The following is a 277,613-nucleotide window of genomic DNA, read 5'->3' as shown; positions in this document are numbered from 1 at the left end:
CGAGCTTTGGTCCCTACACGTATGGGCCATAAACGGGTACCCGCTAACCTCCCAAGAGGAGTGTTAGACACGATCGAGCAAGCTAGGGCTCCGTCTACTAGACGGCTCTACGCTTCCAAATGGTCGGTGTTCTCTGGATGGTGTTCAGATCAAGGTCTGTCACCACTTCAGTGTGGAGAACCGGAGATTCTCTCCTTCTTGCAAGAGCTATTGGATAAGGGAAGAACCCCATCCACGCTCAAAGTCTATGTGGCTGCCATATCAGCGTTCGTTAATCCAACGCTTGGCCGTTCACTAGGCAGGAACGACCTGGTGGTCCGTTTCCTTAGAGGCGCCAGGAGGTTAAACCCCCCAAGGCCCCCCTCAGTCCCCGTTTGGGACCTTTCTACAGTGTTGAACGCTATGAAAGGGGCCCCTTTCGAGCCTATTCACTCAGTTGACATGAAACACCTGTCTTTCAAGACCGTGTTTCTTTTGGCTCTCGCTTCAGTGAAGCGTGTGGGAGACTTGCAAGCGCTCTCAGTGAGAGCTTCTTGTATGGAGTTCGGGCCAAACGACTCTGTAGTCGTATTGAAACCGAAGCATGGGTACGTGCCTAAGTCCCTCAACACACCGTTCAGGGCTCAGGTCATCTCCCTGTCGGCTCTGCCGGCTTCAGAGGACGGAAATAGCCCCCTTTGCCCGGTCAGGGCATTAAGAGCTTATGTGTCCCGCTCCGCTGTTTTTCGACAGACGGAGCAGCTCTTTGTTTCGTTCAGCGGACGCTCCAAGGGGCGAGCCGCGACGAAACAGAGTCTGTCTCGATGGGTAGTGGACGCCATTGCGCTAGCCTACGCATCTAGAGGTTTGGAATGCCCTTTGGGCATCAGAGCACATTCCACGAGAGGCATGGCCTCTTCATGGGCTTGGTATAGCGGAATCTCGTTACAAGATATCTGTATGGCGGCAGGCTGGGCCTCCCCGTCTACATTTATTAGGTTCTATAACCTAGAGGTTCCTGCGTTGCAGGCTAAACTGCTCTCGGTCTAGAAGACTGTGTATTAGTGTCCTGCCCCGCGCTGCGGCCCAGGTCACTTCAAGGTTAATATGTATAAGTGTTTCTGCCCCGCGATGCGGCCCAGGTCACTTCAATGTTTAATGTGTATAAGTGTCCCTGCCCCGCGCTGCGGCCCAGGTCACTTCAATGTTTAAGCATCACTCACTGACAATGTGTCCCATGAGCATGCTATTACCCTTCATATATATCTATCTTACATATATATGCTATTATGCCTTAAGAGGCACTACTATAAAGGGATGATGCTAATTTAGCCGCTCTCCCTATACTTCTTGGGGTAGGCACTTGTATACCAGGGCGCGCGCGCCCTTAGGTGTCTGTGTCGGTCCAAGAGCACGCACGGCGTTTTACATGGGGTTCCCGTAGCGTTCTTCGACGCAGTACGAGAGAACTCTACGTAAGAGAACGTACTCGGTTACTAACGTAACCTCGGTTCTCTCTAGAAGAGGGAACGAGTACTGCGTCTCATGGCCGTGCGTGTCCGCGCTGCGTCGCTTCATTGACGAAAATCGGCGTGTTAGACAGCTATGCTCGTATTTATAGGCCTAGGCCACGCCTGTTTGGGCGGGAGGTGACGCAGAAGGGCGCGAAGCGCCCTCATTGGTCAGCGTCCTGGCCTCGCATAGGCTGTGCTTTTCTGGCAGAGCAGCCAATGGGTGAGCTGTATTGCTCCGCCTAGGTTGTATGCTTCAGAAAAGCGTTTTACATTATTACAAAATTAAGGATTAATTTTAGGCTTCAATCTCGACAAAGAAATATCTTTCCCGTAGCGTTCTTCGACGCAGTACTCGTTCCCTCTTCTAGAGAGAACCGAGGTTACGTTAGTAACCGAGTACGTTTTTGACATTAAGCTAAGCAAACATGCTAGATATCCCTGTTGCCAGGAGTAATTGTTTTATTACTAATTTTGAAAAGTAAGTGTTTTTGTTTGTTTGTTTTTTAAAGAAGGGCAAAGAATGGTAATTGAGAGGTCTGAGCAAAGAAATGTGGGATTAAAATAGAATAAAAAAGTGCCAGTAAAACAATAAAGTAGGGTACGGGTTAACGTGTTAAATAAAATGCTCTTTTTTTTCGTTCTACTGAAAATGTGCTGGGAACCCACTGTTGCTATAGTAACAAACTAATTGCATCTGATTATAGCCTAAATCATGAGATTTTATTTCACAGTTGTTGCTTATGTTGAGGTTATTTCAGCTTCGTATAAAGTTAGATTCGTACATTTAGTTTAACTGCATTGTTATAGAGATCAAGCTTTACCATTAAACTGAATTGAATCCATTTTAGACACTTACATTGTTCTTGCTCCGTCCATGCTTTAACTGCGTCCTTGAGCCGATTTTTCTATTTACTTCAACTGCTCAGTGATTTATGACCCATTTCAATTTGAAATCAGAATATCAGCATAGCTCACTTACATTCACTAAAATATTGAAACGTTAGGAATACAACCGATTCAAAATGCGAGCACCAGTGATTAACTGTGTGAAAGCGCGGTTTGAATGCTTCCGCCCCGTCCTCCAGCTGAACTGGACGTTTTGATTGGTTTTGCACCCGAGTCAGACTGGTCTGTTATTGGCTGAAGTGCATCAGGCCGGTCTGTTATTGGCCGAAGCGCAATAGCGTATGCGTCACTGCAGTAGTTTGAAAAGTGCCTGTCAAATGCCAGCTCACCCTGTTGCTCCATCGTCATATACTTTCTACTTTTGGTGAAAAATGAATGTAGTGAAGTTGAATACTTTATATTTATTCAACTCAAGTAAAAGTACTACAATTTAATTATACTCAAGAAAGTAGGAAAATATACAAATCTACTCAAGTACTTTAACGAAATATTTGTAATTAGTTACTTGCCTTGACTATTTAAATGTTGAGCAAGCAACCTCATTGGTTGCATGATCAGCAGAGGCCAATCAGCTTGTGCCATGTGGTAATGATGTGATTGCTTGCAGATTACAGCGCCCTCTAGAGTTTCATGACTGAAAATTAAATATATTCCAAATCAAAAAAATAAAATGCTGTCAAAACATTATAGATGTAAACATACACAGGTGTTAGCCTTTCAGTTTCATTATTTACCATCTACAAAAGGGCACAAATTAGGAATAATTTGGTACTGTAAAAATGGATCATGTAACATACTGCAAGTCATTCTAAACAGCAGAGAGTGTCATACTTGTTTTGTAATTTTTTTTTTTTTAAAGACATTGAGAATGCGTCATAGCGACTGTGAAAATAAATAAAAATAAGGATGTGCTTGATTGTGCTTATAGGTCCTAAAAATAGACCATGTTTTCTTTATACAAAACATAATTCTTAGTTATTTTCTGATGAGTTTGGGGTGTTTTATTTTTGAGGCTTCTTAATATTCATCTTCACGCATGCTCAGGTTATCATTTAATGAAGTCCAGATAATTCCAAAGTACATACTTTCATACAATTGTATTATATTTAGCGTTTAATACCCCTTTTCCACCAACAAGAACCAGGTGCTGGTTCAGAGCTAGAGCCGGTTCGGAGTTGGTTCTATACGGTTCTTCTAAGAACTGGTTTGCCTTTCCACAGGCTAGAGAGCCAAAACAGAGCCAGATCTTACGTCACTGTGTATACATCTCATGTTGCCCAGCAACGCTAGCGCGGCAGCGCCATACAAAAACACACCAGGCTTGTTCGAGATGGTTCGGCTTCACGCAGACCGATCGCCGCGTGACATTAAAGCACTGCGAAAGCGATCCAAAAGCACAAGGAGTCGTATGCTCTCCAAACACTCCCGGAGCTCTGATCGGTCCGCGCCGCTCCGATGCATCTCGAACAAGTCTTACATCAACAATGGCGGTCGTTGCGTTACTATTCATGCTCATGGCTTTGCGAAACTACATCGGCATCCAAACACGGTGAATCCAACGCGTTCGTGCAGCTCGCCGTAACTTGCACAGACGGAGATTACAATCGAGCAGCTATTAGCTCGATTAGCAGCTATTTAAAAAATGGCGGTCACAAGTTTCTTTTCGTCTTGTTGGTCACGGTAACCCCGCCCCCAGCCCCTGACGCAAGCGGTTCTTACTCCAGCCCAGCAATGTTTTGGTGCTACTTAAGAACCACTTTTACTGGTTCGGAGCTGGTGCTTTGGTGGTCGAAAAACAAAGAACCGATTTGAAACTAGGCTCTGGCTCCGAACCAGCACCAGCTCTGCCTTGGTGGAAAAGGGGTATATGAGGATCTGGGATGCAGCAGTGAATCTTTAGCATATAAAACAGACTGAAAAAAAAAAAAAAACATACTTAAAGCAAGTTACATCCACATGAACTCTGTAGTCTTATAAAATCAATATGTTACATAAGATTTTACACTGCCTGCAACCAAAGGACAAGTAGTTTGGAGAATGGGTGGATGAAGGGATGTATTTTACTCAGAAAAAGACCCCGTCAATTCCACTCTATTCCATTCTGCCTTGCATCCAGCAGCATAATCACACTGATATATTAGCTTCCTCCCAAGGTGGAGGAATTCATTCCACACTCGTCCATACAAGTCAAACAAGCCGTAAGAGATGCATTCATTTCCACTCCAATCAAATGTGTGCTCTCTACCTTCTGCTGAAGGCGAGGAGCAATTAAACTGAGCTCCGCACACTGGGAAGTCCACCGAACACACTCTGGCAGCAAGTCGCCGCACGACTCCACTGGGAAGAACAGGACTTGATGATGTGCAGGACTCGGATGTCATCTGTGACCGAATTTAGTGTTCTGTGGTCTCAAAAGACACCTTGAAAGATCACAATAAACCTCATTATTGCTGTTTCGATCTTCTTCCTAATCAAACTGCAGGGCTGTAAATGACAAAAGAGCTGACAGGAAACGCCACATCAGACTGATGAATAGGTTATTAAATTTGTATCAGAATACATTTGAGCATATTGTAAAGTACGTCGGAGTGTATAGTCATACATTGAGTGACATGCAGAGAAATGAACGTCACTGTTGAGGAACTGTAGCTGTGGGCGGCTGAATGTGAACTGCATTAAACTAATCTACCTGCTGAGAACAAAAGCACTTAAGTGCCTTAGCTGTAAATATCCAATGTCACTTTGTTAAATGGTGGGACATTATTATTGGACTATTTAAGGTGATTAGTTCAGCTAACACTTTTCATTATAAGGAGAGTTGGACGGATGGCAGATTGAGGGCGAACATGGACATGGATGGATGGATGGATGGATGGATGGATGGATGGATGGATGGATGGATGGATAGATACAGTACATGTTTCGAAGAGGAGTAAAGATCTTAGGGTTGGAACGACATGAGGATGAGCAATTGATCACATATTTTTTTAACCCGGTTTTGTGTATCCCTTTTGAAAAAATTCTTACAATCCTTTTCTTTTTACTATTTTTACTTTTAACATCTTCCCCTCTCAGTCCCTCATTTTTTCGCTCTCTCTTTGCCTCTTTCACTGTCTTGTGGTCTCCCTCAGCGAGTGTGATAGCACATATCTGTAAGTGTTTCCACCTTTAATTGCTGGAGCATCTGAAGTGAAATTGGCTCGTTCACCTCTCTCAGAGGAGCATGACTGGGCTACTTACGGCTGAGTAAATTGTGCATAGGAGGAGTGTAATTGCCTGTTAGACTTGGAGCATTCTTAAGTTTCCTCACCACAAAGTGGCACACCATCTGCTCATCGTTATGCAGAAATACCTTTATGGATGAACGATTACTTCCAATTACCCTGAGGCATTGCACAGGGGTATTTCAGCTGCCGGCACAATCATGTGGAGTGAGCTTTATTTTAGCTTCCCTTTAACTATCTTGCAAAAAGATAGTGTCGCATATATCATATATTCTGGAAAGAAATCAACAAGACTTAATGGAACACAACAGTAGGGTTCTGGATGTAAGAATCTCATTAATTCTCTCAATAGAGAAATACATGTTTAGGGAAACCTTTCTAGACCTTCCATGAGCGCTGAGATAGTTAGTTGATGATATATGCTCCAGTAGAAGCCGTGAGTCTGTGCGATTTCATTAAAATGTCATTAACAAGTCAGTGTGACTTCATTAGACCTTCATTAAAAAATAAATAAATATATAAAAACAGCTGAATTTTGCAGTTAAAAACTACACTACCCATAATCCTGAAGAACGCTTCACCATGAAAGTAAAAAAAAATTCTAAGCAAAATGAAGTAATCGAGTTGGTCCCACTCAACTCTAAATATAATGCAAACTTTTAAATATTACAATATTTAAATATTGCAATCTGCAATAAACTTAAGTAGCCTATATTGTGTTTCATATTACACCATAGTTAAATCCCACCATTCTCAACGCTGCTGAAAAACTAGGAAGGCTGATGCAATATACATCCTCAGTTCATGTAAATTTAAAATACATGAATTACTTCTATACATTACTCTAACATAAATATATTTGCTAGTATTATTAGAAATAGATATTAACATTAGAACAAACATTGGTGTTTGGATAAAATTCATCACGTTCTGGCCTTAAAATTGACAGTATTAAAAACTGGCATTAAAATGTGTACAGATTTGTGTCTCACAAAGTGTATTGTTTATCTTTTTTTATATGTTTAGTATTTTGTATCATGTCCATTGAATCAGATCCACTAAACCTGCTACAGGCCATGCAGTTGCTAGGAGATATAAAGCATGGATATAGATTACTGTATGCCAGGCTATATCAAACATATGGACAGCTAGTATAAAAAAGTCTATACACCACTTTTAAAATTGGAGCTTTATTAAAACGTAAAATAATAATAATAATCTATTTAACAATCTATGTAAACCCATGTCGATATTTTTCCAACTTTAATGTAATATTGAAAGCAACACAGTTCATGTAACAAACAAGAATTGCAAGGAAAAAATTTTTTTTTGCAAACTTTACAATAACCTTATTGTACATGTTACACTGTGTTGCAAAATAAAGATGAATTACCAGATCTAATTGCAGCAATAAAAACCCGAACAGAACAACCAGGTACAAAATGACAAGAACTGACAATGAAATGAAAGAAACAATCAACCAAACAAAGACATGAATAACATGTGTGCAAATTGATCAAACTATGAACAACTTTAGAAATTACCTGAAAGCTAGGACAAACGGTAAGGCATACGGGACAAACATGAGAGCCAGGCAAGTGAAAACTGTGGTAGAGTCCAGGAGGGAGACTATAGAGTCAGAAGCCAGGGAGCAGTAAATGGTAGGAAGAGCCTGGACAGAATCCCCAACTGTAATCCCAGGAAGAACCTCCATGGCGGAGATGAGGAAGGGAGGAGCCATGGTGGATATTTTGCAGGGAGACGACCGGTCGAGACGAGGCAGATGGTGATGGGGACCTAAGCGGAGCCGAAGAGTCCGGGCGACACAGAAGGACCTGGAGACCAAGGCGGAGCCACTGGGAAAAGCAGCCGAGGCAAAGCCAGGGAGTCGGAGAACTGAGGTGTGCCCGAGGACTGATTTGGAGCTGGTGGGAAAGCAGAGGATGACGGAGCCGAAAGGGTGGAGGAACAAAGCGCAGCTGAAGGCGAAGAAGTCTGTAGCGCAGGCAGAGCGACGACTGACCAAGGCGGAGCCAGAGGGATGAGGAAGCCTGGTGGAGCTGTAGGGACGACGGTCCCATGTGGAGCCACAGTGAAACCGACAAGTCAACGGGCCGAGGTGGAATAACAGGAAGGGAGGTTCTAGGTGGAGCAAATGGGTCGACAGTCCAGGTTTGAGCTGGAAACAATTAGCACAAAGCGGATTCATTAAGCATCGAGCAGACATAACACGAGGAGACAAAAGGCTGATGAGAGGAAGTGAAGACAGGGGTTTAACACATGGCCTTCCTGGCCAATACAGGACTGACAGACATCTCAAGAATGACCTCCTTGGCCAACACGGAACAGACAGAGGAAGTGAGAGTGGGAGGCAGAGCTGGAAACCAGACGCACAATGTTGCCATCTCACGCACCTGGTTGGCTCCGGGGCGATAGATAGCTCAGGTGTCGGTTCTGGCTATGGCATCACACAGGCTCGGTCTCTGCGTCTGAGGTTGGCTCTGGCTTTTCGTCCTTTGGGATGGTATCGGCAGGTGGCATAACGTGCTGTGGCGTGGTCTGTGGTTAGTTGACCCTACTCCATCTCACCGATGGTAAAGAGGGACCTGCAGTGAAATAGGACCCAGTCCCAGAACTTCTGAAATCTACTTCTGACTACAAACATGAACAAAACAACAAGGTAAAGCGTGATGAGAACTGACAATGAACTGAAAGAAACACAGTGCTTAAATACACACAAAAACAGCAATCAACAGAATTAATAAAAGGTGTGGAAATTAATCAACCTGGAAACTAGGACACAGAACTAAAAACAGGACAAACACACACAAAACAGAAACAAACCAAGATTATCCATAGCAGCAGACAGGGTGGGAATCACAGGGTAACTCACAATATGATACACAATACATGGCTTACAATTCCGATGATATCACGATACAGAAATATAGATATATTGCTAGACAATTATATAATGATACATCATTTTAATGTGTTTGGAATTAACCAATCACATGACTCTCACTACAAAGTGTTACACTTTTTAAAGGTCTAATTTAGACATTCTTCTAACTATAATTAACTTTGCAACTATATGTGACCCGCCACGGAAACCAGGGACACAAGTCGGCAGCACAACTTACGAGCAAAATGAGAAAGAAGCGTTTTTTTTCAAAACTGGTGATTTTCGCTTTTTTGCAGAATCTGTTCGTTGAGATCACGAAGAAGCCTCTCCATGTTTTAGATATCAATATTGGTATATTTAAAATCGTAAATTTTTAGGTTGAAATCGGCTTGTTTTGTGAGATTCTAGCTCGCAGTAGGGGCGTGTCATTTTCTGTGTGTATTTCCATACTGGATAAGCCGGCTTTTGTTTCTTTTGTTATTGCCCCCGCCCTCCAAGGGAACAGCGTGGTAGGACTGGGCTATATATTGATATATTTTTTAAATGCGATATGGAATTAGACCATATCGCATCGATATAGTTCAAAGTTGCGCTGTGATTCTTGCTGCAAGCAGTCTGCTGCGTGCTTTTGTAGCAGTCTGCGTCTCAACAGCCCAGTGTACAACGCGACAAATACTCACATTAAATGTTTACGCAGAGGAACAGGACACTGCAGTTCTCAAAAGTTCATTATTTGCATGTGCTTTAAAGCCTTGCCGGTTAAACATGTCATTCGCTGCTGAAGCGCTGTTCTAATGCGCTTTTCTGCGCGCAAACAGCCGTCGCGGTTTACATAAAGGTTTACATAAAGAAAGTTGGTTATGTCTAAACTGAAAGCCAACCGAGAAAATTGAGAGAAATCTGCGTGTCATATTATGCGTACATATTAGACGCGTTGCTTTCAGGTCTTAAAGAGACAGTAGCCCTAATAGTAACACGCTGCCGCTTGTCCTTAAAGGGACAGTTACCCAAAAATAAACATTTTGTCATTCTTTACTCACTCTAATGTTGTTCCAAACCTGTATTTATTTATTTATTGTGCTGAACACAAAAGAAGATATTTGGAAGAATGTGGGTAACCAGACAGTTGCTGGTCCCCATTGACTACCATGGGAAATAAATATAGAAGTCACTGGGGAACATCAACTGTTTGGTTACCCACATTCTTCCAAATAACTTCAACAGAAGAAAGAAACTTATTCAGGTTTAAAACAACTTGAGAGAGTAAATGATGACAATTAAACATTTGGGGAGAACTATCCATTTAATGTTAATAAAACAACATCACACACTGCTCTTGACTGAGAACTTTAATAGTAACTTTAATAAGAATCAATGTATAATTTATACAGTGAAGTCCATATTTGGCTTTGACTTTCACTGTACATTTGCTCTCACTTTGAGTAAAAAATATTGGTATATATATATCATATATCGATTATTCAGCCTAAATATATCGGGATAAGACTTTTGGTCCATATCACCCAGCCCTACAGCGTGGTTACTTATTATGCAGCGCTCTAGCGGCTCTATTTGATATCAAAAGAGTTGCCTATACAGTTTTATCGGTAGATGCTAAGAGACATTTATTTATATATTATCTGTTTGCAAACTTTTTTTTTTTCTTTGATGGCACATTTTCCTGACCTTTTTGCTCCCCCATGTGCTTTACAGGGGGTATGGCTTATCTAAATGAGATGTAAATGAGCCCTATTGTCACTCCCAGCAGCAGAGAGAGGTGAGAACTGCTCAATCTTTAGAGGCAGATTTCTCCACTTTAAATTTTTTTGAGTGCCTACCTTCAAATGGCCACAACTTCTTCAAATATTTTCAGATTTCCATGTGTTACACATCGTTGGAAAGCTTGGAGACTACACTTTCAGAATCTGTGAATAACTCAAAATGCCCCAGAACCGACATGTGTCCTTACTTTCCGTGACCGGTCACATATGTCAAATAACTCTTACTAGACTGTTAGGGTTAGGGTTCGGGTTCGGTTTAGTAGAATGAGTTGACATGTAGTTGCAAAGTTACTTTTCGTCAGTAGAACGTCTATGGGGAGTATCAAAATAAAATGTTTGCAGATATTAAGCAGACAGTCTACTAATACTCTAATGAGAGTTAGTTGATATATAGTTGTAAAGTATTTAGTAGAATGTCCAAAGCGGAAAATCTAAATAAAGTGTAACCAAAAGTACCAAAATTATAATCCTCTGTTCATCATTTCAATGATGTTGATCAACCCTGGATAAAAATAAGCTGTTTATGAAGGATTTTCTTAGCCTTTTGTTGGTTGCATAATATTCCTGAAGCCATGACCAACAAAACAAACTTACAAAGGATGTATGAGATCTCATTGTGAAGAGGTACCAATCGGGAGAAGGGTACAGAAATATTTCCAAAACATTAGATGTGCCTTGGAAGTCCATCGTCAAGATGTGGAGATAATGGGGCACTATGACAACAGGGACTCTGTAAATATAAAAAAATATATAAAAAATAAAATGGATGTAAAAAATAATTGAAAACTTTCCAAGGAAGATGTTTTATTCCTAATATGCCTGGACTATGTCAGGGTGGCCAGACAGAAGCCATTATTTACCCCCCAAAAAAACTTTTCATAAAATCATGGTTTCATAATTAGTGGTCCATAATTAGGACCATACTTGTATGGCATAAATAAACCAAATTTTTCCATTAGGTCAGTGGTTCCCAAACCTGTCCTGAAGGACCCCCATCACTGCACTTTTTCTTCGTCTCCCTAATCAAACACACCTGATTCAACTCATCAGCTCATTAACCCATGTGATTAGGTCATAGTTTTAAAAGTTACATTTGGCACAAGACTGCTTATCACTAGTGGTGGGCAGATCGAGGCTTCGTGAAGCAATGAAACAGTTGAACCAAATGGTCCATATTGTTTCGAGGCTTCGAATCAATCCGACACCCGTCTCCACGGTGACACCTAGTGGTCACTTGCAGGTGTTAATCTGAAACAACCTTGACGAGCCATTAAAATTGTTGTTGTTTTTTTATTATTGTACTTTTCTAATATGTGAATCTTGTAACCTATAGGCTCCTCACTGTGCATAATGTTATTTTGGTCCTGCAAAATGAATAGTAATAAAATAAATCAAGCCACAATGTCTCACTTTTTTAGATAGGCCTATTTTTATTCAAAAATATTAATTTCTCTGCTGTGGAAGGACTTAGTCTACTTCTTTTTTTACAGATAATTTATCCAGCCTTTGATACGCATCGTTTATATTTTTTCACTTCCACTGTGGCATCAGCATCAGCTGTAGCATTGTGTTGTGTATCATCTAGGTTTGATGGATACGAGTATCAAAAAGTTCCCATAAACTATCCTGTGTTTCTACTGGTGTTGATGTTGATGGGTCTGATGTTGACATTTCTATCCCTATATCTTTAATCTATCTATCTATCTATCTATTAATCTAGCTGTCTATATATATTTATATCTATGTATCTATTAATGTGTCACTATACTCTGTGTCTCTAGCCTATCAGTCAATGTGTTGTGTAAATTTAAATGTAAGCCTAAATATAACTAAACAAATCGCACTATAAATGTCAATATATCACCAAAAATCCGCTATCTCAAAATCAAACTCCTCTCACAAAAACCCACGAGGTCAATATGCGTTGACTTCACTTTTATACAGATGTGCGATTGTGTGGTCTGTTCCCGACCATGTCAATCAAACGCTGATTCGGCGGATCACACCTGATGAAACACTTGTGAAACACTTCGAGGCTTCGTTTTGCTATAGTCACGTGACATGGGTGTTTTGAATCACGCTTCGGATCAGTGTTTCGAAACATCTGCGCTTCGGGATCTCGCAAAGCTTCGGAACGACTGTTTCGCGTCAGCCATCCCTACTTATCACCCCAAAAGACACCATAACCACTATAAAGTATGGTGGAGCAAGCATCATGCTATGAGGCTATTTCTCTTCAGCTGGGACTGGGGCAGATAGAAGGAATAATGGATAGTGCCAAACACCAGTCCATTTTGGCAAAAAAAAACAAAAACAGATTTGCAATCTGAAGATGAAGAAGAATATCATTTTGCAGCATGACAATAACCTCAAACACAAATCTAAGTCAACAAAGGAATGGCTTCATAACATGAAGAACTTTTTGAAATGGCCCAATCAGAGCCCAGATCTAAATCCAATCGAATTTTCCAATGACTTGAAGAGGGCTGTACACAGGAGATATAGTTGATATAATCTTATTCAAAAATGACTGGCTGCTGTATTAAAAGCAAAATGTGCTTCGAACAAGCATTAGTGGAGGAGTGTGCACAACCAGACGTTTTTTAGTCCTTTTAAAACATATATATTTTATTTGTTGCATATATGTTGTTAGTTTCAATATTCCATTAAATGCGGAAAATTATCTGACATTATTTTACTTGGATTGTTTTTTTTTTACATCTCAAAAAGCTGCAATTAAAAAATAATTGAATAACTAGACTTTTATACTCACTGTATAAATACAGGCTGGCCATTTGTTAAAAGCAAAACCTTATCTAGAATTGAATGTTTTGAATAAAGTCATTTATGGTTGTATCACTCAATTTCAGTGCATCTTGCAATAATTCTAATCATCACTGGTATGGAAGCCAGCAAGGTTACTGGTGTAGTAGCAGGTTGAATTTTTAATACATGAATTACTTTACATTCAGTTGTTAAAGTCATTACTTTATGAATTATTCTGCAATAGCATTTAAAATATGTATAATTTATACAGGACATGACCCTGTTGCCAACCCTGAGAGGATAGTTCATGAAAATGAAAAATATAAATGCAAAGCATGTATGACTTTGGGTTGGGTGTTTTATAAAATAAATTATCAAAGGAGGAGTCAGCAAATGGTACAACATTGTTATTATTTGAATTTCTCAGTGTTTTATTGAACAACGAAAAGTTACTCTTGTTTTTTTTTTAAAAAAGAAGTCATTACATAACAGGGATGAACAGAAAAAACCCCAGACAAAATCTGCATTTTCACAACAAAATTAAGTTTTATGTAACAAAGTTCGGGAGGAGCATGTTCAGGTAATCATCCAATCAGCACAAGAAGGAGCCAGTATAAATAAAGCCTTTCCTTACCTCCTGTCTCTAATTTCTCCACCCCTTCACCCCACATTCGGCTGGGTCCGTTCATAGATACCTATGATCTCTAAAGTTATGGGGGGAGTACTCTGGGGTCGGGCCGAATTCTGAGCTCGGAGCCCCCCCCCCGGACAGCAAGCTAAATACATTATTATAAATATATATATTATTATTTTATTTTTTTGTAAATGGCATTTGACTTAGTCTTTGTTCGTTTGTCTGACACTAGGTCTGTACTTTCGCCTATGTCACACGTGACCGTTCAACATATGTGTGGCGCATCGCAGAGCTAGTGCAAGACGAGCATTGGTGTTTAAAAAGTATATAAATGTTTATTTATTTTTTTAGAAAATGGCAGATCGTTTCGCTAGATAAGACCCTTATTCCTCGGCTGGGATCGCGTAGAGCATTGAAACTGCAATTTGGACCTTCAAACCGTTGGACCCCATTGAAAATGGAGAAAAATCCTGAAATGTTTTCCTCAAAAACCTTCATTTATTTTCGACTGAAGAAAGAAAGAGAATGAACATCTTGGATGACGTGGGGGTGAGTAAATTATCATAAATATTATAATTCTGAAGTGAACTAATCCTTTAATTTCAATAAAAGCAACATTTTGCAGACATTTATTTTTACAGTGTATAAGCCATTGATATAATGAAGATATATCAGTTCGTAACATCCAAATATCATGGCTGATATTCAAATGAAAAACATTAAAAGCAAAATAAATGTTATATTTGCCTAACACACAAAACATATAAAAGATGTTCTGTGTTGTGTAATTCACAGAGATACACAAACATGGCTGTCGTACTGTATGTAGCATGAAATATCCTTACCTACAGTAATGGTTTGAATCTGAACAGAATAACATCACGGTATTTGAACACCTTCTTTCTTCCTTCTTTTTTATTTATTAATTTTTTGTGAATGGGAGTAAAAGAGGGATTTTTGCTGCTCAGGGATGACGACTTCCTTCCAGCTGGATTATCACTCAAATTTATATCTAGAAAAACCTTAGAGCTCAACGCAGAAGCCATCAATAACGTTTCTCTATGCCTGCAGTGCTTTAAACAATTGCACCAGCACTTTAACAGTCTTAGCGGACACCTGCAGGAGCAAAATGTTCACTCGGTGCTATTTTGTCTCAGGTAAAATAAATTAAGATAATTAAGATACAACTTACAGACATTTTCTAAAATACTGAGTCACCTGTCCTTAATTTAGGTTCAAGCTGCAACCCAATTTACATTCTTCATACTTCAAGTATGTACTTTATTGATAATGGGAAAGCACATACTTTTTAAAATTGCATGTTCACTCTACACAGATTCATATGAAATGGAAAGTGTGTATTTTCTTCCCTATGAAAAAGGTTCTTGAACAAGAAAAAATGTAAGGCAGGATTTTGTCCATGAATTGATTGGATGGTTGTGGTTTGCTATTGGTGGATCTCATGTGAGTGACAGGTTGCTCCGCCCTCCTGCTAGTAAACACATCATCACAGAAGAGAAGAGATGATGCAAGAGGGAGGGGAAGTTATTTTGATTAAAGGGGTGATGAGCTGAGAAATCAAATTTTCCTTGAGCTTTTGACATATAAGAGGTCATCATACAAGCATATCCTGTAAGTTTCAGAACTAAAATCTTCCTTGTTAGTCTAATAAAAGCTTTTATTGACACCAGGCACAGCGACGTCAAAGGGTATCAAACACCGCCTCCGCAGAAGATCAATGCCTACTTCAACACTGCCTGTTTAGCCCCACACCGATTCACACATGCTAGCTAACATAGGTCTACGAGGTGATAATTGCTAAACCGGATCAAGCTACCAAGCAATAATCATGTCGTTTACGAAATATTGTGCAGTGCCTGGTTGTGGAAGACAGCCGCTGCATAACTTCCTTCGAATTCCAAGGAATGCGTGGTTAAACAAAAAAGATCTAGCTGACGTGGGTAAAACATTGCGCATTTGTTCGCTTCATTTCACAGCGGATTGTTTTGTAAACAAGACACAGGTCGAGACTGGATTTGCAGACCGATTAAAGGGGTGGTTGATTGCGATTTCACTTTTTTCATTTTAAATAGTGTGTAATGTTGCTGTTGGTGCATGAACAGTATCTGCAAAGTTGCTGTGCTGAAAGTTCAACGTAAGCAGATATATTGTCTTTTAAAAATCAGGAAGTTTAATGCCTACAAAAACGACTCGAATGGGACTACAACGAGATACTTCCCGGGTTTTATACGTAGCTAACCCATACATTTACATCAACCCTCCCTCCGGAATATGCAAAAAATGGGGCGTGGCCATATTTCTGCGGCGTTGTGGAAGAGGAAGAATTATAGTGGAGAGCTGTTAGCCATGCCGTCGAAAGTGTGTTATTTTCACCCAGCTGTCATGTCTTCGGTGTTCGGGCTTCCTATGGACGCTGTAGTTCGTCAACAATGGCTACAATTTCTGTTTTATTATGTTCCTGAAAATTACAATCGTATAGCTCTCTGTGCTGCGCATTTTACGGAAGACAGCTTCCAGAATCTCCACGAATTCAATGCCGGATTAAACAAGAAACTGTTTCTAAAACATGAAGCAGTTACAACTTTAAACGCAGAGGCAGCCGTTGTTGGGCCACAACCTGTAAGTAAGACTTAATCATTTTAAATGTTTGCATGTATAATTTCAGACGTAATGTTTTAGTTTTATCAGGGACGTAAACAAATGCCAGCGCTCGCGTTATAGCCACTTAATTATGCTATTTCGTGTGTCTATGACAAACGCGTACAAACATTTTGAACCTGCAATTTGTAATTATGTACTAATTTTGTAAATGTATTTTCCATGTATACTTTATGAAGTAATTTTTCGATTTGATCAAGAACGTAAACCAATGCCAAAGCTGTTTGTTTATAGTAGCCAGTTAGTTCGATATGCTATTTTGTGTGTAAGACAAACGTGTAAAGTAAAAAAAATATATGTAATCGCAACAGCAAACTTCAGCTGCGGTATTACTCAGTCATTTATTCAGTTATATTAAATGTTTAATCAGGAGAAAACCATATCTCAAAAGCTAACAAGTGTCAGCAGTGGCATTTTCAAGTAACAGCGTATCGAAATTATTATATAATAATAGTAGAATAGAATAATAATAATAAAAAAAATGTACCATTCAGAAACGTTTTGTAAGAGCCGTGTTTGGGGAGGTTCTGCTTGACTCTTCATTGCCGCTTTCTGGGTCTGATTCTGGCTCAAACTGTACGGCAGTATTGACACCATTATTTACATTTGACCGGAGCACATGCAACTTTCGCCCGTAAAGGTGATGGGCGTGAAGTTTCCGGACGACGTGCACTACGCTGTTTAGCCAATTACAACGCACCGGCCCAACTAACCAATCTGAGCCCATTGCCTGTTTCTGAGGGAGTGGTTTCATAGAATCAGGAAGTCAACCGGTCGTTCAAATGACAGAGGAGAAAGCGGCTTACAATAAAGGTCAAATTTATGAAAAATAAGGCTTAAAAAAAAAAAAAAAAAACGAAGACATGTTATATTGCACCCCATAAATACAATCATGCAAAGAAAAAAAGCAGTAAACCACCCCTTTAAGATAAAAAAACTATGCTGTGCCTTCTATATTGGATCCGACAGGAATGGTGCAACACACTTATGCGAGTAAAAAATATTAACAATTTTTTTTTCATCTGATAGTATTGCATTGTTACAGATCGTTTGATATCTAATGATTATGTGTCGTCACAGAAGGGTCCAACAATGAAGGATGTAACTTGTCAAAAAGACGCACTGAATTTAACATCACAGGACACACAGCTGACTTTTGGAACCTTGGATTGAAACCCAATCATAGCAGTGGCCATTTACTCCCAAGTCTTCAAAACCGAGCGTTTCAGGAGCTAAGGTCAAAACCAGGGTGGAAAATAGCCTTTTACTTATTCATTCTGATGTTTTTGAATGTAAAAACCAAGCGAACCTCATAAGTTGACCTGCTGACAACAATATAAAAAAATTGAAAAAGCCAATTCATGACCCCTTCCCTTTAAAGCTTAAAGGGTTAGTTCACCCAAAAATGAAAATTATGTCATTAATGACTCACCCTCATGTCGTTCCAAGCCCGTAAGACCTCCGTTCATCTTCGGAACACAGTTTAAGATATTTTAGATTTAGTCCGAGAGCTTTCTGTCCCTCCATTGAAAATGTATGTACGGTATACTGTCCATGTCCAGAAAGGTAATAAAGACATCATCAAAGTAGTCCATGTGACATCAGTGGGTTAGTTCGAATTTTTTTGAAGCATCGAAAATAAATTGTCCAAAAATAACAAAAACTACGACTTTATTCAGCATTGTATTCTCTTCCAGGTCTGTTGTCAATCCACGTTTACGACTCCGCAGTGACGCTGCTGACGTAAGACGCTGCTGACGTGCGTAGAGTTAGTTTGTGGAGTAAATATACAGGCTATAATCCGTGTGTGTACACAGCTTTTTAAAAATGGCGGGTGCTGATGTTTCATGTGTTCGACCAATCAGTGTAAACTTACATCACTGGCAGTTCCTATTGTGCTGAGTTCTCTGACGTAGTCGTGATTTGCCTCTCACAACGTAACATGCTCTAAATGTTTTTTTGTAATCATTGTTTTGAATGATTAAGGAATCGTGACATCCGTAACCGTAATCGCTAGTAGAAATTTGATTAATTGTGCAGCCCTAACTGCAAGTGTGAAAACACCCTAAGTGACAAGGGAAGCTGAGTTTTTTTTCTAACTGGCTGATATATTGCTCTTTAATCTGAGCAAACTCAAAAAATGCAGCACACTGACTGTAAGCTGAAGTATATCAAGTGTCGACATTTGTGTGTCAGCTGCTGCAAAAACAGATGAGCATCTTGAGGCATGTATAATGTTCAGCTTTGAACAGCACTAATTGTTCTCGTTTGGAGTGCTTAACGAGGACGTCAGCTCCAGCTGCCTCGTCAACACTCAATAATTAGACAGGAGCAGACTGGGACACTTTCCCAGACAAAGATGAAGACTAGTAATTAGAATAAACTGGGTTCTTAATTATAATTTGCTTTGAACGTTTTTTGAGGTTTAAATGTATACTGCTTTCTTTGCTTGGAAATCCAATCTAGTGCCATAATCCCTGGAAAGTCTTTGGATACTGATCTCAACACACCCATTCAGTATATCTTCGGATACGTTTACACGACAATGCTGTACAAAAAACAGGGTAACACTTTATTTTGATGGTCCCTTTTGAACATTCTGTTAACTATAAGTAACTGTGCAACTACATGTCAACTAACTCTCATTAGAGTATTAGTAGACTGTCTGCTTAATATCTGCAAACTCTTTATTGTGATGCTCCTCCAATAGACACTATAAGTAACTTTGCAACTACATGTCAACTTATTCTAACCCTAACCCTACCAGTCTACTAATGCTCTACTAACACTCTAATGATAGTTAGTAGACATGAAGGTGCAATGTTACTTATAGACAACAGAATGTGTTAAAGGGACCATCCAAATAAAGTGAAACCAAAAACAGAAACGTTTATTTCTTTGTACAGATGACAACTTTATCAAAATGATCCGCATTCATTAAAAACGCTGTATTATTCATGCCAGGCCAGTAGTTGGCGATGTCACTTTGTAAATAAATACTTTATAAAGAAGCACCTATAGACTGAACACGTAATATGCATGTGCATCCATCACGTGTTCACAAATTCACGTTTTTGTACTTTACACAGAGACGATCGTAACAGTATCGTTTTCAAAAACCTGCACTTTGAAACCCGTTTTCAAAAGTTTCCGTTTTCAGGCCCCCAAAACGCTGTTGTCGTGTAAATGAACAGCCAAAGCACCGTTGTCATGTACTGTAAATGAACGGCCAAAATGCAAAACCAGTTTTTCGTTTTTATTGCAAACAGCCCCTCGGGCCCTGTTTAAACCTGGTATCAAATAGAGGAGTAAACGTGGTCTAAAACGTTTTGAGCTTGTCCACTTTCGTAGTGTAAACGCTCGACTTTACATAGAACCCTAAACCCACAGCCAAGACAATGCCAGCGTGGACAGTTGCTTCAACTGAGTTAAGGGTGTGAATACTTATGTCAATGTGATATTTAAGTGTTTACTTTTCAATAAATGTTTTGCTTTTGCTTTGTCATTATGGGGTATGGACTGTAGTTTATTGTGAAAAAAAATTTGTTCTGCTAATAGTGGTTGGCTGAGCAAAATCAAGGTGATTGATTAGAGAACATCCACTTCAGAAGAAAAGCGTCAGGATGTTAAATGTATTAATTATCTTAATTGTGTTGTTTTGTGGCATACTGTTTCAGTGCTAATGCCTCTCTGATATCACATTATCCCAGCGAGCAGAAAATCTTTCACATTTAGAAAACTGTGAACATTTGCAAGCCGCACACATTAAATGCAGATATGCCTACACAACAGTGCCCTAACATCAATAAACAGATGCATCTGTCTGGCACGCGCTATTTAAAATGACCAATGTGTTGATTGTCTCTGTTTTGCAGAAACAGCTTTTGCTGCTGTTGGATTTATGTACCATTTTCAAATCTAGAACTTGAACCAAGGTTAGGCAAAATGCAAGAAATGGCTCCCTTTAAATTCACGAGTGTGCATCTGAATTGAACTGGCCTCATGCCACACATGATGTTGAATTGGAATAGAAGGAAGAGGAATTTACTGAAATATAAAATAACACAACAGAAGAATTTCAAAAACACATACAGTAATTAATTCATTTGGATTAATTATGCCTTTTTTCTGATTTGATTACACAATTCTCTGAACTACATTCAACACTGTTCAACACATTGTTTAACCCCTTATATTGGCACGACCATTATATATTTAAAACAGTAATATCCTATACTAAACTGATTTTCAAAATACATTACAGAGGAGCCGTTATTTATCAATTTGCAACAAGAATATTTTCATACTCCTAAGGCGTGTTCAGACCTTTATTTTGAAATAGTGATGAACATGAAAAATCATGAAAGAATGGTAGAAACTTCAAAAGATGGCATCCATTCAATTATTTTAGAAAAAAGGGTCTGAAAATGTTTTAAATATAAAGAAAATAATAATAGATTCACAATTTGTGATGTGGCAGCGAGCTATAATGCACACACGTGTTCTTCTTGTGTTTCTTAGAGGTTGAATTCATTTCAAAATCTGCCAAACTTCCAATACTACTTCTGAATAGGATGTCTACTTCATAAATTGTATGAAAATTGTAAAAATAATGGTTCAGATCACTCAAACAACATATGGAAATGGAGGCTCCCTTATATGGGCAGTAATGTCAACTAGTGGAGAAGTGTGGTACTGCGCCCAAACTAAATCTCACTGAAAGCTTATTTTTTTAGATATCAACCTAAAATTTGTAACACAACTTGTTCAGATTTTTGCCTTTGATTTGTTTGCAGTTTTAGAGTCTACCAGGTTTTGAAAATATATATTTTATATAAAATATGAATAATACAATTTTCAACGTTGTACATTTTCATAAACTCAAACTTCTATAACTTTTTTTTTTCTGTTTAACTGTCTTAATTTATTTCACTTGTACAAAAATCTGCCAAGTGTCTTAAAAACAAGACCAATCTTACATCTATATTCCAAAGCATTCTTGAATTACAACCATTTAAGTTTGGAATGTGCATTTTCATTTCTATAAAAAAGGGGGGTGTTTGACAAGGGGTTAAATGTATCTAATGGACACTTTACCATCCCATGAGGCTATGGGAGAGGATTTGTGATGCAACTGACGTCATAAGTCACATGATAATGACAGGTGAATGTAGTACGTCCAGATTACATTCATACCACACATTCATACTATAGGCCTAAAGAACATCTTTTTTTAGTGCTCGCAAAGTTAGTACTTATTCAAAATGCGTACCTACTCAAGAGACTATGAGATTTTGCACGCAGTCATGGGCTATATAAATACAATGCAATTAGAGTAACAAGTCACAGGTGCAAACAACAAGCAGAACATAAACGACTATTAGACACCATTACAAAACAAAAGCACAAAGACGCAGCAAAAATACATAACTGACCATTTTCGAAAAACATGTATTTTTTTCAAAAAGAAAGCCGTACAGGTTTGGAATGATATGAGGGTGAGAAAACTGTGTCAGAATTTTCTTTTTTGAGTGAACTATCCCTTTAAGAAGTCAATCCTTGCTTTGGAAAAGGTCTTATTGTGGAGCAAAGGCATGCAATAGTTATAAGCCGACACACTTACATTCAAACCTCAGTCACGATCAATAAGCGTCTAGTAAAAAGATGAGCTCTTAACATCACACATAACTAACAGTGACAACAAAACAGTGACAACAGCATAAATAAAGCCAGCAAACAGCAACACAATAACACTAAATACATAATTTATTCATACTGCAATACATGCTGTGTGCCTTCAAACCAGAGACATTGTTAAATATGAATGTTTTTTTCTTTTCTTCTGGCCACTCTCTCATAAGAAAACATTTAATGAAACTCACACTCAGTATCTCTTACTCTAAATCCATGATTGAATCACTTTTCTTATAGTGGAATGTTGTGTGGATGATAATAATTCTTACTGGTTTATTAAAAAGTACATAAAGAGCAGTTACATGAATTTGATACCACCTTAACTCTGCTTCTTTCTAATTCAAATTATAATTCTGCATTTGGCCTACCTCAGCTGAAATTCAGAAATTGAATTGGGATTTCATATTCTCAACTCACCTCTGAATGGCACATAACCCTGCTGAACAGCTTTACGTCGGTGTTCAGGGTTGAAGGCAGAAGGTGCACTGAGGGATGAGCACTGTATAATATCTTCAGCAATAAGATGGGAGGTTTTTTTTCTTCTTTCAGTTCTTCCGAAAGAAAAAGGCAGCCCCTGGGGCTTCTTTACTGCAGCTCGAGTAAAGCAAAAACACACAATTACATTTCCCACTGTGGTACAGCTGGGGGAAAAAAAAAAACAGTCTAAACAAACTTTGAAAGTGCAAGTGTTTCTTATCGCATGCTGACGTTATGGAGGTGTGCTATACATCAGATGGATATTGCTGACAATCGCTCCTTCAGTCATACATATGGATCAGTGTGAATTCTGGGGAGTATCGGATAATGATGAGGTCTCTGTCCATGTAAGAACAGGACTCAACCTCAACCATAACAGATGTTACATATTTCATAGAGGTTGCTTATACTATATTCATCATCTTCTTTACCTACATTTACATTTTCTGAATATACATCAGTTTCTCTCCATAGTAGAAAGAAAACCTTACATAGCTGATGCCCAGACAGCAACACAGTGTCGGCCCAGATCCGGTCCACATCTGTTACGCTTATATCCATATGTACCAGATGTGGCCTGGATCTGGGCCGACACTGTGTTGCTGTCTGGGTCCATTCCTTGGTTATTATTAATGGTTTGCTAAGTTTGCTAAGGTGTTCTTAATAACCAGCAAACACATTTACGCTGTGGCAACGTCTGTGGCACGTTGCATTTCTGCTATGGTAACGTCGCTGTCTACGTGCTCGCAACACTGTAACAACTTAGAATTGTAAGACACGACAGGGATGTAGCAACATTGTTGCGTGACATTCAGCAACTGCGAGACGACGTTCTGACAAACAAATGTTTATGCTAGATATAGATATCCACCATGTAGCATGTTATGTTTGGTGGTTAGTTTTTTATCAGTCAGATGTTAACTATATAGTTTTAATTGATGGGCCTAATAGTAAATTAATTTCTAATCAACACCTGCAGGTGTACACTTTGAAGAGTAAAACTTACATAGAAGGTTAGGTTAATTCAACTATATTAAAACTGCATATGGTAATTAAATTGCACTTCCAAAAGTCATACATATGTGGAAAAATATATATATATTTTGAGAAATATTTGCATGTATATATTGCATATATATTTTTATATTATATATAAATAGAAATATTATATATATATATATATAAATATATATATATAATGTACATGCATGTGTGTGTATTTATATATAGAAAATAAGTATACACAGTACACACACATATATTATGTAAACACAAACTTTTATTTTGGATGCGATTAATCGCGATTAATCGTTTCACAGCTCTAAGTGACTAACGTTAACTAGCATAAGCAGACATGAGAAAATCTAGCAAAGAAACCAATGAGACTAAATAGCAGACAAATCAAAGGACAAATTAAACAGGTGTGCGTGCGGTTACAGACATTTGACGTACTTAAGCCGCTGACTGTTCAAGAAGTGCTGAAATGTCAATTACTCATCATTAAAGTAGGTTGTCCAGAGTCCAGACTATAGACATTATATGTCCAAATACCCTAGACACAACCTTAAGCAATGGCCCTGAATGGTAGTTCAATGTCAACATTGTGACAACGCTGTAACAACCTTCACCACACAATGTAGTTGTAGCAACCTTTTGGCCATGCCCATGTTGTTGGGAGGTTGGGATGTAGAAGGTTGGGTACAATACGTTGCGGCAACGTTCTGTGTGTGCTGGATAGTTGTTAGAGAAGCTAAGCAGTTGCTAAGGTGATGTGTTAGACTATTTCTAAAGGTCTGTTCACTCCAAGGACAATAACGATAATATAGTTTTAAAATGGTTCTAAATGATAAAGAATAGCACAGTTCACACAAAAAAAAGGATACAGAACACTTTCAGAACAATTTTTTGGATTGACAAATGGACAGCCCCTCAGAATCCACCGACTAGAGCTCAGCATTTTAAGCTGTGGAAGACAAAACTGTAGCGTGAGCTTATAATAAACAGAACGATATTGTGCGTTGCCATGGACTCTAATGTAGTTATATTTTTATCATTCTTGGTATTAACAGGGCTAAGTGGTTGCTTAAGTAAAAAAATTCCACCCACAAATGAATAAGTAATAGCACACCTTAACAAGCAATATGACTTGAAGATTCATATGTAAAAGTTTTCATGCTTAAGCCCGAAGATACTACAATCAGTTTTGAAGCATATACGTACAGCTGAACACGTAGCCTTTCAAAGTATACTTCAATTGTTAACGCTTCATGCTCTTTCAGAGTCTGCATACATTTTCAGGCTTGTTGTCGTGTAAATGAATGGCCAAAACGCATAAATTTTTAATTGACAGGAAAACGGTGTTGTGTAAACGGCCACTAAAGGTATTAAGATGCATTTTGATCAATCGGATCACAGGTGAACAACGCTAAATACAGGTGTAAACAGGGTTTAAAATGTTTTGAGGTTGTCCACTTTCGACAACTTCCAGAGGTACTCGAAAATACATTAAACTGGATTGCTTTTGTAGTGTAAACGCTCACCTTTCAATATGACCATAAATACACAGCTAAGACATTGCAAAGTATACTTCAAACGGTGTTTGTTAAAGCCCGTTCACACCAATAATGATAACTATTATAACAATACCTATATTAGTGTCCACACCAGCGGGCGATTTCTTTCTGTTTATTATAAGCGCGTGCTGCGGTTTTGTTATCTGTCGTTTTACATTCTCTAGCTGTTCAAAGGTTGGAATCTGATTTGCTGACATTGTTTTTATAGTTCAGCATGAAAAAAAATCGGTCTGAAATTGATTACAATGATATAATTTATCTGTCCCGTTATCATACGAGTTTAATTTATAGTTGATGTGTGGGCTTTACTATTCTTTTATATGTAGAACGTTTTTCTAGAATTGTATCTTTATTGTTAATATAGTTATCGCCCTTGGTGTGTACGGGTCTTTAGCGAGCAAGAACACAGGGGGTTGACACTCGTGTACTGGAAAGTTTTGTGCTTGTTCAGTGTCTGCGCTACTTCTATCCGGAAGTTAAAGATCAATAAAAATGATCATTGAACTAGTTAAAACTAGAGTTGTAGGTATCTCTTAATCTCCTCACACAAGAGCTGGGTTGCCAAGTCCGTGTTTTTCATGCAGACTACTTTTACACTGTTGCCATGTTTTGTTTTGTTTTTGTCAGCAAGTTGAAGTGATTCCTGATTTTGGCCATGAGTGGGTGGATTTTGAAAAGCAATTGGGGTGGTTTTGTTTCGCAAACCTGGCAACCCTGACACTACTTGATACCCACAACTAGTCCCTCTAGAACACCCTTGCAACCACAAGTTAAATGTTAAAAGCACTCAGAACACCTTGCAATGCTCTGACAAATTCACCCAGAAAACCCCCTATTGTGGCGGTGATTTTTTTTGTGGTAATCACCAATTATATTTTCTTCCGAAAATGTAAAATACATTTTTTGGGGGTTCAAAATTGACCTTTTCTGGTAAATGTCTATCTAATTAATACCTCACAGTATTATAAAAATCTGTTTTATAAGATTGTTTTTTAATTGGTGCTTGCTGACTGTATTTTCTGAAATATTCAATGCAGATTAGTCAATATATGTGTGGGCAGTTTTAATGAGTTATTGATACTGCATCGTGATGCCCACCATAAGTCATTGAAGCCACAAGCTCCTTCTGTCAATAGCTTCCACGCGCGCACACACACACAGCAATATTTTCATTTCCTCTGTGTGAAACTCTGTATGCAGCAGCAGTCCGCGGTGGAGAGGGAGTTTCAGAGCTGGTGCATAATAATTGGATTTTGAACTGGTTTCTCCTTAGAGTTTAAATGTGGGCTTTCTGTCAAGTTGGCTTTAGTGCCCTGGCTTTAATTTCTTACTTTTCATTGCTTATAGACCTCTGGCAACTTATCCGATCTTCCTATCCCAGAGAAACCGCCAAAACATCAAAAAAGAAGACCAAATAGAATTTTATTCAAAATATATAAGGAGCTCACTTATATTTACATTCAGACCAACTCACCAGGGATAATTCCAGTCTGATCCAATGGACAAAAAAAAAAAAAAAAAAAACATTCTGAAGAATATGCAAGCTGTGCTTGTCCGTGTAGCAATGCTGGATGTGTTTGCCTGGAAGTAAATGGTTATCTGGGTGTTTCTACATGGTTGCAAAGGTATTCTGGGTAGTTGCTTAAGTCGCACTGCACTGACAAACGGCAACAGACACTTTCTCTGGTTTTGTCGGATGAGTGTGTTACCCCTGTTGCAGTCATTTGGGATTGGTTGGCTTTGGCGTTTGAAAATGTTGAATCGGTGTCTGTCGGTCGTGGAACGTCTGAGAAGTGACGTACTGTAATCTTGTTAGGATGTATTTCCTACAGGGGTTTCGGCTGCAGGACTGGCGAATGACTAAAGAAACGTTATCTGCAAGATGGTAGAAAACTGTAAATTTACTCACTGCTACTCATACCAACGACGAAAATAAGCGCAGTTGCAATAGATAGAGAGAGAGAGAGAGAGAGAGAGAGAGAGAGAGAGAGAGAGAGAGAGAGAGAGAGAGAGAGAGAGAGAGAGAGAAGAAGACAGAAAAAGAAGAGCCAGAGAATAAAAGAGACATTGCAACTGTTACAATCTTTTTTTATCCCTTCCTTGACTATGTGACTGAAACCCAAATCTGCTCAAACATCAATACAGACAACGCTATCTCACGACCAATTCGTACGAATTTGTACGAGTGATTAAAAGGTGGCTAATTCGTACGAATTTGTACGACCTCACTCGTACGAATTTGTACGATTTGTCTAAACCCATGTGACGGTTGGGTTTAGGGGCGGGGTCAGGAGTAGGTCATTCGTATGAATTCATACGATTTTGGCAAATCGTAAAATATGTACGATTTAGCAAAAAACGTACAAATTCCTACGAGTGAGGTCGTATGAATTGGTACGAATTAGCCACCTCGTAAAATTCGTACGAATTGCCGTGAGATCGGGTTGATACAGACGGTGAACCGGTCTGCATTTGTGCCGACAAAACCAAATCTCTATCCACTTCCACTTCACCTCAGCTTTAATACTTTCCTTGAGTTTTTTATCAACAACCTCTATTTCATAATGGGCAGCAATTCTTAAAGGGCACCTATTATGACATTTAAAATGTTCCTAATGTTGTTTAGGGAGTCCCCAACAACAGTTTTACATGCATGCAATGACAAAAAACACTTTTGTTTTCGTATAATATGCATTTATTTTTACCTGATTTGCTCGCCGACTCCCAAAAGATTCATTCAACGACTCATTTTTCCAAACCCCTCCTTTGCGCGACGCTAATCTGCGTTGATTGGTCAGATGACCCAGCAGTGTTTACAGAGATAATACTTATTGTTTAACACGGAGTACAATGATGCTTTTATCAATTAAATTGTGTTATAATAATGATTATAGTAAGTCCACTGCTTTGTAGTTTGTAGTAAAAAACTTACAAATAAGATAAAGAATTTATTTAATGTTATGTTAGCGAGCATAGCCCAGAGTTCATATTGTAAAAGCACAATCAGTCTTTGTTTGCGTTAGCCCGATGCATAAATGTTTTTACAAAAAAAAAAAAATGCAGTTACGTTACTACGAGATATTACTCTATTCTTTAAGACAACTCCGAAAACAACGACAAACACTTCAAATATCTCAATACAATTGTCATTGAAGACCTAGAAGCTAAACGGTGCTTACACAACAAACAAAATAATTATTAAGCATGCTACATAAAACATAAAAGCAACAATTATTAATAACACTTACAGGTTGTGATACGGAGGAGGAAGCTAATGCAAATACACTTGGAACTGAACCTTCCTTCAATATCAGTCGGCTCGCGAATCCAAGTTTGATTGCATTTAAGTTGGTAAAGCAATCGTCTTCAAAATGGCGCGAACAAAGGCTCGGACTATACTTCTGTGGTATAGTTGTATTTATGAATTGTAGCCACTTAGTCTTCAAATGCTCCTCCTTGGGCAGATGAAAAAAGTTGGCTTTTGAGTCGCACCTGAGAACACAGCGTCTCGTCGCCATGATGTTTTCAAGTTTTCCCTGCTGGCCTTGGAGCGCAATAAGTGGGCGTATCGTATTCTAATAACTTGACAAGTTGACGTCATCTAGTCAGAGAAAAAGCTTCGGTCTTCTAACGATTCATAAAAAAATGACTCCGAGTCAACTCTTACTTTTGAAAGACAATAACTTTATATACGGTGCACTTTCATATTTCAAACTTTGCAGGATGTTTTTGTTCACTTAGATCTATGTTACACACTACATGAAAGGTACATTTCAAAATTCCATAATAGGTGCCCTTTAACAGCTGTTCCTTCGTACATTTTTCTAACATCGTATACGAAGGAGATTCTATAAAAGCATCAACATCCGCCATCAAAAAAACAAATAGACCAATAACAAAGCCAAAAGTGCAATCAAATACTCGGAGCATTCCCCACCAAACTTCCTTGAAGAAAAAACAAAAAACAAACCTATCTATCTTTATCCCTGGTCTTCATGCGGTTACAGGTGGGGGGTATTTATGCACTAAAACCCAGTAGGTGAAAAATGCTACCGGTCAGACCAGCGACACTTTCAACACCCTGGATGTGCTCCCAAGTCAACTGCTACTACCTGCTTTCTCCGCAACACTACCAAAAAACAACAACAAAAAAAACAAAAACCAACATGTCTCAAAGGAAACATGCTGCTATACCTCACAGGGGAAAACTCCAAGTTATAAAAACAATATTGCACTGCCAACTTACCAGTCGATGAGCTTCTATGCAACAATCAAACGCTGCACAAAAATCAAACAAACTTCCACACGTGTGTCCTGTTACGCGCAAATGACGTCACAAAAAATTGGATTTTCTCTCCCAAACGCTATAATCATTGATTACGGCAAATTTCAAAAGACGCTAGCATGAACAAATACCAAACGGACGAGCCCCCATTTGTTACGACCTGGCTCCAAAAAAGGCCGCAACAAAGAAAGGGACACACATTGCTGTTACTTTTACCGCAACATTTATTAACAGAGAAGAACCGAATCTAACCAAAACGGGTGCAAATATGGTATCAGTCAGATCAGTGGTGTAGAGTACAGTAGGGATGGCTGACGCGAAACAGTCGTTCCGAAGCTTTGCGAGATCCCAAAGCGCAGATGTTTCGAATCCGAAGCGTGATTCAAAACACCCATGTCACGTGACTATGGCCAAACGAACCCTCGAAGTGTTTCACAAGTGTTTGTTCAGGTGTGATCCGCCGAATCAATGTTTGATTGACACGGTCGGAAACAGACCACACAATCGCACATCTGTATAAAAGTGAAGTCAACGCATATTGACCTCGTGAGTTTTTGTGAGAGGAGTTTGATTTTGAGATAGCGGATTTTTGGTGATATGGTGACATTTATAGTGCGATTTGTAAATATATGAAATGTATATATATATAGACAGATAGATTAATAGATAGATATTCCTACATACATAGATTAATAGATACATAGGCTTCCTCATTTGTATGTCCTTGCAAAAAAATATATTTGTATGCCAACAACAAGTGTCCCTTGTGAGAGGATATTTTCAAAGGCTGGAGGAATTATCTGTAAAAAAAAAAAAAGAAGTAGGCTAAGTCCTTCCACAGCAGAGAAATTAATATTTTTGAATAAAAATCTATAAAAAAGTTAGACATTGTGAATCAGGCTTGATTTCTTTTACTAATATTAATTTTTCATGAACAAAATAACATTAGTGAGGAGCCTACAGGTTACAAGCTTCACAAATTAGAAAAATACAATAATAAAAAAACAACTAATTTTTTAATGGGTTAGTTGTCAAGGTTGTATCAGATAAACACCTGCAAATGACCACTAGTTGTCACCGTTGAGACGGGTGTCGGATTGTTTCACGAAGCCTCAACACAATATGACACATTTGCTTCAACTGTTTCATTGTTTCACGAAGCCTCGATCTGCCTACCACTAGAGTACAGTGTAGGCATGAAATGGCGTGAGAAGAAATGTATGTCTCTAGATGTCACAACAACACAAACCAGCAACGTAAACCAAATAAAATAAGGAGCTCTGATGAGCAAGCAAAAGCTCCTTTTGAAGGACAGACTGATTAGGGCATCCAGGTGGAACCACTCCGGGCATCAACGGGGCGTCTCATACCGGATCGTCACAATTTTCAATAAAATATCAACATCTAATTCTCTGTTAATTCTCAACAAGTACTTTTGTTTTGTACATGTATGAAATAAATAATGTTAAACTGGTTTTGTAAACTGGTTTCACACTCAGTGTGGCTGGAAGTCAGTTTTAGTTCTTGTGTTTCTGCTCGTCTCTTCTCTTTTTCTGTTCTTGTCCTTCAGTGATTCTGCTGATCAGGTGTTCATCAGTGTCTCAATTCACTCACTTATTTTCATTCACTCTGCCAAAGTGGACTATATTAGTAAACTAATGTAGGGAATAGTGAATGAGGGTATAGGGTGTGATTTGGTACACAGCCTCTGAGTGTCGACTTTGAGCGCTGTTAATTCACAGTATATTCCTGAAGGCTATCTTCTCGAAAGTGACACGTATAACCCAGAATGCATTGTTTTCTACAGTATATCACTGGTTTAAAGGAAAATGGTATGGTACTGTCAGAATTTGGCTATTTTTTTACAGCAAGGTTTAACTGTAGATCTAAGGGGTTTTGGGGTTTGTTCAAATCACTATCCTAAAGCCCAGTTTATAAGTCACGCCATAGCTGCATCGTAGGCTGTGTATAGCACACGTACCCTGACGTACACCTCTCCAAAAATGTAACAACGCTTCAATTCTATTCAAGTTCAAGTTCTATTCAAGATTGGTCTGCTAGAACCCCTCCCTCGGTTTCACATGCTCCCTCTGCGTGTGTTATTACATTTCAATGCGGACTGCGATGCAGAAGTATAAATGAAAACCGACGCGTACAGCGTAGAGGATATGGCGTAGGTCCGACCAAGAAGTATATATATATATATATATATATATATACACACACACACAATGATTATCCTCTATTTTCAATTCCACTTGTTCGGCTAATAATGCAGCCGTGCATGACAGTCAGAAAGATGTCAGAGACAATGAAGGACGATGAAAGCAACAATATGTTTATATTAAAGGCTGTAGCAGATCTTTGTCTTTAATAATACTCTTGGGTCTCAACAGAACAATTGAGATCATTAAAAAGGGAGGAAAAACACTCAAGGTATCATATTCCATGAGCATCACAGTGGTTAGAACGGTTGAGAAGGTTATGAAGGTTCGATGAATTAAGAATATATTTTATTTATTTGATATACATATTTGATGTAGATTTTAACAAGGGAATATATATTGAATTGCCTTCAAGTCATCATAAGACATTCCTACGGATGAATTTGTAAATTGTATGTGATGTGATATATGTTTCATTTATGACATGTGAGCAGAACAAATTTCGGTAGGACTTTATTTTACAGTCCTGTTCCCCCTTGTGCCTACTGTACTTATTATAGCAATTACATCAAATTGATAATAACTAGGTAGGAACTCTGAACCTACACCTAAACCTTATTTTTCTGCAGGTTACATTGATAGTAGTTGGTTGAAAAAGTAACTGTTCTCTGTACTCAAAATTAACTTGTTTATTTCACGCTTGCAATCGTGCTGCTTTGACGTCTGCTGAGTCAAGAAATCTCCAAGTGGGTGTATCTTTGGGAAATATTGTGGATCTTATAGAGTGCTGAAGGGATGATGTATTTTTGTAGGCCAAAACCTCTAAACGAGTTTCATTTAAGCTCTCCTGAAATAACGTCTTGGTGAACACAAGCTCTAGATATTTTCAGGTTTTATTCTACAACATAAAATACATCAGTAATACCAGAGCCCGTCTACAGAGAGCCTGGCCACTCCCTATTAAGTCTTATTGTACCGAATTTTGCTTGTAGTTCCACCAGAGTTCCACTGGGGGCGATCGCCCGAGTGCAAAATGAATGGGAGTCTATGGAGCTAAACAGTTAAATGTGTCTCTTTCACCCGATTGCCGTTGAGAAATCTCAGATTTGATTGTAGGTTTCGCAAAAGTTGAATGAACGAGTACTTATGTCCTTTCGATTTCTTACAGGTTGAGTTGTTGTTGCCCATAACACGCTAGCATTCTGCTAATGAACGCTGATTGGTCAATGAAGAACTGATTACGACCAGAGATACCGCTTGATGGCATCGTGGCATCCGAAGCGGGACCAGAATTTACCTGTGTTCGCTGTGTTGTGTGTTTACCTGTGTCAGCGGTGTTGTGTGTTTACCTGTGTCAGCTGTGTTGTTTGTTTACCTGTGTCAGCGGTGTTGTGTGTTTACCTGTGTCAGCTATGTTGTGTGTTTACCTGTGTCAGCTGTGTTGTGTGTTTACCTGTGTCAGCTGTGTTGTGTATTTATCTGTGTCCGCTGTGTTGTGTGTTTACCTGTGTCAGCGGTGTTGTGTGTTTACCTGTGTCAGCTGTGTTGTTTGTTTACCTGTGTCAGCGGTGTTGTGTGTTTACCTGTGTCAGCTGTGTTGTGTGTTTACCTGTGTCAGCTGTGTTGTGTGTTTACCTGTGTCAGCTGTGTTGTGTATTTATCTGTGTCAGCGGTGTTGTGTGTTTACCTGTGTCAGCTGTGTTGTGTGTTTACCTGTGTCAGCTGTGTTGTGTATTTATCTGTGTCCGCTGTGTTGTGTGTTTACCTGTGTCTGCTGTGTTGTGTATTTACCTGTGTCAGCTGTGTTGTGTGTTTACCTGTCAGCTGTGTTGTGTATTTATCTGTGTCCGCTGTGTTGTGTATTTATCTGTGTCCGCTGTGTTGTGTGTTTACCTGTGTCAGCTGTGTTGTGTGGTTACCTGTCATCTGTGCTGTGTGTTTACCTGTGTCAGCTGTGTTGTGTGGTTACCTGTGTCACCTGTGTTGTGTGTTTACCTGTGTCATCTGTGCTGTGTGTCTACCTGTGTCAGCTGTGTTGTGTGTTTACCTGTCAGCTGTGTTGTGTGTTTACCTGTCAGCTGTGTTGTGTATTTATCTGTGTCCGCTGTGTTGTGTGTTTACCTGTGTCCGTTGTGTTGTGTGTTTATCTGTGTCCGCTGTGTTGTGCGTTTACCTGTGTCAGCTGTATTGTGTGTTTACCTGTGTCATCTGTGCTGTGTGTTTACCTGTGTCAGCTGTGTTGTGTGTTTACCTGTGTCTGCTGTGCTGTGTGTTTACCTGTGTCAGCTGTGTTGTGTGGTTACCTGTGTCACCTGTGTTGTGTGTTTACCTGTGTCATCTGTGCTGTGTGTCTACCTGTGTCAGCTGTGTTGTGTGTTTACCTGTCAGCTGTGTTGTGTGTTTACCTGTGTCCGCTGTGTTGTGTATTTACCTGTGTCCGCTGTATTGCGTGTTTATCTGTGTCATCTATGTCGTGTATTTACCTGTGTCCGCTGTGTTGTGTGTTTACCTGTGTCAGCTGTGTTGTGTGTTTACCTGTCAGCTGTGTTGTGTATTTATCTGTGTCCGCTGTGTTGTGTGTTTACCTGTGTCCGTTGTGTTGTGTGTTTATCTGTGTCCGCTGTGTTGTGTGTTTACCTGTGTCAGCTGTATTGTGTGTTTACCTGTGTCATCTGTGCTGTGTGTTTACCTGTGTCAGCTGTGTTGTGTGTTTACCTGTGTCTGCTGTGCTGTGTGTTTACCTGTGTCAGCTGTGTTGTGTGGTTACCTGTGTCACCTGTGTTGTGTGTTTACCTGTGTCATCTGTGCTGTGTGTCTACCTGTGTCAGCTGTGTTGTGTGTTTACCTGTCAGCTGTGTTGTGTGTTTACCTGTGTCCGCTGTGTTGTGTATTTACCTGTGTCCGCTGTATTGCGTGTTTATCTGTGTCATCTATGTCGTGTATTTACCTGTGTCCGCTGTGTTGTGTGTTTACCTGTGTCAGCTGTGTTGTGTGTTTACCTGTCAGCTGTGTTGTGTATTTACCTGTGTCCGCTGTGTTGTGTGTTTACCTGTGTCCGCTGTGTTGTGTGTTTATCTGTGTCCGCTGTGTTGTGTGTTTACCTGTGTTGTGTGTTTACCTGTGTCAGCTGTGTTGTGTGTTTACCTGTCAGCTGTGTTGTGTATTTATCTGTGTCCGCTGTGTTGTGTGTTTACCTGTGTCCGTTGTGTTGTGTGTTTATCTGTGTCCGCTGTGTTGTGTGTTTACCTGTGTCAGCTGTATTGTGTGTTTACCTGTGTCATCTGTGCTGTGTGTTTACCTGTGTCAGCTGTGTTGTGTGTTTACCTGTGTCTGCTGTGTTGTGTATTTACCTGTGTCAGCTGTGTTGTGTGTTTACCTGTGTCAGCTGTGTTGTGTGTTTACCTGTCAGCTGTGTTGTGTATTTATCTGTGTCCGCTGTGTTGTGTGTTTACCTGTGTCCGCTGTGTTGTGTGTTTATCTGTGTCTGCTGTGCTGTGTGTTTACCTGTGTCAGCTGTGTTGTGTGGTTACCTGTGTCACCTGTGTTGTGTGTTTACCTGTGTCATCTGTGCTGTGTGTCTACCTGTGTCAGCTGTGTTGTGTGTTTACCTGTCAGCTGTGTTGTGCGTTTACCTGTGTCCGCTGTGTTGTGTATTTACCTGTGTCCGCTGTATTGCGTGTTTATCTGTGTCATCTATGTTGTGTATTTACCTGTGTCCGCTGTGTTGTGTGTTTACCTGTGTCAGCTGTGTTGTGTGTTTACCTGTCAGCTGTGTTGTGTATTTACCTGTGTCCGCTGTGTTGTGTGTTTATCTGTGTCCGCTGTGTTGTGTGTTTACCTGTGTTGTGTGTTTACCTGTGTCAGCTGTGTTTTGTGTTTACCTGTCAGCTGTGTTGTGTATTTATCTGTGTCCGCTGTGTTGTGTGTTTACCTGTGTCCGTTGTGTTGTGTGTTTATCTGTGTCCGCTGTGTTGTGTGTTTACCTGTGTCAGCTGTGTTGTGTGTTTACCTGTGTCAGCTGTGTTGTGTGTTTACCTGTCAGCTGTGTTGTGTATTTACCTGTGTCCGCTGTGTTGTGTGTTTATCTGTGTCCGCTGTGTTGTGTGTTTACCTGTGTTGTGTGTTTACCTGTGTCAGCTGTGTTGTGTGTTTACCTGTCAGCTGTGTTGTGTATTTATCTGTGTCCGCTGTGTTGTGTGTTTACCTGTGTCCGTTGTGTTGTGTGTTTATCTGTGTCCGCTGTGTTGTGTGTTTACCTGTGTCAGCTGTGTTGTGTGTTTACCTGTGTCATCTGTGCTGTGTGTTTACCTGTGTCAGCTGTGTTGTGTGTTTACCTGTGTCAGCTGTGTTGTGTGTTTACCTGTGTCAGCTGTGTTGTGTGTTTACCTGTGTCAGCTATGTTGTGTGTTTACCTGTGTCCGCTGTGTTGTGTATTTACCTGTGTCAGCTGTGTTGTGTGTTTACCTGTCAGCTGTGTCGTGTATTTACCTGTGTCAGCTGTGTTGTGTGTTTACCTGTGTCAGCTGTGTTGTGTGTTTAACTGTGTCAGCTGTGTTGTGTGTTTACCTGTCAGCTGTGTTGTGTATTTATCTGTGTCCGCTGTGTTGTGTGTTTACCTGTGTCCGCTGTGTTGTGTGTTTACCTGTGTCCGCTGTGTTGTGTGTTTATCTGTGTCCGCTGTATTGTGTGTTGACCTGTGTCAGCTGTGTTGTGTGTTTACCTGTGTCAGCTGTGTTGTGTGTTTACCTGTGTCAGCTGTGTTGTGTGTTTACCTGTGTCCGCTGTGTTGCGTGTTTATCTGTGTCATCTGTGTTGTGTATACCTGTGTCCGCTGTGTTGTCGATGCCTCGAGAGAAAAGAAAGTGCAGAGCGTGAAAGCACCAAAGTGACTGAAGGATTGCCGTAAAGCAGTATCCCTGGTCGTACGAGGTGTATGACGTCATTGACATTTTAAAATACTTTTTAAAGCAAATAAGTGACTCTAAAAAAATCTAACACCCAGCAATGTATAATTTATTTGCATCTCCTTCCAAATACAACATTCAAATTACTAGACAAAATTATATCCTGAGAAAAGTGGATTTTGAGGGGTATAGCTCCATAGACCTCCATTCATTCTGCACTCGTCCTGTGAGCGCCCTCATATGGATCCAGAGTGGAACTGCAACCAATTCAGAAGCCGGAAGGAGTGGCAGTTCTCCCCATATTAGACATTCTCTGATAATACCCTTGTGATTTTTTTAAAATCCTTTACTTCCTGGTTTGGAATCAGGGAGATGCTAATTTTGAATTAGCATTGAAACTCGAAACCCTGAATCTCTAAAACTCTTTTTTTAGAATCTGTTCTTTTAATCTGTCCGGAAGGACCAATTTGCCAGAATGAATTAGGCTTTCCAGACATACTGTACATATGATTGAATTGGACTTTCCGATGTGAGAGTGAGCAGACGGTGTGGTTGTTTACCTTCTCTTGCTGTTACTTTTACGAGATATGGCCGGTCAAAGCTGGACCGGAAGTGGCCGTATCTCGGAACCGAAAGGTCCCCGCAGCTGAGGACAAAAATGCGGGTTAGTAAAGTAATACAAATTGAAATGTGACATCAAAACAGCAACTGTTGCACTACAACTAAACATTCCACCGCACTTTGCATTCATAGTGATCACAACTTTTGAAAGACAGTACTTGCAGCCGTGATCATGTACAACCAAAACAATTAACATTTTATTCATGCAATTTTAGAGCCTGAACTATCAACAATATTTAAAGTCAGTTTCAGTGTGTTTACTGCTGTAGATCTGATATTTATGAAAACATCTGTGTTTGCACAGAACAAGGACTTCAGCTGCATTTCTCTGTGCTTACAACAACTTTTTTCTTGTTTTATCATCATCAGCATGAGTCTAAAATCGCTTTCCATTTCCAACGCCAGCTGTTCCTTTGACTTATCGCCTTTCTGCATATTCATTTGCTTTCTCAGCTGTGACAAAGCAAACTGAGGGAAATAAAAGGGAGCCTAAAAATCTGAATGCGGAGTCATTCATTGGAGACAGACATGGTGCAACTACAAGAGGTGTTGAAACTGATATTCTCTGAGTGTTTAATATTATGTGTTTTCTCTCAAAAAGTGCAGTGCTGATATACTTTACCATAGTATAGTTATGCTACTAGAATGATGTAATAATGTTACCACATAAATACATTGTTACTTTGATATAGTACTGAATGTAGAGTATCTGCATCAAATTGAAAGCTTTTAAGGCCTTTTTTAAGACCTGCACAAATAAAATGAATACCATATGGGCTCTATTTTTTGTTTCTTTTTTCAAAAACTCAGCTATGGGATTATTTTTATTGAGTGCAGTATATGCAGTGGATTTATTACTTAGTCGCCTTTTTAATAGAAAACACACGTAAACAAATCCGTTACCCAAAATTCAAGATGGTGTGACGTCAACGTAACATTCTCTAGGCTATTACGTGCAACAGTGGGGTTTCAGTAAGTAAATACTCCATTCATTTCCTCCATAGGGAAATTGATTATTAAAGACATCTTAAAGACAAACTATAAATCTTTAAAGAAAGCCTTACCGTGAGCCACGAGGTTGTTGAATACGTCAGCCCGCATTATTTCAACTTAGTTTTAAAATAATTGGGTTTAACACAAGAAATTGTGGTGAAAAACTACACTAACCATGATGCTGTAAACTTAAACCAATCAGAGTCGAAACAAATGCATATTTTGCAATAAGATTACAAAATATATAATATCTGATATATGACCTAAAGTCCAAACATCTATCCATCCAGATCAGCATGAGTGTGTTTAATGACATATGAAACCCTTAGCATACAGATACTAAACAACTTACAGATCGTGAACAGATCCCCCATGATTCTTCTGATTGGTTAATTAGCAATGCACATGTTTTACTGATTTTTAATTCAATATAATGTCAAATAAATTGGTGATTATTTTCGATGGCCAGTACAGTTATGGTTCAGCTGTCTGTCTATAATAGTACATGGTAAATATGACATCTACAGTGGAGTATATCGACAACATCCCCGTTTCTCCAACACCTTCAGCTCCCTTGCAACTTACAGTATGTCTGTACAAAAATGTCCTACACCTGAAATGCATGTCTCTGTCTCATGAGTCTGACCACCTCTTATTTCCACATTCACTTATATCGGTCACTTTCTCTTCTTCCCACCCACGTGTTCAGGCATGGTTTCATTGCTGCAACTCCCACAATGCCAAGCAGCATCATCCACACACACCCCTGAGCGCTGCTAACATACTGCACCTAACTAACTAAACAACTTACTCCATCTCTTATAACACAACCTCATATACTCAGACAGACAAATAGATAGATAGATTAAGAGGAGGACAGTTACAGTGCAGCGAAGCAGGTAGTCATGATCAGTTTAAAAAGTCAACAGCACCATCTTCTGGCTAACTTTGCTTGTTTTGCTTGTTCCTCAAATTTGTTCAAATGCAATCCTCTAACCGAGTTAAGCTGGAGAAAAACAGGAGCCTGAACCGGAGCCTGAAGTATTGATACTAGCTCAAAGTGTTGATACTAATACTTCAGCTAAAATAATATGTCTAAGTTAATACAGTACATGTTCAGAACATTCACTTTAGCAACCATTATTAAAATAAATAAAATAATGAATTTGTGTTCAATAAACATATGTTCATTTTAAAAATGGCCTACAGAAACAAAATAATTTCAAAGAGTAAAGATTCTGAAAGCATTGAATGAGATCCCATAATAATTTAATAAAGCTTCACAGTAATAACAAATGAATATATGTTATTATGATATTTTTCAGAATAACAATATTTTTCTAATGGTTTTGTAAGACTGCGAGAACTGGAAGGTCCCGAGCTGTCTGGGATACTTTCTGAGAAAACAAAGAACCATTCTGGAAATTAACACTTGAACTCTCTCTTGCAAAATTAGCATCCCCATCCAAGACGCAATCACACCCAAGAGTCAATCACCTCAGTAAGAAAGTAAACCGCAGGGAAAGAAAGTACATTTCTTTACCTCCCCCCCATCTCTTCTTATCCACATGCTGAAACCATCTGAAATTCACTCAAAAATCCATATGGTTTAATGTGAACAACTATCATACAACATGTTTGGTATGATTTGAAATGCATCAGTGCAACTGGTACAAAGGTCTCATTACCAAAGAAGTAAACTGAAAGGTAATACAGTTTTTAAAAGTTTAGAGATATATTGCTCAGAGGAGGTTGACCTCTCTTTTTTGGCTTATTTTATCTGTAAATGAAAACGTGCCTAATAATTGTGCACACCTGAATATAAGGCGTTTTTCATTTCCAGCCTTCATGAACAATTAGATATAACTTATAAATGATTAAATACAAAATTAATAGCAGTTATTAAGATTAATGTGTTTTGGAATTGGTCAAATGTGCCTCAATATGACTGAGGAAAATAGTACATAATGCTGAGTGCCTGAAAGAGGGCTAATCTCATTACAAATCGAGAAACATTTCTTTATATACTCAGACCAAGACAGAAACGTCTTTCAAATGGAAACATGGGAAAACAATGGGAATTTGCATTGACTATGGTCATAGACCTAGGAAGTTTGCACCTTTTTAGGACCAAGGGTAATCTACAGTACATTACCCGCCCACCACAGCAAGCAAAATATCTCTAAATTCTTAAAACCTTTATTTCCTTTTGGTTTACTTCTTTGGGAATGAGACCTTGTTGCAATGATTGATTTGCGATGCAAATCCATGCAAGTAATTATGAATAAAAACAATATTTCCAGCCACTATAGTTAATACACAGCCATGGTTATATCAAAACCAATTTAATGATGGATGGTTTCATATGGATTACATATTTATATTACATATACATATTACATAGAATATTTGTTCACTCAAGCTTTCTATAAAATATTTCACATTGTGACTGAAGCAAGTAGCCTATAGAGTTTTGGTCCATTTATGTGACGCGCTTCAGTTCACGGAGACCGAGGTTTTTTTTATTAACAAAAGCCCAACATTTAATTGTTATTGTGAGTGTACTTAAATAAAAGTTTGTTCGTGTTTGTCGAATATTAATTTAACATGCCAGAATTAAAATCCGATTTTAGAAGAATTCGTAGCGCCACTCGGCCAGGTGTGCCAAAATACGCATTTATAAACTGCAATATTTCATACAAAACAATCACAAAACGCTTTGTTACATTTTGAAAAGCCATGGATGAATTAAGACCACTGGAAATAGGATCGTAACTTAAACCCATCCCCACCTGCAAATCGCAACCTGGGTGTGAGCGATGTAATGTTTAAGGGACCTACCTTTTAGAAATAGTTTTTCTTCACTAATTATGAGGTTTTCTGGTTTAATCAGTCAGGGCCCGTATTCATAAAAAATCATAATGCAAAGAGTAGCTCCTTGTGATAAAATTCTAAGAAAATTCTTAGAAATGTGGGTGTTTACTCTTAAAATAAATACAAAATCCTAGTAAAGAAAAAAGTAATTCAGAAAGCATCTAAACCCTTAAAAAAAGGTCTTACGGTAAAAATTGTTAGGAGTATGGACGAGGACTTTTAAGAGGCTTAAGAGTTTCTTTAGCAGAGGAGACAATGGAGGAGAAAAAGATGAAGAGGGAGAAGAAATGTGTTGCAGATGGACGATAGTGAGTTAATAAGACACTATAGAAAAATGCCATCGCGCCAGATGTAAAAGTAATCACTACATTAAGATATTTGGCAAACTGGGAAAATGCAACAATGCAGCAGTGATGATTTGGCTCTGTCACAACCTTATGTAAGAAGAGTGATCAAACAAACAATTACAGCACTTTCAGAACCTCTTATTGTGTCTCAGTTCATTTTGTTTCCACTGGACATCCCCACCTAGCAGGCTCAACAGCATGTGCTGTGCTGTGACACCCGGCCTGCATTTTTCTTTAAGGATAGCCTTGTGTTCATCCACTAACTGGGCTAACATTAAACATTGTTCCTCTGGCCAGTTGGGCTTTCTCATCCTTCTTGTTTTTAATTCCATGTTTGCTATAAAACCAACATTTGCCTTACCCGTCTTCACCTTCCACCCTTTGTCTGACGGTGCAGGGTGGGCGGGCACGTCCACGGAGTGCCTATGTGTCCCCTTCCAGCCTATTTCCCACGGACTCACTCAGATCTTTCCAAGGACTCACACTGATCTTTCCAATGACTCACCCTCCAACGGAGGAGAGAGCATTTTTGTCCTCAGCTGCGGGGACCTTTCGGTTCCGAGATACGGCCACTTCCGGTCCAGCTTTGACCGGCCATATCTTGGGAACCAAGCCAAGCCCCCCACACACCGGGAGTATGGAGCCCCAAGTCGGCTTGACTTTGGAGTTATGCCCGGTCAAAGACTTTGACCGGGTGTATCTCGGCAACCAAGCCAAGTTGGAGCTCCGAACTCCGGGTGTTGGGAGGTACCTGTGGGACTCCCATAACCCCAGAGTATGGAGCCCCAAGTAGGCTTGACTTTGGAGTTATGCCCGGTCAAAGACTTTGACCGGGAGTATCTCGGGAACCAAGCCAAGTTGGAGCTCCGAACTCCGGGTGTTGGGAGGTACCTGTGGGACCCCCATAACCCCAGAGTATGGAGCCCCAAGTAGGCTTGACTTTGGAGTTAGGCCGGGAACCAAGCCGAGTTGGAGCTCCGAACTCCGGGTGTTGGGAGGTACCTGTGGGACTCCCATAACCCCAGAGTATGGAGCCCCAAGTAGGCTTGACTTTGGAGTTATGCCCGGTCAAAGACTTTGACCGGGAGTATCTCGGGAACCAAGCCGAGTTGGAGCTCCGAACTCCGGGTGTTGGGAGGTACCTGTGGGACCCCCATAACCCCCAGAGTATGGAGCCCCAAGTAGGCTTGACTTTGGAGTTATGCCGGGAACCAAGCCGAGTTGGAGCTCCGAACTCCGGGTGTTGGGAGGTACCTGTGGGACCCCCATAACACCAGAGTATGGAGCCCCAAGTCGGCTTGACTTTGGAGTTGTGCCCGGTCATATATGGGACTTTGACCGGGTGTATCTCGGAAACCAAGCCGAGTTTGAGCTCCAAACTCCTGGTATGGGGAGAAACCCATGGGACCCATATAACCCCTGAGAATGGAGCCCCAACTCATCTTGGTTCCCGAGATACATCCGGTCAAAGTTACATCTTGGACCAACTGTGATGCATCCCACCAGTAACCTATTTGACACGACACCGTCCCCAGCTCCTGGCACCATCCGGTTCCGAGATACGGCCACTTCCGGTCCAGGCATGACCAGGTGTATCTCAGAAACCGAGCTGACTTGAAGCTCCATACTCCGGGCATGTTGTGGCACCCATGGGACCCCCATAATCTCCCCGATTATCCTCCATAGGCTCTGAACTTTGAACAGCTTTAACTTAACGACCAAGCCGCCTAGATGCACCAAACTCAAAGTAAAAAGTAAGGCCGAGATACGGGGCCCAACAGGAAAGGGTGCACTTCGGAAGTAACGGTCCCAGAGGCTCGGGACTAGGGGACCCTCACCACCCCATAGGACGTGGGGACTCATCCCTATCCGCTGGGACTCGTCCTTTCCGAGATATAGACAGTGTTGTCCAAAAGTCCCTTATTCATAACTGGGTGTATCTAGAGTTAGCCCCTTCTAACCCCACCGTCCCCAGTTCCTTGGGCACTTCCGGTCCAGCTTTGACTGTCTATATCTCGGGAATTAAGCAGAGTTGGAGCTCCAAACTCCGGGTATGGGGAGGTACCCTTGGGACCCCCATGACCCCAGAGTATGGAGCCCCAAGTCGGCTTGGTTCCTGAGATACACAAGGTCAAATTCCCATCTTTGACCAACTGTGATGCATCCCACCTGTGATCTATTCGAAAGGGCCCCTGTAAACGGTCCCAAAATTTTACAATTTTGTACAATTTTACAAAAAAACAACGAAAAGTGTCTGAGAATTCACCCGCTCCAAATAATTAAATCCAAAACAGCATCCCACCTGTTAACTATCCGACAGGGCCCCTGTAAGCGGTACGTGGACAGTTCATTTTTAGGCAAAATATGCATAATTAATATTGTGTCCCCTGTATGGTGTGCAGTAGTTTTTACCTCATAAAACCACTGTAAATATGAAATATGACCCATTAATGTATTGTCCACAGACAGCCTACAGGGACCCTGTTGAATAAGTTACTTTGGTGAATATCCCCAAAGGTTACGGGAATTCAACCGCTGAAAAATAAAGGCCCTGCCAAATAAATTACAGACGGGACTTCACCAACTGTATCCAATCCTTGACTTAACTGACAGGGCCGGGGGAAAACAGTTTTAGGCTAATTACGCCCCATTACAGGGCCCCTGGAGGGTTAGAGTTTTGGTTCATTTCTGTGACGCACTCCAGTTAATCCGATTTTAGAAGAATTCGTAGTGCCACTCGGCCAGGTGTGCCAAAATACGCATTTATAAGCTTCAATATTTCACACAAAACTCTTTGTGACATTTTGAAAAGCCGTGCATGGATTAAGACCACTGGAAATAGGATCGTAACTTAAACCCATCCCCCCCTGCAAATCGCAACCTGGGTGTGAGCGATGTAATGTTTAGAGGGCCTACCTTTAGATATTGTTTTTCTTCACTAATTATGAGGTTTTATGGTTTAATCACGGTAAGATTTTTTCCTAGATCCTACAGTAAATGTATTGTTTGACCTCACTATTCAAGGAATAGACACATTTTCTATATTACGTAATACACTCGCACTATCAATTAAGTGGGTAGAACAAATCTTGATATGTAAAGTCTCAGTCTCTGTGGTTTTAAGAGATTTCAACCCTAGGGTCGTTCAGAGGTTCTTAAGGTGGTGGTCTGTTTTAGATCTTTGTCTTGGGATCAAACAACTTCTGCCGTCATCTTGGTCGGGCTCGAGCTGTGCCATCTCTGAACCAATCAGTCTTTTCCAAACTACTTAACGTTGACAACGTTCTTCCTTTAGCGAGGCTCATCTCTTTGAAGCGTGCATGGCCATAAAGTACTTAGCTGTATACATAAAATCATCCCAAAACAATTCTTGACGGACGTATAATCAAACATCGTTCAACTGCATAATTCTATATCATGTCTATAACCAATATATGCAATTATTATGCTTTGTAGCAAATGCTTCAGAATGCAGCAGAAGACTATTGGTCAATATGCAATACTGATTGAAACTCATCCTGATAGCAATCAATATTAGAAGTGTTTGAAAATTAAGAACATATCTTATGTAAAGTTCTCAGAACCCCCCCTTAAAAAAAATATGTTCGTCCAATCATTGCATTCGGATTCAGACTTGGATTTATGCTTTTCCATGTCAACACTAATAACGGCGAAATTAATCTACATCAGTCAGATGGTACAACTAGAGCACTGTAAGTGGTTTACGTTCATTATCGCTGTAATGTTATGTGTTTTGAGACAAGAGGCAACTTAACAGTCTATCGTCTCGTGACACTTTGCAGACTCTGCTTTGTGGATTCATGCGTTTTGAAGGAGGCATGGCTTTGAAGGGTGGGATATTACGCGTTCAAACCTAGCTTGCTATTGCTAGCCTCTTTGAAACTGTTTTGCGTGTGTTTGGGTCTTGGGTAGGGGGTCTTGGGTAGGGGGTCTTGGGTAGGGGGTCTTGGGTAGGGGGTCTTGGGTAGGGGGTCTGGGGAAGGGGGTCTGGGGTAGGGGGTCTGGGGTAGGGGGTCTGGGGTAGGGGGTCTGGGGTAGGGGGTCTGGGGTAGGGGGTCTGGGGTAGGGGGTCTGGGGTAGGGGGTCTGGGGTAGGGGGTCTGGGGTAGGGGGTCTGGGGTAGGGGGTCTGGGGTAGGGGGTCTTCGGGAATTCTGCTGCATGCTTCACTGGTGGTTTTGGAAGTTCGGCTGCAGGCTTCACTGGAGGCTTCGGGAATTCGGCTGCAGGCTTCGGGAATTCGGCTACAGGCTTCACTGGAGGCTTCGGGAATTCAGCTACAGGCTTCACTGGAGGTTTTGGACGTTCGGCTGCAGGCTTCACTGGAGGCTTCGGGGGTTGGGCTGCAGGCTTCACTGGAGGCTTTGGGTGTTCGGCTGCAGGCTTCACCGGAGGTTCAGCTGCAGGCTGCTCTGGCAGTTCATCGGAAGGCTCCGGCAGTTCAGTGGAAGGCTCCGGCCCATGCTCCAGAAGTTCGACGGAAGGCTCGGGCAGTTCAGTGGAAGGCTCCGGCCCATGCTCCGGCAGTTCGACGGAAGGCTCTGGCCCATGCTCCGGCAGTTCGTCGGAAGGCTCCGGTTCAGGCTCAGGCAGTTCGTCGGAAGGCTCCGGTTCAGGCTCAGGCAGTTCGACGGAAGGCTCCGGTTCAGGCTCAGGCAGTTCGACGGAAGGCTCCGGTTCAGGCTCAGGCAGTTCGACGGAAGGTTCCGGTTCAGGCTCAGGCAGTTCAACGGAAGGCTTCACTGGAGGCTTCACTGGAGGCTTCTGAGGTTCGGCTGGAGGCTTCACTGGAGGCTTCTGAGGTTCGGTTGCAGGCTTCACTGGAGGCTTCTGAGGTTCGGCTGCAGGCTTCACTGGAGGCTTCACTGGAGGCTTCTGAGGTTCGGCTGCAGGCTTCACTGGGGGCTGCTGGGGTTCGGCTGCAGGCTTCACTGGGGGCTGCTGGGGTTCGGCTGCAGGCTTTGGGGGTCCGGCTGCAGGCTTCACTGGAGGCTTCAGAGGTCCGGCTGCAGGCTTCACTGGAGGCTTCTGGGGTTCGGCTGCAGGCTTCGGGGAGCCGGCTGCAGGCTTCACTGGAGGCTTCGGAGGTCCGGCTGCAGGCTTCACTGGATGGATACAGATAGTCAACTTTAGTCAGTCCATTTACCGGCATTCAGTCTCAGATACAGCACAAAACCCAAATAGCAAGTTTTACTCTTTTTAAATTTTAATCATCATCTGTCAATTTTGTAAAGCCACTCTGTGCTTGAAACCATGCTATTGGCTGAATACTTTTTACATTGAGAAAGATTTATTAGAAAACAAGACAAACGGAAATAACGAGGAAGCTGACCCAAACACTAATATAATAACATAACAAATACCTGCAAATGGAGCCATACACTGATGTCCACATCCATTGCTGCAGCATTTCTCATTGTTCGGACAGTCACTGTCATAGTAACAAAACTCGGTACACATTCCTCCTCCAAAATTTGTGCTTGGACACTCTCCTGGCTTTGCTGTTATGCAGACACATGACAGAAACCACATCACTGAATACTGAATGTCTCATTCACTGTATGAAAAACAATGTTGTCATAAGATGATAGTAGGAGGTTTTACCGGAATATTCAGTCTATATACTTCATAGTTTCACGTTTAGTTCAATGCGTTGCTTGCGGTTTCTTTGCAATTATTTGTGAAACTTACTAGCAATTTCTGAGTGAAAACATTTTTTCAGTGTTTTTGGAAGACAGATAGCCTCCATCGTTAATTCAAACTCACTGAAAACAGGCGGCACACACGCGGGCCCACAGGGAAATTGACAGCATTTGTGTCCTCCAGAGCAGTCTCTATCAGAAGTGCATCCTCGACGGGACGGCTCGACCGTCAGCGTCGCCGGACACTGACCGGACACTACAGAATAGGATTCAAGAGGATCATTAGGGTAGACCAGGAAGTGCTGTAATAGTTTGATTCAGCTTTAGAAATGTGTCTCAAACTTTGAACTGAAGCAGATAAATGTGTGAATATTGCAAAGTAGCTTAGAAATCTACCATTTTCACTAAACTGCATCAATCAGTTTCAAAGACTGAGAGTGCCGTTACAACCTACCCCACTATAGTAGAGTGAGTAATAGTGCAATGCTGATAGAAAACATGGACATCAGTTAATTATGTTGTATACACATTTACTGGTGTACATCTTCACAAATTATGCCATCCCCATGACCACCCTAATTAATCTTTTAGGCATTTTAGTAGGCTACTCAACAGAAAACAAAGCAAACATAGGAACGCACTACATATACACAACGCAGAGTTATCGGTTAGAATTACCTCCCAATATTATATTGTAGGCTTATGAAGTTGTTAAACGAAAAAACTTTAGGCAAAAGTTTAAACTCTGGATTGATAACCATCTGGTAACAATTTTGTAGCCACTAATGTTCTTGTTTTAGATTAAACAAAAATGCCTATATTAGTGATTATATGGGTTTTACTTGCACAATGAAAAAATGCATAAACTTATGACAGTTTGCATATTTATACTTAGCTTATTATCAAAACTAAACCAACATACAAAGTTGAAATTCCACTTGACGTCTGTATTGTACTTTTGTAAGCCTACGTGCTGAGCTGTGTCGAAATTCAAACTTTGTTAGGCACTTTATTTATGCACTTCTTCGGGCTGTGTAATGAAGCTAAAAGAACTTCTCACCTACGACTCCAGCGTCTGTTGTGAGCAAACATGCAGACAGACACAATAAAACAGCACTAAACGAGCAGTACACTCGAGCGGTCATCCTCTCGACCTGCAATCTCTCAAAACAGAAGATGTGCTGAATTTGTGAGTCAGGAGGGGCGGACAGCCAGGAACACAAAACTACAAAGAAAAACCCTGTTGCTGCATCAAAATATCAGCCGAGTCCCACAACAAATAACTCCAACCCTAATGAAATTCACCTGCCTGTAGCTTTCTAATATAGCCTAATCTTGAAGACCTTGATTAGCTTGTTCAGGTGTGTTTGATTAGGGTTGGATGTCGTAATAATTACCGTAATTAGGAGATGATTGAGCGTTTTATGGCAACACTATCAACGTCCAATGAATCTGTCAGGTGGTAAAGCGATCACGTGGTACAAGTCGGAGTTCTACCACAAGTTACAAGTTGTAATTATGACTAAACTCCTACACCTAAACTCTCCAGGAAATGGATATCTACTGGAGGCTGGCATAAATCTGCATTGAACATCAAGAGACACAGCACAGACAGAGGGCCATGTCTAGAATTTGAATCTGAATTTTTCAATTGCTGATTGATTTGCGATGCAAATCCATGCAAGTAATTATGAATGAAAACAATGTTTCCAGCCACTATAGTGAATACACAGCCATGGTTATATAAAAAACAATTTAATGATGGATGGTTTCATATGGATTACATAATCAGAGAATAGTTGTTCACTCAAGCTTTCTATAGACATATTTCTCATCGTGACTGAGGCAAGTAGCCTATAGAGTTTTGGTTCATTTCTGTGACGCGCTCCAGTTCATCCGATTTTAGAAGAATTCGTAGCCCCACTCGGGCCAAAATACGCATTTATAAACTTCAATATCTCATGCAAAACAATCACAAAACGCTTTGTGACATTTTGAAAAGCCGTGCATGGATCAAGACCACTGGAAATAGGATCGTAACTTAAACCCATCCCCCCCTGCAAATCGCAACCTGGGTGTGAGCGATGTAATGTTTAGGGGGCCTACTGTACCTTTAGAAATTGTTTTTCTTCACGAATTATGAGGTTTTATGGTTTAATCACGGTCAGATTTTTTCCTAGATTCTACAGTAAATGTATTGTTTGACCTCACTATTCAAGGAATAGACACATTTTCTATATTACGTAATAAACTCGCACTTCTATCAATTAAGTGGGTAGAACAAATCTTGATATGTAAAGTCTCAGTCTCTGTGGTTTTAAGAGATTTCAACCCTTGGGTCGTTCAGAGGTTCTTAAGAAGGTGGTCTGTTTTAGATCTTTGTCTTGGGATCAAACAACTTCTGCCGTCATCTTGGTCGGGCTCGAGCTGTGCCATCTCTGAACCAATCAGTCTTTTTTTCAAACTACTTAACGTTGACAACGTTCTTCCTTTAGCTAGCCTCATCTCTTTGAAGCGTGCATGGCCATAAAGTACTTAGCTGTATACATAAAATCATCCCAAAACAATTCTTGACGGACGTATAATCAAACATCGTTCAACTACATAATTCTATATCATGTCTACAACCAATATATGCGATTATTATGCTTTGTAGCAAATGCTTCAGAATGCAGCAGAAGACTATTGGTCAATAGGCAATACTGATTGAAACTCTTCACATCCTGATAGCAATCAATATTAGAAGTGTTTGAAAATTAAGAACATACCTTCTGTAAAGTTCTCAGAACCACCCCCTAAAAAAAATATGTTCGTCCAATCATTGCATTCGGATTCAGACTTGGATTTATGCTTTTCCATGTCAACACTAATAACGGCGAAATTAATCTACATCAGTCAGATGGTACAACTAGAGCACTGTAAGTGGTTTACGTTCATTATCGCTGTAATGTTATGTGTTTTGAGACAAGAGGCAACTTAACAGTCTATCGTCTCGTGACACTTTGCAGACTCTGCTTTGTGGATTCATGCGTTTTGAAGGAGGCATGGCTTTGAAGGGTGGGATATTACACGTTTAAACCTAGCTTGCTATTGCTAGCCTCTTTGAAACTGTTTTGCGTGTGTTTGGGTCTTGGGTAGGGGGTCTTGGGTAGGGGGTCTTGGGTAGGGGGTCTTGGGTAGGGGGTCTTGGGTAGGGGGTCTTGGGTAGGGGGTCTTGGGTAGGGGGTCTTGGGTAGGGGGTCTTGGGCATTCCTAAAGCACGAATTCCAATGACCCATTATGTGAGAACAGCCAAACTAACACTGGCATACCAAAAACACCAACTTTGTTTTCCCACTTAAAAAAAGAAAAAAGAGGAAGTAGTCTTAAAAGTCTGAGATTTATTTGGTTATAACAGGGCAAATATACCATACATCCAATGGTTAAATCAGCACAGTTACCTGCATGCATAGCCACATTACTTATGGCCAGGACATTGGCCATAAGGGTGAGTTTGGTGACAGTTTTCAGCACACACTGGAGGCTTGGGCAATTCAGCTGCAGGCCTCACTGGAGGCTTGGGCAATTCAGCTGCAGGCCTCACTGGAGGCTTGGGCAATTCAGCTGCAGGCCTCACTGGAGGTTTTGGGAATTCGGCTGCAGGCTTCACTGGAGGCTTCGGGAATTCAGCTACAGGCTTCACTGGAGGCTTCGGGAATTCGGCTGCAGGCTTCACTGGTGGTTTTGGAAGTTCGGCTGCAGGCTTCACTGGAGGCTTCGGGAATTCGGCTGCAGGCTTCGGGAATTCGGCTACAGGCTTCACTGGAGGCTTCGGGAATTCAGCTACAGGCTTCACTGGAGGCTTCGGGAATTCGGCTGCAGGCTTCACTGGAGGCTTCGGGGGTTGGGCTGCAGGCTTCACTGGAGGCTTCGGGAGTTGGGCTGCAGGCTTCACTGGAGGCTTTGGGTGTTCGGCTGCAGGCTTCACCGGAGGTTCAGCTGCAGGCTGCTCTGGCAGTTCATCGGAAGGCTCCGGCAGTTCAGTGGAAGGCTCCGGCCCATGCTCCAGAAGTTCGACGGAAGGCTCGGGCAGTTCAGTGGAAGGCTCCGGCCCATGCTCCGGCAGTTCGACGGAAGGCTCTGGCCCATGCTCCGGCAGTTCGTCGGAAGGCTCCGGTTCAGGCTCAGGCAGTTCGTCGGAAGGCTCCGGTTCAGGCTCAGGCAGTTCGACGGAAGGCTCCGGTTCAGGCTCAGGCAGTTCGACGGAAGGCTCCGGTTCAGGCTCAGGCAGTTCGACGGAAGGTTCCGGTTCAGGCTCAGGCAGTTCAACGGAAGGCTTCACTGGAGGCTTCACTGGAGGCTTCTGAGGTTCGGCTGGAGGCTTCACTGGAGGCTTCTGAGGTTCGGTTGCAGGCTTCACTGGAGGCTTCTGAGGTTCGGCTGCAGGCTTCACTGGAGGCTTCACTGGAGGCTTCTGAGGTTCGGCTGCAGGCTTCACTGGGGGCTGCTGGGGTTCGGCTGCAGGCTTCACTGGGGGCTGCTGGGGTTCGGCTGCAGGCTTTGGGGGTCCGGCTGCAGGCTTCACTGGAGGCTTCAGAGGTCCGGCTGCAGGCTTCACTGGAGGCTTCTGGGGTTCGGCTGCAGGCTTCGGGGAGCCGGCTGCAGGCTTCACTGGAGGCTTCGGAGGTCCGGCTGCAGGCTTCACTGGATGGATACAGATAGTCAACTTTAGTCAGTCCATTTACCGGCATTCAGTCTCAGATACAGCACAAAACCCAAATAGCAAGTTTTACTCTTTTTAAATTTTAATCATCATCTGTCAATTTTGTAAAGCCACTCTGTGCTTGAAACCATGCTATTGGCTGAATACTTTTTACATTGAGAAAGATTTATTAGAAAACAAGACAAACGGAAATAACGAGGAAGCTGACCCAAACACTAATATAATAACATAACAAATACCTGCAAATGGAGCCATACACTGATGTCCACATCCATTGCTGCAGCATTTCTCATTGTTCGGACAGTCACTGTCATAGTAACAAAACTCGGTACACATTCCTCCTCCAAAATTTGTGCTTGGACACTCTCCTGGCTTTGCTGTTATGCAGACACATGACAGAAACCACATCACTGAATACTGAATGTCTCATTCACTGTATGAAAAACAATGTTGTCATAAGATGATAGTAGGAGGTTTTACCGGAATATTCAGTCTATATACTTCATAGTTTCACGTTTAGTTCAATGCGTTGCTTGCGGTTTCTTTGCAATTATTTGTGAAACTTACTAGCAATTTCTGAGTGAAAACATTTTTTCAGTGTTTTTGGAAGACAGATAGCCTCCATCGTTAATTCAAACTCACTGAAAACAGGCGGCACACACGCGGGCCCACAGGGAAATTGACAGCATTTGTGTCCTCCAGAGCAGTCTCTATCAGAAGTGCATCCTCGACGGGACGGCTCGACCGTCAGCGTCGCCGGACACTGACCGGACACTACAGAATAGGATTCAAGAGGATCATTAGGGTAGACCAGGAAGTGCTGTAATAGTTTGATTCAGCTTTAGAAATGTGTCTCAAACTTTGAACTGAAGCAGATAAATGTGTGAATATTGCAAAGTAGCTTAGAAATCTACCATTTTCACTAAACTGCATCAATCAGTTTCAAAGACTGAGAGTGCCGTTACAACCTACCCCACTATAGTAGAGTGAGTAATAGTGCAATGCTGATAGAAAACATGGACATCAGTTAATTATGTTGTATACACATTTACTGGTGTACATCTTCACAAATTATGCCATCCCCATGACCACCCTAATTAATCTTTTAGGCATTTTAGTAGGCTACTCAACAGAAAACAAAGCAAACATAGGAACGCACTACATATACACAACGCAGAGTTATCGGTTAGAATTACCTCCCAATATTATATTGTAGGCTTATGAAGTTGTTAAACGAAAAAACTTTAGGCAAAAGTTTAAACTCTGGATTGATAACCATCTGGTAACAATTTTGTAGCCACTAATGTTCTTGTTTTAGATTAAACAAAAATGCCTATATTAGTGATTATATGGGTTTTACTTGCACAATGAAAAAATGCATAAACTTATGACAGTTTGCATATTTATACTTAGCTTATTATCAAAACTAAACCAACATACAAAGTTGAAATTCCACTTGACGTCTGTATTGTACTTTTGTAAGCCTACGTGCTGAGCTGTGTCGAAATTCAAACTTTGTTAGGCACTTTATTTATGCACTTCTTCGGGCTGTGTAATGAAGCTAAAAGAACTTCTCACCTACGACTCCAGCGTCTGTTGTGAGCAAACATGCAGACAGACACAATAAAACAGCACTAAACGAGCAGTACACTCGAGCGGTCATCCTCTCGACCTGCAATCTCTCAAAACAGAAGATGTGCTGAATTTGTGAGTCAGGAGGGGCGGACAGCCAGGAACACAAAACTACAAAGAAAAACCCTGTTGCTGCATCAAAATATCAGCCGAGTCCCACAACAAATAACTCCAACCCTAATGAAATTCACCTGCCTGTAGCTTTCTAATATAGCCTAATCTTGAAGACCTTGATTAGCTTGTTCAGGTGTGTTTGATTAGGGTTGGATGTCGTAATAATTACCGTAATTAGGAGATGATTGAGCGTTTTATGGCAACACTATCAACGTCCAATGAATCTGTCAGGTGGTAAAGCGATCACGTGGTACAAGTCGGAGTTCTACCACAAGTTACAAGTTGTAATTATGACTAAACTCCTACACCTAAACTCTCCAGGAAATGGATATCTACTGGAGGCTGGCATAAATCTGCATTGAACATCAAGAGACACAGCACAGACAGAGGGCCATGTCTAGAATTTGAATCTGAATTTTTCAATTGCTGATTGATTTGCGATGCAAATCCATGCAAGTAATTATGAATGAAAACAATGTTTCCAGCCACTATAGTGAATACACAGCCATGGTTATATAAAAAACAATTTAATGATGGATGGTTTCATATGGATTACATAATCAGAGAATAGTTGTTCACTCAAGCTTTCTATAGACATATTTCTCATCGTGACTGAGGCAAGTAGCCTATAGAGTTTTGGTTCATTTCTGTGACGCGCTCCAGTTCATCCGATTTTAGAAGAATTCGTAGCCCCACTCGGGCCAAAATACGCATTTATAAACTTCAATATCTCATGCAAAACAATCACAAAACGCTTTGTGACATTTTGAAAAGCCGTGCATGGATCAAGACCACTGGAAATAGGATCGTAACTTAAACCCATCCCCCCCTGCAAATCGCAACCTGGGTGTGAGCGATGTAATGTTTAGGGGGCCTACTGTACCTTTAGAAATTGTTTTTCTTCACGAATTATGAGGTTTTATGGTTTAATCACGGTCAGATTTTTTCCTAGATTCTACAGTAAATGTATTGTTTGACCTCACTATTCAAGGAATAGACACATTTTCTATATTACGTAATAAACTCGCACTTCTATCAATTAAGTGGGTAGAACAAATCTTGATATGTAAAGTCTCAGTCTCTGTGGTTTTAAGAGATTTCAACCCTTGGGTCGTTCAGAGGTTCTTAAGAAGGTGGTCTGTTTTAGATCTTTGTCTTGGGATCAAACAACTTCTGCCGTCATCTTGGTCGGGCTCGAGCTGTGCCATCTCTGAACCAATCAGTCTTTTTTTCAAACTACTTAACGTTGACAACGTTCTTCCTTTAGCTAGCCTCATCTCTTTGAAGCGTGCATGGCCATAAAGTACTTAGCTGTATACATAAAATCATCCCAAAACAATTCTTGACGGACGTATAATCAAACATCGTTCAACTACATAATTCTATATCATGTCTACAACCAATATATGCGATTATTATGCTTTGTAGCAAATGCTTCAGAATGCAGCAGAAGACTATTGGTCAATAGGCAATACTGATTGAAACTCTTCACATCCTGATAGCAATCAATATTAGAAGTGTTTGAAAATTAAGAACATACCTTCTGTAAAGTTCTCAGAACCACCCCCTAAAAAAAATATGTTCGTCCAATCATTGCATTCGGATTCAGACTTGGATTTATGCTTTTCCATGTCAACACTAATAACGGCGAAATTAATCTACATCAGTCAGATGGTACAACTAGAGCACTGTAAGTGGTTTACGTTCATTATCGCTGTAATGTTATGTGTTTTGAGACAAGAGGCAACTTAACAGTCTATCGTCTCGTGACACTTTGCAGACTCTGCTTTGTGGATTCATGCGTTTTGAAGGAGGCATGGCTTTGAAGGGTGGGATATTACACGTTCAAACCTAGCTTGCTATTGCTAGCCTCTTTGAAACTGTTTTGCGTGTGTTTGGGTCTTGGGTAGGGGGTCTTGGGTAGGGGGTCTTGGGTAGGGGGTCTTGGGTAGGGGGTCTTGGGTAGGGGGTCTTGGGTAGGGGGTCTTGGGTAGGGGGTCTTGGGTAGGGGGTCTTGGGCATTCCTAAAGCACGAATTCCAATGACCCATTATGTGAGAACAGCCAAACTAACACTGGCATACCAAAAACACCAACTTTGTTTTCCCACTTAAAAAAAGAAAAAAGAGGAAGTAGTCTTAAAAGTCTGAGATTTATTTGGTTATAACAGGGCAAATATACCATACATCCAATGGTTAAATCAGCACAGTTACCTGCATGCATAGCCACATTACTTATGGCCAGGACATTGGCCATAAGGGTGAGTTTGGTGACAGTTTTCAGCACACACTGGAGGCTTGGGCAATTCAGCTGCAGGCCTCACTGGAGGCTTGGGCAATTCAGCTGCAGGCCTCACTGGAGGCTTGGGCAATTCAGCTGCAGGCCTCACTGGAGGTTTTGGGAATTCGGCTGCAGGCTTCACTGGAGGCTTCGGGAATTCAGCTACAGGCTTCACTGGAGGCTTCGGGAATTCGGCTGCAGGCTTCACTGGTGGTTTTGGAAGTTCGGCTGCAGGCTTCACTGGAGGCTTCGGGAATTCGGCTGCAGGCTTCGGGAATTCGGCTACAGGCTTCACTGGAGGCTTCGGGAATTCAGCTACAGGCTTCACTGGAGGCTTCGGGAATTCGGCTGCAGGCTTCACTGGAGGCTTCGGGGGTTGGGCTGCAGGCTTCACTGGAGGCTTCGGGAGTTGGGCTGCAGGCTTCACTGGAGGCTTTGGGTGTTCGGCTGCAGGCTTCACCGGAGGTTCAGCTGCAGGCTGCTCTGGCAGTTCATCGGAAGGCTCCGGCAGTTCAGTGGAAGGCTCCGGCCCATGCTCCAGAAGTTCGACGGAAGGCTCGGGCAGTTCAGTGGAAGGCTCCGGCCCATGCTCCGGCAGTTCGACGGAAGGCTCTGGCCCATGCTCCGGCAGTTCGTCGGAAGGCTCCGGTTCAGGCTCAGGCAGTTCGTCGGAAGGCTCCGGTTCAGGCTCAGGCAGTTCGACGGAAGGCTCCGGTTCAGGCTCAGGCAGTTCGACGGAAGGCTCCGGTTCAGGCTCAGGCAGTTCGACGGAAGGTTCCGGTTCAGGCTCAGGCAGTTCAACGGAAGGCTTCACTGGAGGCTTCACTGGAGGCTTCTGAGGTTCGGCTGGAGGCTTCACTGGAGGCTTCTGAGGTTCGGTTGCAGGCTTCACTGGAGGCTTCTGAGGTTCGGCTGCAGGCTTCACTGGAGGCTTCACTGGAGGCTTCTGAGGTTCGGCTGCAGGCTTCACTGGGGGCTGCTGGGGTTCGGCTGCAGGCTTCACTGGGGGCTGCTGGGGTTCGGCTGCAGGCTTTGGGGGTCCGGCTGCAGGCTTCACTGGAGGCTTCAGAGGTCCGGCTGCAGGCTTCACTGGAGGCTTCTGGGGTTCGGCTGCAGGCTTCGGGGAGCCGGCTGCAGGCTTCACTGGAGGCTTCGGAGGTCCGGCTGCAGGCTTCACTGGATGGATACAGATAGTCAACTTTAGTCAGTCCATTTACCGGCATTCAGTCTCAGATACAGCACAAAACCCAAATAGCAAGTTTTACTCTTTTTAAATTTTAATCATCATCTGTCAATTTTGTAAAGCCACTCTGTGCTTGAAACCATGCTATTGGCTGAATACTTTTTACATTGAGAAAGATTTATTAGAAAACAAGACAAACGGAAATAACGAGGAAGCTGACCCAAACACTAATATAATAACATAACAAATACCTGCAAATGGAGCCATACACTGATGTCCACATCCATTGCTGCAGCATTTCTCATTGTTCGGACAGTCACTGTCATAGTAACAAAACTCGGTACACATTCCTCCTCCAAAATTTGTGCTTGGACACTCTCCTGGCTTTGCTGTTATGCAGACACATGACAGAAACCACATCACTGAATACTGAATGTCTCATTCACTGTATGAAAAACAATGTTGTCATAAGATGATAGTAGGAGGTTTTACCGGAATATTCAGTCTATATACTTCATAGTTTCACGTTTAGTTCAATGCGTTGCTTGCGGTTTCTTTGCAATTATTTGTGAAACTTACTAGCAATTTCTGAGTGAAAACATTTTTTCAGTGTTTTTGGAAGACAGATAGCCTCCATCGTTAATTCAAACTCACTGAAAACAGGCGGCACACACGCGGGCCCACAGGGAAATTGACAGCATTTGTGTCCTCCAGAGCAGTCTCTATCAGAAGTGCATCCTCGACGGGACGGCTCGACCGTCAGCGTCGCCGGACACTGACCGGACACTACAGAATAGGATTCAAGAGGATCATTAGGGTAGACCAGGAAGTGCTGTAATAGTTTGATTCAGCTTTAGAAATGTGTCTCAAACTTTGAACTGAAGCAGATAAATGTGTGAATATTGCAAAGTAGCTTAGAAATCTACCATTTTCACTAAACTGCATCAATCAGTTTCAAAGACTGAGAGTGCCGTTACAACCTACCCCACTATAGTAGAGTGAGTAATAGTGCAATGCTGATAGAAAACATGGACATCAGTTAATTATGTTGTATACACATTTACTGGTGTACATCTTCACAAATTATGCCATCCCCATGACCACCCTAATTAATCTTTTAGGCATTTTAGTAGGCTACTCAACAGAAAACAAAGCAAACATAGGAACGCACTACATATACACAACGCAGAGTTATCGGTTAGAATTACCTCCCAATATTATATTGTAGGCTTATGAAGTTGTTAAACGAAAAAACTTTAGGCAAAAGTTTAAACTCTGGATTGATAACCATCTGGTAACAATTTTGTAGCCACTAATGTTCTTGTTTTAGATTAAACAAAAATGCCTATATTAGTGATTATATGGGTTTTACTTGCACAATGAAAAAATGCATAAACTTATGACAGTTTGCATATTTATACTTAGCTTATTATCAAAACTAAACCAACATACAAAGTTGAAATTCCACTTGACGTCTGTATTGTACTTTTGTAAGCCTACGTGCTGAGCTGTGTCGAAATTCAAACTTTGTTAGGCACTTTATTTATGCACTTCTTCGGGCTGTGTAATGAAGCTAAAAGAACTTCTCACCTACGACTCCAGCGTCTGTTGTGAGCAAACATGCAGACAGACACAATAAAACAGCACTAAACGAGCAGTACACTCGAGCGGTCATCCTCTCGACCTGCAATCTCTCAAAACAGAAGATGTGCTGAATTTGTGAGTCAGGAGGGGCGGACAGCCAGGAACACAAAACTACAAAGAAAAACCCTGTTGCTGCATCAAAATATCAGCCGAGTCCCACAACAAATAACTCCAACCCTAATGAAATTCACCTGCCTGTAGCTTTCTAATATAGCCTAATCTTGAAGACCTTGATTAGCTTGTTCAGGTGTGTTTGATTAGGGTTGGATGTCGTAATAATTACCGTAATTAGGAGATGATTGAGCGTTTTATGGCAACACTATCAACGTCCAATGAATCTGTCAGGTGGTAAAGCGATCACGTGGTACAAGTCGGAGTTCTACCACAAGTTACAAGTTGTAATTATGACTAAACTCCTACACCTAAACTCTCCAGGAAATGGATATCTACTGGAGGCTGGCATAAATCTGCATTGAACATCAAGAGACACAGCACAGACAGAGGGCCATGTCTAGAATTTGAATCTGAATTTTTCAATTGCTGATTGATTTGCGATGCAAATCCATGCAAGTAATTATGAATGAAAACAATGTTTCCAGCCACTATAGTGAATACACAGCCATGGTTATATAAAAAACAATTTAATGATGGATGGTTTCATATGGATTACATAATCAGAGAATAGTTGTTCACTCAAGCTTTCTATAGACATATTTCTCATCGTGACTGAGGCAAGTAGCCTATAGAGTTTTGGTTCATTTCTGTGACGCGCTCCAGTTCATCCGATTTTAGAAGAATTCGTAGCCCCACTCGGGCCAAAATACGCATTTATAAACTTCAATATCTCATGCAAAACAATCACAAAACGCTTTGTGACATTTTGAAAAGCCGTGCATGGATCAAGACCACTGGAAATAGGATCGTAACTTAAACCCATCCCCCCCTGCAAATCGCAACCTGGGTGTGAGCGATGTAATGTTTAGGGGGCCTACTGTACCTTTAGAAATTGTTTTTCTTCACGAATTATGAGGTTTTATGGTTTAATCACGGTCAGATTTTTTCCTAGATTCTACAGTAAATGTATTGTTTGACCTCACTATTCAAGGAATAGACACATTTTCTATATTACGTAATAAACTCGCACTTCTATCAATTAAGTGGGTAGAACAAATCTTGATATGTAAAGTCTCAGTCTCTGTGGTTTTAAGAGATTTCAACCCTTGGGTCGTTCAGAGGTTCTTAAGAAGGTGGTCTGTTTTAGATCTTTGTCTTGGGATCAAACAACTTCTGCCGTCATCTTGGTCGGGCTCGAGCTGTGCCATCTCTGAACCAATCAGTCTTTTTTTCAAACTACTTAACGTTGACAACGTTCTTCCTTTAGCTAGGCTCATCTCTTTGAAGCGTGCATGGCCATAAAGTACTTAGCTGTATACATAAAATCATCCCAAAACAATTCTTGACGGACGTATAATCAAACATCGTTCAACTACATAATTCTATATCATGTCTACAACCAATATATGCGATTATTATGCTTTGTAGCAAATGCTTCAGAATGCAGCAGAAGACTATTGGTCAATAGGCAATACTGATTGAAACTCTTCACATCCTGATAGCAATCAATATTAGAAGTGTTTGAAAATTAAGAACATACCTTCTGTAAAGTTCTCAGAACCACCCCCTAAAAAAAATATGTTCGTCCAATCATTGCATTCGGATTCAGACTTGGATTTATGCTTTTCCATGTCAACACTAATAACGGCGAAATTAATCTACATCAGTCAGATGGTACAACTAGAGCACTGTAAGTGGTTTACGTTCATTATCGCTGTAATGTTATGTGTTTTGAGACAAGAGGCAACTTAACAGTCTATCGTCTCGTGACACTTTGCAGACTCTGCTTTGTGGATTCATGCGTTTTGAAGGAGGCATGGCTTTGAAGGGTGGGATATTACACGTTCAAACCTAGCTTGCTATTGCTAGCCTCTTTGAAACTGTTTTGCGTGTGTTTGGGTCTTGGGTAGGGGGTCTTGGGTAGGGGGTCTTGGGTAGGGGGTCTTGGGTAGGGGGTCTTGGGTAGGGGGTCTTGGGTAGGGGGTCTTGGGTAGGGGGTCTTGGGCATTCCTAAAGCACGAATTCCAATGACCCATTATGTGAGAACAGCCAAACTAACACTGGCATACCAAAAACACCAACTTTGTTTTCCCACTTAAAAAAAGAAAAGAGGAAGTAGTCTTAAAAGTCTGAGATTTATTTGGTTATAACAGGGCAAATATACCATACATCCAATGGTTAAATCAGCACAGTTACCTGCATGCATAGCCACATTACTTATGGCCAGGACATTGGCCATAAGGGTGAGTTTGGTGACAGTTTTCAGCACACACTGGAGGCTTGGGCAATTCAGCTGCAGGCCTCACTGGAGGCTTGGGCAATTCAGCTGCAGGCCTCACTGGAGGCTTGGGCAATTCAGCTGCAGGCCTCACTGGAGGTTTTGGGAATTCGGCTGCAGGCTTCACTGGAGGCTTCGGGAATTCAGCTACAGGCTTCACTGGAGGCTTCGGGAATTCGGCTGCAGGCTTCACTGGTGGTTTTGGAAGTTCGGCTGCAGGCTTCACTGGAGGCTTCGGGAATTCGGCTGCAGGCTTCGGGAATTCGGCTACAGGCTTCACTGGAGGCTTCGGGAATTCAGCTACAGGCTTCACTGGAGGCTTCGGGAATTCGGCTGCAGGCTTCACTGGAGGCTTCGGGGGTTGGGCTGCAGGCTTCACTGGAGGCTTCGGGAGTTGGGCTGCAGGCTTCACTGGAGGCTTTGGGTGTTCGGCTGCAGGCTTCACCGGAGGTTCAGCTGCAGGCTGCTCTGGCAGTTCATCGGAAGGCTCCGGCAGTTCAGTGGAAGGCTCCGGCCCATGCTCCAGAAGTTCGACGGAAGGCTCGGGCAGTTCAGTGGAAGGCTCCGGCCCATGCTCCGGCAGTTCGACGGAAGGCTCTGGCCCATGCTCCGGCAGTTCGTCGGAAGGCTCCGGTTCAGGCTCAGGCAGTTCGTCGGAAGGCTCCGGTTCAGGCTCAGGCAGTTCGACGGAAGGCTCCGGTTCAGGCTCAGGCAGTTCGACGGAAGGCTCCGGTTCAGGCTCAGGCAGTTCGACGGAAGGTTCCGGTTCAGGCTCAGGCAGTTCAACGGAAGGCTTCACTGGAGGCTTCACTGGAGGCTTCTGAGGTTCGGCTGGAGGCTTCACTGGAGGCTTCTGAGGTTCGGTTGCAGGCTTCACTGGAGGCTTCTGAGGTTCGGCTGCAGGCTTCACTGGAGGCTTCACTGGAGGCTTCTGAGGTTCGGCTGCAGGCTTCACTGGGGGCTGCTGGGGTTCGGCTGCAGGCTTCACTGGGGGCTGCTGGGGTTCGGCTGCAGGCTTTGGGGGTCCGGCTGCAGGCTTCACTGGAGGCTTCAGAGGTCCGGCTGCAGGCTTCACTGGAGGCTTCTGGGGTTCGGCTGCAGGCTTCGGGGAGCCGGCTGCAGGCTTCACTGGAGGCTTCGGAGGTCCGGCTGCAGGCTTCACTGGATGGATACAGATAGTCAACTTTAGTCAGTCCATTTACCGGCATTCAGTCTCAGATACAGCACAAAACCCAAATAGCAAGTTTTACTCTTTTTAAATTTTAATCATCATCTGTCAATTTTGTAAAGCCACTCTGTGCTTGAAACCATGCTATTGGCTGAATACTTTTTACATTGAGAAAGATTTATTAGAAAACAAGACAAACGGAAATAACGAGGAAGCTGACCCAAACACTAATATAATAACATAACAAATACCTGCAAATGGAGCCATACACTGATGTCCACATCCATTGCTGCAGCATTTCTCATTGTTCGGACAGTCACTGTCATAGTAACAAAACTCGGTACACATTCCTCCTCCAAAATTTGTGCTTGGACACTCTCCTGGCTTTGCTGTTATGCAGACACATGACAGAAACCACATCACTGAATACTGAATGTCTCATTCACTGTATGAAAAACAATGTTGTCATAAGATGATAGTAGGAGGTTTTACCGGAATATTCAGTCTATATACTTCATAGTTTCACGTTTAGTTCAATGCGTTGCTTGCGGTTTCTTTGCAATTATTTGTGAAACTTACTAGCAATTTCTGAGTGAAAACATTTTTTCAGTGTTTTTGGAAGACAGATAGCCTCCATCGTTAATTCAAACTCACTGAAAACAGGCGGCACACACGCGGGCCCACAGGGAAATTGACAGCATTTGTGTCCTCCAGAGCAGTCTCTATCAGAAGTGCATCCTCGACGGGACGGCTCGACCGTCAGCGTCGCCGGACACTGACCGGACACTACAGAATAGGATTCAAGAGGATCATTAGGGTAGACCAGGAAGTGCTGTAATAGTTTGATTCAGCTTTAGAAATGTGTCTCAAACTTTGAACTGAAGCAGATAAATGTGTGAATATTGCAAAGTAGCTTAGAAATCTACCATTTTCACTAAACTGCATCAATCAGTTTCAAAGACTGAGAGTGCCGTTACAACCTACCCCACTATAGTAGAGTGAGTAATAGTGCAATGCTGATAGAAAACATGGACATCAGTTAATTATGTTGTATACACATTTACTGGTGTACATCTTCACAAATTATGCCATCCCCATGACCACCCTAATTAATCTTTTAGGCATTTTAGTAGGCTACTCAACAGAAAACAAAGCAAACATAGGAACGCACTACATATACACAACGCAGAGTTATCGGTTAGAATTACCTCCCAATATTATATTGTAGGCTTATGAAGTTGTTAAACGAAAAAACTTTAGGCAAAAGTTTAAACTCTGGATTGATAACCATCTGGTAACAATTTTGTAGCCACTAATGTTCTTGTTTTAGATTAAACAAAAATGCCTATATTAGTGATTATATGGGTTTTACTTGCACAATGAAAAAATGCATAAACTTATGACAGTTTGCATATTTATACTTAGCTTATTATCAAAACTAAACCAACATACAAAGTTGAAATTCCACTTGACGTCTGTATTGTACTTTTGTAAGCCTACGTGCTGAGCTGTGTCGAAATTCAAACTTTGTTAGGCACTTTATTTATGCACTTCTTCGGGCTGTGTAATGAAGCTAAAAGAACTTCTCACCTACGACTCCAGCGTCTGTTGTGAGCAAACATGCAGACAGACACAATAAAACAGCACTAAACGAGCAGTACACTCGAGCGGTCATCCTCTCGACCTGCAATCTCTCAAAACAGAAGATGTGCTGAATTTGTGAGTCAGGAGGGGCGGACAGCCAGGAACACAAAACTACAAAGAAAAACCCTGTTGCTGCATCAAAATATCAGCCGAGTCCCACAACAAATAACTCCAACCCTAATGAAATTCACCTGCCTGTAGCTTTCTAATATAGCCTAATCTTGAAGACCTTGATTAGCTTGTTCAGGTGTGTTTGATTAGGGTTGGATGTCGTAATAATTACCGTAATTAGGAGATGATTGAGCGTTTTATGGCAACACTATCAACGTCCAATGAATCTGTCAGGTGGTAAAGCGATCACGTGGTACAAGTCGGAGTTCTACCACAAGTTACAAGTTGTAATTATGACTAAACTCCTACACCTAAACTCTCCAGGAAATGGATATCTACTGGAGGCTGGCATAAATCTGCATTGAACATCAAGAGACACAGCACAGACAGAGGGCCATGTCTAGAATTTGAATCTGAATTTTTCAATTGCTGATTGATTTGCGATGCAAATCCATGCAAGTAATTATGAATGAAAACAATGTTTCCAGCCACTATAGTGAATACACAGCCATGGTTATATAAAAAACAATTTAATGATGGATGGTTTCATATGGATTACATAATCAGAGAATAGTTGTTCACTCAAGCTTTCTATAGACATATTTCTCATCGTGACTGAGGCAAGTAGCCTATAGAGTTTTGGTTCATTTCTGTGACGCGCTCCAGTTCATCCGATTTTAGAAGAATTCGTAGCCCCACTCGGGCCAAAATACGCATTTATAAACTTCAATATCTCATGCAAAACAATCACAAAACGCTTTGTGACATTTTGAAAAGCCGTGCATGGATCAAGACCACTGGAAATAGGATCGTAACTTAAACCCATCCCCCCCTGCAAATCGCAACCTGGGTGTGAGCGATGTAATGTTTAGGGGGCCTACTGTACCTTTAGAAATTGTTTTTCTTCACGAATTATGAGGTTTTATGGTTTAATCACGGTCAGATTTTTTCCTAGATTCTACAGTAAATGTATTGTTTGACCTCACTATTCAAGGAATAGACACATTTTCTATATTACGTAATAAACTCGCACTTCTATCAATTAAGTGGGTAGAACAAATCTTGATATGTAAAGTCTCAGTCTCTGTGGTTTTAAGAGATTTCAACCCTTGGGTCGTTCAGAGGTTCTTAAGAAGGTGGTCTGTTTTAGATCTTTGTCTTGGGATCAAACAACTTCTGCCGTCATCTTGGTCGGGCTCGAGCTGTGCCATCTCTGAACCAATCAGTCTTTTTTTCAAACTACTTAACGTTGACAACGTTCTTCCTTTAGCTAGCCTCATCTCTTTGAAGCGTGCATGGCCATAAAGTACTTAGCTGTATACATAAAATCATCCCAAAACAATTCTTGACGGACGTATAATCAAACATCGTTCAACTACATAATTCTATATCATGTCTACAACCAATATATGCGATTATTATGCTTTGTAGCAAATGCTTCAGAATGCAGCAGAAGACTATTGGTCAATAGGCAATACTGATTGAAACTCTTCACATCCTGATAGCAATCAATATTAGAAGTGTTTGAAAATTAAGAACATACCTTCTGTAAAGTTCTCAGAACCACCCCCTAAAAAAAATATGTTCGTCCAATCATTGCATTCGGATTCAGACTTGGATTTATGCTTTTCCATGTCAACACTAATAACGGCGAAATTAATCTACATCAGTCAGATGGTACAACTAGAGCACTGTAAGTGGTTTACGTTCATTATCGCTGTAATGTTATGTGTTTTGAGACAAGAGGCAACTTAACAGTCTATCGTCTCGTGACACTTTGCAGACTCTGCTTTGTGGATTCATGCGTTTTGAAGGAGGCATGGCTTTGAAGGGTGGGATATTACACGTTTAAACCTAGCTTGCTATTGCTAGCCTCTTTGAAACTGTTTTGCGTGTGTTTGGGTCTTGGGTAGGGGGTCTTGGGTAGGGGGTCTTGGGTAGGGGGTCTTGGGTAGGGGGTCTTGGGTAGGGGGTCTTGGGTAGGGGGTCTTGGGTAGGGGGTCTTGGGTAGGGGGTCTTGGGCATTCCTAAAGCACGAATTCCAATGACCCATTATGTGAGAACAGCCAAACTAACACTGGCATACCAAAAACACCAACTTTGTTTTCCCACTTAAAAAAAGAAAAAAGAGGAAGTAGTCTTAAAAGTCTGAGATTTATTTGGTTATAACAGGGCAAATATACCATACATCCAATGGTTAAATCAGCACAGTTACCTGCATGCATAGCCACATTACTTATGGCCAGGACATTGGCCATAAGGGTGAGTTTGGTGACAGTTTTCAGCACACACTGGAGGCTTGGGCAATTCAGCTGCAGGCCTCACTGGAGGCTTGGGCAATTCAGCTGCAGGCCTCACTGGAGGCTTGGGCAATTCAGCTGCAGGCCTCACTGGAGGTTTTGGGAATTCGGCTGCAGGCTTCACTGGAGGCTTCGGGAATTCAGCTACAGGCTTCACTGGAGGCTTCGGGAATTCGGCTGCAGGCTTCACTGGTGGTTTTGGAAGTTCGGCTGCAGGCTTCACTGGAGGCTTCGGGAATTCGGCTGCAGGCTTCGGGAATTCGGCTACAGGCTTCACTGGAGGCTTCGGGAATTCAGCTACAGGCTTCACTGGAGGCTTCGGGAATTCGGCTGCAGGCTTCACTGGAGGCTTCGGGGGTTGGGCTGCAGGCTTCACTGGAGGCTTCGGGAGTTGGGCTGCAGGCTTCACTGGAGGCTTTGGGTGTTCGGCTGCAGGCTTCACCGGAGGTTCAGCTGCAGGCTGCTCTGGCAGTTCATCGGAAGGCTCCGGCAGTTCAGTGGAAGGCTCCGGCCCATGCTCCAGAAGTTCGACGGAAGGCTCGGGCAGTTCAGTGGAAGGCTCCGGCCCATGCTCCGGCAGTTCGACGGAAGGCTCTGGCCCATGCTCCGGCAGTTCGTCGGAAGGCTCCGGTTCAGGCTCAGGCAGTTCGTCGGAAGGCTCCGGTTCAGGCTCAGGCAGTTCGACGGAAGGCTCCGGTTCAGGCTCAGGCAGTTCGACGGAAGGCTCCGGTTCAGGCTCAGGCAGTTCGACGGAAGGTTCCGGTTCAGGCTCAGGCAGTTCAACGGAAGGCTTCACTGGAGGCTTCACTGGAGGCTTCTGAGGTTCGGCTGGAGGCTTCACTGGAGGCTTCTGAGGTTCGGTTGCAGGCTTCACTGGAGGCTTCTGAGGTTCGGCTGCAGGCTTCACTGGAGGCTTCACTGGAGGCTTCTGAGGTTCGGCTGCAGGCTTCACTGGGGGCTGCTGGGGTTCGGCTGCAGGCTTCACTGGGGGCTGCTGGGGTTCGGCTGCAGGCTTTGGGGGTCCGGCTGCAGGCTTCACTGGAGGCTTCAGAGGTCCGGCTGCAGGCTTCACTGGAGGCTTCTGGGGTTCGGCTGCAGGCTTCGGGGAGCCGGCTGCAGGCTTCACTGGAGGCTTCGGAGGTCCGGCTGCAGGCTTCACTGGATGGATACAGATAGTCAACTTTAGTCAGTCCATTTACCGGCATTCAGTCTCAGATACAGCACAAAACCCAAATAGCAAGTTTTACTCTTTTTAAATTTTAATCATCATCTGTCAATTTTGTAAAGCCACTCTGTGCTTGAAACCATGCTATTGGCTGAATACTTTTTACATTGAGAAAGATTTATTAGAAAACAAGACAAACGGAAATAACGAGGAAGCTGACCCAAACACTAATATAATAACATAACAAATACCTGCAAATGGAGCCATACACTGATGTCCACATCCATTGCTGCAGCATTTCTCATTGTTCGGACAGTCACTGTCATAGTAACAAAACTCGGTACACATTCCTCCTCCAAAATTTGTGCTTGGACACTCTCCTGGCTTTGCTGTTATGCAGACACATGACAGAAACCACATCACTGAATACTGAATGTCTCATTCACTGTATGAAAAACAATGTTGTCATAAGATGATAGTAGGAGGTTTTACCGGAATATTCAGTCTATATACTTCATAGTTTCACGTTTAGTTCAATGCGTTGCTTGCGGTTTCTTTGCAATTATTTGTGAAACTTACTAGCAATTTCTGAGTGAAAACATTTTTTCAGTGTTTTTGGAAGACAGATAGCCTCCATCGTTAATTCAAACTCACTGAAAACAGGCGGCACACACGCGGGCCCACAGGGAAATTGACAGCATTTGTGTCCTCCAGAGCAGTCTCTATCAGAAGTGCATCCTCGACGGGACGGCTCGACCGTCAGCGTCGCCGGACACTGACCGGACACTACAGAATAGGATTCAAGAGGATCATTAGGGTAGACCAGGAAGTGCTGTAATAGTTTGATTCAGCTTTAGAAATGTGTCTCAAACTTTGAACTGAAGCAGATAAATGTGTGAATATTGCAAAGTAGCTTAGAAATCTACCATTTTCACTAAACTGCATCAATCAGTTTCAAAGACTGAGAGTGCCGTTACAACCTACCCCACTATAGTAGAGTGAGTAATAGTGCAATGCTGATAGAAAACATGGACATCAGTTAATTATGTTGTATACACATTTACTGGTGTACATCTTCACAAATTATGCCATCCCCATGACCACCCTAATTAATCTTTTAGGCATTTTAGTAGGCTACTCAACAGAAAACAAAGCAAACATAGGAACGCACTACATATACACAACGCAGAGTTATCGGTTAGAATTACCTCCCAATATTATATTGTAGGCTTATGAAGTTGTTAAACGAAAAAACTTTAGGCAAAAGTTTAAACTCTGGATTGATAACCATCTGGTAACAATTTTGTAGCCACTAATGTTCTTGTTTTAGATTAAACAAAAATGCCTATATTAGTGATTATATGGGTTTTACTTGCACAATGAAAAAATGCATAAACTTATGACAGTTTGCATATTTATACTTAGCTTATTATCAAAACTAAACCAACATACAAAGTTGAAATTCCACTTGACGTCTGTATTGTACTTTTGTAAGCCTACGTGCTGAGCTGTGTCGAAATTCAAACTTTGTTAGGCACTTTATTTATGCACTTCTTCGGGCTGTGTAATGAAGCTAAAAGAACTTCTCACCTACGACTCCAGCGTCTGTTGTGAGCAAACATGCAGACAGACACAATAAAACAGCACTAAACGAGCAGTACACTCGAGCGGTCATCCTCTCGACCTGCAATCTCTCAAAACAGAAGATGTGCTGAATTTGTGAGTCAGGAGGGGCGGACAGCCAGGAACACAAAACTACAAAGAAAAACCCTGTTGCTGCATCAAAATATCAGCCGAGTCCCACAACAAATAACTCCAACCCTAATGAAATTCACCTGCCTGTAGCTTTCTAATATAGCCTAATCTTGAAGACCTTGATTAGCTTGTTCAGGTGTGTTTGATTAGGGTTGGATGTCGTAATAATTACCGTAATTAGGAGATGATTGAGCGTTTTATGGCAACACTATCAACGTCCAATGAATCTGTCAGGTGGTAAAGCGATCACGTGGTACAAGTCGGAGTTCTACCACAAGTTACAAGTTGTAATTATGACTAAACTCCTACACCTAAACTCTCCAGGAAATGGATATCTACTGGAGGCTGGCATAAATCTGCATTGAACATCAAGAGACACAGCACAGACAGAGGGCCATGTCTAGAATTTGAATCTGAATTTTTCAATTGCTGATTGATTTGCGATGCAAATCCATGCAAGTAATTATGAATGAAAACAATGTTTCCAGCCACTATAGTGAATACACAGCCATGGTTATATAAAAAACAATTTAATGATGGATGGTTTCATATGGATTACATAATCAGAGAATAGTTGTTCACTCAAGCTTTCTATAGACATATTTCTCATCGTGACTGAGGCAAGTAGCCTATAGAGTTTTGGTTCATTTCTGTGACGCGGTCCAGTTCATCCGATTTTAGAAGAATTCGTAGCCCCACTCGGGCCAAAATACGCATTTATAAACTTCAATATCTCATGCAAAACAATCACAAAACGCTTTGTGACATTTTGAAAAGCCGTGCATGGATCAAGACCACTGGAAATAGGATCGTAACTTAAACCCATCCCCCCCTGCAAATCGCAACCTGGGTGTGAGCGATGTAATGTTTAGGGGGCCTACTGTACCTTTAGAAATTGTTTTTCTTCACGAATTATGAGGTTTTATGGTTTAATCACGGTCAGATTTTTTCCTAGATTCTACAGTAAATGTATTGTTTGACCTCACTATTCAAGGAATAGACACATTTTCTATATTACGTAATAAACTCGCACTTCTATCAATTAAGTGGGTAGAACAAATCTTGATATGTAAAGTCTCAGTCTCTGTGGTTTTAAGAGATTTCAACCCTTGGGTCGTTCAGAGGTTCTTAAGAAGGTGGTCTGTTTTAGATCTTTGTCTTGGGATCAAACAACTTCTGCCGTCATCTTGGTCGGGCTCGAGCTGTGCCATCTCTGAACCAATCAGTCTTTTTTTCAAACTACTTAACGTTGACAACGTTCTTCCTTTAGCTAGCCTCATCTCTTTGAAGCGTGCATGGCCATAAAGTACTTAGCTGTATACATAAAATCATCCCAAAACAATTCTTGACGGACGTATAATCAAACATCGTTCAACTACATAATTCTATATCATGTCTACAACCAATATATGCGATTATTATGCTTTGTAGCAAATGCTTCAGAATGCAGCAGAAGACTATTGGTCAATAGGCAATACTGATTGAAACTCTTCACATCCTGATAGCAATCAATATTAGAAGTGTTTGAAAATTAAGAACATACCTTCTGTAAAGTTCTCAGAACCACCCCCTAAAAAAAATATGTTCGTCCAATCATTGCATTCGGATTCAGACTTGGATTTATGCTTTTCCATGTCAACACTAATAACGGCGAAATTAATCTACATCAGTCAGATGGTACAACTAGAGCACTGTAAGTGGTTTACGTTCATTATCGCTGTAATGTTATGTGTTTTGAGACAAGAGGCAACTTAACAGTCTATCGTCTCGTGACACTTTGCAGACTCTGCTTTGTGGATTCATGCGTTTTGAAGGAGGCATGGCTTTGAAGGGTGGGATATTACACGTTCAAACCTAGCTTGCTATTGCTAGCCTCTTTGAAACTGTTTTGCGTGTGTTTGGGTCTTGGGTAGGGGGTCTTGGGTAGGGGGTCTTGGGTAGGGGGTCTTGGGTAGGGGGTCTTGGGTAGGGGGTCTTGGGTAGGGGGTCTTGGGTAGGGGGTCTTGGGTAGGGGGTCTTGGGCATTCCTAAAGCACGAATTCCAATGACCCATTATGTGAGAACAGCCAAACTAACACTGGCATACCAAAAACACCAACTTTGTTTTCCCACTTAAAAAAAGAAAAAAGAGGAAGTAGTCTTAAAAGTCTGAGATTTATTTGGTTATAACAGGGCAAATATACCATACATCCAATGGTTAAATCAGCACAGTTACCTGCATGCATAGCCACATTACTTATGGCCAGGACATTGGCCATAAGGGTGAGTTTGGTGACAGTTTTCAGCACACACTGGAGGCTTGGGCAATTCAGCTGCAGGCCTCACTGGAGGCTTGGGCAATTCAGCTGCAGGCCTCACTGGAGGCTTGGGCAATTCAGCTGCAGGCCTCACTGGAGGTTTTGGGAATTCGGCTGCAGGCTTCACTGGAGGCTTCGGGAATTCAGCTACAGGCTTCACTGGAGGCTTCGGGAATTCGGCTGCAGGCTTCACTGGTGGTTTTGGAAGTTCGGCTGCAGGCTTCACTGGAGGCTTCGGGAATTCGGCTGCAGGCTTCGGGAATTCGGCTACAGGCTTCACTGGAGGCTTCGGGAATTCAGCTACAGGCTTCACTGGAGGCTTCGGGAATTCGGCTGCAGGCTTCACTGGAGGCTTCGGGGGTTGGGCTGCAGGCTTCACTGGAGGCTTCGGGAGTTGGGCTGCAGGCTTCACTGGAGGCTTTGGGTGTTCGGCTGCAGGCTTCACCGGAGGTTCAGCTGCAGGCTGCTCTGGCAGTTCATCGGAAGGCTCCGGCAGTTCAGTGGAAGGCTCCGGCCCATGCTCCAGAAGTTCGACGGAAGGCTCGGGCAGTTCAGTGGAAGGCTCCGGCCCATGCTCCGGCAGTTCGACGGAAGGCTCTGGCCCATGCTCCGGCAGTTCGTCGGAAGGCTCCGGTTCAGGCTCAGGCAGTTCGTCGGAAGGCTCCGGTTCAGGCTCAGGCAGTTCGACGGAAGGCTCCGGTTCAGGCTCAGGCAGTTCGACGGAAGGCTCCGGTTCAGGCTCAGGCAGTTCGACGGAAGGTTCCGGTTCAGGCTCAGGCAGTTCAACGGAAGGCTTCACTGGAGGCTTCACTGGAGGCTTCTGAGGTTCGGCTGGAGGCTTCACTGGAGGCTTCTGAGGTTCGGTTGCAGGCTTCACTGGAGGCTTCTGAGGTTCGGCTGCAGGCTTCACTGGAGGCTTCACTGGAGGCTTCTGAGGTTCGGCTGCAGGCTTCACTGGGGGCTGCTGGGGTTCGGCTGCAGGCTTCACTGGGGGCTGCTGGGGTTCGGCTGCAGGCTTTGGGGGTCCGGCTGCAGGCTTCACTGGAGGCTTCAGAGGTCCGGCTGCAGGCTTCACTGGAGGCTTCTGGGGTTCGGCTGCAGGCTTCGGGGAGCCGGCTGCAGGCTTCACTGGAGGCTTCGGAGGTCCGGCTGCAGGCTTCACTGGATGGATACAGATAGTCAACTTTAGTCAGTCCATTTACCGGCATTCAGTCTCAGATACAGCACAAAACCCAAATAGCAAGTTTTACTCTTTTTAAATTTTAATCATCATCTGTCAATTTTGTAAAGCCACTCTGTGCTTGAAACCATGCTATTGGCTGAATACTTTTTACATTGAGAAAGATTTATTAGAAAACAAGACAAACGGAAATAACGAGGAAGCTGACCCAAACACTAATATAATAACATAACAAATACCTGCAAATGGAGCCATACACTGATGTCCACATCCATTGCTGCAGCATTTCTCATTGTTCGGACAGTCACTGTCATAGTAACAAAACTCGGTACACATTCCTCCTCCAAAATTTGTGCTTGGACACTCTCCTGGCTTTGCTGTTATGCAGACACATGACAGAAACCACATCACTGAATACTGAATGTCTCATTCACTGTATGAAAAACAATGTTGTCATAAGATGATAGTAGGAGGTTTTACCGGAATATTCAGTCTATATACTTCATAGTTTCACGTTTAGTTCAATGCGTTGCTTGCGGTTTCTTTGCAATTATTTGTGAAACTTACTAGCAATTTCTGAGTGAAAACATTTTTTCAGTGTTTTTGGAAGACAGATAGCCTCCATCGTTAATTCAAACTCACTGAAAACAGGCGGCACACACGCGGGCCCACAGGGAAATTGACAGCATTTGTGTCCTCCAGAGCAGTCTCTATCAGAAGTGCATCCTCGACGGGACGGCTCGACCGTCAGCGTCGCCGGACACTGACCGGACACTACAGAATAGGATTCAAGAGGATCATTAGGGTAGACCAGGAAGTGCTGTAATAGTTTGATTCAGCTTTAGAAATGTGTCTCAAACTTTGAACTGAAGCAGATAAATGTGTGAATATTGCAAAGTAGCTTAGAAATCTACCATTTTCACTAAACTGCATCAATCAGTTTCAAAGACTGAGAGTGCCGTTACAACCTACCCCACTATAGTAGAGTGAGTAATAGTGCAATGCTGATAGAAAACATGGACATCAGTTAATTATGTTGTATACACATTTACTGGTGTACATCTTCACAAATTATGCCATCCCCATGACCACCCTAATTAATCTTTTAGGCATTTTAGTAGGCTACTCAACAGAAAACAAAGCAAACATAGGAACGCACTACATATACACAACGCAGAGTTATCGGTTAGAATTACCTCCCAATATTATATTGTAGGCTTATGAAGTTGTTAAACGAAAAAACTTTAGGCAAAAGTTTAAACTCTGGATTGATAACCATCTGGTAACAATTTTGTAGCCACTAATGTTCTTGTTTTAGATTAAACAAAAATGCCTATATTAGTGATTATATGGGTTTTACTTGCACAATGAAAAAATGCATAAACTTATGACAGTTTGCATATTTATACTTAGCTTATTATCAAAACTAAACCAACATACAAAGTTGAAATTCCACTTGACGTCTGTATTGTACTTTTGTAAGCCTACGTGCTGAGCTGTGTCGAAATTCAAACTTTGTTAGGCACTTTATTTATGCACTTCTTCGGGCTGTGTAATGAAGCTAAAAGAACTTCTCACCTACGACTCCAGCGTCTGTTGTGAGCAAACATGCAGACAGACACAATAAAACAGCACTAAACGAGCAGTACACTCGAGCGGTCATCCTCTCGACCTGCAATCTCTCAAAACAGAAGATGTGCTGAATTTGTGAGTCAGGAGGGGCGGACAGCCAGGAACACAAAACTACAAAGAAAAACCCTGTTGCTGCATCAAAATATCAGCCGAGTCCCACAACAAATAACTCCAACCCTAATGAAATTCACCTGCCTGTAGCTTTCTAATATAGCCTAATCTTGAAGACCTTGATTAGCTTGTTCAGGTGTGTTTGATTAGGGTTGGATGTCGTAATAATTACCGTAATTAGGAGATGATTGAGCGTTTTATGGCAACACTATCAACGTCCAATGAATCTGTCAGGTGGTAAAGCGATCACGTGGTACAAGTCGGAGTTCTACCACAAGTTACAAGTTGTAATTATGACTAAACTCCTACACCTAAACTCTCCAGGAAATGGATATCTACTGGAGGCTGGCATAAATCTGCATTGAACATCAAGAGACACAGCACAGACAGAGGGCCATGTCTAGAATTTGAATCTGAATTTTTCAATTGCTGATTGATTTGCGATGCAAATCCATGCAAGTAATTATGAATGAAAACAATGTTTCCAGCCACTATAGTGAATACACAGCCATGGTTATATAAAAAACAATTTAATGATGGATGGTTTCATATGGATTACATAATCAGAGAATAGTTGTTCACTCAAGCTTTCTATAGACATATTTCTCATCGTGACTGAGGCAAGTAGCCTATAGAGTTTTGGTTCATTTCTGTGACGCGCTCCAGTTCATCCGATTTTAGAAGAATTCGTAGCCCCACTCGGGCCAAAATACGCATTTATAAACTTCAATATCTCATGCAAAACAATCACAAAACGCTTTGTGACATTTTGAAAAGCCGTGCATGGATCAAGACCACTGGAAATAGGATCGTAACTTAAACCCATCCCCCCCTGCAAATCGCAACCTGGGTGTGAGCGATGTAATGTTTAGGGGGCCTACTGTACCTTTAGAAATTGTTTTTCTTCACGAATTATGAGGTTTTATGGTTTAATCACGGTCAGATTTTTTCCTAGATTCTACAGTAAATGTATTGTTTGACCTCACTATTCAAGGAATAGACACATTTTCTATATTACGTAATAAACTCGCACTTCTATCAATTAAGTGGGTAGAACAAATCTTGATATGTAAAGTCTCAGTCTCTGTGGTTTTAAGAGATTTCAACCCTTGGGTCGTTCAGAGGTTCTTAAGAAGGTGGTCTGTTTTAGATCTTTGTCTTGGGATCAAACAACTTCTGCCGTCATCTTGGTCGGGCTCGAGCTGTGCCATCTCTGAACCAATCAGTCTTTTTTTCAAACTACTTAACGTTGACAACGTTCTTCCTTTAGCTAGCCTCATCTCTTTGAAGCGTGCATGGCCATAAAGTACTTAGCTGTATACATAAAATCATCCCAAAACAATTCTTGACGGACGTATAATCAAACATCGTTCAACTACATAATTCTATATCATGTCTACAACCAATATATGCGATTATTATGCTTTGTAGCAAATGCTTCAGAATGCAGCAGAAGACTATTGGTCAATAGGCAATACTGATTGAAACTCTTCACATCCTGATAGCAATCAATATTAGAAGTGTTTGAAAATTAAGAACATACCTTCTGTAAAGTTCTCAGAACCACCCCCTAAAAAAAATATGTTCGTCCAATCATTGCATTCGGATTCAGACTTGGATTTATGCTTTTCCATGTCAACACTAATAACGGCGAAATTAATCTACATCAGTCAGATGGTACAACTAGAGCACTGTAAGTGGTTTACGCTCATTATCGCTGTAATGTTATGTGTTTTGAGACAAGAGGCAACTTAACAGTCTATCGTCTCGTGACACTTTGCAGACTCTGCTTTGTGGATTCATGCGTTTTGAAGGAGGCATGGCTTTGAAGGGTGGGATATTACACGTTCAAACCTAGCTTGCTATTGCTAGCCTCTTTGAAACTGTTTTGCGTGTGTTTGGGTCTTGGGTAGGGGGTCTTGGGTAGGGGGTCTTGGGTAGGGGGTCTTGGGTAGGGGGTCTTGGGTAGGGGGTCTTGGGTAGGGGGTCTTGGGTAGGGGGTCTTGGGTAGGGGGTCTTGGGTAGGGGGTCTTGGGTAGGGGGTCTTGGGTAGGGGGTCTTGGGTAGGGGGTCTTGGGCATTCCTAAAGCACGAATTCCAATGACCCATTATGTGAGAACAGCCAAACTAACACTGGCATACCAAAAACACCAACTTTGTTTTCCCACTTAAAAAAAGAAAAGAGGAAGTAGTCTTAAAAGTCTGAGATTTATTTGGTTATAACAGGGCAAATATACCATACATCCAATGGTTAAATCAGCACAGTTACCTGCATGCATAGCCACATTACTTATGGCCAGGACATTGGCCATAAGGGTGAGTTTGGTGACAGTTTTCAGCACACACTGGAGGCTTGGGCAATTCAGCTGCAGGCCTCACTGGAGGCTTGGGCAATTCAGCTGCAGGCCTCACTGGAGGCTTGGGCAATTCAGCTGCAGGCCTCACTGGAGGTTTTGGGAATTCGGCTGCAGGCTTCACTGGAGGCTTCGGGAATTCAGCTACAGGCTTCACTGGAGGCTTCGGGAATTCGGCTGCAGGCTTCACTGGTGGTTTTGGAAGTTCGGCTGCAGGCTTCACTGGAGGCTTCGGGAATTCGGCTGCAGGCTTCGGGAATTCGGCTACAGGCTTCACTGGAGGCTTCGGGAATTCAGCTACAGGCTTCACTGGAGGCTTCGGGAATTCGGCTGCAGGCTTCACTGGAGGCTTCGGGGGTTGGGCTGCAGGCTTCACTGGAGGCTTCGGGAGTTGGGCTGCAGGCTTCACTGGAGGCTTTGGGTGTTCGGCTGCAGGCTTCACCGGAGGTTCAGCTGCAGGCTGCTCTGGCAGTTCATCGGAAGGCTCCGGCAGTTCAGTGGAAGGCTCCGGCCCATGCTCCAGAAGTTCGACGGAAGGCTCGGGCAGTTCAGTGGAAGGCTCCGGCCCATGCTCCGGCAGTTCGACGGAAGGCTCTGGCCCATGCTCCGGCAGTTCGTCGGAAGGCTCCGGTTCAGGCTCAGGCAGTTCGTCGGAAGGCTCCGGTTCAGGCTCAGGCAGTTCGACGGAAGGCTCCGGTTCAGGCTCAGGCAGTTCGACGGAAGGCTCCGGTTCAGGCTCAGGCAGTTCGACGGAAGGTTCCGGTTCAGGCTCAGGCAGTTCAACGGAAGGCTTCACTGGAGGCTTCACTGGAGGCTTCTGAGGTTCGGCTGGAGGCTTCACTGGAGGCTTCTGAGGTTCGGTTGCAGGCTTCACTGGAGGCTTCTGAGGTTCGGCTGCAGGCTTCACTGGAGGCTTCACTGGAGGCTTCTGAGGTTCGGCTGCAGGCTTCACTGGGGGCTGCTGGGGTTCGGCTGCAGGCTTCACTGGGGGCTGCTGGGGTTCGGCTGCAGGCTTTGGGGGTCCGGCTGCAGGCTTCACTGGAGGCTTCAGAGGTCCGGCTGCAGGCTTCACTGGAGGCTTCTGGGGTTCGGCTGCAGGCTTCGGGGAGCCGGCTGCAGGCTTCACTGGAGGCTTCGGAGGTCCGGCTGCAGGCTTCACTGGATGGATACAGATAGTCAACTTTAGTCAGTCCATTTACCGGCATTCAGTCTCAGATACAGCACAAAACCCAAATAGCAAGTTTTACTCTTTTTAAATTTTAATCATCATCTGTCAATTTTGTAAAGCCACTCTGTGCTTGAAACCATGCTATTGGCTGAATACTTTTTACATTGAGAAAGATTTATTAGAAAACAAGACAAACGGAAATAACGAGGAAGCTGACCCAAACACTAATATAATAACATAACAAATACCTGCAAATGGAGCCATACACTGATGTCCACATCCATTGCTGCAGCATTTCTCATTGTTCGGACAGTCACTGTCATAGTAACAAAACTCGGTACACATTCCTCCTCCAAAATTTGTGCTTGGACACTCTCCTGGCTTTGCTGTTATGCAGACACATGACAGAAACCACATCACTGAATACTGAATGTCTCATTCACTGTATGAAAAACAATGTTGTCATAAGATGATAGTAGGAGGTTTTACCGGAATATTCAGTCTATATACTTCATAGTTTCACGTTTAGTTCAATGCGTTGCTTGCGGTTTCTTTGCAATTATTTGTGAAACTTACTAGCAATTTCTGAGTGAAAACATTTTTTCAGTGTTTTTGGAAGACAGATAGCCTCCATCGTTAATTCAAACTCACTGAAAACAGGCGGCACACACGCGGGCCCACAGGGAAATTGACAGCATTTGTGTCCTCCAGAGCAGTCTCTATCAGAAGTGCATCCTCGACGGGACGGCTCGACCGTCAGCGTCGCCGGACACTGACCGGACACTACAGAATAGGATTCAAGAGGATCATTAGGGTAGACCAGGAAGTGCTGTAATAGTTTGATTCAGCTTTAGAAATGTGTCTCAAACTTTGAACTGAAGCAGATAAATGTGTGAATATTGCAAAGTAGCTTAGAAATCTACCATTTTCACTAAACTGCATCAATCAGTTTCAAAGACTGAGAGTGCCGTTACAACCTACCCCACTATAGTAGAGTGAGTAATAGTGCAATGCTGATAGAAAACATGGACATCAGTTAATTATGTTGTATACACATTTACTGGTGTACATCTTCACAAATTATGCCATCCCCATGACCACCCTAATTAATCTTTTAGGCATTTTAGTAGGCTACTCAACAGAAAACAAAGCAAACATAGGAACGCACTACATATACACAACGCAGAGTTATCGGTTAGAATTACCTCCCAATATTATATTGTAGGCTTATGAAGTTGTTAAACGAAAAAACTTTAGGCAAAAGTTTAAACTCTGGATTGATAACCATCTGGTAACAATTTTGTAGCCACTAATGTTCTTGTTTTAGATTAAACAAAAATGCCTATATTAGTGATTATATGGGTTTTACTTGCACAATGAAAAAATGCATAAACTTATGACAGTTTGCATATTTATACTTAGCTTATTATCAAAACTAAACCAACATACAAAGTTGAAATTCCACTTGACGTCTGTATTGTACTTTTGTAAGCCTACGTGCTGAGCTGTGTCGAAATTCAAACTTTGTTAGGCACTTTATTTATGCACTTCTTCGGGCTGTGTAATGAAGCTAAAAGAACTTCTCACCTACGACTCCAGCGTCTGTTGTGAGCAAACATGCAGACAGACACAATAAAACAGCACTAAACGAGCAGTACACTCGAGCGGTCATCCTCTCGACCTGCAATCTCTCAAAACAGAAGATGTGCTGAATTTGTGAGTCAGGAGGGGCGGACAGCCAGGAACACAAAACTACAAAGAAAAACCCTGTTGCTGCATCAAAATATCAGCCGAGTCCCACAACAAATAACTCCAACCCTAATGAAATTCACCTGCCTGTAGCTTTCTAATATAGCCTAATCTTGAAGACCTTGATTAGCTTGTTCAGGTGTGTTTGATTAGGGTTGGATGTCGTAATAATTACCGTAATTAGGAGATGATTGAGCGTTTTATGGCAACACTATCAACGTCCAATGAATCTGTCAGGTGGTAAAGCGATCACGTGGTACAAGTCGGAGTTCTACCACAAGTTACAAGTTGTAATTATGACTAAACTCCTACACCTAAACTCTCCAGGAAATGGATATCTACTGGAGGCTGGCATAAATCTGCATTGAACATCAAGAGACACAGCACAGACAGAGGGCCATGTCTAGAATTTGAATCTGAATTTTTCAATTGCTGATTGATTTGCGATGCAAATCCATGCAAGTAATTATGAATGAAAACAATGTTTCCAGCCACTATAGTGAATACACAGCCATGGTTATATAAAAAACAATTTAATGATGGATGGTTTCATATGGATTACATAATCAGAGAATAGTTGTTCACTCAAGCTTTCTATAGACATATTTCTCATCGTGACTGAGGCAAGTAGCCTATAGAGTTTTGGTTCATTTCTGTGACGCGCTCCAGTTCATCCGATTTTAGAAGAATTCGTAGCCCCACTCGGGCCAAAATACGCATTTATAAACTTCAATATCTCATGCAAAACAATCACAAAACGCTTTGTGACATTTTGAAAAGCCGTGCATGGATCAAGACCACTGGAAATAGGATCGTAACTTAAACCCATCCCCCCCTGCAAATCGCAACCTGGGTGTGAGCGATGTAATGTTTAGGGGGCCTACTGTACCTTTAGAAATTGTTTTTCTTCACGAATTATGAGGTTTTATGGTTTAATCACGGTCAGATTTTTTCCTAGATTCTACAGTAAATGTATTGTTTGACCTCACTATTCAAGGAATAGACACATTTTCTATATTACGTAATAAACTCGCACTTCTATCAATTAAGTGGGTAGAACAAATCTTGATATGTAAAGTCTCAGTCTCTGTGGTTTTAAGAGATTTCAACCCTTGGGTCGTTCAGAGGTTCTTAAGAAGGTGGTCTGTTTTAGATCTTTGTCTTGGGATCAAACAACTTCTGCCGTCATCTTGGTCGGGCTCGAGCTGTGCCATCTCTGAACCAATCAGTCTTTTTTTCAAACTACTTAACGTTGACAACGTTCTTCCTTTAGCTAGGCTCATCTCTTTGAAGCGTGCATGGCCATAAAGTACTTAGCTGTATACATAAAATCATCCCAAAACAATTCTTGACGGACGTATAATCAAACATCGTTCAACTACATAATTCTATATCATGTCTACAACCAATATATGCGATTATTATGCTTTGTAGCAAATGCTTCAGAATGCAGCAGAAGACTATTGGTCAATAGGCAATACTGATTGAAACTCTTCACATCCTGATAGCAATCAATATTAGAAGTGTTTGAAAATTAAGAACATACCTTCTGTAAAGTTCTCAGAACCACCCCCTAAAAAAAATATGTTCGTCCAATCATTGCATTCGGATTCAGACTTGGATTTATGCTTTTCCATGTCAACACTAATAACGGCGAAATTAATCTACATCAGTCAGATGGTACAACTAGAGCACTGTAAGTGGTTTACGCTCATTATCGCTGTAATGTTATGTGTTTTGAGACAAGAGGCAACTTAACAGTCTATCGTCTCGTGACACTTTGCAGACTCTGCTTTGTGGATTCATGCGTTTTGAAGGAGGCATGGCTTTGAAGGGTGGGATATTACACGTTCAAACCTAGCTTGCTATTGCTAGCCTCTTTGAAACTTTTGCGTGTGTTTGGGTCTTGGGTAGGGGGTCTTGGGTAGGGGGTCTTGGGTAGGGGGTCTTGGGTAGGGGGTCTTGGGTAGGGGGTCTTGGGTAGGGGGTCTTGGGTAGGGGGTCTTGGGTAGGGGGTCTTGGGTAGGGGGTCTTGGGTAGGGGGTCTTGGGTAGGGGGTCTTGGGCATTCCTAAAGCACGAATTCCAATGACCCATTATGTGAGAACAGCCAAACTAACACTGGCATACCAAAAACACCAACTTTGTTTTCCCACTTAAAAAAAGAAAAGAGGAAGTAGTCTTAAAAGTCTGAGATTTATTTGGTTATAACAGGGCAAATATACCATACATCCAATGGTTAAATCAGCACAGTTACCTGCATGCATAGCCACATTACTTATGGCCAGGACATTGGCCATAAGGGTGAGTTTGGTGACAGTTTTCAGCACACACTGGAGGCTTGGGCAATTCAGCTGCAGGCCTCACTGGAGGCTTGGGCAATTCAGCTGCAGGCCTCACTGGAGGCTTGGGCAATTCAGCTGCAGGCCTCACTGGAGGTTTTGGGAATTCGGCTGCAGGCTTCACTGGAGGCTTCGGGAATTCAGCTACAGGCTTCACTGGAGGCTTCGGGAATTCGGCTGCAGGCTTCACTGGTGGTTTTGGAAGTTCGGCTGCAGGCTTCACTGGAGGCTTCGGGAATTCGGCTGCAGGCTTCGGGAATTCGGCTACAGGCTTCACTGGAGGCTTCGGGAATTCAGCTACAGGCTTCACTGGAGGCTTCGGGAATTCGGCTGCAGGCTTCACTGGAGGCTTCGGGGGTTGGGCTGCAGGCTTCACTGGAGGCTTCGGGAGTTGGGCTGCAGGCTTCACTGGAGGCTTTGGGTGTTCGGCTGCAGGCTTCACCGGAGGTTCAGCTGCAGGCTGCTCTGGCAGTTCATCGGAAGGCTCCGGCAGTTCAGTGGAAGGCTCCGGCCCATGCTCCAGAAGTTCGACGGAAGGCTCGGGCAGTTCAGTGGAAGGCTCCGGCCCATGCTCCGGCAGTTCGACGGAAGGCTCTGGCCCATGCTCCGGCAGTTCGTCGGAAGGCTCCGGTTCAGGCTCAGGCAGTTCGTCGGAAGGCTCCGGTTCAGGCTCAGGCAGTTCGACGGAAGGCTCCGGTTCAGGCTCAGGCAGTTCGACGGAAGGCTCCGGTTCAGGCTCAGGCAGTTCGACGGAAGGTTCCGGTTCAGGCTCAGGCAGTTCAACGGAAGGCTTCACTGGAGGCTTCACTGGAGGCTTCTGAGGTTCGGCTGGAGGCTTCACTGGAGGCTTCTGAGGTTCGGTTGCAGGCTTCACTGGAGGCTTCTGAGGTTCGGCTGCAGGCTTCACTGGAGGCTTCACTGGAGGCTTCTGAGGTTCGGCTGCAGGCTTCACTGGGGGCTGCTGGGGTTCGGCTGCAGGCTTCACTGGGGGCTGCTGGGGTTCGGCTGCAGGCTTTGGGGGTCCGGCTGCAGGCTTCACTGGAGGCTTCAGAGGTCCGGCTGCAGGCTTCACTGGAGGCTTCTGGGGTTCGGCTGCAGGCTTCGGGGAGCCGGCTGCAGGCTTCACTGGAGGCTTCGGAGGTCCGGCTGCAGGCTTCACTGGATGGATACAGATAGTCAACTTTAGTCAGTCCATTTACCGGCATTCAGTCTCAGATACAGCACAAAACCCAAATAGCAAGTTTTACTCTTTTTAAATTTTAATCATCATCTGTCAATTTTGTAAAGCCACTCTGTGCTTGAAACCATGCTATTGGCTGAATACTTTTTACATTGAGAAAGATTTATTAGAAAACAAGACAAACGGAAATAACGAGGAAGCTGACCCAAACACTAATATAATAACATAACAAATACCTGCAAATGGAGCCATACACTGATGTCCACATCCATTGCTGCAGCATTTCTCATTGTTCGGACAGTCACTGTCATAGTAACAAAACTCGGTACACATTCCTCCTCCAAAATTTGTGCTTGGACACTCTCCTGGCTTTGCTGTTATGCAGACACATGACAGAAACCACATCACTGAATACTGAATGTCTCATTCACTGTATGAAAAACAATGTTGTCATAAGATGATAGTAGGAGGTTTTACCGGAATATTCAGTCTATATACTTCATAGTTTCACGTTTAGTTCAATGCGTTGCTTGCGGTTTCTTTGCAATTATTTGTGAAACTTACTAGCAATTTCTGAGTGAAAACATTTTTTCAGTGTTTTTGGAAGACAGATAGCCTCCATCGTTAATTCAAACTCACTGAAAACAGGCGGCACACACGCGGGCCCACAGGGAAATTGACAGCATTTGTGTCCTCCAGAGCAGTCTCTATCAGAAGTGCATCCTCGACGGGACGGCTCGACCGTCAGCGTCGCCGGACACTGACCGGACACTACAGAATAGGATTCAAGAGGATCATTAGGGTAGACCAGGAAGTGCTGTAATAGTTTGATTCAGCTTTAGAAATGTGTCTCAAACTTTGAACTGAAGCAGATAAATGTGTGAATATTGCAAAGTAGCTTAGAAATCTACCATTTTCACTAAACTGCATCAATCAGTTTCAAAGACTGAGAGTGCCGTTACAACCTACCCCACTATAGTAGAGTGAGTAATAGTGCAATGCTGATAGAAAACATGGACATCAGTTAATTATGTTGTATACACATTTACTGGTGTACATCTTCACAAATTATGCCATCCCCATGACCACCCTAATTAATCTTTTAGGCATTTTAGTAGGCTACTCAACAGAAAACAAAGCAAACATAGGAACGCACTACATATACACAACGCAGAGTTATCGGTTAGAATTACCTCCCAATATTATATGGTAGGCTTATGAAGTTGTTAAACGAAAAAACTTTAGGCAAAAGTTTAAACTCTGGATTGATAACCATCTGGTAACAATTTTGTAGCCACTAATGTTCTTGTTTTAGATTAAACAAAAATGCCTATATTAGTGATTATATGGGTTTTACTTGCACAATGAAAAAATGCATAAACTTATGACAGTTTGCATATTTATACTTAGCTTATTATCAAAACTAAACCAACATACAAAGTTGAAATTCCACTTGACGTCTGTATTGTACTTTTGTAAGCCTACGTGCTGAGCTGTGTCGAAATTCAAACTTTGTTAGGCACTTTATTTATGCACTTCTTCGGGCTGTGTAATGAAGCTAAAAGAACTTCTCACCTACGACTCCAGCGTCTGTTGTGAGCAAACATGCAGACAGACACAATAAAACAGCACTAAACGAGCAGTACACTCGAGCGGTCATCCTCTCGACCTGCAATCTCTCAAAACAGAAGATGTGCTGAATTTGTGAGTCAGGAGGGGCGGACAGCCAGGAACACAAAACTACAAAGAAAAACCCTGTTGCTGCATCAAAATATCAGCCGAGTCCCACAACAAATAACTCCAACCCTAATGAAATTCACCTGCCTGTAGCTTTCTAATATAGCCTAATCTTGAAGACCTTGATTAGCTTGTTCAGGTGTGTTTGATTAGGGTTGGATGTCGTAATAATTACCGTAATTAGGAGATGATTGAGCGTTTTATGGCAACACTATCAACGTCCAATGAATCTGTCAGGTGGTAAAGCGATCACGTGGTACAAGTCGGAGTTCTACCACAAGTTACAAGTTGTAATTATGACTAAACTCCTACACCTAAACTCTCCAGGAAATGGATATCTACTGGAGGCTGGCATAAATCTGCATTGAACATCAAGAGACACAGCACAGACAGAGGGCCATGTCTAGAATTTGAATCTGAATTTTTCAATTGCTGATTGATTTGCGATGCAAATCCATGCAAGTAATTATGAATGAAAACAATGTTTCCAGCCACTATAGTGAATACACAGCCATGGTTATATAAAAAACAATTTAATGATGGATGGTTTCATATGGATTACATAATCAGAGAATAGTTGTTCACTCAAGCTTTCTATAGACATATTTCTCATCGTGACTGAGGCAAGTAGCCTATAGAGTTTTGGTTCATTTCTGTGACGCGCTCCAGTTCATCCGATTTTAGAAGAATTCGTAGCCCCACTCGGGCCAAAATACGCATTTATAAACTTCAATATCTCATGCAAAACAATCACAAAACGCTTTGTGACATTTTGAAAAGCCGTGCATGGATCAAGACCACTGGAAATAGGATCGTAACTTAAACCCATCCCCCCCTGCAAATCGCAACCTGGGTGTGAGCGATGTAATGTTTAGGGGGCCTACTGTACCTTTAGAAATTGTTTTTCTTCACGAATTATGAGGTTTTATGGTTTAATCACGGTCAGATTTTTTCCTAGATTCTACAGTAAATGTATTGTTTGACCTCACTATTCAAGGAATAGACACATTTTCTATATTACGTAATAAACTCGCACTTCTATCAATTAAGTGGGTAGAACAAATCTTGATATGTAAAGTCTCAGTCTCTGTGGTTTTAAGAGATTTCAACCCTTGGGTCGTTCAGAGGTTCTTAAGAAGGTGGTCTGTTTTAGATCTTTGTCTTGGGATCAAACAACTTCTGCCGTCATCTTGGTCGGGCTCGAGCTGTGCCATCTCTGAACCAATCAGTCTTTTTTTCAAACTACTTAACGTTGACAACGTTCTTCCTTTAGCTAGCCTCATCTCTTTGAAGCGTGCATGGCCATAAAGTACTTAGCTGTATACATAAAATCATCCCAAAACAATTCTTGACGGACGTATAATCAAACATCGTTCAACTACATAATTCTATATCATGTCTACAACCAATATATGCGATTATTATGCTTTGTAGCAAATGCTTCAGAATGCAGCAGAAGACTATTGGTCAATAGGCAATACTGATTGAAACTCTTCACATCCTGATAGCAATCAATATTAGAAGTGTTTGAAAATTAAGAACATACCTTCTGTAAAGTTCTCAGAACCACCCCCTAAAAAAAATATGTTCGTCCAATCATTGCATTCGGATTCAGACTTGGATTTATGCTTTTCCATGTCAACACTAATAACGGCGAAATTAATCTACATCAGTCAGATGGTACAACTAGAGCACTGTAAGTGGTTTACGTTCATTATCGCTGTAATGTTATGTGTTTTGAGACAAGAGGCAACTTAACAGTCTATCGTCTCGTGACACTTTGCAGACTCTGCTTTGTGGATTCATGCGTTTTGAAGGAGGCATGGCTTTGAAGGGTGGGATATTACACGTTCAAACCTAGCTTGCTATTGCTAGCCTCTTTGAAACTGTTTTGCGTGTGTTTGGGTCTTGGGTAGGGGGTCTTGGGTAGGGGGTCTTGGGTAGGGGGTCTTGGGTAGGGGGTCTTGGGTAGGGGGTCTTGGGTAGGGGGTCTTGGGCATTCCTAAAGCACGAATTCCAATGACCCATTATGTGAGAACAGCCAAACTAACACTGGCATACCAAAAACACCAACTTTGTTTTCCCACTTAAAAAAAGAAAAGAGGAAGTAGTCTTAAAAGTCTGAGATTTATTTGGTTATAACAGGGCAAATATACCATACATCCAATGGTTAAATCAGCACAGTTACCTGCATGCATAGCCACATTACTTATGGCCAGGACATTGGCCATAAGGGTGAGTTTGGTGACAGTTTTCAGCACACACTGGAGGCTTGGGCAATTCAGCTGCAGGCCTCACTGGAGGCTTGGGCAATTCAGCTGCAGGCCTCACTGGAGGCTTGGGCAATTCAGCTGCAGGCCTCACTGGAGGTTTTGGGAATTCGGCTGCAGGCTTCACTGGAGGCTTCGGGAATTCAGCTACAGGCTTCACTGGAGGCTTCGGGAATTCGGCTGCAGGCTTCACTGGTGGTTTTGGAAGTTCGGCTGCAGGCTTCACTGGAGGCTTCGGGAATTCGGCTGCAGGCTTCGGGAATTCGGCTACAGGCTTCACTGGAGGCTTCGGGAATTCAGCTACAGGCTTCACTGGAGGCTTCGGGAATTCGGCTGCAGGCTTCACTGGAGGCTTCGGGGGTTGGGCTGCAGGCTTCACTGGAGGCTTCGGGAGTTGGGCTGCAGGCTTCACTGGAGGCTTTGGGTGTTCGGCTGCAGGCTTCACCGGAGGTTCAGCTGCAGGCTGCTCTGGCAGTTCATCGGAAGGCTCCGGCAGTTCAGTGGAAGGCTCCGGCCCATGCTCCAGAAGTTCGACGGAAGGCTCGGGCAGTTCAGTGGAAGGCTCCGGCCCATGCTCCGGCAGTTCGACGGAAGGCTCTGGCCCATGCTCCGGCAGTTCGTCGGAAGGCTCCGGTTCAGGCTCAGGCAGTTCGTCGGAAGGCTCCGGTTCAGGCTCAGGCAGTTCGACGGAAGGCTCCGGTTCAGGCTCAGGCAGTTCGACGGAAGGCTCCGGTTCAGGCTCAGGCAGTTCGACGGAAGGTTCCGGTTCAGGCTCAGGCAGTTCAACGGAAGGCTTCACTGGAGGCTTCACTGGAGGCTTCTGAGGTTCGGCTGGAGGCTTCACTGGAGGCTTCTGAGGTTCGGTTGCAGGCTTCACTGGAGGCTTCTGAGGTTCGGCTGCAGGCTTCACTGGAGGCTTCACTGGAGGCTTCTGAGGTTCGGCTGCAGGCTTCACTGGGGGCTGCTGGGGTTCGGCTGCAGGCTTCACTGGGGGCTGCTGGGGTTCGGCTGCAGGCTTTGGGGGTCCGGCTGCAGGCTTCACTGGAGGCTTCAGAGGTCCGGCTGCAGGCTTCACTGGAGGCTTCTGGGGTTCGGCTGCAGGCTTCGGGGAGCCGGCTGCAGGCTTCACTGGAGGCTTCGGAGGTCCGGCTGCAGGCTTCACTGGATGGATACAGATAGTCAACTTTAGTCAGTCCATTTACCGGCATTCAGTCTCAGATACAGCACAAAACCCAAATAGCAAGTTTTACTCTTTTTAAATTTTAATCATCATCTGTCAATTTTGTAAAGCCACTCTGTGCTTGAAACCATGCTATTGGCTGAATACTTTTTACATTGAGAAAGATTTATTAGAAAACAAGACAAACGGAAATAACGAGGAAGCTGACCCAAACACTAATATAATAACATAACAAATACCTGCAAATGGAGCCATACACTGATGTCCACATCCATTGCTGCAGCATTTCTCATTGTTCGGACAGTCACTGTCATAGTAACAAAACTCGGTACACATTCCTCCTCCAAAATTTGTGCTTGGACACTCTCCTGGCTTTGCTGTTATGCAGACACATGACAGAAACCACATCACTGAATACTGAATGTCTCATTCACTGTATGAAAAACAATGTTGTCATAAGATGATAGTAGGAGGTTTTACCGGAATATTCAGTCTATATACTTCATAGTTTCACGTTTAGTTCAATGCGTTGCTTGCGGTTTCTTTGCAATTATTTGTGAAACTTACTAGCAATTTCTGAGTGAAAACATTTTTTCAGTGTTTTTGGAAGACAGATAGCCTCCATCGTTAATTCAAACTCACTGAAAACAGGCGGCACACACGCGGGCCCACAGGGAAATTGACAGCATTTGTGTCCTCCAGAGCAGTCTCTATCAGAAGTGCATCCTCGACGGGACGGCTCGACCGTCAGCGTCGCCGGACACTGACCGGACACTACAGAATAGGATTCAAGAGGATCATTAGGGTAGACCAGGAAGTGCTGTAATAGTTTGATTCAGCTTTAGAAATGTGTCTCAAACTTTGAACTGAAGCAGATAAATGTGTGAATATTGCAAAGTAGCTTAGAAATCTACCATTTTCACTAAACTGCATCAATCAGTTTCAAAGACTGAGAGTGCCGTTACAACCTACCCCACTATAGTAGAGTGAGTAATAGTGCAATGCTGATAGAAAACATGGACATCAGTTAATTATGTTGTATACACATTTACTGGTGTACATCTTCACAAATTATGCCATCCCCATGACCACCCTAATTAATCTTTTAGGCATTTTAGTAGGCTACTCAACAGAAAACAAAGCAAACATAGGAACGCACTACATATACACAACGCAGAGTTATCGGTTAGAATTACCTCCCAATATTATATTGTAGGCTTATGAAGTTGTTAAACGAAAAAACTTTAGGCAAAAGTTTAAACTCTGGATTGATAACCATCTGGTAACAATTTTGTAGCCACTAATGTTCTTGTTTTAGATTAAACAAAAATGCCTATATTAGTGATTATATGGGTTTTACTTGCACAATGAAAAAATGCATAAACTTATGACAGTTTGCATATTTATACTTAGCTTATTATCAAAACTAAACCAACATACAAAGTTGAAATTCCACTTGACGTCTGTATTGTACTTTTGTAAGCCTACGTGCTGAGCTGTGTCGAAATTCAAACTTTGTTAGGCACTTTATTTATGCACTTCTTCGGGCTGTGTAATGAAGCTAAAAGAACTTCTCACCTACGACTCCAGCGTCTGTTGTGAGCAAACATGCAGACAGACACAATAAAACAGCACTAAACGAGCAGTACACTCGAGCGGTCATCCTCTCGACCTGCAATCTCTCAAAACAGAAGATGTGCTGAATTTGTGAGTCAGGAGGGGCGGACAGCCAGGAACACAAAACTACAAAGAAAAACCCTGTTGCTGCATCAAAATATCAGCCGAGTCCCACAACAAATAACTCCAACCCTAATGAAATTCACCTGCCTGTAGCTTTCTAATATAGCCTAATCTTGAAGACCTTGATTAGCTTGTTCAGGTGTGTTTGATTAGGGTTGGATGTCGTAATAATTACCGTAATTAGGAGATGATTGAGCGTTTTATGGCAACACTATCAACGTCCAATGAATCTGTCAGGTGGTAAAGCGATCACGTGGTACAAGTCGGAGTTCTACCACAAGTTACAAGTTGTAATTATGACTAAACTCCTACACCTAAACTCTCCAGGAAATGGATATCTACTGGAGGCTGGCATAAATCTGCATTGAACATCAAGAGACACAGCACAGACAGAGGGCCATGTCTAGAATTTGAATCTGAATTTTTCAATTGCTGATTGATTTGCGATGCAAATCCATGCAAGTAATTATGAATGAAAACAATGTTTCCAGCCACTATAGTGAATACACAGCCATGGTTATATAAAAAACAATTTAATGATGGATGGTTTCATATGGATTACATAATCAGAGAATAGTTGTTCACTCAAGCTTTCTATAGACATATTTCTCATCGTGACTGAGGCAAGTAGCCTATAGAGTTTTGGTTCATTTCTGTGACGCGCTCCAGTTCATCCGATTTTAGAAGAATTCGTAGCCCCACTCGGGCCAAAATACGCATTTATAAACTTCAATATCTCATGCAAAACAATCACAAAACGCTTTGTGACATTTTGAAAAGCCGTGCATGGATCAAGACCACTGGAAATAGGATCGTAACTTAAACCCATCCCCCCCTGCAAATCGCAACCTGGGTGTGAGCGATGTAATGTTTAGGGGGCCTACTGTACCTTTAGAAATTGTTTTTCTTCACGAATTATGAGGTTTTATGGTTTAATCACGGTCAGATTTTTTCCTAGATTCTACAGTAAATGTATTGTTTGACCTCACTATTCAAGGAATAGACACATTTTCTATATTACGTAATAAACTCGCACTTCTATCAATTAAGTGGGTAGAACAAATCTTGATATGTAAAGTCTCAGTCTCTGTGGTTTTAAGAGATTTCAACCCTTGGGTCGTTCAGAGGTTCTTAAGAAGGTGGTCTGTTTTAGATCTTTGTCTTGGGATCAAACAACTTCTGCCGTCATCTTGGTCGGGCTCGAGCTGTGCCATCTCTGAACCAATCAGTCTTTTTTTCAAACTACTTAACGTTGACAACGTTCTTCCTTTAGCTAGGCTCATCTCTTTGAAGCGTGCATGGCCATAAAGTACTTAGCTGTATACATAAAATCATCCCAAAACAATTCTTGACGGACGTATAATCAAACATCGTTCAACTACATAATTCTATATCATGTCTACAACCAATATATGCGATTATTATGCTTTGTAGCAAATGCTTCAGAATGCAGCAGAAGACTATTGGTCAATAGGCAATACTGATTGAAACTCTTCACATCCTGATAGCAATCAATATTAGAAGTGTTTGAAAATTAAGAACATACCTTCTGTAAAGTTCTCAGAACCACCCCCTAAAAAAAATATGTTCGTCCAATCATTGCATTCGGATTCAGACTTGGATTTATGCTTTTCCATGTCAACACTAATAACGGCGAAATTAATCTACATCAGTCAGATGGTACAACTAGAGCACTGTAAGTGGTTTACGCTCATTATCGCTGTAATGTTATGTGTTTTGAGACAAGAGGCAACTTAACAGTCTATCGTCTCGTGACACTTTGCAGACTCTGCTTTGTGGATTCATGCGTTTTGAAGGAGGCATGGCTTTGAAGGGTGGGATATTACACGTTCAAACCTAGCTTGCTATTGCTAGCCTCTTTGAAACTTTTGCGTGTGTTTGGGTCTTGGGTAGGGGGTCTTGGGTAGGGGGTCTTGGGTAGGGGGTCTTGGGTAGGGGGTCTTGGGTAGGGGGTCTTGGGTAGGGGGTCTTGGGTAGGGGGTCTTGGGTAGGGGGTCTTGGGTAGGGGGTCTTGGGTAGGGGGTCTTGGGTAGGGGGTCTTGGGTAGGGGGTCTTGGGCATTCCTAAAGCACGAATTCCAATGACCCATTATGTGAGAACAGCCAAACTAACACTGGCATACCAAAAACACCAACTTTGTTTTCCCACTTAAAAAAAGAAAAGAGGAAGTAGTCTTAAAAGTCTGAGATTTATTTGGTTATAACAGGGCAAATATACCATACATCCAATGGTTAAATCAGCACAGTTACCTGCATGCATAGCCACATTACTTATGGCCAGGACATTGGCCATAAGGGTGAGTTTGGTGACAGTTTTCAGCACACACTGGAGGCTTGGGCAATTCAGCTGCAGGCCTCACTGGAGGCTTGGGCAATTCAGCTGCAGGCCTCACTGGAGGCTTGGGCAATTCAGCTGCAGGCCTCACTGGAGGTTTTGGGAATTCGGCTGCAGGCTTCACTGGAGGCTTCGGGAATTCAGCTACAGGCTTCACTGGAGGCTTCGGGAATTCGGCTGCAGGCTTCACTGGTGGTTTTGGAAGTTCGGCTGCAGGCTTCACTGGAGGCTTCGGGAATTCGGCTGCAGGCTTCGGGAATTCGGCTACAGGCTTCACTGGAGGCTTCGGGAATTCAGCTACAGGCTTCACTGGAGGCTTCGGGAATTCGGCTGCAGGCTTCACTGGAGGCTTCGGGGGTTGGGCTGCAGGCTTCACTGGAGGCTTCGGGAGTTGGGCTGCAGGCTTCACTGGAGGCTTTGGGTGTTCGGCTGCAGGCTTCACCGGAGGTTCAGCTGCAGGCTGCTCTGGCAGTTCATCGGAAGGCTCCGGCAGTTCAGTGGAAGGCTCCGGCCCATGCTCCAGAAGTTCGACGGAAGGCTCGGGCAGTTCAGTGGAAGGCTCCGGCCCATGCTCCGGCAGTTCGACGGAAGGCTCTGGCCCATGCTCCGGCAGTTCGTCGGAAGGCTCCGGTTCAGGCTCAGGCAGTTCGTCGGAAGGCTCCGGTTCAGGCTCAGGCAGTTCGACGGAAGGCTCCGGTTCAGGCTCAGGCAGTTCGACGGAAGGCTCCGGTTCAGGCTCAGGCAGTTCGACGGAAGGTTCCGGTTCAGGCTCAGGCAGTTCAACGGAAGGCTTCACTGGAGGCTTCACTGGAGGCTTCTGAGGTTCGGCTGGAGGCTTCACTGGAGGCTTCTGAGGTTCGGTTGCAGGCTTCACTGGAGGCTTCTGAGGTTCGGCTGCAGGCTTCACTGGAGGCTTCACTGGAGGCTTCTGAGGTTCGGCTGCAGGCTTCACTGGGGGCTGCTGGGGTTCGGCTGCAGGCTTCACTGGGGGCTGCTGGGGTTCGGCTGCAGGCTTTGGGGGTCCGGCTGCAGGCTTCACTGGAGGCTTCAGAGGTCCGGCTGCAGGCTTCACTGGAGGCTTCTGGGGTTCGGCTGCAGGCTTCGGGGAGCCGGCTGCAGGCTTCACTGGAGGCTTCGGAGGTCCGGCTGCAGGCTTCACTGGATGGATACAGATAGTCAACTTTAGTCAGTCCATTTACCGGCATTCAGTCTCAGATACAGCACAAAACCCAAATAGCAAGTTTTACTCTTTTTAAATTTTAATCATCATCTGTCAATTTTGTAAAGCCACTCTGTGCTTGAAACCATGCTATTGGCTGAATACTTTTTACATTGAGAAAGATTTATTAGAAAACAAGACAAACGGAAATAACGAGGAAGCTGACCCAAACACTAATATAATAACATAACAAATACCTGCAAATGGAGCCATACACTGATGTCCACATCCATTGCTGCAGCATTTCTCATTGTTCGGACAGTCACTGTCATAGTAACATAACTCGGTACACATTCCTCCTCCAAAATTTGTGCTTGGACACTCTCCTGGCTTTGCTGTTATGCAGACACATGACAGAAACCACATCACTGAATACTGAATGTCTCATTCACTGTATGAAAAACAATGTTGTCATAAGATGATAGTAGGAGGTTTTACCGGAATATTCAGTCTATATACTTCATAGTTTCACGTTTAGTTCAATGCGTTGCTTGCGGTTTCTTTGCAATTATTTGTGAAACTTACTAGCAATTTCTGAGTGAAAACATTTTTTCAGTGTTTTTGGAAGACAGATAGCCTCCATCGTTAATTCAAACTCACTGAAAACAGGCGGCACACACGCGGGCCCACAGGGAAATTGACAGCATTTGTGTCCTCCAGAGCAGTCTCTATCAGAAGTGCATCCTCGACGGGACGGCTCGACCGTCAGCGTCGCCGGACACTGACCGGACACTACAGAATAGGATTCAAGAGGATCATTAGGGTAGACCAGGAAGTGCTGTAATAGTTTGATTCAGCTTTAGAAATGTGTCTCAAACTTTGAACTGAAGCAGATAAATGTGTGAATATTGCAAAGTAGCTTAGAAATCTACCATTTTCACTAAACTGCATCAATCAGTTTCAAAGACTGAGAGTGCCGTTACAACCTACCCCACTATAGTAGAGTGAGTAATAGTGCAATGCTGATAGAAAACATGGACATCAGTTAATTATGTTGTATACACATTTACTGGTGTACATCTTCACAAATTATGCCATCCCCATGACCACCCTAATTAATCTTTTAGGCATTTTAGTAGGCTACTCAACAGAAAACAAAGCAAACATAGGAACGCACTACATATACACAACGCAGAGTTATCGGTTAGAATTACCTCCCAATATTATATTGTAGGCTTATGAAGTTGTTAAACGAAAAAACTTTAGGCAAAAGTTTAAACTCTGGATTGATAACCATCTGGTAACAATTTTGTAGCCACTAATGTTCTTGTTTTAGATTAAACAAAAATGCCTATATTAGTGATTATATGGGTTTTACTTGCACAATGAAAAAATGCATAAACTTATGACAGTTTGCATATTTATACTTAGCTTATTATCAAAACTAAACCAACATACAAAGTTGAAATTCCACTTGACGTCTGTATTGTACTTTTGTAAGCCTACGTGCTGAGCTGTGTCGAAATTCAAACTTTGTTAGGCACTTTATTTATGCACTTCTTCGGGCTGTGTAATGAAGCTAAAAGAACTTCTCACCTACGACTCCAGCGTCTGTTGTGAGCAAACATGCAGACAGACACAATAAAACAGCACTAAACGAGCAGTACACTCGAGCGGTCATCCTCTCGACCTGCAATCTCTCAAAACAGAAGATGTGCTGAATTTGTGAGTCAGGAGGGGCGGACAGCCAGGAACACAAAACTACAAAGAAAAACCCTGTTGCTGCATCAAAATATCAGCCGAGTCCCACAACAAATAACTCCAACCCTAATGAAATTCACCTGCCTGTAGCTTTCTAATATAGCCTAATCTTGAAGACCTTGATTAGCTTGTTCAGGTGTGTTTGATTAGGGTTGGATGTCGTAATAATTACCGTAATTAGGAGATGATTGAGCGTTTTATGGCAACACTATCAACGTCCAATGAATCTGTCAGGTGGTAAAGCGATCACGTGGTACAAGTCGGAGTTCTACCACAAGTTACAAGTTGTAATTATGACTAAACTCCTACACCTAAACTCTCCAGGAAATGGATATCTACTGGAGGCTGGCATAAATCTGCATTGAACATCAAGAGACACAGCACAGACAGAGGGCCATGTCTAGAATTTGAATCTGAATTTTTCAATTGCTGATTGATTTGCGATGCAAATCCATGCAAGTAATTATGAATGAAAACAATGTTTCCAGCCACTATAGTGAATACACAGCCATGGTTATATAAAAAACAATTTAATGATGGATGGTTTCATATGGATTACATAATCAGAGAATAGTTGTTCACTCAAGCTTTCTATAGACATATTTCTCATCGTGACTGAGGCAAGTAGCCTATAGAGTTTTGGTTCATTTCTGTGACGCGCTCCAGTTCATCCGATTTTAGAAGAATTCGTAGCCCCACTCGGGCCAAAATACGCATTTATAAACTTCAATATCTCATGCAAAACAATCACAAAACGCTTTGTGACATTTTGAAAAGCCGTGCATGGATCAAGACCACTGGAAATAGGATCGTAACTTAAACCCATCCCCCCCTGCAAATCGCAACCTGGGTGTGAGCGATGTAATGTTTAGGGGGCCTACTGTACCTTTAGAAATTGTTTTTCTTCACGAATTATGAGGTTTTATGGTTTAATCACGGTCAGATTTTTTCCTAGATTCTACAGTAAATGTATTGTTTGACCTCACTATTCAAGGAATAGACACATTTTCTATATTACGTAATAAACTCGCACTTCTATCAATTAAGTGGGTAGAACAAATCTTGATATGTAAAGTCTCAGTCTCTGTGGTTTTAAGAGATTTCAACCCTTGGGTCGTTCAGAGGTTCTTAAGAAGGTGGTCTGTTTTAGATCTTTGTCTTGGGATCAAACAACTTCTGCCGTCATCTTGGTCGGGCTCGAGCTGTGCCATCTCTGAACCAATCAGTCTTTTTTTCAAACTACTTAACGTTGACAACGTTCTTCCTTTAGCTAGCCTCATCTCTTTGAAGCGTGCATGGCCATAAAGTACTTAGCTGTATACATAAAATCATCCCAAAACAATTCTTGACGGACGTATAATCAAACATCGTTCAACTACATAATTCTATATCATGTCTACAACCAATATATGCGATTATTATGCTTTGTAGCAAATGCTTCAGAATGCAGCAGAAGACTATTGGTCAATAGGCAATACTGATTGAAACTCTTCACATCCTGATAGCAATCAATATTAGAAGTGTTTGAAAATTAAGAACATACCTTCTGTAAAGTTCTCAGAACCACCCCCTAAAAAAAATATGTTCGTCCAATCATTGCATTCGGATTCAGACTTGGATTTATGCTTTTCCATGTCAACACTAATAACGGCGAAATTAATCTACATCAGTCAGATGGTACAACTAGAGCACTGTAAGTGGTTTACGCTCATTATCGCTGTAATGTTATGTGTTTTGAGACAAGAGGCAACTTAACAGTCTATCGTCTCGTGACACTTTGCAGACTCTGCTTTGTGGATTCATGCGTTTTGAAGGAGGCATGGCTTTGAAGGGTGGGATATTACACGTTCAAACCTAGCTTGCTATTGCTAGCCTCTTTGAAACTGTTTTGCGTGTGTTTGGGTCTTGGGTAGGGGGTCTTGGGTAGGGGGTCTTGGGTAGGGGGTCTTGGGTAGGGGGTCTTGGGTAGGGGGTCTTGGGTAGGGGGTCTTGGGTAGGGGGTCTTGGGTAGGGGGTCTTGGGCATTCCTAAAGCACGAATTCCAATGACCCATTATGTGAGAACAGCCAAACTAACACTGGCATACCAAAAACACCAACTTTGTTTTCCCACTTAAAAAAAGAAAAGAGGAAGTAGTCTTAAAAGTCTGAGATTTATTTGGTTATAACAGGGCAAATATACCATACATCCAATGGTTAAATCAGCACAGTTACCTGCATGCATAGCCACATTACTTATGGCCAGGACATTGGCCATAAGGGTGAGTTTGGTGACAGTTTTCAGCACACACTGGAGGCTTGGGCAATTCAGCTGCAGGCCTCACTGGAGGCTTGGGCAATTCAGCTGCAGGCCTCACTGGAGGCTTGGGCAATTCAGCTGCAGGCCTCACTGGAGGTTTTGGGAATTCGGCTGCAGGCTTCACTGGAGGCTTCGGGAATTCAGCTACAGGCTTCACTGGAGGCTTCGGGAATTCGGCTGCAGGCTTCACTGGTGGTTTTGGAAGTTCGGCTGCAGGCTTCACTGGAGGCTTCGGGAATTCGGCTGCAGGCTTCGGGAATTCGGCTACAGGCTTCACTGGAGGCTTCGGGAATTCAGCTACAGGCTTCACTGGAGGCTTCGGGAATTCGGCTGCAGGCTTCACTGGAGGCTTCGGGGGTTGGGCTGCAGGCTTCACTGGAGGCTTCGGGAGTTGGGCTGCAGGCTTCACTGGAGGCTTTGGGTGTTCGGCTGCAGGCTTCACCGGAGGTTCAGCTGCAGGCTGCTCTGGCAGTTCATCGGAAGGCTCCGGCAGTTCAGTGGAAGGCTCCGGCCCATGCTCCAGAAGTTCGACGGAAGGCTCGGGCAGTTCAGTGGAAGGCTCCGGCCCATGCTCCGGCAGTTCGACGGAAGGCTCTGGCCCATGCTCCGGCAGTTCGTCGGAAGGCTCCGGTTCAGGCTCAGGCAGTTCGTCGGAAGGCTCCGGTTCAGGCTCAGGCAGTTCGACGGAAGGCTCCGGTTCAGGCTCAGGCAGTTCGACGGAAGGCTCCGGTTCAGGCTCAGGCAGTTCGACGGAAGGTTCCGGTTCAGGCTCAGGCAGTTCAACGGAAGGCTTCACTGGAGGCTTCACTGGAGGCTTCTGAGGTTCGGCTGGAGGCTTCACTGGAGGCTTCTGAGGTTCGGTTGCAGGCTTCACTGGAGGCTTCTGAGGTTCGGCTGCAGGCTTCACTGGAGGCTTCACTGGAGGCTTCTGAGGTTCGGCTGCAGGCTTCACTGGGGGCTGCTGGGGTTCGGCTGCAGGCTTCACTGGGGGCTGCTGGGGTTCGGCTGCAGGCTTTGGGGGTCCGGCTGCAGGCTTCACTGGAGGCTTCAGAGGTCCGGCTGCAGGCTTCACTGGAGGCTTCTGGGGTTCGGCTGCAGGCTTCGGGGAGCCGGCTGCAGGCTTCACTGGAGGCTTCGGAGGTCCGGCTGCAGGCTTCACTGGATGGATACAGATAGTCAACTTTAGTCAGTCCATTTACCGGCATTCAGTCTCAGATACAGCACAAAACCCAAATAGCAAGTTTTACTCTTTTTAAATTTTAATCATCATCTGTCAATTTTGTAAAGCCACTCTGTGCTTGAAACCATGCTATTGGCTGAATACTTTTTACATTGAGAAAGATTTATTAGAAAACAAGACAAACGGAAATAACGAGGAAGCTGACCCAAACACTAATATAATAACATAACAAATACCTGCAAATGGAGCCATACACTGATGTCCACATCCATTGCTGCAGCATTTCTCATTGTTCGGACAGTCACTGTCATAGTAACAAAACTCGGTACACATTCCTCCTCCAAAATTTGTGCTTGGACACTCTCCTGGCTTTGCTGTTATGCAGACACATGACAGAAACCACATCACTGAATACTGAATGTCTCATTCACTGTATGAAAAACAATGTTGTCATAAGATGATAGTAGGAGGTTTTACCGGAATATTCAGTCTATATACTTCATAGTTTCACGTTTAGTTCAATGCGTTGCTTGCGGTTTCTTTGCAATTATTTGTGAAACTTACTAGCAATTTCTGAGTGAAAACATTTTTTCAGTGTTTTTGGAAGACAGATAGCCTCCATCGTTAATTCAAACTCACTGAAAACAGGCGGCACACACGCGGGCCCACAGGGAAATTGACAGCATTTGTGTCCTCCAGAGCAGTCTCTATCAGAAGTGCATCCTCGACGGGACGGCTCGACCGTCAGCGTCGCCGGACACTGACCGGACACTACAGAATAGGATTCAAGAGGATCATTAGGGTAGACCAGGAAGTGCTGTAATAGTTTGATTCAGCTTTAGAAATGTGTCTCAAACTTTGAACTGAAGCAGATAAATGTGTGAATATTGCAAAGTAGCTTAGAAATCTACCATTTTCACTAAACTGCATCAATCAGTTTCAAAGACTGAGAGTGCCGTTACAACCTACCCCACTATAGTAGAGTGAGTAATAGTGCAATGCTGATAGAAAACATGGACATCAGTTAATTATGTTGTATACACATTTACTGGTGTACATCTTCACAAATTATGCCATCCCCATGACCACCCTAATTAATCTTTTAGGCATTTTAGTAGGCTACTCAACAGAAAACAAAGCAAACATAGGAACGCACTACATATACACAACGCAGAGTTATCGGTTAGAATTACCTCCCAATATTATATGGTAGGCTTATGAAGTTGTTAAACGAAAAAACTTTAGGCAAAAGTTTAAACTCTGGATTGATAACCATCTGGTAACAATTTTGTAGCCACTAATGTTCTTGTTTTAGATTAAACAAAAATGCCTATATTAGTGATTATATGGGTTTTACTTGCACAATGAAAAAATGCATAAACTTATGACAGTTTGCATATTTATACTTAGCTTATTATCAAAACTAAACCAACATACAAAGTTGAAATTCCACTTGACGTCTGTATTGTACTTTTGTAAGCCTACGTGCTGAGCTGTGTCGAAATTCAAACTTTGTTAGGCACTTTATTTATGCACTTCTTCGGGCTGTGTAATGAAGCTAAAAGAACTTCTCACCTACGACTCCAGCGTCTGTTGTGAGCAAACATGCAGACAGACACAATAAAACAGCACTAAACGAGCAGTACACTCGAGCGGTCATCCTCTCGACCTGCAATCTCTCAAAACAGAAGATGTGCTGAATTTGTGAGTCAGGAGGGGCGGACAGCCAGGAACACAAAACTACAAAGAAAAACCCTGTTGCTGCATCAAAATATCAGCCGAGTCCCACAACAAATAACTCCAACCCTAATGAAATTCACCTGCCTGTAGCTTTCTAATATAGCCTAATCTTGAAGACCTTGATTAGCTTGTTCAGGTGTGTTTGATTAGGGTTGGATGTCGTAATAATTACCGTAATTAGGAGATGATTGAGCGTTTTATGGCAACACTATCAACGTCCAATGAATCTGTCAGGTGGTAAAGCGATCACGTGGTACAAGTCGGAGTTCTACCACAAGTTACAAGTTGTAATTATGACTAAACTCCTACACCTAAACTCTCCAGGAAATGGATATCTACTGGAGGCTGGCATAAATCTGCATTGAACATCAAGAGACACAGCACAGACAGAGGGCCATGTCTAGAATTTGAATCTGAATTTTTCAATTGCTGATTGATTTGCGATGCAAATCCATGCAAGTAATTATGAATGAAAACAATGTTTCCAGCCACTATAGTGAATACACAGCCATGGTTATATAAAAAACAATTTAATGATGGATGGTTTCATATGGATTACATAATCAGAGAATAGTTGTTCACTCAAGCTTTCTATAGACATATTTCTCATCGTGACTGAGGCAAGTAGCCTATAGAGTTTTGGTTCATTTCTGTGACGCGCTCCAGTTCATCCGATTTTAGAAGAATTCGTAGCCCCACTCGGGCCAAAATACGCATTTATAAACTTCAATATCTCATGCAAAACAATCACAAAACGCTTTGTGACATTTTGAAAAGCCGTGCATGGATCAAGACCACTGGAAATAGGATCGTAACTTAAACCCATCCCCCCCTGCAAATCGCAACCTGGGTGTGAGCGATGTAATGTTTAGGGGGCCTACTGTACCTTTAGAAATTGTTTTTCTTCACGAATTATGAGGTTTTATGGTTTAATCACGGTCAGATTTTTTCCTAGATTCTACAGTAAATGTATTGTTTGACCTCACTATTCAAGGAATAGACACATTTTCTATATTACGTAATAAACTCGCACTTCTATCAATTAAGTGGGTAGAACAAATCTTGATATGTAAAGTCTCAGTCTCTGTGGTTTTAAGAGATTTCAACCCTTGGGTCGTTCAGAGGTTCTTAAGAAGGTGGTCTGTTTTAGATCTTTGTCTTGGGATCAAACAACTTCTGCCGTCATCTTGGTCGGGCTCGAGCTGTGCCATCTCTGAACCAATCAGTCTTTTTTTCAAACTACTTAACGTTGACAACGTTCTTCCTTTAGCTAGCCTCATCTCTTTGAAGCGTGCATGGCCATAAAGTACTTAGCTGTATACATAAAATCATCCCAAAACAATTCTTGACGGACGTATAATCAAACATCGTTCAACTACATAATTCTATATCATGTCTACAACCAATATATGCGATTATTATGCTTTGTAGCAAATGCTTCAGAATGCAGCAGAAGACTATTGGTCAATAGGCAATACTGATTGAAACTCTTCACATCCTGATAGCAATCAATATTAGAAGTGTTTGAAAATTAAGAACATACCTTCTGTAAAGTTCTCAGAACCACCCCCTAAAAAAAATATGTTCGTCCAATCATTGCATTCGGATTCAGACTTGGATTTATGCTTTTCCATGTCAACACTAATAACGGCGAAATTAATCTACATCAGTCAGATGGTACAACTAGAGCACTGTAAGTGGTTTACGTTCATTATCGCTGTAATGTTATGTGTTTTGAGACAAGAGGCAACTTAACAGTCTATCGTCTCGTGACACTTTGCAGACTCTGCTTTGTGGATTCATGCGTTTTGAAGGAGGCATGGCTTTGAAGGGTGGGATATTACACGTTCAAACCTAGCTTGCTATTGCTAGCCTCTTTGAAACTGTTTTGCGTGTGTTTGGGTCTTGGGTAGGGGGTCTTGGGTAGGGGGTCTTGGGTAGGGGGTCTTGGGTAGGGGGTCTTGGGTAGGGGGTCTTGGGTAGGGGGTCTTGGGTAGGGGGTCTTGGGCATTCCTAAAGCACGAATTCCAATGACCCATTATGTGAGAACAGCCAAACTAACACTGGCATACCAAAAACACCAACTTTGTTTTCCCACTTAAAAAAAGAAAAGAGGAAGTAGTCTTAAAAGTCTGAGATTTATTTGGTTATAACAGGGCAAATATACCATACATCCAATGGTTAAATCAGCACAGTTACCTGCATGCATAGCCACATTACTTATGGCCAGGACATTGGCCATAAGGGTGAGTTTGGTGACAGTTTTCAGCACACACTGGAGGCTTGGGCAATTCAGCTGCAGGCCTCACTGGAGGCTTGGGCAATTCAGCTGCAGGCCTCACTGGAGGCTTGGGCAATTCAGCTGCAGGCCTCACTGGAGGTTTTGGGAATTCGGCTGCAGGCTTCACTGGAGGCTTCGGGAATTCAGCTACAGGCTTCACTGGAGGCTTCGGGAATTCGGCTGCAGGCTTCACTGGTGGTTTTGGAAGTTCGGCTGCAGGCTTCACTGGAGGCTTCGGGAATTCGGCTGCAGGCTTCGGGAATTCGGCTACAGGCTTCACTGGAGGCTTCGGGAATTCAGCTACAGGCTTCACTGGAGGCTTCGGGAATTCGGCTGCAGGCTTCACTGGAGGCTTCGGGGGTTGGGCTGCAGGCTTCACTGGAGGCTTCGGGAGTTGGGCTGCAGGCTTCACTGGAGGCTTTGGGTGTTCGGCTGCAGGCTTCACCGGAGGTTCAGCTGCAGGCTGCTCTGGCAGTTCATCGGAAGGCTCCGGCAGTTCAGTGGAAGGCTCCGGCCCATGCTCCAGAAGTTCGACGGAAGGCTCGGGCAGTTCAGTGGAAGGCTCCGGCCCATGCTCCGGCAGTTCGACGGAAGGCTCTGGCCCATGCTCCGGCAGTTCGTCGGAAGGCTCCGGTTCAGGCTCAGGCAGTTCGTCGGAAGGCTCCGGTTCAGGCTCAGGCAGTTCGACGGAAGGCTCCGGTTCAGGCTCAGGCAGTTCGACGGAAGGCTCCGGTTCAGGCTCAGGCAGTTCGACGGAAGGTTCCGGTTCAGGCTCAGGCAGTTCAACGGAAGGCTTCACTGGAGGCTTCACTGGAGGCTTCTGAGGTTCGGCTGGAGGCTTCACTGGAGGCTTCTGAGGTTCGGTTGCAGGCTTCACTGGAGGCTTCTGAGGTTCGGCTGCAGGCTTCACTGGAGGCTTCACTGGAGGCTTCTGAGGTTCGGCTGCAGGCTTCACTGGGGGCTGCTGGGGTTCGGCTGCAGGCTTCACTGGGGGCTGCTGGGGTTCGGCTGCAGGCTTTGGGGGTCCGGCTGCAGGCTTCACTGGAGGCTTCAGAGGTCCGGCTGCAGGCTTCACTGGAGGCTTCTGGGGTTCGGCTGCAGGCTTCGGGGAGCCGGCTGCAGGCTTCACTGGAGGCTTCGGAGGTCCGGCTGCAGGCTTCACTGGATGGATACAGATAGTCAACTTTAGTCAGTCCATTTACCGGCATTCAGTCTCAGATACAGCACAAAACCCAAATAGCAAGTTTTACTCTTTTTAAATTTTAATCATCATCTGTCAATTTTGTAAAGCCACTCTGTGCTTGAAACCATGCTATTGGCTGAATACTTTTTACATTGAGAAAGATTTATTAGAAAACAAGACAAACGGAAATAACGAGGAAGCTGACCCAAACACTAATATAATAACATAACAAATACCTGCAAATGGAGCCATACACTGATGTCCACATCCATTGCTGCAGCATTTCTCATTGTTCGGACAGTCACTGTCATAGTAACAAAACTCGGTACACATTCCTCCTCCAAAATTTGTGCTTGGACACTCTCCTGGCTTTGCTGTTATGCAGACACATGACAGAAACCACATCACTGAATACTGAATGTCTCATTCACTGTATGAAAAACAATGTTGTCATAAGATGATAGTAGGAGGTTTTACCGGAATATTCAGTCTATATACTTCATAGTTTCACGTTTAGTTCAATGCGTTGCTTGCGGTTTCTTTGCAATTATTTGTGAAACTTACTAGCAATTTCTGAGTGAAAACATTTTTTCAGTGTTTTTGGAAGACAGATAGCCTCCATCGTTAATTCAAACTCACTGAAAACAGGCGGCACACACGCGGGCCCACAGGGAAATTGACAGCATTTGTGTCCTCCAGAGCAGTCTCTATCAGAAGTGCATCCTCGACGGGACGGCTCGACCGTCAGCGTCGCCGGACACTGACCGGACACTACAGAATAGGATTCAAGAGGATCATTAGGGTAGACCAGGAAGTGCTGTAATAGTTTGATTCAGCTTTAGAAATGCGTCTCAAACTTTGAACTGAAGCAGATAAATGTGTGAATATTGCAAAGTAGCTTAGAAATCTACCATTTTCACTAAACTGCATCAATCAGTTTCAAAGACTGAGAGTGCCGTTACAACCTACCCCACTATAGTAGAGTGAGTAATAGTGCAATGCTGATAGAAAACATGGACATCAGTTAATTATGTTGTATACACATTTACTGGTGTACATCTTCACAAATTATGCCATCCCCATGACCACCCTAATTAATCTTTTAGGCATTTTAGTAGGCTACTCAACAGAAAACAAAGCAAACATAGGAACGCACTACATATACACAACGCAGAGTTATCGGTTAGAATTACCTCCCAATATTATATTGTAGGCTTATGAAGTTGTTAAACGAAAAAACTTTAGGCAAAAGTTTAAACTCTGGATTGATAACCATCTGGTAACAATTTTGTAGCCACTAATGTTCTTGTTTTAGATTAAACAAAAATGCCTATATTAGTGATTATATGGGTTTTACTTGCACAATGAAAAAATGCATAAACTTATGACAGTTTGCATATTTATACTTAGCTTATTATCAAAACTAAACCAACATACAAAGTTGAAATTCCACTTGACGTCTGTATTGTACTTTTGTAAGCCTACGTGCTGAGCTGTGTCGAAATTCAAACTTTGTTAGGCACTTTATTTATGCACTTCTTCGGGCTGTGTAATGAAGCTAAAAGAACTTCTCACCTACGACTCCAGCGTCTGTTGTGAGCAAACATGCAGACAGACACAATAAAACAGCACTAAACGAGCAGTACACTCGAGCGGTCATCCTCTCGACCTGCAATCTCTCAAAACAGAAGATGTGCTGAATTTGTGAGTCAGGAGGGGCGGACAGCCAGGAACACAAAACTACAAAGAAAAACCCTGTTGCTGCATCAAAATATCAGCCGAGTCCCACAACAAATAACTCCAACCCTAATGAAATTCACCTGCCTGTAGCTTTCTAATATAGCCTAATCTTGAAGACCTTGATTAGCTTGTTCAGGTGTGTTTGATTAGGGTTGGATGTCGTAATAATTACCGTAATTAGGAGATGATTGAGCGTTTTATGGCAACACTATCAACGTCCAATGAATCTGTCAGGTGGTAAAGCGATCACGTGGTACAAGTCGGAGTTCTACCACAAGTTACAAGTTGTAATTATGACTAAACTCCTACACCTAAACTCTCCAGGAAATGGATATCTACTGGAGGCTGGCATAAATCTGCATTGAACATCAAGAGACACAGCACAGACAGAGGGCCATGTCTAGAATTTGAATCTGAATTTTTCAATTGCTGATTGATTTGCGATGCAAATCCATGCAAGTAATTATGAATGAAAACAATGTTTCCAGCCACTATAGTGAATACACAGCCATGGTTATATAAAAAACAATTTAATGATGGATGGTTTCATATGGATTACATAATCAGAGAATAGTTGTTCACTCAAGCTTTCTATAGACATATTTCTCATCGTGACTGAGGCAAGTAGCCTATAGAGTTTTGGTTCATTTCTGTGACGCGCTCCAGTTCATCCGATTTTAGAAGAATTCGTAGCCCCACTCGGGCCAAAATACGCATTTATAAACTTCAATATCTCATGCAAAACAATCACAAAACGCTTTGTGACATTTTGAAAAGCCGTGCATGGATCAAGACCACTGGAAATAGGATCGTAACTTAAACCCATCCCCCCCTGCAAATCGCAACCTGGGTGTGAGCGATGTAATGTTTAGGGGGCCTACTGTACCTTTAGAAATTGTTTTTCTTCACGAATTATGAGGTTTTATGGTTTAATCACGGTCAGATTTTTTCCTAGATTCTACAGTAAATGTATTGTTTGACCTCACTATTCAAGGAATAGACACATTTTCTATATTACGTAATAAACTCGCACTTCTATCAATTAAGTGGGTAGAACAAATCTTGATATGTAAAGTCTCAGTCTCTGTGGTTTTAAGAGATTTCAACCCTTGGGTCGTTCAGAGGTTCTTAAGAAGGTGGTCTGTTTTAGATCTTTGTCTTGGGATCAAACAACTTCTGCCGTCATCTTGGTCGGGCTCGAGCTGTGCCATCTCTGAACCAATCAGTCTTTTTTTCAAACTACTTAACGTTGACAACGTTCTTCCTTTAGCTAGGCTCATCTCTTTGAAGCGTGCATGGCCATAAAGTACTTAGCTGTATACATAAAATCATCCCAAAACAATTCTTGACGGACGTATAATCAAACATCGTTCAACTACATAATTCTATATCATGTCTACAACCAATATATGCGATTATTATGCTTTGTAGCAAATGCTTCAGAATGCAGCAGAAGACTATTGGTCAATAGGCAATACTGATTGAAACTCTTCACATCCTGATAGCAATCAATATTAGAAGTGTTTGAAAATTAAGAACATACCTTCTGTAAAGTTCTCAGAACCACCCCCTAAAAAAAATATGTTCGTCCAATCATTGCATTCGGATTCAGACTTGGATTTATGCTTTTCCATGTCAACACTAATAACGGCGAAATTAATCTACATCAGTCAGATGGTACAACTAGAGCACTGTAAGTGGTTTACGTTCATTATCGCTGTAATGTTATGTGTTTTGAGACAAGAGGCAACTTAACAGTCTATCGTCTCGTGACACTTTGCAGACTCTGCTTTGTGGATTCATGCGTTTTGAAGGAGGCATGGCTTTGAAGGGTGGGATATTACACGTTCAAACCTAGCTTGCTATTGCTAGCCTCTTTGAAACTGTTTTGCGTGTGTTTGGGTCTTGGGTAGGGGGTCTTGGGTAGGGGGTCTTGGGTAGGGGGTCTTGGGTAGGGGGTCTTGGGTAGGGGGTCTTGGGTAGGGGGTCTTGGGTAGGGGGTCTTGGGCATTCCTAAAGCACGAATTCCAATGACCCATTATGTGAGAACAGCCAAACTAACACTGGCATACCAAAAACACCAACTTTGTTTTCCCACTTAAAAAAAGAAAAGAGGAAGTAGTCTTAAAAGTCTGAGATTTATTTGGTTATAACAGGGCAAATATACCATACATCCAATGGTTAAATCAGCACAGTTACCTGCATGCATAGCCACATTACTTATGGCCAGGACATTGGCCATAAGGGTGAGTTTGGTGACAGTTTTCAGCACACACTGGAGGCTTGGGCAATTCAGCTGCAGGCCTCACTGGAGGCTTGGGCAATTCAGCTGCAGGCCTCACTGGAGGCTTGGGCAATTCAGCTGCAGGCCTCACTGGAGGTTTTGGGAATTCGGCTGCAGGCTTCACTGGAGGCTTCGGGAATTCAGCTACAGGCTTCACTGGAGGCTTCGGGAATTCGGCTGCAGGCTTCACTGGAGGCTTCGGGAATTCGGCTGCAGGCTTCGGGAATTCGGCTACAGGCTTCACTGGAGGCTTCGGGAATTCAGCTACAGGCTTCACTGGAGGCTTCGGGAATTCGGCTGCAGGCTTCACTGGAGGTTTTGGACGTTCGGCTGCAGGCTTCACTGGAGGCTTCGGGAGTTGGGCTGCAGGCTTCACTGGAGGCTTTGGGTGTTCGGCTGCAGGCTTCATCGGAGGTTCAGCTGCAGGCTGCTCTGGCAGTTCATCTGAAGGCTCCGGCAGTTCAGTGGAAGGCTCCGGCCCATGCTCCGGAAGTTCGACGGAAGGCTCGGGCAGTTCAGTGGAAGGCTCCGGCCCATGCTCCGGCAGTTCGACGGAAGGCTCCGGCCCATGCTCCGGCAGTTCGTCGGAAGGCTCCGGTTCAGGCTCAGGCAGTTCGTCGGAAGGCTCCGGTTCAGGCTCAGGCAGTTCGACGGAAGGCTCCGGTTCAGGCTCAGGCAGTTCAACGGAAGGCTCCGGTTCAGGCTCAGGCAGTTCAACGGAAGGCTCCGGTTCAGGCTCAGGCAGTTCAACGGAAGGCTCCGGTTCAGGCTCAGGCAGTTCAACGGAAGGCTTCACTGGAGGCTTCACTGGAGGCTTCTGAGGTTCGGCTGGAGGCTTCACTGGAGGCTTCTGAGGTTCGGTTGCAGGCTTCACTGGAGGCTTCTGAGGTTCGGCTGCAGGCTTCACTGGAGGCTTCACTGGAGGCTTCTGAGGTTCGGCTGCAGGCTTCACTGGAGGCTGCTGGGGTTCGGCTGCAGGCTTCACTGGGGGCTGCTGGGGTTTGGCTGCAGGCTTTGGGGGTCCGGCTGCAGGCTTCACTGGAGGCTTCAGAGGTCCGGCTGCAGGCTTCACTGGAGGCTTCTGGGGTTCGGCTGCAGGCTTCGGGGGTCCGGCTGCAGGCTTCACTGGAGGCTTCGGAGGTCCGGCTGCAGGCTTCACTGGATGGATACAGATAGTCAACTTTAGTCAGTCCATTTACCGGCATTCAGTCTCAGATACAGCACAAAACCCAAATAGCAAGTTTTACTCTTTTTAAATTTTAATCATCATCTGTCAATTTTGTAAAGCCACTCTGTGCTTGAAACCATGCTATTGGCTGAATACTTTTTACATTGAGAAAGATTTATTAGAAAACAAGACAAACGGAAATAACGAGGAAGCTGACCCAAACACTAATATAATAACATAACAAATACCTGCAAATGGAGCCATACACTGATGTCCACATCCATTGCTGCAGCATTTCTCATTGTTCGGACAGTCACTGTCATAGTAACAAAACTCGGTACACATTCCTCCTTCTCCAAAATTTGTGCTTGGACACTCTCCTGGCTTTGCTGTTATGCAGACACATGACAGAAACCACATCACTGAATACTGAATGTCTCATTCACTGTATGAAAAACAATGTTGTCATAAGATGATAGTAGGAGGTTTTACCGGAATATTCAGTCTATATACTTCATAGTTTCACGTTTAGCTCAATGCGTTGCTTGCGGTTTCTTTGCAATTATTTGTGAAACTTACTAGCAATTTCTGAGTGAAAACAATTTTTCAGTGTTTTTGGAAGACAGATAGCCTCCATCGTTAATTCAAACTCACTGAAAACAGGCGGCATACACGCGGGCCCACAGGGAAATTGACAGCATTTGTGTCCTCCAGAGCAGCCTCTATCAGAAGTGCATCCTCGACGGGACGGCTCGACCGTCAGCGTCGCCGGACACTGACCGGACACTACAGAATAGGATTCAAGAGGATCATTAGGGTAGACCAGGAAGTGCTGTAATAGTTTGATTCAGCTTTAGAAATGTGTCTCAAACTTTGAACTGAAGCAGATAAATGTGTGAATATTGCAAAGTAGCTTAGAAATCTACCATTTTCACTAAACTGCATCAATCAGTTTCAAAGACTGAGAGTGCCGTTACAACCTACCCCACTATAGTAGAGGGAGTAATAGTGCAATGCTGATAGAAAACATGGACATCAGTTAATTATGTTGTATACACATTTACTGGTGTACATCTTCACAAATTATGCCATCCCCATGACCACCCTAATTAATCTTTTAGGCATTTTAGTAGGCTACTCAACAGAAAACAAAGCAAACATAGGAACGCACTACATATACACAACGCAGAGTTATCGGTTAGAATTACCTCCCAATATTATATTGTAGGCTTATGAAGTTGTTAAACGAAAAAACTTTAGGCAAAAGTTTAAACTCTGGATTGATAACCATCTGGTAACAATTTTGTAGCCACTAATGTTCTTGTTTTAGATTAAACAAAAATGCCTATATTAGTGATTATATGGGTTTTACTTGCACAATGAAAAAATGCATAAACTTATGACAGTTTGCATATTTATACTTAGCTTATTATCAAAACTAAACCAACATACAAAGTTGAAATTCCACTTGACGTCTGTATTGTACTTTTGTAAGCCTACGTGCTGAGCTGTGTCGAAATTCAAACTTTGTTAGGCACTTTATTTATGCACTTCTTCGGGCTGTGTAATGAAGCTAAAAGAACTTCTCACCTACGACTCCAGCGTCTGTTGTGAGCAAACATGCAGACAGACACAATAAAACAGCACTAAACGAGCAGTACACTCGAGCGGTCATCCTCTCGACCTGCAATCTCTCAAAACAGAAGATGTGCTGAATTTGTGAGTCAGGAGGGGCGGACAGCCAGGAACACAAAACTACAAAGAAAAACCCTGTTGCTGCATCAAAATATCAGCCGAGTCCCACAACAAATAACTCCAACCCTAATGAAATTCACCTGCCTGTAGCTTTCTAATATAGCCTAATCTTGAAGACCTTGATTAGCTTGTTCAGGTGTGTTTGATTAGGGTTGGATGTCGTAATAATTACCGTAATTAGGAGATGATTGAGCGTTTTATGGCAACACTATCAACGTCCAATGAATCTGTCAGGTGGTAAAGCGATCACGTGGTACAAGTCGGAGTTCTACCACAAGTTACAAGTTGTAATTATGACTAAACTCCTACACCTAAACTCTCCAGGAAATGGATATCTACTGGAGGCTGGCATAAATCTGCATTGAACATCAAGAGACACAGCACAGACAGAGGGCCATGTCTAGAATTTGAATCTGAATTTTTCAATTGCTGATTGATTTGCGATGCAAATCCATGCAAGTAATTATGAATGAAAACAATGTTTCCAGCCACTATAGTGAATACACAGCCATGGTTATATAAAAAACAATTTAATGATGGATGGTTTCATATGGATTACATAATCAGAGAATAGTTGTTCACTCAAGCTTTCTATAGACATATTTCTCATCGTGACTGAGGCAAGTAGCCTATAGAGTTTTGGTTCATTTCTGTGACGCGCTCCAGTTCATCCGATTTTAGAAGAATTCGTAGCCCCACTCGGGCCAAAATACGCATTTATAAACTTCAATATCTCATGCAAAACAATCACAAAACGCTTTGTGACATTTTGAAAAGCCGTGCATGGATCAAGACCACTGGAAATAGGATCGTAACTTAAACCCATCCCCCCCTGCAAATCGCAACCTGGGTGTGAGCGATGTAATGTTTAGGGGGCCTACTGTACCTTTAGAAATTGTTTTTCTTCACGAATTATGAGGTTTTATGGTTTAATCACGGTCAGATTTTTTCCTAGATTCTACAGTAAATGTATTGTTTGACCTCACTATTCAAGGAATAGACACATTTTCTATATTACGTAATAAACTCGCACTTCTATCAATTAAGTGGGTAGAACAAATCTTGATATGTAAAGTCTCAGTCTCTGTGGTTTTAAGAGATTTCAACCCTGGGGTCGTTCAGAGGTTCTTAAGGTGGTGGTCTGTTTTAGATCTTTGTCTTGGGATCAAACAACTTCTGCCGTCATCTTGGTCGGGCTCGAGCTGTGCCATCTCTGAACCAATCAGTCTTTTCCAAACTACTTAACGTTGACAACGTTCTTCCTTTAGCTAGGCTCATCTCTTTGAAGCGTGCATGGCCATAAAGTACTTAGCTGTATACATAAAATCATCCCAAAACAATTCTTGACGGACGTATAATCAAACATCGTTCAACTACATAATTCTATATCATGTCTACAACCAATATATGCGATTATTATGCTTTGTAGCAAATGCTTCAGAATGCAGCAGAAGACTATTGGTCAATAGGCAATACTGATTGAAACTCTTCACATCCTGATAGCAATCAATATTAGAAGTGTTTGAAAATTAAGAACATACCTTCTGTAAAGTTCTCAGAACCACCCCCTAAAAAAAATATGTTCGTCCAATCATTGCATTCGGATTCAGACTTGGATTTATGCTTTTCCATGTCAACACTAATAACGGCGAAATTAATCTACATCAGTCAGATGGTACAACTAGAGCACTGTAAGTGGTTTACGTTCATTATCGCTGTAATGTTATGTGTTTTGAGACAAGAGGCAACTTAACAGTCTATCGTCTCGTGACACTTTGCAGACTCTGCTTTGTGGATTCATGCGTTTTGAAGGAGGCATGGCTTTGAAGGGTGGGATATTACACGTTCAAACCTAGCTTGCTATTGCTAGCCTCTTTGAAACTGTTTTGCGTGTGTTTGGGTCTTGGGTAGGGGGTCTTGGGTAGGGGGTCTTGGGTAGGGGGTCTTGTGCATTCCTAAAGCACGAATTCCAATGACCCATTATGTGAGAACAGCCAAACTAACACTGGCATACCAAAAACACCAACTTTGTTTTCCCACTTAAAAAAAGAAAAGAGGAAGTAGTCTTAAAAGTCTGAGATTTATTTGGTTATAACAGGGCAAATATACCATACATCCAATGGTTAAATCAGCACAGTTACCTGCATGCATAGCCACATTACTTATGGCCAGGACATTGGCCATAAGGGTGAGTTTGGTGACAGTTTTCAGCACACACTGGAGGCTTGGGCAATTCAGCTGCAGGCCTCACTGGAGGCTTGGGCAATTCAGCTGCAGGCCTCACTGGAGGCTTGGGCAATTCAGCTGCAGGCCTCACTGGAGGTTTTGGGAATTCGGCTGCAGGCTTCACTGGAGGCTTCGGGAATTCAGCTACAGGCTTCACTGGAGGCTTCGGGAATTCGGCTGCAGGCTTCACTGGTGGTTTTGGAAGTTCGGCTGCAGGCTTCACTGGAGGCTTCGGGAATTCGGCTGCAGGCTTCGGGAATTCGGCTACAGGCTTCACTGGAGGCTTCGGGAATTCAGCTACAGGCTTCACTGGAGGCTTCGGGAATTCGGCTGCAGGCTTCACTGGAGGTTTTGGACGTTCGGCTGCAGGCTTCACTGGAGGCTTCGGGAGTTGGGCTGCAGGCTTCACTGGAGGCTTTGGGTGTTCGGCTGCAGGCTTCATCGGAGGTTCAGCTGCAGGCTGCTCTGGCAGTTCATCTGAAGGCTCCGGCAGTTCAGTGGAAGGCTCCGGCCCATGCTCCGGAAGTTCGACGGAAGGCTCGGGCAGTTCAGTGGAAGGCTCCGGCAGTTCGACGGAAGGCTCTGGCCCATGCTCCGGCAGTTCGTCGGAAGGCTCCGGTTCAGGCTCAGGCAGTTCGTCGGAAGGCTCCGGTTCAGGCTCAGGCAGTTCGACGGAAGGCTCCGGTTCAGGCTCAGGCAGTTCAACGGAAGGCTCCGGTTCAGGCTCAGGCAGTTCAACGGAAGGCTCCGGTTCAGGCTCAGGCAGTTCAACGGAAGGCTTCACTGGAGGCTTCAGAGGTTCGGCTGGAGGCTTCACTGGAGGCTTCTGAGGTTCGGTTGCAGGCTTCACTGGAGGCTTCTGAGGTTCGGCTGCAGGCTTCACTGGAGGCTTCACTGGAGGCTTCTGAGGTTCGGCTGCAGGCTTCACTGGGGGCTGCTGGGGTTCGGCTGCAGGCTTCACTGGGGGCTGCTGGGGTTCGGCTGCAGGCTTTGGGGGTCCGGCTGCAGGCTTCACTGGAGGCTTCAGAGGTCCGGCTGCAGGCTTCACTGGAGGCTTCTGGGGTTCGGCTGCAGGCTTCGGGGGTCCGGCTGCAGGCTTCACTGGAGGCTTCGGAGGTCCGGCTGCAGGCTTCACTGGATGGATACAGATAGTCAACTTTAGTCAGTCCATTTACCGGCATTCAGTCTCAGATACAGCACAAAACCCAAATAGCAAGTTTTACTCTTTTTAAATTTTAATCATCATCTGTCAATTTTGTAAAGCCACTCTGTGCTTGAAACCATGCTATTGGCTGAATACTTTTTACATTGAGAAAGATTTATTAGAAAACAAGACAAACGGAAATAACGAGGAAGCTGACCCAAACACTAATATAATAACATAACAAATACCTGCAAATGGAGCCATACACTGATGTCCACATCCATTGCTGCAGCATTTCTCATTGTTCGGACAGTCACTGTCATAGTAACAAAACTCGGTACACATTCCTCCTTCTCCAAAATTTGTGCTTGGACACTCTCCTGGCTTTGCTGTTATGCAGACACATGACAGAAACCACATCACTGAATACTGAATGTCTCATTCACTGTATGAAAAACAATGTTGTCATAAGATGATAGTAGGAGGTTTTACCGGAATATTCAGTCTATATACTTCATAGTTTCACGTTTAGTTCAATGCGTTGCTTGCGGTTTCTTTGCAATTATTTGTGAAACTTACTAGCAATTTCTGAGTGAAAACATTTTTTCAGTGTTTTTGGAAGACAGATAGCCTCCATCGTTAATTCAAACTCACTGAAAACAGGCGGCACACACGCGGGCCCACAGGGAAATTGACAGCATTTGTGTCCTCCAGAGCAGCCTCTATCAGAAGTGCATCCTCGACGGGACGGCTCGACCGTCAGCGTCGCCGGACACTGACCGGACACTACAGAATAGGATGCAAGAGGATCATTAGGGTAGACCAGGAAGTGCTGTAATAGTTTGATTCAGCTTTAGAAATGCGTCTCAAACTTTGAACTGAAGCAGATAAATGTGTGAATATTGCAAAGTAGCTTAGAAATCTACCATTTTCACTAAACTGCATCAATCAGTTTCAAAGACTGAGAGTGCCGTTACAACCTACCCCACTATACTAGAGTGAGTAATAGTGCAATGCTGATAGAAAACATGGACATCAGTTATGTTGTATACAAATTTACTGGTGTACATCTTCACAAATTATGCCATCCCCATGACCACCCTAATTAACCTTTTAGGCATTTTAGTAGGCTACTCAACAGAAAACAAAGCAAACATAGGAACGCACTACATATACACAACGCAGAGTTATCGGTTAGAATTACCTCCCAATATTATATTGTAGGCTTATGAAGTTGTTAAACGAAAAAACTTTAGGCAAAAGTTTAAACTCTGGATTGATAACCATCTGGTAACAATTTTGTAGCCACTAATGTTCTTGTTTTAGATTAAACAAAAATGCCTATATTAGTGATTATATGGGTTTTACTTGCACAATGAAAAAATGCATAAACTTATGACAGTTTGCATATTTATACTTAGCTTATTATCAAAACTAAACCAACATACAAAGTTGAAATTCCACTTGACGTCTGTATTGTACTTTTGTAAGCCTACGTGCTGAGCTGTGTCGAAATTCAAACTTTGTTAGGCACTTTATTTATGCACTTCTTCGGGCTGTGTAATGAAGCTAAAAGAACTTCTCACCTACGACTCCAGCGTCTGTTGTGCTCAAACATGCAGACAGACACAATAAAACAGCACTAAACGAGCAGTACACTCGAGCGGTCATCCTCTCGACCTGCAATCTCTCAAAACAGAAGATGTGCTGAATTTGTGAGTCAGGAGGGGTGGACAGCCAGGAACACAAAACTACAAAGAAAAACCCTGTTGCTGCATCAAAATATCAGCCAAGTCCCACAACAAATAACTCCAACCCTAATGAAAATCACCTGCCTGTAGCTTTCTAATATAGCCTAATCTTGAAGACCTTGATTAGCTTGTTCAGGTGTGTTTGATTAGGGTTGGATGTCGTGATAATTACCGTAATTAGGAGATGATTGAGCGTTTTATGGCAACACTATCAACGTCCAATGAATCTGTCAGGTGGTAAAGCGATCACGTGGTACAAGTCGGAGTTCTACCACAAGTTACAAGTTGTAATTATGACTAAACTCCTACACCTAAACTCTCCAGGAAATGGATATCTACTGGAGGCTGGCATAAATCTGCATTGAACATCAAGAGACACAGCACAGACAGAGGGCCATGTCTAGAATTTGAATCTGAATTTTTCAATTGCTGATTGATTTGCGATGCAAATCCATGCAAGTTCCAGCCACTATAGTGAATACACAGCCATGGTTATATAAAAAACAATTTAATGATGGATGGTTTCATATGGATTACATAATCAGAGAATAGTTGTTCACTCAAGCTTTCTATAGACATATTTCTCATTGTGACTGAGGCAAGTAGCCTATAGAGTTTTGGTTCATTTCTGTGACGCGCTCCAGTTCATCCGATTTTAGAAGAATTCGTAGCCCCACTCGGGCCAAAATACGCATTTATAAACTTCAATATCTCATGCAAAACAATCACAAAACGCTTTGTGACATTTTTAAAAGCCATGCATGGATCAAGACCACTGGAAATAGGATCGTAACTTAAACCCATCCCCCCCTGCAAATCGCAACCTGGGTGTGAGCGATGTAATGTTTAGGGGGCCTACTGTACCTTTAGAAATTGTTTTTCTTCACGAATTATGAGGTTTTATGGTTTAATTACGGTCAGATTTTTTCCTAGATTCTACAGTAAATGTATTGTTTGACCTCACTATTCAAGGAATAGACACATTTTCTATATTACGTAATAAACTCGCACTTCTATCAATTAAGTGGGTAGAACAAATCTTGATATGTAAAGTCTCAGTCTCTGTGGTTTTAAGAGATTTCAACCCTGGGGTCGTTCAGAGGTTCTTATGAAGGTGGTCTGTTTTAGATCTTTGTCTTGGGATCAAACAACTTCTGCCGTCATCTTGGTCGGGCTTGAGCTGTGCCATCTCTGAACCAATCAGTCTTTTCCAAACTACTTAACGTTGACAACGTTCTTCCTTTAGCTAGGCTCATCTCTTTGAAGCGTGCATGGCCATAAAGTACTTAGCTATATACATAAAATCATCCCAAAACAATTCTTGACGGACGTATAATCAAACATCGTTCAACTACATAATTCTATATCATGTCTACAACCAATATGTGATTATTATGCTTTGTAGCAAATGCTTCAGAATGCAGAAGAAGACTATTGGTCAATAGGCAATACTGATTGAAACTCTTCACATCCTGATAGCAATCAATATTAGAAGTGTTTGAAAATTAAGAACATATCTTCTGTAAAGTTCTCAGAACCACCCCTTAAAAAAATATGTTCGTCCAATCATTGCATTCGGATTCAGACTTGGATTTATGCTTTTCCATGTCAACACTAATAACGGCGAAATTAATCTACATCAGTCAGATGGTACAACTAGAGCACTGTAAGTGGTTTACGTTCATTATCGCTGTAATGTTATGTGTTTTGAGACAAGAGGCAACTTAACAGTCTATCGTCTCGTGACACTTTGCAGACTCTGCTTTGTGGATTCATGCGTTTTGAAGGAGGCATGGCTTTGAAGGGTGGGATATTACACGTTCAAACCTAGCTTGCTATTGCTAGCCTCTTTGAAACTGTTTTGCGTGTGTTTGGGTCTTGGGTAGGGGGTTTTGGGTAGGGGGTCTTGGGTAGGGGAACTTGTGCATTCCTAAAGCACGAATTCCAATGACCCATTATGTGAGAACAGCCAAACTAACACTGGCATACCAAAAACACCAACTTTGTTTTCCCACTTAAAAAAAGAAAAGAGGAAGTAGTCTTAAAAGTCTGAGATTTATTTGGTTATAACAGGGCAAATATACCATACATCCAATGGTTAAATCAGCATAGTTACCTGCATGCATAGCCACATTACTTATGGCCAGGACATTGGCCATAAGGGTGAGTTTGGTGACAGTTTTCAGCACACACTGGAGGCTTGGGCAATTCAGCTGCAGGCCTCACTGGAGGCTTGGGCAATTCAGCTGCAGGCCTCACTGGAGGCTTGGGCAATTCAGCTGCAGGCCTCACTGGAGGCTTGGGCAATTCAGCTGCAGGCCTCACTGGAGGTTTTGGGAATTCGGCTGCAGGCTTCACTGGAGGCTTCGGGAATTCAGCTACAGGCTTCACTGGAGGCTTCGGGAATTCGGCTGCAGGCTTCACTGGTGGTTTTGGAAGCTCGGCTGCAGGCTTCACTGGAGGCTTCGGGAATTCGGCTGCAGGCTTCGGGAATTCGGCTACAGGCTTCACTGGAGGCTTCGGGAATTCAGCTACAGGCTTCACTGGAGGCTTCGGGAATTCGGCTGCAGGCTTCACTGGAGGCTTCGGGGGTTGGGCTGCAGGCTTCACTGGAGGCTTCGGGTGTTCGGCTGCAGGCTTCACTGGAGGCTTTGGGTGTTCGGCTGCAGGCTTCACCGGAGGTTCAGCTGCAGGCTGCTCTGGCAGTTCATCGGAAGGCTCCGGCAGTTCAGTGGAAGGCTCCGGCCCATGCTCCGGAAGTTCGACGGAAGGCTCAGGCAGTTCAGTGGAAGGCTCCGGCCCATGCTCCGGCAGTTCGACGGAAGGCTCTGGCCCATGCTCCGGCAGTTCGTCGGAAGGCTCCGGTTCAGGCTCAGGCAGTTCGTCGGAAGGCTCCGGTTCAGGCTCAGGCAGTTCGACGGAAGGCTCCGGTTCAGGCTCAGGCAGTTCAACGGAAGGCTCCGGTTCAGGCTCAGGCAGTTCAACGGAAGGCTCCGGTTCAGGCTCAGGCAGTTCAACGGAAGGCTTCACTGGAGGCTTCTGAGGTTCGGCTGGAGGCTTCACTGGAGGCTTCTGAGGTTCGGTTGCAGGCTTCACTGGAGGCTTCTGAGGTTCGGCTGCAGGCTTCACTGGAGGCTTCACTGGAGGCTTCTGAGGTTCGGCTGCAGGCTTCACTGGGGGCTGCTGGGGTTCGGCTGCAGGCTTCACTGGGGGCTGCTGGGGTTCGGCTGCAGGCTTTGGGGGTCCGGCTGCAGGCTTCACAGGTCCGGCTGCAGGCTTCACTGGAGGCTTCTGGGGTTCGGCTGCAGGCTTCGGGGGTCCGGCTGCAGGCTTCACTGGAGGCTTCGGAGGTCCGGCTGCAGGCTTCACTGGATGGATACAGATAGTCAACTTTAGTCAGTCCATTTACCGGCATTCAGTCTCAGATACAGCACAAAACCCAAATAGCAAGTTTTACTCTTTTTAAATTTTAATCATCATCTGTCAATTTTGTAAAGCCACTCTGTGCTTGAAACCATGCTATTGGCTGAATACTTTTTACATTGAGAAAGATTTATTAGAAAACAAGACAAACGGAAATAACGAGGAAGCTGACCCAAACACTAATATAATAACATAACAAATACCTGCAAATGGAGCCATACACTGATGTCCACATCCATTGCTGCAGCATTTCTCATTGTTCGGACAGTCACTGTCATAGTAACAAAACTCGGTACACATTCCTCCTTCTCCAAAATTTGTGCTTGGACACTCTCCTGGCTTTGCTGTTATGCAGACACATGACAGAAACCACATCACTGAATACTGAATGTCTCATTCACTGTATGAAAAACAATGTTGTCATAAGATGATAGTAGGAGGTTTTACCGGAATATTCAGTCTATATACTTCATAGTTTCACGTTTAGCTCAATGCGTTGCTTGCGGTTTCTTTGCAATTATTTGCGAAACTTACTAGCAATTTCTGAGTGAAAACATTTTTTCAGTGTTTTTGGAAGACAGATAGCCTCCATCGTTAATTCAAACTCACTGAAAACAGGCGGCACACACGCGGGCCCACAGGGAAATTGACAGCATTTGTGTCCTCCAGAGCAGCCTCTATCAGAAGTGCATCCTCGACGGGACGGCTCGACCGTCAGCGTCGCCGGACACTGACCGGACACTACAGAATAGGATTCAAGAGGATCATTAGGGTAGACCAGGAAGTGCTGTAATAGTTTGATTCAGCTTTAGAAATGTGTCTCAAACTTTGAACTGAAGCAGATAAATGTGTGAATATTGCAAAGTAGCTTAGAAATCTACCATTTTCACTAAACTGCATCAATCAGTTTCAAAGACTGAGAGTGCCGTTACAACCTACCCCACTATACTAGAGTGAGTAATAGTGCAATGCTGATAGAAAACATGGACATCAGTTATGTTGTATACAAATTTACTGGTGTACATCTTCACAAATTATGCCATCCCCATGACCACCCTAATTAACCTTTTAGGCATTTTAGTAGGCTACTCAACAGAAAACAAAGCAAACATAGGAACGCACTACATATACACAACGCAGAGTTATCGGTTAGAATTACCTCCCAATATTATATTGTAGGCTTATGAAGTTGTTAAACGAAAAAACTTTAGGCAAAAGTTTAAACTCTGGATTGATAACCATCTGGTAACAATTTTGTAGCCACTAATGTTCTTGTTTTAGATTAAACAAAAATGCCTATATTAGTGATTATATGGGTTTTACTTGCACAATGAAAAAATGCATAAACTTATGACAGTTTGCATATTTATACTTAGCTTATTATCAAAACTAAACCAACATACAAAGTTGAAATTCCACTTGACGTCTGTATTGTACTTTTGTAAGCCTACGTGCTGAGCTGTGTCGAAATTCAAACTTTGTTAGGCCCTTTATTTATGCACTTCTTCGGGCTGTGTAATGAAGCTAAAAGAACTTCTCACCTACGACTCCAGCGTCTGTTGTGCTCAAACATGCAGACAGACACAATAAAACAGCACTAAACGAGCAGTACACTCGAGCGGTCATCCTCTCGACCTGCAATCTCTGAAAACAGAAGATGTGCTGAATTTGTGAGTCAGGAGGGGTGGACAGCCAGGAACACAAAACTACAAAGAAAAACCCTGTTGCTGCATCAAAATATCAGCCAAGTCCCACAACAAATAACTCCAACCCTAATGAAAATCACCTGCCTGTAGCTTTCTAATATAGCCTAATCTTGAAGACCTTGATTAGCTTGTTCAGGTGTGTTTGATTAGGGTTGGATGTCGTGATAATTACCGTAATTAGGAGATGATTGAGCGTTTTATGGCAACACTATCAACGTCCAATGAATCTGTCAGGTGGTAAAGCGATCACGTGGTACAAGTCGGAGTTCTACCACAAGTTACAAGTTGTAATTATGACTAAACTCCTACACCTAAACTCTCCAGGAAATGGATATCTACTGGAGGCTGGCATAAATCTGCATTGAACATCAAGAGACACAGCACAGACAGAGGGCCATGTCTAGAATTTGAATCTGAATTTTTCAATTGCTGATTGATTTGCGATGCAAATCCATGCAAGTAATTATGAATGAAAACAATGTTTCCAGCCACTATAGTGAATACACAGCCATGGTTATATAAAAAACAATTTAATGATGGATGGTTTCATATGGATTACATAATCAGAGAATAGTTGTTCACTCAAGCTTTCTATAGACATATTTCTCATTGTGACTGAGGCAAGTAGCCTATAGAGTTTTGGTTCATTTCTGTGACGCGCTCCAGTTCATCCGATTTTAGAAGAATTCGTAGCCCCACTCGGGCCAAAATACGCATTTATAAACTTCAATATCTCATGCAAAACAATCACAAAACGCTTTGTGACATTTTTAAAAGCCATGCATGGATCAAGACCACTGGAAATAGGATCGTAACTTAAACCCATCCCCCCCTGCAAATCGCAACCTGGGTGTGAGCGATGTAATGTTTAGGGGGCCTACTGTACCTTTAGAAATTGTTTTTCTTCACGAATTATGAGGTTTTATGGTTTAATCACGGTCAGATTTTTTCCTAGATTCTACAGTAAATGTATTGTTTGACCTCACTATTCAAGGAATAGACACATTTTCTATATTACGTAATAAACTCGCACTTCTATCAATTAAGTGGGTAGAACAAATCTTGATATGTAAAGTCTCAGTCTCTGTGGTTTTAAGAGATTTCAACCCTGGGGTCGTTCAGAGGTTCTTATGAAGGTGGTCTGTTTTAGATCTTTGTCTTGGGATCAAACAACTTCTGCCGTCATCTTGGTCGGGCTTGAGCTGTGCCATCTCTGAACCAATCAGTCTTTTCCAAACTACTTAACGTTGACAACGTTCTTCCTTTAGCTAGGCTCATCTCTTTGAAGCGTGCATGGCCATAAAGTACTTAGCTATATACATAAAATCATCCCAAAACAATTCTTGACGGACGTATAATCAAACATCGTTCAACTACATAATTCTATATCATGTCTACAACCAATATGTGATTATTATGCTTTGTAGCAAATGCTTCAGAATGCAGAAGAAGACTATTGGTCAATAGGCAATACTGATTGAAACTCTTCACATCCTGATAGCAATCAATATTAGAAGTGTTTGAAAATTAAGAACATATCTTCTGTAAAGTTCTCAGAACCACCCCTTAAAAAAATATGTTCGTCCAATCATTGCATTCGGATTCAGACTTGGATTTATGCTTTTCCATGTCAACACTAATAACGGCGAAATTAATCTACATCAGTCAGATGGTACAACTAGAGCACTGTAAGTGGTTTACGTTCATTATCGCTGTAATGTTATGTGTTTTGAGACAAGAGGCAACTTAACAGTCTATCGTCTCGTGACACTTTGCAGACTCTGCTTTGTGGATTCATGCGTTTTGAAGGAGGCATGGCTTTGAAGGGTGGGATATTACACGTTCAAACCTAGCTTGCTATTGCTAGCCTCTTTGAAACTGTTTTGCGTGTGTTTGGGTCTTGGGTAGGGGGTTTTGGGTAGGGGGTCTTGGGTAGGGGAACTTGTGCATTCCTAAAGCACGAATTCCAATGACCCATTATGTGAGAACAGCCAAACTAACACTGGCATACCAAAAACACCAACTTTGTTTTCCCACTTAAAAAAAGAAAAGAGGAAGTAGTCTTAAAAGTCTGAGATTTATTTGGTTATAACAGGGCAAATATACCATACATCCAATGGTTAAATCAGCACAGTTACCTGCATGCATAGCCACATTACTTATGGCCAGGACATTGGCCATAAGGGTGAGTTTGGTGACAGTTTTCAGCACACACTGGAGGCTTGGGCAATTCAGCTGCAGGCCTCACTGGAGGCTTGGGCAATTCAGCTGCAGGCCTCACTGGAGGCTTGGGCAATTCAGCTGCAGGCCTCACTGGAGGCTTGGGCAATTCAGCTGCAGGCCTCACTGGAGGTTTTGGGAATTCGGCTGCAGGCTTCACTGGAGGCTTCGGGAATTCAGCTACAGGCTTCACTGGAGGCTTCGGGAATTCGGCTGCAGGCTTCACTGGTGGTTTTGGAAGCTCGGCTGCAGGCTTCACTGGAGGCTTCGGGAATTCGGCTGCAGGCTTCGGGAATTCGGCTACAGGCTTCACTGGAGGCTTCGGGAATTCAGCTACAGGCTTCACTGGAGGCTTCGGGAATTCGGCTGCAGGCTTCACTGGAGGCTTCGGGGGTTGGGCTGCAGGCTTCACTGGAGGCTTCGGGTGTTCGGCTGCAGGCTTCACTGGAGGCTTTGGGTGTTCGGCTGCAGGCTTCACCGGAGGTTCAGCTGCAGGCTGCTCTGGCAGTTCATCGGAAGGCTCCGGCAGTTCAGTGGAAGGCTCCGGCCCATGCTCCGGAAGTTCGACGGAAGGCTCAGGCAGTTCAGTGGAAGGCTCCGGCCCATGCTCCGGCAGTTCGACGGAAGGCTCTGGCCCATGCTCCGGCAGTTCGTCGGAAGGCTCCGGTTCAGGCTCAGGCAGTTCGTCGGAAGGCTCCGGTTCAGGCTCAGGCAGTTCGACGGAAGGCTCCGGTTCAGGCTCAGGCAGTTCAACGGAAGGCTCCGGTTCAGGCTCAGGCAGTTCAACGGAAGGCTCCGGTTCAGGCTCAGGCAGTTCAACGGAAGGCTTCACTGGAGGCTTCTGAGGTTCGGCTGGAGGCTTCACTGGAGGCTTCTGAGGTTCGGTTGCAGGCTTCACTGGAGGCTTCTGAGGTTCGGCTGCAGGCTTCACTGGAGGCTTCACTGGAGGCTTCTGAGGTTCGGCTGCAGGCTTCACTGGAGGCTTCACTGGAGGCTTCTGAGGTTCGGCTGCAGGCTTCACTGGGGGCTGCTGGGGTTCGGCTGCAGGCTTCACTGGGGGCTGCTGGGGTTCGGCTGCAGGCTTTGGGGGTCCGGCTGCAGGCTTCACAGGTCCGGCTGCAGGCTTCACTGGAGGCTTCTGGGGTTCGGCTGCAGGCTTCGGGGGTCCGGCTGCAGGCTTCACTGGAGGCTTCGGAGGTCCGGCTGCAGGCTTCACTGGATGGATACAGATAGTCAACTTTAGTCAGTCCATTTACCGGCATTCAGTCTCAGATACAGCACAAAACCCAAATAGCAAGTTTTACTCTTTTTAAATTTTAATCATCATCTGTCAATTTTGTAAAGCCACTCTGTGCTTGAAACCATGCTATTGGCTGAATACTTTTTACATTGAGAAAGATTTATTAGAAAACAAGACAAACGGAAATAACGAGGAAGCTGACCCAAACACTAATATAATAACATAACAAATACCTGCAAATGGAGCCATACACTGATGTCCACATCCATTGCTGCAGCATTTCTCATTGTTCGGACAGTCACTGTCATAGTAACAAAACTCGGTACACATTCCTCCTTCTCCAAAATTTGTGCTTGGACACTCTCCTGGCTTTGCTGTTATGCAGACACATGACAGAAACCACATCACTGAATACTGAATGTCTCATTCACTGTATGAAAAACAATGTTGTCATAAGATGATAGTAGGAGGTTTTACCGGAATATTCAGTCTATATACTTCATAGTTTCACGTTTAGTTCAATGCGTTGCTTGCGGTTTCTTTGCAATTATTTGTGAAACTTACTAGCAATTTCTGAGTGAAAACATTTTTTCAGTGTTTTTGGAAGACAGATAGCCTCCATCGTTAATTCAAACTCACTGAAAACAGGCGGCACACACGCGGGCCCACAGGGAAATTGACAGCATTTGTGTCCTCCAGAGCAGCCTCTATCAGAAGTGCATCCTCGACGGGACGGCTCGACCGTCAGCGTCGCCGGACACTGACCGGACACTACAGAATAGGATGCAAGAGGATCATTAGGGTAGACCAGGAAGTGCTGTAATAGTTTGATTCAGCTTTAGAAATGCGTCTCAAACTTTGAACTGAAGCAGATAAATGTGTGAATATTGCAAAGTAGCTTAGAAATCTACCATTTTCACTAAACTGCATCAATCAGTTTCAAAGACTGAGAGTGCCGTTACAACCTACCCCACTATAGTAGAGTGAGTAATAGTGCAATGCTGATAGAAAACATGGACATCAGTTATGTTGTATACAAATTTACTGGTGTACATCTTCACAAATTATGCCATCCCCATGACCACCCTAATTAACCTTTTAGGCATTTTAGTAGGCTACTCAACAGAAAACAAAGCAAACATAGGAACGCACTACATATACACAACGCAGAGTTATCGGTTAGAATTACCTCCCAATATTATATTGTAGGCTTATGAAGTTGTTAAACGAAAAAACTTTAGGCAAAAGTTTAAACTCTGGATTGATAACCATCTGGTAACAATTTTGTAGCCACTAATGTTCTTGTTTTAGATTAAACAAAAATGCCTATATTAGTGATTATATGGGTTTTACTTGCACAATGAAAAAATGCATAAACTTATGACAGTTTGCATATTTATACTTAGCTTATTATCAAAACTAAACCAACATACAAAGTTGAAATTCCACTTGACGTCTGTATTGTACTTTTGTAAGCCTACGTGCTGAGCTGTGTCGAAATTCAAACTTTGTTAGGCCCTTTATTTATGCACTTCTTCGGGCTGTGTAATGAAGCTAAAAGAACTTCTCACCTACGACTCCAGCGTCTGTTGTGCTCAAACATGCAGACAGACACAATAAAACAGCACTAAACGAGCAGTACACTCGAGCGGTCATCCTCTCGACCTGCAATCTCTCAAAACAGAAGATGTGCTGAATTTGTGAGTCAGGAGGGGTGGACAGCCAGGAACACAAAACTACAAAGAAAAACCCTGTTGCTGCATCAAAATATCAGCCAAGTCCCACAACAAATAACTCCAACCCTAATGAAAATCACCTGCCTGTAGCTTTCTAATATAGCCTAATCTTGAAGACCTTGATTAGCTTGTTCAGGTGTGTTTGATTAGGGTTGGATGTCGTGATAATTACCGTAATTAGGAGATGATTGAGCGTTTTATGGCAACACTATCAACGTCCAATGAATCTGTCAGGTGGTAAAGCGATCACGTGGTACAAGTCGGAGTTCTACCACAAGTTACAAGTTGTAATTATGACTAAACTCCTACACCTAAACTCTCCAGGAAATGGATATCTACTGGAGGCTGGCATAAATCTGCATTGAACATCAAGAGACACAGCACAGACAGAGGGCCATGTCTAGAATTTGAATCTGAATTTTTCAATTGCTGATTGATTTGCGATGCAAATCCATGCAAGTAATTATGAATGAAAACAATGTTTCCAGCCACTATAGTGAATACACAGCCATGGTTATATAAAAAACAATTTAATGATGGATGGTTTCATATGGATTACATAATCAGAGAATAGTTGTTCACTCAAGCTTTCTATAGACATATTTCTCATTGTGACTGAGGCAAGTAGCCTATAGAGTTTTGGTTCATTTCTGTGACGCGCTCCAGTTCATCCGATTTTAGAAGAATTCGTAGCCCCACTCGGGCCAAAATACGCATTTATAAACTTCAATATCTCATGCAAAACAATCACAAAACGCTTTGTGACATTTTTAAAAGCCATGCATGGATCAAGACCACTGGAAATAGGATCGTAACTTAAACCCATCCCCCCCTGCAAATCGCAACCTGGGTGTGAGCGATGTAATGTTTAGGGGGCCTACTGTACCTTTAGAAATTGTTTTTCTTCACGAATTATGAGGTTTTATGGTTTAATCACGGTCAGATTTTTTCCTAGATTCTACAGTAAATGTATTGTTTGACCTCACTATTCAAGGAATAGACAAATTTTCTATATTACGTAATAAACTCGCACTTCTATCAATTAAGTGGGTAGAACAAATCTTGATATGTAAAGTCTCAGTCTCTGTGGTTTTAAGAGATTTCAACCCTGGGGTCGTTCAGAGGTTCTTATGAAGGTGGTCTGTTTTAGATCTTTGTCTTGGGATCAAACAACTTCTGCCGTCATCTTGGTCGGGCTTGAGCTGTGCCATCTCTGAACCAATCAGTCTTTTCCAAACTACTTAACGTTGACAACGTTCTTCCTTTAGCTAGGCTCATCTCTTTGAAGCGTGCATGGCCATAAAGTACTTAGCTATATACATAAAATCATCCCAAAACAATTCTTGACGGACGTATAATCAAACATCGTTCAACTACATAATTCTATATCATGTCTACAACCAATATGTGATTATTATGCTTTGTAGCAAATGCTTCAGAATGCAGAAGAAGACTATTGGTCAATAGGCAATACTGATTGAAACTCTTCACATCCTGATAGCAATCAATATTAGAAGTGTTTGAAAATTAAGAACATATCTTCTGTAAAGTTCTCAGAACCACCCCTTAAAAAAATATGTTCGTCCAATCATTGCATTCGGATTCAGACTTGGATTTATGCTTTTCCATGTCAACACTAATAACGGCGAAATTAATCTACATCAGTCAGATGGTACAACTAGAGCACTGTAAGTGGTTTACGTTCATTATCGCTGTAATGTTATGTGTTTTGAGACAAGAGGCAACTTAACAGTCTATCGTCTCGTGACACTTTGCAGACTCTGCTTTGTGGATTCATGCGTTTTGAAGGAGGCATGGCTTTGAAGGGTGGGATATTACACGTTCAAACCTAGCTTGCTATTGCTAGCCTCTTTGAAACTGTTTTGCGTGTGTTTGGGTCTTGGGTAGGGGGTTTTGGGTAGGGGGTCTTGGGTAGGGGAACTTGTGCATTCCTAAAGCACGAATTCCAATGACCCATTATGTGAGAACAGCCAAACTAACACTGGCATACCAAAAACACCAACTTTGTTTTCCCACTTAAAAAAAGAAAAGAGGAAGTAGTCTTAAAAGTCTGAGATTTATTTGGTTATAACAGGGCAAATATACCATACATCCAATGGTTAAATCAGCACAGTTACCTGCATGCATAGCCACATTACTTATGGCCAGGACATTGGCCATAAGGGTGAGTTTGGTGACAGTTTTCAGCACACACTGGAGGCTTGGGCAATTCAGCTGCAGGCCTCACTGGAGGCTTGGGCAATTCAGCTGCAGGCCTCACTGGAGGCTTGGGCAATTCAGCTGCAGGCCTCACTGGAGGCTTGGGCAATTCAGCTGCAGGCCTCACTGGAGGTTTTGGGAATTCGGCTGCAGGCTTCACTGGAGGCTTCGGGAATTCAGCTACAGGCTTCACTGGAGGCTTCGGGAATTCGGCTGCAGGCTTCACTGGTGGTTTTGGAAGCTCGGCTGCAGGCTTCACTGGAGGCTTCGGGAATTCGGCTGCAGGCTTCGGGAATTCGGCTACAGGCTTCACTGGAGGCTTCGGGAATTCAGCTACAGGCTTCACTGGAGGCTTCGGGAATTCGGCTGCAGGCTTCACTGGAGGCTTCGGGGGTTGGGCTGCAGGCTTCACTGGAGGCTTCGGGGGTTCGGCTGCAGGCTTCACTGGAGGCTTTGGGTGTTCGGCTGCAGGCTTCACCGGAGGTTCAGCTGCAGGCTGCTCTGGCAGTTCATCGGAAGGCTCCGGCAGTTCAGTGGAAGGCTCCGGCCCATGCTCCGGAAGTTCGACGGAAGGCTCAGGCAGTTCAGTGGAAGGCTCCGGCCCATGCTCCGGCAGTTCGACGGAAGGCTCTGGCCCATGCTCCGGCAGTTCGTCGGAAGGCTCCGGTTCAGGCTCAGGCAGTTCGTCGGAAGGCTCCGGTTCAGGCTCAGGCAGTTCGACGGAAGGCTCCGGTTCAGGCTCAGGCAGTTCAACGGAAGGCTCCGGTTCAGGCTCAGGCAGTTCAACGGAAGGCTCCGGTTCAGGCTCAGGCAGTTCAACGGAAGGCTTCACTGGAGGCTTCTGAGGTTCGGCTGGAGGCTTCACTGGAGGCTTCTGAGGTTCGGTTGCAGGCTTCACTGGAGGCTTCTGAGGTTCGGCTGCAGGCTTCACTGGAGGCTTCACTGGAGGCTTCTGAGGTTCGGCTGCAGGCTTCACTGGGGGCTGCTGGGGTTCGGCTGCAGGCTTCACTGGGGGCTGCTGGGGTTCGGCTGCAGGCTTTGGGGGTCCGGCTGCAGGCTTCACAGGTCCGGCTGCAGGCTTCACTGGAGGCTTCTGGGGTTCGGCTGCAGGCTTCGGGGGTCCGGCTGCAGGCTTCACTGGAGGCTTCGGAGGTCCGGCTGCAGGCTTCACTGGATGGATACAGATAGTCAACTTTAGTCAGTCCATTTACCGGCATTCAGTCTCAGATACAGCACAAAACCCAAATAGCAAGTTTTACTCTTTTTAAATTTTAATCATCATCTGTCAATTTTGTAAAGCCACTCTGTGCTTGAAACCATGCTATTGGCTGAATACTTTTTACATTGAGAAAAATTTATTAGAAAACAAGACAAACGGAAATAACGAGGAAGCTGACCCAAACACTAATATAAATATAGCTGCAAGCAGCAATCACCGGGGCCAAGCGCAAGCAAGACGACAAGACATGCCAAAGTGGCTGGGAGTGTGAGACCCACTGCAGCAAAGAGCAATTAAAGACATTTGAAGATGAATTTTGGCAAAATGGTTGAAAAATCACATACAATAACTAAAAATATGATTATCACTTTTGACCAATAGCTGGCGCAGTTACGAAACTGATGTGATGTGGTCAGAGTGAAGTGACAATGACACATACAAAGTTTGGTGTCAATATGTCAAGGCATTGCAGATATAAAGCCTGAATAGTCATTTTGGCATCATGCCTCAACTTTGCCACTGCGGTATACGAAAACGGTTTTGTCTATCGACACGAAATCCATAACTTTTACTCGGCACGGTCTGGAGATGACACGATCCGATTTTGGTGAAAATCGGACGTTCGGTCTAGGAGGAGTTTGAAAAAGTAGGTTTTAAAAGAAAATAAAGATGGCGGACAGGAAGTTTGGCTGACTATGGCAAAATTGGTATCTATGTTTTCAGCATAACCCAAGGAATCTATTGAGATCAGTGTCATTACTATAGGCAAATTTATTCAAAAGTTATTAGCATTTTTGGAAATTTCATTATAACTTTTGACCAAAAGGTGGCGCTGTCTCATAAATTTTTGAGTACTTTTAGGGCGTTGTACTGATGACCCATACTGAGTTTCGTAACGATACGTTCATGCGTTCATAAAATACAGCATTTTAGCACATAATTCAAAATGGCCGACAGCCAAAATGGCCGATATGGGAAAATTGGATATCAGTCGACTCAGCACGATGCCCTGAATCTAACGAGACCACTTTTGTGATTTTTGGACAAACCGTTCAGAAGTTATAAGCAAAAATATAAATTCTTCATATCTCCGGACCAGTAGGTGGCGCTGCGCCGAAACGCAGCATGTAGCCTCAGGTCATGCTTGTGATGACATGTACCAAATTTGGTCTGAATCCGATAAAGCGTTGTGGAGATACGGCCTTACGTCTGTTTTTGCAAGCGCTACGTAAAATTTATTTGCGCGGTATTCGAGAACGGTAATTCGAATCAACTTGAATTCCATAACTTTTTGTCGGCATGGTCTGTAGATGATCTGATTCAATTTTCATGGAAATTGGAGCAACGGCCTAGGAGGAGTTCGAAAAAGTAGCTTTTACGGAAAATTCAAAATGGCGGAAAACTTTTCATGGCGCAAAATGACGTCATTGGGTGCAATCGAATCGTCACGAGGTCAGGAATCAGAGGAAAAAAGAATTTTGTTTCTAGCCCTTGTGGTTCAAAAGTTATTAGAATAAACATGAGTGAAACTTTGGACAGTTGGTGGCGCTAGAGGGAATGACTTAGACACACCAAAATTGGTGTATTTAATGTTGGGACTGTCCTCTATCCGAATGTCAAACCATTACAACTTTCCCGCGATCGGTTCTATGGGCTGCCATAGACTCCCAGAGCGGAAGAAGAAGAAGAATTATTTTTGGTACGGGAACAGATACAATAGGTGCCCGCACCTTCAGTGCTTGGCCCCTAATAATAAGGGAACCTTTTTGCCATTTATAGTGCCACCTATGGTCTGCTCTGCATGAAACTCGGCACGCTTGTTCACCATGTCATGACACATATGCTCAGCGATTTTCGTGATGTTCTGAGTTTTTGTTTAGGATTTATAGGCTTTTGACTGTATTTTGCCCCGCCCATTTTCCAAATGACCCTGTTATAGCCAACCAAATGCAAAAATTCTACTTTTTTTCAAAAACTATTGATCGAGAGAGTCCAGAGAAATGTCCTAGACTGGTTTGGCTCCGGTCGGGCGAAAAACCAGGGACTAGTTCGCAAAAGTAGGTTTTGGACAAAATTCGACATAGCAGAAATTTTTTCTGGCCTAAATCGAAATCGGAGATGGCCATTTTGTCCGCCTTGAGCCAAGGATTCCAACGATTTGGGGCACTTGATCCTGGGACAAACGGTCTAAGAGCTATGATCAATTTTGAACTTTTGGTTGCTGTAGCGCCACCTATGGGCCATTCGGGGTCATACTCTGATAGGTTGTCCCCAAATTGAGGCCTACCATCTGGCCAGGTTTCACGTCTCTAGGCCTTACGGTTTGGCCTGCACGATGCGTTTTACGAATCCTTAATTACAATAGGGTTTCAGCATTTCATGCTTGAACCCCTAATAAGATTGAAGGCTTTTTGCCAGTTACAGCGCCACCTATGGTCCGATCTCCATGAAACTCTGCATGCTTCCTCACCATGTTCTGACACATATGCTCATCAATTTTGGTGAAGTTCTGAATTTTCATATGGGATTTATAGGCTTTTTAGTGTATTTTGCCACGCCCCTTTTCTAAATGACCCTGTTACAGCCACCCAAATGCAAAAGTTCAACTTTTTTTTCGATATTTATTGATCTAGAGAGTCCAGAGAAATGTCCTAGACTGGTTTGGTTCCGATCTGGTGAAAAACCTAGGACTAGTTTGCAAAAGTAGGTTTTGGACAAAATTCGACATAGCAGAAAATTTTTCTGGCCTAAATCGAAATTGGAGATAGCCATTTTGTCCGCCTTGAGCCAGGGATCACAGTGGTGTGAGACACTTGAGTCTAGGACAAACGGACTCTAGGAGTTATGGGCGATGTAGTACTTTTGCACTAAATCTGTAGCTGTAGCACAACGTAAAATTTGTTTGCGCGGTATTTGAGAACGGTTTGACGAATCAACACGAATTCCATAACTTTTTGTCGGTACAGTGTGGAGATGATACGATTCGATTTTGGTGAAAATCGGACAAACGGTCTAGGAGGAGTTCGACAAAGTAGGTTTTGACTGAAAATCAAGATGGCGGACAGGAAGTTCGGCCAAATATGGCAAACTTGGTATCTATGTTCTCAGCGTGACCCAGCGAATCTATTGAGACCAGTGGCATTTCAATAGGCAGATGTATTCAAAGGTTATTAGCCTTTTTGGAAATGTTGTTATAACTTTTGACCACAAGGTGGCGCTGTTTCGAAACTTCTCACGCTCCTTCAGGGCATCGTGCTGATGACCCATACCATGTTTCGTAACAATCCATTCATGCGTTCTTAAAATACAGCATTTTAGCACAAAATTCAAAATGGCCGACAGCCAAAATGGCCGACATGGTAAAATTGGATATCAGTCGACTCAGCATGTTGGCCTGAATCTAACGAGACCAATTTGATGATTTTTGGGCAAACTGTTCAGAAGTTATAAGCAAAAATAGCCATTTTTCATATCTCCGGACCAGTAGGTGGCGCTGCGCCGAAACGCAGCATGTAGCCTCAAGTCATGCTTGTGATGACATGTGGCAAATTTGGTCTGAATCCAACAAAGCGTTGCGGAGATACAGCCTTACGTCTGTTTTCGCAAGCGCTACGTAAAATTTGTTTGTGGGTTTTTTCGAAAATTGCTAAGCGAATCAACTTGAATTCCATAACTTTTTGTCGGCATGGTCTGTAGATGATCTGATTCAATTTTCATGGAAATTGGAGCAACGGCCTAGGAGGAGTTCGAAAAAGTAGCTTTTTCGGAAAATTCAAAATGGCGGAAAACTTTTCATGGCGCAAAATGACGTCATTGGGTGCAATCGAATCGTCACGAGGTCAGGAATCAGAGGAAAAAAGAATTTTGTTTCTAGCCCTTGTGGTTCAAAAGTTATTAGAATAAACATGAGTGAAACTTTGGACAGTTGGTGGCGCTAGAGGGAATGACTTAGACACACCAAAATTGGTGTATTTAATGTTGGGACTGTCCTCTATCCGAATGTCAAACCATTACAACTTTCCCGCGATCGGTTCTATGGGCTGCCATAGACTCCCAGAGCGGAAGAAGAAGAAGAATTATTTTTGGTACGGGAACAGATACAATAGGTGCCCGCACCTTCAGTGCTTGGCCCCTAATAACATAACAAATACCTGCAAATGGAGCCATACACTGATGTCCACATCCATTGCTGCAGCATTTCTCATTGTTCGGACAGTCACTGTCATAGTAACAAAACTCGGTACACATTCCTCCTTCTCCAAAATTTGTGCTTGGACACTCTCCTGGCTTTGCTGTTATGCAGACACATGACAGAAACCACATCACTGAATACTGAATGTCTCATTCACTGTATGAAAAACAATGTTGTCATAAGATGATAGTAGGAGGTTTTACCGGAATATTCAGTCTATATACTTCATAGTTTCACGTTTAGCTCAATGCGTTGCTTGCGGTTTCTTTGCAATTATTTGCGAAACTTACTAGCAATTTCTGAGTGAAAACATTTTTTCAGTGTTTTTGGAAGACAGATAGCCTCCATCGTTAATTCAAACTCACTGAAAACAGGCGGCACACACGCGGGCCCACAGGGAAATTGACAGCATTTGTGTCCTCCAGAGCAGCCTCTATCAGAAGTGCATCCTCGACGGGACGGCTCGACCGTCAGCGTCGCCGGACACTGACCGGACACTACAGAATAGGATTCAAGAGGATCATTAGGGTAGACCAGGAAGTGCTGTAATAGTTTGATTCAGCTTTAGAAATGTGTCTCAAACTTTGAACTGAAGCAGATAAATGTGTGAATATTGCAAAGTAGCTTAGAAATCTACCATTTTCACTAAACTGCATCAATCAGTTTCAAAGACTGAGAGTGCCGTTACAACCTACCCCACTATACTAGAGTGAGTAATAGTGCAATGCTGATAGAAAACATGGACATCAGTTATGTTGTATACAAATTTACTGGTGTACATCTTCACAAATTATGCCATCCCCATGACCACCCTAATTAACCTTTTAGGCATTTTAGTAGGCTACTCAACAGAAAACAAAGCAAACATAGGAACGCACTACATATACACAACGCAGAGTTATCGGTTAGAATTACCTCCCAATATTATATTGTAGGCTTATGAAGTTGTTAAACGAAAAAACTTTAGGCAAAAGTTTAAACTCTGGATTGATAACCATCTGGTAACAATTTTGTAGCCACTAATGTTCTTGTTTTAGATTAAACAAAAATGCCTATATTAGTGATTATATGGGTTTTACTTGCACAATGAAAAAATGCATAAACTTATGACAGTTTGCATATTTATACTTAGCTTATTATCAAAACTAAACCAACATACAAAGTTGAAATTCCACTTGACGTCTGTATTGTACTTTTGTAAGCCTACGTGCTGAGCTGTGTCGAAATTCAAACTTTGTTAGGCCCTTTATTTATGCACTTCTTCGGGCTGTGTAATGAAGCTAAAAGAACTTCTCACCTACGACTCCAGCGTCTGTTGTGCTCAAACATGCAGACAGACACAATAAAACAGCACTAAACGAGCAGTACACTCGAGCGGTCATCCTCTCGACCTGCAATCTCTCAAAACAGAAGATGTGCTGAATTTGTGAGTCAGGAGGGGTGGACAGCCAGGAACACAAAACTACAAAGAAAAACCCTGTTGCTGCATCAAAATATCAGCCAAGTCCCACAACAAATAACTCCAACCCTAATGAAAATCACCTGCCTGTAGCTTTCTAATATAGCCTAATCTTGAAGACCTTGATTAGCTTGTTCAGGTGTGTTTGATTAGGGTTGGATGTCGTGATAATTACCGTAATTAGGAGATGATTGAGCGTTTTATGGCAACACTATCAACGTCCAATGAATCTGTCAGGTGGTAAAGCGATCACGTGGTACAAGTCGGAGTTCTACCACAAGTTACAAGTTGTAATTATGACTAAACTCCTACACCTAAACTCTCCAGGAAATGGTTATCTACTGGAGGCTGGCATAAATCTGCATTGAACATCAAGAGACACAGCACAGACAGAGGGCCATGTCTAGAATTTGAATCTGAATTTTTCAATTGCTGATTGATTTGCGATGCAAATCCATGCAAGTAATTATGAATGAAAACAATGTTTCCAGCCACTATAGTGAATACACAGCCATGGTTATATAAAAAACAATTTAATGATGGATGGTTTCATATGGATTACATAATCAGAGAATAGTTGTTCACTCAAGCTTTCTATAGACATATTTCTCATCGTGACTGAGGCAAGTAGCCTATAGAGTTTTGGTTCATTTCTGTGACGCGCTCCAGTTCATCCGATTTTAGAAGAATTCGTAGCCCCACTCGGGCCAAAATACGCATTTATAAACTTCAATATCTCATGCAAAACAATCACAAAACGCTTTGTGACATTTTGAAAAGCCGTGCATGGATCAAGACCACTGGAAATAGGATCGTAACTTAAACCCATCCCCCCCTGCAAATCGCAACCTGGGTGTGAGCGATGTAATGTTTAGGGGGCCTACTGTACCTTTAGAAATTGTTTTTCTTCACGAATTATGAGGTTTTATGGTTTAATCACGGTCAGATTTTTTCCTAGATTCTACAGTAAATGTATTGTTTGACCTCACTATTCAAGGAATAGACACATTTTCTATATTACGTAATAAACTCGCACTTCTATCAATTAAGTGGGTAGAACAAATCTTGATATGTAAAGTCTCAGTCTCTGTGGTTTTAAGAGATTTCAACCCTGGGGTCGTTCAGAGGTTCTTAAGGTGGTGGTCTGTTTTAGATCTTTGTCTTGGGATCAAACAACTTCTGCCGTCATCTTGGTCGGGCTTGAGCTGTGCCATCTCTGAACCAATCAGTCTTTTCCAAACTACTTAACGTTGACAACGTTCTTCCTTTAGCTAGGCTCATCTCTTTGAAGCGTGCATGGCCATAAAGTACTTAGCTATATACATAAAATCATCCCAAAACAATTCTTGACGGACGTATAATCAAACATCGTTCAACTACATAATTCTATATCATGTCTACAACCAATATGTGATTATTATGCTTTGTAGCAAATGCTTCAGAATGCAGAAGAAGACTATTGGTCAATAGGCAATACTGATTGAAACTCTTCACATCCTGATAGCAATCAATATTAGAAGTGTTTGAAAATTAAGAACATATCTTCTGTAAAGTTCTCAGAACCACCCCTTAAAAAAATATGTTCGTCCAATCATTGCATTCGGATTCAGACTTGGATTTATGCTTTTCCATGTCAACACTAATAACGGCGAAATTAATCTACATCAGTCAGATGGTACAACTAGAGCACTGCAAGTTTGTTTGTTTGTTTATTTATTTATATAGCACAGTTTAATACAACTCACGTTGCCCAAAGTGCTTTACAGTCCACAAATAAACAGCACAGAACAAAACGGATAAGTAGAAAAACACATAGCCTAACACACATAGACAATAAGCAGTTTACAGTTTTTTTGCATAGGAATTTAAAAGATATTGCTTCAGCATTGGTTTGAACATGCATAAGGATGTGACTGATCTAATGGACATAGGAAGGTCATTCCACAGTTTAGGTAAGTGGTTTACGTTCATTATCGCTGTAATGTTATGTGTTTTGAGACAAGAGGCAACTTAACAGTCTATCGTCTCGTGACACTTTGCAGACTCTGCTTTGTGGATTCATGCGTTTTGAAGGAGGCATGGCTTTGAAGGGTGGGATATTACACGTTCAAACCTAGCTTGCTATTGCTAGCCTCTTTGAAACTGTTTTGCGTGTGTTTGGGTCTTGGGTAGGGGGTTTTGGGTAGGGGGTCTTGGGTAGGGGAACTTGTGCATTCCTAAAGCACGAATTCCAATGACCCATTATGTGAGAACAGCCAAACTAACACTGGCATACCAAAAACACCAACTTTGTTTTCCCACTTAAAAAAAGAAAAGAGGAAGTAGTCTTAAAAGTCTGAGATTTATTTGGTTATAACAGGGCAAATATACCATACATCCAATGGTTAAATCAGCACAGTTACCTGCATGCATAGCCACATTACTTATGACCAGGACATTGGCCATAAGGGTGAGTTTGGTGACAGTTTTCAGCACACACTGGAGGCTTGGGCAATTCAGCTGCAGGCCTCACTGGAGGCTTGGGCAATTCAGCTGCAGGCCTCACTGGAGGCTTGGGCAATTCAGCTGCAGGCCTCACTGGAGGCTTGGGCAATTCAGCTGCAGGCCTCACTGGAGGTTTTGGGAATTCGGCTGCAGGCTTCACTGGAGGCTTCGGGAATTCAGCTACAGGCTTCACTGGAGGCTTCGGGAATTCGGCTGCAGGCTTCACTGGTGGTTTTGGAAGCTCGGCTGCAGGCTTCACTGGAGGCTTCGGGAATTCGGCTGCAGGCTTCGGGAATTCGGCTACAGGCTTCACTGGAGGCTTCGGGAATTCAGCTACAGGCTTCACTGGAGGCTTCGGGAATTCGGCTGCAGGCTTCACTGGAGGCTTCGGGGGTTGGGCTGCAGGCTTCACTGGAGGCTTCGGGTGTTCGGCTGCAGGCTTCACTGGAGGCTTTGGGTGTTCGGCTGCAGGCTTCACCGGAGGTTCAGCTGCAGGCTGCTCTGGCAGTTCATCGGAAGGCTCCGGCAGTTCAGTGGAAGGCTCCGGCCCATGCTCCGGAAGTTCGACGGAAGGCTCAGGCAGTTCAGTGGAAGGCTCCGGCCCATGCTCCGGCAGTTCGACGGAAGGCTCTGGCCCATGCTCCGGCAGTTCGTCGGAAGGCTCCGGTTCAGGCTCAGGCAGTTCGTCGGAAGGCTCCGGTTCAGGCTCAGGCAGTTCGACGGAAGGCTCCGGTTCAGGCTCAGGCAGTTCAACGGAAGGCTCCGGTTCAGGCTCAGGCAGTTCAACGGAAGGCTCCGGTTCAGGCTCAGGCAGTTCAACGGAAGGCTTCACTGGAGGCTTCTGAGGTTCGGTTGCAGGCTTCACTGGAGGCTTCTGAGGTTCGGCTGCAGGCTTCACTGGAGGCTTCACTGGAGGCTTCTGAGGTTCGGCTGCAGGCTTCACTGGGGGCTGCTGGGGTTCGGCTGCAGGCTTCACTGGGGGCTGCTGGGGTTCGGCTGCAGGCTTTGGGGGTCCGGCTGCAGGCTTCACAGGTCCGGCTGCAGGCTTCACTGGAGGCTTCTGGGGTTCGGCTGCAGGCTTCGGGGGTCCGGCTGCAGGCTTCACTGGAGGCTTCGGAGGTCCGGCTGCAGGCTTCACTGGATGGATACAGATAGTCAACTTTAGTCAGTCCATTTACCGGCATTCAGTCTCAGATACAGCACAAAACCCAAATAGCAAGTTTTACTCTTTTTAAATTTTAATCATCATCTGTCAATTTTGTAAAGCCACTCTGTGCTTGAAACCATGCTATTGGCTGAATACTTTTTACATTGAGAAAGATTTATTAGAAAACAAGACAAACGGAAATAACGAGGAAGCTGACCCAAACACTAATATAATAACATAACAAATACCTGCAAATGGAGCCATACACTGATGTCCACATCCATTGCTGCAGCATTTCTCATTGTTCGGACAGTCACTGTCATAGTAACAAAACTCGGTACACATTCCTCCTTCTCCAAAATTTGTGCTTGGACACTCTCCTGGCTTTGCTGTTATGCAGACACATGACAGAAACCACATCACTGAATACTGAATGTCTCATTCACTGTATGAAAAACAATGTTGTCATAAGATGATAGTAGGAGGTTTTACCGGAATATTCAGTCTATATACTTCATAGTTTCACGTTTAGTTCAATGCGTTGCTTGCGGTTTCTTTGCAATTATTTGTGAAACTTACTAGCAATTTCTGAGTGAAAACATTTTTTCAGTGTTTTTGGAAGACAGATAGCCTCCATCGTTAATTCAAACTCACTGAAAACAGGCGGCACACACGCGGGCCCACAGGGAAATTGACAGCATTTGTGTCCTCCAGAGCAGCCTCTATCAGAAGTGCATCCTCGACGGGACGGCTCGACCGTCAGCGTCGCCGGACACTGACCGGACACTACAGAATAGGATGCAAGAGGATCATTAGGGTAGACCAGGAAGTGCTGTAATAGTTTGATTCAGCTTTAGAAATGCGTCTCAAACTTTGAACTGAAGCAGATAAATGTGTGAATATTGCAAAGTAGCTTAGAAATCTACCATTTTCACTAAACTGCATCAATCAGTTTCAAAGACTGAGAGTGCCGTTACAACCTACCCCACTATAGTAGAGTGAGTAATAGTGCAATGCTGATAGAAAACATGGACATCAGTTATGTTGTATACAAATTTACTGGTGTACATCTTCACAAATTATGCCATCCCCATGACCACCCTAATTAACCTTTTAGGCATTTTAGTAGGCTACTCAACAGAAAACAAAGCAAACATAGAAACGCACTACATATACACAACGCAGAGTTATCGGTTAGAATTACCTCCCAATATTATATTGTAGGCTTATGAAGTTGTTAAACGAAAAAACTTTAGGCAAAAGTTTAAACTCTGGATTGATAACCATCTGGTAACAATTTTGTAGCCACTAATGTTCTTGTTTTAGATTAAACAAAAATGCCTATATTAGTGATTATATGGGTTTTACTTGCACAATGAAAAAATGCATAAACTTATGACAGTTTGCATATTTATACTTAGCTTATTATCAAAACTAAACCAACATACAAAGTTGAAATTCCACTTGACGTCTGTATTGTACTTTTGTAAGCCTACGTGCTGAGCTGTGTCGAAATTCAAACTTTGTTAGGCCCTTTATTTATGCACTTCTTCGGGCTGTGTAATGAAGCTAAAAGAACTTCTCACCTACGACTCCAGCGTCTGTTGTGCTCAAACATGCAGACAGACACAATAAAACAGCACTAAACGAGCAGTACACTCGAGCGGTCATCCTCTCGACCTGCAATCTCTGAAAACAGAAGATGTGCTGAATTTGTGAGTCAGGAGGGGTGGACAGCCAGGAACACAAAACTACAAAGAAAAACCCTGTTGCTGCATCAAAATATCAGCCAAGTCCCACAACAAATAACTCCAACCCTAATGAAAATCACCTGCCTGTAGCTTTCTAATATAGCCTAATCTTGAAGACCTTGATTAGCTTGTTCAGGTGTGTTTGATTAGGGTTGGATGTCGTGATAATTACCGTAATTAGGAGATGATTGAGCGTTTTATGGCAACACTATCAACGTCCAATGAATCTGTCAGGTGGTAAAGCGATCACGTGGTACAAGTCGGAGTTCTACCACAAGTTACAAGTTGTAATTATGACTAAACTCCTACACCTAAACTCTCCAGGAAATGGATATCTACTGGAGGCTGGCATAAATCTGCATTGAACATCAAGAGACACAGCACAGACAGAGGGCCATGTCTAGAATTTGAATCTGAATTTTTCAATTGCTGATTGATTTGCGATGCAAATCCATGCAAGTAATTATGAATGAAAACAATGTTTCCAGCCACTATAGTGAATACACAGCCATGGTTATATAAAAAACAATTTAATGATGGATGGTTTCTTATGGATTACATAATCAGAGAATAGTTGTTCACTCAAGCTTTCTATGGACATATTTCTCATTGTGACTGAGGCAAGTAGCCTATAGAGTTTTGGTTCATTTCTGTGACGCGCTCCAGTTCATCCGATTTTAGAAGAATTCGTAGCCCCACTCGGGCCAAAATACGCATTTATAAACTTCAATATCTCATGCAAAACAATCACAAAACGCTTTGTGACATTTTTAAAAGCCATGCATGGATCAAGACCACTGGAAATAGGATCGTAACTTAAACCCATCCCCCCCTGCAAATCGCAACCTGGGTGTGAGCGATGTAATGTTTAGGGGGCCTACTGTACCTTTAGAAATTGTTTTTCTTCACGAATTATGAGGTTTTATGGTTTAATCACGGTCAGATTTTTTCCTAGATTCTACAGTAAATGTATTGTTTGACCTCACTATTCAAGGAATAGACACATTTTCTATATTACGTAATAAACTCGCACTTCTATCAATTAAGTGGGTAGAACAAATCTTGATATGTAAAGTCTCAGTCTCTGTGGTTTTAAGAGATTTCAACCCTGGGGTCGTTCAGAGGTTCTTATGAAGGTGGTCTGTTTTAGATCTTTGTCTTGGGATCAAACAACTTCTGCCGTCATCTTGGTCGGGCTTGAGCTGTGCCATCTCTGAACCAATCAGTCTTTTCCAAACTACTTAACGTTGACAACGTTCTTCCTTTAGCTAGGCTCATCTCTTTGAAGCGTGCATGGCCATAAAGTACTTAGCTATATACATAAAATCATCCCAAAACAATTCTTGACGGACGTATAATCAAACATCGTTCAACTACATAATTCTATATCATGTCTACAACCAATATGTGATTATTATGCTTTGTAGCAAATGCTTCAGAATGCAGAAGAAGACTATTGGTCAATAGGCAATACTGATTGAAACTCTTCACATCCTGATAGCAATCAATATTAGAAGTGTTTGAAAATTAAGAACATATCTTCTGTAAAGTTCTCAGAACCACCCCTTAAAAAAATATGTTCGTCCAATCATTGCATTCGGATTCAGACTTGGATTTATGCTTTTCCATGTCAACACTAATAACGGCGAAATTAATCTACATCAGTCAGATGGTACAACTAGAGCACTGTAAGTGGTTTACGTTCATTATCGCTGTAATGTTATGTGTTTTGAGACAAGAGGCAACTTAACAGTCTATCGTCTCGTGACACTTTGCAGACTCTGCTTTGTGGATTCATGCGTTTTGAAGGAGGCATGGCTTTGAAGGGTGGGATATTACACGTTCAAACCTAGCTTGCTATTGCTAGCCTCTTTGAAACTGTTTTGCGTGTGTTTGGGTCTTGGGTAGGGGGTTTTGGGTAGGGGGTCTTGGGTAGGGGAACTTGTGCATTCCTAAAGCACGAATTCCAATGACCCATTATGTGAGAACAGCCAAACTAACACTGGCATACCAAAAACACCAACTTTGTTTTCCCACTTAAAAAAAGAAAAGAGGAAGTAGTCTTAAAAGTCTGAGATTTATTTGGTTATAACAGGGCAAATATACCATACATCCAATGGTTAAATCAGCACAGTTACCTGCATGCATAGCCACATTACTTATGGCCAGGACATTGGCCATAAGGGTGAGTTTGGTGACAGTTTTCAGCACACACTGGAGGCTTGGGCAATTCAGCTGCAGGCCTCACTGGAGGCTTGGGCAATTCAGCTGCAGGCCTCACTGGAGGCTTGGGCAATTCAGCTGCAGGCCTCACTGGAGGCTTGGGCAATTCAGCTGCAGGCCTCACTGGAGGTTTTGGGAATTCGGCTGCAGGCTTCACTGGAGGCTTCGGGAATTCAGCTACAGGCTTCACTGGAGGCTTCGGGAATTCGGCTGCAGGCTTCACTGGTGGTTTTGGAAGCTCGGCTGTAGGCTTCACTGGAGGCTTCGGGAATTCGGCTGCAGGCTTCGGGAATTCGGCTACAGGCTTCACTGGAGGCTTCGGGAATTCAGCTACAGGCTTCACTGGAGGCTTCGGGAATTCGGCTGCAGGCTTCACTGGAGGCTTCGGGGGTTGGGCTGCAGGCTTCACTGGAGGCTTCGGGTGTTCGGCTGCAGGCTTCACTGGAGGCTTTGGGTGTTCGGCTGCAGGCTTCACCGGAGGTTCAGCTGCAGGCTGCTCTGGCAGTTCATCGGAAGGCTCCGGCAGTTCAGTGGAAGGCTCCGGCCCATGCTCCGGAAGTTCGACGGAAGGCTCAGGCAGTTCAGTGGAAGGCTCCGGCCCATGCTCCGGCAGTTCGACGGAAGGCTCTGGCCCATGCTCCGGCAGTTCGTCGGAAGGCTCCGGTTCAGGCTCAGGCAGTTCGTCGGAAGGCTCCGGTTCAGGCTCAGGCAGTTCGACGGAAGGCTCCGGTTCAGGCTCAGGCAGTTCAACGGAAGGCTCCGGTTCAGGCTCAGGCAGTTCAACGGAAGGCTCCGGTTCAGGCTCAGGCAGTTCAACGGAAGGCTTCACTGGAGGCTTCTGAGGTTCGGCTGGAGGCTTCACTGGAGGCTTCTGAGGTTCGGTTGCAGGCTTCACTGGAGGCTTCTGAGGTTCGGCTGCAGGCTTCACTGGAGGCTTCACTGGAGGCTTCTGAGGTTCGGCTGCAGGCTTCACTGGGGGCTGCTGGGGTTCGGCTGCAGGCTTCACTGGGGGCTGCTGGGGTTCGGCTGCAGGCTTTGGGGGTCCGGCTGCAGGCTTCACAGGTCCGGCTGCAGGCTTCACTGGAGGCTTCTGGGGTTCGGCTGCAGGCTTCGGGGGTCCGGCTGCAGGCTTCACTGGAGGCTTCGGAGGTCCGGCTGCAGGCTTCACTGGATGGATACAGATAGTCAACTTTAGTCAGTCCATTTACCGGCATTCAGTCTCAGATACAGCACAAAACCCAAATAGCAAGTTTTACTCTTTTTAAATTTTAATCATCATCTGTCAATTTTGTAAAGCCACTCTGTGCTTGAAACCATGCTATTGGCTGAATACTTTTTACATTGAGAAAGATTTATTAGAAAACAAGACAAACGGAAATAACGAGGAAGCTGACCCAAACACTAATATAATAACATAACGAATACCTGCAAATGGAGCCATACACTGATGTCCACATCCATTGCTGCAGCATTTCTCATTGTTCGGACAGTCACTGTCATAGTAACAAAACTCGGTACACATTCCTCCTTCTCCAAAATTTGTGCTTGGACACTCTCCTGGCTTTGCTGTTATGCAGACACATGACAGAAACCACATCACTGAATACTGAATGTCTCATTCACTGTATGAAAAACAATGTTGTCATAAGATGATAGTAGGAGGTTTTACCGGAATATTCAGTCTATATACTTCATAGTTTCACGTTTAGCTCAATGCGTTGCTTGCGGTTTCTTTGCAATTATTTGCGAAACTTACTAGCAATTTCTGAGTGAAAACATTTTTTCAGTGTTTTTGGAAGACAGATAGCCTCCATCGTTAATTCAAACTCACTGAAAACAGGCGGCACACACGCGGGCCCACAGGGAAATTGACAGCATTTGTGTCCTCCAGAGCAGCCTCTATCAGAAGTGCATCCTCGACGGGACGGCTCGACCGTCAGCGTCGCCGGACACTGACCGGACACTACAGAATAGGATTCAAGAGGATCATTAGGGTAGACCAGGAAGTGCTGTAATAGTTTGATTCAGCTTTAGAAATGTGTCTCAAACTTTGAACTGAAGCAGATAAATGTGTGAATATTGCAAAGTAGCTTAGAAATCTACCATTTTCACTAAACTGCATCAATCAGTTTCAAAGACTGAGAGTGCCGTTACAACCTACCCCACTATACTAGAGTGAGTAATAGTGCAATGCTGATAGAAAACATGGACATCAGTTATGTTGTATACAAATTTACTGGTGTACATCTTCACAAATTATGCCATCCCCATGACCACCCTAATTAACCTTTTAGGCATTTTAGTAGGCTACTCAACAGAAAACAAAGCAAACATAGGAACGCACTACATATACACAACGCAGAGTTATCGGTTAGAATTACCTCCCAATATTATATTGTAGGCTTATGAAGTTGTTAAACGAAAAAACTTTAGGCAAAAGTTTAAACTCTGGATTGATAACCATCTGGTAACAATTTTGTAGCCACTAATGTTCTTGTTTTAGATTAAACAAAAATGCCTATATTAGTGATTATATGGGTTTTACTTGCACAATGAAAAAATGCATAAACTTATGACAGTTTGCATATTTATACTTAGCTTATTATCAAAACTAAACCAACATACAAAGTTGAAATTCCACTTGACGTCTGTATTGTACTTTTGTAAGCCTACGTGCTGAGCTGTGTCGAAATTCAAACTTTGTTAGGCCCTTTATTTATGCACTTCTTCGGGCTGTGTAATGAAGCTAAAAGAACTTCTCACCTACGACTCCAGCGTCTGTTGTGCTCAAACATGCAGACAGACACAATAAAACAGCACTAAACGAGCAGTACACTCGAGCGGTCATCCTCTCGACCTGCAATCTCTCAAAACAGAAGATGTGCTGAATTTGTGAGTCAGGAGGGGCGGACAGCCAGGAACACAAAACTACAAAGAAAAACCCTGTTGCTGCATCAAAATATCAGCCAAGTCCCACAACAAATAACTCCAACCCTAATGAAAATCACCTGCCTGTAGCTTTCTAATATAGCCTAATCTTGAAGACCTTGATTAGCTTGTTCAGGTGTGTTTGATTAGGGTTGGATGTCGTGATAATTACCGTAATTAGGAGATGATTGAGCGTTTTATGGCAACACTATCAACGTCCAATGAATCTGTCAGGTGGTAAAGCGATCACGTGGTACAAGTCGGAGTTCTACCACAAGTTACAAGTTGTAATTATGACTAAACTCCTACACCTAAACTCTCCAGGAAATGGTTATCTACTGGAGGCTGGCATAAATCTGCATTGAACATCAAGAGACACAGCACAGACAGAGGGCCATGTCTAGAATTTGAATCTGAATTTTTCAATTGCTGATTGATTTGCGATGCAAATCCATGCAAGTAATTATGAATGAAAACAATGTTTCCAGCCACTATAGTGAATACACAGCCATGGTTATATAAAAAACAATTTAATGATGGATGGTTTCATATGGATTACATAATCAGAGAATAGTTGTTCACTCAAGCTTTCTATAGACATATTTCTCATCGTGACTGAGGCAAGTAGCCTATAGAGTTTTGGTTCATTTCTGTGACGCGCTCCAGTTCATCCGATTTTAGAAGAATTCGTAGCCCCACTCGGGCCAAAATACGCATTTATAAACTTCAATATCTCATGCAAAACAATCACAAAACGCTTTGTGACATTTTGAAAAGCCGTGCATGGATCAAGACCACTGGAAATAGGATCGTAACTTAAACCCATCCCCCCCTGCAAATCGCAACCTGGGTGTGAGCGATGTAATGTTTAGGGGGCCTACTGTACCTTTAGAAATTGTTTTTCTTCACGAATTATGAGGTTTTATGGTTTAATCACGGTCAGATTTTTTCCTAGATTCTACAGTAAATGTATTGTTTGACCTCACTATTCAAGGAATAGACACATTTTCTATATTACGTAATAAACTCGCACTTCTATCAATTAAGTGGGTAGAACAAATCTTGATATGTAAAGTCTCAGTCTCTGTGGTTTTAAGAGATTTCAACCCTGGGGTCGTTCAGAGGTTCTTAAGGTGGTGGTCTGTTTTAGATCTTTGTCTTGGGATCAAACAACTTCTGCCGTCATCTTGGTCGGGCTTGAGCTGTGCCATCTCTGAACCAATCAGTCTTTTCCAAACTACTTAACGTTGACAACGTTCTTCCTTTAGCTAGGCTCATCTCTTTGAAGCGTGCATGGCCATAAAGTACTTAGCTATATACATAAAATCATCCCAAAACAATTCTTGACGGACGTATAATCAAACATCGTTCAACTACATAATTCTATATCATGTCTACAACCAATATGTGATTATTATGCTTTGTAGCAAATGCTTCAGAATGCAGAAGAAGACTATTGGTCAATAGGCAATACTGATTGAAACTCTTCACATCCTGATAGCAATCAATATTAGAAGTGTTTGAAAATTAAGAACATATCTTCTGTAAAGTTCTCAGAACCACCCCTTAAAAAAATATGTTCGTCCAATCATTGCATTCGGATTCAGACTTGGATTTATGCTTTTCCATGTCAACACTAATAACGGCGAAATTAATCTACATCAGTCAGATGGTACAACTAGAGCACTGCAAGTTTGTTTGTTTGTTTATTTATTTATATAGCACAGTTTAATACAACTCACGTTGCCCAAAGTGCTTTACAGTCCACAAATAAACAGCACAGAACAAAACGGATAAGTAGAAAAACACATAGCCTAACACACATAGACAATAAGCAGTTTACAGTTTTTTTGCATAGGAATTTAAAAGATATTGCTTCAGCATTGGTTTGAACATGCATAAGGATGTGACTGATCTAATGGACATAGGAAGGTCATTCCACAGTTTAGGTAAGTGGTTTACGTTCATTATCGCTGTAATGTTATGTGTTTTGAGACAAGAGGCAACTTAACAGTCTATCGTCTCGTGACACTTTGCAGACTCTGCTTTGTGGATTCATGCGTTTTGAAGGAGGCATGGCTTTGAAGGGTGGGATATTACACGTTCAAACCTAGCTTGCTATTGCTAGCCTCTTTGAAACTGTTTTGCGTGTGTTTGGGTCTTGGGTAGGGGGTTTTGGGTAGGGGGTCTTGGGTAGGGGAACTTGTGCATTCCTAAAGCACGAATTCCAATGACCCATTATGTGAGAACAGCCAAACTAACACTGGCATACCAAAAACACCAACTTTGTTTTCCCACTTAAAAAAAGAAAAGAGGAAGTAGTCTTAAAAGTCTGAGATTTATTTGGTTATAACAGGGCAAATATACCATACATCCAATGGTTAAATCAGCACAGTTACCTGCATGCATAGCCACATTACTTATGGCCAGGACATTGGCCATAAGGGTGAGTTTGGTGACAGTTTTCAGCACACACTGGAGGCTTGGGCAATTCAGCTGCAGGCCTCACTGGAGGCTTGGGCAATTCAGCTGCAGGCCTCACTGGAGGCTTGGGCAATTCAGCTGCAGGCCTCACTGGAGGCTTGGGCAATTCAGCTGCAGGCCTCACTGGAGGTTTTGGGAATTCGGCTGCAGGCTTCACTGGAGGCTTCGGGAATTCAGCTACAGGCTTCACTGGAGGCTTCGGGAATTCGGCTGCAGGCTTCACTGGTGGTTTTGGAAGCTCGGCTGCAGGCTTCACTGGAGGCTTCGGGAATTCGGCTGCAGGCTTCGGGAATTCGGCTACAGGCTTCACTGGAGGCTTCGGGAATTCAGCTACAGGCTTCACTGGAGGCTTCGGGAATTCGGCTGCAGGCTTCACTGGAGGCTTCGGGGGTTGGGCTGCAGGCTTCACTGGAGGCTTCGGGTGTTCGGCTGCAGGCTTCACTGGAGGCTTTGGGTGTTCGGCTGCAGGCTTCACCGGAGGTTCAGCTGCAGGCTGCTCTGGCAGTTCATCGGAAGGCTCCGGCAGTTCAGTGGAAGGCTCCGGCCCATGCTCCGGAAGTTCGACGGAAGGCTCAGGCAGTTCAGTGGAAGGCTCCGGCCCATGCTCCGGCAGTTCGACGGAAGGCTCTGGCCCATGCTCCGGCAGTTCGTCGGAAGGCTCCGGTTCAGGCTCAGGCAGTTCGTCGGAAGGCTCCGGTTCAGGCTCAGGCAGTTCGACGGAAGGCTCCGGTTCAGGCTCAGGCAGTTCAACGGAAGGCTCCGGTTCAGGCTCAGGCAGTTCAACGGAAGGCTCCGGTTCAGGCTCAGGCAGTTCAACGGAAGGCTTCACTGGAGGCTTCTGAGGTTCGGCTGGAGGCTTCACTGGAGGCTTCTGAGGTTCGGTTGCAGGCTTCACTGGAGGCTTCTGAGGTTCGGCTGCAGGCTTCACTGGAGGCTTCACTGGAGGCTTCTGAGGTTCGGCTGCAGGCTTCACTGGGGGCTGCTGGGGTTCGGCTGCAGGCTTCACTGGGGGCTGCTGGGGTTCGGCTGCAGGCTTTGGGGGTCCGGCTGCAGGCTTCACAGGTCCGGCTGCAGGCTTCACTGGAGGCTTCTGGGGTTCGGCTGCAGGCTTCGGGGGTCCGGCTGCAGGCTTCACTGGAGGCTTCGGAGGTCCGGCTGCAGGCTTCACTGGATGGATACAGATAGTCAACTTTAGTCAGTCCATTTACCGGCATTCAGTCTCAGATACAGCACAAAACCCAAATAGCAAGTTTTACTCTTTTTAAATTTTAATCATCATCTGTCAATTTTGTAAAGCCACTCTGTGCTTGAAACCATGCTATTGGCTGAATACTTTTTACATTGAGAAAGATTTATTAGAAAACAAGACAAACGGAAATAACGAGGAAGCTGACCCAAACACTAATATAATAACATAACAAATACCTGCAAATGGAGCCATACACTGATGTCCACATCCATTGCTGCAGCATTTCTCATTGTTCGGACAGTCACTGTCATAGTAACAAAACTCGGTACACATTCCTCCTTCTCCAAAATTTGTGCTTGGACACTCTCCTGGCTTTGCTGTTATGCAGACACATGACAGAAACCACATCACTGAATACTGAATGTCTCATTCACTGTATGAAAAACAATGTTGTCATAAGATGATAGTAGGAGGTTTTACCGGAATATTCAGTCTATATACTTCATAGTTTCACGTTTAGCTCAATGCGTTGCTTGCGGTTTCTTTGCAATTATTTGCGAAACTTACTAGCAATTTCTGAGTGAAAACATTTTTTCAGTGTTTTTGGAAGACAGATAGCCTCCATCGTTAATTCAAACTCACTGAAAACAGGCGGCACACACGCGGGCCCACAGGGAAATTGACAGCATTTGTGTCCTCCAGAGCAGCCTCTATCAGAAGTGCATCCTCGACGGGACGGCTCGACCGTCAGCGTCGCCGGACACTGACCGGACACTACAGAATAGGATTCAAGAGGATCATTAGGGTAGACCAGGAAGTGCTGTAATAGTTTGATTCAGCTTTAGAAATGTGTCTCAAACTTTGAACTGAAGCAGATAAATGTGTGAATATTGCAAAGTAGCTTAGAAATCTACCATTTTCACTAAACTGCATCAATCAGTTTCAAAGACTGAGAGTGCCGTTACAACCTACCCCACTATACTAGAGTGAGTAATAGTGCAATGCTGATAGAAAACATGGACATCAGTTATGTTGTATACAAATTTACTGGTGTACATCTTCACAAATTATGCCATCCCCATGACCACCCTAATTAACCTTTTAGGCATTTTAGTAGGCTACTCAACAGAAAACAAAGCAAACATAGGAACGCACTACATATACACAACGCAGAGTTATCGGTTAGAATTACCTCCCAATATTATATTGTAGGCTTATGAAGTTGTTAAACGAAAAAACTTTAGGCAAAAGTTTAAACTCTGGATTGATAACCATCTGGTAACAATTTTGTAGCCACTAATGTTCTTGTTTTAGATTAAACAAAAATGCCTATATTAGTGATTATATGGGTTTTACTTGCACAATGAAAAAATGCATAAACTTATGACAGTTTGCATATTTATACTTAGCTTATTATCAAAACTAAACCAACATACAAAGTTGAAATTCCACTTGACGTCTGTATTGTACTTTTGTAAGCCTACGTGCTGAGCTGTGTCGAAATTCAAACTTTGTTAGGCCCTTTATTTATGCACTTCTTCGGGCTGTGTAATGAAGCTAAAAGAACTTCTCACCTACGACTCCAGCGTCTGTTGTGCTCAAACATGCAGACAGACACAATAAAACAGCACTAAACGAGCAGTACACTCGAGCGGTCATCCTCTCGACCTGCAATCTCTCAAAACAGAAGATGTGCTGAATTTGTGAGTCAGGAGGGGCGGACAGCCAGGAACACAAAACTACAAAGAAAAACCCTGTTGCTGCATCAAAATATCAGCCAAGTCCCACAACAAATAACTCCAACCCTAATGAAAATCACCTGCCTGTAGCTTTCTAATATAGCCTAATCTTGAAGACCTTGATTAGCTTGTTCAGGTGTGTTTGATTAGGGTTGGATGTCGTGATAATTACCGTAATTAGGAGATGATTGAGCGTTTTATGGCAACACTATCAACGTCCAATGAATCTGTCAGGTGGTAAAGCGATCACGTGGTACAAGTCGGAGTTCTACCACAAGTTACAAGTTGTAATTATGACTAAACTCCTACACCTAAACTCTCCAGGAAATGGTTATCTACTGGAGGCTGGCATAAATCTGCATTGAACATCAAGAGACACAGCACAGACAGAGGGCCATGTCTAGAATTTGAATCTGAATTTTTCAATTGCTGATTGATTTGCGATGCAAATCCATGCAAGTAATTATGAATGAAAACAATGTTTCCAGCCACTATAGTGAATACACAGCCATGGTTATATAAAAAACAATTTAATGATGGATGGTTTCATATGGATTACATAATCAGAGAATAGTTGTTCACTCAAGCTTTCTATAGACATATTTCTCATCGTGACTGAGGCAAGTAGCCTATAGAGTTTTGGTTCATTTCTGTGACGCGCTCCAGTTCATCCGATTTTAGAAGAATTCGTAGCCCCACTCGGGCCAAAATACGCATTTATAAACTTCAATATCTCATGCAAAACAATCACAAAACGCTTTGTGACATTTTGAAAAGCCGTGCATGGATCAAGACCACTGGAAATAGGATCGTAACTTAAACCCATCCCCCCCTGCAAATCGCAACCTGGGTGTGAGCGATGTAATGTTTAGGGGGCCTACTGTACCTTTAGAAATTGTTTTTCTTCACGAATTATGAGGTTTTATGGTTTAATCACGGTCAGATTTTTTCCTAGATTCTACAGTAAATGTATTGTTTGACCTCACTATTCAAGGAATAGACACATTTTCTATATTACGTAATAAACTCGCACTTCTATCAATTAAGTGGGTAGAACAAATCTTGATATGTAAAGTCTCAGTCTCTGTGGTTTTAAGAGATTTCAACCCTGGGGTCGTTCAGAGGTTCTTAAGGTGGTGGTCTGTTTTAGATCTTTGTCTTGGGATCAAACAACTTCTGCCGTCATCTTGGTCGGGCTCGAGCTGTGCCATCTCTGAACCAATCAGTCTTTTCCAAACTACTTAACGTTGACAACGTTCTTCCTTTAGCTAGGCTCATCTCTTTGAAGCGTGCATGGCCATAAAGTACTTAGCTATATACATAAAATCATCCCAAAACAATTCTTGACGGACGTATAATCAAACATCGTTCAACTACATAATTCTATATCATGTCTACAACCAATATGTGATTATTATGCTTTGTAGCAAATGCTTCAGAATGCAGAAGAAGACTATTGGTCAATAGGCAATACTGATTGAAACTCTTCACATCCTGATAGCAATCAATATTAGAAGTGTTTGAAAATTAAGAACATATCTTCTGTAAAGTTCTCAGAACCACCCCTTAAAAAAATATGTTCGTCCAATCATTGCATTCGGATTCAGACTTGGATTTATGCTTTTCCATGTCAACACTAATAACGGCGAAATTAATCTACATCAGTCAGATGGTACAACTAGAGCACTGTAAGTGGTTTACGTTCATTATCGCTGTAATGTTATGTGTTTTGAGACAAGAGGCAACTTAACAGTCTATCGTCTCGTGACACTTTGCAGACTCTGCTTTGTGGATTCATGCGTTTTGAAGGAGGCATGGCTTTGAAGGGTGGGATATTACACGTTCAAACCTAGCTTGCTATTGCTAGCCTCTTTGAAACTGTTTTGCGTGTGTTTGGGTCTTGGGTAGGGGGTTTTGGGTAGGGGGTCTTGGGTAGGGGAACTTGTGCATTCCTAAAGCACGAATTCCAATGACCCATTATGTGAGAACAGCCAAACTAACACTGGCATACCAAAAACACCAACTTTGTTTTCCCACTTAAAAAAAGAAAAGAGGAAGTAGTCTTAAAAGTCTGAGATTTATTTGGTTATAACAGGGCAAATATACCATACATCCAATGGTTAAATCAGCACAGTTACCTGCATGCATAGCCACATTACTTATGGCCAGGACATTGGCCATAAGGGTGAGTTTGGTGACAGTTTTCAGCACACACTGGAGGCTTGGGCAATTCAGCTGCAGGCCTCACTGGAGGCTTGGGCAATTCAGCTGCAGGCCTCACTGGAGGCTTGGGCAATTCAGCTGCAGGCCTCACTGGAGGCTTGGGCAATTCAGCTGCAGGCCTCACTGGAGGTTTTGGGAATTCGGCTGCAGGCTTCACTGGAGGCTTCGGGAATTCAGCTACAGGCTTCACTGGAGGCTTCGGGAATTCGGCTGCAGGCTTCACTGGTGGTTTTGGAAGCTCGGCTGCAGGCTTCACTGGAGGCTTCGGGAATTCGGCTGCAGGCTTCGGGAATTCGGCTACAGGCTTCACTGGAGGCTTCGGGAATTCAGCTACAGGCTTCACTGGAGGCTTCGGGAATTCGGCTGCAGGCTTCACTGGAGGCTTCGGGGGTTGGGCTGCAGGCTTCACTGGAGGCTTCGGGTGTTCGGCTGCAGGCTTCACTGGAGGCTTTGGGTGTTCGGCTGCAGGCTTCACCGGAGGTTCAGCTGCAGGCTGCTCTGGCAGTTCATCGGAAGGCTCCGGCAGTTCAGTGGAAGGCTCCGGCCCATGCTCCGGAAGTTCGACGGAAGGCTCAGGCAGTTCAGTGGAAGGCTCCGGCCCATGCTCCGGCAGTTCGACGGAAGGCTCTGGCCCATGCTCCGGCAGTTCGTCGGAAGGCTCCGGTTCAGGCTCAGGCAGTTCGTCGGAAGGCTCCGGTTCAGGCTCAGGCAGTTCGACGGAAGGCTCCGGTTCAGGCTCAGGCAGTTCAACGGAAGGCTCCGGTTCAGGCTCAGGCAGTTCAACGGAAGGCTTCACTGGAGGCTTCTGAGGTTCGGCTGGAGGCTTCACTGGAGGCTTCTGAGGTTCGGTTGCAGGCTTCACTGGAGGCTTCTGAGGTTCGGCTGCAGGCTTCACTGGAGGCTTCACTGGAGGCTTCTGAGGTTCGGCTGCAGGCTTCACTGGGGGCTGCTGGGGTTCGGCTGCAGGCTTCACTGGGGGCTGCTGGGGTTCGGCTGCAGGCTTTGGGGGTCCGGCTGCAGGCTTCACAGGTCCGGCTGCAGGCTTCACTGGAGGCTTCTGGGGTTCGGCTGCAGGCTTCGGGGGTCCGGCTGCAGGCTTCACTGGAGGCTTCGGAGGTCCGGCTGCAGGCTTCACTGGATGGATACAGATAGTCAACTTTAGTCAGTCCATTTACCGGCATTCAGTCTCAGATACAGCACAAAACCCAAATAGCAAGTTTTACTCTTTTTAAATTTTAATCATCATCTGTCAATTTTGTAAAGCCACTCTGTGCTTGAAACCATGCTATTGGCTGAATACTTTTTACATTGAGAAAGATTTATTAGAAAACAAGACAAACGGAAATAACGAGGAAGCTGACCCAAACACTAATATAATAACATAACAAATACCTGCAAATGGAGCCATACACTGATGTCCACATCCATTGCTGCAGCATTTCTCATTGTTCGGACAGTCACTGTCATAGTAACAAAACTCGGTACACATTCCTCCTTCTCCAAAATTTGTGCTTGGACACTCTCCTGGCTTTGCTGTTATGCAGACACATGACAGAAACCACATCACTGAATACTGAATGTCTCATTCACTGTATGAAAAACAATGTTGTCATAAGATGATAGTAGGAGGTTTTACCGGAATATTCAGTCTATATACTTCATAGTTTCACATTTAGTTCAATGCGTTGCTTGCGGTTTCTTTGCAATTATTTGTGAAACTTACTAGCAATTTCTGAGTGAAAACATTTTTTCAGTGTTTTTGGAAGACAGATAGCCTCCATCGTTAATTCAAACTCACTGAAAACAGGCGGCACACACGCGGGCCCACAGGGAAATTGACAGCATTTGTGTCCTCCAGAGCAGCCTCTATCAGAAGTGCATCCTCGACGGGACGGCTCGACCGTCAGCGTCGCCGGACACTGACCGGACACTACAGAATAGGATGCAAGAGGATCATTAGGGTAGACCGGGAAGTGCTGTAATAGTTTGATTCAGCTTTAGAAATGCGTCTCAAACTTTGAACTGAAGCAGATAAATGTGTGAATATTGCAAAGTAGCTTAGAAATCTACCATTTTCACTAAACTGCATCAATCAGTTTCAAAGACTGAGAGTGCCGTTACAACCTACCCCACTATAGTAGAGTGAGTAATAGTGCAATGCTGATAGAAAACATGGACATCAGTTATGTTGTATACAAATTTACTGGTGTACATCTTCACAAATTATGCCATCCCCATGACCACCCTAATTAACCTTTTAGGCATTTTAGTAGGCTACTCAACAGAAAACAAAGCAAACATAGGAACGCACTACATATACACAACGCAGAGTTATCGGTTAGAATTACCTCCCAATATTATATTGTAGGCTTATGAAGTTGTTAAACGAAAAAACTTTAGGCAAAAGTTTAAACTCTGGATTGATAACCATCTGGTAACAATTTTGTAGCCACTAATGTTCTTGTTTTAGATTAAACAAAAATGCCTATATTAGTGATTATATGGGTTTTACTTGCACAATGAAAAAATGCATAAACTTATGACAGTTTGCATATTTATACTTAGCTTATTATCAAAACTAAACCAACATACAAAGTTGAAATTCCACTTGACGTCTGTATTGTACTTTTGTAAGCCTACGTGCTGAGCTGTGTCGAAATTCAAACTTTGTTAGGCCCTTTATTTATGCACTTCTTCGGGCTGTGTAATGAAGCTAAAAGAACTTCTCACCTACGACTCCAGCGTCTGTTGTGCTCAAACATGCAGACAGACACAATAAAACAGCACTAAACGAGCAGTACACTCGAGCGGTCATCCTCTCGACCTGCAATCTCTCAAAACAGAAGATGTGCTGAATTTGTGAGTCAGGAGGGGTGGACAGCCAGGAACACAAAACTACAAAGAAAAACCCTGTTGCTGCATCAAAATATCAGCCAAGTCCCACAACAAATAACTCCAACCCTAATGAAAATCACCTGCCTGTAGCTTTCTAATATAGCCTAATCTTGAAGACCTTGATTAGCTTGTTCAGGTGTGTTTGATTAGGGTTGGATGTCGTGATAATTACCGTAATTAGGAGATGATTGAGCGTTTTATGGCAACACTATCAACGTCCAATGAATCTGTCAGGTGGTAAAGCGATCACGTGGTACAAGTCGGAGTTCTACCACAAGTTACAAGTTGTAATTATGACTAAACTCCTACACCTAAACTCTCCAGGAAATGGATATCTACTGGAGGCTGGCATAAATCTGCATTGAACATCAAGAGACACAGCACAGACAGAGGGCCATGTCTAGAATTTGAATCTGAATTTTTCAATTGCTGATTGATTTGCGATGCAAATCCATGCAAGTAATTATGAATGAAAACAATGTTTCCAGCCACTATAGTGAATACACAGCCATGGTTATATAAAAAACAATTTAATGATGGATGGTTTCATATGGATTACATAATCAGAGAATAGTTGTTCACTCAAGCTTTCTATAGACATATTTCTCATTGTGACTGAGGCAAGTAGCCTATAGAGTTTTGGTTCATTTCTGTGACGCGCTCCAGTTCATCCGATTTTAGAAGAATTCGTAGCCCCACTCGGGCCAAAATACGCATTTATAAACTTCAATATCTCATGCAAAACAATCACAAAACGCTTTGTGACATTTTGAAAAGCCATGCATGGATCAAGACCACTGGAAATAGGATCGTAACTTAAACCCATCCCCCCCTGCAAATCGCAACCTGGGTGTGAGCGATGTAATGTTTAGGGGGCCTACTGTACCTTTAGAAATTGTTTTTCTTCACGAATTATGAGGTTTTATGGTTTAATCACGGTCAGATTTTTTCCTAGATTCTACAGTAAATGTATTGTTTGACCTCACTATTCAAGGAATAGACACATTTTCTATATTACGTAATAAACTCGCACTTCTATCAATTAAGTGGGTAGAACAAATCTTGATATGTAAAGTCTCAGTCTCTGTGGTTTTAAGAGATTTCAACCCTGGGGTCGTTCAGAGGTTCTTATGAAGGTGGTCTGTTTTAGATCTTTGTCTTGGGATCAAACAACTTCTGCCGTCATCTTGGTCGGGCTTGAGCTGTGCCATCTCTGAACCAATCAGTCTTTTCCAAACTACTTAACGTTGACAACGTTCTTCCTTTAGCTAGGCTCATCTCTTTGAAGCGTGCATGGCCATAAAGTACTTAGCTATATACATAAAATCATCCCAAAACAATTCTTGACAGACGTATAATCAAACATCGTTCAACTACATAATTCTATATCATGTCTACAACCAATATGTGATTATTATGCTTTGTAGCAAATGCTTCAGAATGCAGAAGAAGACTATTGGTCAATAGGCAATACTGATTGAAACTCTTCACATCCTGATAGCAATCAATATTAGAAGTGTTTGAAAATTAAGAACATATCTTCTGTAAAGTTCTCAGAACCACCCCTTAAAAAAATATGTTCGTCCAATCATTGCATTCGGATTCAGACTTGGATTTATGCTTTTCCATGTCAACACTAATAACGGCGAAATTAATCTACATCAGTCAGATGGTACAACTAGAGCACTGTAAGTGGTTTACGTTCATTATCGCTGTAATGTTATGTGTTTTGAGACAAGAGGCAACTTAACAGTCTATCGTCTCGTGACACTTTGCAGACTCTGCTTTGTGGATTCATGCGTTTTGAAGGAGGCATGGCTTTGAAGGGTGGGATATTACACGTTCAAACCTAGCTTGCTATTGCTAGCCTCTTTGAAACTGTTTTGCGTGTGTTTGGGTCTTGGGTAGGGGGTTTTGGGTAGGGGGTCTTGGGTAGGGGAACTTGTGCATTCCTAAAGCACGAATTCCAATGACCCATTATGTGAGAACAGCCAAACTAACACTGGCATACCAAAAACACCAACTTTGTTTTCCCACTTAAAAAAAGAAAAGAGGAAGTAGTCTTAAAAGTCTGAGATTTATTTGGTTATAACAGGGCAAATATACCATACATCCAATGGTTAAATCAGCACAGTTACCTGCATGCATAGCCACATTACTTATGGCCAGGACATTGGCCATAAGGGTGAGTTTGGTGACAGTTTTCAGCACACACTGGAGGCTTGGGCAATTCAGCTGCAGGCCTCACTGGAGGCTTGGGCAATTCAGCTGCAGGCCTCACTGGAGGCTTGGGCAATTCAGCTGCAGGCCTCACTGGAGGCTTGGGCAATTCAGCTGCAGGCCTCACTGGAGGTTTTGGGAATTCGGCTGCAGGCTTCACTGGAGGCTTCGGGAATTCAGCTACAGGCTTCACTGGAGGCTTCGGGAATTCGGCTGCAGGCTTCACTGGTGGTTTTGGAAGCTCGGCTGCAGGCTTCACTGGAGGCTTCGGGAATTCGGCTGCAGGCTTCGGGAATTCGGCTACAGGCTTCACTGGAGGCTTCGGGAATTCAGCTACAGGCTTCACTGGAGGCTTCGGGAATTCGGCTGCAGGCTTCACTGGAGGCTTCGGGGGTTGGGCTGCAGGCTTCACTGGAGGCTTCGGGTGTTCGGCTGCAGGCTTCACTGGAGGCTTTGGGTGTTCGGCTGCAGGCTTCACCGGAGGTTCAGCTGCAGGCTGCTCTGGCAGTTCATCGGAAGGCTCCGGCAGTTCAGTGGAAGGCTCCGGCCCATGCTCCGGAAGTTCGACGGAAGGCTCAGGCAGTTCAGTGGAAGGCTCCGGCCCATGCTCCGGCAGTTCGACGGAAGGCTCTGGCCCATGCTCCGGCAGTTCGTCGGAAGGCTCCGGTTCAGGCTCAGGCAGTTCGTCGGAAGGCTCCGGTTCAGGCTCAGGCAGTTCGACGGAAGGCTCCGGTTCAGGCTCAGGCAGTTCAACGGAAGGCTCCGGTTCAGGCTCAGGCAGTTCAACGGAAGGCTCCGGTTCAGGCTCAGGCAGTTCAACGGAAGGCTTCACTGGAGGCTTCTGAGGTTCGGCTGGAGGCTTCACTGGAGGCTTCTGAGGTTCGGTTGCAGGCTTCACTGGAGGCTTCTGAGGTTCGGCTGCAGGCTTCACTGGAGGCTTCACTGGAGGCTTCTGAGGTTCGGCTGCAGGCTTCACTGGGGGCTGCTGGGGTTCGGCTGCAGGCTTCACTGGGGGCTGCTGGGGTTCGGCTGCAGGCTTTGGGGGTCCGGCTGCAGGCTTCACAGGTCCGGCTGCAGGCTTCACTGGAGGCTTCTGGGGTTCGGCTGCAGGCTTCGGGGGTCCGGCTGCAGGCTTCACTGGAGGCTTCGGAGGTCCGGCTGCAGGCTTCACTGGATGGATACAGATAGTCAACTTTAGTCAGTCCATTTACCGGCATTCAGTCTCAGATACAGCACAAAACCCAAATAGCAAGTTTTACTCTTTTTAAATTTTAATCATCATCTGTCAATTTTGTAAAGCCACTCTGTGCTTGAAACCATGCTATTGGCTGAATACTTTTTACATTGAGAAAGATTTATTAGAAAACAAGACAAACGGAAATAACGAGGAAGCTGACCCAAACACTAATATAATAACATAACAAATACCTGCAAATGGAGCCATACACTGATGTCCACATCCATTGCTGCAGCATTTCTCATTGTTCGGACAGTCACTGTCATAGTAACAAAACTCGGTACACATTCCTCCTTCTCCAAAATTTGTGCTTGGACACTCTCCTGGCTTTGCTGTTATGCAGACACATGACAGAAACCACATCACTGAATACTGAATGTCTCATTCACTGTATGAAAAACAATGTTGTCATAAGATGATAGTAGGAGGTTTTACCGGAATATTCAGTCTATATACTTCATAGTTTCACGTTTAGCTCAATGCGTTGCTTGCGGTTTCTTTGCAATTATTTGCGAAACTTACTAGCAATTTCTGAGTGAAAACATTTTTTCAGTGTTTTTGGAAGACAGATAGCCTCCATCGTTAATTCAAACTCACTGAAAACAGGCGGCACACACGCGGGCCCACAGGGAAATTGACAGCATTTGTGTCCTCCAGAGCAGCCTCTATCAGAAGTGCATCCTCGACGGGACGGCTCGACCGTCAGCGTCGCCGGACACTGACCGGACACTACAGAATAGGATTCAAGAGGATCATTAGGGTAGACCAGGAAGTGCTGTAATAGTTTGATTCAGCTTTAGAAATGTGTCTCAAACTTTGAACTGAAGCAGATAAATGTGTGAATATTGCAAAGTAGCTTAGAAATCTACCATTTTCACTAAACTGCATCAATCAGTTTCAAAGACTGAGAGTGCCGTTACAACCTACCCCACTATACTAGAGTGAGTAATAGTGCAATGCTGATAGAAAACATGGACATCAGTTATGTTGTATACAAATTTACTGGTGTACATCTTCACAAATTATGCCATCCCCATGACCACCCTAATTAACCTTTTAGGCATTTTAGTAGGCTACTCAACAGAAAACAAAGCAAACATAGGAACGCACTACATATACACAACGCAGAGTTATCGGTTAGAATTACCTCCCAATATTATATTGTAGGCTTATGAAGTTGTTAAACGAAAAAACTTTAGGCAAAAGTTTAAACTCTGGATTGATAACCATCTGGTAACAATTTTGTAGCCACTAATGTTCTTGTTTTAGATTAAACAAAAATGCCTATATTAGTGATTATATGGGTTTTACTTGCACAATGAAAAAATGCATAAACTTATGACAGTTTGCATATTTATACTTAGCTTATTATCAAAACTAAACCAACATACAAAGTTGAAATTCCACTTGACGTCTGTATTGTACTTTTGTAAGCCTACGTGCTGAGCTGTGTCGAAATTCAAACTTTGTTAGGCCCTTTATTTATGCACTTCTTCGGGCTGTGTAATGAAGCTAAAAGAACTTCTCACCTACGACTCCAGCGTCTGTTGTGCTCAAACATGCAGACAGACACAATAAAACAGCACTAAACGAGCAGTACACTCGAGCGGTCATCCTCTCGACCTGCAATCTCTCAAAACAGAAGATGTGCTGAATTTGTGAGTCAGGAGGGGCGGACAGCCAGGAACACAAAACTACAAAGAAAAACCCTGTTGCTGCATCAAAATATCAGCCAAGTCCCACAACAAATAACTCCAACCCTAATGAAAATCACCTGCCTGTAGCTTTCTAATATAGCCTAATCTTGAAGACCTTGATTAGCTTGTTCAGGTGTGTTTGATTAGGGTTGGATGTCGTGATAATTACCGTAATTAGGAGATGATTGAGCGTTTTATGGCAACACTATCAACGTCCAATGAATCTGTCAGGTGGTAAAGCGATCACGTGGTACAAGTCGGAGTTCTACCACAAGTTACAAGTTGTAATTATGACTAAACTCCTACACCTAAACTCTCCAGGAAATGGTTATCTACTGGAGGCTGGCATAAATCTGCATTGAACATCAAGAGACACAGCACAGACAGAGGGCCATGTCTAGAATTTGAATCTGAATTTTTCAATTGCTGATTGATTTGCGATGCAAATCCATGCAAGTAATTATGAATGAAAACAATGTTTCCAGCCACTATAGTGAATACACAGCCATGGTTATATAAAAAACAATTTAATGATGGATGGTTTCATATGGATTACATAATCAGAGAATAGTTGTTCACTCAAGCTTTCTATAGACATATTTCTCATCGTGACTGAGGCAAGTAGCCTATAGAGTTTTGGTTCATTTCTGTGACGCGCTCCAGTTCATCCGATTTTAGAAGAATTCGTAGCCCCACTCGGGCCAAAATACGCATTTATAAACTTCAATATCTCATGCAAAACAATCACAAAACGCTTTGTGACATTTTGAAAAGCCGTGCATGGATCAAGACCACTGGAAATAGGATCGTAACTTAAACCCATCCCCCCCTGCAAATCGCAACCTGGGTGTGAGCGATGTAATGTTTAGGGGGCCTACTGTACCTTTAGAAATTGTTTTTCTTCACGAATTATGAGGTTTTATGGTTTAATCACGGTCAGATTTTTTCCTAGATTCTACAGTAAATGTATTGTTTGACCTCACTATTCAAGGAATAGACACATTTTCTATATTACGTAATAAACTCGCACTTCTATCAATTAAGTGGGTAGAACAAATCTTGATATGTAAAGTCTCAGTCTCTGTGGTTTTAAGAGATTTCAACCCTGGGGTCGTTCAGAGGTTCTTAAGGTGGTGGTCTGTTTTAGATCTTTGTCTTGGGATCAAACAACTTCTGCCGTCATCTTGGTCGGGCTCGAGCTGTGCCATCTCTGAACCAATCAGTCTTTTCCAAACTACTTAACGTTGACAACGTTCTTCCTTTAGCTAGGCTCATCTCTTTGAAGCGTGCATGGCCATAAAGTACTTAGCTATATACATAAAATCATCCCAAAACAATTCTTGACGGACGTATAATCAAACATCGTTCAACTACATAATTCTATATCATGTCTACAACCAATATGTGATTATTATGCTTTGTAGCAAATGCTTCAGAATGCAGAAGAAGACTATTGGTCAATAGGCAATACTGATTGAAACTCTTCACATCCTGATAGCAATCAATATTAGAAGTGTTTGAAAATTAAGAACATATCTTCTGTAAAGTTCTCAGAACCACCCCTTAAAAAAATATGTTCGTCCAATCATTGCATTCGGATTCAGACTTGGATTTATGCTTTTCCATGTCAACACTAATAACGGCGAAATTAATCTACATCAGTCAGATGGTACAACTAGAGCACTGTAAGTGGTTTACGTTCATTATCGCTGTAATGTTATGTGTTTTGAGACAAGAGGCAACTTAACAGTCTATCGTCTCGTGACACTTTGCAGACTCTGCTTTGTGGATTCATGCGTTTTGAAGGAGGCATGGCTTTGAAGGGTGGGATATTACACGTTCAAACCTAGCTTGCTATTGCTAGCCTCTTTGAAACTGTTTTGCGTGTGTTTGGGTCTTGGGTAGGGGGTTTTGGGTAGGGGGTCTTGGGTAGGGGAACTTGTGCATTCCTAAAGCACGAATTCCAATGACCCATTATGTGAGAACAGCCAAACTAACACTGGCATACCAAAAACACCAACTTTGTTTTCCCACTTAAAAAAAGAAAAGAGGAAGTAGTCTTAAAAGTCTGAGATTTATTTGGTTATAACAGGGCAAATATACCATACATCCAATGGTTAAATCAGCACAGTTACCTGCATGCATAGCCACATTACTTATGGCCAGGACATTGGCCATAAGGGTGAGTTTGGTGACAGTTTTCAGCACACACTGGAGGCTTGGGCAATTCAGCTGCAGGCCTCACTGGAGGCTTGGGCAATTCAGCTGCAGGCCTCACTGGAGGCTTGGGCAATTCAGCTGCAGGCCTCACTGGAGGCTTGGGCAATTCAGCTGCAGGCCTCACTGGAGGTTTTGGGAATTCGGCTGCAGGCTTCACTGGAGGCTTCGGGAATTCAGCTACAGGCTTCACTGGAGGCTTCGGGAATTCGGCTGCAGGCTTCACTGGTGGTTTTGGAAGCTCGGCTGCAGGCTTCACTGGAGGCTTCGGGAATTCGGCTGCAGGCTTCGGGAATTCGGCTACAGGCTTCACTGGAGGCTTCGGGAATTCAGCTACAGGCTTCACTGGAGGCTTCGGGAATTCGGCTGCAGGCTTCACTGGAGGCTTCGGGGGTTGGGCTGCAGGCTTCACTGGAGGCTTCGGGTGTTCGGCTGCAGGCTTCACTGGAGGCTTTGGGTGTTCGGCTGCAGGCTTCACCGGAGGTTCAGCTGCAGGCTGCTCTGGCAGTTCATCGGAAGGCTCCGGCAGTTCAGTGGAAGGCTCCGGCCCATGCTCCGGAAGTTCGACGGAAGGCTCAGGCAGTTCAGTGGAAGGCTCCGGCCCATGCTCCGGCAGTTCGACGGAAGGCTCTGGCCCATGCTCCGGCAGTTCGTCGGAAGGCTCCGGTTCAGGCTCAGGCAGTTCGTCGGAAGGCTCCGGTTCAGGCTCAGGCAGTTCGACGGAAGGCTCCGGTTCAGGCTCAGGCAGTTCAACGGAAGGCTCCGGTTCAGGCTCAGGCAGTTCAACGGAAGGCTCCGGTTCAGGCTCAGGCAGTTCAACGGAAGGCTTCACTGGAGGCTTCTGAGGTTCGGCTGGAGGCTTCACTGGAGGCTTCTGAGGTTCGGTTGCAGGCTTCACTGGAGGCTTCTGAGGTTCGGCTGCAGGCTTCACTGGAGGCTTCACTGGAGGCTTCTGAGGTTCGGCTGCAGGCTTCACTGGGGGCTGCTGGGGTTCGGCTGCAGGCTTCACTGGGGGCTGCTGGGGTTCGGCTGCAGGCTTTGGGGGTCCGGCTGCAGGCTTCACAGGTCCGGCTGCAGGCTTCACTGGAGGCTTCTGGGGTTCGGCTGCAGGCTTCGGGGGTCCGGCTGCAGGCTTCACTGGAGGCTTCGGAGGTCCGGCTGCAGGCTTCACTGGATGGATACAGATAGTCAACTTTAGTCAGTCCATTTACCGGCATTCAGTCTCAGATACAGCACAAAACCCAAATAGCAAGTTTTACTCTTTTTAAATTTTAATCATCATCTGTCAATTTTGTAAAGCCACTCTGTGCTTGAAACCATGCTATTGGCTGAATACTTTTTACATTGAGAAAGATTTATTAGAAAACAAGACAAACGGAAATAACGAGGAAGCTGACCCAAACACTAATATAATAACATAACAAATACCTGCAAATGGAGCCATACACTGATGTCCACATCCATTGCTGCAGCATTTCTCATTGTTCGGACAGTCACTGTCATAGTAACAAAACTCGGTACACATTCCTCCTTCTCCAAAATTTGTGCTTGGACACTCTCCTGGCTTTGCTGTTATGCAGACACATGACAGAAACCACATCACTGAATACTGAATGTCTCATTCACTGTATGAAAAACAATGTTGTCATAAGATGATAGTAGGAGGTTTTACCGGAATATTCAGTCTATATACTTCATAGTTTCACGTTTAGCTCAATGCGTTGCTTGCGGTTTCTTTGCAATTATTTGCGAAACTTACTAGCAATTTCTGAGTGAAAACATTTTTTCAGTGTTTTTGGAAGACAGATAGCCTCCATCGTTAATTCAAACTCACTGAAAACAGGCGGCACACACGCGGGCCCACAGGGAAATTGACAGCATTTGTGTCCTCCAGAGCAGCCTCTATCAGAAGTGCATCCTCGACGGGACGGCTCGACCGTCAGCGTCGCCGGACACTGACCGGACACTACAGAATAGGATTCAAGAGGATCATTAGGGTAGACCAGGAAGTGCTGTAATAGTTTGATTCAGCTTTAGAAATGTGTCTCAAACTTTGAACTGAAGCAGATAAATGTGTGAATATTGCAAAGTAGCTTAGAAATCTACCATTTTCACTAAACTGCATCAATCAGTTTCAAAGACTGAGAGTGCCGTTACAACCTACCCCACTATACTAGAGTGAGTAATAGTGCAATGCTGATAGAAAACATGGACATCAGTTATGTTGTATACAAATTTACTGGTGTACATCTTCACAAATTATGCCATCCCCATGACCACCCTAATTAACCTTTTAGGCATTTTAGTAGGCTACTCAACAGAAAACAAAGCAAACATAGGAACGCACTACATATACACAACGCAGAGTTATCGGTTAGAATTACCTCCCAATATTATATTGTAGGCTTATGAAGTTGTTAAACGAAAAAACTTTAGGCAAAAGTTTAAACTCTGGATTGATAACCATCTGGTAACAATTTTGTAGCCACTAATGTTCTTGTTTTAGATTAAACAAAAATGCCTATATTAGTGATTATATGGGTTTTACTTGCACAATGAAAAAATGCATAAACTTATGACAGTTTGCATATTTATACTTAGCTTATTATCAAAACTAAACCAACATACAAAGTTGAAATTCCACTTGACGTCTGTATTGTACTTTTGTAAGCCTACGTGCTGAGCTGTGTCGAAATTCAAACTTTGTTAGGCCCTTTATTTATGCACTTCTTCGGGCTGTGTAATGAAGCTAAAAGAACTTCTCACCTACGACTCCAGCGTCTGTTGTGCTCAAACATGCAGACAGACACAATAAAACAGCACTAAACGAGCAGTACACTCGAGCGGTCATCCTCTCGACCTGCAATCTCTCAAAACAGAAGATGTGCTGAATTTGTGAGTCAGGAGGGGCGGACAGCCAGGAACACAAAACTACAAAGAAAAACCCTGTTGCTGCATCAAAATATCAGCCAAGTCCCACAACAAATAACTCCAACCCTAATGAAAATCACCTGCCTGTAGCTTTCTAATATAGCCTAATCTTGAAGACCTTGATTAGCTTGTTCAGGTGTGTTTGATTAGGGTTGGATGTCGTGATAATTACCGTAATTAGGAGATGATTGAGCGTTTTATGGCAACACTATCAACGTCCAATGAATCTGTCAGGTGGTAAAGCGATCACGTGGTACAAGTCGGAGTTCTACCACAAGTTACAAGTTGTAATTATGACTAAACTCCTACACCTAAACTCTCCAGGAAATGGTTATCTACTGGAGGCTGGCATAAATCTGCATTGAACATCAAGAGACACAGCACAGACAGAGGGCCATGTCTAGAATTTGAATCTGAATTTTTCAATTGCTGATTGATTTGCGATGCAAATCCATGCAAGTAATTATGAATGAAAACAATGTTTCCAGCCACTATAGTGAATACACAGCCATGGTTATATAAAAAACAATTTAATGATGGATGGTTTCATATGGATTACATAATCAGAGAATAGTTGTTCACTCAAGCTTTCTATAGACATATTTCTCATCGTGACTGAGGCAAGTAGCCTATAGAGTTTTGGTTCATTTCTGTGACGCGCTCCAGTTCATCCGATTTTAGAAGAATTCGTAGCCCCACTCGGGCCAAAATACGCATTTATAAACTTCAATATCTCATGCAAAACAATCACAAAACGCTTTGTGACATTTTGAAAAGCCGTGCATGGATCAAGACCACTGGAAATAGGATCGTAACTTAAACCCATCCCCCCCTGCAAATCGCAACCTGGGTGTGAGCGATGTAATGTTTAGGGGGCCTACTGTACCTTTAGAAATTGTTTTTCTTCACGAATTATGAGGTTTTATGGTTTAATCACGGTCAGATTTTTTCCTAGATTCTACAGTAAATGTATTGTTTGACCTCACTATTCAAGGAATAGACACATTTTCTATATTACGTAATAAACTCGCACTTCTATCAATTAAGTGGGTAGAACAAATCTTGATATGTAAAGTCTCAGTCTCTGTGGTTTTAAGAGATTTCAACCCTGGGGTCGTTCAGAGGTTCTTAAGGTGGTGGTCTGTTTTAGATCTTTGTCTTGGGATCAAACAACTTCTGCCGTCATCTTGGTCGGGCTTGAGCTGTGCCATCTCTGAACCAATCAGTCTTTTCCAAACTACTTAACGTTGACAACGTTCTTCCTTTAGCTAGGCTCATCTCTTTGAAGCGTGCATGGCCATAAAGTACTTAGCTATATACATAAAATCATCCCAAAACAATTCTTGATGGACGTATAATCAAACATCGTTCAACTACATAATTCTATATCATGTCTACAACCAATATGTGATTATTATGCTTTGTAGCAAATGCTTCAGAATGCAGAAGAAGACTATTGGTCAATAGGCAATACTGATTGAAACTCTTCACATCCTGATAGCAATCAATATTAGAAGTGTTTGAAAATTAAGAACATATCTTCTGTAAAGTTCTCAGAACCACCCCTTAAAAAAATATGTTCGTCCAATCATTGCATTCGGATTCAGACTTGGATTTATGCTTTTCCATGTCAACACTAATAACGGCGAAATTAATCTACATCAGTCAGATGGTACAACTAGAGCACTGTAAGTGGTTTACGTTCATTATCGCTGTAATGTTATGTGTTTTGAGACAAGAGGCAACTTAACAGTCTATCGTCTCGTGACACTTTGCAGACTCTGCTTTGTGGATTCATGCGTTTTGAAGGAGGCATGGCTTTGAAGGGTGGGATATTACACGTTCAAACCTAGCTTGCTATTGCTAGCCTCTTTGAAACTGTTTTGCGTGTGTTTGGGTCTTGGGTAGGGGGTTTTGGGTAGGGGGTCTTGGGTAGGGGAACTTGTGCATTCCTAAAGCACGAATTCCAATGACCCATTATGTGAGAACAGCCAAACTAACACTGGCATACCAAAAACACCAACTTTGTTTTCCCACTTAAAAAAAGAAAAGAGGAAGTAGTCTTAAAAGTCTGAGATTTATTTGGTTATAACAGGGCAAATATACCATACATCCAATGGTTAAATCAGCACAGTTACCTGCATGCATAGCCACATTACTTATGGCCAGGACATTGGCCATAAGGGTGAGTTTGGTGACAGTTTTCAGCACACACTGGAGGCTTGGGCAATTCAGCTGCAGGCCTCACTGGAGGCTTGGGCAATTCAGCTGCAGGCCTCACTGGAGGCTTGGGCAATTCAGCTGCAGGCCTCACTGGAGGCTTGGGCAATTCAGCTGCAGGCCTCACTGGAGGTTTTGGGAATTCGGCTGCAGGCTTCACTGGAGGCTTCGGGAATTCAGCTACAGGCTTCACTGGAGGCTTCGGGAATTCGGCTGCAGGCTTCACTGGTGGTTTTGGAAGCTCGGCTGCAGGCTTCACTGGAGGCTTCGGGAATTCGGCTGCAGGCTTCGGGAATTCGGCTACAGGCTTCACTGGAGGCTTCGGGAATTCAGCTACAGGCTTCACTGGAGGCTTCGGGAATTCGGCTGCAGGCTTCACTGGAGGCTTCGGGGGTTGGGCTGCAGGCTTCACTGGAGGCTTCGGGTGTTCGGCTGCAGGCTTCACTGGAGGCTTTGGGTGTTCGGCTGCAGGCTTCACCGGAGGTTCAGCTGCAGGCTGCTCTGGCAGTTCATCGGAAGGCTCCGGCAGTTCAGTGGAAGGCTCCGGCCCATGCTCCGGAAGTTCGACGGAAGGCTCAGGCAGTTCAGTGGAAGGCTCCGGCCCATGCTCCGGCAGTTCGACGGAAGGCTCTGGCCCATGCTCCGGCAGTTCGTCGGAAGGCTCCGGTTCAGGCTCAGGCAGTTCGTCGGAAGGCTCCGGTTCAGGCTCAGGCAGTTCGACGGAAGGCTCCGGTTCAGGCTCAGGCAGTTCAACGGAAGGCTCCGGTTCAGGCTCAGGCAGTTCAACGGAAGGCTCCGGTTCAGGCTCAGGCAGTTCAACGGAAGGCTTCACTGGAGGCTTCTGAGGTTCGGCTGGAGGCTTCACTGGAGGCTTCTGAGGTTCGGTTGCAGGCTTCACTGGAGGCTTCTGAGGTTCGGCTGCAGGCTTCACTGGAGGCTTCACTGGAGGCTTCTGAGGTTCGGCTGCAGGCTTCACTGGGGGCTGCTGGGGTTCGGCTGCAGGCTTCACTGGGGGCTGCTGGGGTTCGGCTGCAGGCTTTGGGGGTCCGGCTGCAGGCTTCACAGGTCCGGCTGCAGGCTTCACTGGAGGCTTCTGGGGTTCGGCTGCAGGCTTCGGGGGTCCGGCTGCAGGCTTCACTGGAGGCTTCGGAGGTCCGGCTGCAGGCTTCACTGGATGGATACAGATAGTCAACTTTAGTCAGTCCATTTACCGGCATTCAGTCTCAGATACAGCACAAAACCCAAATAGCAAGTTTTACTCTTTTTAAATTTTAATCATCATCTGTCAATTTTGTAAAGCCACTCTGTGCTTGAAACCATGCTATTGGCTGAATACTTTTTACATTGAGAAAGATTTATTAGAAAACAAGACAAACGGAAATAACGAGGAAGCTGACCCAAACACTAATATAATAACATAACAAATACCTGCAAATGGAGCCATACACTGATGTCCACATCCATTGCTGCAGCATTTCTCATTGTTCGGACAGTCACTGTCATAGTAACAAAACTCGGTACACATTCCTCCTTCTCCAAAATTTGTGCTTGGACACTCTCCTGGCTTTGCTGTTATGCAGACACATGACAGAAACCACATCACTGAATACTGAATGTCTCATTCACTGTATGAAAAACAATGTTGTCATAAGATGATAGTAGGAGGTTTTACCGGAATATTCAGTCTATATACTTCATAGTTTCACGTTTAGCTCAATGCGTTGCTTGCGGTTTCTTTGCAATTATTTGCGAAACTTACTAGCAATTTCTGAGTGAAAACATTTTTTCAGTGTTTTTGGAAGACAGATAGCCTCCATCGTTAATTCAAACTCACTGAAAACAGGCGGCACACACGCGGGCCCACAGGGAAATTGACAGCATTTGTGTCCTCCAGAGCAGCCTCTATCAGAAGTGCATCCTCGACGGGACGGCTCGACCGTCAGCGTCGCCGGACACTGACCGGACACTACAGAATAGGATTCAAGAGGATCATTAGGGTAGACCAGGAAGTGCTGTAATAGTTTGATTCAGCTTTAGAAATGTGTCTCAAACTTTGAACTGAAGCAGATAAATGTGTGAATATTGCAAAGTAGCTTAGAAATCTACCATTTTCACTAAACTGCATCAATCAGTTTCAAAGACTGAGAGTGCCGTTACAACCTACCCCACTATAGTAGAGTGAGTAATAGTGCAATGCTGATAGAAAACATGGACATCAGTTATGTTGTATACAAATTTACTGGTGTACATCTTCACAAATTATGCCATCCCCATGACCACCCTAATTAACCTTTTAGGCATTTTAGTAGGCTACTCAACAGAAAACAAAGCAAACATAGGAACGCACTACATATACACAACGCAGAGTTATCGGTTAGAATTACCTCCCAATATTATATTGTAGGCTTATGAAGTTGTTAAACGAAAAAACTTTAGGCAAAAGTTTAAACTCTGGATTGATAACCATCTGGTAACAATTTTGTAGCCACTAATGTTCTTGTTTTAGATTAAACAAAAATGCCTATATTAGTGATTATATGGGTTTTACTTGCACAATGAAAAAATGAATAAACTTATGACAGTTTGCATATTTATACTTAGCTTATTATCAAAACTAAACCAACATACAAAGTTGAAATTCCACTTGACGTCTGTATTGTACTTTTGTAAGCCTACGTGCTGAGCTGTGTCGAAATTCAAACTTTGTTAGGCCCTTTATTTATGCACTTCTTCGGGCTGTGTAATGAAGCTAAAAGAACTTCTCACCTACGACTCCAGCGTCTGTTGTGCTCAAACATGCAGACAGACACAATAAAACAGCACTAAACGAGCAGTACACTCGAGCGGTCATCCTCTCGACCTGCAATCTCTCAAAACAGAAGATGTGCTGAATTTGTGAGTCAGGAGGGGCGGACAGCCAGGAACACAAAACTACAAAGAAAAACCCTGTTGCTGCATCAAAATATCAGCCAAGTCCCACAACAAATAACTCCAACCCTACTGAAAATCACCTGCCTGTAGCTTTCTAATATAGCCTAATCTTGAAGACCTTGATTAGCTTGTTCAGGTGTGTTTGATTAGGGTTGGATGTCGTGATAATTACCGTAATTAGGAGATGATTGAGCGTTTTATGGCAACACTATCAACGTCCAATGAATCTGTCAGGTGGTAAAGCGATCACGTGGTACAAGTCGGAGTTCTACCACAAGTTACAAGTTGTAATTATGACTAAACTCCTACACCTAAACTCTCCAGGAAATGGATATCTACTGGAGGCTGGCATAAATCTGCATTGAACATCAAGAGACACAGCACAGACAGAGGGCCATGTCTAGAATTTGAATCTGAATTTTTCAATTGCTGATTGATTTGCGATGCAAATCCATGCAAGTAATTATGAATGAAAACAATGTTTCCAGCCACTATAGTGAATACACAGCCATGGTTATATAAAAAACAATTTAATGATGGATGGTTTCATATGGATTACATAATCAGAGAATAGTTGTTCACTCAAGCTTTCTATAGACATATTTCTCATCGTGACTGAGGCAAGTAGCCTATAGAGTTTTGGTTCATTTCTGTGACGCGCTCCAGTTCATCCGATTTTAGAAGAATTCGTAGCCCCACTCGGGCCAAAATACGCATTTATAAACTTCAATATCTCATGCAAAACAATCACAAAACGCTTTGTGACATTTTGAAAAGCCGTGCATGGATCAAGACCACTGGAAATAGGATCGTAACTTAAACCCATCCCCCCCTGCAAATCGCAACCTGGGTGTGAGCGATGTAATGTTTAGGGGGCCTACTGTACCTTTAGAAATTGTTTTTCTTCACGAATTATGAGGTTTTATGGTTTAATCACGGTAAGATTTTTTCCTAGATTCTACAGTAAATGTATTGTTTGACCTCACTATTCAAGGAATAGACACATTTTCTATATTACGTAATAAACTCGCACTTCTATCAATTAAGTGGGTAGAACAAATCTTGATATGTAAAGTCTCAGTCTCTGTGGTTTTAAGAGATTTCAACCCTGGGGTCGTTCAGAGGTTCTTAAGAAGGTGGTCTGTTTTAGATCTTTGTCTTGGGATCAAACAACTTCTGCCGTCATCTTGGTCGGGCTTGAGCTGTGCCATCTCTGAACCAATCAGTCTTTTCCAAACTACTTAACGTTGACAACGTTCTTCCTTTAGCTAGGCTCATCTCTTTGAAGCGTGCATGGCCATAAAGTACTTAGCTGTATACATAAAATCATCCCAAAACAATTCTTGACGGACGTATAATCAAACATCGTTCAACTACATAATTCTATATCATGTCTACAACCAATATATGCGATTATTATGCTTTGTAGCAAATGCTTCAGAATGCAGCAGAAGACTATTGGTCAATAGGCAATACTGATTGAAACTCTTCACATCCTGATAGCAATCAATATTAGAAGTGTTTGAAAATTAAGAACATACCTTCTGTAAAGTTCTCAGAACCACCCACTAAAAAAAATATGTTCGTCCAATCATTGCATTCGGATTCAGACTTGGATTTATGCTTTTCCATGTCAACACTAATAACGGCGAAATTAATCTACATCAGTCAGATGGTACAACTAGAGCACTGTAAGTGGTTTACGTTCATTATCGCTGTAATGTTATGTGTTTTGAGACAAGAGGCAACTTAACAGTCTATCGTCTCGTGACACTTTGCAGACTCTGCTTTGTGGATTCATGCGTTTTGAAGGAGGCATGGCTTTGAAGGGTGGGATATTACACGTTCAAACCTAGCTTGCTATTGCTAGCCTCTTTGAAACTGTTTTGCGTGTGTTTGGGTCTTGGGTAGGGGGTCTTGGGTAGGGGGTCTTGGGTAGGGGGTCTTGTGCATTCCTAAAGCACGAATTCCAATGACCCATTATGTGAGAACAGCCAAACTAACACTGGCATACCAAAAACACCAACTTTGTTTTCCCACTTAAAAAAAGAAAAGAGGAAGTAGTCTTAAAAGTCTGAGATTTATTTGGTTATAACAGGGCAAATATACCATACATCCAATGGTTAAATCAGCACAGTTACCTGCATGCATAGCCACATTACTTATGGCCAGGACATTGGCCATAAGGGTGAGTTTGGTGACAGTTTTCAGCACACACTGGAGGCTTGGGCAATTCAGCTGCAGGCCTCACTGGAGGCTTGGGCAATTCAGCTGCAGGCCTCACTGGAGGCTTGGGCAATTCAGCTGCAGGCCTCACTGGAGGTTTTGGGAATTCGACTGCAGGCTTCACTGGAGGCTTCGGGAATTCAGCTACAGGCTTCACTGGAGGCTTCGGGAATTCGGCTGCAGGCTTCACTGGTGGTTTTGGAAGTTCGGCTGCAGGCTTCACTGGAGGCTTCGGGAATTCGGCTGCAGGCTTCGGGAATTCGGCTACAGGCTTCACTGGAGGCTTCGGGAATTCAGCTACAGGCTTCACTGGAGGCTTCGGGAATTCGGCTGCAGGCTTCACTGGAGGTTTTGGACGTTCGGCTGCAGGCTTCGGGAGTTGGGCTGCAGGCTTCACTGGAGGCTTTGGGTGTTCGGCTGCAGGCTTCATCGGAGGTTCAGCTGCAGGCTGCTCTGGCAGTTCATCTGAAGGCTCCGGCAGTTCAGTGGAAGGCTCCGGCCCATGCTCCGGAAGTTCGACGGAAGGCTCGGGCAGTTCAGTGGAAGGCTCCGGCCCATGCTCCGGCAGTTCGACGGAAGGCTCTGGCCCATGCTCCGGCAGTTCGTCGGAAGGCTCCGGTTCAGGCTCAGGCAGTTCGTCGGAAGGCTCCGGTTCAGGCTCAGGCAGTTCGACGGAAGGCTCCGGTTCAGGCTCAGGCAGTTCAACGGAAGGCTCCGGTTCAGGCTCAGGCAGTTCAACGGAAGGCTCCGGTTCAGGCTCAGGCAGTTCAACGGAAGGCTTCACTGGAGGCTTCACTGGAGGCTTCTGAGGTTCGGCTGGAGGCTTCACTGGAGGCTTCTGAGGTTCGGTTGCAGGCTTCACTGGAGGCTTCTGAGGTTCGGCTGCAGGCTTCACTGGAGGCTTCACTGGAGGCTTCTGAGGTTCGGCTGCAGGCTTCACTGGGGGCTGCTGGGGTTCGGCTGCAGGCTTCACTGGGGGCTGCTGGGGTTCGGCTGCAGGCTTTGGGGGTCCGGCTGCAGGCTTCACTGGAGGCTTCAGAGGTCCGGCTGCAGGCTTCACTGGAGGCTTCTGGGGTTCGGCTGCAGGCTTCGGGGGTCCGGCTGCAGGCTTCACTGGAGGCTTCGGAGGTCCGGCTGCAGGCTTCACTGGATGGATACAGATAGTCAACTTTAGTCAGTCCATTTTCCGTCATTCAGTCTCAGATACAGCACAAAACCCAAATAGCAAGTTTTACTCTTTATAAGTTATTATCATCATCTGTCAATTTTGTAAAGCCACCCTGTGCTTAAAACCATGCTATTGGCTGAATACTTTTTACATTGAGAAAGATTTATTAGAAAACAAGACAAACAGAAATAACGAGGAAGCTGACCCAAACACTAATATAATAACATAACAAATACCTGCAAATGGAGCCATACACTGATGTTCACATCCATTGCTGCAGCATTTCTCATTGTTCGGACAGTCACTGTCATAGTAACAAAACTCGGTACACATTCCTTCTCCAAAATTTGTGCTTGGACACTCTCCTGGCTTTGCTGTTATGCAGACACATGACAGAAACCACATCACTGAATACTGAATGTCTCATTCACTGTATGAAAAACAATGTTGTCATAAGATGATAGTAGGAGGTTTTACCGGAATATTCAGTCTATATACTTCATAGTTCCACGTTTAGTTCAATGCGTTGCTTGCGGTTTCTTTGCAATTATTTGTGAATCTTACTAGCAATTTCTGAGTGAAATTTTTTTTTCAGTGTTTTTGGAAGACAGATAGCCTCTATCATTAATTCAAACTCCTTGAAAACAGGCGGCACACACACGGGCCCACAGGGAAATTGACAGCATTTGTGTCCTCCAGAGCAGTCTCTATCAGAAGTGCATCCTCAACGGGACGGCTCGACCGTCAGCATCGCCGGACACTACAGAATAGGATTCAAGAGGATCATTAGGGTAGACCAGGAAGTGCTGTAATAGTTTGATTCAGCTTTAGAAATGTGTCTCAAACTTTGAATTGAAGCAGATAAATGTGTGAATATTGCAAAGTAGCTTAGAAATCTACCATTTTTCACTAAACTGCATCAATCAGTTTCAAAGACTGAGAGTGCCGTTACAACCTACCCCACTATAGTAGAGTGAGTAATAGTGCAATGCTGATAGAAAACATGGACATCAGTTAATTATGTTGTATACAAATTTACTGGTGTACATCTTCACAAATTATGCCATCCCCATGACCACCCTAATTAACCTTTTAGGCATTTTAGTAGGCTACTCAACAGAAAACAAAGCAAACATAGAAACACACTACAAATACACAACGCAGAGTTATCGGTTAGAATTACCTCCCAATATTATATTTTTTACGCCAATCCTTCAGTCACTTTGGTGCTTTCGCGTTCTGCACTTCTTTTCTCTCGAGGCATCGACAACACAGCGGACACAGGTAAATACACGACACAGATGACACAGATAAACACACAACACGGCTGACACAGGTAAACACACAACACAGCTGACACAGGTTAACACACAACACAGATGACACAGGTAAACACACAACACAGCTGACACAGGTAAACACACAGCAAAGCTGACACAGGTAAACACACAACACAGATGACACAGGTAAACACACAACACAGCTGACACAGGTAAACACACAACACAGCTGACACAAGTAAACACACAACACAGCTGACACAGTTAAACACACAACACAGCTGACACAGGTAAACACACAACACAGCTGACACAGGTAAACACACAACACAGCTGACACAGGTAAACACACAACACAGCTGACACAGGTAAACACACAACCCAGCTGACACAGGTAAACACACAACCCAGCTGACACAGGTAAACACACAACACAGATGACACAGGTAAACACACAACACAGCTGACACAGGTAAACACACAACACAGATGACACAGGTAAACACACAACACAGATGACACAGGTAAATAAACACACAACACAGCGGACACAGGTAAACACGCAACACAGCTGACACAGGTAAACACGCAACACAGCGGACACAGGTAAACATACAACACAGCTGACACAGGTAAACACACAACACAGCTGACGCAGGTAAACACACAACACAGCTGACACAGGTAAACACACAACACAGCTGACACAGGTAAACACACAACACAGCAGACACAGGTAAACACACAACACAGCGGACACATGTAAACACACAACACAGCGGACACAGGTAAACGCACAACACAGCTGACACAGGTAAACACACAACACAGCTGACACAGGTAAACACACAACACAGCTGACACAGGTAAACACACAACACAGCTGACACAAGTAAATACACAACACAGCGGACACAGGTAAACATACAACACAGCTGACACAGGTAAACACACAACACAGCTGACACAGGTAAACACACAACACAGCTGACAGGTAAACACAACACAGATGACACAGGTAAACATGCAACACAGCGGACACAGGTAAACACAACACAGCTGACACAGGTAAACACACAACACAGCTGACGCAGGTAAACACACAACACAGCTGACAGTGACACAGGTAAACACACTACACAGCTGACAGGTAAACACACAACACAGATGACATAGGTAAACACACAACACAGCGGACACAGGTAAACACACAACACAGCTGACACAGGTAAACACAAAAACACAGCGGACACAGGTAAACACCCAACACAGCTGACACATGTAAACACACAACACAGCTGACACAGGTAAATACACAACACAGCTGACACAGGTAAACAAACAACACAGTTGACACTAGTAAATACACAACACAGCTGACACAGGTAAACACACAACACAGCTGACACAGGTAAACACACAACACAGCTGACACAGGTAAACACACAACACAGCGGACACAGGTAAACACACAACACAGCTGACACAGGTAAACACACAACACAGCAGACACAGGTAAACACACAACACAGCGGACACAGGTAAACACACAACACAGCTGACACAGGTAAACACACAACACAGCTGACACAGGTAAACACACAACACAGCGGACACATGTAAACACACAACACAGCGGACACAGGTAAACACACAACACAGCTGACACAGGTAAACACACAACACAGCTGACACAGGTAAACACACAACACAGCTGACACAGGTAAACACACAACACAGCTGACACAGGTAAACACACAACACAGCTGACACAGGTAAACACACAACACAGCTGACACAGGTAAACACACAACACAGCAGACACAGGTAAACACACAACACAGCTGACACAGGTAAACACACAACACAGCGGACACATGTAAACACACAACACAGCGGACACAGGCAAACACACAACACAGCTGACACAGGTAAACACACAACACAGCTGACACAGGTAAACACACAACACAGCTGACACAGGTAAACACACAACACAGCGGACACAGGTAAACACACAACACAGCTGACACAGGTAAACACACAACACAGCTGACACAGGTAAACACACAACACAGCTGACACAGGTAAACACACAACACAGCTGACACAGGTAAACACACAACACAGGTGACACAGGTAAACACACAACACAGCTGACACAAGTAAATACACAACACAGCGGACACAGGTAAACATACAACACAGCTGACACAGGTAAACACACAACACAGCTGACACAGGTAAACACACAACACAGCTGACACAGGTAAACACACAACACAGCGGACACAGGTAAACACACAACACAGCTGACACAGGTAAACACACAACACAGCGGACACAGGTAAACACACAACACAGCTGACACAGGTAAACACACAACACAGCTGACACAGGTAAACACACAACACAGCGGACACATGTAAACACACAACACAGCGGACACAGGTAAACACACAACACAGCTGACACAGGTAAACACACAACACAGCTGACACAGGTAAACACACAACACAGCTGACACAGGTAAACACACAACACAGCTGACACAGGTAAACACACAACACAGCTGACACAGGTAAACACACAACACAGCTGACACAGGTAAACACACAACACAGCAGACACAGGTAAACACACAACACAGCTGACACAGGTAAACACACAACACAGCGGACACATGTAAACACACAACACAGCGGACACAGGCAAACACACAACACAGCTGACACAGGTAAACACACAACACAGCTGACACAGGTAAACACACAACACAGCTGACACAGGTAAACACACAACACAGCGGACACAGGTAAACACACAACACAGCTGACACAGGTAAACACACAACACAGCTGACACAGGTAAACACACAACACAGCTGACACAGGTAAACACACAACACAGGTGACACAGGTAAATACACGTGAGAGTTTTTGCTAGAAGACATTCTGGTCCCGCTTCGGATGCCACGATGCCATCAAGCGGTATCTCTGGTCGTAATCAGTCCTTCACTGACCAATCAGCGTTCATAAGCAGAATGCTAGCGTGTTATGGGCAACAACAACTCAACCTGTAAGAAATCGAAAGGACATAAGTACTCGTTCATTCAACTTTCGACCTATAACCCATGTTGAACTTGCAAAACCTACAATCAAATCTGAGATTTCTCAACGGCAATCGGGTGAAAGACAAATTTAGCCGTCTAGCTCCATAGACTCAAATTCATTTTGAACTCATGGGCGATCGCACCCAGTGGAACTCTGGTGGAACTACAACCAGAATTTGGTACAATAGTACTTAATAGGGAGTGGCCAGGCTTTCCGTAGACGGGCTCTGACTAACCCCTGACCCGACGCACAGCGTAATGATGAATGTGGAAGCTCAGAGGAAAGAGCAAAAAAACACCAGTCGCGAATTAGCAATTTTGAAGAGAAATTTTTCTATCATTTCTATGTAATAGAAGAGGAGCTTCAGTTTGTTGCACAGCCATATTTTTTTAAACCGAGAGAGGTTAGCTTACGATACTCCTACATCCTACGTCATACACGCGTCACGGGTTACTCTAGTGGCGCAATTGTCGAATTGCGTAGTATGCGTAAGGTCGTCTGGTGGAAGTTTTTTATTTTAGATTGGAAAGTTATAAACGTCAATTTTTCTTACAAAAACCCATGGCTTCACTTCCGAAGGCCTTTATTGAACCCACTGCACTGTAAAAAAATATTTTCATGATTTGTTATCACAACTTTTTATCTTTTGTCAAATCAACTTCGATAACTAATGTGTGAAGATAACATACTATTTTGAGTTTCTGTTTATTAAACCATTCTTCTTCATTGTATTAACTCACATTTTTAATTACAACAAACTCAAAATATTAATGCAACACGGTAACTTGCTTTTTTAAGTTAAACCAACATTTTATTTTTTTACATTGTGGAGCCATGTGGAGTAAACAAATGTTTTTCACTTTGTTACCCGCCCTTCACTGCCATTATAAAGCTTTTTGTTTTTCTTAAATTACATACAAATGTATAGGGGAGCGCAGGGCACAACGTAACACGGGGCTAGTTGTAACACACTTGTTTTTTTAATAATTCCACACATGCCAGCATGACGAAACTATGTATTTACTAGTTGCCATATCAACACTATAGATAAAAAAATTGCGCCAAAATTCAAAAATCTTTGTATGATATCACTGAACATTTATTTAACCATATCAACAGCACATTTCTTAAGTAATTTGTCATCTCTATTTTTTGTGTTTATTTAAAATTAGACAAATCTGATATTATTTTAATCTCCAATCTGAGATAGTTATTTAATGCTTCGCTAACCAGTAGAAGACACCAGCAGGGTTTAAATCCCAGTTGTGCAGCTGGGGCATGTTGTCACACTGCGTTACAATGAGCCCCTATTAGAAATATATGCTATTATATTCTATACTTTTATGAGTTCTATTGAGAAAACATGAGAAACATGTAAATAAAGACTGAGAGTCAATGTTCAGAAATTATTAATTAATATTTTGTTTTGAACTATGCTATAGCTGTGTTTTCTGGTATGTTTGTAGTCAAACTAAAAAAAACTTGTATTTTTTTATTATTAGATCAGATAGCATTTCAAGCTGTCACATGTTACATTAATGTACCCCACCTATGGGGCATGTTGTCACATTTCACTTCCATTATTTCGGGGTAAATCAATAAAACATTATACACTGTATTAATAAAACAAAACCACATAATTGTACATGTGGGAAAGTAATGTGGGGTAAAATAAATACTCTAAACCTTAAGTAGATTTACACAAACTGAGAAAGTCAAAAAGTGTTACGTTGTGCCACGCTCTCCCCTATGTAATAATAACAATAATTCGCAAAATCACCACCAGATGGTGCAAATGGACAGTTGTGACCTTTGTTCACACTGTTAAAAAAACAAATCATTAAAAAAAAATGTCACGTTTAATTAAAATGTCCAAATTTAAATAAAGTGCAAAACATTTAACAAAAAGTGTATTAAACGTCTCACTACAAAACATATGTTACAGCTATTTCCTGAATTATCATGATCAATAAACACAGCTCATTAATTCCATTCACTCCCACCTAAAAATGGGCAGAGCCAGTAATAGCGGCGGTAGTCATGGCGACGGAGAGTGACAGTCGCGCAAGCCAATCACTTGTTTCGTCCCGGTAGGAATTAATGAGCTGTGTTTTTTGAAGATTAAATACACTATGGTCACTCAATTTTTATACTCTCTTTTTCAAAGTACTTACATTTTAATTATGTATTGGTATATAAAGACAGTTTAAGCCAATTTGAAAAAAAGTTCTTTAGACAATTCTTATACACAACCTTTAACTGTAAAATATATAACATGGAGGAAGAAAAAAAAAAACACAATTACATGACTGGCAGAAACTAAATTACACACTTCCGATCTCTCAATATATCAGCATCCTCACCTATGCCTATCCAGTTTGATTATTTCATACAAAAGGTCTTATTGAGAATTAACAGGGGTGTGGATGTTGAGGTTTTGTTGAACATAATAAAGACCATTATGTTGATCAGTGTTTGCTTTCTTTGGGCTCTTGACTTTTTAACAGTTTATGCAACCACCGAGATTTTGTCAAGCAATCATCAAAGTTGTGCTTTGAACATCAAAGATCCTGACAAACATTCATTTCCTGGTTTATTTTGATAGCTCCTGTAGCCTATACACACACTCTCATATACACATAGCCTAACACATGAAAAGTAAAAAAAGTGAAATGATTGTTCTCTATTTTTTTAACCTCTTATGTGTGTCTGAACCTCTATGGTCTGAACTGGAGATTTGAGGCGGAGTTTGTGTGAGTGACGTGCGTTATGCAACCTCTCATCTGACACACTTGCAGCTTTCACTTCCGCAGCAGAAATGGAGCAGAACAACTGAAGAAACACACACTGGATTCTTTCTTACTCTTGTTTTTCACATCGGGGTTTATCAAGACTTTCATTCCACTGCCTTCTCTGCGCCTTTCACTTCAAAGGTAAAGTGTAAGAGTTTCATGTCCTGAACGTTTTACCGTATGATCGCGTTGGACTGCAGTCTCTGTTTACATATGTTCACTTGTGTTTCACTAAAACTGCCCGTGCTAAAGATGAAACAATCATGCATATTATGAATAATGGCAGTGTCCACAGGCCTATTTTTGGGTCACTGGTCTGGTTGTACAGTTATTTTTTAACTTGGGGGTTGTTGTATTGTAACGTTAGCTACAATTGCTCTTTTAAACGTTCATACAGAGGCCATGCATCTTAGATGTTTACTAGCCTAAGTTATACTAAAAAGTATGCGTTGCTGTACAAACACTAAGCAATTTAATACCAGACGTGGTGAAAGTCTAAAAATATAGTATATTGACATCCGTTTCAATACTCTACATCAATACTTTACATCGGTTATGTGTTTCTGATCATAATGCTGTTCATCAATTTGGTTTTAACCATTGGGTTTGTAATAATAATCATTATTTTTTCTCCACAGGAAGGGATTTTCATTAGAAGTGCAGCGATGGTGCAGAAATATCAGTCCCCTGTGAGGGTTTACAAGTTCCCCTTTGAGCTAGTAATGGCGGTGAGTTTTTAAGAAATTACATATGCGCATGAGAGAGCACATATCATATTGTTTAAAAGCCTATCTATATTAGGCTAAATCCTTTTACATCTAGAGTTCTCTCTACTTTGTGTGTGTGTGTGTGTGTGTGTGTGTGTGTGTGTGTGTGTGTGTGTGTGTGTGTGCGCGCGCGCGCGCGTGTTTCCAGCTTTGTCTTTGTTAATTTATGTGTGTTTATTTTTATTGAGTAATGTTTGCAAAGTTTGTCTAGTCAGCTGTACTGTGTCTCAAAGCGGCATTGCTCTAGAGTTCACTAGACTGTCAGCTCAAATGTAAATCTTTAACCTCACAGAGCACAGCTTTCTATTGTTTTATTGCTTTAATAGCATTTGTGGTTTGAATTGAACTGGCTTTTCAAATGTTCCTGGCTTATCACTCTAAACTGCTGACCAGACATTGTAAAATCTACAACAACAGTGGATTATTGCCTGCCGAGAGCATGAAACTATCAATATTCAAGAAACATTTAGAAACCAAACTGTCAAGACTGTAAATAAATAAAATCACACCTCAGCTATTACTAGCCTATATTTATACATAAAAATGTATAAGAGGCCTTTTAGCCTCTTATATGTTCATAATTTTGCATATTGTTGGGCAGCTCATGGTAATAGTCATTTAAAAATAATAATAAATTGCAATACATATATATTAGGGCTGTCAAAAGATTAATCGTGATTAATCGCATCCAAAATAAAAGTTTGTGTTTACATAATATATGTGTATAATTATTTAGATGTATAAAAAAAAAAACACAATCATGTATATATTTAAGAAAAATTGGTTATTTATATATAAAATATTTATATATATAATATAAATTATATTAATGTATATACAGTATATAAATGCAATTATTTCTTAAATATATACATGAATGTGTGTGTATTTATTTATACATAATAATTATACACAGTACACACACACATATATTATGTAAACACAAACTTTTATTTTGGAATGCGATTAATCACGATTAATCTTTTGACAGCCCTAATATATATATATATATATATAAGACATTTTTGTTACAATAAACAATGTTGTGTGGGATCACCACTAATAATAGTATATCTTTTTTCATTCAGTGTAAAATATGCATCCCGAAAACCAGTTGAAATCCATTCACTTGGATATATTACCTGAACTTTATTTTCTGTTATAAAGCGGATTAGATTTAGATGAGTCTAAATTCTGTTTAGACGTGCAACATTTGAAGCTGCTGTAAAATGCAGATAAGCACACACACCAATAACTGATCTATAAACTTCGACTAAACATCATCGGTAAGATAATGAACTTGGGAGAAGAATTACTCAATTATTTAAATGTTCAAATTCTTTATATTATAAATATTTACCAATGTCAATGGTCAAAATATTACTGTAACTTACGGTTTCGAGTAGGGATGGGCAACGATTAAGGCGAGACACTACAGGTGAATAGGGTACAATTTTAAAATAATAGATATAACCATGAAACTTCCTCAGTTGATTACTTACACAAGTTCATAAAAAAAATGTATTACAAGTTTTTGAAATTTGTATGTTTAATTATGCAAATTAGGCATTTTCTCATTAAATATGCGCAATTTTGCATACATTTTCGGTAGATAGATCTGAACATATGATAAAACCAGGTTCAAAATTATTTTTTCATTTTGATAACACACAAGATGAAAGAAGATGTTCAGAGGGATTTCAGGATATATGCTTTCATTACATAGGAATCAAAATATACTGTCCATAGCCTTAAAAAAATAGATTTTCACCATATATTTTTGATTAAAATGTCACATAAATCAGGCCAGGAATGATTTATTAACAAATCCCTCTGAACATATCTTCAGAATACTGCTGAGTGTATAACTGGAGAGTTTGGTGTACATCGGTGCTACATAGGCTGAGATGTTTCTACTGGAGGATGACAAAAAACTCATTTTGAGAAAAAGGCATTTAAAGATTTGTAATGTAAAAAATTATACTTTTTTAGTGGAAACAACTATTTACTGACACAATATCTAATCAAATCATTAGCAACAACAATACAAACCACCTAAATCACATCAAAACTTATAAACACAGCATGTATGGCCTTCAACTGAGCAGAAAAACAGTCAAAAACACACATCTAAATGTCAGAGCGCGTCACGTGATGCATCTGAACCAATCACGGTGTCAGAAATTGACATCAGCCAATGAGATTTCGCTTTTAGGGTTAAATGCCCATTGAACTTTCACGATTGGTTGCTGATTAAAAGGAAATGACCATATTTGGATCTGACAGCATTGTACAGAAGAGAGAGAGAGCTTTCCAGCGGTGTGTGAGATTAAAGGAAGAACACAGAGATCGCGGAGCAGGACGTTGATTTATAACGCCAACTTTTGTTGAATTTCGGATAAATCTACAGACGCAAACAGACAAAGTGTAGTAAAATAAAGACCTAAATGTGTATTTTGAACTTTTTTTCACCACAAGTCTGAAAGAAGACATGTTATTGAAGACATATAGCCCAAAATCTCAAAATTGACCAGTGAAAAAAAAACAATGTTTTTGCCTGCCGTGTCTCGCCTTAATCGCATCCAAAATAAAAGTTTGTGTTGTATGTGTATTGTGTATAATTATTTTGTATATATAAATACACACACATGCATGTATAGATTTAAGAAAAATTTGTTATTTATATAAAATATTTATATATAATATAAATTATGTATAAATGCATACATGCAGATATTTCATATATATATATATATATATATATATATATATATATATATATATATATATATATATATATATATATGCATATGTGTGTGATGCACTCGGTCTCTCTCGCGCACAATTGCTCGCGCGCAGACACACTCGGTCTCTCTCGCCCAGTTCGCTTCGCTTTTGTCCAGTCCGGCAAATCATTCTAGTTTCTACATCTATAAACTAAGCTGCGCGGTGCAGGGAACAACTCGGATTATTGGCTCGCCATGGAGCCAGCGCTAGATTGGCTTTGCAAAAAAAAAAAAAAACTTTAATATGGAGCGTTCTATGACCGGAATAACGCATTTTAAATATCGCACGATCACGCGAATTTGATCGTGGGAAGCCAAAATCATGATCGTGATTAAAATTGGATTAATTGCGCAGCCCTACTCGCAGCTTTCGGCTGTCAGAACACAAACTAAAGCTGCTGCTCTCCGTGTGTTTTTCCGTCGTCTCCATATGTAGGCCTACATTTCGTGTGCTCATTTTGTCCATTAGATGGAAAGATCTGAAAAAGGCCATACATTTACCCTCCCATAGACCTTCCCCTCGAAGAAACAGGACTGAAGCGTTTGAAAGTGGACAAAAGAGACGGATTAAAAAACAGGTGTGAGCGGGAATGCGTCTCCCTCGTCCACTTGTGATCCGATCCACCGAAACGCATAGCTGCCCCCCTCCACATCAGCAGCTGCCCTGATAAAGCTGACAAGAGCTGATGACAGCAGCATTCCAGTACACGCTTAATAAAGCTTAGCTGTTCTAAATCCACTGTAAAGCACGGCTTCAAGCGGCTTATTGCGTTTATAAAACGGTTACTTCTTAAAAATATTCATTTTAATATTCATTTCATTCATAAAAGAATCACAAGCAACAAAAAATATAACGTTATAATAACACTTGTATTCCTCCGCCAAGCAATGTAGTTCCAGAGGTTGCTAAGCAACACATGCAGCAACAAAGAATCACAAACGGCAGTTGTGCAGTAACACTAATGTAATGCGCTCACAGGTGTGTGTTTGTTGAGTAACACTAAATGAGTGCATAAATTAACACTAAATTAGCGCATTACATTGCTCACAGCACAGGTGTGTGTTTGTTGAGTAACACTAATGTAATGCGCTCACAGGTGTGTGTGTTTGTTGAGTAACACTAATGTAATGCGCTCACAGGTGTGTGTGTGTTTGTTGAGTAACACTAAATGAGTACATAAATTAACACTAAATTAGCGCATTACATTGCTCACAGCACAGGTGTGTGTTTGTTGAGTAACACTAATGTAATGCGCTCACAGGTGTGTGTGTGTTTTAAGTAATTTACAACGGCTTCGAACGCGGCTCAACCAATCAGAATCAAGGACTGGAACTACCCGTTTTATAAATCCTTTTGTCCCGTGAGCTTTTAATGTCATCTCACCCTTTACACAAACGTTAACTGATCTTTAACACTTCATGAACTGAGAAACCTTGTGAAAATGAAGTGCACTTTAGCATCTTTATATGTAATTACATAATTACTTCTATTGGCTTTGAAATACGCTAAAAAGTTACTGCAGAATGAACCGACAATCATTTTTGGTCAACTAACTTTAACTAACTTACTTTAATGCCATTTCTATTGAAATGTGTCATGTATTTAAGTATATTTGTTGTACTTTAGTACATTTTAAAATATATGAACTTATCAAAAACACTATTCAGATTATAATCATGTGCTTTAGCCTAATATGTTAGTCAACACTTACAAAACAAGTGCACTTCTTTAAAGCATGACAAAATAGTATTAAAACGATGATTTAAAATGCACTGTAAATGAAGCTTTTAATTAGACATTATAACAAAGTGGACTTTTTAAAAGTGTACTTAAGTGTGTTAAGAAACAGTCGTGAAAGTATTTAAGTTGGCTTTTATTTCATTCATATTTTCTGCAAGTAATTTTTTTTTTCAAATAAAAAAATATACTTTTAAGATTTGAAGTACATCAAGTTCACATTAAACATAATTAAGCACACTTATCTTTCTCAAGGGAAAGAGGCATAACTTTAGGACACGTTTAAACATGTATTACTGTTTGTCACTGTATTAGATAATAACTATATCAAAGTGGTAAAGATGAGGCAATATGATTTTGCCGTTTTGTGGTTGTGAAGTGTATCCATCATATCATTTATGGGAGGAGAGTTTATTTCCTATAGCGATACTAAAAAATAATATTGATTTATTTTACACATGAATGCAATATAACACTGGTCTGAATGTGTGGAGTGATTAATTCTGGCACAGTGTCAGTAATCTCAAGGCATGATTGATCAGCCGGTTAATTAGGTTACAGTTCACACGCATTGATTATCCCCCCCCCCCACACACACACACACACAGTGACATCATTTCCCCAGGCGAAAGTGCTAATCACTCGCTCTTATCAACATTATTATTGTGTATTGTTTTTTCAGATTTGCTGAGTGCACAGTTTGACGTCATGCTTTAGTCAGCACGGGTCGCTGCTCACACTTGACATGAATCAGTGTGCCTCTCCTGTCAATCAAACTTCATCTGGGGCAGAAGGCTCGGGGTTAATGTCACAAAGGCTTTACATTGGTGTTGGGCTCGTTGCTCGCAATATAAGACCCACGTCCACATGTAATTGTGTTTGTATAGGAGAAACTACAGGGATTGGTCTAGATTTCCAAGACGGCACACATCACGGGGGTTGAGCGAATTTGAATTGAAACTGAGTGTGTTAGTGCCCATCCATTTTGTGCCCGCCGGAAGTATTGTTTCGAGTCAATTTTTTTTAAAGCATTATAAGCAATGTACGGAAGAGGATTAGGGCCAAGCAATAATAACTAAATAAAACCATCTCGAGATTAAAGTCATTATAATGCGAGATTAAACTTGACACATTTCGAGAAAAAAAAGTCGAAATACAATCTTGAGAATAAACTTATTACATTTAGAGAATAAAGTCGTTGTGCTTCGAGAAAAAAACTTGTTAAATTTCGAGAAAAAAAAGTCGAAATACAATCTTGAGAATAAACTTATTACATTTCGAGAAAAAACTGTCTCCACGGTTACTTCGTAAAAACCTTTGCATTGCTGCCAGAATACAATTTTCGGTCCCCATGTCTGCGCGGATCCTCTCGGGACACCCTCATATGCCAGTAACTGTTTTTATGAAGTAACTGGCTATTACTTTAGGATGTTGGTTGTGTACGCCTCCATCCACAGAATGTAACGACTGTAACCATCTATACAGCCATTTATGGCAATGCCGTACGGTTTTAATTTATCATAGCTGTCCATATGGTGCATTATTTGGGCCAGCGCAAGTGTACTGGCGTCTTCTCAAGCGTCTCCTTCGTCGAAATTCCACACTTTTGTGTACAAGATTGTATTTCGACTTTTTTCTCGAAATTGTACAAGTTTTTTCTCGAAACACAATGACTTTATTCTTGATATTTAATGAGTTTAGTCTCAAGATTGTATTTCAAGTTTTTTCTCAAAATTTAACAAGCTTTTTCTTGAAGCACAACGACTTTATTCTCGAAATGTAATGAGTTTAGTCTCAAGATTGTATTTCAACTTTTTTTCTCGAAACTTAACGAGTTTAATCTCGCATTATAATGACTTTAATCTCGAGATGGTTTTATTTTTTTATTATTGCTTGGCCCTAATCCTCTTCTGTAGTAATGAACCAAATCAACCTTCTGCAAGGTAAATAATAGCATGAAAAATATTGATTTGAGGCCAAAAAGTGTTTGAAAATGGGAGAAAAAAATATAAAGGTCCTAATATATTTTAGTGAAGGGGAAAAAACTACTATCCCATAAACTGCATAATCAAATTAAAAATGATAGAGAAATATTAAACTACTAATTTAAAATGTTGATTATATACCGTATATAAAGCATATTTTTAGTATTTTGAGAGTATAGGGAGACTCGATTGCGTCGTTCGCAGTGTGTCATGGGAGTGGGCGGAGCTAAAGAGCTATTTTGGCACGTTTTGTTGTCGCGACTCTCTGATTGGTGGGATTTTTCTGTTCATCATCATGTGTAATGTAGTTTTACTGTAGATTAATGTAGTTTTGTTAAACGCCATTATTTTTAAACCAAATTGAAATAGAGCGAGCGGGCTGACGGCTTCCATTAGTTCAACACCACAGATCATTCATGTTGACTAATTATGTATATTGTTCCCCTGATATGGACATTTCAGGATAATAATACATTTTAGTTCATTAAATATAATGACATTTATAAAAAAAATCGAATATTTCAGGAAAGTTTCATATTGAAATTTGAAATTAAATTGTATAATTTTTTTTAATTTTGTTCTATTTTAATTCTGCTTTATTAAATTCAAATTACCATTATAATTTTACAAATTATAGAGAATTCAGGAGTTAAATATGCATTTAAAAGGCATTTTTCTTCTCCCAAACAGATATAGGACCGCTGTAGTGAGGCTTATTGTTCCTGAAAGTAGAAATTTAATACACAATGCTTAATCCCTTACATAAAAGCGGTTATTGTGTTCAGTCCAGAGAAAACATTTCATTGTTTGATCAGTCGCTTTAATGGATGACGTCCATGGACTTCATCACTTTATTGATTTGACACAAAGGTCAAGCATTTTAAAGAGGCTACCATGCTTTAGTGCACACTGTGCGGTTTGCAGGTTTTCAGTATGCATATGAGTTTTCTGTCCAGCATGACAATTATTTTGACAAAAATGGATTGAATGCCAAATAATAATAATAAAAATAAAATCTAAACTAAGATGACAACTGGATGCAGCGTGACCAGATCATGTGACAACAATGAAGCATGCTATACTGCTGCATGAATACAGTCAGTGTGTGTATAATTCAGAGGGAATGAGCTTGCCTTTGTTTAGTAGGTCTCACAGTAGACTCTACAGATCATTTTACATGTTATGCATGTGTATATAATATAATCGTCTATGTTTAGCAGGATCGTGCGTGACTTTCAGTGGAATAGCAGAGTACACATACTAAAACAAACACGTACTAGAAAACCCTCATGCTCAGCAGAAATATCTCTGCTCTGATGGCTAATGCATTAACGTGGATGCAATTCAGAGCTGCAGTGATATATGCATTATTAGAGACACGCAACTCAATAGAGCCCAACCGTAGCATTCTGGAAGTGAGAATGCTGGTAAAATAAGGATTTTTAACAATAATATGCAAGACTATTTGTATATGTCTGACTCTGTTAGTTGCAGACAATTTAATATTAATGAAATAAGAGATTACATAAGTGTGCTTATAGACATAAATTTGAATTCTTTCAAAGTGCAATTCAAATAATTATGTTTTAATAATCTTTGGTTGTGCTTTAAGGCGAGACACTACAGGTGAATCGGGTAAAATTTTAAAGTAATAGATATCACCATGAAACTTCCTCAGTTGATTACTTACACAAGTATATATATAAAAAAAATATTACAAGTTTTTGAAATTTGTATATTTAATTATGCAAATTAGGCATTATCTCGTTAAATATGCGTAATTTTGCATATATTTTCGGTAGATAGATCTGAACATATGATAAAGCCAGGTGCAAAATTATTTTTTCATTTTGTTTACACACAAGATGAAAAAATAATTTCAGGATATATGCTTTCATTACCTAGGAAAACAAAATATACTGTCCATAGCCTTATTTTCTATTATTAAAATGTCACATAAATCAGGCCAGGAATGATTTATTAACAAATCCCTCTGAACATATCTTCAGAATACTGCTAAGTGTATAACTGGAAAGTTTGGTGTATATCGGTGCTACATAGGCTGAGATGTGTCACTGGAGAATGACCAAAAACTCATTTTGAGAAAAAGTTTAAAGATTTGTAATGTAAAGGTTCATACTTTTTTAGTGGAAACAACTATTTACTGACACAATATCTTATCAAATCATTAGCAACAACAATACAAACCACCTAAATCAAATCAAAACTTATAAACACAGCATTTATGGCCTTTAACTGAGCAGAAAAACTGCCAAAAACACACATCTAAATGTCAGAGCACGTCACGTGATGCATCTGAACCAATCACGGTGTCAGAAATTGACATCAGCCAATGAGATTTCTCTTTTGGAGTTAAATGCACATTGTACTTCCACAATTGGTTGCTGATAAAAAGGAAATTACCATATTTGGATCCGACAACAACAATGTACAGGAGAGAGAGCTTTCCAACGATGTGTGAGATTAAAGGAAGCTGACAGAGATCGAGGAGCAGCGGGATGATTTATAACGACAACTTGTGTTGAATTTCGGAGAAATCTACAGACACAAACAGACAAAGTGTAGAAAAATAAAGACCTAAATGTGTATTTTGGACTTTTTTTCACCACAAGTCTGAAAGAAGACATGTTATTGAAGACAAATAACCCAAAATCTCAGTTTTGATTTGTGTCTAAAAACCACCAAACACATGTAACCAAACACTTGCTTATAATTTAAATGTAATCGTGAATAACACAATACACTTAAAGTTAACGTATTTTAACTGTAGTAAATTGCAGCTACATCATCACAATTACAAAAACGTTCAAATAAACAACATAAAACTGTCAATATATATTACATTAAATATTTGAGGTTATCATAAATGCTTATCAGCACATTCAGCTCTAATTTTAACCATATTTCAGAGACAATAAAGTCATTTTGAAATTATATAATGATGTACTTAAACCTGGGTCAGACAGAAATGATATGTAAATATATATTGCAATATCTTTTAAAATAATTGCACTTAATATAAATGTAAACTACATGTAATTGCAACTAACATGCAATAAAATATCCAAAAACATGATATCCAATATCACGGATATTCTTTAAAAGTATATTATTTCTGTAATAAGCACTCTTTTAAAAGTGTGTTAAAGTGTGCTTCTGTTTCACAAGGATTACTATGTTGCACCGGTTCCTCTCTAACACAGTCCTCCTGTGACTTCTTAAAGTGGGAACCTTTGAAAAGCGAGAGATTAGGGAGTAAATATTAACGGGCGTACCTGTAGTTTATTGGTATCGTTGACTTAAGACTTAATGTGAAATACAGCACTTGCTAACCGTGTCATATGAGCTCCTGAGTCAACTGAAACTAAAACAATAACACATCACAAGACAAGACAAGTGTCACATTCTCAGGAACATATACGTGATCCTGGACCACAAAACCAGTCACGAGTCGCACGGGTATATCTGTGGCAATAGCCAATTGTACGGGAGAAAATTATCGATTTTTCTTTTATGCCAAAAATCATTAGGATATTAAGTAAAGATCATGATCCATGAAGATGTTTTGTAAATTTCCTACCGTAAATATATAAAACATGTATTTTTGTGAGTGAATGCAGCACAGTCGTGAACATAAATGTTCAACTTTAAATGTGATTTTCTCAATGTTTCAGATTTCAGATTTTCAATACCGGTAGTTGTATTTCGGCCAAATATTGTCCTATCCTAACAAACCATACATCAATGGAAAGCTTATTTATTCAGCTTTCAGATGATGTATACATCTCTATTTCGAAAAACTTGACCCATGCGACTGGTTTTGTGGTCCCGGTCACATATAATCTAAATGGGGGGTCAGTTGTACACATTAGCCAAGCTGAAGAGAACCATATTTTAATTAAAATTGCATTGTGTGCAAAAACTGTCTTCTTGTAATCATTGTTTCCCCTCCAACTCTTACATTGGCTTCCTCTTTTTCTCTCTCATAGGCCTATGACAAAAGATTCCCAAACTGTCCGCTGATACCCATGTTTGTGAACAGTGACATCACCAGTGAGTGTCACAGTGAGGACGGGGCGACACAAGTGACCGAACGCAAGTGTACCGTGGACGTCGAGGCTCCTCGGCTTCTGAAGAGGGTATGTAATGTTTTAGAAGTCCAAAATGTCATAAACCGTGACCGAACTGTGAGCATTCATTTGGTTAACATTTGAACATTAAAATAATACGAGAAGCTGTTCCCTGCAATTACTGTATATAAAGTTGATTGGCACAGTTACTTGATGATACTAAAAGAGAAATTACTATAGTACAATTATTTAAAAAACCCTTTTGAGGCTATTAAAAAAATTAGATGTAAGCAAAAAAAATATGCTTGAAGATTCTTCAAAAATTCCTCATTGGTTTATCACAGGTTTATGTGGGAAAATAAATGAAATAAACAATATATTACTTGTTTAGGTGAGCTCTTCCTTCTTTTATTGTGTATTTCATTTAGCCTTTAACCCCTTATATTGGCATCGGTCATTACATATTTAAAACAGTAATATCCTATAATAAACCTAAACTAATCTTGACAAACGATATATCATTTGAAAGCTTACAATCTCTAGTTTACACGTGACTGATTTTCAAAATAAATTACTGAGGAGTCGTAATTTATCAATTTGCAACAAGAATATGTTCATACTCCTAAAGCGTGTTCAGACCTTTATTTTGAAATAGTGATGAACATGAAAAATCATGAAAGAATGGTAGAAACCTCAGTTTGTTTTCATGCCAAGAGTTCAAAAGATAGCATCCATTCAATTCTTTTAGAAAAAAAGGTCTGAAAATGTTTTAATATAAAGAAAACAAGAATAGATTCAGCATTTGTGATGTGGCAGTGAGCTATAATGCACATACGTGTTCTTCTTGTGTTTCTTAGAGGTTGAATTCATTTCAAAATCTGCAAAACTTCCAACACTACTTCTGAATAGGATGTCTACTTCATAAATTGTATGAAAATTGTAAAAATATTGGTTCAGATCCCTCAAACAACATATGGAAATGGAGGCGCCCTTATATGGGCAGTAATGTCAACTAGTGGAAAATGTTGGTACTGCGCCCAAACATAATCTCACTGAAAGCTTATTTTTTTGAGATATCAATCTAAAATTTTAAACACAACTTGTTCAGATTTTTGGCTTTTTGATATTTTTTTTTGCATTTTTATAGTCCTCCAGGTTTTGAAAATATATATATTTAAACATTTTAACATTCTACATTTTCATAAACTCAAACTTCTATGACTTTTTTTCTGTTTAACTTCCTTAATTTATTTCACTTCTACAAAAATCTGCCAAGTGTCTTCTTTAAAACAAGACCAAATCTTACATCTATATTCCAAAGCACTCTTGAATTAGAACCATTTAAGTTCGGAATGTGCATTTTCATGTTTATAAAAAAAAGGGGGGTGCCGCTTACGGGGTTAAAAGTTAATACTAGGCTCTACATTGATTATGATTATGACACATGGCTGTGTGTACAGATAGCAGGAGTGGACTACTTGTACTTCATCCAGAAGAACTCTTTGGACCGAAGAGAGAGAACTCTGCACATCGAGGCGTATAACGAGTCCTTCTCCAGCAGAGTCAATGTCTACGAACACTGCTGCTACACGGTCTGTGCTGCTACACTCCCGGCCGATTCCCTCTTATTCACGGACACGTGTTTATGTGTTTCCTGATGTTTGAACCATCCCTCCTCAGGTTCACCCGGAGAATGAAGACTGGACCTGTTTTGAGCAGTCCGCCAGCATGGACATCAAATCCTTCTTCGGCTTTGAGAGCACCGCAGAGAAGATCGCAATGAAGCAATACGCCGCCAGTATTAAAAAGGTGTGTGTGTGTTGATTGATTGGTTGGTTGGATAGATAGATGGATGGATGGATGGATGGATCAGGACATGTGACAGGCCAAATTCAAATCTATCTCTGTTCACAAAGATTCTTATTTTGAAATCCACACCTCAAAACTTTCTCCTGGCCTGCCATGTTACATTGTGTTTTTACCACAGTATTTCCAAATGTTCTAGAAACGTTGCATTTGCATTACATGCCTTTTAAAAAACTCTTGTGTTCCCTCGCAAAAGCATTGGAATATAGTTTTTCCCATGTCATAGTATTTCCATCGCTGTAAAACTTTTGCGAGCAAATTCAAATGCAATGAGAAACCTGTAGGTGGCTGTGTCACGAAAAGCTCAAGCCCACGTTAGCCAATCAGAATCCTGAAAATAGTCACATGCTGTGACGTCGGCGGCCTAAAACTCAGTTTTTCCTCAGTTTACATGCAAACGTGCAGACAAAGTTTTCCAAAATCTCCACTCTGGCCGGAGTTTTTAGAAAGAATCGGTTTCAGAGGCGAATTCTCTGTTTGCGTGTAAACGAAGGGCACAAACGAAGGGAAATGTCTCCGTTTTTCAAAATAACCATGTACGTGTAAACGGGGCCTGTGTGCGACCTGGACGCATCAATTGAGCAATAACTTTAAAAACTTTATCATCTAAGTGAGCTTTTGTGAGGTTTTACGCATGCGTTGTAAGGTGAATTTAGCATTTTCAGGCATTTTTCAAGTTTCTCATCCACATTGAAAAGTCGGAAAATGCCTGAAAACGCTAGTGTGGACGGAGAACATTTTTAAGCGAAAACGCAGTTTTCAAATGTATCTGGATTAATGTAGCCTTACTGACCAACACAATCTACCAAGAGCAGAGCATATTAGCGTCTGGTTTAAGACATGCTTATTTTTGCGTGCTAAATAAAGGCGCAAACACCAGTAAATTAACTCGCATGCTTCCAAGACTTGCGTGATTCATTTACTTCCTACTTTTAGATTCCTTTTATGCCTATCATCAGGATCTGTTTTCTTGTAATGTCCTGGTTTCGGCTGGCTTGCGATTAAGAGTATGTTTTGCATACGTCTGTGTACCTAAAGCCAATGTTTACTTGTTTCATTTGAGTAAACTCTTGTGTCACTCTCTATTTGTCTCTTTCTCTCTCCCACAGGGAAAAGAGATTATTGAATTTCACCTCAAACAACTGGAGGAGGAGGGCATTACCCACGTGCCCCGCTGGGTCCCTCCTCCCGCCACCGTCGCGCCTAACCAACCACCTGTCAGCTTAGCCAGAGCTATCCCAGCATGCAACAGCAGAGCTCATCCCAGCTCCACGGACGCCCTGCCGGGCTCTCCGGATGGTGAGATGAATCATACTTCTGCCCGCGAGCGTGTGCTCATGAATATAATAATGCAGGAGGAATGGAATGATAACGAGAGTCAACATGTCCAAATTCTAGTGAGCTGCCTTATTGTCTACTTCTCACTTGGGCAGATTCTGTACTTTCGAAGGCAGCATCCTAACTGCACCCTGAAAGAAACAAACCTCACTTATAACAATACATATTCTAATGCATAACTTTGCAACTACGTGTCAACTATCTCTCATTAGAGTATTTTAGTAGACTGGTAGGGTTAGAGTAAGTAAGCATGTAGTTGCACAGTTACTTATAGTCAGTAGAGTGTCTGTTGGGGAGCATCAAAATAAAGTGTTAGTAGATATTAAAGGCACACTATGCAAGATTTGTACCTTAATAAAACAGCTTCGAAGTCATTTTGATGGTAAACAAACTCGTAGTAGGGCGAATCATCTCGATAGCAATGCAGGTTTGAGAGGTGGCGCCACGACAAATCTCGCGAGAATCACGACTTGCTTTACGGCACAACATATACACAGGGTCCCCGCGGATCCTTAAAAAGTATTAAAAAGTCTTAAATTCGATATTTAAAATTTAAGGCCTTAAAAAGTCTTAAATTCTTATTTTTACTTATGAAAAGTCTTATTTTTACCTATGAAAGGTCTTAAATTTTAGATGACACTTTGACGACGTATCTAAATGCTTTCCAAATGAAAACTATCTAATTAGCGTAGGCTACGTATTATTTTTATTATTCTATCTTTGTGGATTTGCTTGTTCACGTGACAATTCGCGTCATTTACGGCAGCGTCTGTCTCCTGCGCGCGAGAGAGGAGAGGATAAGAGAACGAGTAAATGTCAGTTCAATAGTAAGTTCATTCTTTGTGCTTAGGATTGTCTATGAACTATGATGATATTGTAATCATTGTTTTAACTACGTACGAGGCACCGCGAGTTCGAGCTGACATCGCGTTTGTCTCTCATGCTTGCTTTCACTGCGTGATGTGTCAGTGCAGTTATGTCCCCAAATGAGTTTTTGTCTTATTATATTTATATCATATGTTGTTATATTAGAATATCACGAGCAAGAGTGCCGTTTTCCTGTGCACAATTGCAAATGTGCTATTTATTTTATACAACAGTTGAATTAACAATGTGTGTTACTTTTTATATTGTCAATATTGTTTGTTTCCCCCTTTATTTCGCCGACGAGAATTTCATAATGAAACTGTAGTCCAACAGACAGCGATTCTATTTTAAAAACTGAAATCCGCGTTTTGAACGAATCATTTGATTCAATTAATGAATCGGCCGTTTGAACAAATCGGTTGAATAAATCTCCAACAACTCGCTTATTAAGACAGTGACTTACTGCCACCTACTGGCGGGTTTAGTTGCATATTTAAAGTACCCTTTAATTAAAATGTTAAAATTATAAATAATTTCATATTTAAATATTGAATAGCTTTATTTATGCAATTGCAAATTAAGTGTAAATATAGTAATGCCAGTTCGGATGCCGCTTTTCTGTGTCACCTCTGCACTGCAAGGATGATTTTGGTACGGTCTTATTCTAATAGAATTGAATTTGAATGTTAGAATTTGACATAAAAGGTGATGCATACCTCTAAATACGTTTAGAAATAATTTCCATATTTAGGTGAAAATGGCCCTGGAAATCAATTTAAGGTGGCAAATATTGCCCCTTAATAATTTTTTTTATTTCAGTCACTACTGTGAACTGACCACTGCATAGATAGAATATGTTAAATATGAATATCTTTTTGAGTCTGCTGTCAACAACAGGCCTAAACCAGCCATGGTACCAGTACAAAATCAGTAAAATATCATTGAATTATTATCAACAAAACTTTGAAAATATCTAGATATATTTTTGTTAATATTGCAAACCCCTAATGTACGGTATTAATTTTGATTTCTTCAGGTCTTAAAAAGGTCTTAAAAAGCCTTAAATTTGACTTTAAAAAATGTGCAGATACCCTGATACAATTATGCCGTAGCCTAATATTTGTATGAAATCGTGAAACATTACCTGGTCAGTAGACATCTTCGGAGTCTATCTGACTATACGCTTCTATCCTATTGAACAGGTACCGGTATACAGGGGGGAGGGGATCAGGCCGTGAGTGTAGAGACGGCTCTGCGTGAGTGGTATTTACGACAGTAACGTTAAATACAAGTACTCCACAGCGACTCTAGGGGTCCCTGTTTGACAAAAATGGAAATCTTGCATAGTGTGCCTTTAAGCAGACAGTCTACTAATACTCTAGTGAACATGTAGTTGCAAAGTTACTAATAGTTAGTAGAATGTCTAAAGTGGACCATCTCTGTGGACTCATCCTCACACAAACCACATTGGGCGATTAACACACTATTGATTTCAAATGATGGGAGGAACATGTTCAAATGATCCATCACATCAGCAGCACGAGAGGAGGCCTATATACTGTATATTCGTAGATGTTCCTCGACAGTTTCCACAAGTGAAAAGTGTCAATGATCTCCTACACTTTTCTCAGGTCTCTGATGGTTTTGTGTTGTTTGCAGACAAGTTAGATGCAGAATACATCTCGCGCTATCTGGGACAGCTGACTCCTTTCCAGGAGAGCTGCCTCATTCGCCTACGACAGTGGCTGCAGGAAACACACAAAGGAAAGGTGAGTGCAATGTTCAGAATGAAGTACTAGTAGGGCACAGCTGGGCTAAAGGTGCATTGATTTTATTTTTTACTCTAAACCACTAGATGGTACAAAAACTCCTTCCTAAACACCCAGGTTTCACTATGCATGTGGACATTTGGTTGATCCTTGACACGATGGCGGGAAAGCAATGCACAATCTTATATTTAATGTTTTAAAAAATGTAATCGATTTAGGTACCAAATGAGAATCAATCAATTTACCAAATATATTTGGAGACAAAGGTCTCGTTAATTTTTTTTATTAATTTTTTTTAGCTTTTGGTTAATCAACAGTTTTGAATTTAAGGAAATTTAAAAGTTTTATTTGGGGTAAAAAGGCTTAATACTTGACATGGCTGACTTTTCTATTTCTTGACATGACATGGTTAATGTCAATGATTCTGTTAAAGTCCCCCTGTAGTCAATCAATTTATCCCTTAAAACTCATGTTTGATCACCGAAATGACACATTTAAAAGTTTTTTCCTTGAAAAAAATATTTTGTCATGTCTTAAAATATCTTGAATGTAACTCTACACCTTTGCCTCATTTAGTGTACGCGGTTCTATGAATATGTAAATGAGCCCCGCCTCCACTCACTCACTCAGCTCAGAGATCCACTGGTTGACGAGCACACGTTGATCTGATTGGTTACAAGGTAGTTTGTGACGTCAGAAACACCAGCGATTTCAAAGCGTGTTTTTGAGACTGTCTTTGGTTCACTGCAGTTTTAAGGAGAAAATACTTAACAATGCTGTCGACTTATGAATTTGCACATGGTTTGTCTTAAAGCATATAATATTAAAAACACCTCATAGACATATAAACAACATTAAAAGCTGGATTTTCACTACAGGGGGACTTTAATCAAATAATATAATAACATATCATATGTATTGTTACTAATGATAAGCCAATTCAAATTATTATGGGATCTGCTTCAAAACTTTCATAATCTTTGCTTTTTGACATTTTTTACTTTTCTCTGTATTTTTTTAAATGAACAAATTTTAATAACGATATATTTACTGAACAAAAAAAGTTATGACGTGATTGTTGTAAACAAAACCTGTATATTATGAAAGCCATGTTACTTTCCACAAAAAAATATATGAAGCTGCAAAACATCATTGATAATGTTTCTTGATCATCAAACCAGCATATTAGAATGATTTCTGAAGGATCACGTGACACTGACGACTGGAGTAATGATGCTTTACCATCACAGAGATACATTACATTGTTAAAATATATCACAATAGAAATGTTTTGTATTAAAGCCTTGCTGAGCAGAAGAGACTTGAGCTCTTGGAACCTGAATTTCCAACCAGATGGGAGATTTTGTTCGAATTAAATACATATTTATTTTAATCCCTTCAGATCCCCAAAGACGAGCACGTGCTGCGTTTCCTGCGTTCACGGGACTTTAATCTGGAAAAGGCCAAAGAGGCTTTGTGTCAGACGCTCACATGGAGAAAGCAGCATCAGATCGACTTCCTGTTAGACACGTGGCAGTGTCCGCAGCTCCTGCAGGATTACTACACCGGAGGCTGGCATCACCACGACAAAGGTCCAGCACATTTACGCTCACTTCAGACATTGTCATTTAAAACATGATTATCTGCCACAGAACTAATGGAGAGGCGTTTCCCCTCCTTGATACTTGATACTGATCAAACAGAGCGAGGTGGTTTTCATATTCTGTATAAACAACGAACAAGCTGACTAATGTGGTTGTGTGTGTGTGTTATATAGATGGGCGTCCTCTCTATATCCTTCGACTTGGACAAATGGACACCAAAGGTTTAGTGCGGACGCTGGGAGAAGAGACTCTTCTGAGACATGTAAGAGTTAGACGAATACAAACAGTATGAAATGACAAATCAAACGTACTGCTTTTCACAATACACATCTTTCTAAAGCAGCTTTACTGTTGTGTCAATAATGCCTTAGTGCTTTACCATAGAGCAAGTTTTTGGGGCTGTGAAGATTTAGATATATCGATATTGTGTTTATAGTGTTGTCTACTCTAGCCTATATGTTAGTGCAGCAGTGACTCAGGAGCACATCTGAGCATTCATAGCAATTTAGATATTAAAATATTGGTCGGTTTTGTTTCTAAGCGAGAGTACGCGATTCTCAAAAAAGTGTTACTGAAGTTGTCACAAGTCAAAAAAACCTGCTTGTCTGATAAATCTGATGCTCGGGCAAACCACTGAGCATTTAAAGGTTATTGAGAGATGTAAATATTGGGTGGTTTTGTTTCTATGGAGTAAAAATTCTTTAAAAGCATCAATGAAGATATATAATTCAGTTGTCTTAAGTGAAAAATAGCAGGTGTTCACAGAGTCTGATGTGTTGAGAACGTTTGAGAAATTGTGATTATGGCTTTAATTTCTATTTGATTTCATACATAAGCACTATATTGTTCCGTACTGTGGTTGAAAGTCACATATATTTTGGTAAATAATTTGGTCATATCACCCTTTTCTAAAAAGGGAACTGCTAGAAAAACCGTGAACCACAGTGAGCAAGAAACAAACAAAAATCAATGTTGGTGTTAGCAGTAGAAAAATGACTTGGGATAAACCAGGCTACGCCAGTAAATGAATAAATAATTCAATCATCAATAAAATGAATCAATAAAATGAGCACATTCACTGACCCCCTTGACCTTTGACCCAACGTTTAGGTGCTGTCTATCAACGAGGAAGGTCTCAGACACTGTCAAGAGAAAACCAAAATATTTGGAAAACCAATCAGGTACTTAATTTACTCATGCATCACCATACAGATCATGCACTGTATTAATCTATATGTATAGTGGCCATAATCAGTGTTGGGTGTAATGCATTACTAAGTGATTAAATACAGTAATTTAATGTTCCCCTTGAAAAGGTAAAGTAAGGGATTTTTTTCTGTAATTTAAGTTACTTCAGATGTAATTGCATTAAATACTGTATAGACAATATAACAATTATATATACAACTATAGTGAATTTAACGTCTTATGTTAAAATCTATGTTTTTAATGTAACATTCTCCTTTTAAACACTTTGGTCAGTTCAAGAATAATTTCAATGGTAAAACTTTACAATAAGGTTCATAAGTTAACATTAGTTAACTACATTAGTTAACATGAACTAATAATGAACTGCACTTATAAAGCATTTATTAATATTTGTTAATGTTAATTTAAACATTTACTAATACTTTATTAAAATCTTGTTAACATGAGTTAATGCAGTGTGAACTAACATGAAAAAACAATGAACAGCTTTATTTATATTAACTAACATTAACAAAGATTAATAAATACTATAAAAAACGTATTGCTCATTGTTAGTTCATGTTAGTTAATACATTAAAGGGCACCTATTATGACATTTAAAATGTTCCTAATGTTGTTTAGGGAGTCCCCAAAAACAGTTTTACGTGCATGCAAAGACAAAAAACACTTTTGTTGTCGTATAATATGCATTTATTTTTACCTGATTTGCTCACCGACTCCCAAATGAATCGTTCAACGACTCGTTTTTCAAACCCCTCCTTTGCGCGACGCTAATCTGCGATTGGTCAGATGACCCAGCAGTGTTTACAGAGATAATACTTATTGTTTAACACGGAGTACAATGATGCTTTTATCAATTAAATCGTGTTATAATAATGATTATAGTCCACTGCTTTGTAGTTTGTAGTAAAAAACTAAAAATAAGATAAAGAATTTATTTAATGTTATGTTAGCGAGCATAGCCCAGAGTTCATATTGTAAAAGCACAATCAGTCTTTGTTTGCATTAGCCCGATGCATAAACACAACGTTTAAAAAAAAAAAAAAAAAAGGCAGTTACGTTCCTATGAGGTAGGCTATATTACTCTATTCTTTAAGACAACTCCGAAAACAACGACAAACACTTCACATATCTCAATACAATTGTCATTGAAGACCTAGAAGCTAAACGGTGCTTACACAACAAACAAAATAATTATTAAGCATGCTACATAAAACATAAAAGCAACAATTATTAATAACACTTACAGGTTGTGATACGGAGGAGGAAGCTGATGCAAATACACTTGGAACTGAACCTTCCTTCAATATCAGCCGACTCGCGAATCCAAGTTTGATTGCATTTGGTAAAGCAATCGTCTTCAAAATGGCGCGAACAAAGGCTCGGACTATACTTCTGTGGTATAGTTGTATGAATTGTAGCCACTTAGTCTTCAAATGCTCCTCCTTGGGCAGATGAAAAAAGTTGTCTTTTGAGTCGCACTTCAGAACACAGCGTCTCGTCGCCCTGATGTTTTCCCTGCTGGCCTTGGAGAGCAATAAGTGGGCGTATCGTATTCAAATAACTTGACAAGTGGGCGTCATCTAGTCAGAGAAAAAGCTTCGGTCTTCTAACGATTCATAAAAATGACTCCGAGTCGACTCTCACTTTTGAAAGACAATAACTTTATATACGGTGCACTTTCATATTTCAAACTTTGCAGGATGTTTTTGTTCACTTAGATCTATGTTACACACTACATGAAAGGTACATTTCAAAATTCCATAATAGGTGCCCTTTAACTAATGTTTAATAAATGAACTTTATTGTAAAGTGTTACCATTTCAATTGTATATTGTTTATTTGAAAGAATTAAAAGAGCAGTTTCATGTTATTCTTGTATTGTTCAACTGGTCGAGGTTGATGTGGGATTTAGAAAGTAATTAGTAATGCAATATTTAGAGAGAGAGTAATTAGTACAGTAATCTATTTGCACTGTTGAAGATGAAATTAGTAGCTAGTAATTAATTACTTTTTTAAGAGTAACTTACCCAACACTGACAATAATAAATGAGAATTAAAAGGAATTTGATTGTTCTGGATTTGGTGCCGAACATCAATAAAAGCAGCCAGTTCCAGTATATATTATCTTTTAGTATGGTTATGAATTAGAATCAGCACTAGTGTTCATACACATCGTGCGTTTTACTGTACATCCTACACCCTAAATAAATAAATATGTGCTTTTGTGCTGTAGTTGTTGGACATGTCTGGTGGATCTTGAGGGGTTAAATATGAGGCATCTGTGGAGACCGGCCATCAAAGCCTTGCTGAGGATGATAGAAGTCGTAGGAGCCAACTACCCTGAGACACTGGGCCGTCTCCTCATAATAAGAGCACCCAGAGTGTTCCCTGTGCTCTGGACTTTGGTAAACACACACACACACACACACACACACGATTTCACATTATGACACACTTAGAAGCATATTAACAAATAGTTAAAGATATTAGGGAAGACTGAGATGAGCTGCACCTACTCTATCTTCGTTTAATGGTTGTAAATGTCTCCACACACTGAGCCATCACAGTTAAATGTCACTTTAGCGTGGTGTTGTTTCACTTCATTTCCGGGCTTCTGTAAATTGTCTTTTGTTCTGCTCTCAGGTGAGTCCGTTCATCGATGAAAACACCCGGAAGAAGTTCCTCATCTACGCTGGGAATGACTACCAGGGGCCTGGAGGTCTGGTGGACTACATCAACAGAGACTTCATCCCTGACTTCTTAGGAGGAGACTCTCTGGTGAGTCTTCAGAACTACATGTGGTGTCGAGATCTGAACCATGTGACCCGCTCTGGCGAAATGAGTCCATTTTAAGATATGGGCCGATTATGTGGAAAAACAATTAAATAGATTTTTTTTTTTTTTTTTGCTAATTTCAAAGAACAGACATTAAACAAATAATTTCCCAAAGTTTCGTAGTCCAGATAATTGAGTAAAGGTATTTTAATGACTTTTAAAGTTTACAAAGTTTTACTAAATTCGCTGGAAATGAACATTGTTTTTCTGAACTCGTCACCTCTGAGCATTTCCCAGGTATGCCCTGAAACGTCACCATCTCTGCTCTCCAAATATGGTGTTACACGTTGTATAGAACCAATCAAAAAGCTTAGAAATGTACACAAACGCTGATCATTTGTCAATGGGAAGCCCCGTTTCGACTGACCGGCACGCGATTGGTCCAGCCGTCCTCCTGTCAGACTCGCAGCGCTCTGTGTAAACAAGCTTGCAGATCTCCTCAGAAAGATGAAATATTATTAATTTGAGAAATGTCGTGTTATATATTAATGTCTTTGGTCAAATTAAGCTGTAAAATAAATAGTTTATCCCTTTAAATGCAATGGATTTTGAAAGATATCAACAACAAAAAACGGGCAAAAAAAACATTAAAAGCGATTTTCTCAGGTTTTCAAATGGAAAAAGAGGGCAGACGACCATAATTCAAATGTGTATATATTTACAACTATAGGATATCATTTGAAATCTTATGGTCTCCTCTTTCCATTAATACCAAAATCTCAGTTTTGAATTGTGGGTCACTGAGACTCATTTTGCTGGATCCGGTCACATATTAACCCATGTGTCAAACTCAGTCCTGCAGAGTTTCGCTCCAACCAGCTCCAAAACACACCGGCTTGGAAGTCTCTAGTAATCCTGAAGGCCTTGATGAGCTGGTTCAGGTGTGTTTAATCAGAGTTGGAGCTAAACTGGCGGAAAAGCTGACGTGCCGCTGCATTCTTCAGTAAATGTAGATGGTTGGACTGGAGTTCACAAAGCTGGTCACCGGAGTATTGCAGCAATCCAGCCTTGAGATGATCCGAGCCTTTACTAAGAGCTGCGGAGCATATTCAGAGAGTTAGGGTCTGATATTCCTCATGTTACTCTGTATGATCGAGCTGCCGTTGACATGTGGTCATGTGCTTCTCATCTGGCCTGGTTAGATTAAGCCGAAGCGCTTCAGGAAAGCAGAGATATGCATGTCTGTATGTTGATACATGCGGGATCATTAAGCTGGAACTCTGTTTAGAAGTGATAGGACATGTCACGCACCTTCCCTAGGCCAACAACACATTCCCAGATATTAATTTGCATAATCATATTTGAATATTGATATTTGTGTGCATATTTATCATAAATTTATACAGTGGTTTGTGTCAAACAGACGCTCCTCTAAGGCACTTTAACAGACATTAAACGCTTGTAAAACTAGCATACTTTAGCCGAAGAGTATTTACAACAGAAATAATATACTTTAATATAATATACTTCCATGCAAAATGAATGTATCGTTTTTGGACACTTAATTGCAATTAAAGGATAATTCCGGTATTTAACACCTTGAGTCTATATTGTAGTTTGTTTTGGATGAACAAGAGTGGTGGACAACATTTTTTTGACAATGGTTCCTCTCTCGAGTTTTTGACTATAAAAGAATTGGCCATGGACCCATTTAACATTGGAGTCAATGTGCATGTCCGAAAATGTCATTAAAACAGCCAATAATGTTCGTTTACAAAACTGTTAAACTCACCGAGTGGTTAGTGATGTTCGTTGATGATTATAAACAATATATCGTCGCAATATATGATTCCAATCCGTTTATTTTGCTATAGTGGAACTATTTTTTCAGAACCGTGTAACTTCCGCTCAATATTTGAATCTGAAGCGTTAGCACACTCCCGACCACTTGATGGCGATAACCGATGTTTATGTCTCGCGGGACACTCACGGTCACAGTCAAGTTCAACTTCATATTACACTGGTCAGTGGTCACGTCTTTCAATATTCAATATTCAACAGTTGCTCTGCTCGCTAGCCTTATGAGAAACGGAAGCGGGCAAAAAGACTACATCGACCAAATGTAAACAGCCCCCTTTCCGTTTCCGTTAGCGCATTTATATTAACGAGCACTCAGTCCTTCAACAGAATTCAATGGGATTTTACAAAATGACGAATAAAACACGACAGAAACTGTATTTCGCAACACTTTTTGTTTCTGGAACATCAACTAACACCACTAACCACTCGGTGAGTTTAACAGTTTTGTAAACGAACATCATTGGCTGTTTTAATGACATTTTCGGACATGCACATTGACTCCAATGTTAAATGGGTCCATGGCCAATTCTTTTAGTCAAAAACTCGAGAGAGGAACCATTGTCAAAAAAATGTTGTCCACCACTCTTGTTCATCCAAAACAAACTACAATATAGACTCAAGGTGTTAAATACCGGAATTATCCTTTAAATGAAAATTAATTATAGTTTAACATTAATGTTACATGCAATTAGTTGAAATTTAGAGTGTTACTTAAGTAGGATTTAAGTACATGTATATGTAACTTCATTATTACTTCTATTGTCTTTGAAATATGAAATGTTACTGCTGAATGACAGGCTTTTATGGTAAACTAAACATACAATGGCATTTCTATTGAAACTTGTATTTAAATATATTTGAAATGACTCATTTGTAATGGTCAATTTGCTATTTAGTATATTTATATTTATTATAAATTTAACATGAACACATTACAGTTCAAATTAAAACCCATTTCAAAGCATGACAAAATGTTATTAAAGCAAAATTATTTGAAATGTACATTTAAAGTAAAACTTTTAATTTGACATTATTACAAAGTGCCGTTTTTAAGAGCGTGCTTAAGTGTGTTAAGAAACATTGTCATGAAAGTGTCTCTTTAAGTGCTCTTTTATTTCATTAATAATAATATATTATTATATAATATATAATATGATAATATGATAATATATAATCTACAAGTACAGTTGATTAAAATATACTTAGATTTGAAGTACACTACAAGTGCACATTTGATACAATTAGGCACACTTCTTTTTCACAAGAGAATATAAAACCCATCAATAGCAACAATGTCGTGTGTTGTTTCTCTCCTGGAATGTGAAGGTAGAATAATATAACATGGGATCATCATGATGTTGTGATATATGTTTGATATCAATGAATACATGAAACACTTTTCCATTATAATCAGAATTTGCTTGCATTCATAGTTACTAAATGCTTTTGCATTGAAGCCACAGAAAACCAAGAGATGGCATTCAGTACTACTACAGGACACATGTAGCTGTACAGTATTTATTCAGACAGAAATGATCACTAATATCACTCTAATCTAATCTTCTCATGTTTAATTCAGTGTGATGCTCCTGAGGGAGGTCTGGTTCCCAAGTCTCTGTACCGTACGGCCGAGGAGCTGGAGAACGAGGAGGTTAAACTGTGGAATGAGTCCATATACAAGAGCGCGGGTGTGTTGAAGGGATCTCCACATGAGGTACAGCTCATACACACACACACACAACACTCAACAATACACAGCTTTTACTGGTTACTTCAGCTGGGCAAAGTTCACTTTCATATGCAGTGTGTTAATAAGTGGCGCCATCTGTTGGTTATAAGAAGACATGCAGCATGATGGACAAATTTTGCAATTTTGCATATATTTTCGGTAGATAGATCTGAACATATGATTAAGCCAGGTGCAGAATTCTTTTTTCATTTTGATTACACACAAGATGAAAGAAGATGTTCAGAGGGATTTCAGGATATATGCTTTCATTACCTAGGAAATCAAAATATACTGTCCATAGCCTAAAAAATCAATTTTCGCCATATTTGTTTAATTAAAATGTCACATAAATCAGGCCAGGAATGATTTATTAACAAATCCCTCTGGAAATATCTTCAGAATACTGCTGAGTGTATAACTGGAGAGTTTGGTGTACATCGGTGCTACATAGGCTGAGATGTTTCTACTGGAGGATGACAAAAAACTCATTTTGAGAAAAAGGCATTTAAAGATTTGTAATGTAAAAAATCATACTTTTTTAGTGGAAACAACTATTTACTGACACAATATCTTATCAAATCATTAGCAACAACAATACAAACCACCTAAATCACATCAAAACCTATAAACACAGCATTTATGGCCTTTAACTGAACAGAAAAACAGTCAAAAACACACATCTAAATGTCAGAGCGCGTCACGTGATGCATCTGAACAAATCACGTTGTCAGAAATTGACATCAGCCAATGAGATTTCGCTTTTAGAGTTAAATGCCCATTGTACTTTCATGATTGGTTGCTGATTAAAAGGAAATGACCATATTTGGATCCGACAGCATTGTACAGAAGAGAGAGAGCTTTCATAACGCGGTGTGTGAGATTAAAGGAAGCAGACAGACAGACAGAGATCGCGGAGCAGCGGGATGATTTATAACGCCAACTTTTGATGAATTTCGGAGAAATCTACAGACACAAACAGACAAAGTGTAGTAAAATAAAGACCTAAAAGTGTATTTTGGACTTTTTTTCACCACAAGTCTGAAAGAAGACATGTTATTGAAGACAAATAGCCCAAAATCTCAAAATTGACCAGTGAAAAAAACAACAATGTTTTTGCCTGCCGTGTCTCGCCTTAAATGAATTGTTTCAAACCTATATGAATGTGTTTCTTCTCCTGAACACCAAACAGTTGATGGACCCCATTGACTTCCAAAACAGTCAAAAACACACATCTAAGTGTCAGAGCGCGTCACGTGATGCATCTGAACCAATCAGGTTGTCAGAAATTGACATCAGCCAATGAGATTTCGCTTTTAGAGTTAAATGCCCATTGTACTTTCACGATTGGTTGCTGATAAAAAGGAAATGACCATATTTGGATCCGACAGCATTGCAAAGGAGAGAGAGCGCTTAGTTTCCAGACATGTGTGAGATTAACCCTTTGGGGACTAAGCCCTTTTTGGTCCGTTTTCTCTATTTTTACATTTGGGCTTATAAACCATATGTAATGGAGATGGAACACCATGTGTTTGGTATCTATGGATTCAGAAGACCCTAAGCTAACATAAGCATGCATGTAATGTGTTTATAAAGGAAGTATGAGTGAAAAATGTACAATAATCGAGAGAATTTCAAAAACGAAAATTAGATTTTTGTCATTTATTACTGAAAATCACCCCTCACACAACAATAGTGAACAGTTTTTGAACCAAAAAAATATTTGTCAAACCCTTTGCTTGACAGACATTTGTTATTGTTCAATCAAATGTGTTAAGAACAATTAAATAAGGAACTTTTTTTACAAACAGTCCCAGGCGTGAAAAAGCGGTCTGCTCAGAACTAAATGAGACCTGCTTGCTCTGAAGAACAGACACACTCACAACCTGGCAGATTTACTTTGCAGTAATTGTTCCAGAGCTTGTTCTTGTACTGCCTGCCATCATAAAAGTGCTAAAACAATACAATAATAATGTTATTTAAGTTATTCTGTCTCTCTCTTATATAGATCTCTGTGCGCTCTGTAATACTCCGCTCCGTTCGCTATCTGTCTCATTCTCCGTCCACATGACGCTGTTTGTTTGTACATGTTGAAGGCTACAGAGTCCTCTGATTGGCTAGAATACGTCATGGTAACCTTCCTCTGATTGGGTAAAAAAAAAAAATCCTCCCAGCGGCAATTTTTCCACTGGTGGAGTTTGCCTAACAACATCGATTTCATTGGCCTTTTTATGCAGTGGTATTGCGCAACAGCGAAGTGTGTGTATAATACAAACGGGATATCACTGTTTTCAGCGGAATCTGAGGAAGACGGCAAAAAACACCGCACCTCTCTATCATTAGTAGTTTTGAAGATAATTGCACATTTGTAAAAGTATGCCTTTTTGGGCGGTACCGCCCAATTCGTCCCCAGAGGGTTAAAGGAAGCAGAGAGAGATCGTGGAGCAGCGCGTTGATTTATAACGCCAACTTTTGATGAATTTCGGAGAAATCTACAGACACAAACAGACAAAGTGTAGAAAAATAAAGACCTAAAAGTGTATTTTGGACTTTTTTCACCACAAGTCTGAAAAAAGACATGTTATTGAAGACAAATGGCCCAAAATCTTAAAATTGACCAGTGAAAAACACCCGATGTTTTTGCCTGCCGTGTCTCGCCTTAAATTCATTGTTTCAAACCAAATATGAATGTGTTTCTTCTCTTGAAAACAAACCAAATAGTTGATGGACCCCATTGACTTCCATAGTAGAAAAAAAAGATATACTATGGAAGTCAACTGGGTCCAACAAAAAAGACTTTTACTTCCTTATGTAAATTCTAATTTGAATGTTTTCCTGCAATTCAAATCCCAGATTCTCAGTTGAATTCTGAATGGTGCGCAGCGCTGTGTGTCATGCGTTATGAAATGAAGACGCATCCCTTTGTTCATCTTCAGGTGCTGATAGAGATCACAGACGTGTCGTCCGTCATCACGTGGGACTTTGACGTGTGTAAAGGCGACGTGATCTTCAACATCTACCACTCCAGAAGAGTCCCTCAGCCTGCGAAAAGAGACGGCCTGAGCGCGCACAACCTCGCCTGCCCCGGCGGGAACAACGTCCAGCTCATTGACCGCTCGTGGATGCTGGGACAAGACTACAGCATGGTGGAGACGGCCCTCCCCTGCCGAGAGGGAGAGAGCGTACAGGTGAGGGAGTCTCACCAAAAAACCTGTCGACAACATGCGTGACTCGTATTCAAACTTCGTTCTGCTGTTCCTTTCCCATCAGGGCTCACATGTGACGCGCTGGCCTGGATTCTACATCCTGCAGTGGCGTCTTTACAGCACCCCGACGTGCACCTCATCCAGTCGGCCGCGGGTCGATGATGTTCTGGCCTCTCTGCAGGTCTCCTCACACAAATGCAAAGTCATGTATTTCACAGAGGTGCTGCAGTCCTCTGACTTCAGGTCTGGATGCTTTCATATTGCAAAGTGCTTATCTTAAACATTTTAAAGAATCATGGTAAACCATCATCTGGAAAGCCATATGGTCTGTTTAAAGGTGTGTATGTGTGTTTCCATCAGAGGCTCCATGAGCAGCCTGGAGTCGAGTCACAGCGGTTTCTCTCTGCTCAGCGCCGCCACCACCTCCTCCAACCAGTCACACACAGACTCCACCATTTCAAGATAGCATCTTCATCCAGCTGGGAAAACTTGAGCTCTGCGGGATTACCAGTTTCTGCAAATGATGACTGAACATTGAATGATGAGGTTCACATTAAACCAACAAACGCCTGTATGATTGGGTGATCTTTTTCTGATAAACTACTGGCTTTCTGTATATTACATGCTAGATTTCTGTACATTGTTATAAATAAATTTGTAAATGTTGTCTACTTTGGTTGTCTGATTGAGCAACTTTATGAATGTGGTGCATGAAGCTACACTGTGCGACTTTTTTTGTTTGGAATGAATGAACAAAGTTTAGCAATCGTATCAAAAATTATTTTTCCAAACTGTGATTTTGATTTACGCCTGAATCACAACGGTAAGTCTTTAATAATGATTTTATTATTCATATTTTTGAGTTGTCAGGATGGATTTCCTGGGAAACTGCTTACTTCCGTCATTAATCCAAGCATGTTACCAAAATATCCAATAGAACAATATATCTGTGAGTAAAGAAGGCTACTGCTATATAAAGTAGGTGTCGTCGTAAATAAAATAAAAGTATATAAAACGATTTTCTCTTCAGAAGATTTTGATTAAACCACACCATTATGGATTTATTTTACAATCTCTTTCCAGATGTTTTGAAGTGTCAAAGGTCCCAATTTATATTGGGTGTCTTTAACTAGTACTAAAATGTAATAATTTGATACATTGAATTTATTGTGTACATACATGCTTTTTACATAGTGCTTATATTTTTACAATACCCACAATTTGTAATTGCATCTAACCACTGTTGACCCTTAAACCCTCCCACACCACTAAACTCACCCGTATCCACCTCAACAGTGTCACGATTTGCCTTGTGTTCTGGGACTTTTATTTTGAAGTGTATTTTCTGTCTCCATTGTTCACTTCCTGTAGTTTGTTCCAGTTTGCCTCTGTTTCTTAAGTTAACCTTGTTTGTTCTCTTGTGTGTCATTACACACATCTGTTGTTATCCAGTGTATAAATACCCATGTGTTTCAGTTCCCTGTTTGAATGATTATCATCTTCCCTGTTTGGATTTTCTTTGTGTGTGTATTTAATAAATTATTGCTGCGAGTAACGTTATCCTCGACTCTTCCCTGCTAACCACAGCAAAATTGTACTTTTTTTTTATGGAAGTATATAGTAGAGAAAAACACCTCAAATAAAGTGTAACCACATCAGTTTTGGGCGAACAGACTTTCAACGGACGGACCGAAATCTCTCAGATTTCATTTAAAGTCTGCGTGAACCGGAAGTTGCAACCGACTTTATCTCAGTGTTGTGACGTATTTCCCAGAGAAACGGAATAGAGAGCCTAAGTCCCACCCTTCCGGTGGTCCACCATGGGACCTTATTTAGGAAAAATATTGGATGGTAGTCAATTGACCCTTCGCTAAGACATGCCCGAAAACCGCCACTGGCCAATCGTGGCTTAGCAACCGTAACTAGGGCTGGCAAGCTTTCGAGCGAGGGAAACATGCCGAGGCGTTGTGCGTATGAATTTTGCAAATCTGATACCCGGTATCCTAAAAGTTTGGACGGTGGGGTGAAATTTTTTTCCTTCCTGAAACCTAAAAGCCGAGGGGAGAAATGCCGGGCGTGGATCAAGCCATGTGGGACGCCCCATTCACAACTAAATGTCGACAGGATTAACAAAAACACTTATTGCTTGGAAATAATGACGGTTCTTTGTTAATAGTGCATATATTTTAACGTAAAATTATACGATTAAAGGCAAGACGGAGGCTCACGACATACTTTAAAATGTATTTAAGCATTTTGTTAATCGACGGCTTACTACCCCTGAGTAACTTTAAAAAAGTATGTTCTTTATAGTATAAGGCATGAATGTAATATGGACATACTACATCCGCCATGTTGTCATTATCACATGACCTACCAGCGTCAGTTGCGTCGATTCACCTCCATTCATAAACCCTTTCCCGTGGGCTCATGGGATAGTAAAGTGTCCATCGAATGTGCACTTCAGGATCTCGTGGAAAGTAAGTAGTCTGGGGACTTTTCCTCTACTGTTTTCGAATATGTATTCAGATATACTACTCTGTTGGTGTACTGTTTTTCGCATACTATATAGTAGGGAAGTATTTGATTTCGGACACAGCAGTGTTTATGTGAATACTTACCAAGACCGACTGTTTAAGCGCAATAAGCTGCAAAAATAACTAAATTTAGTACTGAGAGGCTGGCTTTGTGCGCACTTGGAGTGTGAACGCAAAATCTGTGGGAGTGTGTAAAATTATGCGCAATACTCGCTTAGGAGAGATGTTCAAATATGTGTTATTATTGATATGTATTGGGGAAAAAAAACTATATTTTTGAAAATACTTCATTGGACTTTGTTTATTATTTCACATGGCCTTTACAATTGAAAAAGTTATATGTATAGTGTATGCCTGTATGTGGATGTGAAGGCAGTTCTTCCTCTGATAATGGAGTTTTACACATAGATTTTATTCATTCTTTAAAGGTAAGGCAAGAAAAATTATACAACTTTTAAAGTACAATTTATTAAGTTTAAAACTGATCAAACACAATATCTGATAACATCAATAACATTTACAGTAGGCCTAGCTGGCAGATAACAAAAAATAATCAAAATAAATGTAATCAAACAAATACATTTAAGTCAGGGTAGTTTTAACTAAAACGTTATGCATCTGAAGTCTATTTGCATAAATACTTATTTTCTCTAGCAATACTTTGTAATATCTTTTTCAAACATCGAATGACCCCATTAAATTATAAACCAAATTGTGAAAATCAGATTTTCTTCTGAAAAAAAAAAAAAAACCTTAAGAAACATCTGGATTCCACATGTATAAAGTACCAGTGTTCAGTGGCAAGGATTAGTCCCGATTAGACCCGCAGTGAAGACAACCGTCCCAAAGATCAATTTCATTAGTGCTATAAAAACCCTTCTAATGAAGGACGAGTCCAGTGTGTTCAAACACATTAATGCACAGGAGTTTGTCTTTTTTTCTCCAAGTGTGTCCAGGATGTTGGAAGTTTGCTAGATGAAGAAACTCAAGGATTTTCCTCACAGTTGTACATGTAGTGAGAGCAGAAGACAACAAATTGCCCTCTTTATCAAGACACAAGAAGCATCTGGAGAAACATCCTCATGCTGCTTTGAAACAGAGAAATGTCTGATATTTCAGATGTTGGTAAACAGGTTTCTTCCCCTCACATTAATTAACATGTTCTTTTATCAGTCACATGGTCCCTAATTTTCCCGATCTTGTAGTGTATATGTAACCCCCAAGTCCAACTTATCAAGCCCCGAGAGGGATTCGAACCGGCGTCTCTAGCATGGGAGGTGGACGCGCTAACAAGGAACGCTAAAGACCAAAGTCTCTAGCGTCAGTCGGTAGTGCACCTCCTGAGAACAGGGGAGTGGGGTTTACCAGCACAGCTGTCACTAACTGGACTCCGTTACATGAACTGTGATTTGTGGTGTATTGGTGGAACTGTGTTACAGTATTTCTATTGTGCGTATGCGAGAATAAGAAAACAAATATGGGAGAAAATAAACTTTATTGAATGTTCCAGTCAATAAAGAAATGACTGGAACATTTTAAGCCAAAAAACAATATGCTGAACGCTTCAGATTTCACAGACGATATCAGAAAGAAGGTAAAACATTAACAGACTATATTGTTGACTTGAAAAAACTTGCTAGCACATGCGAGTGTGGCCTGTTCCTCGATGCACTGAGAGATCAGTTTGTCTGTGGTATGTCAGGTGAAGCTTACCACAAGCGTCTCTTATCCAAGAAGAATTTGATTTTCAAACAAGCCTGTGAAATTGCTCTTAGCCTTGAACTGGCATACAAGGATACAAAGGACTTGACATAACGTGCAGAACATTCCAGTGGTTTACACACGGTTGCCCGCTTTTCACAGGCAACCCACAGAAAGGGTCTTCTCATTCAGGTTTCTTAGCATTGAGTTATGGAAAGATGAAAGATTTCCAGGCTAGAATACAAGTTCAGCAAGACAGTAAACCAATATTGCACAAGCCTCGACCTAGGTAAAGGGTAACGTTGTAAAGTGTTTAGCAAACTTAATCAGTCATTCGCATTCAAACAGTTACCTTACAATCAACACCCACAAAGCTCTTTTCCGTTATCACCACCTGGCCTGCGGTGTTTCAACGGCTCTGGATGTTTTTCAGCACAAAATGGACCAGATACAGCAAGGCATAGACAATGTGGTCTGTTTTATCAATGACATCTTGGTGTCAGCATCTACTGAAGAAGCACATCTAGCAGTATTGGATCAGGTGATGGCCAGGCTAGAGAAGCACGAACTAAGGATGAAACTCGCAAAGTGTGCTTTCCTCCAAGACTCAGAATACTTGGGGTACATGATAGATGAGCAGGGTCTGCACCCTACGGAAAACAAAGTGGAAGCAATCATAAATGCACCAGCTCCAAGGAATGTCTCAGAGTTAAGGTCATTTTTAGGATTACTAAATTATTAATGAAAGTTTGTGGCCAACCTTTTAACATAGTACCATCTGCACCAGCGTTTGCAAGCAGACACAAAATGGAATTGGTCACCAAATTGTGAAGAGGCATTCAAAGCCTGCAAACAATGGCTACTGAACTGTAAGTGCCTTGCACATAATGATCCAGGGCAACCTCTCCTGACTTGCCTGTGACGCCCCTCCGTATAGCATGGGTGCGGCCATTTCACCTATCCTACCGTCAGGAGAAGAGCAACCGATTGCATTCGCATCACAGACCCTGACACCTAGTGAGATCAATTATGCTCAAATAGAAAAAAAAGCTTTGAGCATAAGAAATTCCATAAGTATCTATATGGAAGAAAGTTTGTGTTACTGACGGATCACAAACCACTTTTGGCCATATTTGGACCAGTCCGCAGTTTTAACTCTGGCTGCATTACAAATGCAATGATGGGCATGGCTTCTCTTGGCCTGTGAATGAGATACAGTACCATCATTTCTGTGACCACGCAAATGCATATTGATTTGACTGCAGTCTCAGTCAGTGTCTCCCAATCAGCAGCTAGCCCATTTCCTGTTCACATACAGGAATACACCACACACTGTCACGGAGCACACACCAGCAGAGTTGTTCCTTAAATGGCAAACACGCACTCGTCTTTCATTGACTAAGCCTGATGTGTCGGATGTTGTATCCAAGCACCAGATTCAACGGCAGAAAGGGCATAAGAAATCAGTCACTCCGGACATTCAGTTTGGGGGAGAGGGTGTTGGGACGAGACTTCAGACAGGCACTGTCTGACTACTCTGCAGTGTACAATACCTCTGACTTTCTATGTGCAAATAGGCCATCGACATGTTAAAGTGGATGTCGATCACATGCTACCATCAAGGTTTTCAGAACAGCAGCCAGAAGGGATCAATTATGACATATTTGATTGCTTGCCAGTTGGTGGAATGCAGAGAGCTGGAAGGTCTGGCCCAGAAGGTTAACCTGATCAAATTCAGAAAGCAAACAGAACGTCGCAATCTACAAAGGTAACGTAAAGGTCGAAGTAGAAAATCGTCTCGGTTACGTATGTAACCCTCGTTCCCTGAGTACAGGGAACGGAGACGTGTCGTCGGGGGAGTTCCCTGACGAATTGCGATCCCACTAGGGAGACCAATTGCCTTCGAGATAATTAAAACGAGCCAATGGACATTTGCATGCAGGATTTGCATTCCGCGACCCGCCTACCAGCGCGGGTATAAAAGGCGGAAGTAAACATTGCGCCAGTGCTTTTCACTGAGGAGCCGAACAGTGTCCAGTCCTCCGCGAAGGTAGTTCCCTGACGAATTGGGATCCCTAATAAAACGCCATGGTGCTGGCCCCTTCCAGCGCCCAGCTAAGCTACCCTGCAGCAGTTTCTTGTAATAAGTTGCGGGAGCTAACTAGGAATCCAACTGCTGTTCCACAAGACCCGCTCAGTGGATATTGGATAACACTGGGAAAACGTGCCCTAACCCCCCAAAAAAGGGGAAGGCAACGCTGCGGAAGCCCCAGCCTGCCTGAGGAAGACCTGGAATACACATATGTACTAGCCCAGTGGGATAGTGAAACATATGGCAGGCTGTTCGGGTGTCCTCCTGACGGGAGGAACACCAAGCGACGAACAGATTCCACTTCAACGCATAGAGGCGCCTCGTAGAGGGGGCTCTAGCGGAAGTGATGGTGTCTTCCACTGCCTGTGGTAGACCACCTAGAACCTCCGCGTCCCGTCCAGGGACCTGACATGGAGTTTCCAGAGGTCTGGACGTGGGTGCCATAGAGTGCCCCGTCTCTGAGAGAGGAGGTCCTACCTCAGAGGAATCGGCCAAGGGGGGGGGCTGTCGCGAGGAGCATTCGAAAATTAACTGAATTAACTATGAAATTATTCACTCAGTCAAGTGGACTGTATTAGTGAACTAGGCAATAGTGAATGAGGGTATAGGGCGTGATTTGGAACACAGCCTCTGAGTGTCGACTTTGAGCGCTGTTAATTCACAGTATATTCCTGTAGGCTAGTTTCTCGAAAACTACAAATATCACCGTTACCATTAGATCTATCACAGTTATTTACCGTATATAGTACGGAAACTTTCTGTTAACCAATTAACAGTTTTTCACTGTAGCATTTTTTACCGTTAAAATCATGATAATTTTTTACAGTGCCCATTTGTCATAACCCATGATTTTTTTTGTGTGTGTGTGAGACTGTGTTGTTTAATGTGTCACAGAAACACTGAAGAGTTTAAAAAGGCTTCAAATCCAGCACAGAGGGGTTCAGTGAATGTGTTTAAGTGTTTAAGCGTATGTTTAATGGGACAGACAGACAGAAGAGTTGTAATAAAGTCTAAATCCAGCAAAAAGTGGTTCAGTGAATGTGGTGTTGAAAGTGTGTAAGTGTGTGAGTGTGTGTGTGTCAGAGACGCTGTAGAAGGACAGAGTGCCGGCTGACACGTCCACATAAACCCCTGCTCTCTTACAGGATCCTGGACCAGCAGAAATATCAGTAGACTTATTATTGTGACAGACAGTGAATCTGTCATCAGAGCGGCTCAGACTCCAGGACTTCTCATTCTTTCCAAACACACAGTCAGCACACAGTCCTTTCCTCTTGATTCCTTTATATGCCACTGATATAAAAATCTTTCTACTACATTCAGCCTCCCAGTAACAGCGTCCAGTCAGACTCTCTCTACACAGGACCTGAAAACACTTGTCAAATCTCTCTGGATGATCAGGATACGACTGCTGCTTATTCACACACATCACCTTTCTGTTCTCCTGAGACAGAATGAGTTGAGTGTTTGCTGTCTTTGGATCCAGTCTGAGATCACAGGCATCTGAACACAAGAACACACATTAACACACACAGAAAAGAAACATTTACAACAACAAAACAACAAATACTAAACCTGTGTCTTTAAAGGACTTACATTTGTGTAGTCTTGAAATCATGATTTCTCCTCTGTGATCCACACTAGAGAGAGAGAGAGAGAGAGAGAGAGAGAGAGAGATGTCTGTTATGTACCCAGTTTCTCATATTGTGAACATAAACTTTCTTTATCTCTTTCTTTCTTGTAGGTAGAAATTTACGTACAAATTTACATATGTTTCTAGGTTATAGTTAAAGAGATGTTTTAAATTCTTTTCTGTAGAATTCATTCTGTAGAACTTCTCATTTTAATATATTCATATATATTTATTTAATTTAGCAAATTTCAGTTCAGCACTGTTTTACTTGGAGTGTTATGGTTTTTTTAATCCAGTATCCATTTTAAAAATATCGGTTGATTTATTAATCAGTTTTCGGCACCTACGGTCAACCTCTAAAATCCTACATTAGGCTTTAAATCAGACATAAAGATGAAGTAGTGTCTGCTCTCATTTGTGAAATGGTTTGATCCTGTATTTTTGGAAATAAATATAAAAATAGCTTCTTCTTTTTTACCAATAAATGTGCAAGATTGTTTATTTTTTGGCATTTCTTACAGGAAGTGCTCATTATATTATGGACTTATACAATCCTATATTCTCCAGATATTAAAAAAGATGGAAATATTTAAAACTACACGTATTGCACATAGATTGGCACAATCTTTTCTGCAGCCATCTTGGGACAATACATTCCATGCATCCATGGATCCTAATCATCTTTTCATCCATTTTAAAATTATTCACAGTGCATAATTAACCACATACATATGACATGTTATGGGTTTATCACCCACTCTTACTGTAATTTTTGTGGGCCAGTGTCACGATACCACACACAAGAAAGGTTAAGATCCAATTGCAGAATTTATGGGTAATCCGTACTCACACAACCAGTCCAGGCAGGGGTCAAAACCATATAAGCAATCCATAAACGTTAAGTTAGGAGTGAATGACAACGTGGGGGAAGATGACCTCTAGTGGTTACCCAGGGAAATACAAACTGGACACTGTGACATAACCCCCCCTCTACGGAGCGGCTATCAGATGCTCCAAGACACAACTACAATACAAAAAAAAAGAGTTCAGGAGGGAGGTGGAATGGTGGAGGATCAGGGGGAGTGATGGGGGGCCAGGTCCATGAAGGGGAACAGGAACAGGGGGTGACGGCTCAGCCGGCGGCCAGGGCGAAACAGACAGTCGATCGGGCGGCCAGGGCGGAGATGACAGTCGATCAGGCGGCCAGGGCGGAGACTTTCCCTCGGGCGGCCAGGGCGGAGCAGGTCGTGCAGGCGGCCAGGGCAGAAACGTCAGTCCATCGGGCGGCCAGGGCGGAGACTTTCCCTCAAGCGGCCACGGCGGAGATGACCCTTCGGGCGGCCACGGCAGAACCTGCCAATCAGGAGGCCAGGGTGAACCCGGAAGCTTAAGCGGAGCAAGCAGGGCAGGCATCAGGAGTGGAACCGGAAGGGCGAGCAGCTTTGGCGGGGCCGGCAGGGCGAGCTGCTCGGGGACGGCCTCCGGGACGACAACGGGCAGTTCGGGGACGGCCTCCGGGACGACAGCGGACTGCTCGGGGACGGTCCCAAGGTCATTAGGGGGGCAGGAAGTCTTCCTCCTCCTCTGCCGTTTTCAATGGTGAGGTGCAGGGATTCATCTCGACCACCTCGTCCCCTGCGGCCTCCACAAGTCCCACGAAACCTGGCCAGATGGGTTCCATCAAAAGATTGTTCACGTAGGGGGGTGTTGGCTGACCAGGCGTTTGCTGTACTGCTGGAAGGGGGCTCAGGGCAGTTTATCGCCATGGTCTCCTCAGTCTTCCGAGCCCACAGCGCAAAGCACTCAAACAGCGTCATCCGAGGTTCTGACTCACCGGATGATGGTTCTTGTCTCTGCGGTCTCCTCTCCCTCTTCGTAGTGGGAGGATGGATATGGGAATGAATATATACACACATATACTGACAAGGTGATGGGAGACAGCTGTGTGCAATGAATCAATGAATGACAGAACAGGATGATGGGAAATGTAGTTAAGAGTGAATGACACCGTGGGGGAAGAGGACCTCTAGTGGTTACCCAGGGAAACACAAACCGGACACTGTGACAGCCAGGGAGCCTGAGAACATTGTGGAATATGTTTTGCTAATATTCAGAAGTACAAACTTTTTGGATATAGTGTTAGATGTTATGCACAAGATCACAGGATACATTTTCTATAACAGATCCTGTTATTTTATTCTTGAATTATTATTATCATCACCTTCCTCTTATTGAGAAGGACCGGAAATTTTGGGTAGCTGCCATGACTAGCCTTGGGTATCGAATATCGAGTATTGATTGGAACCAGGACTAGCTTTGCGATTTTCCCGGAATCGTACAAAAGTTTAAATTTCGATTCCTAGTTTCGATTCACAGTCTGCCGACCAAAATTTCGTTATTTCAAATGTAGGCACGTTGCGCGTGGCAAGCGCGCTCATAATGTAAGAGACGCTGGCGCAACCACAACATTGCCCAACATCAAATGGCAAATGTAATGTAAGCGGAACGAAACTGCGCTACTCGTTATTGTGGGGTTGACGGACCGTTTATCAGTTTGGACCAATGCAGCGCGAGCCGATCTTGATCAAGCAGCACTGTTACTACACGGCGAGATCCAGTAAAGAAAGCATTTGAATTCGCTACTGAATAATAACATCGCTGCGAGATCTAGTGTGAAACATTCACATTTCTCCGTTATTAACGGATCAAACAGCGCTGACGTTAATGTTGTGCCATGAATTAACTATTAAGTGTCCACAGATCAGCAACATTCACCATGGATTTACTGTAGTAACACTAATAACTGTAACCATGGAAGTTTGGCAGAAATAGTAGGCTATAATGCTTTCAAGTAACAGTTTTTTTGACATTATGAATACAATTGCTGCCCTCAAATCTGAACTAAAATAAACCTTTGTTTATAACTACTACACTATTACATTCCATTTTGTCCAAGGAGCTGTTTTGTTTTATATGCTCCTAAGAAAAGTCAAGTAAAGCTCCATCATTGCTCAAAGTAAAAAAAAAAAAATCATACTTTATGATTTTAGTAGGGATGGCCCGATACCACTTTTTCCAGACCGAGTCTGATACAGATACTTTCATTTTTGGTACTTACCGATACCGCAACCGATACCTGTATTTTTAATTTTCAATTTATTTTTAATTCATGCATTTGTAATTTTTAAATGTATTGGTAGAGAAACCAAAAGAATATCAATAATATTAGTTGTTTATTAAATGTAAACTTAATTTGTTCATCAAATATATATATTTAATGCACTGCATATTCATTACTGTATAAATTAAATATAGATGGATCTTTTTTTAAAGTAAAAAAAAGGTAGCCTATTTATTTAGTCAAGAGCAGTAATATCTTCACTCGTGAAAAATCCTCTCACCGGCCCCCGCTCACTCTCCTATAGAGAGCGATTGCACACTCTCCTATATTACTACACCACAGCTATATAGAAGTTACTATATTCTGTTTAATATTTCAATAATAAGATATATTTACTTCATAAACAGCCTTCTTTTTATCCCCATTATAATTTCTGTTGTCAGTGTTTCTTTGTCTGGACTCAAACACTGTACACACGCTGCCTGGTATCGGTTGTTGGTATCGGGGCATTTTTACGAGTACGAGTACATGAGCTCAGTATCGGACCCGATACCCGATACTGGTATCGGGCCATCCCTAGATTTTAGTTTTAATAAAAATATAATTTAAAAAACTAAATCAAGGAAATTTCTCTTGCATTTCTTTCTTTTTGCTGTATCGTACCGAACCGTGACACAAGTGTATCGTATCGAACCGAACTGTGAATTTTGTGAACCGTTACACCCCTATATAAATGTGTTTTCATGAGGTTTTCCAAAATAAAGCTCTCTTGAGGAAAATATACCCCTGTGAAAATATATTCATAATTTATAATATTTATATTCAAGTTCATAGATTTGATATGTATATTGTAGTTGAAAACAGCCCTGTGAGAAATTCATAGTAAAGTTCATAGAATTAAAATTGATGGAGAAGGTCAGACTATTTCCTTCAGAAAGACCGTTGGTTAGCTAGCTCATTTAAAATATCTTAAACTTTTTTGACCCTGCCTCTTAAAAGAATCGGAATCGAGAATCGTTAGGAAACGGAATCGAAACAAGGAATCGGAATCGTTCAAATTCAAACGATACCCAACCCTAGCCATGACTGATGCAAAGAAGTTATTATTCAACATTATTAAAGTGTGTATGTCAGGTTCAATTTTTTATTTTGATTAACACAAAATAGTGAGGGGAAATACACGTTTGACAAGTTGATATATTGTTTTGTATGTTTTTCGATTCCTAAAGGCAGAATATAAGATGAAAAAGTTCGTTATTTTCAGTCCTCCCTTAAAACTGCTCCTCATTCCAAACGAATCGTTTGACGTCATATGAGGGAGACGTCTCCTCAGCTCGCTGAGCTGTGTTGATAATTGTACGAGTGATAGAGCGAGAGAATTAGTGATTAGGACATTTATTTAGTTATTTAAGTTAGGTCGTTAGTATACGCAGGCGTATTTTCACGATGGTGAATCACTGCGTTTGTGCTGGGTGCAAAAACACCGTTAAAACCGGTCACAGAGTCCACTGTGTTCCGTGCCTGGGTCAACTTTGTTCGGACCAAACGCGCCGACTTCAGTGCTGCCTCGGTATCCAAGACTTCGGTCATTTGCAGCGCCCATTTCACTGAGAAGGACTACGCGATTGGAGATCTCATGAGTTATAAAATGGGATTTAAAACCCGAGTGAGACTGGTAGCTGATGCGGTGCCTACGGTGTATGCTACTGTAGTAGAAGCACGTCGATCGCGCCCCTCTCTCTCCCTCACACACACACACACACACACACACACACACACACACACACACACACACACACACACACACACACACACACACACACACACACACACACACACACACACACACACACACACACACACACACACACACACACACACACACACACACACACACACACACACACACACACACACACACACACACACACACCCCAACCAACATATTCCAGCATTGCAATATTGACATCGATCGCAGCCTGTTCATTATAGCCACGGAGCTTCAGAGCTAAGTCGGAGCTACAGATTAGGTGTCCCTAAATAACCCGCGTATCTAACAGTAGTTCCGCATTAATTAATTTGCACGCAAGTTTAATTTTTTTTTATATATATACTGTGTATTCTCCCTTCTCCGTGTATATTCATGCACTGAACCGTGACACCCGTACCGTTTCGGTTCAATACGAATACATACCGTTACGCCTATACTTACCAGACACCTGACCAACTCTCCACTGGTTCTTCTTCACACCAGATATTTATGTTTCTTCGATATGAATTATTTACATTTCTGTTTGGCTCCTCATCTGTCTCCCGCCTGGGAGACTCAAAATTGTATGGCTGTGGGCCATCGTATAGGTTTGAGGGGGATTTTGCATCTCCTCAGACTCAAAACTCTCCATACTTGAATAGAACTTTGTTGGCACGTCTCCCTCGTATGACGTCACAGCTCAGCTGCGTTTTAAAAATATGATCTTGACAGAAATGGCTATAAAGCTTATTGTAGGGCAGTTACAGTAATAATTTTAATGATAATTACATTTTCACTCAGACATCTAAACCTTATTTAATATATCTAAAAAAAAAATTTAACCTGACATACACACTTTAAGAGGAATGTTACTGTAACAGGGGCTGCGGCTATTGGCTGGGATAGACTGACCTTTACCATATTCACTTATTACACAATCTGTAACAGCTAGTTAACAGTTGTGCTGCTTGTCCTTTTCATACACAAAAGGAGATAAATCCTAAATACACATTTGAAATGTTTATTATGAGATCCACAAAAAAACAAATATGTCTTTGTTTATGTCACATCATATTATCTTCTGGTGCACTTGTTAATTTTAGCTCAGCTGTGAAATGAAAACATTTCAAGCACTGTCAGTCATGTACATTACTCTACAATACATTTCTGTTTGTTGTAAATTCCTGTTAATCTGAAAGCTGAGCTTCTATACGGGACAAAACCATAAAATGTAAAGCTCAATATCCAAAGAACATTCAGATGGCCGTTGATGTTATTTTTTTTTCCAATGCAAATAACATTCATAGACCCCCAGTGAAGTACAAATTTTTACTTTCATATAAATGTATCGCCTTTTTTAAAATATTTTTTAATTAAGTTTTCTTTTGAGAACCAAAGAAGCATCTCTTGACAACCACAAAACCAATGACAAATTCTCACACACACAGCAGAAATAATTATAGTTACTGCTCAACATACTTGAGTTTGTCCAGAGTCCCGGGTCCTGAGTGATTGTAGATCAGATCCAGCTCTCTCACGTGTGAAGGGTTTGAACTCAGAGCTGATGCCAGAGCAGCACAACCTTCCTTTGTCACCATACAGCCAGATATTCTAAAACAACAGTAGGTCTTCATGTTACTATGCTTAATTTTAAGAGATGTAAAATATAAAATACACCAAGGGTGCAAACCATACGGCCTATAGAACACAAATGGCCCGCCTGATCATTCCGAACATCTCAAGTTGCAGAATTGCCCACACAGAGAAGCAGTTACATATATATCAAGTAGAAGTCCTCGTACTGGCATTGCACACCAGAGGAGATGTCACCATGTCACGCCACGTCAAACTCATTGTCAAGTGTACACACCGGCTACGACTCATGATTACTCATGCCACTCATGTTAATGTTAATGTACATAACTTAAACAAGTGCTGCAAGATACATATAGACATTTTCTATTTTGTTTATTTGACAGCTTGAAATGTATGCGCCACATGTAAGGAAATTAGGTAATAGACATCACTCTGTTTTTTCTGTTTGCACTAATGCACCAATTTTTTATACCCTGGCTGAACTTCAAACGCATTTATGCCAGTTTTTAATATTACAATAGTTTTTGATTTGTTATTATTTTCACATTATGCATCTGCTATTGTCTTTAAAATCCAAATGTCCTTAAAACGGAGATTGAAGAACACTGCAAAAAATTTTTGGGAAATTGACAATTAAATATTGGCTAAATAAATCACTTTCAAATTATTACCCCGATGCAAAAGGATGCATTGTACGAATCATAGCTTAACCCTCTGGGGACCAAGGTGTTTTTGACGTCCTTGAGATGTTTTGACATGACCTGATATTTGTATTTTTTTCAGTTGCTTATAAATATATTAATGGCAAAGGTGTAATTACACTCTATTTATCACGAACATGGCTATCATAATATGTGAGCAACATGTATGTACATGTTTCCATTTTTGAGAGAATATTATTTATGCGTGGTTATTCAAAAAACTCAAACTTACATTTTCTGATATAAGACCAAATACGACCAACTTCACATATTCCCACAATACTTTTGACTAATGGATGTTGTCGGCTAGAGTTTTTACTTCAAAATGATCTGAAAATCATCCGGGCTAATCGTTCACATTAAACAATAGATTGATTTACATTTTGTAAAACACTTTTTGTTTGGAAAGGCAATATGCAGGTGGGCGTGAATGATCCAACAAGGTCATGAATAATGTCCTCATTCACACCTGAGAAGAAGACAAAGACCTGCTAATGCTGCATACTAATGAGCATTTCATTCAGGTGACACTGAGCCACAAGAAGGAATGCAAAGACAACACACACACACACACACACATATATATATATATATATACGGTTGAGTTTACTCGACAAGATGCGGCACTGAATAAAACGGCCAATTTTGTCAAATAGGGTGTCAAATTTCGTTCGACCTTCCCTCCACTAGATGGCAGACATGTCATACTTCATCCCCGACTCAAAAAAACGTCATGCTTCTATATAAAATCTTCGAGCTAGAGCGCATTGAATCAGTGTGAACAAAAGCGGAGCAAGTGTGCGAGTGAGCCATTTTATCATAGCAATTTTGTCAACGTCAGCGAGTATTTACATTAGATTATTATTATTATTATTATATTATTATTATTATATAATGGCATCAAAGCTTACCCGCAATGAAGTGTTGGGTCTTTTAGAAGGACCCTTTTAGAATCGCGGACCCTGAAGAAGATGACGGTGATTCTGAAAGTAAAACTATAGTCCTACACCAAGCACAAATGGTGAATCCTTTGCCCAATCTAGATGGATTGGCCCCGCCCTAAAGGCCACCGTCAGACAAAATACATGTGCAGGCAGTGTGGGGTGGGTCTTTGTGCTGTGCCATGCAATGAGAGGTACCACACCATGAAACACTACAATAAATGTCACCTGGATGGATAGGGAGTCATTATCTCTACAGCAAAAGGCCTGCTACATATTTTTTTTTTTCTGCCATTTATTAGTAATGATTTACACTGTTGATTTATCTATTTCCCTGACCATTTAGTAGTGTACAATATGCATTATTTTTTGTCTTTTCATGTCCTTGTGATGTGTGCGTCTGTGTCAGCTAAACCCCCCCCCCCCCCCCCAAAAAAAAAAAACCATCAACAAAAAACACACACACAAAAAAAAACTAACATTGTCTCTCGTCTTGTCTTGTCATCTCACTCATGATCTGTGCCTTGCCGTGGCGAGTGAGCTTTTTAACTAAACAGGTCTTGTCTACTTGTGTTTGTGTGTTATATGAATAATATATATGTGCCCCATACATGGAATCAGAGTGCCTGTATGTAGTAAATGTAAAATCTCTACAGCAAAAGGCCAACCGCTACATGCATTTGGTTTGTTTCTACCATTTACTAGTAATGATTTACACAGTTTGTTTACTACTTAATATTTACCTGAGCATTCAGTATTGTGCAATATAGTATACAGAAGGTGAGGGACATTTTGGGGGGAAATAAGTGCTGCATTTTATCATTTAAACACGTGACTTTTCATGAAAATTCTATAATCCAAGATGTCCGCCACCCTATGACGTCATAATATGCAAATTAGATGGGGAAATGTAATCCCTACATAAACTTTGGGTCATCCTTAATATTTCTCTAATTTACAGAAAGTCTGTATCTTTTATCACTTTTACGATATACCCTTTTGAAATTAAGATGTCAAAATCTAACGTTTTAGGAAAAAACCTCTGGCGCCTAAAGGGTTCAATGATTATAAAGATATATTGCTCATGCCTGGGTGAAAAGTATTTGCTGAGTTTTGTAAAAGTTCACGGAGACGGAGAGGCAGAAAGCACACCATGTTTATTTTCTTTATTTTACAAAAGCACGATGTTTTATTTCGATTGTAAGTGGACACATAAAAAAGTAGACATTTAACAGCTTATTTTTTCATATTTCTTAAGTCTGTTTGACCAAAAATTACGGATTATTTTAAATCTATTTTGCTGGTACCTCTAGTAGAATTTTTGACAGCGTGGAAGCTACTGCCAAATATTTCTCGTTGGGTCCTGCAGACCATAGAAAAGGGTTATCAAATACAGTTCGGGTCTCGTCCGTCCAGGTTCATGGGGGTCCTACCCACCGTGGTGGGCCCCGAGCAGGTTCTGGTAATGGAACAAGAGGTGAAAGCCCCTGTTGGACAAGGGGGCCATAGAATATGTACCTCCCTCCAGCAGGGACACCGGGTTTTACAGTCGGTATTTCATCATTCCAAAGAAGGATGGGGGTTGCGTCCCATTTTGGATCTAAGAGTTCTAAACGAGTCTTTCATGCAACTAAAATTCTAAATGTTAACGTTGAGACAAATCGTGCCACAGATCAGATCCGAGGACTGTTTTTTTTTTTTCACAATAGATCTCAAGGATGCATACTTCCACATTTCCATCATTCCATATCACATGAAGTTCCTGAGGTTTGCTTTCGGGGCAAAGCATACCAATATCGAGTTCTTCCATTCGGCCTAGCACTATCACTATCACTATCACCCCGCACTATCATCACGAAATGCGTAGATGCAGCTCTGGCGCCACTGCGCCTACGGGGTATTCGCATCATGAACTACATCGATGATTGGTTGATTTTAGCTCAGTCGCATCAGTTGGCGGTTCGGCATCAAGATGTCATTCTCGCCCACATGAAAGAGCTGGGGTTATGGCTAAACACCAAGAAGAGTGTGCTTTCTCCGTTACAGAGGACAACTTTTCTAGGTGTGGTGTGGGATGCCTCATGCCCACATCAACAAAGAATAAAGCTAGGCCAGTCTTTAAAAGAATAAAGCTAGGCCAGTCACTAACCGTAAAACAGTTTCAGAGACTGTTGGGGCTGATGGCAGCAGCGTCCAGCGTAATTCCGTTTGGCCTGCTGTACATGAGACCCCTGCAGTGATGGCTCAGGACCAAAGGGTTTTCTCCGAGGGGCAACCCATTTCGCATGATCAGGGTTACGCGGCGATGCCTACGTGCCCTGGTAATGTGGAGGAAACCTTGGTTCCTGTCCCAGGGCCCCGTGCTGGGAGCTCCTTGTCGTCGCAGGTTGCTTGTTGCTTGTTGTTGCGGATGCCTCTCTCACGGGCTGGGGAGCGATCCTGGAAGGACGCTCGGCTCAGGGTCTATGGGTGACCGTCATCTCTCCTGGCATATCAATCGCCTAGAGATGATGGCGGTATTTCTTGCTCTCAAGAATTTCCTCCCGGACCTCAGGGGCTACCATGTGTTGGTCCACACAGACAACACATCGGTGGTCGTCTACATAAATCATCAGGGGGGTTTGCGTTCGTGTCCGCTTTGCAAACTGGCACATCAAATCCTCCTGTGGTCTCAGGGGAAGCTGCTCTCACTCAGAGCGGCTTACATCTCGGGGGCCCAGACCATAGGAGCAGATATCCTGTCAAGGCAGGGGCGAGGCCCAGGGAATGGAGGCTCCACCTCGAGGTGGTGGAGCAGATATGGAGGGTATTCGGCCGGGCTCAAGTGGATCTGTTTGCTTTTCGAGACGTTACTGTCCACTCTGGTTCTCCCTCACGCACCCAGCTCCTCTTGGACTGGATGCGATGGTACAGACGTGGCTGAGGCTACGTTTGTATGCTTTTACCCTGATCACTCTGCTCCCGGGAGTTCTGGAGAGAGTTCGCAGGGACCATCTGCACCTACTTCATATAGCCCTGCGGTCGCCGGGCAGAGTTTGGTTCCCAGATCTAGTGTCTCTCCTAAACGGGCCTCCTATGGAGCTCCCCGTCAAGAGGGACCTTCTGTCCCAAGCAGAGGGCTCTATATTTCACCCTTGTCCCTGTGGAACCGTGGAACCTGTGGGCTTGGCCTCTGAGGGGGCCCAGCTCATAGGGTCTGGTCTCTCAACCGAGGTTGTGGAGACCATTCTACAATCCAGAGTTCCCTCCATGAGGGAAGTGTGTGTGTGTGTGTGTGTGTGTGTGTGTGTTGCTAATACAATGTTAAATCATAAATCAGACGTGTACAATAACATTACGATGTCCAGCAATCGATTTAAATAGTAGGCTACATTGGGTTTCATTTGTTGTTTAATGAGATCCGAGCATCCGACTTATTTTCTTTTGTACTGTAATGGTCGAGTGGCAGAAGTTTTGCCAAGCATGTCAGAGGTTCTGGGTTCTAGTCCGTTCGCACTTGTATAGTTTTTTTTTCACATCAAAACCGATTATGTTTATTAGTGGTTGTATATCAAGCTGGGAAACGTTTGTGTGCAGTTTGTTTTGTGATTTCACCGGAACGAACAGAGAGTCTCCGCAACCGAGTGAAGACTGTGCGCGAGCCACAAGATACACAAGATCGCCTCTTTTTTAACAAACGAACTAAATGTATGCTCTGCTAGTTAACAGGAGGTGTTTTATTTAGGATATTTGTACATCCGTGCTGCGAGATGTTTCAAAAGTGGTGGGGACAATATCGACCCTGGCATGTCCCACCCGCAAATTACGGATTTGGATAAGGATATACTGGCATAAAGTTGGCTTGACATTGGACATTTGCACATTTAGGGAACAAGTTACATACGACATTAGGCTACACACGTTTCTAACTTCAATAGCAAACTTCAATTTATTTGAATAAATATCAGAAATATAAAAGGTGTGCATCATGCATGACAGTTTTCTGTAAGTAATTCTCTCCCAATGCTATTGAAGTTAGAAACGTGTGTGATGTCGATTATATGATTCTTTAGAGACGGTCCCTAAATGTGTGAATGTCTCATTTCAAGCCAAATTTATGTCCGTATATCACAGGGAAACGCTTTGCGTGAAACTTTGCACGTTAAGTTCATATTATAACAGCTCTCATAATAATCACAAATACACTTACGTTTCTATAAATCAGTTTTTATGAATGAATGGCTTGCTCTAACTGTTGCTCTAACTCTGGTCTTCGTCAACAACACGTGCCTGCACCCCCTGCTGGTGAGGTTGATTAACAGCAGATGGAGATTATGCTCGGTAATCTACTGCTTTTCCTGCAGTTCCTGGATGTCAATGTTGAATTTACTGTAGAATATGAACCACTGAATTTGTGGAAGCGAATTTGTAAAGCGAAATAAAACGGACCGAAAATTGCCTGTTGAATATTATAGGTCGTATTTTTAAACAGTTTGAATATTTTGGAAGTGACTTATGAAAGGTGAATATGGATTATTGAATTTTGAATAATGAAAATGTGTTTGAAATGTTTTGAATTGAAATATTCACAGCTTAAATATTCAACCATGTTGAATTTGAGCCAATAAAAAATGCAAGTCCTAAAAATACAATGCATTAAAATGCAAGCATGGTTAATGCAATGCATATTTTTTTCAAGTAGTGCAATTCAACAGGCTTTTTGTTTCAAAAACATTTGTCATTAATTTACTTCCATAATTGTAGGTGGTTTGGAAATAAGCAGGTAGGCCTATGCTGAAATATGTGTAAAAGATGCACAACAGTTTAAATAATTAAAACAGATTTAACAACAGCAATAAATGTTAAAATTATCATTATCTGTTTGTTTTCAAAGTTTAATACAAGTTTATTAAGTTTATTATAACATACTTGTTAGTTTAGAGTGTGAGGTCAGGTTTTGATGTTTTATCGCAAGACCTTTTGAATATATAGCTGGAACAAAACAAAACAAAATTTAACCCCTGACTATTTTAATGTACTGTTGAGTTCATGCGTTTACCTTGCAAAATTGGTGAAAAAAGATTTAGTAGTGCCCTGAGCTATTTATACAAATATATATGCCTGTATTCCACAAGACAAAATAATATCTTGATTGTACACAAATTATCCCGTTTAAAATTACATACTCATGGTTCTTTATATAAAGTTTTTTTCTCCCTGAGCATCAGTGACTGTTTGCAGCCTTTTGTGAGATGTGCATGAGTCTGAGTCTTTAGCGTTTATTGACATTGACATGTGATCATCGTGATCTGATTAAGAAGATCAGATCTTCAACCAATCAGGGGTGTGTTTCCCAAAGCCAACTATGGTCGCAAGTTCCGTCGTTACCAATAGAGTTCAATGGAAATATATAGTTGGCCAACAATGCTTTTGGGAAATGCGCCCCAGAACAGCTTATGTACCTAGATAACTGTTCAGATCTCTTTTCTCCGTGCAATAATTTCTTTCTTTTTTTTTTGCAGATTCAAAGCAAACCTTCATGTGGAATGGTAGGGTTTCTTTAAAAAAAAACTTCTGCAATCCCGGGGCTTGGCGTTTCAGGTATTTTTCTGGTAACAAGCAGGTCAGAACTCATTGCAATCACAAATGTGTTTAGACGTGTCTATTCAGTGCTCTGATACACAATTCATCTCTATGAAACAGACATTTCTTTAAATTATTATTTAATATTATGTCAGTATTACATGCAACATGTATAACATCTATAATGATCAACATTTATAATATCTATAATGAAATATCTATAAATATTTATAAGTTATAATATATTATGTATATTTTACACAGAGTAGTAAAATACCTCCCTAAATACCTCAGTATGTTGAGTTGACAGTTTGGAGTCTGGAATGCATCACACAGCAGCTTCACTCCTGAATCCTGCAGTTCATTGTTACTCAGATCCAGATCTCTAAGGAGGGAGTTTGATGATTGTAGAGCTGAAGCAACAATTTCACAGCACTGATCAGTGAGATTACAGCCAGCCAATCTAAATAGGGAAAAAATAAAGAATTAATTACATACACTCTATATAGATAGAAACTGATGTTTGAGAGCACCGTGCGCTTTTCTCATGTTTCTGATAAGGTGTCTGCATATAACATGAATGTAAATATTTATAAATATTTAAGTTATCTGAAAGTAATGATGACGATATCATATAGAGTAACTGAAGATAAATAATTAATTAATGGCCACATTATTATCAAATATTTATGAATCCGAGTAAGCAATTACAGGTGGAAGAAAACTTGGACTATAACCTGTACATACACAAACACATGAGAGAAGAATATCTTCTAGCTGTGTTTATAATACTGGAATATATAGAGTACATTTATTTATAGAGTGCATCACAATTTATTATTATTTAAAAAATAATTGTATAAAATCAATGTGTAAGTCAAACCTCAGTATGTTGAGTTGACAGTTTTTCAGTCCAGCAGAGAGCATCTTCACTCCTGAATCACGCAGTTTATTGACACTCAGGTCCAGCTCTCTAAGCGGGGAGTTTAATGATTGTAGAGCTGAAGCCACAATTTTACAGTGCTGATCAGTGAGATTACAGCCAGCCAATCTAAAATGGGGAAAATAAATAATGACACACTTTATAGAAAGACATTGATGTTTGAGAAGCACTGTGTGCATTGTCTCATGTTTCTGATAAGGTGTCTGCATAGAACATGAATGTAAATATTTACATCAAAAGCTATCTGAAAGTAATGAAGACAACATCTGATATAGAGTAACTGAAGATACATAATTCATCGATGGCCACATTATCATCATGCCTTTTTCATACTTTTTTCATGTAATAGCTCTTGGCTATAAAATATTTATGAATCCGAGAAAGCAATTACAGGTGGAAGAAAACGTGCACTGTATACTGTATACAAAAACACATGAAATAATCTTCTATATTCTCTGGAATATATAGAGTACATTTATTAAAAGAGTACATCACACATTATTGTTTAAAAAAATCAACGTGTAAGTCAAACCTCAGTATGTTGAGTTGACAGTTTGGACTCTTCAGTCCAACACAGAGCAGCTTCAGTCCTGAATCCTGTAGGTCATTGTTACTCAAGTCCAGCTCTCTCAGTGGGGAATTTGTTGATTGTAGAGCTGAAGTCAAAATTTCACAGTGCTGAACAGTGAGTTTACAGTCTGCCAATCTGAAAATAGAGAAGACTTTGGTGAAAAGGCATGTTAGCGAGCAGGTGTCTCCAAAAGATTGCAATACTTAAGACTTCCCTGTCTAGTCGACCTTATATAAAAATAAATTATGTTGAAATGGCCGTGTCCTTGTAAGCACAGCTTAAATGACTTAAAGAAGTATTAAATTAACGTAAAGAGTTGGGAGAACATTGGATGCATGTCAGATCTGCATCATGTACATCAGGTCTTAAAGTGACAACAGTCTAATATACCTGCTGGATTCTGTGCCCCTAATGTTAATTAAATAACAAAATAAAAATCACTCACTGCTCTAGACTGAATAGCTTTTTTAGCTTTAATAAGGAGTAATCTATATTTAGTTTATACAGTTAAAGACCATGCAGTGTTATTTTATTTTTTGATTATTCAATATGTCCTACCTGAATAGGCCTATTACTGTTAGACTCAAATGAGAAAAAAAGTAGGCAGGACTTGGTTTCGTCCATCAATAATTGATTGGATTAGACTGTTGTAATTTACTTATTACTGTGATCCTTTCGTGACAGGTTGCTGGATGGGAAGGACTGAAACTCATATGGCTATTAGGCATACTTATTGTCTCGCTGCTGCACTGGTGTTCACGCCATCAGAGAAGAGATGTCATTTCAAGGGGGAAGGGAAATGTTTTTGACAAAATATTACAAAAACACATGAATAAAAAAAAATGGTGGGCTACTTGCATGGCTATTTTAAACCGTATAAAACAAAAGCAATAAACTATGTAAAAAAAACTGACATTAGCCAATAGCCAAGCAGGTTGAATTTCTGAACAAAAGCATCCCCTTTGCATCTCTGCCTCATCAAATCGGTTTTGATGTTTCATATTATCGCCAAGGCATAACATCAACATGTTTATGTTGGTCCTTTATAAGCATAAATGATGTGCTGACATATTTGTGCATCTCTAGTTTTTAATAAAATGTTGTTGTTTTTTAAATTTTATAAAAATGCATTGCATTATTGACATTTGTAACGACTGAGAGAAATCAGACAATTATTTGGTATACCAAACAATCTTTAAAACTCACTCTGGGATCTCTGGTACCATCCCCCCAGTGAGTGCAAGAAGGTCTTGGTTACTAGAGTGCGGATCGGGCCGAATTTTTCAGTCCGAGCCCGGCCCGCGTCCGACAGAGCAGTAACCGAACCCGACCCGAGCCCGACAGGCATAAAGATATTTATGTTCGAGCCCGACCCGAGACCGGCAGTTAAAATCCCATTTTTTTTCTCATACTAATGACAATTGTACGTTTGTTTGTGTGGAAAGCCCGCTTTTATTAAGCAACTGTAGGAAGGCAATCGGAAATGTCAACAGGACAGCAACAAGCGCTCTTAACACCTGGCGCGTGCACATTATGCACGTGTTTCGTTGTCACGGCTACATAAACAAATGTCCGCACACAGGAAGACGGATGTTATGGTAATATTTTACATGTATTTTAATCACAAAAACGAACGTTTGCATCAAGTGAAAGCATCAGGCACATCGGCTACCTACATAATAAGCTGTTTTAAATTTAAAATGTTCAATGCCTTATCACGCTGATGTGACCGAGCCCCACCCGAACCCGAACATCATTTCTAAATATCTGTCCGAACCCGGCCCGGCCCGTCGGGTACCGGCGGGTCCCGTCGGGCTCGGGTCGGGTATCCATCCTCTATTGGTTACCATGACCACGATCAGATAAGTTGGTTTTATGGTTATTAAAAAATGTCTATAAATGAACATACATTCCAGAACATTGTGTGTGATAATTTACTGTCTTGTGTAGTGTTTTTAATACTATTGTTTTTGATACTGTGTATTTTATGATTGAACCAACGGTCAATGTAACCCCACCTGCATCGGGTCTCCTATCTAATTAATCCTCATTTAATGACTCACACTTTAGTGTACATCACCTTCTCATAGAATGCAGTGTATGTTTGTTCTATCTATCTGAGTATAAATGGACACAATCCGCTATGGCTATGTCTAATCACACTTGAGACAGGGCCATAAATCCTCCCAACAGAGGAAATTCCCGCCTGGACATTCCCCCTTTCTTATTGGTTGAGCCAACCCTGAGAGGTGGGACTTTTCTCAGGCTTCAAATAGCATCTACACAAGCCCTTCCCTCTCTTGGCCTTTTTTCGATACATTTAGGGTGCCGTGCTGTCCTGCTGGCCACAGCAGGCCTTGACTCACAACCAGCCATGTGCTCATTCAGGAGAGAGAGGACTCTCTCAACCACAACAGAATCCAGGACAATCTCAGGAGTTTGGCCCAACGCCTTAATTTCAATGCAGAATAAGTCCATTGCAACTCCCACCTTTGCTCTCTTGTTTCTGGACTCTACTGCTGCTTCTTCAGGTTAATGTCTGTGGGGACCCCCACCGGGGCCCTTGGGCCCCTGCAGGCTGCGAACACTCTCCCAACTGAGTCAGACTGTATGTTCTTCCATCCAACTCAGAGGAAAACTGCAACTTTTCATAAACACCACATTCATCATCCAAATATACATAAATGCAACTATTATCTGAAGTCTTTCTAGGAAACAAAATCAAAAAAGTATCTTTGTGACCTTATGTGAATACCTTTAACAAAATAGATTGTAAAAAAAAAAGAAGATATATATATATATATCTTCTTTTTTTTTTACAATCTGGCGTAACAGGTGCATTAGAGCTACAATTAGCATCAAGCTACATAACACAATAAAAAAAAAAATATATATTACACTTTCACTCAAAACTCCAGCCAGGGACTTCCGCTTCCGGCCGAATGGAGTGAGCAACGAAGTTAGGCAGCTCCGCAAAAGTTAACAATTTAAATATCCTGGGTCAACGAACATCGCCCTTTGTCAGCAATTCACCTATATAAAATTATTTAGGACAGCATTTGATATGAAGGGCACTCGGAAATACACACAAAAAACTCTACAAGCCACACCCGTACCGGTTGGCACTGCTCCGGCTAACGATGTCTCAGCTAACAAGGCCTCAACTGGCACTGCGAATGCTATGGCAACACAGGCTGACAAAACCCCGGCTAACACTGCTTCAGCTAGTGAGGCTCTGTCCTGCTCACGAGATGAAGGCGTAATGGCTGAAGAAGAAACACCTCTCTCTGTGGGAATATTTCGAAGTGAACTACGTGCCTACCGCGAAAATGTAAAGAACGATATCAAAGCGGAAATCGAGATTATGCATCAAGATATACGCAAAGACATATCAGCGCTATGGGACGAAGCTAAAGCGGACATCAATTCGCTCCGAAACGAACTTTCACAGAAAATAGAAACATTGCACAGAGCCCACACTGAAACGGCAGACACACAGAGAGAGATGGAAAGATCTCTCTGTGATGTTTCGGACAAAATAACCGCCATGGACAAAGCACACACAACCTTACAGAAGGACTACAATAAACTGCAGGAAAAATACATGGACCTGGAGAACAGAAGTCGCAGGCAAAATCTACGCGTGGTGGGAATTAGCGAAGATATAGAGGCAGGGAACCCAAGCCGCTTCATAGCGGAGTTTTTTTCAGAAGTGCTCGGCGAAGAAAACTTTGAATCACCAATTCTAATAGATCGAGCTCATAGAACCCTGGCCCCGAAGCCCCGAGCAGGAGAGCGCCCGAGAGCGATGATAGCTCGCCTACATTACCACACCGACAGGGAGAAGATTCTGCAACTATCCAGGAGCAAAGGCAACCTATCTTACAAAGGATCACCTGTACATATTTTTCCGGATATGAGTCCAGAGGTCAGCAAGCTGCGAGCTTCTTTCAACCCGGTTAAGGTGAAACTACGCAACGCTGGAATACCCTACAGTCTGTACTACCCGGCAAAGTTGATCATAACGATGAACAACACCAAACATTCGTTCACTGACCCACGGGCAGCTGAAAACTTTATCAAAACCCAGGCCCCAGCTGCACGGGTAGTAGAGGATTGAAGGTATTTGAGTATTCCTTTCAACATATAATTATGAGACCACCAAGGAAAACTTATTAAAAGACACTTTTCTTTTGCCTGTAAAACATGGTTTAGAGGAGAATGGAGTCATTTTGATTTGATAAAGAGAAAAGGAGGGGAAAGAAAAATTATGTGTTGACGGGTGGAATAGCTGGAGGGGTGTGTGTGTATGTGCGTGAGTGTATGTACGTTAGGTATATGCACACGTATATTTATTTTATTTTATTGTATTCTATTTATTTTTTCTCCTTCCCCTTTAACGTTTTGTTTATAACAAGGATGGTTAAATATTAATAGTATTATTATTATTAATCATTGTTTTTTTTTTATTTTATTTTTTTTTATTTTTTTTATGCGTATTGGACAACCATTTGATTTAAATTTCACGTTTAAGGAAGGGGGTAAGGAGTTAAATTTGAACTACTATACTAGATTTGATTTATGTTTACTTTTATTCAATAAGAGTGGACCACAAATAAAAGTGATCTGACCCAGGAGTATATAGTATACAACTTTAGGAGTTAAGTGGTTAGTCAAGTGTCCACGGACTTAGGGACTAGGAACTTAGGGATCGTTACGAAGGTCTTTTTTGTTCTTTGTTTTTACCCTAGCATGTTTAGTTTAGGGATGTTGAAAAAGTTCATATGTTCAGTCTTTGTTCTACTTCAGAGGATGTCACACAAGATAGTTTTCACTGCCATGCATTAATTAAATATGACCGAAGTTAACACCATGTTGGCTAAAACAAATCCGCACAACTTGGTCAAATTTGTGACTTGGAATTGCAAAGGGCTTAATGGAACCATAAAACGGTGTAATATTTTAGCACATTTGAAAAAATTAGATATGGATATTTGCTTTCTACAAGAAACGCACTTGAAAAATCAAGATCACAACAGATTACGCAATAAATGGATTGGACAGATATTTCACTCTAATTTTGGGGCAAAGAGTAGGGGTACAGCAATAATAATAAAAAAAACAGTACCGTTTATCGCTTCAAAGATAATACCGGACTCTCAAGGCAGATTCATCATTGTCACCGGTAAGCTTTATGATAATTTGATCACATTAGTAAATGTATATGCGCCCAACGTTGATGATGAACAATTTATAGACTCATTATTATCAAAAATACCTGACATGGACTCTCATCAATTGATAATTGGGGGAGATTTCAATTTAGTGCTTGATTCTGACCTGGATAGGTCATCACGTAGACCGGTTACTGTGACTAAAATGGCAAAAAGGGTTAAGAAATTTATGAATACTTATAAAATAATAGATCCATGGAGAACCCTGCACCCCAACACACGGCAATATTCTTATTACTCCCCAGTTCATCAAACTTATACCAGAATAAATTACTTTTTAATAGATGGGAAACTCCTTCAACAAATGAAACATTGCAATTATGAAACACTAATGTTGTCAGATCATAGTCCTCTAACTCTGCATTTGACTTTCGGATATAATCAAACATCGAGGATCTGGAGGTTCGATAACAGCATACTATCAAGCAAAGAAGGAATAGAAGAAATAAAGAAACACATAAATTTGTATTTATCATTTAATGACACTCCAGACGTCACTAAATCCACCCTCTGGGAAGCGCTAAAGGCATTCATTAGAGGCCAAGTCATTTCATGGAAAAGCCTGAAAAATAAGCAACGAAGGGAAAGAGAAACTCAACTAAAAAAAGAAATAACAGAAACAGATAGACAACATTCATCTAGTCCCTCAGTAATTCTACATAAGAAAAAGCTGGCCCTGCAGACAGAACTAGATTTAGTATACACTACAAGAACAGTTAAAATGTTGACCAAAGCAAGGTATAGATATTATGAACAAGGGGAAAGAATGGGCAAGATTTTGGTTCAACAAATTAAAAAACAAACTGCATCAAGGATGATTACGGAAATACGCACGGATTCAGGCCAAGTTACAAGAGACATACAGGAGATAAATGATACATTTAAAGGTTTTTATAAAAAATTATACACTTCAGAATCCAAGAAGAACCCCACACTCATAGATATGTTTTTTGACAAAATGGCAATTCCAACAATTAGTTTAGAAAATCTAGAACAAATGGATAAACCCATAACAAAACATGAAATTGAACAAGCTATAAATAGTATGCAAAATTCTAAAGCGCCTGGCCCAGACGGCTACACTTCAGAATTTTACAAAGCCTTTAAAGAGCAGATCTCGGGATTGCTGTTGGATGTATTCAATGAAGCCTTACATAGGGGCTCTCTACCTCCAACATTTTACCACGCAATCATTTCTCTTATTCACAAAAAAGACAAGGACCCCTTAGACCCCGCGTCTTATAGACCGCTGAGCTTACTTAACGTTGACAATAAACTACTTGCTAAAATTTTAGCTACACGAATGGAAACAATCTTGCCGACAATCATTTCACAGGACCAAACTGGGTTTATCAAAAGCAGACAGTTGTTTTTTAATATTAGAAGATTACTAAATATAATTCACACTCAGGATAAAAAAAAATCTACATCCTGAAATTTTACTCTCCTTGGATGCGGAAAAAGCTTTTGACAGGGTCGAATGGGATTATCTCTTTTCGACCCTGTCAAAGTTTGGATTTGGCCCGGAAATTATATCTTTGATAAAGTTATTATATGCCCAACCCCAAGCTTCAGTGCAGACTAACAATGTGCATTCAAGTTATTTCCCTCTCGGCCGCTCGACTAGGCAGGGCTGCCCGCTCTCGCCATTACTTTTTGCAATAGCCATTGAACCTCTGGCTCTTTTATTACGGGCAACGGAGGAGTTCATTGGGATTAAAAGGGGAAAAACGGAACATAAAGTGTCTTTGTATGCGGACGATCTGTTACTATATATTTCAAACCCTGTTAAATCTGTTCCTGTGATAATGGAAATTTTGAAGGAATTTGGAGCAGTATCAGGTTACAAATTGAACTTATCAAAAAGTACCTTATTTCCAATTAATTCTAAAGCCCGTATGAATACTAATGTGTTTAATATCTTTCCCTTTTCAATCTCAAATGAATTTAAATATCTTGGGATAAATATTACGCAGGAATATAACGGCCTCTTTAAACACAACTATTTGAAATTATATGATCAAACGAAAAAGGATATAGAGACATGGAAGAATCTACCACTCTCATTAGCAGGTCGAATAAATATTATTAGAATGAATGTTCTGCCCACCTCCCACCTCCGGCGGAGCTTCGACCGGATCCCGAGGGAGGCTGGAGATATTGAGTCCGAGTGGACCATGTTCTCCACCTCCATTGTCGAAGCGGCCGCTCGGAGCTGTGGCCGTAAGGTCTCCGGTGCCTGTCGAGGCGGCAATCCCCGAACCCGGTGGTGGACACCGGAAGTAAAGGATGCCGTCAAGCTGAAGAAGGAGTCCTATCGGGCCTGGTTGGCTTGTGGGACTCCTGAGGCAGCTGACGGGTACCGGCAGGCCAAGCGAACTGCAGCCCGGGTGGTTGTGGAGGCAAAAACTCGGGCCTGGGAGGAGTTCGGTGAGGCCATGGAAAAGGACTATCGGCTGGCCTCGAAGAGATTCTGGCAAACCGTCCGGCGACTCAGGAGAGGGAAGCAGTGCCCTACCAACGCTGTTTACAGTGGAGGTGGGCAGCTGTTGACCTCAACTGGGGATGTTGTCGGACGGTGGAAGGAATACTTCGAGGATCTCCTCAATCCCGCCGTCACGTCTTCCATGGAGGAAGCAGAGGCTGAGGTCTCAGAGGTGGACTCGTCCATCACCCAAGCTGAAGTCACCGGGGTAGTCAAAAAACTCCTCGGTGGCAAGGCACCGGGGGTGGATGAGATCCGCCCTGAGTACCTCAAGTCTCTGGATGTTGCGGGGCTGTCTTGGCTGACACGCCTCTGCAGCATCGCGTGGCAGTCGGGGACAGTGCCTCTGGGATGGCAGACCGGGGTGGTGGTCCCTCTTTTTAAGAAGGGGGACCGGAGGGTGTGTTCCAACTACAGGGGGATCACACTTCTCAGCCTCCCTGGGAAAGTCTATGCCAGGGTACTGGAGAGGAGAATACGGCCGATAGTAGAACCTCGGATTCAGGAGGAACAGTGCGGTTTTCGTCCGGGCCGTGGAACACTGGACCAGCTCTATACCCTCTACAGGGTGCTGGAGGGTTCATGGGAGTTTGCCCAACCAATCCACATGTGCTTTGTGGATTTGGAGAAGGCATTCGACTGTGTCCCTCGTGGCGGCCTGTGGAGGGTGCTCCGGGAGTATGGGGTCCGGGGTCCTTTGCTAAGGGCTGTCCGGTCCCTGTACGACCGAAGCAGGAGCTTGGTTCACATTGCCGGCAGTAAGTCAGACTTCTTCCCGGTGCATGTTGGACTCCGGCAGGGCTGCCCTTTGTCGCCGGTTCTGTTCATCATTTTTATGGACAGAATTTCTAGGCGCAGCCAGGGGCCGGAGGGTGTCTGGTTTGGGAACAACACGATTTCGTCTCTGCTCTTTGCGGATGATGTTGTCGTGTTGGCCCCATCAGACCAGGACCTTCAGCATGCACTGGGACGGTTTGCAGCCGAGTGTGAAGCGGCTGGGATGAGAATCAGCACCTCCAAATCCGAGGCCATGGTCCTCAGTCGGAAAAAGGTGGCTTGCCTACTTCAGGTTGGTGGAGAGTTCCTGCCTCAAGTGGAGGAGTTCAAGTATCTTGGGGTCTTGTTCACGAGTGAGGGAAGGATGGAACGGGAGATTGACAGACGGATCGGTGCAGCTTCCACAGTAATGCGGACGATGTACCGGTCTGTCGTGGTGAAGAAAGAGCTGAGCCGCAAGGCGAAGCTCTCGATTTACCGGTCAATCTACGTTCCTACTCTCACCTATGGTCATGAGCTTTGGGTCATGACCGAAAGGACAAGATCCCGGATACAGGCGGCCGAAATGAGCTTTCTCCGCAGGGTGGCTGGGCGATCCCTTAGAGATAGGGTGAGGAGCTCGGTCACTCGGGAGGAGCTCAGAGTAGAGCCGCTGCTCCTCCACATCGAGAGGGGTCAGCTGAGGTGGCTCGGGCATCTGTTCCGGATGCCTCCTGGACGCCTTCCCGGAAAGGTGTTCCAGGCACGTCCCACCGGGAGGAGACCCCGGGGAAGACCTAGGACACGCTGGAGAGACTATGTCTCTCGGCTGGCCTGGGAACGCCTCGGTGTCCCCCCGGAAGAGCTAGAGGAAGTGGCTAGGGAAAGGGAAGTCTGGGCATCTCTGCTTAGACTGCTGCCCCCGCGACCCGGCCCCGGATAAGCGGAAGAAGATGGATGGATGGATGGATGTTCTGCCTAAGTTTCTGTTCTTGTTCCAATGTATTCCTATTTGGATAGCCAAGGCATTTTTTAATAAACTAGATTCTCTCATGTCATATTTTATATGGAATGGAAAAACTCCAAGAATCAAGAAAATGTTCTTGCAAAGACCAACTTGTCTGGGAGGAATGGGGTTACCCTGTTTCCGACGTTATTACTGGTCATGTAATATCCGCTCAATGTCATTTTGGTTGTCCACTCAGGGGGCTGATTGGAGTAAGATGGAGAATGAAAGCTGTCATCCCTCCTCGTTAAAAGCATTACTTTATTCAGCTTTGCCTATTTCAAAACAAAAACTTGAGAGCCCAGTAGTTTCTCATTCAGTTAAAATCTGGTCCCAGATTAGAATGCATTACGGATGGAAGGACGTGTCAGTTTTAAGTCCATTGGTAAATAATCACGCATTTCCTCCATCAGTCTTAAATATAACATTTCTCCAGTGGGAACATAAAGGTATTAGATGTATAAAAGATGTATTTATTGAAAATATATTTCCCACATTTAAACAATTACAGAGCAAATACAAATTGGAAAGTAAAGATTTCTTCAAATACCTACAGATCCGAAGTTTTGTTAAGGGCTTATTTCCGTCTTTTCCTAATCAGCCCCCAAACTCCACAATGGAAACAGTGTTTTTGTCTAACCCATTTCAAAGAGGGCTAATTGCTAAAATCCACAATGTGCTATCACAGGAAGAAACTACACCTACATTGGACCATTTGAAAAGAGCCTGGCAGGAGGACCTGGGGGTGTCAATTACAGACAATCAATGGTCAAAAGCCCAAAGAAATGTTCATTCTACCTCTGTATGTATTAGACATGGTCTTTTGCAGTTCAAGGTGCTACACAGATTGCATTTATCCAAATTAAAGTTGTCAAAGATGTTTCCTTCCATTAGTCCCTCTTGTGATAGATGTTTACAAAGGCCAGCCTCGCTTGCACATATGTTTTGGAATTGTCCTCACATTACGACCTATTGGAATAATATATTTCAAACCCTTTCCAAGATTTTGAAAAAACAGCTTGAGCCAGAACCAATCTGGGCTCTTTTTGGTGTGAAACCAGTCAATGTACAACTTTCAGACACCCAAAACAGCATGGTTTGTTTTGTGACCTTGTTAGCGCGGAGATTGATTTGTGTTGGAAACAGAAAAAGCCCCCTGCTCACCTAGCCTTAATGAAAGACATAATGGTTCATTTGAAATTGGAGAAAATTAAATATTTGTTGAGGGGGAGGTCTGAAACATTTTATTCAATGAGGCAAACTTTCATAGATTATTTTGGTGAGAATGTTTAAATGATTGGTTTAGCATGGAAATGGAAATGGTGTCCTCTGATGTTTGTTGTTTGTTATTGTGTTTTTGTCTTTCTGTATTTGATATGCAAAAAAACTCAATAAAGAGAATAAAAAATAAAAAAAAACTCCAGCCAGAAGGTCTGGAATATCATCACGTGAGATGATTGACAGTTGTAGATAGGGGTGTAACGGTAACTGAAACTCGGTTTTGAAGTCATGGTTCGGTTTGTTACGGTTCGGTACAGCAGGGGGAGAAAACTAAACATAAAATTGCTTTTTTTTATTATTAAACAGTGGTTTGCTGAACAAATTGTGTCTCTGTATTTTAAATTATAATTAAAAGTTTCTTAAGGATACAATTATCTTTGCTTATGCTGTAAACTTCAGCAAATGCTCTCTGTTGTGTGATCTGTCTATTTGGTGTTGTTTGTCCCGTAGGAACTTGAATTGTTAGAATAAGCACAACTGAAAGCATGCATCTTCCTGTCCACGTTAAACTTCGGTAGGTGACACAAGCGATCGGTGTGTGATACTGATTGCGAGGCATGCACAGTCAGCTCTTAAGGGTGCTGGCTGTGTTCATTGAGAAATCTCTTGTACAGCAAAAAAAAGATGTGCACTTTCTTTCTTCTCGAGGGAAGAACGCCGATAAGCATTACGAACAACTCGTATCAACGTGTAGATTATGAGATATGTTAAATAAATTAATATTATCTGGCTTTTGAGAATTTAGATATTTTAATTCAGCCTTTCATTCAGACTCTGTTTCATTTGTCTGGTGATTATGGCTGCATTTAATTTTGAGGAATTAAAAAGGTGAAATAATAATTTGACTAAGCAGGCACAGCATGCATGGGCAGTTCTCGAGGGGGCTGCCAGCGTGTATTATGACCAGCTCGCTTCTCTGAGGAGCACTCAGGAAACCAGCGAATGCACGCTGCATTGTCTGCCCCGAAGGCTTGCGGCCAGGCAGTGTTAGCGTCCGCACACTGGAAATCGCTTTTAATTATTCCCTGCCAGTCCTCCGCTTCAGGGTATCGAGAACGAAACCGAATCAGCCCTGCTGGTTTCCTTGGTAAAATTTGTTGAGGCATGGCGTTGTCTCCCCAATGTATCTCCACGGGTCCTGCACACTGTAGAAATACGGGACAGGCTGCAGTTAGCTCAACGGGGTGGTCTGGAATGCAGTAGACCCAAAGCAGGGTCGGGTGTTTGAACAGGAAATTCACTCCCTTTTGGTAAGGAGGCCATAGAACCTGTTCCCCGCGAGACATGGAGTCCGGGTTCTACAGCCGGTACTTCATAGTTCTGAAGAAGGATGGAGGATTCAATATTAGATCTAAGGCACTTGAACACTTCTCTGAACACGATAGACCTAAAAGACGCATATTTCCACATATCTATCCTTCCATCTCACAGGAAGTACCTGAGGTTCGCTTTCCGGGGCAGACACCCAGTCGAGGCAGGGGCAGAGGCCTGGGGAATGGAGACTTCACCCCGAAGGGGCCCAGTTCGGCCCAGTGGAAGTGGATCTATTTGTGTCTTTACGACACACTGTCCGTCCACTGTTGTTTTCTCTCACGCATCCAGCCCCTCTGGGGTATAAGATGATAAGCACAATATTTCACCCTCGAAAGGGAATGTCTCGGGTTACGACTGACCCTTGTTCCCTGAGAAGGGAACGAGACACTGTGCCTCTTTGCCACGCCTCCCCCTGCCTGGGAGCGACTTGCTTCAACACAAAGCTAATGCTGTTGTGTGCCAGCGTCCCTTTGTAGCTTCCGTGTATACTGTCCCACTTTACGTCATCACGCAACGCCAATAGGATTGGACTAGTTTCATTCATACATCAGATGTGCTATGCTAAGAGGCGCTCCCCATAGTGTTATTATCGACACAGCGACTGTCGTAACCTGAGGGTTACAGTCTCAACCCTTTTGAGAGCACTTGTGCGTCTGGCGTAGAAGGGAGGTCCAGACTATAGAATCTTAAGAATGTGTGCGGAGTGGCCCAGCCAGCCGCATCACATACCTCATGTGTGCTCTAGAGCAGGGGTTCCCAACCTTTTTTGTGCCAGGGACCAGCATATTCATAAAAACATTTCCAGGGACCAGTTGTCAATTATAATAATACCTCAATTTTAAGATGCATCGTTTTGAAACATAGCACTGTGTAAAGCAGTAACAGACTATCATTTATTTGCATGTAATGAACTATGTGGCACCTAAGGCTAATTGTATGAATATAGCAATCTTTTCAAACTTTAAGACCAGTTCACAAAATGTTTCCCTTTTCTCCCATACAATTAGGCCTATTTCAAAAGCAACTCCCACAGCACTCACTCACTCACAAAAAAAAAAAAAATCTCCGGAATCTAGAGCGAGCGTGCACGCGAGACAGCAACTGTACTCCAAACCGCGTAGCGCCTGCACAGCAGAGCGGGAGAGAGAGCAAGAGACCACGCGCGTGTGCCTCATGAAGGGCGTGTAATATCATCACTTTAAAAAACTTCCAGACGGGAGAAGGAGAAGTCATGTTGCCACTGACAAGCTCTGGTCTGCTGTTGTGTGACCGTGCGCCGCGCATGCAGGTGGAAAAAAGTCGCGCGAGTAATTTACGTCACGTGATCGGCTTTTCTGATTGGCGCTTTTGGCGTTCGCCGATCAAGCTATTTTTAGCCAATATCGGCCGATCATGATCGGCGGCCGATCAATTGGAGCATCACTACTTGAGAGTATCGCGATACGTATCGTGTATCACGTTTTTTTGGTTCGGTTTGAATATCGTTACACCCCTAGTTGTAGAGAACGAATGAATGCACAATGAGTTATATCTGACGCAAATCAGGAAGCGAAGAGACAGAGCTCACAGAGACAGAGGCTGCTTTAGCTCTTCAGATCGCATAATTCAGTGGGAAATTAATATAAATAGTATTCTGTAAGACAAAATATTCTGTACATGTCATAAATCAATATTGCTCCAAATATGCACACTTTTGAACTAAGAGCCCTAAACTCCTAACATAAATTACACAATTAATGTCACTGCAACCTAGTTTTATCATAAACAGGAGTCAAATATCGAAGCTGGAGCCTATAATCTTTCTAATGATACTCTGTTTATCCAGATCAAGTAAGAGTGTGATGATTTTAACGTGCAGTGAATGTTCAGTAAGGGATAATGTACATCCAGCCAGTTGTTCTCTCAAAATAAACCCTCGACAGGGTGATGAGGACATGAAGCAGAGGGGTCTTCCATCAGCCTGAAGGGGATTTATTTTGAGAGAGCAACCGACCGGATGCACATTATCCCGCTTATTACACACCTACTTACCACATAAGTAAATAATTAGACAGGAAATTTTGATCTGAGTTGAAATATTTGATTAGGTCTTTAAACGCAAAGCTTACGCGGAGAGGGCAGTTGCTAGCACGGCAAGTTAAAACCAGACTGATATTTAAGAGAAACGGTATACTGTCATATCAATTATTACACAGCCTTTCGCTATAGTGTTGCACGATATACAGGTACTAGAAAGGTATCACGATACCCTGCTGTTAGTAACGGTACGATTTAAAATTGTATTAGTACCGTTACTTTAAGAGTGACAGCACTCTAAATAATAAGAGCAGTATTTCTTTATTTGCGTCGATGCTCCGACAGCCGGAGTCAGGATGTGTGTGTGCAGAGCTCTGCTTCCACTGTATACATTCACTAAACAACAGAAGCAGAACAGTAAAATATATATGTGCAGCACTTGACAAAGATATGCATGGATGAGAAAAAAAAGCGTGGGACGTGCTCGTGCTGACGGTGAAATGCTGAATATTGAAATCGTGTTCCAATGTATTGGTATGTGCAGGTCTTAAAGGGCTGGACCGGCAGCCTAATATTCTGTGTGATTAATGTTAATCCAACAACAAAATAAAATAGACAATCACCCAATGCTTGACTGAATAAATTGTAACATTTTAAATTAGGCACTGTTTATTTTTTTAAATACTAATCTCTTATAGTATTTTTTATATTCTTTGCAATTTTCTTTTTGCTTATTTTTATTAACAAAGACACAATTAAATGAATTATCTATATGGTAATTATACAATTACATTTAAAAAATATGAAATTACTCATATCTTGAAATAAGTGTTTGGTCATGCCAACCTGTTTAAAATTGTGAAAGGTTGGCAAATGTTAACATGATTGATAATAATGTCAATGTTGCAAACATCTCTGTAAGGACGTACACACTGGCATGTAATTATTATTATTTTATTTAATAAAGGGCCCTCCCCTGACCACAATGGTCAAAAAGCAGGGCCGGGACATGCTGGTCAAGTGAGTTTATTTTTTTAATAATTTATAAAACAATGAATTGTAAGTTCTGTCATATTTTTCAATTACTTTCACTGTTTTAGTTCCCCCCTGTGAAATCGATTCAGTATCGGTATTGAGGTATTTTAGTATTTGGGATAAGAGTTAGTGATTTCAGATTAAACTGTTTTAAAATCATACCTGTTTGTATTTTATAATCCAACAGTATACAAAACAATAGTCACAAAATGGCAGCAGCTGCGTTAACAAGAGAGAGCAATTCCACAATACTGGATGGCATAATTTAATAACTTTACACCAAATATTGATTTGACTGAGTTTTTATATTTTATTAGCTCAGCCTTTCTCAAACTTTTTTCAGTCAGGGCACCTTTCAAAAGTGCATAAAATCTCAAGGCACCCCAGTGTAAAATATAATTTAAAACACTGCATAACCCAAATATAAATGCAAAAGTCCTGTTTATTTAGACAGGACAGTAATGAACAGAGCATAATACGAACTGTAAATAACAATAATAATAACAACTTTATAGCACCTTTAAAAACATAGGTTTGCAAAGTAATTCACAAAATAATTAATCAGAGACACAAATGCCATAAAACCGTAAGAGGTGGAGCGCCCAATACAAGAACCCAACAACAAAACCAGACCAGGAGAACTAAAATGAAGTGCAGAATGCAGTTAAAATAAAATGAAAAGGGGCAGACATGACAAAAATAAATAAAATCAGATACAATACGAGAGATAAGCATGTTTTTCCATATAGAACTTGTTTTCATCCGTGCCATATGCGCATGCACACCCACAGACACAAACAATAATCCGCAACGAGAGAGGGAGAAAGATCTACATGCGCGCATGCACAAGCCGGGGGTATTATCCCTATTATTAGGGACATTAATAGTAATAATTATTAATTAATTATTAATATAATTATTATTATAGGTATATCTGACTATACCTACATCCAAAAAAAGAAAATAGGGGAATGATATTGCATGCGCTTCATGAGGCACACGCTCGCGGTCTCTTGCTCTCTCTCTCTCTCTCTCTCTCTCTCTCTCTCCCTCTGCCGTGCACGCGCTACGCAGTTTGGAGCACAGTCTCTGTCTCGCGGGCGCGCTCGCTCTAGATTCCGGGAGATTTTAACGCAGGCATCAGTGAGCCGCTATCAATATGCGGGAGACTCCCGGGAGACTTGGGATGTCTGCATTTCTATACTGATGGTGGGAGCGGCGGCGCTGTCCTATAACGTTAGTTGTCACCCTGACATAACAGTGCGTAGAATTTGCCTATAATGTTATTTTATTCTAGCTTTCTATCTATTTGCTAAAAAATAAAGTGAAATAGGCATTCATTAGGCAAAATAGCAGCATGTTGAAATGTGCCAAAATGCGTTTTCTATTAGGCTACAATGAAAATATTGTACAGTAGCCTATCAGATAAGGTCAGGTTTGCCGAAGTGCGTTTAATTTAGGCTATGTTTATTTGTGTCCCTGTGCGCCGATCGGAGACAGAGTTCACTGCTGATATTCTGAGGTAAGAGCTTTCTAGTCTCGCGGCTGTCATCAGCAGCGCCTTCTATCGCCCAATCAGCGGATGGCGGGCGGGTGCGGTTTTGAAAATTGGTCAAAAACGATGGTGCGGACGGATGGCGGACAGATGAGTTTTGTGATGCAAAACTTTGCGGATGAAATAATTGCCCATTCGCGTATCTCTAGGGCGCGGGCTCCCTAGGGGGCTAGAGCGACCCCGGTGGGGACGTCATGACAGTTACTGATGTGAGACGGATTTTTATGGTTAATTTTATATATTTATCTAAAATGAATTTACAATTTTATTAATCCGTTCATATGTTTAAAAAGAAGAAGAATGTATTTATGTAAATTAAAATATATTTATATATGAAATGTAATTTTTTTTTTTTTTTTTTTTTGCCTTCGTAATTTTTTGGCGGCACCCCTGACACAGTCAGGGGGCACCCCAGTGTGCCGCGGCACCCACTTTGAGAAAGGCTGTATTAGCTCACCAAATGCAAAACTTCCATGAAGAAAAAACGTTACTAGCAGGCGTATAGCGCTGCTGACTTCAGTAACCCGGATGAGCCTGCGTTATCCGTTTTAAGCGGTTGTTATCTGGGAATAACATACCACTGGATGGCGCGATTGACCAATCAGAATCAAGTATTTCACAGAGACGTGTAATAAACAACAATAATCTGGGGCAGCCAGCGACCTTTGAACCTTAAGGGTTAACTGCAATAATGTATATTAATTTGATAGAGATGAATATAATATGAATATAATACTTAAAGGATTAGTTCACTTTAAAAAAAAAACTTTTGCTGATAATTTACTCACCCCCATGTCATCCAAGATGTCCATGTCTTTTTTTCTTCAGTCGAAAAGAAATTAAGGTTTTTGATGAAAACATTTCTCCATATAATGTACTTCCAGAGGTGGACAAAGTACACAACTTCCTTACTTGAGTAAAAGTACAGATACTACTGGTCAAATATTACTCCGTTACAAGTAAAAGTTGTAAAGACCGGTGTTTACTTAAGTAAAAGTACAGAAGTACTCATTTTTAAAAGTACTTAAGTATAAAAGTAAATGTCAATGCATTGTTTTATTATTGTTGCATGTAATAGCCTACTTACAGTAGGCTACCTTATGCCTCTGAATCTATGCCTGCCTCACCCCGTATTATTATCACATTTATTTCTATAACACAGTTCCAGTCGTGGGATTGACTAAGTCACTCAATAACGTCCACAATGGTTTCGGACACCCAAATGTCTGTTCCCAGTTTTTTGGCTTTTACTATGAATATGTTAGCCTTGTTATCTATAAGCTAGTGTGCTCCAAAACAATGAAAAAATTCACATTTAGAAGACCAAACTCAACGTTAAAAATTAAAATCATATTGATGTCAGAATCCAATGTCAGATTCACGTTAATCTCCAACGTTGGACAGATGTTGTATTGTGGTTGAAAATCGGTTGACGTCAGAAACCAACATCAGTCGAGCTCTGACGTCAACCAGACTTTCATTTCCAACCAAAATGCAACCAAAATCATCCCTGACATTACTTTCTACTCTTATCTTATCTAGCAAAACGCTCGGTCATTTCAAAAATAAATAAAAAAGTTTAAGTTTTATAAGCACAAATGCTCGCCTTGCTCTGTTCTGTGATGCGCGTTCGTGACGTCATGCAATACGCAATTACGTTGAAAAGGTCACGCTTCTATGAAAAGTAAAACATTTCTGTCCTGACGAAAATGTTCTTTTAGGCTTTTTAACAACACCCAGGATACGCACAAGCAATGGGCATTTTAAACGATAAACTGACACAAAGACATTTGAATATGTGTATATGGTCCTCCTTCCGCACATTTGTAAACACTGACTCGGTGAAGTGTGACCTTTTCAACGTAATTGCGTATTACGTGTAGGGATGTTAACCGATGACCGTTTGACCGATGGTTGACCGTATCAACGTTAACCGATCAAAGTTGTTGGTAGTCAGTTAAAAAAAAAAAAAAAGTGATCTCTAAATTAGGCTATTATAGACAGTGGACTAAACGCTACTACAGTTAGCCGTCACATTCCAAGATCTTTTTGTGTGAAGTGAACAAATCCCTCTCACTCAATTTTTCATAATTAGCCCGTTTGTACTTAATAAACCAATAAAAACATTCGGCGCGAGGTCACAGCGTTTGGGTTCGCGCGCTCACAAGGTTTGCGAAAAGTAAAGGCTACAGGCTAACACATTTGAGGTTAGAGCCAGGGCAGACGACAGGATGAAGCGTGCAGAGAAGAGTAGTGTGTGGGACCATTTCACCAAACAGAATGACACAGATGTACTGTAAGTTGCAACTTGTGTGATACAGTGCTTAAATATGAAAATACATTACAAATACATTTCAGTGGTAACAGATAAGGTGATGATGATCATCATCTTTCTTTATTATTGTTAGCACTACCTCAAACTAAAGCGGCGTCTCTTCGGTTCGGAGCTGTCATTTTCTTAAATGAGCCGCGGCAATGTTTCAAATTAGCTTCTAATGCTAGACAAACGCCTTTATTTTCAACGCGATCAACTTGTACCCAAACCATTTCGAAACTAAGGAGCCATTTGTCCGCCGATTACATACAAGCTCCTCGGCGCCGCGTTTGCGGGACTCATGTTTCACGCTGTTGGGGATTTTAAAAAAGTGACGTGAGTGGAAGTGTGTGAGCGGGAGGCAGAGCGGCGGAGAGATGCGACAGAGTCGAAATGGCTGTTATTTCAAATAGCGTAGCATATTTTAAACTAATCGGTTAACCGAAAATAATTTATTTTTGTAATGACCGAGCGTTTCGCTAGATAAGACCCTTATTCATCGTCTGGTATAGTTTAAAGCCCTTTGAAGCAGCACTGACACTGTCATTTGGACCTTGAACCGTTTGGTCCCCAGTGAAGTACATTATATGGAGAAATGTTTTCATCAAAAACCTTAATTTATTTTCGACTGAAGAAAGAAAGACATGGACATCTTGGATGACATGGGGGTGAGTAAATTATCAGCAAAAGTTTTTTTTAAAGTGAACTAATATATATTTTAGGCTTGTGAACACAAACCTAGATAATACTCATCATGTCAAATGTAACTACTGTATTTTCATATTTTCACACTTACAGAGCTTTTCTGCAGTTCCTCACAGCAGGTAACAGTCTCCATCGACCCTCTTTTGATTTGGATTTGTGCTTTTTAAGGTCAAGCTCATCCAGCACCTCCTCTGACATCAGGATCGTGTTTGCCAAAGTAGAACATTGTGCAAGAGAAAGAATTTTGCTTTTCGTTGTAGACTTTAAAAACCCCTGCATTTCTTTAACAACAGAATTATCCTTCATCTCAATCAAGCAGTGTGACAGATTCATCCATCTTTCAGGATTGACATTGTTTTTTTGACCTCGTTTGAGGTTTTGGATTATTTTCTTGATGCTCTCTGGGTTGTTCACTGTGTGAATCAGCACATCCTGTAAGAGTCTCTGGTTGGACTCCAGTGAGACGCCATGAAGAAATCGAAGGAAAATATCCAGGTGTCCATTTTTACTGTTCAAGGCTTTATTCATTGCTCCCTTCAGAAACACATCCAGAGGAACATTTGTAGACTGAGTTCTGGACTTCCCTGTGAGGAACATTTTCAGAACTTCACTCTTCTTGTGTAAATAACAGAAAAACACATACAGTGCTGCAAAAAACTCCTGAAAGGTCAGATGTACAAAACTGTAAACCTTCCTGTGATAAATCACAGATTCCTCTCTGAAGATCTCAGTGCAAATCCCAGAATACACTGAGGCGTCAGTGACGTCTATGCCGCTCTCAATCAGGTCCTCCTCATAGAACATCACATTGCCCTTCATCAGCTGATTGAAAGCCAGTTCAGCAAGTTTCACAATCACTTCTCTGTTGGACTGCAGGAGTTTCTCTGGATCTCTCTCTTCATACTTCTGGTTCCTCATATGAGTTTGAATGAGGAGGAAGTGGATGTACATTTCAGTCAGAGTTTGAGGGATTTCTACTCTTTGTTTCAGAATGTTTTGAAGCACTGCAGCTGAGATCCAACAGAAGACCGGTATGTGGCACATAATGTAAAGGCTTCTTGCTTTTCTAATGTGTGAGATGATTCTGCTGGCTTTACGCTTGTCACTGATTCTCTTCCTGAAATATTCCTCCTTCTGAGGGTCATTGAATCCCTGAATTTCTGTCACACGGTTGATGTAGTTCGAGGGGATCTGATTGGCTGCTGCTGGTCTGGTGGTGATCCAGATGAGAGCAGAGGGAAGCAGATCTCCTTTCATGAGGTTTGACATCAACACACCCACTGATGAAGTCTCCATCACATCAGAAACGTTCTCACTGTCTGAAAACATCAGTGTCAATCTGCTTTCATCCAGACCATCAAAGATGAACAAAACTGTACATTCATCATAAATCTTTGTGTCCAGATCTTGAAGTTCAGGATGAAAGTCCAGCAGAAGTCTGTGAAGACTGTACTGATGATCTTTAATCAAGTTCAGCTCTCTAAATGGAAGAACTAACATGAAATCTACATCCTGATTGGCTTTTCCCTCGGCCCAGTCCAGAATGAACTTCTGCACAGAGACGGTTTTTCCAATTCCAGCGATGCCTTTAGTAAGAACAGTCTTGATTTGGTCTTTCTTCTCTCTGCTCTTCTTCTCATATCCAGGTTCAGGTGAAGGATCAAAGATGTCATTGCAGTGGATTGGAGTGTCTTGGTGTGTCTTGTAACTGTTCTCCATCTGTAGCACCTCATGTTCTTCATTCACTCCTTTACTCTCTCCCTCTATGATGTACAGCTGTGTGTAAATCCTGTTCAGGAGGGTCTGATTATCTTGTAGTTTGATTCCCTCAAAAACCCTCTCATATCTGTTCTTCATGCTGGTTTTGTGCTGGTCTTTGACTCTCTGCAGATCATCATGCACTGGTTGGTGAAAATCGAGCTGCAGGGCTGCTTCTGTGTCATGATGACTGATGTGTTTCTGACAGGAGGAGGATGTGCTGGTCTGACAGGACACATATCTGATCTGGTCAGATCTCTCACCACTGAAAAGACATTAAGATGAACAGAGAGACAAAAACATTTAGTTTTAGTTTGTTTTACATTAAATAGGATAGATCTTTATACAATTAGAGAAACTATTTTAAATGTCTTATTGGAAAACTTCTTATTTGGTTCTTATTTGAAAACATGCAACATTTCATGTTGTAGTGTTCATTTAAGGGGTTAGCTTTTGTGGCTAATTTATGGTAACACTTTATATTGATGGTTCCCTTTAGACATCCTGTTGACTGTAAGTAACAAGTGTTGCAATACTTGCAAGAGGTTTTTACAATTCTTTGTGGATAAGGTATTAATTGTTAGAACACACATTAGACCTCCTTCTGCGGACCCTTCTGTCCTGGCCACTTGTTCGGCTGTTTTTAACCAGTTTGAGTCTGTGTCTCTTTCTTTTGTGTTATTAATCAGATAAAATCCTCTACCTCTCCCATGGATGTAGTTTGGATGTAGTAAAGGAGATTTCTGACACTATCGGGCCTGTTCAAGAAATTATTAATGGGATACTTCACCTCTGGAAAGATGAATGTGTATTTAAAATAGGACATTTATGTAGTAGAAATGTGAAATTAATGTTGAATTTGGAGCCTTCTAGACAGAAAAGCCAGAAAATGTATTTTTGGCTCATGTGGATGAAAGACAACAACTCCCAGAATGCACTTTTTTCGCTGCCCAATGAGGCCACTCCCAAGCCACGCCTACCTGTAAGAGCACACTAGCACAGTTAAACAACTAGGCTAGGCTACTAGTTGACTCGAAACTTAAAAGACGCCGTTTTATCGTGAGTCTCCGTGACAAGTCTCCCCGGAATTGGCCCAAAATGTCCGGGATTCGGCTTTTGCGTCATGTTTACTGTGGCGAGCAGGACGAGGCTAGAGCCGCGGGAGAACAACGCGAGGCCGGTGGCGTGATTACTGATGAGCGACAACTGTGAGACGCACAGGCTCGTAGGCTAGCTCTCAGGGAGGAGCGGGAATTTTCTTAGCAATGCTAAAACGTACATCAACCGATCACTTGTTTAGCATTCATGTAAACACTACATTCAGATTCACCAATCAGAATGAATTCAGTTAGATTTAAACAAAAGGTGTGCATGTAAACAATGAATGGCAACTGTAGAAAGCAAAAGCCGAATCCCGGACATTTTGGACCATCTCGACGGCCGGACATGTCTGGGAAAAAAGATGTATGGTAACCCCTACTACTTAGCTTTCCTCACAGAACAAGAGCCTGTTAGCTTAGCTTCCAAATAAAAGATGGCTGATACTATTTGTACATTCTGTGAGTGAGATTCCACCCTCTATGGGCGGGTTGAAAACATGCAGAACAAGCTACTACTACTGGCTGTAGTCTCTAGCCTCTGGCCAAAAAATCATCAGATGACGCAAAATGACGATTTTTGCGTCATCGGAGGATTTTTTCCAAACAAAAAATACATAAATCTCTCGACTCAGGGGGACATGAGGGAGGGAAGTATGGTAATTCGAAAATACTACAGGTTTTCTACTGATACAAAGCTTAAAGGTCCCATGACATCGGGTTATTTTATTATTTGTTTCCTGGGTTGCCCTCATAATGTTAGTATGTTTTTGGAGAAAAAAAGCCACAATTTAGAAATAAAAGGTATTTTTCCTAGCCTGATTTTAGCCTCTGATTTGAATGCTCTGTTTAAAGGGGCGTGTGTGCTGTGAGATTCAGTGTAACCGGCCACTGCTGTTATTGGCTAACATGCTTGCATATGAAATAGCTACGTATTACATGTGAAACTCTCTCGAATACTTTTACTACAGCTATTATAGTCAGTCAGTTTAGTTTATTGTCCCCTAAGGGAAACTTGTCTTGCAGCCAGGTAAACATACAGGTAGCACAACAAGTAAACACCAAATATACAGACAAATAAACAACACAAAACTACTAATTAAAACACTGTTACACCACTACTCATTTAGGTCAACGAATTGTGCAAATTTAGCAACCGAATTGCACTTGGTATAAAAGAGTTCTTTGTCCTATTGGACTTAAAACCAGGGACTCTGAATCTCCTGCCTGAGGGGAGGACCTCAAAAGAACAATGAAGGGGGTGCTTTACACAGTCCAATATGGCATCTGCTTTCCTCATAACCTGCCTCTCATAAATATGTGTCAAGGAAACCTGTGGACACCCTATTAACTTACCAGCCACTTTCACAATATGGCTGAGGTTATTTTTCTCCCTCAGGCTGATGCCCCCATACCAAGCAATAAAAGCAAAAGTGAGGACAGATTCAATAAAAGATTTATAAAATAAAGACAGGATAACCTTATCAACATTAAAAGAGTTAAGCTTCCTTAGGAAGTACAGTCGTTGTTGTCCCTTTTTACATATCATCTCTGTATTTATGTCAAATTTGAGTTTACTATCTACCACAGTACCCAGATATTTATACTGCTCCACCACCTCTATGCTGATTCCTTTTATATAGGTGGGTGTAGGAGAACCAGGTTGTTTTCTCCTAAAATCTATGAGCATATCCTTAGTTTTAGAGGTGTTAAGCTGGAGAAAAGACCTGTCGCACCAACTAACAAACTCGTCTACCACTGGCCCATGCTGAGATTCATGTTTCTGCAGTAAACTAACAATAACTGTATCATCAGCATATTTCAGGATGTGTCTATTTCTATACTGGCTCCTACAATCGTTAGTGTAGAGGATGTATAGTAGAGGTGAAAGTACACAACCCTGCGGGGAGCCAGTGGAAGAGACACGCCTTTCAGAGAGACAACCGTTTACCTTAACTCGCTGTGTTCTGTTTGTTAAAAAATCCATAATCCAGCTCACAAGATTGCTCTCAATATTAAATTCTGATAATAATTTACTAACTTTTTTACGTTTTTACTATTACAGCTATCGAGATTAACAAGTCGTCAGAAGTTTTTAAAGTATTTAGATCTATTCCCATCACATAAAATGTTGCCATGATGAGCATTGAGCAAGCAGAGGACAGTCTGTTGATCGCGAGAATGAAGATATTATCATTGCAACGCAGTTTCTGCACTCTCTCTAATGCTTTCACCAATGCAAACACGATGATGTAAATACAGTAAGAGCTTCGTTGTGCAGTGTAATGTTGTAATGAGTGTAACTCATTGATTTCATAACGAGTTTGGCAAGTGTCCAGATAAACTTGTGCTGTTTGGAAAGATTGTTCTTTGATCGCTTTCTGTATACGAAGTAAAAGTACAGCTTTTTAATTAGAAATGTACTCGAGTTAACTCTTGGGTCGACAAACGCGCCGGTGCGTTTTGCTGGATTTTCTTCACATAGCAGCAAAATAGACTTAAAATACTTCGTAATTTATGGTCATACAGACATAAGAAATATGAAAAAATAAATCCAATCCAATCCACTTTATTTCTATAGCACATTTCATAAACAGAAGGTTTCCAAAGTGCTTCACAGAAGGTTCAACATACAGATCAATTTACATACAATAAAAACTAATTTACGAATTAAGAACATCTAAATCCTAAAATACAATGAAACAATAAAGCAATAAAAGAAATCAGAGGACCAGACGACTCACGCGGAGTTAAAAGCCAAGGAATAAAAATGTGTCTTTAGACGAGACTTAAAACTCTCAACTGTCGAAGCAGTTCTAACATGGAGAGGCAGAGCGTTCCAAAGTTTTGGTCCCGCCACAGAAAAGGCCCTGTCCCCCCGAGTTTTGAGTCTTGTCTTGGGAACCGCAAGTTGGAACTGGCCCTCCGACCTCAATGACCTCGCTGGTGTATAAATTTGAATGAGGTCCGCAATATATGTTGGTGCCAGTCCATTTACAGCTTTAAAAACAAACAATAAAATCTTAAAATCAATCCTAAAACGAACAGGAAGCCAATGCAATGAGGCAAGAATTGGAGTTATGTGTGTGCGCTTTTTGGTTCCTGTTAAAAGACGTGCTGCAGAATTTTGGACTAACTGTAAGCAAGAAAGTGCGTTCTGATTTATACCGGTATAGAGTGCATTACAGTAGTCTAATCGAGAAGAAATAAAAGCATGTGTGGCTTTTTCAAAAATATTAAAAGGCAAAAACGATTTAACTTTAGCTAAAAGGCGAAGATGATAAAAGCTAGATTTCACCACTGCATTTATTTGTTTATCAAATTTAAAATCACTATCTATTTTAACCCCCAGATTAGTTATAACAGGATGCACAAAGTCATTTAGGTGGCCCACATCTATCGTGGGGTTTATGGGGCCAAAATGCATGATCTCGGTTTTACTCTCATTTAGCTTTAAAAAGTTTTGTGCTAACCATGCTTTGACATCGTTTAAACAGTCAAGTAAAGGTGTCAGGGAGCTGCCTTCATGCTTTCTGATTGGCAAATAAATTTGGCAGTCATCAGCGTACAAATGATAGGAGATGCCATGTTTTTGATGCCAAAGCTCCGCTTTGTAGGCTACGACTCGATACTTTTTTGCTACTTTGTAATAACTTTGTGTGGCCAGCATTTCAGGAAATGAACGAGGGTAAAACCTTTTTAAGACCTGACTAAATTAAATTTAAGACCTCGGATGAAAATCTGTCCGTTTTTAAGACGTTTAAAGGCCTTAAATTTAAAGTTCAGAATTTTAGACTTTTTAAGACTTTTTAAGACCCCGCGGGAACCCTGTGAGATGCCTGAGCATTAGGTCTCTGTGCTCGCACAACTACTCCCGAGACTGTGCTAGTATCAGCCAGTTGTCGAGATAGTTGAGGATATGAACACCATGCTCTCTCATGGGAGCAATGGCCGCCTCCGCGACCTTCGTAAAGAAGCAAAGCGCAGGGCGTCCACGTTGTCCCCGTCAAACTTGTCAAGCACGGTGGGAGTGGTGGCGGAAGACGGGCACTGACCATCCGTGAGCGAGGTGGGAGACTCAGGAAGCAATGCACGCGGGGATTCCACCAGCGTGCTCTCGCGAACAGGATTACAGTCCGGCGGTCTCTGCAAGCGCCGCTACTTGCGGCATGGCCCGGACGAGAGAGGCAGAAGCGCGGAGTCCACGTCAAAGATGGCTAGTCGAGCCCGCAGGGTCGACGCAGTCCTGGTATCGCATTCAGGGCAGCCGTCCTGGGAAAGCGTGTGGTCACGTCCCAGGCAGGAAGCGCACAGGATGTGGCAGTCCCCGTCGCTGAGAGGGGCTCTACACAAGCCGCATTTGGAAACACGAGGCATTTGAAACAACGCCTCGGCTCTTTTAGGAAGAAGGTGAGTGTGGCGGCGGCGAACACACACGGAGCGAGAGTTAAAGGACATGGGCGCCGGATGGTGCAGCAGGAACGGCGGCTGAAGGCGGTGAGAAGACGGCCAGCTTCATCAGACACTTGGCTCTGCAATGCAGATGGCTCGTCCCGCTGCAGTGCCTTTTCGACGGCGCAGGTTTCTTCCAGAGATCCAGCAATGTGAAGTGAACACTTCGCTGAAGAGATGAAAAATCAAAGTGCATCCTATCGGGATCTGGCTTATAAAGGCATAAGCCACGCCCATTCTGGCGCCAGTGCCCTCATTGGTGCTTACGTCACAGGCAGCCTGCCGATAGGTTGCAGCAAGTTGCCGCAGAGCAGCCAATAGGCGCGCGAGCTGCCTCGTCTAGGTCTGCTCGCTGCAGCAATATAATACAAAATTAAGGATAATTTTTGGCTTCAGTATTCTCGAAAAAAGGGATTTTCCCGTATCGTAAGCTAGCTTACACAACATGAGAGTACTCTCATAAGAGAACTGTAGTTTACATACAATGTGTTATTTGAGTGTAGATTTTTATATTTAAAAATAAATAGCAACTCAATTTAGCGAAAAATAAATAGCGACTCTTGTGTTAACCTTTAATGTAATGTGCAATTAAGGGATCCCTATTTAGTTTACAGCATTAGCAGAATCCCTTTTATCCTTAAGAAAACTTTTAGTTGTCATTAAATTCATTTAAAGACAGACACAATTGATCAGTAAACCACAGTTTTTTCTTTTTTTTCTGTAAAATCTTGTTTTTTGTGTTAAATATTCCACCCTACATCACTACACTCTGAGGTGGTCAAAGGAGACTTCTCAATTTCTGAATTGAGAGCTGAAATACAGAGATGCACATGATACTCACACAGGGTCAGAGGTCACAGCAGGTCCATCCCTGAGATTAGGCGGCAGACCAATAGAGATGTTACTCTTCATAGGAACACAGCTAGATATCGGAGATGCTGCTCTCTTTCTCTTTTTGCTGATGATACTGAAAAAAAATACATTAATATTTCATACTGCTTCTTTAAAGTTGATTTGTCTTATATATTCAATTAACACCTTTAAACAAAAACAACTACAGAGCCCCTAAAGGGACGTGGTGGTGGAAAAAATTTGGGATGGGAGAAAACTAATTTTTTCAAATCTTTTACGTTCCCTCGAGAAACTTTTGCGTTCCCTTGCAAAGATATTTGTGTTCCCTTACGAAGACATTTGCATTCCCTCACTGAGATATTTGCGTTCCCTCACTAAGATATTTGTGTTCCCTCGCAAAACCAGCAGTTCAATCTCAATCCGATGTGCAACGTTTTGCTATGGTTTCCGGGTTGAACAACGTTTCTTGGAAACGGTGTGCAACAGGGTTTGAGATACGTTTTCTCTTGTTTGGTAGGTGTGTCAAAAATGTCAGCCCAATCAGCAGCAACATGTATGTAAACCACGCGGTATTAAAGAGTTAGCTCGCACAATGGGCGGATTTTATTTAAAAATTATTTAAAAATAACACAAAGAATGGTCTTCCCAGCTGCCATAGTTGCAACTCTTGTGTCATCAGAACAGGGTGTTCAACGCACCACCGGTTCTGTTTAAAAGACATGTTGCAACTTTTTGTTTGGGCTAAACGCAGCCCTGTTGTGAGCTCAGACAAACTTGTCTGTTAAATGTCCTGCTGGCAGTGTTTCAAACAGCTCCGTATGTTAACAATGGAGCGTTTCATAGTGTTTGAACTTGGACTCAAATATAAAGAAATGAAGTCAGTGCTTAACTCAAAGAGTTCAGTGAAGTTGGGAATATATTCACAGATTCTAACTTCCCGGATCAATAACTCGTGAGCTAAACGTTGTTAAAACACATGACACCTATTTACAATCATAGTAACGTAGACAACGATCTACAACCCAATTTTCCTCAAAACAAGCTCTATAATATAAATTGATCTCTAAGAGCAGGTGGCTGAGAGACAAGTCCGAAGGGACCGTCTGCAAAGTGCAAAACCCCAAAAACGTTTCTACAAAAATTGTCATAAATTCAATGTAACACACTGTAGTGTCCCCAAATTCAGTTTGCAAATCACTGCTCTCCTGCTGATTAAACAACACTTAGTCTAGGTTGGCAAGTAATAGCCAAAAAATAAGTAGGCCTATTCTTTACACAAGTGATGTTGGCACGCAGCTAACATACTAGTTACAACCATAGCTTTTGCATGATAATTGCTTACTGAATTTGATGGCATTACACTGTATAACAGTGTATTATTGAATATTGTTTCTAATAACAGTGAAGTTATTAATTTTGTTTCATAATAAATAATCATATTATGAACGTGTTGTAGTAAAACCAGCAGGAAAGCAGTGATGTGTGAACTGAATTTTGTGACTAAGGGGGCTTAAACACTGGTAGTTTGGTTCGGAACGGGGCACGGTTCGCATGAACAATCGCTAATGTGAATGCCGTCATATGCACCCGGGTGCGCACTGGGTTACCGAACCCGAGACTACCTGGAGGAGGTGGTCTGAGTTTTGTTGCTCCCGAACCGTGCAGCGGTTCGCGTGAATGTGAAAGCAACACAGACTCGGGTGTGCACTTGTTCAGGAAGTAAAGTGACCTGTGCATGCGTTTTAGCTTATTATGATGTATTCAGTTAAATAAAACACATGCAAGGGATGATAGTGTTGATGAATTACCTTGGATACGAGCAAGAGTGAGCCTGCAGTGTATTCGCGCATTGCTCGTGGAATCAGGGCAACACATTTTGAAATCCACTGTCTCCTCAAAAGAGTCCGTTTGCAAGGAGCAGAAGACTACCTTATGCGACACACGCACAGTAAACCTGTGTTGTTCACTCAGCTGCACATAGTATAGCACTGAATTAATAAAGAAACACAATATATTGACCCGCGTTCTGTTTCTATCATGCGCTGCGCACGTTTGCAATGACGTAACATTCAGGTAAACGCAACAGGGTTCGATAGAATCAAGTTGAGTGTGAACCCAGACCAACATTGCGGGGGTGCCGGGAACAATCGTGCCCGGGCTCGAACCACAACAAACGAGCCCAGTGTGAAAGCCCCCAGAGTGTCACAGTGACTTTGACTTTGTACACCGACGCATGTATCATTCCTATTTTGCACCTGCGCACAGAGGACTTTTCCCTCCACAAACACACGTCAATAAATTAGGGAATGAACTTGCGCTCACGGGGCCGGTTCGGCAGAAAGAGGAGGCGTGTTCCGGCGCAAAAGTTCCCTGGTGCTATTTTCCAGTTTTAGAAAGAAATTCCGCCACTGACCAGGAAAAACTCAGTCTAAAGACAGTGGCGCGTTGCGCGTTAGTCATATGGTAGGCTATTTTAAGGGCCTAATAATGTAGCGTGTTAACGCACATACACTTTGATTCTCTAATATAAACAGACGCAGCAGTTTTAATTTTTGCAAATCATACATTACTACGAGGACAAATATTAACACACGAGGAAAATCATTGTTGTGTCCGTGAAGATGTGGAAAAAATCTATCTAGATAAAAAAAAATCTAGATTAGGCTACACATTTACCCAAATTATACGCCTGTTTAACCGAAGCTCAGTGTTCGAATTACGGGGGAGCTAAGGGGAGCTCGGCTCCCCTGAAAAGGACCTGGGCTCCCCTGAAAGCCTACTTTGAGACATTTAGGGGGAGCTCTAAAACACTGTCCATTTTTTTGTTATGTGAGTTTGTTATTCTGTTTTTATCAAGATTTGCATTAGGGCTGAACGATATTCTGTTTTAACATCGACATCGCGATGTGCGATGCGCTTCATGAGGCGCGCGTGCGCGGTCTCTTGCTCTCTCTCCCTCTCTGCCATGCACGCGCTACGCGGTTTGGAGCACAGTCTCTGTCTCGCGGGCGCGCTCGCTCTAGATTCCGGAGATTTTAACTAATTCGCGGGCATCAGTGAGCCGCTATCAATATGCGGGAGACTCCCGGAACTTCCGGGAGACTTGGGATGTCTGTATTTCTATACTGAAATAATATCGGCATTATAATTATTGATTTTTCATTAGGCAATTTCTTTGGTGCCCCCTCAGCTCTTGAGAGCTGAGTGGGAGTGGTGGCGCTGACAGGAGGTATGGTGTAGGCTAAAGCTGCTGTTTAAATGTGTTCGGCTTTTCTGCTTACAGAAAGATGTTCTCTAATCTGTTTAGAAGATTTAATAATTAATAATAATAATTTAAGATAAAAATATATTAAAGTTTTATTTCATTTTGTTTATTTCATATGATTATGATGACCAACACTGTTTTACTTTGGCACTTTGGCTAAGAAAAGTTGACTTAAAAGATTGTGAACCAAAATGCTTATAAGTTGTTTTTATAAAAAATATATTTATTTTAAGTTATATTGATTTTAAACCAATCAGGGGGTTGGTGTAAAGCTGCTGTTTTATTTAAAAATGTGTTCTGCTTTTGTGTTTACAGAAATGTTCTAAATTTGGAATAAAATATTAAGTGACCTTTTTGTCACTTGTAATGAAGCTTGCTTATTAGTGAAATTATTAATATCATGGAATGCTAATTATTGACTTTAGCCTGGAGTTATGGCTCTCAATATCGCAATATATATTGTTGGGGAAAAAAAATGTAATTGTACGTTTTTGCACAAACAATGTAATTTTTTTCCAATATCGTGCAGCCCTAATTTGCATGATGTAGGCCTAAGCGCGGTTGATTCAGAACCGTGGACAGAACTGTTTGCCCTAACACTGACAACACTGACTGACGCTAGCGTTTTGAAGTAAACGGTTTACTAAGTAAACAATAGGTTTACTGTAAACCTATTGTTTTAAATGCCCGAACATGCACCAAAAGCGTTAAAGTCAGTCAGGGTCAGGGAGGATCGAAAAATAGGGCTCCCCCGAAAGCCACTTTGTAATTCGAACCCTGCCGAAGCTTATTTGGATGGGTTTCTCCCATCATCCCCAATGTCACTTCTCTGTGTTTTACGGCCCTGACGAGAACGTCGCTCTCCTCGGCTGTGAACTGCTCCTGGCGTGCGCTGGCAAATCCGCCGTTATAATATCAATCCGCGTTGGAACAAGCGCGCCTGCTCTTAAAGGGAATGCGAGAGGATGCTCTGATTGGTTTATTTCACGTTACGCCCAAACCATACCTATGAATAATGAAGCTACTTCAGACCAATCCCTTTTAGATTTGCGTCGGGCGCAAGAGGCATTTATCCCGCCGGGAAAATAGCAACAGCGCCCGGGTTTTGGGTTTTGCAATTTGCAAACGGCCCCTTATTCAGACTCAGCCACCTGCTTAGAGACCAATTTATATTATAAAGCTTGTTTTGAGGAAAATTGGGTTGTAGCTTTGTTGCCTGCGTTACTATGATTGTAAACAGGTGTCATTTGTGTTTTAACAATGTTTAGCTCACAAGTTCAAATCTGTGAATATTGCCAACTTCACTGAACTCTTTGAGTTAAGCACTGACTGCATTTCTTTATATTTGAGTCCAAGTTCAAACACTATGAAACGCTCCATTGTTAACATAAGGAGCTGCTTAAAACGCTGCCAGCTGGACATGAAACAAGAAGCTCTGTCCGAGCTCACAACAGGTTTTGCGAGGGAACGCAAATAACTTTACGAGGGAAGACACACAAATTTTGCGAGGAAACACAAATATTTTTACGAGGGAACTCAAAACTTTTGCGAGGGAATGCAAAAGCTTTGAAAACTTTTTTTTTAGGAAAACAAATCTCCTGTTAACTATGGGAGTCAGTTGTAGTCTACTAGGCTTCATTAGCCTATAATACTGAAGGAAAATGTTATGATTTTTATACAAACACTTAAATTACACAATATTTGTTTTTATAATAATAAAGTTATATGACATATAAACATTTAAATGGTGCTGTCATAAGAACTTGCCAGATTTATTCAAACATGCATTAAATATTGAAGAACATTAGAAATGATAATGAAGAATAGCCTATATTTAGCAAAATGCTCCTCTCTAGAGTTATTTTTTTAAGGTCAATCATTTATAAATCTACATTTAAAAATATAGCTGACTAACGAATTTATGGTCACTGGATATGGTTTTTCTGAGGTAAATGTGATATTACATGACATTGTTTACTGTCAATTAAACAATGTTAATTAAACCTGACCTTCTTAATGTGTTCTTAAGGACCTTCTTAAACTCCAGATAAAGCTCAGATGAGGAATCTTGTATTATTATTTTTAACATGAATGTACAATTATATGAAAAAAAGAGCTCTAAAATCACTGCATCGTGTATTGTCCATTTGCAAAAGGTCCGGATCATTAAATTCCCGATCATTAAATCACTTCACTGGGACTCAGTTCAGGCAGTTTTAGACCCTCAGTGGGTGACCAGCATCTTTTATTTTTTTTATTTTAAAGTGATTAACTTTTCAGAGAAAAGAACCTCAGTGAGTGATTCACCATTATTCATTCAATAATTTCACTTCCAATACTCACACAGCGTCAGAGGTCACAGCAGGTCCATCGCTGAGATTTGGTGGTAGACCAATGGAGTTGTTACTCTTCATAGACACACAGCTGAATCCTGGAGATGGTCCATCGCTGAGACCAGGGGGAATAATCATGGAGTTGTTACTCTTCATAGACACACAGCTGAATCCTGGAGATGGTCCATCGCTGAGACCAGGGGGAATAATCATGGAGTTGTTACTCTTCATAGACACACAGCTGAATCCTGGAGATGGTCCATCGCTGAGACCAGGGGGAATAATCATGGAGTTGTTACTCTTCATAGACACACAGCTGAATCCTGGAGATGGTCCATCGCTGAGACCAGGGGGAATAATCATGGAGTTGTTACTCTTCATAGACACACAGCTGAATCCTGGAGATGGTCCATCGCTGAGACCAGGGGGAATAATCATGGAGTTGTTACTCTTCATAGACACACAGCTGAATCCTGGAGATGGTCCATCGCTGAGACCAGGGGGAATAATCATGGAGTTGTTACTCTTCATAGACACACAGCTGAACTCTGGAGATGCTGATCTCTGAGTGTGAACAGAAGGCTCCTCCTCGCACACACTCATTTCACAGGCAGTTTCCTCCTCCTCTCTCTCCTCACACACACTCATTTTACAGGCCGTCTTCTGCTTCTCTTCCTGCTAGATGAGAGGTTTGATTCAGGCCTGTATGTTGAGACAGAGAACATGCATTATATAGTTAATTTTAGCACTTATTTTAGCACTTAATTAAAAATAAATATGTGGGCTTTACTAGATTGTTTAATTTGATATCGTTTTAATTTTTTTATTTATTTTTTTATTTTTTATTAACCGCACAAGCAGCGTTAAAGCTGCACCCCATAGCTTTTCATCTTTGTCGCCATCTCTGTTTGAAATCTGCAATTGCAGTCATTCGCAGAATTATCAACTTTACGTGAATTGTGCCTCGACACAGCACAGCGCAGATGAACACAATGTTTTGAGGAGAATGTGTGTCTCTCCGTCACCACGCCGGTGTGGATACTGTCATTTAGAATCACAGATTATACTATTTGTAAGTATGACCAACATAAGAGTTTTCACTCAGAAAATGTCATCTGAACAAGTAAGTAACATCCACTTTTGTTCTGACCAACTAAGGGGAAAAAAGCATTGCAGTAAATTGCGCTGAATAAATCTAACGATCACTTATATCACGTATCACATTACAAAACACACTGATCCTTTAACAATGCATTGGCGCAGAAACGCACACCTCTTGAAGGTGCAAGGAAGAGATCAATGCTTTATGGAGTCCAAATGTAACTGTACACTTAATTCATCAAGAAATGTGCAGTTTATTTTGCCTCTAAAATACACACTATCTGTCCGCTATCAAGCGTGATTTCTTGACTACCACAAATACTGCTCTAACTGTCACGGCACGCACACAAAAGGGTCATAGTCCAAGTGCAGTTTTATTGGGTAATCTGTAATCATAAATCTAGGAACAGGCAAAAGGTCAATATCCATGTAAGCAGTCCAAAAACAAGAAATAAACACTTAACCAAACCAAGACAGATTCTGGAAAGCGGGTGACACAATACAAGGATTCCAGAACAAGTGATAAAACAGACAGGGTATAAATAGACAGACACTAACAATGTGAGTGGGAACAGCTGAGTGTGATAATGAATAATGATTCAGACAAGGGTGATGGGGATTGTAGTCCAATAGTGACTGACACCTGTGGGGGAAGAGGACATCACCCAGACATTGTGACACTATCAAAATAAGGCTTTGTGCACTTTATTGTACCAGTTTTTTTTTCTTAAATTGGCCTTTAAATGTCGCGTTATTGTGTGGTTAAAAAAAAAAAAATCGCTATTTGCCAAAGCATTGACCGAGCTCTGTGATCTAATGGTGTTGTTGAGCGCTCCAAATGCAAACTTTACATGCAAAATTCAGACAGTAATTGACAGTTCTCTGATCCAATGGCATATAGGAATCGTCAGATTGACAGTACTCTAGTCTAGCCCAATAGTTTAGGGAGAACCAGTGGGGGGTGGCAATCATATTTCAGGGTGATCGTGACACACTTTACACAAAGAGTATAGAAGTAACAAGAGGCGAAACTCCGTTGCAGTTTTGACAACAATCGCTAGATGGCGCTGCGGTCGCGCTGACGCCATTTTGGACTGAACCAACGGCTTTACCGTTAGCACAACTATACAACATTAACAGCATTATGTCTGGAAATAATTGGAAACAAAGAAAACAGTGTTCTGCCATCAACTGCAACAACTACAACCAATCAACTAGCATTTCATAGATTCACCAAAGATCCAGAGAGGTAAAGTAGAAAAGGTTTTTATTAACGTCAAAGTGAGCTAACGGCAACGATAACAGGTGCTGTAACGTTAAGCTATCCTATAACCGCAGTAACAGTTTATTATAACGTTATGTGTTTGGTCGAAATGGGCTTTTTAAATCGCATATTTTCAGAGATAACACCTAACCTGGCAAATTACCGCTTTATTAATTAATTGTTATCACTAAATTAACCCTTTAACTGTCACCCCCCCCATGTTCGCATAGACATGAAAATCACTATCCAAACTTAAATGGTTGTAATTCAAGAATGCTTTAAAACAAGACCAACCATATGTCTATATTCCAAAGGAGACATTTGCCAGATTATTGTTGAAGTTAAATCAATTATTATAACCGATTAATATCAGAAGATTAGTTATTCTTATTTGATTGGAAGTGGTTCATTTATTACATATTTCTGTCATGTATTATTATACAGATATAGGCCTACACTACCGTTCAAAAGTTTTGGTGGCAGTAATCCTATTTTAATTTTTTTATTTATATAATTTCGATTTCAAATAAATGATGTTCTTTTGAACTTTCCATTGTTCAAATAATCATGATTTTTTTTTATCACAGATTCCACAAAAATATTAAGCATAACATTGATAATCAGAAATGTTTCTTGAGCAACAAATATGTTTGGAAAAGTATGGAATTTGATTTTAATCATTTCCAGACCTGGATCATATGGAAAAAATTTTTTCCACTTTCCAGACTATTGACAAAATTGCAAGCAGAACATAAAAGCAGAGTGTTTTCATGGCAAAAGTTTAATTACACACGCAAGGTCTCTCACTCCCTCACCCTTTCTGCCGTGTGCGCAACACGGTCTGGAGCTGCGCGCTCTTGCTCGCTCGCTCTAGATTTCGGGAGATTTTAGCTAATTTGCCGGCATCAGGGAGCCGCTATAAATATGCGGGAGACTCCCGGAACTTCCGGGAGACTTTGGATGTCTGCTATAGAGATATTAAAAACGAGAAACAACTATTTAGTTCCCTTAATAGCTTTTGAATTGGAACCGGTATCGTTCAATTCTATGACGCGTTCAGTCCAAGATGGCGGAGCTGCAGCTCTGCGCACGGGTGCGTTTGTTGCAATGGAACGTTCTATTGAGTTTCGCCTCTTGTTACTTCTATACTCTTTGCTTTACACACACCCCTGCTAAGGTGCCAGACATGCGCTCATTGGCACAAGTAGAGGTAACTGCAGGCTGGAGCAATGGGCGTGCCATGAGGTCGGTAAGGAATGGGGCGTGCCGAGAGGAATGGGGCGTGCCGTAAGGTATTTTCAATTGGACGCGAAAAGCTTCCTGATCCGCATAAAAGCGAGCCATAAACTTAATCACTATAATTACACAAATAATTATACAAGACCAAATACATTTCTTTCACTGTAAAATAGCAATAATGATATTAAGAATACATTTAAAAGTACGTCACCTTCGAAACCTTATGTATGGCGCGGGTTACATGACGTCATCATCACCGCGACTTTTTATAGGATCAATCATTAAAAAACATTCATACTGTTTGTGATAAATGCACTTTTTGCAACCTATGTTTGTAACACATCACTTGAAGATATTGAACATTTATTTTTGTATTGCCGTTTTTCTATTTCTTTTTGGACTGACTTTAAAATAGATATGAGAAACATATTTGTCTTAATTTGTCCAAAACCCATATTTTTCTGAAAAACTAAATTATATAATTCAATTATTTTGGCGAAGTTTTATATTCATAAGACAAAAATAAAAGAAACCCTCAAACGCCCCTACCTCTTGCCACGCCCATTACTCCAAGCTGCAGCTACCCCTGTCTCCATTGGCACCCTTCCAGCTGATGGTGCCCTAGGGCCTAGGCGACCGCCTAGTTCGCCTTTGCCTAAAAACGGCCCTGCCTACAATTGTATTTTTATGATAATAGTTTTGTTTTTATTTATTTTCATTTTAAGTTTAGTAAATTTAACTAAAATCTTTTTTTTTTATCCCTTTTTTTGGATAGACTGCAAGGTAGATAGACTGCAAGGTTACATTCACTATGTTTGTTTCCATAGCCTTCAAGAACATTGTTTGTAGGACAATATTGATCAGGATATGCAATACATTTTTTTTTAAATTAAATAACAGATTTTTAAAAATTCAAATAGAAAAACAATTGCTACTGAGATTATAGCCTACCACATCGCCATTTAGCCCAAACAATCAGATTTATTTGGCAACTGGCTATTGCCCAACCCTACCTTATGGCATGCTTTAAATGCTGAATTTTCCATTTTTAGCTAAGCATGATACATTATCACTCTTAAATGGATAATGCAGCCTACAGTACTGCATTAATAATTCAGTTTGTTTGCGCGAATTTATTTTAAAAATGTATTTAGCACCAGGCAACACTACTCAACCATGATCGATGCAAACTAGACCAGGGTTTAAAATAAATAGGAGAATACATTGTCCTGTTAGAGGAAAGAAAAACTGCGGAGGTTTAGACATTTTATGAGCGGCAGACAGTTTCCACCGTGACGTATCGAGTAGTGACATCAACGTCCTTTGAGTTTGACAAAGTCTATTACGCAAGTGATCAGTATTATTTTTAGAGATGAAACATTAAAACGAACTTACCGTAACACGTGAAGTTATTTTCTGATTCTGAATACTCCGCTGCTTTGGATATGTGAATACACAAAGACTGCTTTCGGTTTCACTCAGCACTCTGTCTGTGCTGTTCCCGCTAAAAACACACGGGATTCACTAAAGTACAGGGGTTTCAGTACCGCGACGCACGCGGGGCGTATCCGAGGGTGTGGCCGTCACACCCCTTTCCAAAAAAAGAAATAATAATTTGCAGGTCAGCGCACATGCGCAGAGTAGAGTTCCTTCTTCCCGCGGGCTTTTCAAATTAGAGACAGAACTGGTGGACGATGAAGAGCAAACTGATAAACATTAAAAAGCAATGGACAATCAAGGACAAAACAGCGAAATCGGTAACTGTTTATTACGTTTTATTATGATCAAGAGGCAGACGAATTTGTAAAAAATACGGTAGGATTCTAATGTAAGGAGGGCTTCATACGAGATACCTGTCCCAACTGAATTAACGTTACATGTGCATCAAATACCTGTGTGTGTTTACAGGGGCTTCATGTGTGATACCTGTCCTAACTGAATTACATGTGCATCAAATACCTGTGTGTGTTTACAGGGGCTTCATGTGTGATACCTGTCCTAACTGAATTACATGTGCATCAAATACCTGTGTGTGTTTACAGGGGCTTTATACGAGATACCTGTCCTAACTGAATTACATGTGCATCAAATACCTGTGTGTGTTTACAGGGGCTTCATGTGTGATACCTGTCCCAACTGAATTACATGTGCATCAAATACCTGTGTGTGTTTACTGGGGCTTCATACGAGATACCTGTCCTAACTGAATTAACGTTACATGTGCATCAAATACCTGTGTGTGTTTACAGGGGCTTCATGTGTGATACCTGTCCTAACTGAATTACATGTGCATCAGACACCTGTGTGTGTTTACTGGGGCTTCATACGAGATACCTGTCCTAACTGAATTAACGTTACATGTGCATCAAATACCTGTGTGTGTTTACAGGGGCTTCATGTTTGATACCTGTCCTAACTGAATTACATGTGCATCAAATACCTGTGTGTGTTTACAGGGGCTTCATGTTTGATACCTGTCCCAACTGAATTACATGTGCATCAGATACCTGTGTGTGTTTACAGGGGCTTCGTGTGTGATACCTGTCCTAACTGAATTACATGTGCATCAAATACCTGTGTGTGTTTACAGGGGCTTCATGTTTGATACCTGTCCCAACTGAATTACATGTGCATCAGACACCTGTGTGTGTTTACAGGGGCTTCATGTGTGATACCTGTCCTAACTGAATTACATGTGCATCAGACACCTGTGTGTGTTTACAGGGGCTTCATGTGTGATACCTGTCCTAACTGAATTACATGTGCATCAAATACCTGTGTGTGTTTACAGGGGCTTCATGTGAGATACCTGTCCTAACTGAATTACATGTGCATCAGACACCTGTGTGTGTTTACAGGGGCTTCATGTGTGATACCTGTCCTAACTGAATTACATGTGCATCAAATACCTGTGTGTGTTTACAGAGGCTTCATGTGTGATACCTGTCCTAACTGAATTACATGTGCATCAAATACCTGTGTGTGTTTACAGGGGCTTCATGTGAGATACCTGTCCTAACTGAATTACATGTGCATCAGACACCTGTGTGTGTTTACAGGGGCTTCATACGAGATACCTGTCCCAACTGAATTACATGTGCATCAAATACCTGTGTGTGTTTACAGGGGCTTCATGTGTGATACCTGTCCTAACTGAATTACATGTGCATCAAATACCTGTGTGTGTTTACAGGGGCTTCATGTGTGATACCTGTCCTAACTGAATTACATGTGCATCAAATACCTGTGTGTGTTTACAGGGGCTTCATGTGTGATACCTGTCCTAACTGAATTACATGTGCATCAAATACCTGTGTGTGTTTACAGGGGCTTCATACGAGATACCTGTCCTAACTGAATTACATGTGCATCAAATACCTGTGTGTGTTTACAGGGGCTTCATACGAGATACCTGTCCTAACTGAATTACATGTGCATCAAATACCTGTGTGTGTTTACAGGGGCTTCATACGAGATACCTGTCCTAACTGAATTACATGTGCATCAAATACCTGTGTGTGTTTACTGGGGCTTCATGTGTGCATATGAATTTATCTAAATCAACATTCTATGATCTAAATAAAATGAATAAACAATAAAGAAGGACAATGTAGACTAAAGTACTAAACTAAATATTACTCTGTTTCCCACCAGACTGGCTTCCGTCATCTTTTCACATATGTTCATCTTCAGAAGAGTACATCACAGGCATAGTTTCTTCAGAAGAAGACCTGAAACTTCTTTTGGAAAGCCACAAACGGGCAACTGGCACATCTTACACTGTTTGGTAATTTATCAGTTTCTAAATGAACTGCATGTTTATTTGTTTGATTGTTTATTTATGACCTTATGGAAAGTATTGCTACGAAGAACATTTGTTGCGTTTAATAGACATGCACTTAAGACAGCTACTTTCATTAAACAAATCTTTACTTACAGTTTTCTCATAATTGAAATATGAACAAGTAAAAGGGAATGTGCTATGCAAAGTATTAAATGCCTTTTTCTTTTATTTACTTACTGGTGACAGGTCGGATGACAGTCAAAAAAAGCAAAAAGTGACACCCCGATTTCTATGGAAAGTGGAAGATTATTCAAAACGCATTCCTCTCTCTGTGAAAAGAAGAGTGATATATGCTTGCCAGCATGGAAAAAACTACAAAAAGGCACCAAAAACAGAGGAGTTGGTAGGTTCTAAAGTCTGCACACATTTTCATGAACTTAATATATGTTGTATGAGTGGCAAAATATACTTATGAAACGGCTAATTCAAGTCCTTGATTCTGATTGGTTGAGCTGCGTTCAAAGCCGCTGTGTTACTTGATAAACCATACACCTGTGACCTAATTACATAAGTACTTCTGCTGCACTCAGTGTATGAAAATAAATATGTTTATTTATGGACTAACCTTTGTATAAAAGCAATAAGCCCTGTGAAGTGCCCCTTAGCTTTTCTAAATTCTCTGTAAAACACTGATTCATTGGGCTTATTATTGCTTTAATTTACTTCTAGACAAAATTGTAGGCATAACTATTTTTTATTATTACTACAATTTTTTTTCCCTGGCCCTAGAAATGTAATGTAGTGATGTAGAAATAATTTGTCTTTCAATCTGCAGCACACAGAACATGAACATATCAGCAGAAGAAGATTTCACATTCAAAGCAGCAAGAAAGTTGATTGCCCAGCAAAATTATATGTCAGATATATATTAAGGTAAATTTGACTGTCATGACTCATTTAAATGCACTCATTTAAAATGTATAACTTTATTACCATTATAAAGGTAATGGTGAAAAGAGAGCACTCTTTAGTTCTGTCTCATGTAAGGGTGTTGCAACATAATACATGGGACTATTATTGACATATTTTTCAGACAGATACGTATTATGGTATGTTGTTCTTGACAGATATGACAACTTTGCTGTTGGAGACAAAAGTTCTAGGAGTGAAAAACAAGCAGCTATAAAGAGGCTTCTGGAGTCAATAAAAGAGAACCCCACTGCCACTTCTGAAGTAATTCATGTCAAAATACCTTTGGCAGAAGCACACAAAAAGCACAACATTTCAGAAAACTGTCATTTCTCAAATAAGATCCATCACGAGGTGCGTGACAAAATTCATGAATATGTTTCACTTGGAATGACCTCTGTCCCTTTCCTGAAGAAGGTTCTGAAAACCTTTGTCCAGAAAGAGCTTTCAGGCATGGGAAGTGTTCTACCACACCCACAGGACCCATCGTACTACCCATCAAGCCATGTTATTCA

The 277,613-nt window shown here is 41.7% G+C and overlaps 28 protein-coding genes across 124 annotated transcripts in view; 2 read left to right on the top strand and 26 right to left on the bottom strand.

The window, feature by feature from the left end:
- Positions 1-44,944: 44,944 nt before the first annotated feature.
- On the bottom strand, positions 44,945-48,278 carry LOC307002712 (uncharacterized protein). Its single transcript, XM_079620590.1, has 4 exons — positions 48,043-48,278; positions 47,107-47,238; positions 46,704-46,841; positions 44,945-46,445 (listed from the first exon to the last, which is right to left on the bottom strand). The coding sequence occupies exons 1-4, from the start codon at positions 48,125-48,127 to the stop codon at positions 45,196-45,198; spliced, it is 1,605 nt and encodes a 534-aa protein (XP_079476716.1). The 5' UTR covers positions 48,128-48,278; the 3' UTR covers positions 44,945-45,195.
- Positions 48,279-50,332: 2,054 nt separating this feature from the next.
- Positions 50,333-53,733, bottom strand: LOC306999176 (uncharacterized protein). 6 transcript variants are annotated; one of them, XM_079613665.1, is made up of 5 exons: positions 53,263-53,606; positions 52,327-52,458; positions 51,924-52,061; positions 50,950-51,665; positions 50,342-50,889 (listed from the first exon to the last, which is right to left on the bottom strand). In XM_079613665.1, the coding sequence occupies exons 1-5, from the start codon at positions 53,345-53,347 to the stop codon at positions 50,440-50,442; spliced, it is 1,521 nt and encodes a 506-aa protein (XP_079469791.1). In that variant the 5' UTR covers positions 53,348-53,606; the 3' UTR covers positions 50,342-50,439. The 6 variants fall into 6 exon arrangements, with proteins under 6 accessions (XP_079469790.1, XP_079469791.1, XP_079469793.1 ...); XM_079613667.1 differs by having other exon boundaries at positions 50,344-50,889; positions 50,950-51,578; positions 53,263-53,513; XM_079613668.1 differs by having other exon boundaries at positions 50,344-50,564; positions 50,632-51,665; positions 53,263-53,499.
- Positions 53,734-55,552: 1,819 nt separating this feature from the next.
- On the bottom strand, positions 55,553-58,953 carry LOC306998464 (uncharacterized protein). Of its 6 annotated transcripts, none has more exons than XM_079612565.1 (5): positions 58,483-58,826; positions 57,547-57,678; positions 57,144-57,281; positions 56,170-56,885; positions 55,562-56,109 (listed from the first exon to the last, which is right to left on the bottom strand). In XM_079612565.1, exons 1-5 carry the CDS (start codon positions 58,565-58,567, stop codon positions 55,660-55,662), a joined length of 1,521 nt encoding a protein of 506 aa, XP_079468691.1. In that variant the 5' UTR covers positions 58,568-58,826; the 3' UTR covers positions 55,562-55,659. The 6 variants fall into 6 exon arrangements, with proteins under 6 accessions (XP_079468690.1, XP_079468691.1, XP_079468693.1 ...); XM_079612567.1 differs by having other exon boundaries at positions 55,564-56,109; positions 56,170-56,798; positions 58,483-58,733; XM_079612568.1 differs by having other exon boundaries at positions 55,564-55,784; positions 55,852-56,885; positions 58,483-58,719.
- A 1,699-nt stretch (positions 58,954-60,652) lies between these two features.
- LOC307005233 (uncharacterized protein) lies at positions 60,653-64,157 on the bottom strand. 6 transcript variants are annotated; one of them, XM_079625153.1, is made up of 5 exons: positions 63,687-64,030; positions 62,751-62,882; positions 62,348-62,485; positions 61,374-62,089; positions 60,728-61,313 (listed from the first exon to the last, which is right to left on the bottom strand). In XM_079625153.1, the coding sequence occupies exons 1-5, from the start codon at positions 63,769-63,771 to the stop codon at positions 60,864-60,866; spliced, it is 1,521 nt and encodes a 506-aa protein (XP_079481279.1). In that variant the 5' UTR covers positions 63,772-64,030; the 3' UTR covers positions 60,728-60,863. The 6 variants fall into 6 exon arrangements, with proteins under 6 accessions (XP_079481278.1, XP_079481279.1, XP_079481281.1 ...); XM_079625155.1 differs by having other exon boundaries at positions 60,768-61,313; positions 61,374-62,002; positions 63,687-63,937; XM_079625156.1 differs by having other exon boundaries at positions 60,768-60,988; positions 61,056-62,089; positions 63,687-63,923.
- Positions 64,158-65,976: 1,819 nt separating this feature from the next.
- On the bottom strand, positions 65,977-69,377 carry LOC307012439 (uncharacterized protein). Of its 6 annotated transcripts, none has more exons than XM_079639105.1 (5): positions 68,907-69,250; positions 67,971-68,102; positions 67,568-67,705; positions 66,594-67,309; positions 65,986-66,533 (listed from the first exon to the last, which is right to left on the bottom strand). In XM_079639105.1, exons 1-5 carry the CDS (start codon positions 68,989-68,991, stop codon positions 66,084-66,086), a joined length of 1,521 nt encoding a protein of 506 aa, XP_079495231.1. In that variant the 5' UTR covers positions 68,992-69,250; the 3' UTR covers positions 65,986-66,083. The 6 variants fall into 6 exon arrangements, with proteins under 6 accessions (XP_079495230.1, XP_079495231.1, XP_079495233.1 ...); XM_079639107.1 differs by having other exon boundaries at positions 65,988-66,533; positions 66,594-67,222; positions 68,907-69,157; XM_079639108.1 differs by having other exon boundaries at positions 65,988-66,208; positions 66,276-67,309; positions 68,907-69,143.
- Positions 69,378-71,196: 1,819 nt separating this feature from the next.
- LOC306996610 (uncharacterized protein) lies at positions 71,197-74,597 on the bottom strand. 6 transcript variants are annotated; one of them, XM_079609322.1, is made up of 5 exons: positions 74,127-74,470; positions 73,191-73,322; positions 72,788-72,925; positions 71,814-72,529; positions 71,206-71,753 (listed from the first exon to the last, which is right to left on the bottom strand). In XM_079609322.1, exons 1-5 carry the CDS (start codon positions 74,209-74,211, stop codon positions 71,304-71,306), a joined length of 1,521 nt encoding a protein of 506 aa, XP_079465448.1. In that variant the 5' UTR covers positions 74,212-74,470; the 3' UTR covers positions 71,206-71,303. The 6 variants fall into 6 exon arrangements, with proteins under 6 accessions (XP_079465447.1, XP_079465448.1, XP_079465450.1 ...); XM_079609324.1 differs by having other exon boundaries at positions 71,208-71,753; positions 71,814-72,442; positions 74,127-74,377; XM_079609325.1 differs by having other exon boundaries at positions 71,208-71,428; positions 71,496-72,529; positions 74,127-74,363.
- Positions 74,598-76,366: 1,769 nt separating this feature from the next.
- LOC306989991 (uncharacterized protein) lies at positions 76,367-79,871 on the bottom strand. Of its 6 annotated transcripts, none has more exons than XM_079596140.1 (5): positions 79,401-79,744; positions 78,465-78,596; positions 78,062-78,199; positions 77,088-77,803; positions 76,442-77,027 (listed from the first exon to the last, which is right to left on the bottom strand). In XM_079596140.1, exons 1-5 carry the CDS (start codon positions 79,483-79,485, stop codon positions 76,578-76,580), a joined length of 1,521 nt encoding a protein of 506 aa, XP_079452266.1. In that variant the 5' UTR covers positions 79,486-79,744; the 3' UTR covers positions 76,442-76,577. The 6 variants fall into 6 exon arrangements, with proteins under 6 accessions (XP_079452265.1, XP_079452266.1, XP_079452268.1 ...); XM_079596142.1 differs by having other exon boundaries at positions 76,482-77,027; positions 77,088-77,716; positions 79,401-79,651; XM_079596143.1 differs by having other exon boundaries at positions 76,482-76,702; positions 76,770-77,803; positions 79,401-79,637.
- A 1,753-nt stretch (positions 79,872-81,624) lies between these two features.
- Positions 81,625-85,129, bottom strand: LOC306995844 (uncharacterized protein). Of its 6 annotated transcripts, none has more exons than XM_079607779.1 (5): positions 84,659-85,002; positions 83,723-83,854; positions 83,320-83,457; positions 82,346-83,061; positions 81,700-82,285 (listed from the first exon to the last, which is right to left on the bottom strand). In XM_079607779.1, the coding sequence occupies exons 1-5, from the start codon at positions 84,741-84,743 to the stop codon at positions 81,836-81,838; spliced, it is 1,521 nt and encodes a 506-aa protein (XP_079463905.1). In that variant the 5' UTR covers positions 84,744-85,002; the 3' UTR covers positions 81,700-81,835. The 6 variants fall into 6 exon arrangements, with proteins under 6 accessions (XP_079463904.1, XP_079463905.1, XP_079463907.1 ...); XM_079607781.1 differs by having other exon boundaries at positions 81,740-82,285; positions 82,346-82,974; positions 84,659-84,909; XM_079607782.1 differs by having other exon boundaries at positions 81,740-81,960; positions 82,028-83,061; positions 84,659-84,895.
- A 1,685-nt stretch (positions 85,130-86,814) lies between these two features.
- Positions 86,815-90,319, bottom strand: LOC307008009 (uncharacterized protein). Of its 6 annotated transcripts, none has more exons than XM_079630565.1 (5): positions 89,849-90,192; positions 88,913-89,044; positions 88,510-88,647; positions 87,536-88,251; positions 86,890-87,475 (listed from the first exon to the last, which is right to left on the bottom strand). In XM_079630565.1, the coding sequence occupies exons 1-5, from the start codon at positions 89,931-89,933 to the stop codon at positions 87,026-87,028; spliced, it is 1,521 nt and encodes a 506-aa protein (XP_079486691.1). In that variant the 5' UTR covers positions 89,934-90,192; the 3' UTR covers positions 86,890-87,025. The 6 variants fall into 6 exon arrangements, with proteins under 6 accessions (XP_079486690.1, XP_079486691.1, XP_079486693.1 ...); XM_079630567.1 differs by having other exon boundaries at positions 86,930-87,475; positions 87,536-88,164; positions 89,849-90,099; XM_079630568.1 differs by having other exon boundaries at positions 86,930-87,150; positions 87,218-88,251; positions 89,849-90,085.
- A 1,882-nt stretch (positions 90,320-92,201) lies between these two features.
- On the bottom strand, positions 92,202-95,357 carry LOC307005144 (uncharacterized protein). Of its 2 annotated transcripts, XM_079624992.1 has the most exons (5): positions 95,121-95,357; positions 94,185-94,316; positions 93,782-93,919; positions 92,808-93,523; positions 92,202-92,747 (listed from the first exon to the last, which is right to left on the bottom strand). In XM_079624992.1, the coding sequence occupies exons 1-5, from the start codon at positions 95,203-95,205 to the stop codon at positions 92,298-92,300; spliced, it is 1,521 nt and encodes a 506-aa protein (XP_079481118.1). In that variant the 5' UTR covers positions 95,206-95,357; the 3' UTR covers positions 92,202-92,297. The 2 variants fall into 2 exon arrangements, with proteins under 2 accessions (XP_079481118.1, XP_079481117.1); XM_079624991.1 differs by having other exon boundaries at positions 92,202-93,523.
- Positions 95,358-97,304: 1,947 nt separating this feature from the next.
- On the bottom strand, positions 97,305-100,809 carry LOC307009313 (uncharacterized protein). 6 transcript variants are annotated; one of them, XM_079632989.1, is made up of 5 exons: positions 100,339-100,682; positions 99,403-99,534; positions 99,000-99,137; positions 98,026-98,741; positions 97,380-97,965 (listed from the first exon to the last, which is right to left on the bottom strand). In XM_079632989.1, exons 1-5 carry the CDS (start codon positions 100,421-100,423, stop codon positions 97,516-97,518), a joined length of 1,521 nt encoding a protein of 506 aa, XP_079489115.1. In that variant the 5' UTR covers positions 100,424-100,682; the 3' UTR covers positions 97,380-97,515. The 6 variants fall into 6 exon arrangements, with proteins under 6 accessions (XP_079489114.1, XP_079489115.1, XP_079489117.1 ...); XM_079632991.1 differs by having other exon boundaries at positions 97,420-97,965; positions 98,026-98,654; positions 100,339-100,589; XM_079632992.1 differs by having other exon boundaries at positions 97,420-97,640; positions 97,708-98,741; positions 100,339-100,575.
- Positions 100,810-102,508: 1,699 nt separating this feature from the next.
- Positions 102,509-106,013, bottom strand: LOC306998437 (uncharacterized protein). 6 transcript variants are annotated; one of them, XM_079612510.1, is made up of 5 exons: positions 105,543-105,886; positions 104,607-104,738; positions 104,204-104,341; positions 103,230-103,945; positions 102,584-103,169 (listed from the first exon to the last, which is right to left on the bottom strand). In XM_079612510.1, the coding sequence occupies exons 1-5, from the start codon at positions 105,625-105,627 to the stop codon at positions 102,720-102,722; spliced, it is 1,521 nt and encodes a 506-aa protein (XP_079468636.1). In that variant the 5' UTR covers positions 105,628-105,886; the 3' UTR covers positions 102,584-102,719. The 6 variants fall into 6 exon arrangements, with proteins under 6 accessions (XP_079468635.1, XP_079468636.1, XP_079468638.1 ...); XM_079612512.1 differs by having other exon boundaries at positions 102,624-103,169; positions 103,230-103,858; positions 105,543-105,793; XM_079612513.1 differs by having other exon boundaries at positions 102,624-102,844; positions 102,912-103,945; positions 105,543-105,779.
- Positions 106,014-107,807: 1,794 nt separating this feature from the next.
- LOC306998414 (uncharacterized protein) lies at positions 107,808-111,054 on the bottom strand. 4 transcript variants are annotated; one of them, XM_079612472.1, is made up of 5 exons: positions 110,750-110,986; positions 109,814-109,945; positions 109,408-109,548; positions 108,236-109,149; positions 107,827-108,135 (listed from the first exon to the last, which is right to left on the bottom strand). In XM_079612472.1, the coding sequence occupies exons 1-5, from the start codon at positions 110,832-110,834 to the stop codon at positions 108,112-108,114; spliced, it is 1,296 nt and encodes a 431-aa protein (XP_079468598.1). In that variant the 5' UTR covers positions 110,835-110,986; the 3' UTR covers positions 107,827-108,111. The 4 variants fall into 4 exon arrangements, with proteins under 4 accessions (XP_079468595.1, XP_079468598.1, XP_079468597.1 ...); XM_079612471.1 differs by having other exon boundaries at positions 107,828-108,114; positions 108,182-109,149; XM_079612469.1 differs by having other exon boundaries at positions 107,808-109,149; positions 110,750-111,054.
- Positions 111,055-112,976: 1,922 nt separating this feature from the next.
- Positions 112,977-116,218, bottom strand: LOC307007927 (uncharacterized protein). 2 transcript variants are annotated; one of them, XM_079630415.1, is made up of 4 exons: positions 115,871-116,218; positions 114,939-115,070; positions 114,533-114,673; positions 112,977-114,274 (listed from the first exon to the last, which is right to left on the bottom strand). In XM_079630415.1, the coding sequence occupies exons 1-4, from the start codon at positions 115,953-115,955 to the stop codon at positions 113,073-113,075; spliced, it is 1,560 nt and encodes a 519-aa protein (XP_079486541.1). In that variant the 5' UTR covers positions 115,956-116,218; the 3' UTR covers positions 112,977-113,072. The 2 variants fall into 2 exon arrangements, with proteins under 2 accessions (XP_079486541.1, XP_079486542.1); XM_079630416.1 differs by having other exon boundaries at positions 112,977-114,187; positions 115,871-116,107.
- Positions 116,219-118,072: 1,854 nt separating this feature from the next.
- LOC307007923 (uncharacterized protein) lies at positions 118,073-121,237 on the bottom strand. Its single transcript, XM_079630401.1, has 4 exons — positions 121,000-121,237; positions 120,068-120,199; positions 119,662-119,802; positions 118,073-119,403 (listed from the first exon to the last, which is right to left on the bottom strand). The coding sequence occupies exons 1-4, from the start codon at positions 121,082-121,084 to the stop codon at positions 118,169-118,171; spliced, it is 1,593 nt and encodes a 530-aa protein (XP_079486527.1). The 5' UTR covers positions 121,085-121,237; the 3' UTR covers positions 118,073-118,168.
- A 1,194-nt stretch (positions 121,238-122,431) lies between these two features.
- On the bottom strand, positions 122,432-126,742 carry LOC307007898 (uncharacterized protein). 7 transcript variants are annotated; one of them, XM_079630339.1, is made up of 6 exons: positions 126,196-126,742; positions 125,264-125,395; positions 124,858-124,998; positions 124,493-124,599; positions 123,545-124,447; positions 123,204-123,477 (listed from the first exon to the last, which is right to left on the bottom strand). In XM_079630339.1, exons 1-6 carry the CDS (start codon positions 126,278-126,280, stop codon positions 123,475-123,477), a joined length of 1,371 nt encoding a protein of 456 aa, XP_079486465.1. In that variant the 5' UTR covers positions 126,281-126,742; the 3' UTR covers positions 123,204-123,474. The 7 variants fall into 7 exon arrangements, with proteins under 7 accessions (XP_079486461.1, XP_079486459.1, XP_079486462.1 ...); XM_079630337.1 differs by having other exon boundaries at positions 123,224-123,802; positions 123,863-124,447; positions 126,196-126,432; XM_079630335.1 differs by having other exon boundaries at positions 122,432-124,447; positions 126,196-126,659.
- Positions 126,743-128,418: 1,676 nt separating this feature from the next.
- Positions 128,419-135,525, bottom strand: LOC307006930 (uncharacterized protein). 6 transcript variants are annotated; one of them, XM_079628465.1, is made up of 6 exons: positions 135,289-135,525; positions 134,357-134,488; positions 133,951-134,091; positions 129,644-129,750; positions 129,059-129,598; positions 128,420-128,998 (listed from the first exon to the last, which is right to left on the bottom strand). In XM_079628465.1, the coding sequence occupies exons 1-6, from the start codon at positions 135,371-135,373 to the stop codon at positions 128,516-128,518; spliced, it is 1,488 nt and encodes a 495-aa protein (XP_079484591.1). In that variant the 5' UTR covers positions 135,374-135,525; the 3' UTR covers positions 128,420-128,515. The 6 variants fall into 6 exon arrangements, with proteins under 6 accessions (XP_079484589.1, XP_079484587.1, XP_079484591.1 ...); XM_079628463.1 differs by having other exon boundaries at positions 128,419-128,998; positions 129,059-129,750; XM_079628466.1 differs by having other exon boundaries at positions 128,420-128,673; positions 128,741-129,750.
- A 2,247-nt stretch (positions 135,526-137,772) lies between these two features.
- On the bottom strand, positions 137,773-140,918 carry LOC307006922 (uncharacterized protein). The gene is made up of 4 exons (XM_079628450.1): positions 140,668-140,918; positions 139,736-139,867; positions 139,330-139,470; positions 137,773-139,071 (listed from the first exon to the last, which is right to left on the bottom strand). Exons 1-4 carry the CDS (start codon positions 140,750-140,752, stop codon positions 137,870-137,872), a joined length of 1,560 nt encoding a protein of 519 aa, XP_079484576.1. The 5' UTR covers positions 140,753-140,918; the 3' UTR covers positions 137,773-137,869.
- A 1,972-nt stretch (positions 140,919-142,890) lies between these two features.
- Positions 142,891-146,108, bottom strand: LOC307006906 (uncharacterized protein). 4 transcript variants are annotated; one of them, XM_079628411.1, is made up of 5 exons: positions 145,819-146,108; positions 144,887-145,018; positions 144,481-144,621; positions 143,312-144,222; positions 142,892-143,244 (listed from the first exon to the last, which is right to left on the bottom strand). In XM_079628411.1, exons 1-5 carry the CDS (start codon positions 145,901-145,903, stop codon positions 143,242-143,244), a joined length of 1,272 nt encoding a protein of 423 aa, XP_079484537.1. In that variant the 5' UTR covers positions 145,904-146,108; the 3' UTR covers positions 142,892-143,241. The 4 variants fall into 4 exon arrangements, with proteins under 4 accessions (XP_079484534.1, XP_079484537.1, XP_079484535.1 ...); XM_079628409.1 differs by having other exon boundaries at positions 142,892-144,070; positions 144,116-144,222; XM_079628408.1 differs by having other exon boundaries at positions 142,891-144,222.
- A 1,867-nt stretch (positions 146,109-147,975) lies between these two features.
- LOC306995601 (uncharacterized protein) lies at positions 147,976-151,574 on the bottom strand. 7 transcript variants are annotated; one of them, XM_079607362.1, is made up of 6 exons: positions 151,231-151,520; positions 150,299-150,430; positions 149,893-150,033; positions 149,528-149,634; positions 148,625-149,482; positions 148,302-148,557 (listed from the first exon to the last, which is right to left on the bottom strand). In XM_079607362.1, the coding sequence occupies exons 1-6, from the start codon at positions 151,313-151,315 to the stop codon at positions 148,555-148,557; spliced, it is 1,326 nt and encodes a 441-aa protein (XP_079463488.1). In that variant the 5' UTR covers positions 151,316-151,520; the 3' UTR covers positions 148,302-148,554. The 7 variants fall into 7 exon arrangements, with proteins under 7 accessions (XP_079463483.1, XP_079463488.1, XP_079463487.1 ...); XM_079607361.1 differs by having other exon boundaries at positions 148,625-149,634; XM_079607358.1 differs by having other exon boundaries at positions 148,303-149,482; positions 151,231-151,574.
- A 1,806-nt stretch (positions 151,575-153,380) lies between these two features.
- LOC306995581 (uncharacterized protein) lies at positions 153,381-156,655 on the bottom strand. 3 transcript variants are annotated; one of them, XM_079607332.1, is made up of 6 exons: positions 156,349-156,632; positions 155,417-155,548; positions 155,011-155,151; positions 154,646-154,752; positions 153,776-154,600; positions 153,455-153,729 (listed from the first exon to the last, which is right to left on the bottom strand). In XM_079607332.1, exons 1-6 carry the CDS (start codon positions 156,431-156,433, stop codon positions 153,706-153,708), a joined length of 1,314 nt encoding a protein of 437 aa, XP_079463458.1. In that variant the 5' UTR covers positions 156,434-156,632; the 3' UTR covers positions 153,455-153,705. The 3 variants fall into 3 exon arrangements, with proteins under 3 accessions (XP_079463457.1, XP_079463456.1, XP_079463458.1); XM_079607331.1 differs by having other exon boundaries at positions 153,381-154,600; positions 156,349-156,655; XM_079607330.1 differs by having other exon boundaries at positions 153,454-154,752; positions 156,349-156,653.
- Positions 156,656-158,244: 1,589 nt separating this feature from the next.
- On the bottom strand, positions 158,245-161,843 carry LOC306995554 (uncharacterized protein). 7 transcript variants are annotated; one of them, XM_079607270.1, is made up of 6 exons: positions 161,500-161,789; positions 160,568-160,699; positions 160,162-160,302; positions 159,797-159,903; positions 158,894-159,751; positions 158,571-158,826 (listed from the first exon to the last, which is right to left on the bottom strand). In XM_079607270.1, exons 1-6 carry the CDS (start codon positions 161,582-161,584, stop codon positions 158,824-158,826), a joined length of 1,326 nt encoding a protein of 441 aa, XP_079463396.1. In that variant the 5' UTR covers positions 161,585-161,789; the 3' UTR covers positions 158,571-158,823. The 7 variants fall into 7 exon arrangements, with proteins under 7 accessions (XP_079463390.1, XP_079463396.1, XP_079463395.1 ...); XM_079607268.1 differs by having other exon boundaries at positions 158,572-159,151; positions 159,212-159,751; XM_079607269.1 differs by having other exon boundaries at positions 158,894-159,903.
- Positions 161,844-163,395: 1,552 nt separating this feature from the next.
- On the bottom strand, positions 163,396-166,994 carry LOC306995523 (uncharacterized protein). Of its 7 annotated transcripts, XM_079607203.1 has the most exons (6): positions 166,651-166,940; positions 165,719-165,850; positions 165,313-165,453; positions 164,948-165,054; positions 164,045-164,902; positions 163,722-163,977 (listed from the first exon to the last, which is right to left on the bottom strand). In XM_079607203.1, the coding sequence occupies exons 1-6, from the start codon at positions 166,733-166,735 to the stop codon at positions 163,975-163,977; spliced, it is 1,326 nt and encodes a 441-aa protein (XP_079463329.1). In that variant the 5' UTR covers positions 166,736-166,940; the 3' UTR covers positions 163,722-163,974. The 7 variants fall into 7 exon arrangements, with proteins under 7 accessions (XP_079463324.1, XP_079463329.1, XP_079463328.1 ...); XM_079607202.1 differs by having other exon boundaries at positions 164,045-165,054; XM_079607199.1 differs by having other exon boundaries at positions 163,723-164,902; positions 166,651-166,994.
- A 1,853-nt stretch (positions 166,995-168,847) lies between these two features.
- On the bottom strand, positions 168,848-174,414 carry LOC306995484 (uncharacterized protein). Of its 8 annotated transcripts, none has more exons than XM_079607138.1 (6): positions 171,802-172,038; positions 170,870-171,001; positions 170,464-170,604; positions 170,099-170,205; positions 169,196-170,053; positions 168,873-169,128 (listed from the first exon to the last, which is right to left on the bottom strand). In XM_079607138.1, exons 1-6 carry the CDS (start codon positions 171,884-171,886, stop codon positions 169,126-169,128), a joined length of 1,326 nt encoding a protein of 441 aa, XP_079463264.1. In that variant the 5' UTR covers positions 171,887-172,038; the 3' UTR covers positions 168,873-169,125. The 8 variants fall into 8 exon arrangements, with proteins under 8 accessions (XP_079463257.1, XP_079463264.1, XP_079463263.1 ...); XM_079607136.1 differs by having other exon boundaries at positions 168,881-169,453; positions 169,514-170,053; XM_079607137.1 differs by having other exon boundaries at positions 169,196-170,205; positions 171,802-172,052.
- On the bottom strand, positions 174,247-176,120 carry LOC307010288 (uncharacterized protein; the record flags this gene model as incomplete). Its single annotated transcript, XM_079634837.1, has 4 exons — positions 175,996-176,120; positions 175,597-175,734; positions 174,383-175,338; positions 174,247-174,270 (listed from the first exon to the last, which is right to left on the bottom strand). Exons 2-4 carry the CDS (start codon positions 175,691-175,693, stop codon positions 174,247-174,249), a joined length of 1,077 nt encoding a protein of 358 aa, XP_079490963.1. The 5' UTR covers positions 175,694-175,734; positions 175,996-176,120.
- A 6,358-nt stretch (positions 176,121-182,478) lies between these two features.
- Positions 182,479-213,695, top strand: sec14l1 (SEC14-like lipid binding 1). The gene is made up of 16 exons (XM_079607120.1): positions 182,479-182,686; positions 183,184-183,273; positions 193,832-193,981; positions 195,373-195,504; positions 195,593-195,721; positions 196,888-197,077; positions 199,643-199,752; positions 201,155-201,344; positions 201,530-201,618; positions 202,467-202,537; positions 204,802-204,973; positions 205,212-205,346; positions 208,783-208,917; positions 211,866-212,117; positions 212,200-212,378; positions 212,496-213,695. The coding sequence occupies exons 2-16, from the start codon at positions 183,211-183,213 to the stop codon at positions 212,599-212,601; spliced, it is 2,103 nt and encodes a 700-aa protein (XP_079463246.1). The 5' UTR covers positions 182,479-182,686; positions 183,184-183,210; the 3' UTR covers positions 212,602-213,695.
- A 1,425-nt stretch (positions 213,696-215,120) lies between these two features.
- Positions 215,121-273,876, bottom strand: LOC307008357 (NACHT, LRR and PYD domains-containing protein 3-like). Its single transcript, XM_079631106.1, has 10 exons — positions 273,741-273,876; positions 268,752-269,443; positions 263,133-263,258; positions 255,076-257,007; positions 235,245-235,418; positions 234,653-234,820; positions 234,059-234,232; positions 226,449-226,580; positions 220,062-220,105; positions 215,121-219,968 (listed from the first exon to the last, which is right to left on the bottom strand). Exons 2-10 carry the CDS (start codon positions 269,387-269,389, stop codon positions 219,439-219,441), a joined length of 3,918 nt encoding a protein of 1,305 aa, XP_079487232.1. The 5' UTR covers positions 269,390-269,443; positions 273,741-273,876; the 3' UTR covers positions 215,121-219,438.
- Positions 273,877-277,488: 3,612 nt separating this feature from the next.
- The window catches only part of LOC307010280 (uncharacterized protein), a gene marked incomplete at its 5' end in the record, with an annotated part of 4,924 nt that continues 4,799 nt past the window's right edge, over positions 277,489-277,613 (top strand). Inside the window, one exon of the mRNA XM_079634825.1 lies at positions 277,489-277,613. This exon is cut by the window's right edge and continues 620 nt beyond it. Coding sequence (XP_079490951.1) covers positions 277,489-277,613 — 125 coding nt within the window.

The sequence above is a fragment of the Phoxinus phoxinus genome, assembly GCF_949152265.1.
Source record: "Phoxinus phoxinus genome assembly, chromosome: 1".
NCBI classification, from domain to species: Eukaryota; Metazoa; Chordata; class Actinopteri; order Cypriniformes; family Leuciscidae; genus Phoxinus; species Phoxinus phoxinus.
The sequence above is the reverse complement of the archived record's forward strand: the minus strand, read 5'-3'. Positions and strand labels throughout refer to the sequence as shown.

Bases quoted from the DNA above. Each gene is read 5' to 3' on its own strand.
- LOC307002712 (XM_079620590.1), bottom strand. From the start codon at position 48,127: ATGACCGCTCGAGTGTACTGCTCGTTTAGTGCTGTTTTATTGTGTCTG. The intron at 47,239-48,042 runs GTGAGAAGTTCT...CCTATTCTGTAG, and splicing joins AACAGACGCTGGAGTCGTAG to TGTCCGGTCAGTGTCCGGCG. The intron at 46,842-47,106 runs GTGAGTTTGAAT...TCTGCATAACAG, and splicing joins GTGTGTGCCGCCTGTTTTCA to CAAAGCCAGGAGAGTGTCCA.
- LOC306999176 (XM_079613664.1), bottom strand. From the start codon at position 53,347: ATGACCGCTCGAGTGTACTGCTCGTTTAGTGCTGTTTTATTGTGTCTG. The intron at 52,459-53,262 runs GTGAGAAGTTCT...CCTATTCTGTAG, and splicing joins AACAGACGCTGGAGTCGTAG to TGTCCGGTCAGTGTCCGGCG. The intron at 52,062-52,326 runs GTGAGTTTGAAT...TCTGCATAACAG, and splicing joins GTGTGTGCCGCCTGTTTTCA to CAAAGCCAGGAGAGTGTCCA.
- LOC306998464 (XM_079612564.1), bottom strand. From the start codon at position 58,567: ATGACCGCTCGAGTGTACTGCTCGTTTAGTGCTGTTTTATTGTGTCTG. The intron at 57,679-58,482 runs GTGAGAAGTTCT...CCTATTCTGTAG, and splicing joins AACAGACGCTGGAGTCGTAG to TGTCCGGTCAGTGTCCGGCG. The intron at 57,282-57,546 runs GTGAGTTTGAAT...TCTGCATAACAG, and splicing joins GTGTGTGCCGCCTGTTTTCA to CAAAGCCAGGAGAGTGTCCA.
- LOC307005233 (XM_079625152.1), bottom strand. From the start codon at position 63,771: ATGACCGCTCGAGTGTACTGCTCGTTTAGTGCTGTTTTATTGTGTCTG. The intron at 62,486-62,750 runs GTGAGTTTGAAT...TCTGCATAACAG, and splicing joins GTGTGTGCCGCCTGTTTTCA to CAAAGCCAGGAGAGTGTCCA. The intron at 62,090-62,347 runs GTATTTGTTATG...GTATCCATCCAG, and splicing joins GTGTATGGCTCCATTTGCAG to TGAAGCCTGCAGCCGGACCT.
- LOC307012439 (XM_079639104.1), bottom strand. From the start codon at position 68,991: ATGACCGCTCGAGTGTACTGCTCGTTTAGTGCTGTTTTATTGTGTCTG. The intron at 68,103-68,906 runs GTGAGAAGTTCT...CCTATTCTGTAG, and splicing joins AACAGACGCTGGAGTCGTAG to TGTCCGGTCAGTGTCCGGCG. The intron at 67,706-67,970 runs GTGAGTTTGAAT...TCTGCATAACAG, and splicing joins GTGTGTGCCGCCTGTTTTCA to CAAAGCCAGGAGAGTGTCCA.
- LOC306996610 (XM_079609321.1), bottom strand. From the start codon at position 74,211: ATGACCGCTCGAGTGTACTGCTCGTTTAGTGCTGTTTTATTGTGTCTG. The intron at 73,323-74,126 runs GTGAGAAGTTCT...CCTATTCTGTAG, and splicing joins AACAGACGCTGGAGTCGTAG to TGTCCGGTCAGTGTCCGGCG. The intron at 72,530-72,787 runs GTATTTGTTATG...GTATCCATCCAG, and splicing joins GTGTATGGCTCCATTTGCAG to TGAAGCCTGCAGCCGGACCT.
- LOC306989991 (XM_079596139.1), bottom strand. From the start codon at position 79,485: ATGACCGCTCGAGTGTACTGCTCGTTTAGTGCTGTTTTATTGTGTCTG. The intron at 78,200-78,464 runs GTGAGTTTGAAT...TCTGCATAACAG, and splicing joins GTGTGTGCCGCCTGTTTTCA to CAAAGCCAGGAGAGTGTCCA. The intron at 77,804-78,061 runs GTATTTGTTATG...GTATCCATCCAG, and splicing joins GTGTATGGCTCCATTTGCAG to TGAAGCCTGCAGCCGGACCT.
- LOC306995844 (XM_079607778.1), bottom strand. From the start codon at position 84,743: ATGACCGCTCGAGTGTACTGCTCGTTTAGTGCTGTTTTATTGTGTCTG. The intron at 83,855-84,658 runs GTGAGAAGTTCT...CCTATTCTGTAG, and splicing joins AACAGACGCTGGAGTCGTAG to TGTCCGGTCAGTGTCCGGCG. The intron at 83,062-83,319 runs GTATTTGTTATG...GTATCCATCCAG, and splicing joins GTGTATGGCTCCATTTGCAG to TGAAGCCTGCAGCCGGACCT.
- LOC307008009 (XM_079630564.1), bottom strand. From the start codon at position 89,933: ATGACCGCTCGAGTGTACTGCTCGTTTAGTGCTGTTTTATTGTGTCTG. The intron at 89,045-89,848 runs GTGAGAAGTTCT...CCTATTCTGTAG, and splicing joins AACAGACGCTGGAGTCGTAG to TGTCCGGTCAGTGTCCGGCG. The intron at 88,648-88,912 runs GTGAGTTTGAAT...TCTGCATAACAG, and splicing joins GTGTGTGCCGCCTGTTTTCA to CAAAGCCAGGAGAGTGTCCA.
- LOC307005144 (XM_079624991.1), bottom strand. From the start codon at position 95,205: ATGACCGCTCGAGTGTACTGCTCGTTTAGTGCTGTTTTATTGTGTCTG. The intron at 94,317-95,120 runs GTGAGAAGTTCT...CCTATTCTGTAG, and splicing joins AACAGACGCTGGAGTCGTAG to TGTCCGGTCAGTGTCCGGCG. The intron at 93,920-94,184 runs GTGAGTTTGAAT...TCTGCATAACAG, and splicing joins GTGTGTGCCGCCTGTTTTCA to CAAAGCCAGGAGAGTGTCCA.
- LOC307009313 (XM_079632988.1), bottom strand. From the start codon at position 100,423: ATGACCGCTCGAGTGTACTGCTCGTTTAGTGCTGTTTTATTGTGTCTG. The intron at 99,535-100,338 runs GTGAGAAGTTCT...CCTATTCTGTAG, and splicing joins AACAGACGCTGGAGTCGTAG to TGTCCGGTCAGTGTCCGGCG. The intron at 98,742-98,999 runs GTATTTGTTATG...GTATCCATCCAG, and splicing joins GTGTATGGCTCCATTTGCAG to TGAAGCCTGCAGCCGGACCT.
- LOC306998437 (XM_079612509.1), bottom strand. From the start codon at position 105,627: ATGACCGCTCGAGTGTACTGCTCGTTTAGTGCTGTTTTATTGTGTCTG. The intron at 104,342-104,606 runs GTGAGTTTGAAT...TCTGCATAACAG, and splicing joins GTGTGTGCCGCCTGTTTTCA to CAAAGCCAGGAGAGTGTCCA. The intron at 103,946-104,203 runs GTATTTGTTATG...GTATCCATCCAG, and splicing joins GTGTATGGCTCCATTTGCAG to TGAAGCCTGCAGCCGGACCT.
- LOC306998414 (XM_079612469.1), bottom strand. From the start codon at position 110,834: ATGACCGCTCGAGTGTACTGCTCGTTTAGTGCTGTTTTATTGTGTCTG. The intron at 109,946-110,749 runs GTGAGAAGTTCT...CCTATTCTGTAG, and splicing joins AACAGACGCTGGAGTCGTAG to TGTCCGGTCAGTGTCCGGCG. The intron at 109,150-109,407 runs GTATTTGTTATG...GTATCCATCCAG, and splicing joins GTGTATGGCTCCATTTGCAG to TGAAGCCTGCAGCCGGACCT.
- LOC307007927 (XM_079630415.1), bottom strand. From the start codon at position 115,955: ATGACCGCTCGAGTGTACTGCTCGTTTAGTGCTGTTTTATTGTGTCTG. The intron at 115,071-115,870 runs GTGAGAAGTTCT...CCTATTCTGTAG, and splicing joins AACAGACGCTGGAGTCGTAG to TGTCCGGTCAGTGTCCGGCG. The intron at 114,275-114,532 runs GTATTTGTTATG...GTATCCATCCAG, and splicing joins GTGTATGGCTCCATTTGCAG to TGAAGCCTGCAGCCGGACCT.
- LOC307007923 (XM_079630401.1), bottom strand. From the start codon at position 121,084: ATGACCGCTCGAGTGTACTGCTCGTTTAGTGCTGTTTTATTGTGTCTG. The intron at 120,200-120,999 runs GTGAGAAGTTCT...CCTATTCTGTAG, and splicing joins AACAGACGCTGGAGTCGTAG to TGTCCGGTCAGTGTCCGGCG. The intron at 119,803-120,067 runs GTGAGTTTGAAT...TCTGCATAACAG, and splicing joins GTGTGTGCCGCCTGTTTTCA to CAAAGCCAGGAGAGTGTCCA.
- LOC307007898 (XM_079630333.1), bottom strand. From the start codon at position 126,280: ATGACCGCTCGAGTGTACTGCTCGTTTAGTGCTGTTTTATTGTGTCTG. The intron at 125,032-125,188 runs GTAAGTTTCACA...TTCAGTATTCAG, and splicing joins TTTTCACTCAGAAATTGCTA to TGATGTGGTTTCTGTCATGT. The intron at 124,600-124,857 runs GTATTTGTTATG...GTATCCATCCAG, and splicing joins GTGTATGGCTCCATTTGCAG to TGAAGCCTGCAGCCGGACCT.
- LOC307006930 (XM_079628461.1), bottom strand. From the start codon at position 135,373: ATGACCGCTCGAGTGTACTGCTCGTTTAGTGCTGTTTTATTGTGTCTG. The intron at 134,092-134,356 runs GTGAGTTTGAAT...TCTGCATAACAG, and splicing joins GTGTGTGCCGCCTGTTTTCA to CAAAGCCAGGAGAGTGTCCA. The intron at 129,751-133,950 runs GTATTTGTTATG...GTATCCATCCAG, and splicing joins GTGTATGGCTCCATTTGCAG to TGAAGCCTGCAGCCGGACCT.
- LOC307006922 (XM_079628450.1), bottom strand. From the start codon at position 140,752: ATGACCGCTCGAGTGTACTGCTCGTTTAGTGCTGTTTTATTGTGTCTG. The intron at 139,471-139,735 runs GTGAGTTTGAAT...TCTGCATAACAG, and splicing joins GTGTGTGCCGCCTGTTTTCA to CAAAGCCAGGAGAGTGTCCA. The intron at 139,072-139,329 runs GTATTTGTTATG...GTATCCATCCAG, and splicing joins GTGTATGGCTCCATTTGCAG to TGAAGCCTGCAGCCGGACCT.
- LOC307006906 (XM_079628408.1), bottom strand. From the start codon at position 145,903: ATGACCGCTCGAGTGTACTGCTCGTTTAGTGCTGTTTTATTGTGTCTG. The intron at 144,622-144,886 runs GTGAGTTTGAAT...TCTGCATAACAG, and splicing joins GTGTGTGCCGCCTGTTTTCA to CAAAGCCAGGAGAGTGTCCA. The intron at 144,223-144,480 runs GTATTCGTTATG...GTATCCATCCAG, and splicing joins GTGTATGGCTCCATTTGCAG to TGAAGCCTGCAGCCGGACCT.
- LOC306995601 (XM_079607357.1), bottom strand. From the start codon at position 151,315: ATGACCGCTCGAGTGTACTGCTCGTTTAGTGCTGTTTTATTGTGTCTG. The intron at 150,431-151,230 runs GTGAGAAGTTCT...CCTATTCTGTAG, and splicing joins AACAGACGCTGGAGTCGTAG to TGTCCGGTCAGTGTCCGGCG. The intron at 149,635-149,892 runs GTATTTGTTATG...GTATCCATCCAG, and splicing joins GTGTATGGCTCCATTTGCAG to TGAAGCCTGCAGCCGGACCT.
- LOC306995581 (XM_079607330.1), bottom strand. From the start codon at position 156,433: ATGACCGCTCGAGTGTACTGCTCGTTTAGTGCTGTTTTATTGTGTCTG. The intron at 155,549-156,348 runs GTGAGAAGTTCT...CCTATTCTGTAG, and splicing joins AACAGACGCTGGAGTCGTAG to TGTCCGGTCAGTGTCCGGCG. The intron at 155,152-155,416 runs GTGAGTTTGAAT...TCTGCATAACAG, and splicing joins GTGTGTGCCGCCTGTTTTCA to CAAAGCCAGGAGAGTGTCCA.
- LOC306995554 (XM_079607264.1), bottom strand. From the start codon at position 161,584: ATGACCGCTCGAGTGTACTGCTCGTTTAGTGCTGTTTTATTGTGTCTG. The intron at 160,303-160,567 runs GTGAGTTTGAAT...TCTGCATAACAG, and splicing joins GTGTGTGCCGCCTGTTTTCA to CAAAGCCAGGAGAGTGTCCA. The intron at 159,904-160,161 runs GTATTTGTTATG...GTATCCATCCAG, and splicing joins GTGTATGGCTCCATTTGCAG to TGAAGCCTGCAGCCGGACCT.
- LOC306995523 (XM_079607198.1), bottom strand. From the start codon at position 166,735: ATGACCGCTCGAGTGTACTGCTCGTTTAGTGCTGTTTTATTGTGTCTG. The intron at 165,454-165,718 runs GTGAGTTTGAAT...TCTGCATAACAG, and splicing joins GTGTGTGCCGCCTGTTTTCA to CAAAGCCAGGAGAGTGTCCA. The intron at 165,055-165,312 runs GTATTTGTTATG...GTATCCATCCAG, and splicing joins GTGTATGGCTCCATTTGCAG to TGAAGCCTGCAGCCGGACCT.
- LOC306995484 (XM_079607131.1), bottom strand. From the start codon at position 171,886: ATGACCGCTCGAGTGTACTGCTCGTTTAGTGCTGTTTTATTGTGTCTG. The intron at 171,002-171,801 runs GTGAGAAGTTCT...CCTATTCTGTAG, and splicing joins AACAGACGCTGGAGTCGTAG to TGTCCGGTCAGTGTCCGGCG. The intron at 170,206-170,463 runs GTATTTGTTATG...GTATCCATCCAG, and splicing joins GTGTATGGCTCCATTTGCAG to TGAAGCCTGCAGCCGGACCT.
- sec14l1 (XM_079607120.1), top strand. From the start codon at position 183,211: ATGGTGCAGAAATATCAGTCCCCTGTGAGGGTTTACAAGTTCCCCTTT. The intron at 199,753-201,154 runs GTGAGTGCAATG...TAATCCCTTCAG, and splicing joins AGGAAACACACAAAGGAAAG to ATCCCCAAAGACGAGCACGT. The intron at 202,538-204,801 runs GTACTTAATTTA...TTTGTGCTGTAG, and splicing joins ATATTTGGAAAACCAATCAG to TTGTTGGACATGTCTGGTGG.
- LOC307008357 (XM_079631106.1), bottom strand. From the start codon at position 269,389: ATGAGTGTGTGTGAGGAGAGAGAGGAGGAGGAAACTGCCTGTGAAATG. The intron at 235,419-255,075 runs GTAAGTGTGAAA...CTCTATTTTCAG, and splicing joins AGGAACTGCAGAAAAGCTCT to ATTGGCAGACTGTAAACTCA. The intron at 226,581-234,058 runs GTATTTAGGGAG...CTGTTGTTTTAG, and splicing joins TGTCAACTCAACATACTGAG to AATATCTGGCTGTATGGTGA.